The 288,358-nt window shown below is 45.2% G+C and overlaps 2 protein-coding genes and 2 long non-coding RNA genes across 6 annotated transcripts; 3 read left to right on the top strand and 1 right to left on the bottom strand.

Annotated features, from left to right (window-relative positions):
* The first annotated feature begins 56,511 nt into the window (after nt 1-56,511).
* On the top strand, nt 56,512-259,108 carry RNF182 (ring finger protein 182). Of its 3 annotated transcripts, none has more exons than XR_011314058.1 (2): nt 56,512-56,865; nt 235,606-235,686. XR_011314058.1 is itself a non-coding variant. In XM_069730819.1 (2 exons), the coding sequence occupies exon 2, from the start codon at nt 253,885-253,887 to the stop codon at nt 254,623-254,625; it is 741 nt and encodes a 246-aa protein (XP_069586920.1). In that variant the 5' UTR covers nt 225,563-225,637; nt 253,656-253,884; the 3' UTR covers nt 254,626-259,108. The 3 variants fall into 3 exon arrangements, 1 of the variants encoding a protein (XP_069586920.1); XR_011314057.1 differs by lacking the exon at nt 56,512-56,865 and adding an exon at nt 225,563-225,637; XM_069730819.1 differs by lacking the exons at nt 56,512-56,865; nt 235,606-235,686 and adding exons at nt 225,563-225,637; nt 253,656-259,108.
* Nucleotides 235,817-236,456, top strand: LOC138641395 (uncharacterized). The gene is made up of 3 exons (XR_011313813.1): nt 235,817-235,897; nt 236,039-236,125; nt 236,245-236,456. It is a non-coding gene; the product is annotated as an uncharacterized lncRNA (long non-coding RNA).
* LOC138641394 (uncharacterized) lies at nt 236,607-237,375 on the top strand. The gene is made up of 3 exons (XR_011313812.1): nt 236,607-236,743; nt 236,866-236,967; nt 237,168-237,375. It is a non-coding gene; the product is annotated as an uncharacterized lncRNA (long non-coding RNA).
* LOC138643379 (uncharacterized) lies at nt 237,567-239,047 on the bottom strand. The gene is made up of 2 exons (XM_069732301.1): nt 238,569-239,047; nt 237,567-238,094 (listed from the first exon to the last, which is right to left on the bottom strand). The coding sequence occupies exons 1-2, from the start codon at nt 238,986-238,988 to the stop codon at nt 237,567-237,569; spliced, it is 948 nt and encodes a 315-aa protein (XP_069588402.1). The 5' UTR covers nt 238,989-239,047.
* Nucleotides 259,109-288,358: the final 29,250 nt, after the last annotated feature.

Below are 288,358 nucleotides of genomic sequence, written 5' to 3'. Positions count from 1 at the left end.
CACAGACTTTTATTGGGGTTGTGACATTCACAACTCCATTAGGTGAGCAACATCTACCCCCTCCCCTATTATATGACATAGTGTCACAATATGTGTACTTGCCCCCTTTATTTTTTTCCTTTTTTCAGATAACACCTTATGTATAGTCTATATATACCCTTTGTGATGCAGTGTCCCTTGTTGCAGCTAGGGGGCACTATGTGTACTTCTCGGGATATGCATGTGTGGCACCCCTAAGGGTATTTGCCACAAAAACAGTTACTGACATTAAATACAAATACTAAAATAGCAAGACTGCACTACCACCTCCGGCCAGAAGGGGGAGCTCCAGAGACTCCCCTTGATCCATTCTGGTCTGAGAGAAGAACTGGCAGTTGGGCTAAGGAGCTGATAGTGAGAGGTCATACAGCTGAATTTCTAACAGCCCTATGACGGTTTCCAGGCCCAAATCACCGGCCTGAGGAGAAGAGGGACAGAGAAAAGGGACATTGTGGGAACCGGGTAGCATTAATCACTACCCAGAACAGGCGCAAAGACGGATTCCGGATCCGTGGCTGTATTTATTATATATAATACAGCAACCGGAAAAACGTGAGGTGATATCAGCTTCACTAGGGCCGGACGCAGCAACAGACACAGAGTTCAGCGGTACTCCCGGAGGGGGTAAGCCGATAAAAGGACTCGGGTTGCCCATCGAACCAGGACCCGGAGGGGACAGATTGGGCCGGCAGCCAGTTCACATACAGCAGCAGGGTCACACAGAAATTGCGCACAATAAGAGGCGAAGACCCCGGCAGGGTCAAAGTAACTCAGAGTTCCCATACAGACTCCGGTGACAGGACTGGTTGTAAATCCTTTTATGTTAAAGTAAACTGGTTAAACGTTTCAGTGCCTCAGTCTTTCATTTGGACAATAGCCATCTATCCAGGATCGGGATCATCGCCGCTGGGAGAACCTGCTGCTGATCAAGTAAGTGCCTGTCCCCTCACGATACCCCTTACACTGTGCATTGCCTGAGGCCACAGCACCGGGTCAAGCCACCCGTGACATCCCCCTCAAGAGACAGACCCCATTGGTCCGGTGCTGGGTATCCCGGTCTCCTGGGCGTCACAATTGGCGTCACGAACAGGATCTAGCCAGCCCGTATACCGGGTATTGTGTGCCGTGATTGGAGCCCAAAACTGTGAAAACTTGGATGAAAAATCTTGAAAATTGACTTTATTAAAGAAAAATCCATTCCCCATTGAAAACTATTGAAAGTGACTTTTCCCCATTGGTTATAATGGAGCAAAGATGGCCGCCATCCCCTGAGGTAATCACCTCATAACCGTTAGGCACGAGACTGTTAATTGAGCTACGCCATCACCTGAACCCCAGTCTGACTGAAAAACTTCAGAATCCGCCATTACAGAGCGTGCGGCGGGCGGGAGCAGCAGGGGGCGTGTCATTGTGGGCGGCACCAAGCTGAGCGCTCTGACGTCAGAGCAAGGGGAAAACCGATCCTGCTGCACAGCGGAACGAATCTACACTATCCCGACGGAAGCGGAGGACCGGAAGGGTCCGGAGTAACTAAGGGGGCACAGTATGTCGCAGCACGGAGACGCCGCAGCACCCGGCGACGCTAATGCAGCTGAAAGACAGAGTGTCGATAGAGAGTCCGGTAGCGCAGCGGTGCAAGGAGTGGCGCCCATCATGCCGGTGCTGATGCCATATACCCCGGGTGGCCCATGGCTTCCAATGTATGAAGGTGAGCCTAATACCCTTGACGATTTCAGAGAAAAGATGCTGGCCCATTTTGACATGTTCCCCGTGGGTGAAGTTCAGCGTGTTAGTCTCCTGATGATGCAGTTAAGTGGCCATGCTAAGCGAGAAGTCACAGCATGGGCAGCTGATCTAAAAGGCACTGTTGAACGCATATTTGCTGGATTAAAAGCTACATTTGAAACCACTGCCAGCAGCAAAGCTAAAGTACGATTCTTGAATTGCAAACAAAAAGTTAATGAGGGCGTGAGAGACTTTGCCTTAAACCTGCAGGAAGCCCTTAAATCACTTACACTGGCTGAACCCATTTTTAACACCGGAGCGGATAAACTGCTAAGAGATCAATTTATTGAGGGACTCTACACCCCTTCTCACCGGGGGCATGTGAGCATGCTTGTTTTTAAGAACCCTGAATTGACATTTGCCCAATTAAAGGAGAGCGTTATACGTCTCCAGCTGGCAGAGGCACCTCGGGATCAGGAGCCTGCGCAACTCATGGCAGAGGCTCCTCAACAACATGGAGTACCAGTGACATCAGCTATGTCCGGGGCCATTGCTAAGCCCCTGGGGCCCAGTACTAATGAGGCTCTTCAACAAAAGCTTGACTCTTTAACTGATGTTGTTGCTTCAATGGCTAAAACCATGCAGGAGATCAGAGGACCCAAGATGGAGTTGTCAAACCGTAGAGAAGGTGTTCCATGGATGAGACCCCGGAGATACCCGACATGGAGAGGATGACCCCGCGACCGCTACCAACCGGATGGACAGCCCATTTGCCGCCGTTGCCAGCAGCCAGGCCACTTTGCACGAGATTGTGATTTAAACGGGAATCCCCTGGGAATGCGGGCCGCTTCGCAGGAATGAACTTTCAAGGCCCAACACCCTGGCACGACAGGTACATCGGAGGACGACCCATTATCCCTATCGTGCTGGACGGAATGCCCCTCAACGCTTTGCTGGACACAGGTTCCCAGATTTCATCTATACCGTATATCCTTTATAAGAGGTACTGGGTTGATGCAGATATTGATAAAGGGCCCTCTGATGTTGAACTAGATATATGGGCCAGTAATGGTAAGTTGGTACCGAAACTAGGATTCAGGGAGATGACCATAAAGATTGGTAAAGTAGAATTGAAGAAACAGGGTATAATTGTTGTTGATGTTGACCGGCGGAACTGTGAACCAACTGTATTGATAGGAATGAATGTGTTAGAGAACTGCTTTGCCGAAGTTATTTCTGTCTTACAGCAAATTGCTGAAACTGCCCAATCCTACCAGCAGAGAGTTCTCCGGAGGGAAATAAAAGTATTGATGTTAAGGCAACAGGTAGAAGTTGCAGGTGGAGAAATCGGCAGTGTGAGGGTAAGTGATCCAACGTCTATTGTAATCCCACCAAAAACAGAAATGCTGGTATGGTGTAGAGCAGCCATTGGTACTAAGGGACGAGATTATCAAGCCTTAACAGAACCAGTGTACACCGACAGCAGGCCCACTATACTCACAGCACGAGGGATAGTCGAGGTACACCGAGGACGGGTGCTGGTACGACTTTTGAACTGTGGAGAGGAAGAGGTCACTTTGCCAAGGTATGCTACAGTGGCAAAGCTATATACTGTTGACAACAATGCCATCACAACCATTGAGCCCTTAGAACCAACTTGTCAGGTGGAAGGCAATGGCTCAGATGGAGAAATGGAGGATTGGTGCCAACAGCTACATGTGGGCATAAATTCAACACCTACCCATCAAAAACAAGGGGTGTATAGGCTAGTGGCGGAATATGAACAAGTCTTCAGTAAACACCCATTGGACTTCGGACGGATAGAAGGGGTAGAACACACAATCCCCACCGGTGACCATCCCCCAATAAAAGAAAGATATAGACCCATACCGCCCGCTCACTATCAATGTGCAAAAGATATGCTGAGGGAGATGAAACAGGCCGGGGTAATAAGAGACAGCTGTAGCCCCTGGGCGGCCCCTCTAGTGATTGTCAAAAAAAAAGACGGAACCATGAGAATGTGCGTAGACTACCGGCGGATTAATAACATCACCCATAAAGACGCCTACCCCTTGCCTAGGATAGAAGAGTCCTTGACCGCTTTGAAATCTGCTAATTATTTTTCCACCTTAGACTTAACAAGCGGGTATTGGCAAGTCCCTGTGGCTGAGAGAGATAAGGAAAAGACGGCATTCACCACACCAATGGGTCTAAGTGAATTTAATCGCATGCCGTTCGGACTCTGCAACGCATCCGGTACCTTCCAGCGGCTGATGGAATGCTGCCTCGGACACAAGAACTTCGAGACCGTCCTCCTGTACCTAGATGATGTGATCGTCTACTCAAAGACTTACGAACAACACTTAAAAGACCTGGCAGAAGTGTTCGAAGCCTTATCCAGGTATGGCATGAAAATCAAGCCATCCAAATGTCACCTTCTCAAGCCAAAGGTACAGTACCTGGGACACATCGTGAGTTCGGAGGGAGTAGCACCGGATCCCGAGAAAATAAGCGCCATACGGGATTGGCCAAGACCTACCAACGCAAAAGAAGTGAGGCAATTCCTGGGATTGGTGGGTTACTATCGCAGATTTATAAAAGGATTTACCAAGTTGGCAGCACCCTTGCAAGACGTCTTGGTAGGGCAGACGAAGAAACCTTCAAACCGAAACCCTCCTTTTCAGTGGAACGACGAAAGGGAAGACTCCTTTGAACAACTAAAGAAGGCACTAACCGGAGAAGAGGTTCTGGCATACCCAGATTACCATCAACTTTTCATCCTCTACACCGATGCCAGTAATGTGGGACTAGGAGCGGTGTTGTCACAAAAGCAAGAAGGTCGGGAGAAAGTCATAGCCTTTGCAAGTAGAAAGCTCCGGCCTACTGAAAGAAATCCAGAAAATTATAGCTCCTTCAAATTGGAACTACTGGCAGTAGTTTGGGCTGTGACTGAACGTTTCAAACATTATCTGGCCGCTGCAGAATTTATTGTCTATACTGACAACAATCCGTTGACCCACCTGGACACAGCCAAATTAGGTGCGTTAGAACAGCGATGGATAGCCCGGTTATCTAATTACAACTTCAAGATCAAGTATCGAGCAGGTCGCAAGAATGGAAATGCCGATGCCCTATCCCGGATGCCACACTTGAGAGATGTAGAAGAAGAAACGGGGGAGCTTGAATAAATTGAACTACCAGCCTTCCATCATCCCAAGGCGAAACATCATCAGTCAAGTACCTATCAGAAACAACAAGAGGTGAATTTTAATCCGTTAGCACACCATAGATGGGCTGACACCCAAGACAGCAATCCGGCTGTGAAGTTGGTGAAGGAACTGTTAACTGAGCAAAGTGCATATCCCGATGAGGATGCCCCAGAAGAGATGCATCAACTCTGGAAAGAGAGAGGCAAAATGTTCCTATATCAAGGGAAGCTCTGTAGAAGGTACACCAATACGAAAACACATGAATTGGTTTGGCAGATTATCGTGCCTAAACAAGATGTGAAGATTGTCCTCGAAGCTTACCATAATGGTGCTGGTCACTTCGGTTGGAAAAAGTTAGAAGTACTTCTAAGAGAAAGATTTTATTGGGTCGGGTCGGGATGAGAAAATCAATCGAACAGTGGTGCAGAAATTGTGGCCCGTGCAACCTCAGAAGAAACAATCAAAAGAACCAAAGAGCACCACTGCAGCCCATAATCACCAAACAACCACTTGAACTTGTAGCCATAGACCACGTGAAGTTAATACCAAGCCGGTCCGGCTATGTCTATGCCTTGACCATCATGGACCATTATTCACGCTTCTTGGTAGTAGTACCCGTAAAAGATCTGACAGCAAAAACAGCAGCCAAAGCGTTCCAAACATACTTTTGTAGACCCCATGGATATCCGGAACAGGTTCTCACCGACCAAGGTACAGCCTTTGAATCAGAGATCTTCAGAGAATTCTGTAATATGTATGGTTGCAAAAAGATCCGGACGACGGCCTATCATCCACAAACAAACGGCTTATGCGAGAAGATGAACCATATTGTAATAGACCTACTAAAGACTTTACCTGAGACAGAAAGGAATCAATGGCCAGAGAAATTGCCTGACTTGGTGGATCTGTATAATCATGTCCCGGTGAGCTCCACCAACTGCACCCCAGCTTACCTTATGCGTGCAAGACCCGGCCAATTACCAATCGATCTAGAAATGGGAATTCTGAAACCAGACGCAGAAGTACAAGACTCCAATTGGGATATCATACGGCAAAAGCAGTATCGCCAAGTGCAAGAGAGTGTGGAAAGAAGCCTTCAGCAAACTAGAGAAAGACAAGAGCGAACTTTCAACCAGAATGCTCTAGCGACCCCATTAAGACCGGGTGATCAAGTGCTCAAGAGAAACCGTCGAACCAATAAACTAGACAATCAGTGGGAAGCCGTACCCTAAACAGTTTTACCAACAAGAATGGATAATCCTAAAATGTGTCTCATTAGCAAAAACGGAGGCTTAACATCTGCATTAGTGTCAAGAGACAATCTTAAATTGTGTCCGGAAGCATTGAAAGAGCCAGAAGTTGTCCAGCCAGAATCAGAAGTTATTCAACCCATACAGGTTCAACCAGTAAAGGAAAAAGAAGAGGAAATGTATCACACCTGTATAGGAGACTTTCCCAAAACCCTACTAACATACCATGGTGCAGTAGTGGTTCCCATGGTGGCCTTTTACCCAACACCGAACCCAATACCAGAAGTCCCAAGACAGGAAGAGGCTGACCCCGTACTACAGGAGGTTCCAGGCCAGGAAGAACAGATTCCTGATCAGAGTAATCCCATTCACGGTGTACTTGCCAACTCCATAGTCATGGAATCATCTTTAGCAGAGCGGGCAGATACTACATCCGCAGTAGACAGTAGTACACCACATGAAGAGATATCGCTATTACGTAGATCACAGCGTAGTACCCAGGGTCAATTACCGGCCAGGTATGCAGATTACCTATTATAAAACTATAGTCATTGTTATCATTCTGCAACGTTTAAGCCCAGTACCTACAGAGACTTGTCTGTATGAACTTCTTGCATATTCATGAACTTGTTATCAGCCCGGAGGCACTAAATCAAAGCTCCGGAAAGACTGCTTTTTGAACTTTGCTTTTTGCTCTTTTTGAACTTTCTTTAGACTTTATATTGACAACTTTGTTGGAAAAATGGAACTAAATTCCTGGACACAAAGTGCAGTGCCTTTCCTAGTACCTTCAAGGATAGAACTGTATTAATGGACGCTATTTGAAGTGACTTTTTACAGAACTCTATTTTTGTTTCCTTGAGTGGTTTTTGTAACTTTTCATTTTTAAAACTCTGTACATATTAATTGTTATTTCAAAATGTTATCGTCCCACAGTCCCGGAGTACTGTTCTTAACTAAGGGGGAATGTGGCACCCCTAGGGGTATTTGCCACAAAAACAGTTACTGACATTAAATACAAATACTAAAATAGCAAGACTGCACTACCACCTCCGGCCAGAAGGGGGAGCTCCAGAGACTCCCCTTGATCCATTCTGGTCTGAGAGAAGAACTGGCAGTTGAGCTAAGGAGCTGATAGTGAGAGGTCATACAGCTGAATTTCTAACAGCCCTATGACGGTTTCCAGGCCCAAATCACCGGCCTGAGGAGAAGAGGGACAGAGAAAAGGGACATTATGAGAACCGGGTAGCATTAATCACTACCCAGAACAGGCGCAAAGACGGATACCGGATCCGTGGCTGTATTCATTATATATAATACAGCAACCGGAAAAACGTGAGGTGATATCAGCTTCACTAGGGCCGGACGCAGCAACAGACACAGAGTTCAGCGGTACTCCCGGAGGGGGTAAGCCGATAAAAGGACTTGGGTTGCCCGTCGAACCAGGACCCGGAGGGGACAGATTGGGCCGGCAGCCAGTTCACATACAGCAGCAGGGCCACACAGAAATTGCGCACAATAAGAGGCGAAGACCCCAGCAGGGTCAAAGTAACTCAGAGTTCCCATACAGACTCCGGTGACAGGACTGGTTGTAAATCCTTTTATGTTAAAGTAAACTGGTTAAACGTTTCAGTGCCTCAGTCTTTCATTTGGACAATAGCCATCTATCCAGGATCGGGATCATCGCCGCTGGGAGAACCTGCTGCTGATCAAGTAAGTGCCTGTCCCCTCACGATACCCCTTACACTGTGCATTGCCTGAGGCCACAGCACCGGGTCAAGCCACCCGTGACATCCCCCTCAAGAGACAGACCCCATTGGTCCGGTGCTGGGTATCCCGGTCTCTTGGGCGACACACATGGAGGTGTATCTGGATCGCCCCCCAAGGGCTATAGGGTACTCGGTACTGAGTTCGATGTTCACTGGAGGATGTCAGATATCTACCCTTTACTTTAAACAATTTTTAAACCTTTATTAATTCTTAATAAAAAATCTAATATAAACTTGACATCACACCAACACCCCAAGAAAGAAAAACATCTCTGATAGTGAGAGAGGGGATCAAAGGAGGGCTTTGAATATCAGACCCCAACGGGAGAGATGGGTCAAATCAGGAAAAAGACGACATGGAAGGGGTGGCAGTGGTTTCCAAACATCGGATGGTGCGCCCTCTGGGTCCTTTTAGGGAGCCTCGGGTGGACATTTTTTAGAGAGAAGGAATTTTGGAACCCCATACCACTTGAGAGATCGCATCGGGAATCCCAAATATTGAGAAGGCCCAAAGAGGATAATAAAATCATTAATTTAACTTCATATGTCTTGACAGAGTCTGAGAGATCAATTCTGATAAAAGGCTTCTCCTTTGTACCCACTAGTTATTATGATGATTTTATGTGGATTAAGGACATTAATTTGTTCTGTAGAAACCTGAAATGGATCGTTTTTTTAGGGTACATGACAAAGCCCAATGTTTATCCATGGGTATAGACATTGAGGATTTATCGGACGTGAGGATCCTTACTGACCTTTTGGAAGAGGGCCAAAGACCGGAGGGTCTTGGCCCTTTCACAAATCTGAAACCTAGGAGCACAAGAATGCCCCCCTTGTCGGATAATAACAGTATAGATATATTCTCTAAACTGGTTACTGCCGAATTAAAGGCATTACAAGAGAAGGATAAACGTAAGATACATAACAATCTATCCTATCCGGAAAGAAAAGCGTTGGATGACTTATCAAAAAACAATGAATTGATTTTCAAATCTTCCGACAAGGGGGGCAACATAGTGATCCTAAATCATGAGAACTATAAAGAAATGTGTACTAGGATTCTGAGTGACAAATCTACATATGGCAAATTACGGGCAGACCCGACAGACAACTTCAATAAAAAACTTGAAGCTATACTTATGGAGGCTTTGGAGTCTGGTGTTATTTCAAAAAATGAAAGAGACTTTATGTTTCAGAAAACCCCCACTGTACCAATCTTTTATGCATTGCCGAAAGTGCACAAGGGGCTGTCCCCCCTAAAGGGACGCCCCATTGTATCGGGCAATGGCTACACAAATCCAAAATTGCCATTTGACCCATGACATGTTGCACTTTTTTTAGGGTGTTGGTGTTTTTGTTTTGTTTGATTTTTTTCTCTGGCCAATATATGTACAGTATCGATAGAAGCTGAGATATATCTCACTCATGTTCATTTATCAAGATTGATAGGGACTATGACCGTTGTATTTTTGCACATAAGAGGATGTAGGAGAGCATATGGTATATCCTTTCTCTATATGGATCCTATATACACTGTTTAGATAAAGATTTGTGAGGGCGCAGATAGTCGGAGAGCGTGCAGTATTCTTTCCTCAAAATGAATCCTATATACATTGTTTAGACCAAGAGTTGTGAGGGTGCAGATAGACATCTTTTCTCTAGGTACAATCTATGAGATATTCCTAAATATACTGTATCATTGAACTGAAGTTATAGATACATCTTATTCAGGTAGCTATAGATATCATTTATTGAGGACAGTCCAAATTCTAGCCTACATTAGCTCCTACAGATCAAGAATAACTACCCTAGCTGCCTACACAGGAACAATACTGCATACATTCCCTTTTTCTTTCTCACCTGCCTATTCACCATCTTCCTCACTCCCTCCACTATAGGGCCCAGTAGGGTGAACAGGGAGAGCCGTCGAGGAGCAGGGGCGCCACTGTGCAGGTTTAGGGTGCCAACCTCCGCAAGTAGGTAGGTTGAGTCCAGGCCAGATTAGCGGTAGGCACTCCCCCTGGTTTTTCTTTCTTGTGGTGTTGGTGTGATGTCAAGTTTATATTAAATTTTTTATTAAGGTTTAATAAAGGTTTAAAAAATTGTTAAAGTAAAGGGTGGATATCTGTGAGCCTAAAACGAATAATCCCTCTGATATTTATATACAAGTTGTTAATAATTCACTGGGGGATATCACGGTGGCTGACCTGGTCCGTGGCCCTGGGACGTCCGTGTAAAAGGGAAAGATCTTTAAAAGGGATAAAGCCTATGTTCCTGATGCCACCTGTGGTATTCGGTCAGGGTGACCGACGCTGCTTTAAAGGTGGGTGTCACGGTGGCTGATGCGGTCCGTGGCCCTAGGGACGTCCGTTGTAAATGGGGGAAAGGTCTTCAAAGGGGAAATGTCCGTGTCACCACCTGTGGTATTTGGTCAGGGTGACCGACGCTGCTTTAAGGGGTCCGCTGGGGTGATGTTATGGCAGCTAGATGGTATACCTTCCCACAGGTGAAGTTATATCTCCAGGGCTTCCCAGTGTGTAGATGGGGAATGGTGAATGGCGCAATGAAGAATGAGGACACAAGGTTGCAGTCTCTTAACCTTTACTGAAGACTTCAGCACCCACAGTCCAGAGCACCAGATCACAGTGCAGGCAGAGCCAAGCCGGTTTGGAGGCGCTGCAGAGGTGTAGTTCCTTACTGCCTATGGCTTCACATAAGGGTCTCACAGATGTGATGTTTCGCTCTCTCTGTCCCCCATATAGGATAGGACAAAACCCGTATGACTGTTGAATTGAGCCTGTTTATAGGGTTTCTTAGATAACCAGGCTCTGTAGGTGTCACCGTGCCTCCTGGGTGTAGGTGTGGACAGGTAACCAGCAATCAGCTGTCCTGCTGGTCTCTGAAATAAGGCGTAGAGGTCCTTACTCCCTCGGTGTTCCGGCTACCGGGGTTTGGCACCTCAGAAGGAGGCAGCCTGAGTGGGGCTGGTCCCCTTCTGGTATCCTCTGCTTTGCTTCGACTTCCTTCACGCTCGCTGCAATACAATTCTGCCTTTCAAAGTCTCTTTCTGGGAGCTGCAGCTCTGAGGGCATGCACAGCTCCGTTGACCCTCTGTCCTCCTCAGACCACTGTCTGAAACTGACTGAGCTGAGCTCAGCCAGCAACTAACTAACTTTCCTGTTATGATCTGGTGGCCTAAGAGCAGCATGAGACGTACTCTGGAGAAGGTAGTACCTGTACTGACTGCAAACCCTGAACTTAGCACCGCAACTAGAAGTAGCCGTGGGGAGTACCTAACACTCCCTAGACCCCTCGACACAGCCTAAGAACTAACTTCCCCTAAAGACAGAAACGGGAAAACTATCTTGCCTCAGAGAAAATCCCCAAAGGATAGACAGCCCCCCACAAATATTGACTGTGAGAGGAGAGGGAAATAACATACGCAGACTTGAAATCAGGATTTAGCATAGGAGGCCATTCTAGCTAAAAAGAAAGAATAGGACAGAGTACTATGCGGTCAGTATTAAAACACTAGAAAATATCCACCACAGAAAATACAAATCTCCACATCTGACTAAAGACATGAAGGGTATATCTGCATCTCCAGAGACACAGCTTGGCTGCAAAAAAAATCCTTCACAGACAAAGTTGGACAAGACAAAACATGAAAATGCACAGAACTATAAGGTCCACAGCAGGTGGACAGCAAAAACAAAGCCAGAACTTATCTTTGTTGAAATGAACAGCAAAACAGGAGAGACCAGGAATGGATGTGAATCCTCCAAAAACAATGGACAACTGGCACTGACTAAAGGATCAAGCAAGACTAAATAGCCCAGTCCAAATAGCAATTAAGTGGACACACCTGATAAATGCTGCGATCCAAAGACAGCAGCACTACCACTCATAACCACCGGAGGGAGCCCAAGAGCAGAATTCACAACAGTACCCCCCCCTTGAGGAGGGGTCACCGAACCCTCACCAGAGCCCCCAGGCCGATCAGGATGAGCTAAATGAAAGGCAACAACCCAAGAATTATCCTGGCCATAACCCTTCCATTTGACCAGATACTGAAGCTTCCGCCTCGAAAAACGAGAATCCAAAATCTTCTCAACCACATACTCCAACTCCCCATCAATCAACACCAGGGCCGGAGGATCAACCGAGGGAACAACGGGCACCACATACTTCGGCAACAAAGATCTATGGAAAACATTATGGATGGAAAAAGAGGCTGGAAGGGCCAAACGAAAAGACACTGGATTGATAATCTCAGAAATCCTATAAGGACCAATAAACCGAGGCTTGAACTTAGGGGAAGAAACCTTCATAGGAACATGACGGGAAGACAACCAGACCAAATCCCCAACCTGAAGCCGGGAACCAACACACCGACGACGGTTAGCAAAACGCTGAGCCTCCTCCTGAGACAACACCAAATTGTCCACCACATGAGCCCAAATTTGCTGCAGCCTGTCAACCACAGAATCCACACCAGGACAATCAGAAGGCTCAACCTGCCCTGAAGAAAAACGAGGATGAAAACCAAAATTACAAAAAAAAGGCGAAATCAAGGTAGCAGAACTAGCCCGATTATTAAGGGCAAACTCGGCCAATGGCAAGAAAGCCACCCAATCATCCTGATCAGCAGACACAAAGCATCTCAAATAAGTTTCCAAAGTCTGATTAGTTCGCTCGGTTTGGCCTTTTGCCTGAGGATGAAATGCGGAAGAAAAAGACAAATCAATGCCCAGCCTAGCAAAAAAGGCTCGCCAAAACCTAGAAACAAACTGGGAACCTCTATCGGACACATTATTCTCCGGAATGCCATGCAAACGAACCACATGCTGAAAAAACAACGGAACCAAATCAGAAGAGGAAGGCAATTTAAGCAAAGGTACCAAATGAACCATCTTAGAAAACCGGTCACAAACCACCCAGATAACCGACATCCTCTGGGAAACCGAAAGATCTGAAATAAAATCCATAGAAATATGCGTCCAAGGTCTTTCAGGGACTGGCAAAGGCATAAGCAACCCACTAGCGCGGGAACAGCAAGGCTTAGCCCGCGCACAAATCCCACAGGACTGCACAAAAGAACGCACATCCCGCGCCAAAGAAGGCCACCAAAAGGACCTACCAACCAAATTTCTGGTACCAAAAATCCCAGGATGGCCAGCCAACACAGAACAATGAACCTCAGAAATCACTTTACTAGTCCATCTATCAGGAACAGTTTCCCCACTGGACAGTGGTCAGGTTTATTAGCCTGAAATTCCTGAAGAACCTGTCATAAATCAGGGGAGATGGCAGAAAGAATCACCCCTTCCTTCAGAATGCCGACCGGCTCAAGAACCCCAGGGGAATCAGGAAAAAAACTCCTAGAGAGGGCATCCGCCTTAACATTCTTAGTACCAGGAAGGTACGAGACCACAAAATCAAAAAGGGAGAAAAACAGGGACCATCGAGCCTGTCTAGGATTCAGTCGTTTGGCAGACTCGAGGTAAATCAGATTCTTATGATCGGTCAGGACCACAATACGGTGCTTGGCCCCCTCAAGCCAATGTCGCCACTCCTCAAATGCCCACTTCATAGCCAACAACTCCCGATTGCCGACATCATAATTGCGTTCTGCAGGCAAAAACTTCCGAGAAAAGAAGGCACACGGTTTCATCAAGGAACCAACAGGATCCCTCTGAGACAAAACGGCCCCTGCCCCAATCTCAGACGCGTCAACCTGAAATGGAAGAGAAACCTCCGGCTGACGCAACACAGGGGCAGAAGTAAATCGGCGTTTAAGCTCCTGAAAGGCAGAAACAGCTGCAGAGAACCAATTCGTCACATCAGCGCCTTTCTTCGTCAAATCGGTCAGAGGTTTAACCACACTGGAGAAGTTGGCAATGAAACGACGATAAAAATTAGCAAAGCCCAAGAATTTCTGAAGACTCTTCACAGATGTGGGCTGAATCCAATCATGAATGGCCTGAACCTTAACCGGATCCATTTCTATAGATGAGGGAGAAAAAATGAAGCCCAAAAAAGAAACCTTCTGCACTCCAAAGAGGCACTTCGACCCCTTCACAAATAAAGCATTATTACGGAGGATCTGAAATAACATCCTGACCTGTTTCACATGAGACTCCCAATCATCGGAAAAAATCAAAATATCATCCAAATATACAACCATGAATTTATCAAGATAACTCCGAAAGATATCATGTATGAAGGATTGGAACACAGATGGGGCATTAGAGAGTCCGAATGGCATCACAAGGTATTCAAAATGGCCTTCGGGCGTATTAAATGCAGTCTTCCATTCGTCACCCTGCTTAATATGAATAAGATTATATGCCCCTCGAAGGTCAATCTTAGTAAACCAGCTAGCCCCCTTAACCCTAGCAAACAAATCAGTAAGCAAAGGCAAAGGGTATTGAAATTTGACCGTGATCTTATTCAGGAGGCGATAATCAATACACGGTCACAAGGAGCCATCCTTCTTGGCAACAAAAAAAAAACCTGCTCCCAATGGTGATGAAGATGGCCGAATATGCCCCTTCTCCAAAGACTCCTTAATATAGCTCCGCATGGCGGCATGGTCTAGCACAGACAGGTTGAAAAGTCGGCCCTTAGGGAACTTACAACCTGGAATCAAGTCAATAGCACAATCACAGTCCCTATGAGGTGGAAGGGAACTGGATTTGGGCTCATCGAATACATCCTGGAAATCTGACAAAAACTCAGGAATTTCAGAAGAGGGGGAAGAGGAAATTGACATCAAAGGAACGTGACCATGAACCCCCTGACAACCCCAACTAGTCACAGACATAGATTTCCAATCTAACACCGGATTATGTAGCTGTAACCATGGAAAACCCAGCACAATATCATCATGCAAATTATGCAACACCAGAAAACGACAATCTTCCTGATGGGCTGGCGCCATGCGCATGGTCAGCTGTGTCCAAAACTGAGGTTTATTTATAGCCAATGGTGTAGCATCAATCCCCCTTAAAGGAATAGGGTTCTGCAAAGGCTGCAAAGGGAAACCACAACGTCTGGCAAATTCTAAGTCCATTAAGTTCAGAGTGGCGCCTGAATCCACAAATGCCATGGCAGAAAATGACGATAATGAGCAGATCAAGGTCACAGATAACAGAAATTTAGGTTGTACAGTACTGATGGTAACAGAACTAGCGATTCTCTTTGTACGCTTAAGGCAATCAGAAATAATATGAGCAGAATCGCCGCAGTAAAAACACAACCTATTCTGACGCCTGGATCCTTGTCGTTCAGCTCTAGACAAAATCTTATCACACTGCATAGGCTCAGGGCTCCGCTCGGAGGACAACGCCACAGTGTGCACAACTCTGCGCTCGCGCAAGCGCCGATCAATCTGAATGGCCAGAGACATAGAATCACTCAGACCAGCAGGTGTGGGGAACCCCACCATAACATCTTTGACGGATTCAGAAAGACCCTTTCTGAAAATTGCCGCCAAGGCATCCTCATTCCATTTAGTCAGTACAGACCATTTTCTAAATTTCTGGCAATACGATTCTGCCGCTTCTTGACCCTGACACAGGGCCAACAAGATCTTCTCAGCTTGATCCACAAAATTAGGCTCATCATACAATAACCCCAATGCTTGAAAGAAAGAATCAACATAAAGCAAAGCAGGATTGCCAGATTCCAGGGAAAATGCCCAATCCTGTGGGTCACCATGCAGCAGGGATATGATGATTTTAACCTGCTGAATGGGATCACCAGAGGACCGGGGTCTCAATGCAAAAAACAGTTTACAGTTATTTTTGAAACTCAAAAATTTGGATCTGTCACCAAAAAATAAATCAGGAGTGGGAATCTTAGGTTCTAAGGCAGGAGTCTGAATAATATAATCTGAAATACCCTGTACCCTAGCAGCAAGCTGATCCACCCGAGAAACTAACTCCTGAACATTCATGTTATTACTAGGTTCTGTAGCCACCCAGAGATGAAGAGGGAGGAAAAGACAAAACAGGCTAAGGAAAAAAAATGGCTCAAAACCTTTCCTCCCTTCTTCTGAGATGCAATTAACTCATTGTTGGCCAGTTGTACTGTTATGATCTGGTGGCCTAGGAGCAGCATGAGAAGTACTCTGGAGAAGGTGGTACCTGTACTGACCGCAAACCCTGAACTTAGCACCGCAACTAGAAGTAGCCGTGGGGAGTACCTAACACTCCCTAGACCCCTCGACACAGCCTAAGAACTAACTTCCCCTAAAGACAGAAACGGGAAAACTATCTTGCCTCAGAGAAAATCCCCAAAGGATAGACAGCCCCCCACAAATATTGACTGTGAGAGGAGAGGGAAATAACATATGCAGACTTGAAATCAGGATTTAGCATTGGAGGCCATTCTAGCTAAAAAGAAAGAATAGGACAGAGTACTATGCGGTCAGTATTAAAACACTAGAAAATATCCACCACAGAAAATACAAATCTCAACATCTGACTAAAGACAAGGAGGGTATATCTGCATCTCCAGAGACACAGCTTGGCTGCAAAAAAAATCCTTCACAGACAAAGCTGGACAAGACAAAACATGAAAATGCACAGAACTATAAGGTCCACAGCAGGTGGACAGCAAAAACAAAGCCAGAACTTATCTTTGTTGAAATGAACAGCAAAACAGGAGAGACCAGGAATGGATGTGAATCCTCCAAAAACAATGGACAACTGGCACTGACTAAAGGATCAAGCAAGACTAAATAGCCCAGTCCAAATAGCAATTAAGTGGACACACCTGATAAATGCTGCGATCCAAAGACAGCAGCACTACCACTCATAACCACCGGAGGGAGCCCAAGAGCAGAATTCACAACACTTTCCCTACAGACTGCCAGTTATATCTATATATATCTATATATGGGGAGTGACCTAACAAATAGGAGCAGAAGCTCCCCCTGGTGGCCTGGAGTATGAAATGTGTTGCATGTTTGTGATACCTGGATGCAGTTATCCTTTCTTGCTTCCAAACATAGCATCACTCTCCTCGGGAGGAAAGCGACACTACTGCGACAACCAGGAGCCTGGGGCGCCACATATCTATGGTTATAATGATGGTGAAACAGTGACTGGCAGAATTGTAAATGGATGATATGTGTCGCAGAGGGAGTCTGTGCTGTAAGCCTAAAGTAAAGTTGTTGTTATGGGACCTGTAGTCCCACAAGAGACTGTGAATCAATATCGTGTGCACTATATGACTAGAGACATTGATACGGCGTACGGACACCCTGGGAACTAGTCAAGGAGGGCTGGCGGGTGTAGTGTCTGAACTGTGAGTCAAAGCCGTATATGAAATATCTGCGTTAAAGCTGCAACTTAATGTCACCGGTTGGTGCCTATTGTGCTCTATGAAGTTTACAATGAATTGTGCATGACCCGGTTTATGATGTCGTAAGAAACCGCATGGACTGTTTTGCTAGAAAAGCGTTCCTTATGTGAGTCCCGTTGCTATGCGAGTGTCCCCAACACATGCAGTAAGCGCTATCTCACACCCTATAAAGGAGGGAGTTACAAACGTAAGGTATAATCAAGCCATATGGAGCAAAAAAATTGAAAAATATTGAAGGGTATGATGTCTCAAATATAAAACTACAGTGGTCTTATCTCACCTCAAAGCCATTTTTGCACATATATATTAAAATAGTGGAACAGGCCAGAATGGGGGAAATTATTAAAGAGGCAAGGACAGGGGTCATTATTACAGGAAGTGGCCAGGATTGGAGACAATACAAGAAGGGAAGCGGATAAAGGACTTTTCTACAGATAAGGGCCAGAATTAGGGACATTATTAAATGGGTCAGGGTGGGGCACATTATTACATGATAGGGGACATTTTAACAGGATAGAAGACATGATTACATGGAGAGGCCACGACAGAAGCCATTATTATAGGATAGGACCAGGACGGGGGACAATATTACAGGATAGGCGCCAGGACAAAGGACAATTTTGCAGATTTAGGCACAGGATAAGGGACCTTATTACAAGATAGGAGGCTTGAGGATGGTCATTATTACAGGATGGGGTGCAGGCAGAGGCGTGTCTAGGTTTTCCAGCACCCGAGGCAAGAATTCAGTTTGGTGCCTTCCCAGCACATGTGCGAATTGCTCACTTAGTCATGTGCCGACAAGCTGCTCTCCCTAATTCCATCAATGTTCAGTGAAAAACAGAGAGGCAGGAAGAAAAGCTAATTGTCACGTGATCGTCACGCCAGTATGAAAATCACATATGAGTGAAGTAACCATGTGATAACTGATGGAACTATCAAGCAGAGCTGAATCCTGACAGTGTGTATATTACATGCTGTTAGAGCTTTATTTTATAATTAAAGGGCTTTTCCAGATTTGAGATAAAAATCTGCAGTCACTCTTTGTCATTACCAGTATTGGCCAAACATTTTTACATCTTCAAAGTCGATACCACAGCATGTTTTTATGTTCGCTATTCACATGCCCCAAGATATTGCTTTTATCTGTGACATCTCTGACTCCTAGAAAACTCTGTCCGTTCTGGAGCTTCCATGAGTCCTGTCATAACTCTTTTATGCACTTCTTCATCCAACTTCCTCACCTTGGAAGATATTGAGGCATGCTTCTCAGTGCCTCAATTGGACCGTAGGCCTGCAGGCTCCGGGAATGTCTGCTCCAAGTTTATGGCTGACGTTCTCTTCCTGCTGAACAGCTTGTGCTCCTTGTGCCCTCGGAACTCCAACTACTGCTCTTTCCCCATCTCATCTCTCACTCCACTCTCCCTACAGTAACCAGGAAGTATTCCTCTTGTTAACTGCCCCTGCCCCTCCCAGACTGGAGCTGTTCCTGAAAATATTAACTCTTTCTATCCTAAACCTGTCTCCTTCCTGAACTTATTGTGCCCACCACTGCATTATACCCGATCTTATCTTATAGCTAAATCTTAACCTATGTCCTATGTACTAATCTTAGCCTTTCCCTAGATCTAATACTTTTATCGGAACACATTGAGTCATCCACATATTATAGCAATACATTATCCGTGTACCTTGGTGCCTATATGGTTCTATGCAATATAAAACACTTTTCCGTATACACAGGTTATAACCATTTTTCTAATCAAGGGAGAAACACATGACCGTCCCAGTCACCCTCTTACAATTACAAGATGAGGGACATTACTACAGGATGGGGGGATAAGTCATCAGTTATTAAATACTGAACAACCCATGCCCAGGAATATAGGTCACTTTGAAAGCCGATGTGTAAACATAACCTAAGACTTTTTTTAGTTTGATATTGATTTGTCAACAACTTATTTGGTGTACCACATACATTTTCAACTCAAAAGAAGATGGCGTGTGTCATTTCATATATTTGGTTTTGTATTAGAGAGAATTTATTTCAATGTTAACATTTTAGTGTAAATGTTGTGTTTTTATATTTCGTTGTTGATGTACCAAGATATTATTTTAATTCCTACATTTTATGAAACATTCCACTAGGTGGCAGTAGTATTCTATTTACAACATTTCTTAGCAAAGGGATTCTCTCAATACAATTTCTGCAAATTCACATCATGCATCAGTGAAGCACTATAAGGCTACATTCCAATTAAATGTATTCCCCGCTTCTCCGGCAGCAGAGATCCCGCCGGGATACCAAAAGTGGTATATACTGCTGCAAATAGCATTGCAAAAAAGTGCAGGGAAGCCACACATATTACACTGTGCATGAGATTTCATAAATACAATGCCAGCCCTCTTGTTGCTCATGTTACTATGGCCTGTCTTAGGATTTTTCTCCCATTAAGAATGTCTGGGATGTCATTTGTTGGCAATAATACAGGAAGTTGCCAGCAGCGGATCTTGATGATTTTCATCCCCAAATGCATTGAGAGGCAGGAACATTTATTACTAGTGTTGAGCATTCCGATACCGCAAGTATCGGGTACCGGCCGATACTTGCGGTATCGGAATTCCGATACCGAGATCCGATATTTTTGTGGTATCGGGTATCGGTATCGGTATCGGAGGTGTAAAATAAAGAATTAAAATAAAAAATATTGTTATATTCACCTCTCCGGCGGCCCCTGGAACATCACCGCGAGTCACCGGCGTCCGGCAGGCTTCTTTGTTCAAAATGAGCGCCTTTAGGACCTGCGGAATGACATCGCGGCTTCTGATTGGTCGCGTGCCGCCCATGTGACCGCCACGCGACCAATCAGAAGCCGCGACGTCATTCCTCAGATAAATTCCTAGAATGAGCGCCTTTAGGACCTGTGGAATGACGTTGCGGCTTCTGATTGGTCGCGTGGCGGTCACATGGGCGGCACGCGACCAATCAGAAGCCGCGACATCATTCCGCAGGTCCTAAAGGCGCTCATTTTGAACAAAGAAGCCTGCCGGACGCCGGTTCCTCGCGGTGATGTTCCAGGGGCCGCCGGAGAGGTGAATATAACAATATTTTTTATTTTAATTCTTTATTTAACACCTCACTATGGATCCCAGGGCCTGAAGGAGAGTTTCCTCTCCTTCAGACCCTGGGATCCATCAGGATACCTTCCGATACTTGATGTCCCATTGACTTGTATTGGTATCGGATATTGGTATCGGCGATATCCGATACTTTTCGGGTTTCGGCCGATACTATCCGATACCGATACTTTCAAGTATCGGACGGTATCGCTCAACACTATTTATTACACAACCATTAATAACCTCATTGATAGCATGCCATAGTGCAGTGGTGGGGTACCTATTGTACGTGTGCCAGAGGGGGCATGCAGAGCCATCCCGGTGAGCACGCGTGGCATCTCCTCAAAACACAGCCCCCCTCATAATATTCCTCATCACTAGCGCCACGACCACTCTCCTCTGCTCCTAACTCTCCCATCAGGCCACGAGCCATTCCATCAGTCTGTGCACGTGCTGAGGATGGGGATCTCGCATGGGCTGAGGATGAGGCTCTCACGTGGGCTGAGGAGAGAGGCGGTGCTATTGCTGAGATGGTATGCATTGGAATAAGCAGAGGTGAGTAACTTATATTTTTTTATGTGAGGCCATTATACATTATGAAGCAGTATATGGGGCCATTATATAGTATGGAGAATCATGTGGGGTATAATAAAGAGAAAAAAAACGGCACAAAGCCGTAGCCAGCTCACCAACCAGACCATAGATGATTGAGCACGGAGATGCGTCCAGACCGAGACGCCAAGCAGCAGCAATATACGAAAACGTGGAAACTCCAGCTCAAAAAATGGTGAAAATCTTTATTAGTCCATCTTCATTTAAAAGGACATCCTTACAGGTTACTAAGGACACCGGTGGTTACATGAATGTAGGCAACGAGTTTCGATCACGCAGGATCTTATTCATGCCCATCAGTAGAGGGATAAGAGAACTTCTGAGACCATTTTTTTTTCTTTGCACTGTGTTTTGTCTTTCTTTTCCCCTAAACCTTTGGGTGGTTCAGGACACAGGTGTAGATATGGACATTCAAGGTCTGTCCTCTTGTGTGGATCATCTCACTGCAAGGGTACAAAACATTCAAGATTTTGTGGTTCAGAATCCTATGTTAGAGCCTAGAATTCCTATTCCTAATTTATTTTCTGGGGATAGATATAGGTTCTTGAATTTCAAAAATAATTGTAAACTGTTTCTAGCTTTGAAACCCCGCTCCTATGGTGACCCCGTTCAACAAGTAAAAATCATTATTTCTTTGCTGCGTGGTGACCCTCAAGACTGGGCATTTTCCCTTGCACCAGGAGATCCTGCATTGCGTGATGTTGATGCGTTTTTTCTGGCGCTTGGATTGCTTTATGATGAACCAAATTCAGTGGATCAGGCAGAGAAAATCTTGCTGGCTTTGTGTCAGGGTCAGGATGAAGCGGAGGTGTACTGTCAGAAGTTTAGAAAGTGGTCTGTGCTTACTCAGTGGAATGAATGTGCCCTGGCGGCATTTTTCAGAAAGGGTCTTTCTGAAGCCCTTAAGGATGTCATGGTGGGATTTCCCACGCCTGCTGTTCTGAATGAGTCTATGTCCTTGGCCATTCAGATCGATCGGCGCATGCGTGAGCACAAAGCTGTGCACCATCTGGCGGTATTCTCTGAGCATAGGCCTGAGCCTATGCATTGTGATAGGACTTTGACCAAAGCTGAACGGCAAGAACACAGATGTCGGAATGGGCTGTGTTTTTACTGTGGTGAATCCACTCATGCTATCTCCGATTGTCCTAAGCGCACTAAGCGGTTCGCTAGGTCTGCCACCATTGGTACGGTACAGTTTAAATTTCTTTTGTCCGTTACTCTGATTTGCTCTCTGTCGTCCTATTCTGTAATGGCATTTGTGGATTCAGGCGCTGCCCTGAATTTGATGGACTTGGAGTTTGCCAGGCGCTGTGGTTTTTTCTTGGAGCCCTTGCAGTATCCTATTCCATTGAGAGGAATTGATGCTACGCCTTTGGCCAAGAATAAGCCTCGGTACTGGACTCAATTGACCATGTGCATGGCTCCTGCACATCAGGAGGATATTCGCTTTTTGGTGTTGCATAATCTGCATGATGTGGTCGTTTTGGGGTTGCCATGGCTACAGGTCCATAATTCAGTGTTGGATTGGAAATCTATGTCTGTGTCCGGCTGGGGTTGTCAGGGGGTACATGGTGACGTTCCATTGTTGTCAATTTCGCCTTCCACTCCTTCTGAAGTCCCTGAGTTTTTATCAGATTACCGGGATGTATTTGAAGAGCCCAAATCCGGTGCCCTACCTCCTCATAGGGATTGCGATTGTGCAATTAATTTGATTCCTGGTAGTAAGTTTCCTAAGGGCCGTCTGTTTAATTTATCTGTGCTAGAGCACGCCGCTATGCGGAGTTATATAAAGGAATCCTTGGAGAAGGGTCATATTCGTCCGTCGTCGTCACAATTGGGAGCAGGGTTCTTTTTTGTGGCCAAGAAGGATGGCTCTTTGAGACCTTGTATTGATTACCGCCTTCTTAATAAGATCACAGTCAAATTTCAGTATCCTTTGCCGCTGCTGTCTGATTTGTTTGCTCAGATTAAGGGGGCTAGTTGGTTCACCAAGATAGATCTTCGAGGGGCGTATAATCTTGTGCGAATTAAACAGGGTGATGAATGGAAAACAGCATTTAATACGCCCGAGGGCCATTTTGAGTACCTGGTTATGCCATTCGGGCTTTCTAATGCTCCATGTGTGTTTCAGTCCTTTATGCATGACATCTTCCGAGAGTACCTCGATAGATTCCTGATTGTATATTTGGATGACATTTTGGTCTTTTCGGAAGATTGGGAGTCCCATGTGAAGCAGGTCAGAATGGTATTCCAGGTCCTTCGTGCAAATTCCTTGTTTGTGAAGGGGTCAAAGTGTCTCTTTGGAGTTCAGAAGGTTTCATTTTTGGGTTTCATTTTTTCCCCTTCTACTATCGAGATGGACCCTGTTAAAGTTCAGGCCATTTACGATTGGACTCAGCCGACATCTGTGAAGAGCTTGCAGAAGTTCCTGGGCTTTGCTAATTTTTATCGTCGCTTCATCGCTAATTTTTCTAGTATTGCTAAACCGTTGACTGATTTGACCAAGAAAGGTGCTGATGTGGTCCATTGGTCCTCTGCGGCTGTAGAGGCTTTTCAGGAGTTGAAGTGTCGTTTTTCTTCTGCCCCTGTGTTGTGCCAGCCAGATGTTTCGCTCCCGTTTCAGGTTGAGGTTGATGCTTCTGAGATTGGAGCAGGGGCTGTTTTGTTGCAAAGAAGTTCTGATGGCTCGGTGATGAAACCCTGTGCCTTCTTTTCTAGAAAATTCTCGCCTGCTGAGCGCAATTATGATGTTGGCAATCGAGAGTTGTTGGCCATGAAGTGGGCATTCGAGGAGTGGCGGCATTGGCTTAAAGGAGCTAAACATCGCGTGGTGGTCTTGACGGATCACAAGAATTTGACTTATCTCGAGTCTGCCAAACGGTTGAATCCTAGACAGGCTCGATGGTCGCTCTTTTTCTCCCGTTTTGATTTTGTGGTTTCATACCTTCCGGGCTCTAAGAATGTGAAGGCTGATGCCCTGTCAAGGAGTTTTGTGCCTGACTCTCCGGGTGTTCCGGAGCCGGCGGGTATTCTTAAAGAAGGGGTAATTTTGTTTGCCATCTCCCCTGATTTGCGGCGTGTGCTGCAGAAGTTTCAGGCTGATAGACCTGACCGTTGTCCTACGGAGAAACTGTTTGTCCCTGATAGATGGACTAGTAGAGTTATCTCCGAGGTTCATTGTTCGGTTTTGGCTGGTCATCCTGGAATCTTTGGTACCAGAGATTTGGTGGCTAGATCCTTTTGGTGGCCTTCTTTGTCACGGGATGTGCATTCTTTTGTGCAGTCCTGTGGGACTTGTGCTCGGGCTAAGCCCTGCTGTTCTCGTGCCAGTGGGTTGCTTTTGCCCTTGCCGATCCCGAAGAGGCCCTGGACGCATATTTCCATGGATTTTATTTCTGATCTCCCTGTTTCTCAAAGGATGTCGGTCATTTGGGTGGTTTGTGATCGCTTCTCTAAGATGGTCCATTTGGTACCCTTGTCTAAATTGCCTTCCTCCTCTGATTTGGTGCCATTGTTTTTCCAGCATGTGGTTCGTTTGCATGGCATTCCAGAGAACATCGTCTCGGACAGAGGTTCCCAGTTTGTTTCGAAGTTTTGGCGGTCCTTTTGTGCTAAGATGGGCATTGATTTGTCTTTTTCTTCGGCTTTCCATCCTCAGACTAATGGCCAAACCAAACGAACTAATCAGACTTTGGAAACATATCTGAGATGCTTTGTTTCTGCTGATCAGGAAGATTGGGTGTCCTTCTTGCCTTTGGCTGAGTTCGCCCTTAATAATCGGGCCAGCTCGGCTACTTTAGTTTCTCCTTTTTTCTGTAATTCTGGTTTCCATCCTCGTTTCTCTTCAGGGCAGGTTGAGCCTTCGGACTGTCCTGGTGTGGATACGGTGGTGGACAGGTTGCAGCAGATTTGGACTCATGTGGTGGACAATTTGACATTGTCCCAGGAGAAGGCTCAACGTTTCGCTAACCGCCGGCGCTGTGTTGGTCCCCGACTTCGTGTTGGGGATTTGGTTTGGTTGTCATCTCGTCACGTTCCTATGAAGGTTTCCTCTCCTAAGTTTAAGCCTCGTTTCATTGGGCCATATAAGATTTCTGAAGTTCTTAATCCTGTGTCATTTCGTTTGGACCTTCCAGCTTCTTTTGCCATCGATAATGTGTTCCATAGGTCGTTGTTGCGGAGATACGTGGCGCCTATGGTTCCCTCTGTTGATCCTCCTGCCCCGGTGTTGGTTGAGGGGGAGTTGGAGTATGTGGTGGAGAAGATTTTGGATTCTCGTGTTTTGAGATGGAAACTCCAGTACCTGGTCAAGTGGAAGGGTTATGGTCAGGAAGATAATTCCTGGGTTTTTGCCTCTGATGTTCATGCTGCCGATCTTGTTCGTGCCTTTCATTTGGCTCATCCTGATCGGCCTGGGGGCTCTGGTGAGGGTTCGGTGACCCCTCCTCAAGGGGGGGTACTGTTGTGAATTCTGTTGTCGAACTCCCTCCTGTGGTCGTGAATGGTACTTCGGCGAGTTCTGTCTATGGGCTCCCTCTGGTGGCTGTGAGTGAAGCTGCTGCTTCTGAGGTTCCTTACACAGGTGACGTGGTTTATCCTTTGGTTGGCTGCTCTATTTAACTCCACTCAGATCGTTACTGCATTGGTTCAGTTCGCTCCTGGATCTTTTGGGTGACCTGTCTTCTCCTGCAGAAGCTAAGTTCCTGATAGTTATTATTTGTTCATTGTTTCCTTGTCCAGCTGGTTATCATGATTTTGTCTTGCTAGCTGGAAGCTCTGGGATGCAGAGTGGCACCTCCGCACCGTGAGTCGGTGCGGAGGTCTTTTTGCACACTCTGCGTGGTCTTTTGTAGTTTTTTGTGCCGACCGCAAAGATACCTTTCCTATCCTCTGTCTATTTAGTTAGTCTGGCCTCCCTTTGCTGAAACCTGTTTCATTTCTGCATTTGTGACTTTCATCTTTACTCACAGTCAATATATGTGGGGGGCTGCCTTTTCCTTTGGGGAATTTCTCTGAGGCAAGGTAGGCTTTATTTTCTATCTCTAAGGCTAGCTAGCTCTTAGGCTGTGAGGAGGCGCCTAGGTCGAGTCAGGAGCGCTCCACGGCTATTTCTAGTGTGTGTGATAGGATTAGGGCTTGCGGTCAGCAGAGCTCCCACATCCCAGAGCTCGTCCTGTATGAGTTTAACTATCAGGTCGTGCCGGGTGCTCCTAACCACCAGGTCATAACTGTGGGGCCATTATACAGTATGGAGCATCATGTGGGACATTATACAGAATGGAACATCATGTGGGACCATTATACAGTATGGAGCATCATGTGGGACATTATACAGAATGGAGCATCATATGGGGCCATTACACAGTATGGAGCACCATGTGGGACCATTATACAGAATGGAGCATCATGTAGGACCATTATACAGTATGGAGCATCATGTGGGGCCATTATACAGAATGGAGCATCATGTGGGACCATTATAGAGTATGAAGCAGTATATGGGGCCATTATGCAGTATGGAGCATCATGTGGGGCCATTCTACAGTATGGAACATCATGTGGGACCATTATACAGAATTGAGCATCATGTAGGACCATTATACAGTATGGAGCGTCATGTAGGACCATTATACAGAATGGAGCATCATGTGGGGACATTATACAGTATGAAGCAATATATAGGGCCATTATATAGTATGGAGCATCATGTTGGACCATTATATAGAATGGAGCATCATGTGGGACCATTATACAGTATGGAGCATCATGTGGGGCCATTATACAGTATGGAGCATCATGTGGGACCATTATACAGTATGGAGCATCATGTGGGAAACTCACTCAGTTTTTATGCACACACACTGATTACAAGCAAACAGGTCACAGGTGAGGATCTTACCTTTAGTAGCCATTCAAACCCATTTGTGTCAACTTCTGTGCATGTTATCAGGCCAAAATCACCAGCGTATGTGAACATTTGATCAGGGTCATTTGGATGCTTTGGGTTGTCATTATGATTTAAAAAAAGAAAACACAGTAGTTTGACAATAAATGGCTTCACCCAATCACTGACCATGAGTAGAGAAAAAGTTTTGGTGTTATCATTCATATTCTCTGAAAAAAAGGCCAAGAAAGCAAAAATTCTGCCGGAGTATGTAAACTTTTGAGCACAACTGTAAATATCTATTACAGACTCCTATTTCATAGTGACAATAACTAATAGACATTTAAGTCCACAGCTATTTGGTTAATGCGGTCCACTGGTGAGTGATACCTCTAGGTCACATAGTCCTAGTACAATACCTGCTTATACCTATAGTTTTTAACTGATAAAGTAAACAGTCATTATTTGCTCTACTTTTTAACTGCAATTTGTAAATATTAACTTTAAACATGGCTATTATCCTTCCTGTCATGTTTTATGTCTTAATAAGTATATGTTTTGACTTTTATACCAATATTAGTTATTTTACAATGTTAAAAATCTGTTCAATTCATCTGCTCAGGTGGGTGGTCCTTTTTTAAGTGTTGATTCTTTTTCTTCAGAATTTAACCCCCCTCTCCCTGTTACATTGATTCTGATATGTAGTTTATTTTTGAAAAAAGGGCTCAGTGCAATCACAAAACGTGTAAAAACAAAAACTGAAAGTTACTTTTACATTCAGGCCACGCGCCGTTCCATCAGTTTGTGCACGTGCTGAGGATGGGGATCTCGCATGGGCTGAGGACGGGGATCTCGCGTGGGCTGAGGATGAGGCTCTCACGTGGGCTGAGGAGAGTGGCGGTGCTATTGCTGAGATGGTATGCGTTGGAATGAGCAGACGTGAGTAACATATTTTTTATGTGAGGCCATTACACAGTATGAAGCAGTATATGGGGCCATTATATAATATGGAGAATTATGTGGGACCATTATACAGTATGGCGCATCATGTGGGACATTATACATAATGGAGCATCATGTGGGACCAATATACAGTTTGGAGCATCATGTGGGACATTATACAGAATGGAGCATCATGTGGGACCATTATACAGTATGGAGCATCATGTGGGACCATTATACAGAATGGAGCATCATGTAGGACCATTATACAGTATGGAGCATCATGTGGGGCCATTTTACAGAATGAAGCATCATGTGGGGCCATTATAGAATATGAGGCAGTATATGGGGCCATTATGCAGTATGGAGCAACATGTGGGGCCATTATACAGTATGGAGCATCATGTAGGACCATTATAGAATATGAAGCAGTATATGGGGCCATTATGCAGTATGGAGCATCATGTGGGGACATTATACAGTATGAAGCAATATATAGGGTGATTATATAGTATGGAGCATCATGTGGGACCATTAAACAGAATGGAACATCATGTGGGACCATTATACAGTATGAAGCATCATGTGGGGCCATTATACAGTATGGAACATCATGTGGGACCATTATACAGTTTGAAGCAGTATATGAGGCCATTATACAGTATGGAGTATAATGTGGGGACATTATAGAGTATGAAGCAATATATAGGGCCATTATACAGTATGGAGCATCATGTAGGACCATTATACATTATGGAGCATCATGTTGGGACATTATACAGTGTGAAGCAATATATAGGGCCATTATACAGTATGGAGCATCGTGTGGGACCATTATACAGAATGGAGCATCATGTGGGACCATTATACTGTATGGAGCATTATGTGGCACAATTATACAGAATGGAGCATCATGTGGGAATATTATACAGTATGGAACATCATGTGGGGCCATTATACAGTATGGAACATCATGTGGGGTCATTATACAGTTTGAATCAGTATATGAGGCCATTATACAGTATGGAGCATCATGTAGGACCATAATACAGAATGGAGCATCATGTGGGGACATTATACAGTATGAATCAATATATAGGGCCATTATACAGTATAGAACATCATATAGGACCATTATACAGTATGGAGCATCATTATACAGAATGGAGCATCAAGTGGGGACATTATACAGTGTGAAGCAATAAACAGTATAGGGCCATTATACAGTATGGAGCATCGTATGGGAGCATTATACTTTATGGAGCATTATGTGGGACCATTATACAGAATGGAGCATCATGTGGGAACATTATACAGTGTAAAGCAATATATAGGGCCATTATACAGTATGGAGCATCATGTGGGACCATTATACAGTATGGAGCATCATGTGGGAAACTCACTCAGTTTTTATGCACACACACTGATTACAAGCAAACAGGTCACAGGTGGGGATCTTACCTTCAGTAGCCATTCAAACCCATTTGTGTCAACTTCTGTGCATGTTACCATGCCAAAAACACCAGGGTATGTGAACATTTGATCAGGGTCATTTGGATGTTTTAGGTTGTCATTATGATTTAAAAAAAGAAAACACAGTAGTTTGACAATAAATGGCTTCACCAAACCACTGACCATGAGTGGAGAAAAAGTTTTGGTGTTATCATTCATATTCTCTGAAAAAAAAGGCCAAGAAAGCTAAAATTCTGCCGGAGTATGTAAACTTTTGAACACAACTGTAAATATCTATTACAGACTCCTATTGTTTTTAACTGATCAAGTAAACAGTCATTATTTGCTCTACTTTTTAACTGCAATTTGTAAATATTAACTTTAAACATGGCTATTATCCTTCCTGTCATGTTTTATGTCTTAATAACTATATGTTTTGACTTTTATACCAATATTAGTTATTTTACAATGTTCAAAATCTGTTCAAATCATCTGTTCAGGTGGGTGGTCCTTTTTTTAAGTATTGATTCTTTTTCTTCTGAATTTAAATCCCCCTCTCCCTGTTACATTGATTCTGATATGTAGTTTATTTTTGAAAAAAGGGCTCAGTGCAATCACAAAACGCGTAAAAACAAAAACTGAAAGTTACTTTTACATTCTGGAACTGCCTATTTCATATAGCAGCGCGGTCTACTCTGAAACGTCAGTCTCCTTTTTCTAATAACAGATGTAAAAGTGCTTTTACCTTCTTTTGTCGACGGGACTGCAGCAGCTCTAATATTCGTAGTAGGTAATTATTGGAATAGTGACAATCACAATCCTTTCAGGGGAGCAATTCCATAACTCTCTTCTCATCTGTGCCTTTCAATATCGCTGTATGCGTGCTTGTCTTCCCCCCTTATTTTATCTACAAGGAGATCTTTCTGACTGAGCCAGATCCTTCTATACATCATGTGCACTTTTGGAGCCAATATATCAGCGACATTTTGATGATATGGCAGGGCCCCTAAAATTACCTCAATTCTGTCTCGGCTTATCAGAAAAATATAGCATCAAATTGTCCAACCAAGCCGAACACAACACAATGGAATTTCTGGATCTCTTAAAATAGGTGGACCATTATGGATATCTCCCAACTGATAACCATAGGCTACTTTCACACTAGTGTCGGACTCGGCCCATCGCAGTGCGTCGGGCCAAGGTTCCGACGCTAGCAGTGAAACGGAGGCACAACGGAGGCAGCGGATGCATTTTTCCTGCGCATCCGCTGCTCCATTGTGAGGTGCGGGGAGGTGGGGGCGGAGTTCCGGCCACGCATGCGCGGTCAGAAAAAGCGGTCTGTCGGCAGCAAAAAACGTTACATGTAACATTTTTTGCTCCCGGCCGTCCACCACAACACAGCGCAACCGTCGCACGACGGTTGCAACGTGTGTCAATGCGTCGCAATGCTTCGCTAATGTTAATCTTTGGGGCAAAAACACATCCTGCAAACAACTTTGCAGGATGCGTTTTTTCCCCTAAACGACGCATTGCGACGTATTGCAAAAAACGCCAGTGTGAAAGTAGCCATAGGAAGACAACTGCAGCAAATACCGTTCCACACTTTAGAACAGTGCAGTATGAGTTGCTACTCTTATAGACAGATAGCTATACAACCAGCTTTGCCACATGATGATTTTTCCTTAAGTCTAACATCTCGGTGTATCTACAGTAACATTGTACTCCGCCAGCTTACTGTTGTTATTGGAGTATAGTCAGCGTATATGTTCCCATCTGGAGCATCCCTAAATAAAACAATCGGCAATCAAAAAACAGCCGCTCAATTGGTGTGAAATCACCATCTACAGAATGTCCTCTGGGAAAAAATTATTTCCATGTAACACATTTCAGAGGTATCATCCTCCTTCGTCAGCGATTTCTATTTCATTTTTTTCTTTTTTAACTTTTATTTATCATCTTTTCATCATTATCTCACAATTTTACATGTTCTTTTCTCTACTATCTTTCTTTTGTCCTTGTCCTTATGTTGCAGTTATATTATGGCTATGCAATTTATATGTTCCCCTTTGTCGCGACAAATGATGTCATGATTTGCCCGATCACATGACTGGCGTTAGAATCTCACATAATGTCTATCGCACGTGCTGCGGTGTCCCCTTTGCATTGTGTATGTGCTGCATCTTTGCTGCGCTCATACTAAGTATATTCTGTATTCACCCAGTATAGTCAGTTTTCTACCATTATCTTCAATAAGTTGTTCCTCATCTACAGTTTATACTTTTGGAGGTGATTTCTTTGCTCCATACACCGGTATATTGATTTTTTCTACACAACTTTCTTGCAAGTGTGGCGCCCCAGTGTCCTGGTCATCGCAGTGATGTCATTATCCTTTCAGGGGAGAAGTGATGTCATGTCTGAAGGCAATGAAAGACAACCACATTCAGGTATCACACACATGCAACATGTTCACACTCCAGACCAGAAGCGGGAGCTCTAAGCCTGTTTAGGGTGAGCTCCCCTACTTACATCCTTATCTGGAGAGAAAAGGGGTTCAGTTCCTGTCAAGCAATCAGAAGGAGAGGAGCTCTGCTGGCATGACGTGCTGCAACTCCTGGGAAAAGACACTAAAAGGTGAACATACTGCAGAGAGTGTGCAGGAAAGCAGAGCTCAGGAGAGAAATACCAGAGGGAGATCAGCCAGGAACAAGCTGCTCCTTTCTGAGGCGCAGAAGCCGGTAGCCAGGAACACCGAGGGAGCAACTGTCTCTAAGCCTTGCTCCAGAGACCGGCAGGACAGTCAATTCCAGGTTGGCTGCCCGACCTTAATACCTAAGACACGGTGGCAACTTGTGGGGTCGGGGTGTCTCTAGGTTCCCTATAAACAAGCCTCAGGCCATCAGTCATACAGGTTTGTCCTATCCACACCATCTGGGGGACAGAGAGGAAGAAATAACATATAGAACATCTACAGTTGTGAGGACCTTACCGAGAAGCTCAGCAGGGAGGTACAACAACACACAGGCACTAGAAGGAAGGCTACTGATTTCCACCTGGATAAGGGGACTCTGGAGTTGCCTTCAGACCGACCGGACTCTGCCTGCCCTGTCATCTGGCGCTCTGGGCTGAGGATACTATCTGAATTCTTCAGTAAACAAGGTAAAAGACTGCAAACCTGTCTGCTCGTTCTTTACTTCACCTTGCCCATACATAAACTCTTTTACTGGACACCTCTGAGGGCCACGGACTGGGTCAGCCACCGTGACATCCCCTGAACCACAGGACCCGGTGCCGAGTACCCCATTGCCCTACTCTGGGGGCGATCCAATTTGGCGTCACGAACAGGATCTACTTAAGCCTGAAAATCGGGTCATGTGCGCCTAATACCACCGCCGGCTCCCACAGAGCTTGCCGCTTCCATTAGCCAGCCGGACACCGCCACGGCTACAGCGGCCATAATGCCCTTCTCCATGCCATTCATACCTGGAGCAGCCTGGCTCCCGTGATACTCTGGAGAATCGCATACATTAACTGACTTTAAAGAAGGGATCTGCAGCCTGCTTGAGTTCTATCCCCTGACAGAGCCCCAAAAGGTTCACATGGTAACGGGCCAACTGTTTGGAGCTGCTCTGAGAGAAGTGAAGTCCTGGCCCGCTTCAGATAAAGGGACCGTGCAGCAGGTCTTTGCAAAGCTTAAAACCACCTTTGACACCCGCAACGCAACAGAAATTAAATTAACGTTCTATGGGTGCAAGCAGAGGCCACAGGATAGCTTACGGGACTATGCCCTTAATCTCCAGGAGACGCTGCGGGCAATCAAGCAGGATGATCCAAACAGCATGCAGGATGAGGATAAACTCTTAAAGGAGTGCTTCATCGAAGGGCTCCTGTGCAATCACCAAAGGGCCCAACTGCACCTCCTGGCCATGCAGAATCCTGACCTGACCTTTGCGAAATTTAAAGACAAGGCCATCTAAGTGCTACAGGAGCGACAGCCCAGCCATGCAGTACTTCCTAGGTGTCAAGCCCTCATGTACCACCAGGAGGTGGCGCCAGATCCTCAAGTTTCTGCCAAGGCCGATGCCCAGATCCTGGAAGACGATTCCCCTGCAGGACTACGCCTCCAGATGCAGGAGCTGACCAAGAGCGTTGCTGCCTTAGCTCGGACTGTGCAGTCCTTACAGGAGGCCCCCAAGGAGAAGATCAAGCTGGCTTCTGGACTGGAGGATGTTCTCTGGCAACTACAGAAGCAGATCCCGCTGACAAGAGGGAGAGACGACTGTCGCTACCATCAGGATGGACGACCCATTTGCCACGGCTGCAATAAAGCAGGCCACATTGCAAAGTACTATCATTTAAACGAGCAACCCCTGGAGCAGAGGGCCGACCCCCAGGAGTAGTACGTCCAGGCCTGCAAAACTGGAGAGCCCAGTACATTGGAGGACGACCTGTTCTCCCCATTGTGGTCGACGGTATTCCCATGAACGCTCTGTTGGACACCAGTTCTCAGGTGACAACTATGCCTTACATCCTTTATAAACGTTATTCTGAAGACACCGACATTACTCGTGGCCATAATGATGATTTCACCATAGTAGCCAGTAACGGCCAGCCATTGCCACAAGTGGGGTACAAAGAAGTCACCATTAAAGTGGGAAGGGTAGAGTTACAGTCCCAAGGGATCGTGATTGTTGATATTGATTGCCCTGAATGTAACCCTATGATGACCATTGGCACTAATGTTATTGAAAATTGTCTGTCCGAGGTTATTGTCTTGTTACGGCAGGTGGCAGAAACAGCTGGTTACAGTGAACAACGTGCCCTGCAGAAGGAAATCAGAGCTCTGATGCAGAGACAGCAGGTAGAACTGACTGGTGGAGAAATTGGCCGTGTCACAGTGATTGATTCAATCCCCATTGCAATACCCCCCAGGAGTGAAATGTTAATATGGTGTCGTGCAGCAATAGGCCTCGGAGGTAAAGATTACCAAGCCCTGGTAGAACCTGTGTATTCAGATAGTAGGCCCACCCTCCTGACAGCCAGAGGGGTGGTTGAAGTCGGCAAGGGGAGGGTGCCAGTACGTGTCCTTAACTGTGGAGAGGAAGAGGTCCACCTAATGAGATATGCCACACTTGCCAAACTGTTTAATGTTGATAATAATGTGATACAGGCAACAGAACCCTTGGTCCCATCCAACCAGGCGGAGGACAATGGCTCTGCAGGACAAACGGAAGATTGGTGTCAGAAATTACACGTGGGCACTGACTCTACCCCATCGCACCAAAAACAAGGGGCTTACAGGGTGGTTCATGAGTATGAGCTGGTATTCAGCAAGCACCCCCTAGATTTTGGGCAGGTAAAAGGGATTCAACATCATATCCCCACGGGAAATCATCCACCCATTAAAGAGAGATACCGTCCTGTGCCCCCAGCTCATTATCAGTGTGCCAAAGACATGTTGCGAGAGATGAAGGACGCTGGGGTAGTTAGAGACAGTTGTAGCCCCTGGGCAGCTCCATTAGTCCTCGTCAGGAAGAAGGATAGCACGATGAGGATGTGTGTTGGTTATAGGCAGATAAACCGCATTACACATAAATATGCATACCCACTGCCCAGAATAGAAGAGTCCTTGGCTGCTTTAAAATCTTCTAACTACTTCTCTACCTTGGATCTCACAAGTGGGTGCTGGCAGGTTCCCGTAGCAGAGACAGGCAAGGAAAAGATGGCCTTCACCACACCGATGGGTCTCTGTGAATTTCACTACATGCCATTCGGACTGTGCAACGCCCCAGGAACGTTCCAGAGGATGATGGAGTGCTGTCTGGGACACAAGAATTTCGAAACCGTTCTGCTGTACTTGGACGATGTCATCGTCTTCTCCAAAACCTATGAGGACCACCTGAAGCACCTGGCAGAGGTGTTCGAAGCTCTGTCCAACTTTGGCCTAAAGTTAAAACCGTCCAAATGTCATCTATTAAAGCCCAAAGTGCAGTACCTGGGCCATGTGGTGAGTGCTGAAGGAGTGGCCCCAGACCCTGAAAAGGTCACTGTGATCAGAGACTGGCCGAAGCCCAGCAACCTCCATGAAGTCCGACAGTTCCTTGGGTTGGTAGGCTATTACAGAAGATTCATCAAGGACTTCACCAAGAAAGCTGCGCCATTGCAAGACCTGTTAGTGGGCCAATCCAAGAAAACCAAGGGTAAGAATATCCCATTTGACTGGAACGATGGACTGGAGGGATCCTTCACTTGTTTGAAGTTGGTGCTGATGGGAGAAGAGGTACTCGCCTACCCTGAATATGACCAACCGTTTGTGCTGTATACGGATGCCAGCAACATGGGACTGGGAGCCGTAATGTCCCAGGTCCAGAAAGGCAAAGAGAGGGTTATTGCTTACGCCAGCAGGAAACTGCATCCCACTGAAAGGAACCCTGACAACTACAGTTCCTTTAAGCTGGAGTTCCTCGCCATCATTTGGGAACTGACGGAGAGGTTCAAGCACTACCTGGCCTCAGCAAAATTCACCGTCTTCACGGACAACAATCCACTGACACACTTGGACGCAGCAAAACTTGGTGCCTTGGAGCAGCGGTGGATGGCCCGGTTATCCAATTATGATTTCACCATCAAGTACCGGGCAGGGCACAAGAATGCGAATGCTGATGCATTGTCCAGGATGCCCAACTTGCCAGAAATGGGAGAAGACTCGGAAGCACTCGAAGAAATAGAGTTGCCAGATTTCCATCGCCCCAAGGCCACTCAGTATTCCCATCATGTGAGGAACGGGCGTAGGAACAAGCAGGATGCCACGCTGAATCCAATGCCCCACCATGGATAGGCAGAGACCCAGGACAGTGACCCCGCGGTCCGTCGGGTGAAAGAGCTCCTGACGCAGGCAGGTTCACACAGCTGGCCCAGAAGATCCACAAGAGATGCAACAACTGTGGAAGGGGAGAGGCAAGCTGTTTATCTATGACGGTAAGCTGTGCCGAAGAAGCATCGACCCAAGCATCCATGAGTTGGTATGACAGATAGTAGTCCCAAAGCAAGATGTGCCAATGGTTCTGGAAGCGGACCATGATGGAGCAGGATACTTTGGATGGAGGAAGATGGAGAGTCTACTTCATGGAAGGTTCTACTGGGTTGGCATGAAGAAAGCCATCGAAAAGTGGTGCCGAGAGTCTGGCCAATGTAGCCTACGCAGGAAGGACCATGACAGCCAAAGGGCTCCTCTACAGCCCATCATCACCAAATGACCGCTCAAACTGGTCACGCTAGATCACGTGAAGCTACCCAGCCGGTCAGGCTATGTCCACGCCCTAACCATCATGGACCATTACTCTAGATTTCTGGTAGTTGTGCCTGTCAAAGATCTGACAGCAAGGACAGCAGCCAAAACCTTCCAGCAGTACTTCTGTAGACCACACGAGTACCCGGAAAGGGTACTGACTGATCAAGGACCAGCCTTTGAAGCGGAAGTATTCCAGGAATTCTGCACTTTATACGGGTGTAAAAAGATCAGAACGACACCATATCATCCACAAACCAAAGGGATGTGTGAAAAGATGAACCAAGTGGTAATCGACTTACTGAAGACCTTGCCTGTGGAGGAACAGTTGCTGCAAAGTTGCACGACTTGGTAGACATGTACAACCACATCCCAGTAAATTCCACCAACTGTACCCCAGCATACCTGATGAGAGGAAGATCCTGTAAGTTACCTGTTGATCTAGACATGGGAGTCCTAACCCCAGAAGATATCTCACCAGATGCAGATTGGGATACAGAAAGAGCAAAAGTATCGCAAAGTACAGGAATGCGTGGAAAGAAGTCTAGCCCAAGCCAGACAAAAACAAGAAAGAGACTACAACCAGCATGCTCCTGCAATTCCCTTGTCACCAGGTGAGTAAGTACTCAAACGGAAAAGAAGACTGCACAAACTTGATGACCAATGGGAAGCAGAACCATATACGATCCTGCCATCCAACTTTGACAATACGAAAGTCTGTCTCATCAGCAAAGATGGAGGAGAAACTTTGACAGCAGTATCCAGAGACCACCTCAAAGCATGCCCTGACAAGTTGAGAGATAGAGAAACAGATCCAAGAACATCTCCACCCGTGGAAGAGGAGAAGTTGATACACACTGTTCTTGGAGATTTTCCCCAGTCTTGGACTCAAATAAATCAGGCCATCGTTGTACCTGTTTTGACGTTTCATCAGCCGAAACTGCCGGAACCAAATTTGATGCCAGATCATCTTGAGCGAAGAGAGACTCTGATCCAGCCGTAACTCAACAACAGCAGACTCCAACAGAGGACGCCATGCCAATATTTGAATTGGCAAGTCCACCCTCTGCTATCGGTGAATCTGCCATGCCTACAGTTAGTAGAAGCAGTCCTGAGAGCTCCAGCTTACCAGTGCTACCTAGACTCACTAGAAGTGTAGCCAAAAGATAGTGCACTACACCAGCGATAGCAAGCACAGCAGACCCTGTTAGGTCACTAGCAACCCCTGTACTGCAGAGGTCTACACGTAGCACCAAAAATCAAACCCCAATTCGCTACAAAACTTGGAAATATTAATGGTTGCTGCTGTTTGCTTGAAAAAGTCTGTATATATATCTTTGTTACAAGTTTAAAATGGACAATGGAGTAATGGACAGTGAATTACTCAAAAACTTTCAATATACTTTTAAAAGGGATCCCTTTGTTTACCTGGGATCCTTGTTGTTTCAAGTTTGCACTCACTGAACTGGGAGTCATGAACTGTGTATGACCAAGACTTTTGCGACGTTCAAGTGTCCTCACCTCCCATAAAGGGAAGCACCATTTGCACAAGTTGTTTATAGCATTTCAAAATTGTATGTCTTTTGCTAACATGTATTGTTGTTCTTCTTTTCCCAGTCCCAGAGTACTGGATTTAACAGGGGGGAGTGCAGCGCCCCAGTGTCCTGGTCGTCGCAGTGATGTCATTATCCTTTCAGGAGAGAAGTGATGTCATGTCTGAAGGCAATGAAAGACAACCACATTCAGGTATCACACACATGCAACATGTTCACACTCCAGACCAGAAGGGGGGGCTCTAAGCCTGTTTAGGGTGAGCTCCCCTACTTACATCCTGATCTGGAGGGAAAAGGGGTTCAGTTCCTGTTAGGCAGTCAGAAGGAGAGGAGCTCTGCTGGCATGATGTGCTGCAACTCCTGGGAAAAGACACTAAAAGGTGAACATACTGCAGAGAGTGTGCAGGCGCAGAAGCCAATAGCCAGGAACACTGAGGGAGCAACTGTCTCTAAGCCTTGCTCCAGAGACCGGCAGGACAGTCAATTCCAGGTTGGCTGCCCGACCTTAATACCTAAGAAGACACGGTGGCAACTTGTGGGGGTCGGGGCGTCTCTAGGGTCCTTATAAACAAGCCTCAGGCCATTAGTCATACATGTTTGTCCTATCCACACCATCTGGGGGACAGAGAGGAAGAAATAACATGTAGAACATCTACAAGAGTTGTGAGGACCTTACCGAGAAGCTCAGCAGGGAGGTACTACAACACACAGGCGCTAGAAGGAAGGCTACTGATTTCCACCTGGATAAGGGGACTCTGGAGTTGCCTTCAGACCGACCGGACTCTGCCTGCCCTGTAATCTGGCGCTCTGGGCTGAGGATACTATCTGAAGTCTTCAGTAAACAAGGTAAAAGACTGCAAACCTGTCTCCTCGTTCTTTACTGCACCTTGCCCATATATAAACTCTTTTACTGGACACCCCTGAGGGCCACGGACCGGGTCAGCCTCCGTGACATCCCCCGAACCGCAGGACCCGGTGCCGAGTACCCAATTGCCCTACTCTGGGGGCGATCCACAAGCTCACCCGCATTTTATTCCATGTGTCTATGTATTTTGGTATTCGCTACATGTTTTTAATGCTATCTAATAAAACCGTTATGCTTTTTTTATTGAATATGTGATTATTTATTTCCGCCACTTTTTTTCTTATTGGTTCATTATGTACAGTGGGGAGAATAAATATTTGATACACTGTCAATTTTGCAAGTTTTCCCACCTACAAAGAATGGAGAGGTCGGTAATTTATATCGTAGGTACAATTCATCTGTGAGAGACAGAATCTAAAAATAAAAAACAGAAAATCACATTGTATGATTTTTACATAATTAATTTGCATTTTACTGCATGAAATAAATATTTGATACAATAGAAAAATGGAACTTAATTTTTGGTACTGAAACCTTTATTTTCAATTACAGATGTCAGACGTTTCCTGTAGTTCTTGAAAAAGTTTGCACACACATAAGGTTTGTATCTTTATATCCCATTCATTAAAGCCAAGTGGCAGGGTGGCAGAAATCGGCCAAATAAGAATAGCAAGCAATAAGCAAGAAACAATGATAAGGATATTAAAACTGGTAGGAACAATTTTAATTGGTACAATATCTAGGGAAAAGATAGCACTGTGGAAGGGAACTTCAACCTCACGTGTGTCCACCTCAAAATGCGTTTCGGACCAGCCTTCATCACGGAGCACTCCAGGACCTTGAAATGCTTCTTACACAGCTAATCCTTAGCTGCCTTGGCTGTGTATTTGGGTCATTATCATGCTGGAAGACCCAGCCATGACCCATCTTCAATACTCTTAATAAGGGAAGGAGGTTGTTGACCAAAATCTTGCGATACATGGTCCCATCCATAAAGTATGATGTTTCACTACCATGCTTCATGGGTAGGACGGTGTTCTTGGGGTTGTACTAATCCTTCTTCTTCTTCTAATCACAGAGAGCTGAGTTGATACCAAAAAGTCCTATTTTGGTCTCATCTGACCACATGACTGTCTCCCATGCCTCCTCTGGATCAACCAGATAGTCACTGGCAAACTTCAAACGAGCCTGGACATGAGCTGGCATGAGCAGGGGACCTTGTGTGCACTGCAGGATTTTAATCCACAACAGCGTAGTGCGTTACTAACGGTAATGTTTGAGACTATGGTCCCAGCTCACTTCTGGTCATTGACTTGGTCCTCCCATGTAGTTCTGGGCTGATTCATGACCTTTCTCAGAATCATACTTGCCCACCAGCCGAGATATTGCATGGAGCCCCAGCTCAAGGAAGATTGACGGTCATCTTGTGTTTCTTCCATTTTCTAATAATTGTGCCAACAGTTATTGTCTTCTCACCAAGTTTACAATTTTGTTTCAGGTGTCCTAGACAACTCTTTGGTCTTGGCCATGGTGGAGAGGTTGGAGTGTGATTGTTTGTTGAGTGTGTGTACAGGTGTCTTTTATACAGGTAATGAGTTCAAACAGGTGCAATTAATACAGATAATGAGTTCAGAGTAGGAGGGCTTGTTAAAGAAAAACTAACAGGTCTGTGACAGCCAGAATTCTTGCTGGTTGGTAGATGACCAAATACGTATTTTATGCAATAAAATGCAATTTAATTATTTAAAAATAGTACAATATGATTTTCTGTTTTTTTATTTTTAGATTCTGTCTCTCACAGGTGAAGTATACATAAGATAAAAATTGCGGACCTCTCCATTCTTTGTAGATGGGAAAACTAATAAAATCGGCAGTGTATCAAATACTTATTTTCCCCACTTGGTAGGGAAGATGTCCAGCAACAGAACAAGAGATGTATGTGTTAAAAACAACTATTTATTTAAAAAAATGATTAATTTTTTCTTTTAATTTTTTTTTTGTATCATATTGGTAAAAATTGCATATCCCTGGGAATGCACCAGACTGACGCATTTTGAACTACTTGTTCTTAGTCATAATATGGTATACGTCATAGATGGTATGTGTCCTTATTTTCCCCACTAGGAGGTGAAAATGAACTATTTTTTTTTCTAAAATGCATTCTCCACCTCATTGACAAAAAGGCCCTAACCAATAATGCTACATTGGTAACTAGGTGCACAACTGGAAAGCAAAATGCAGTAAAAGCCGGCAGTATTGCTTTGTTTGGCAAATTGGAGTAGTAAAAAAAGTTTGTAAAAAATTAAGAAAGGGCATAGCTAGAAAGACTAAGTAGGTACACATCTAAAATATCTACTCCTGCAAGAAGGCAGCAAAACTGGCAACGTTTCTTCCGCCAGAAAATTACTCCAGTTCATGGAGTATTATTACTGGTGAGTAGGGTTGAGCGAAACGGGTCGTTCATTTTCAAAAGTCGCCGACTTTTGGCAAAGTCGGGTTTCATGAAACCCGATCCGACCCCTGTGCGGGGTCGGCCATGCGGTACGCGACTTTCGCGCCAAAGTCGCGTTTCAATGACGCGAAAAGCGCCATTTCTCAGCCAATGAAGGTAAACGCAGAGTGTGGGCAGCGTGATGACATAGGTCCTGGTCCCCACCATCTTAGAGAAGGGCATTGCAGTGATTGGCTTGCTGTCTGCGGCGTCACAGGGGCTATAAAGGGGAGTTCCCGCCGACCGCCATGTTACTGCTGCTGATCTGAGCTTAGGGAGAGGTTGCTGCCGCTTCGTCAGAAGCAGGGATAGCGTTAGGCAGGGTCCATTAACCACCAAACCGCTTGTGCTGTAGCGATTTCCACTGCCCAACACCACCTTCGGTGTGCAGGGACAGTGGAAGCTACATTTTTTTTTTTTCCCCCTCAGCGCTGTAGCTCATTGGGCTGCCCTAGAAGGCTCCCTGATAGCTGCATTGCTGTGTGTACGCCGCTGTGCAAACCAACTGCTTTTTTCAAAGCACAAATCCTCTTGTTCCTTCCTTTCTGCACAGCTATCTTTTTGGTTTGTACACACTTTTTATTTAATTTGTGCATCAGTCCACTCCTTATTGCTGCCTGCCATACCTGGCTGAGATTACTGCAGGGAGATAGTAATTGAAGGACACTCCCTGTTTTTTTTTTTTTTTTGTGGGAGATTAAGATTGACATTTCTGCTAGAGTGCCATCCCTGTCTGTGTCATCTCTCACTCAGTGGGCCATAGAAAGCCTATTTATTTTTTTGCTTGATTTGGGTTATAAAATCTACCTGAAAAAATCACTACATCAATCAGTGGGAGAAAAATATTGGCCTCAGGACTGTGTGTGCCACTCTTGACTCCTGTGTGTGCCATCTCTCAGTCAGTGGGCCATAGAAAGCCTATTTATTTTTTTGCTTGATTTTGGTTCTGAAATCTACCTGAAAAAATCACTACATCAATCAGTGGGAGAAAAATATTGGCCTCAGGGCTTGTGTGCCACTCCTGACTCCTGTGTGCATCATCACTCACTCAGTGGGCCATAGAAAGCCCATTTTTTTTTTTTTTTGCTTTATTTGGGTTCTAAATTCTACCTGAAAAAATCAATAAATCAATCAGTGGGAGATTAATATTGGCCTTTGGGCTTGTGTGCCAGTCCTAAGCGTGCCATCTCTCTCTCTCAGATAGTGGGCCATAGAAAGCCTATTTATTTATTTTTTTATTGGGTTTATAAATTTTCCCTGGAACCAAAAAAAAAAAGTGGGAGATTAATATTGGCCTCTGGGCTTGTGTGCCAGTCCTGAGCGTGCCATCTCTCTCACAAATAGTGGGCCATAGAAAGCCTATTTATTTTTTTGCTTGATTTGGGTTCTAAAATGTACCTGAAAAAATCACTACATCAATCAGTGGGAGAAAAATATTGGCCTCAGGGCTTGTGTGCCACTCCTGACTCCTGTGTGCATCATCACTCACTCAGTGGGCCATAGAAAGCCCATTTTTTATTTTTTTGCTTTATTTGGGTTCTAAATTCTACCTGAAAAAATCAATAAATCAATCAGTGGGAGATTAATATTGGCCTTTGGGCTTGTGTGCCAGTCCTAAGCGTGCCATCTCTCTCTCTCAGATAGTGGGCCATAGAAAGCCTATTTATTTTTTTTTTTTTTTATTGGGTTTATAAATTTTCCCTGGAAAAAAAAAAAAGTGGGAGATTAATATTGGCCTCTGGGCTTGTGTGCCAGTCCTGAGCGTGCCATCTCTCTCACAAATAGTGGGCCATAGAAAGCCTATTTATTTATTTTTTTTTGGTTTTATAAATTCTCCCTTAAAAAAAAAGGGAGATTAATATTGGCCTTTGGGCTTGTGTGCCAGTCCTAAGCGTGCCATCTCTCTCTGTCTCTCAGATAGTGGGCCATAGAAAGCCTATTTATTATTTTTTTTATTGGGTTTATAAATTTTCCCTGGAACAAAAAAAAAAAAGTGGGAGATAAATATTGGCCTCTGGGCTTGTGTGCCACTCCTGACTCCTGTGTGCGTCATCTCTCACTCAGTGGGCCATAGAAAGCCTTTTTTGTTTTATTTGTTTTCTAAATTCTCCCTGAAAAAATCATTTTATTTTATTTGGTTTCTAAATTCTTCCTGAAAAAATCATTTTATTCTATTTTTTTTTTCCTAAAGTCTCCCTGAAAAAAAAAAAAAAAAAAAAAAATCAGTGGGAGATTAATATTGCTCTTTCTGCTTGTGTGCCAGTCTTGACTCCTGGGTGTGCCATCTCTCTCTCTCTCTCCAATTGTGGGCCATAGAAAGCCTATTATTTTTTTAGCTTGATTTGGGTTCCAAAATCTACCTGAAAAAATCACTACATCAATCAGTGGGAGATAAATATTGGTCTCTGGGCTTGTGTGCCACTCCTGACTCCTGTGTGCGTCATCTCTCACTCAGTGGGCCATAGAAAGCCTTTTTTTGTTTTATTTGTTTTCTAAATTCTCCCTGAAAAAATCATTTCATTTTATTTGGTTTCTAAATTCTTCCTGAAAAAATCATTTTATTCTATTATTTTTTTTTCCTAAAGTCTCCCTGAAAAAAAAAAAAAAAAAAAAATCAGTGGGAGATTAATATTGCCCTTTCTGCTTGTGTGCCAGTCTTGACTCCTGGGTGTGCCATCTCTCTCTCTCTCTCCAATTGTGGGCCATAGAAAGCCTATTATTTTTTTAGCTTGATTTGGCTTCCAAAATCTACCTGAAAAAATCACTACATCAATCAGTGGGAGATAAATATTGGCCTCTGGGTTGTGTGCCACTCCTGACTCCTGTGTGCGTCATCTCTCACTCAGTGGGCCATAGAAAGCCTTTTTTTGTTTTATTTGTTTTCTAAATTCTCCCTGAAAAAATCATTTTATTTTATTTGGTTTCTAAATTGTTCCTGAAAAAATCATTTTATTCTATTTTTTTTTTCCTAAAGTCTCCCTGAAAAAAAAAACAAATCAGTGGGAGATTAATATTGCCCTTTCTGCTTGTGTGCCAGTCTTGACTCCTGGGTGTGCCATCTCTCTCTCTCTCTCTCTCCAATTGTGGGCCATAGAAAGCCTATTATTTTTTTAGCTTGATTTGGGTTTCAAAATCTACCTGAATAAATCACTACATCAATCAGTGGGAGATAAATATTGGCCTCTGGGCTTGTGTGCCACTCCTGACTCCTGTGTGCGTCATCTCTCACTCAGTGGGCCATAGAAAGCCTTTTTTTGTTTTATTTGTTTTCTAAATTCTCCCTGAAAAAATCATTTTATTTTATTTGGTTTCTAAATTCTTCCTGAAAAAATCATTTTATTCTATTATTTTTTTTTCCTAAAGTCTCCCTGAAAAAAAAAAAAAAATCAAATCAGTGGGAGATTAATATTTACATTTGTGCTTCAGTGACAGTCCTGCGTGTGTGGCATCTCTCTCATTTGTTGCCACCAACAACAGAGTGTGTAACATTGTGCCTGATTTTCGTTGTGGTCTCACTCACCTGTAAAGGGGTAGCTAAATCATACTGAAGTTATAGCTCACCGTGTAATTTGTGTGACAGCAACAAATACCGTTAGTTTGTTTACGTTTTTAAAACAATGAGGAAGTATGGTGGAAGAGGTCGTGGCCGGGGGCGTTCATTGTCAGCTGGTAATGAGGGTAGTGGTAGTGGTGGAGCATCAGCTGGTCGTGGGAAAAAAAATATTGCACCTAAGTCTGGAGCTGTGGAGCCAGGTTCGTCGTCAGGCTACACAAGGCCTCGAACGCTCCCTTTTCTGGGAGTAGGAAAACCGCTTTTAAAGCCGGAGCAGCAAGAGCAAGTTTTGGCTTATCTTGCTGACTCAGCCTCTAGCTCTTTTGCCTCCTCTCGTGAAACTGGTAAATGTCAAAGCAGCGCGTCGTTAGTGGATGTTCACGGTCAGGGACAAGTCGCTTCCTTGTCCTCTTCAGCAAAAACAACAACAGAGAAGAATGCAGCAGGCGACACAACGGGTTACTCCATGGAGCTCTTTACACATACCGTCCCTGGCTTAGAAAGTGAAGCAGTTAACAGTCCATGCCCATTACAAGTTGAATCTGACATGGAGTGCACTGATGCACAGCCACAGCCAGACTACTATGCTGGTCCTTTGACTCAGACCACAACATTGCCCTCGCAGGGTAATGATCAAGAATCAGACCCTGATGAGACTATGTTGCCCCATCACGAACGCTATACCACCGACCGACACGGTGACACAGACGAAGTTGCACACGAGCTACAAGAAGAGGTAATAGATGACCCAGTTCTTGACCCCGATTGGCAGCCATTGGGGGAACAGGGTGCAGGCGGCAGCAGTTCTGAAGCGGAGGAGGAGGGGCCGCAGCAGGCATCAACATCGCAACAGGTTCCATCTGCCGGGCCCGTATCTTGCCCAAAACGCGTGGCAAAGCCAAAACCTGTTGGAGGACAGCGTGGCCATCCGGTTAAAGCTCAGTCTGCAATGCCTGAAAAGGTATCCGATGCTAGAAAGAGTGCAGTCTGGCATTTTTTTAAACAACATCCAATTGATCAGCGCAAAGTCATCTGTCAAAAATGTTCAACTACCTTAAGCAGAGGACAGAATCTGAAAAGTCTCAATACAAGTTGCATGCATAGACATTTAACCACCATGCATTTGCAAGCCTGGACTAACTACCAAACGTCCCTTAAGGTTGTAGCACCCTCGGCCAATGAAGCTAGTCAGCAACGCAACATCCCTTCCGCCAGTGTAGGGCCACCATTTTCCGCACCACCTGCAGTATCTGTGCAGGTTTCTTTGCCAGGCCAAAGCAGTCAGGGTCAGGGAATCACCAGTTTCGCAGTAGGAAACACTGCATCTAGGGCACCAGCGGCAACAATACCATCTCCCACCGTCTCTCAGTCTGCCATGTCCACCGGCACCCCCGCTAGTTCCACGATCTCCAGCTCTCCAGTCCAGCTCACCCTACATGAGACTATGGTTAGAAAAAGGAAGTACTTAGCCTCGCATCCGCGTACACAGGGTTTGAACGCACACATAGCTAGACTAATCTCGTTAGAGATGATGCCCTACCGGTTAGTTGAAAGCGAAGCTTTCAAAGCCCTGATGGACTACGCTGTACCACGCTACGAGCTACCCAGTCGACACTTTTTTTCCAGAAAAGCCATCCCAGCCCTCCACCAGCATGTTAAAGAGCGCATCGTCCATGCACTCAGGCAATCTGTGAGCACAAAGGTGCACCTGACAACAGATGCATGGACCAGTAGGCATGGCCAGGGACGTTACGTGTCCATCACGGCACACTGGGTAAATGTGGTGGATGCAGGGTCCACAGGGGACAGCAAGTTTGGGACAGTTCTGCCTAGCCCACGGTCTAGGAAACAATTGGCTGTAGCCGTTCGCACCCCCTCCTCCTCCTCTTCGTCCTCCTGCAGAAAAGAGAGCTCGTCCACAGACCACAGTCGCACAACCACTCCATCCGCAGCTGCCACTGTTGCACACCAGGTCTCCCATTATGGGGCAGCTACTGGCAAACGTCAGCAGGCTGTATTGGCTATGAAGTGTTTGGGCGACAACAGACACACCGCGGAAGTTCTGTCCGAGTTCTTGCAGAAAGAAACGCAGTCGTGGCTGGGCACTGTAGATCTTGAGGCAGGCAAGGTAGTGAGTGATAACGGAAGGAATTTCATGGCTGCCATCTCGCTTTCCCAACTGAAACACATTCCTTGCCTGGCTCACACCTTAAACCTGGTGGTGCAGTGCTTCCTGAAAAGTTATCCGGGGTTATCCGACCTGCTCCTCAAAGTGCGTGGACTTTGCTCACATATCCGCCGTTCGCCCGTACACTCCAGCCGTATGCAGACCTATCAGCGTTCTTTGAACCTTCCCCAGCATCGCCTAATCATAGACGTTGCAACAAGGTGGAACTCAACACTGCACATGCTTCAGAGACTGTGCGAACAGAGGCGGGCTGTTATGTTTTTGTGGGAGGATACATATACACGGGCAGGCAGTAGGATGGCAGACATGGAGTTGTCAGGTGTGCAGTGGTCGAAGATTCAAGACATGTGTCAAGTCCTTCAGTGTTTTGAGGAATGCACACGGCTGGTTAGTGCAGACAACGCCATAATAAGCATGAGCATCCCCCTAATGCGTCTGCTGATGCAAAGTTTGACGCACATAAAGGATCAGGCGTCTGCAGCTGAGGAAGAGGAAAGCCTTGATGACAGTCAGCCATTGTCTGGCCAGGGCAGTGTACAGGACGAGTTAGCGGGCGAAGAGGAGGAGGAGGACGAGGAGGATGATGGGGATGATTATATTTTTAATGAGGAAGCTTTTCCGGGGCCACTGGAAATTGGTGGCGCGGCAAGGCCGGGTTCTGGTTTTTTGAGGGACACAAGTGACGTGGATTTGCCTGAAACTGCCCCTCAACCAAGCACAACCGCAAATTTGAGAACTGGAACTTTGGCCCACATGGCGGATTATGCCTTACGTATCCTCAAAAGGGACACACGCATAACTAAAATGATGAATGATGACGATTACTGGTTGGCCTGCCTCCTTGATCCTCGCTATAAAGGCAAATTGCAAAATATAATGCCACATGAGAACTTGGAACTAATATTAGCAACCAAACAATCAACTCTTGTTGACCGTTTGCTTCTGGCATTCCCTGCACACAGCGCCCGTGATCGTTCTCACACGAGCTGCAGGGGCCAGCAGACCAGAGGAGTTAGAGGGGCAGAAATCAGAAGTGGCGTTGGCCAGAGGGGTTTTCTGACCAGGTTGTGGAGTGATTTTGCTATGACCGCAGACAGGACAGGTACTGCAGCATCAATTCAAAGTGACAGGAGACAACATTTGTCCAGTATGGTTACAAACTATTTTTCATCCCTTATCGATGTTCTCCCTCAACCGTCATTCCCATTTGATTACTGGTCATCAAAATTAGACACCTGGCCAGAATTGGCAGAATATGCATTGCAGGAGCTTGCTTGCCCGGCAGCTAGTGTCCTATCAGAAAGAGTATTCAGTGCTGCAGGTTCAATACTAACAGAAAAAAGGACTCGTCTGGCTACCCAAAATGTAGATGATCTAACCTTCATTAAAATGAACCACAACTGGATTTCGAAATCTTTTGCCCCACCTTGCCCGGTGTTTCCTGAGCTTCGATCTTCCGGCTCTCGTTTAGTAGTTGTTGGAAACTACGCTGCATTAGGCCTACAAATTGGGTATGGGGTGTAGAGAGATGGTGTGTTCCACTGTAGAGAGATGGTGTGTTCCACTCCAAGGTGTTCCCCAGGTTTCCTCGCCAATGCTTCGATCATCATGCTCTCGTTTAGTAGTTGTTGGAAACTACGCTGCATTAGGCCTACAAATTGGGTATGGGGTGTAGAGAGATGGTGTGTTCCACTCCAAGGTGTTCCCCAGGTTTCCTCGCCAATGCTTCGATCATCATGCTCTCGTTTAGTAGTTGTTGGAAACTACGCTGCATTGGGCCTACAAATTGGGTATGGGGTGTAGAGAGATGGTGTGTTCCACTCCAAGGTGTTCCCCAGGTTGCCTTTCCTGAGCTTCGATCTTCCGGCTCTCGTTTAGTAGTTGTTGGAAACTACGCTGCATTAGGCCTACAAATTGGGTATGGGGTGTAGAGAGATGGTGTGTTCCACTCCAAGGTGTTCTCCAGGTTGCCTTTCCTGAGCTTCGATCTTCCGGCTCTCGTTTAGTAGTTGTTGGAAACTACGCTGCATTAGGCCTACAAATTGGGTATGGGGTGTAGAGAGATGGTGTGTTCCACTGTAGAGAGATGGTGTGTTCCACTCCAAGGTGTTCCCCAGGTTTCCTCGCCAATGCTTCGATCATCATGCTCTCGTTTAGTAGTTGTTGGAAACTACGCTGCATTAGGCCTACAAATTGGGTATGGGGTGTAGAGAGATGGTGTGTTCCACTCCAAGGTGTTCTCCAGGTTGCCTTTCCTGAGCTTCGATCTTCCGGCTCTCGTTTAGTAGTTGTTGGAAACTACGCTGCATTAGGCCTACAAATTGGGTATGGGGTGTAGAGAGATGGTGTGTTCCACTCCAAGGTGTTCCCCAGGTTGCCTTTCCTGAGCTTCGATCTTCCGGCTCTCGTTTAGTAGTTGTTGGAAACTACGCTGCATTAGGCCTACAAATTGGGTATGGGGTGTAGAGAGATGGTGTGTTCCACTCCAAGGTGTTCCCCAGGTTTCCTCGCCAATGCTTCGATCATCATGCTCTCGTTTAGTAGTTGTTGGAAACTACGCTGCATTAGGCCTACAAATTGGGTATGGGGTGTAGAGAGATGGTGTGTTCCACTCCAAGGTGTTCCCCAGGTTGCCTTTCCTGAGCTTCGATCTTCCGGCTCTCGTTTAGTAGTTGTTGGAAACTACGCTGCATTAGGCCTACAAATTGGGTATGGGGTGTAGAGAGATGGTGTGTTCCACTCCAAGGTGTTCCCCAGGTTTCCTCGCCAATGCTTCGATCATCATGCTCTCGTTTAGTAGTTGTTGGAAACTACGCTGCATTGGGCCTACAAATTGGGTATGGGGTGTAGAGAGATGGTGTGTTCCACTCCAAGGTGTTCTCCAGGTTGCCTTTCCTGAGCTTCGATCTTCCGGCTCTCGTTTAGTAGTTCTTGGAAACTACACTGCTTTAGGCCTACAAATTGGGTATGGGGTGTAGAGAGATGGTGTGTTCCACTCCAAGGTGTTCTCCAGGTTGCCTTTCCTGAGCTTCGATCTTCCGGCTCTCGTTTAGTAGTTGTTGGAAACTACACTGCATTAGGCCTACAAATTGGGTATGGGGTGTAGAGAGATGGTGTGTTCCACTCCAAGGTGTTCCCCAGGTTTCCTCGCCAATGCTTCGATCATCATGCTCTCGTTTAGTAGTTGTTGGAAACTACGCTGCATTAGACCTACAAATTGGGTATGGGGTGTAGAGAGATGGTGTGTTCCACTCCAAGGTGTTCTCCAGGTTGCCTTTCCTGAACTTCTATCTTCAGGCTCTCATTAAATTGTGGTTAAACGGAACAACTGCATTTGGCGTACTAGTTGGTTTGGGGCCTACTATCGGTGTCTGCCACTCCTTGCTGTTCTGCTGGTTTCCTGTCCTGAAATTCCGTTTTCAGGCGCTCGTTAAGTAGTTGTTAATGTTAGACTGCATTTGGCCTACTAGTTGGGTTGGGGCCTACTATCGGTGTCTGCCACTCCTTGCTGTTCTCCTCCACTGAACAAAGCTGTGCCGCCTGTTTACTACTGTTGCCAATTTTGAACTGCATTTCGACTACTTACTGATTTGGGCCTACTCTCTGTGTCAGCCTCTCATTCCAGTTGTCCTCCACTGCAATGCCCCCTGATTAGTCCTGTGTTACCAATTTTGAAATGCATTTAGCCCACTTTATTCTTTGGGCCTATATCTGTGTTTCCTCCTCATCCTGCCCATTGCCCAGCCAGTGATAGATGAGTCTGCTGGTACATTGACCCATAACGCAACATTTCCCGTGCACGCTACACTGCAAGATTGTGACCCTGCTGAAAGTCAGGTCCCCCTTCCCGCATACCATACCACCTTACACGGGGACAAACAGGAAGGTGCAGATGAAAGTGCAGGTTCCTTCATCAGGTGGGGGGAGGAATACTAGTTGGCGACGTCACTGGCACAGGGCCTCTCATAGTACGCAAAAGTGTTGCTGCCGGTGGGAGGCGCCCCCGCCGTGCAAACACACCGCTGTACTTTGAGGGGCCCTGTGCCAGTGCCAATGCCAACGAGTGGGCCCCCCCTGCTTGCTCAGGTTTACAGCAGTTGCAAAGTTGAAATACTTACCTCTCCCTGCTCCACTGCCGTGACGTGGTCCAGATTTCCTGGGCCCACTAATTACTTGAACCAGCCCTACCCACCACAACTTTAGCCAAATGAACCCCAATTTCAAATGCCTTCCAATTATTATAAGGTAAATTACGCTTGACAAGCTTCATTAAGAAGAATGGATGGTTTTGACATTAAAATGGGCACTCTAGGTGTTTTCCTGGCCCCCACTCACTGCCGACTATGCTGCCCCATTGACTTGCATTGGGTTTCGTGTTTCGGTCGATCCCGACTTTACGTCATAATCGGCCGATTTCACTCGACCCGACTTTTGAGACTCTAAAAAGGTCAAGGTCGCTCAACTCTACTGGTGAGTAACATGGAGAACATGCCACAGAAAATATGCACCAATGAATCGGGGCTTTAGTCTCTTGTGACAAGTGGCACAATTTCTCTGACTGACACTGATTTCTGCTTTAGTTTTTTCAATGAAAAATATTTAGCTGGCTTGCTGCTTTCTACTGCATGAAGAATTATTCAATAAATGTATAATTTAAATGCAGCAAGACAGATGTCAGCTACATTATATAACTGTGCAATCATCACACTAAGTCTGACACTACTGCTGCTGTCAGCTGTCCTAACTCTCCCCTTATGGATTTACTGTAATATTCATCTTCATTGCTGCATTTGTACAACACAGTTTCTCTCCATATCATAGAATCATAGAATGGTAGAGTTGGAAGGGACCTCCTTGGTCATCTGGTCCAACCCCCTGCTCAAAGCAGGATTCACTAAATCATCCCAGACAGATGTCTGTCCAGCCTCTGCTTGAAGACTTCCATTGAAGGAGAACTCACCACCTCTCGTGGCAACCTGTTCTTCTGATGGTGAAGCTGCCGGGGCGTCATGCCTTACTTAGCTCCTTTATGTTTTCTCAGTCCGGGACATACTGAAGTTAACTAGGGGAAAATGTGGCACCCCAGAGTCTCGTTGCCATGGTGACATTGCCTCCCTCTGAGGGATGATGTCATGCCTGGAGGCAGGAAGAGATCCCCATGCCAGGTACTACACAGCATGCATCACAATTCCAGCTCCAGGCCAGAAGGGGGAGCTCTAGACCCAACTTCAGGGGAGCTGCTCTCTCTAGCAGGGAGGAGGAGTCAGTTTTCAGGCTGTTAGGAAGTTAGTCGGAGGAGAGAGAGGAGCAGAGACAAGGGCTCTGGGGAATTGCAGCTGCATCAGAGCTGACCCCGGAGCGGAGCGCTGACAAGAAGGATGCCAGAGTCCTTGGCTGTGCGGGTGCTGTACGCCCCAACAGTCGAATCTGGAGGGCAGGGGATTGCAAACTCCCTGGCCTCAGTGAACACCCAGAGGCACCGCAGCAGATTAAGAGCCGGGTCTCCTAGTGAACAGGCAGTGCCCATGATAGGCTCATGCTGCCTGCCATACAGGTCAAAGCCAACATGCAAGAGAGGGTCGCAGCTTAGCTACAGGCAGCAGGGACCCGAAAATAGAGAGCAGCAGGAAGGCCTCCAACCTTACCTGGCAAAGTGGACCCCCTGAATGCTTCCAGGCTAGCCGGACTCCTGCTGTCATCTGTAACTGGTACCCCAGATTGCATGTTCATCTACCAAGAAGGTAAAGAAAACTGTACTTTTCTGTGTCCCTTGCTTATTCTCTGCACCACAACGTTCATCACCAACTAAACTGCCTGTTTTATCTGCCCGGGGGCCCCGCTCTACCCGTGAGAAGCTGTACCATCTTTACTGCATCACCATCAGCCCCAGTGGACCTGAACCGCAGCGTCGGCCATCCCTTGCTGAACACCACGGGTGGCGTCACAAATCAATCCCATATAACTTTTCCCCTTGCATTAGTATTGCACGCCCAGGGCCACAGAGTCGGGTCACGGCCCCGTGACTTCCCCAAAGACCTGCCCAACCTGGTTTCGAGTACCCCACGACCCTAGTGGGTGTCGCAAAAATGCCATATTGTTACCAAATGTACAGCGATCGCATTAAGATGCCTGCTGCTTCTGAGCAGGTCACCAAGACTTGTCACCACAGGGAAGTTTGGCCACTCCCTCAACTACAATCATGCCTCACTGAAGTCCAGCTATGATTGGTGCTATTTCCTATTTCCTTGCAGCACTTGTTGCTGAGCCATGGAGCACCAAATCCTGGTATCCTTAGGCTATGTGCACACATTACGGATTTTGATGCGGATCCGCAGTGATTTTGGACAGGCGGAATTGCATCAAATCCGCAGTGTAGTGCACTACCAATGTTATGCTATGTGAAATGTAGAATTGTTGTGCACATGCTGTGGAAAAATCAGCACAGATTTGCAGCACTCTGTTTTCCGCAGCATGTCAATTCTTTTTGCGGATCTGCAGCGTTTCTGCACCCATTGACTTCCATTGAGTCAGGCACATCCACAGCAAAACCGGAGGTGTAAAAAAGATCTGTGGATTTGCTGCAGATGTGGGTGCGAGGATCGCTGCAGATCGGGAGGAGGAAGAGTGTGTGGGCTGAGTGTGCGTGTCTGTGTGTGGGGGTCTGCGTGTATGTGTGTGCGGGTCTGTGAGTATGTGTGTGTCCCTGTGTGTGTGCGGGTCTGTCTAAGCAGCCATTATCTGATGTGAATACTGCTCCAATCCGGCTATGAATGTCCACAGAGACAACCAGCCGATGATGGGAAAGTTGTCCCATCAGACAACGCATGTGTTCAGTAACAAAAACATTCAGAACATACAGTAGACATACAGGACACACATTACAGACAGTACAAACAACATATAACATACAGTACATACTCATCAATCACCTAGTCCCCAAAGTCTTCGATCTCCTGTAATAATAAAAAAAAAAACCATAATAAATCAACCTATACTTACCTTTCTGCCGTAGTCCATCTAATAACGAGTGTCTCATGATGATCTCCCATGTAGAACAGTGACATCGGGTGGTGTCAGTGCTCTACAGGGCCTCCGCAATGAAGTGACAGGTGGAGGTAATCCTCCGCGATGCATCCCTCCGCCGCTGCCGGGAGAGATGTCACCTGAGTTAATTCTCTCACCGGCAGCGCTCTGTGAGAAAATTCCCAGGCAACATTGCCGTAAAGTAATTATTCAATATAGAAGTCATCAAGCACAATATAACACTATGGCCAAGAGTGGATTAATGTCACTCTCCCAAAGTAAACATCAAAACAAGTTGGATAAGAAGAACTACTCCCAGAAATAGTATAAACAAAGAAATGAAGTATACACAAAGTCCCATCAATCATGATAAAAGGTAATTTTATTGAAACAAATCATGTGTACAAATATATTCAATCTACATAGTAATAAAAGTCCAATAGACAGGAGGTAGAGGAAAACTGGGGATAGACTAGGGAAGGAGTGGGAGATCAAAAATCCCACAGGGGCACAGACATGATTGTAATCATATAATACAGAGTTTGATGGCTTGGTAAATCAATCGTTATTTAGTATATGGGAAAAAAAATCCCTATTAAAAGCCAAGCAAAATTGTAATCAATTCTCCATGCTTACCCATTATAGAGAGTAACCCCCCACGGCTTCCCAGGAGCCCCTTGACGCGTGTTTCGCTGTCCAGCTTTTTCAAAAGGATCCTGCCTCTCCATTATGAACCGGGCTTAATATCACCTTACAATCAAAGGTGACATTAACCCCTTATTGCCCCATATTTCACCGCTATAGGGCAGTCGGAAGAGAGAGGCTAAGTGCCGGAATTGGAGCATCTTACAGATGCGCCATTTCTTGGGCAGGTAGGAGCTAGTATTTGTAGCCGGGGGGGCAATATCCATGGCCCCTCTCTAGGCTATGAATATCTGCCCGCAGCTGTTTGCATAGCCTTTATGGCTATTAATTATGGGGGACCCCACATCATTTTTTGTGGGGTCCCTCTATTTTAATAGCCAGTAAAGGCTAAATATACAGCTGCAGGCTGATATTCATAGCCTGGGAAGCTCCATGGGTATTACCCCCTTCCCGGGCTAGAAACATCGGCCCTGGCCATTGGCTTTCCCTCTCTGGCACAGAAAATTGCGTGGGTGCCCACATAATTTTTTCCCTTTTTTAAAAAAAATTGCGTGCAGATTTTGTGTGTGTCTTTATTTAACTATTTATGTAACATTTTATTAGGTTTATTACTAAAGATCGGACTTGGTATTATCTATCTATCTATCTATCTATCTATCTATCTATCTATCTATCTATTATCTATCTATCATCTATCTGTCTGTCTATGTGTGTGTAAACATTCTTCGATGCAGTATGTAAAATAAGAGGTTGGACCAAGAAATGACATCACAATTATTTTATTTTTTTTGTTAAATAATAGATCTATATTTAGGTTACAAAAACGCATACAAATCCGCATGAAAATATCCATGAAAATTTGCATCAAAAAACGTGTGGATTTCTACCTGCGTTTTCTGCCAAGAGATGCAGAATCTGCACAGAAAATTCCACAGGCAAATCTGCAACGTGTGCACATAGCCTTACTTTGCCACTAATAAAGTAATCAAAAGAACTGCGAACGCTGCCAGATAAAAGGTGGGACTCTCCTATCAAGACCATTGTCATGGAACATGCAAATAAATTAACACCAACTCCCCCACTCATCATCCCGTTCAGTGCATCCCGTCACTTCTTCCGTTTATGACCGCTCCCCACTCTACAGCAGAAGAACTCTGGCACGAAAGCAAAATCATCTTTAAAAAGGGCTGCATTTTCCTCCCTATTTTGGCAGCGGGCTACGTCTTTTTATAAGATCATTGCAGAGGGGGCTCTTCCACCCTTTACGGTGCGCCACATTTAAATACTACCAGCGGAGGCTATTTGACCATTGATTCGTGTTCTTTCACCTGGAATCTGCTTTAATGGGTACGGACTATAAACCTAGATATTTTTTTTTCACAATTAAACCCAGCAGACAGCCATGACTTCATTGAAGCGTGTGTGTAAATCTGATTTTGGATTGAACTTTACTATCAATTTTTTTTTTTTTCATAACATATTGTCAATGATGAGATTGATCTAACATTTGGAATGACAATGCGGCATCATGTGACGTATCGCCTAGCCTGTATATTGCCAATTTCCATGTATCGTGCCCCTGAGTCCTATTTCTAGCATCATCATCACAAGGCAGCTCTAGATCCAGAAACCAATGAGTGCTGTGTCCAGGACCATGGCTCCTCCTGCCGCCTCCATCCCTTACTCAATGGGAATTCTTGAATGAACTCAGGAGGGGGTAAAGCTGCTGCACAGTGCCTGAGTCTTTAGGCGGTCTGTTGCTATAGTGACTTCTTCCAGGAGCTGCCCAGTCTGCTGTGTAGTAGTAACAAAGCTTCACTTCTCAGATGCTGATGGGGAGGAGGAGGAGCAGAGGCAGCTGTGTGCATTTCTCCAGCCTTAGCCCCAGGTAAATGATAGACCTTTCTTCTAATACCTATGGCTATATTAAGGGGCGCTGTGTGGTGGCGCCTTATTACCCCTGCCCACTGGGCGCAAAGTGGCTCCCTGTGTATCCAGGCTTTGTCGGTGCAGACATTAAATACTGCAGAGAAGGGTCTGAATATTGAGACAGGAAGGTTAGAGGATGGATGCTGAAGGAAACAATGTATCATTATGTTGTTATTATTATTATTATTATATGCCATTAGTGTTTCTAGAGAATTCCCTTTCTGTCATTGTCCTAATGTATATTGACTGCAATACTAGTTGCATCAAGTCACCATTGAATGGCCATGTACCATGGAGTATACTGCTGGAATGACTGGTGGACTTAGCCGTCCGTCATTACTTGTTGTACACCTTGACAATGAACATCTATCAGACAAGATTGATATTGAAGATTTGCTTACCTTGGACAAAGGACGGTGTGTGCGCTCTGCGCTGGGTGCATTGTACTCCACACAATAGGGCTCCATCTGATTTATGATACTTGGCTATGTCTGTGACGAAGCCCTAGCAGAAATTTACACTAGTCTACCGCTCAGGTCCTGTGTCATTTAGGATCTGATTCTTTATTTGTGTGTGTGGCGGCGGGGTTAAGTCACTTTTATTTTTTAGTCTTGTGGTACTTGCTGACTTTTATTTTTTGCTCCAAATTAATCAATGGTACGTGCGATTCATGACTTTTGGGCCAATTTAAAAAAAAAAATCTTTTTTTTTTTGTTCTATCTGTAACCGTTTTGGCAACTTTTTAGCGCAAAATGTCACAAAATTACTCCAGATGGGGAAGAGGGGTTGGAGTACATTTGTGACATATTTGTGAAATGAATCAGATGAAAACATCCAGAAATCCTAAACTGAGCCCATAGTGGTTAACCAAATACAGGGGAACACAATAAAATAAACGAATGGAAATATCGATTTGGCGCATACAAAAATGAAGGTGCAAAAGAACGAAAAGCTCAACAACACAATCAAGTGGAATAATGAATGAGGCCGGTAGAGTCCTGCCATTCGTAATAGTAATCATTTTCCTGGCTGGTGTAAAAAAAAAAATAGAAAACCTCTAGATTGTACTTCAGTCAATAGAAAAAGAATGACATAAAGTTTTCAGAAGAGTGACGTGTTGTATAATATATGCCTTTCTTGTCTCACTTGTTGCTCATGTAACGCTGCAGGATGCATAATAACATTGCATGTATATAAACTAGGAACGAGTAAATTGCAGCAGTTTCCCTCAGGATCCATAGTCCGGCTCTTATTTTTCTAGTACAGGTTATATTACATTATGAAGCTACTTGATTGGTTTCTATGGGAAACTATTTCAATTTACAGATCTCTATAAATCAACCCCAATGCGTTTGTTCCCACACCCTGTGGGAATTTCTCAAACACATATGCATGCTAGGGCACTACTTACTACAGGTCATGCGTGTTTATGAGAAAAGCAAAGTACCCAGCGGAAATCCATCGACTATGGAGAAAGAATAAAACTCCATGCAGATTGTTATTAGTACTGATGTATTTTGTATTAATCATATTTAATGTCATTCAGTTAAATAAAAAAAAATTAATTGATCAGTAATGAGGGTTTTTTACTATGCAATGCTTAGCATTGTTACCTTGTATGCAATGTACATTCTGTTTTGTAAACTTTTTTCAACATACTCCCAAAATATTCCCTACTCAATCATTCAGAATTTCTTGATGAATATAAACGTTTTGAAGCTTTTTTTCAAGGTTCAAACATGAAAGTAACAATGTATCAACTTATCAGTTATCTAGCTTTTAGTGATGAGCGATCATGCTGGGATAAAGGCGTTATCCGAGCATGCTCTGGTGCTAACCGAGTGTCCTGGATGTGTTCGAAAAATATGTTTGAGTCCCCGCGGCTGCACGTCTCACAGTTGTTAGCCTTAATACTTGATGGTCATGCCTAACAAACAGACAATCCCTGCATGTGTTGCGGCTGTCGAACAGCAGCGGGACACGCAGCCGCTGGGACTCGAACATATTTTTCGAACACATCGAGGACACTGGGTTAGCATCTGAGCATGCTCAGATAACACCTTATCCCAGCACATTCTCTCATCACTATTCGCTATGTATGTAACTAAGCTTTTACTTAGGTCTGAGTACTGTCTTCAGTTCATAATGGAAGTCATAGAGCCTTGTCAGATCCATTGTATAACAGATAACAATAGCAGCCAACCTCATTGATTTTTCATAGGCTCTATCAGAGTATCTGATTCGCCCACCAGTGCAATGGGGATACTCGGTACTGGGTCCGGTTGCACTTAAAGGGCATGTTAAGGTGGCTGCGACCCAGTCCGTGGCCCTGGGACTCAACTAAAAGGGAAAGGTCTTGATAATAAAGTTTATTCGTGACGCCACCTGTGGCTCTCGGTCAGAGGGACCCTCTGGGGTGATGTTGTTGCAGCAAGATGGTTATGCTTCCCACAGGTGAAGTGGGGTCCCCAGGGCTCTCTTGTATGGCAAGAATGGTGGGTTGCCGGTAAATAACGGATGACACAGAGTTGCAGTCTTTACCTGGTTTACTGATGGTAACAGGCCTCAGTCCAGGGTACTGGCAACAGGTGCAGAAGGAGTCCAGGCAGCCTGAAAACAAGTAGTGATCTCTCTTGGCAGGTCAGGTTGGGAGCCTTCCTCTATGTGCTGGTTTTCTGGTCCCTTGCTACCTGTAGTTCGCTGGCAGGTGCCCTTTTCTCTCTCCTGTCCTGGGACAGTACCTGCACGGCAGGCAGCTTGAGCTGTACTCTCGGAGGTCTCTGACACGGTGACTCCAAGCTCTATCTGCTGCTGTACCTCAGGTATGGTATGGGCAATTAACATACAATCCTATGCCCTCCGGTTCCACTGTGGAACTTGCAGTTATCCACAATCTCGGGCTCCCGGTGCCCGGTTTCTGCGCTCTGGCTCACAGGAGGCCCAATTGCAGCCTCCCTGAGCTCCTAATCACTCCTCTCCCTTCACTGTCTGCTCCAGACTGAACTCACTCCTCCTCCAGACCAGGATGGATCTCAAGGAAGTTCCCCTATAACAGGGGTTAGAGCTCCCCCTTCTGGCCTGGAGTTAGAATATGTTGTGTGTAAGATTTATTTAACTGCCAAAGGGATCCCACGTGTCTCCAGGCATGGCACTACCCTCCCCGAGAGGAAGGCAGCATCACTGTGGTACCTGAACTCCTAGGGTGCCACATATCCACCATTTTAGCTGTCTTTTTGACATATTATGCTGCATGCTACAATATTTTTCTCAAATTTAAATGTGAATAGAGCTTTATATATATTAGCTATACATCTACAGATACAACAGTCATCAAATTAGAAATGATGAGCAGGGCCACAGTAGAGCAGCTGTAATAAAGGCTCTTTTTGGCATGTGGATTCATTTGGTAAGTAGTCCTACTAATCTGTCCTATGGCTTGCGGCCATAATGCTGATGCTGAAAAATACTTATATGACAACCATGTTTGTCTTATCACACTGTGTGGTGGTGCGGTACAGACAGAGACAGAAAAGAACCTCTGTGCAAAAACTGTAATTGGGGTGCCTTTTGGAGTCCAAGGCCACGTGCACATGTTGAATATTTGATGAGTTTTTTACCTCAGTATTTATAATCCAAAACCAAGAGTGGGTGATAAATACAGAAGTGGCAACGTGTTTCTATTATACTTTTCCTGTGATTATTCCTTTTCCTGGTTATGGCTTACATACACTGAGGTAAAAACTCAATAAATATTCAATGTGTGCACATGGCCTAAGAGTTTATCTTAATGCATTCCTTTATGTGCTGCAGCTGCACAGGTTGCACCACTGGCTTAAGGTACCGTCACATTTAGCGACGCTGCAGCGATATAGACAGCGATGCCGATCGCTGCAGCGTCGCTGTTTAGGTCGTTGTGTGGTCGCTGGAGAGCTGTCACACAGACAGCTCTCCAGTGACCAACGATGCCGAAGTCCCCGGGTAACCAGGGTAAACATCGGGTTACTAAGCGCAGGGCCGCGCTTAGTAACCCGATGTTTACCCTGGTTACCATTGTAAAAGTTAAAAAAACAAACAGTACATACTTACATTCCGGTGTCTGTCACGTCCCCCGGCGTCAACTTCCCTGCACTGTGTCAACGCCGTCCGGCCGTAAAGCAGAGCACAGCGGTGACGTCTTTTTACCTATTTTGCTACATTACAACCCATGTTTAAATATTTTTGGAATGCGACTTGTGGGTGATGCATCAGCTCTAAATAGTCTAAGACCGGGTTTACATTTGCATTTGGGGGCTTTGCGGAGGGCGGTGTACCCACTCCGTTATGTTCCGCCTACTTCTGCATGTTTGTTGGGTTCCTGTGCTGTCGGCGGGCGTGTCTAAACGCATCCGCATACATCCGCATGTCCTGCGTACCCAATATTAAGGCCGGGATCACACATGCGAGAAACACGTCCGAGTCTCGCATGTAAAATCCAAGCTCTGGCGCCGGCACTTGGGAGCGGAGCGGGCGGCTCCATGTGTTGCTATGCGGCCGCCCGCTCTGCTCCGGAGTGCCGGCACCAGAGCTTGGATTTCACATGCGAGACTCGGACGTGTTTCTCGCATGTGTGATCCCGGCCTTAAAGATAGATACGGAGCTTAACAGAGGAAGTACACAGCCCTCCGCAAAGCCCCCGAACGCAAATGTGAACTTAGCCTAAGTTGGTGAAGTGAGAAAAATATAGCCATAAAAATTTATAGGATCAAATATCTAAAAATTGGCAGGTGCATATGTATTCACCCCTTTTCGTGATTGAGCCCATAAAACCTAAACATTGCTGGTGCAAGCAATTACCTTCATAAGTCACATGTTTTGTGAAAGGAAGTCCACCTGTGTGCAGTCTAAAGCTATGTTCACATATTGCTTTTTTTCAGGGTTTTTTAATACAAATTTTCAGATGTGTTTTACAGTATCAGCAAAGTCTATGAGATTGCAGAAATCTAATGTCCACAGTTTTTTTTTGTCCTCAGCATTTTGTGCATACCTTGGTTTTTGCAAAATGCAGCATGTCACTTCTTTCAGCATTTTTGCAGCATTTTTTTCACGCATATAAAGCAGTGGGTAAGTGCAAAAGCTCAGCAGGTATCAGGTTTTGCTGCTTTTTTAGTGAAAAAAAAAGCATATACAGCAGGTTGTGAAAACCATTTATTGTTGTGATTTTTCGCAAGTTTAAAGCATAATGTCTTGATGTTCATGCAGTTTAACATTAGTACAATTTAATTATATTAATGATGTGTAAACATTTACCCAACAAGGTGTGAAATTGAGTTGGCCTGTGGCCAACCAAAGTGTGAAAAAAGTGTGCCCTAGGAACTCAATTCTCTGTCAGTGTATTAGATAAACTATTCCCAACCAATTCACCTCCCCCCACTAGGGTTGAGCGAAACGGGTCGAACATTTTCAAAAGTCGCCGACTTTTGGCTAAGTCGGGGTTTCATGAAACCCGATCCGACCCCTGTGCGGGGTCGGCCATGCGGTACGCGACTTTCGCGCCAAAGTCGCGTTTCAATGACGCGAAAAGCGCCATTTCTCAGCCAATGAAGGTAAACGCAGAGTGTGGGCAGCGTGATGACATAGGTCCTGGTCCCCACCATCTTTGAGAAGGGCATTGCAGTGATTGGCTTGCTGTCTGCGACGTCACAGGGGCTATAAAGAGGCGTTCCCGCCGACCGCCATCTTACTGCTGCTGATCTGAGCTTAGGGAGAGGTTGCTGCCGCTTTGTCAGAAGCAGGGATAGCGTTAGGCAGGGTCCATTAACCACAAAACCGCTTGTGCTGCAGCGATTTGCACTGTCCAACACCACCCTCGGTGTGCAGGGACAGTGGAAGTTTTTTTTTTTTTTTTCCCCCTCAGCGCTGTAGCTCATTGGGCTGCCCTAGAAGGCTCCCTGATAGCTGCATTGCTGTGTGTACGCCGCTGTGCAAACCAACTGCTTTTTTCAAAGCACAAATCCTCTTGTTCCTTCCTTTCTGCACAGCTATCTTTTTTGTTTGTCCACACTTTTTATTTGATTTGTGCATCAGTCCACTCCTTATTGCTGCCTGCCATACCTGGCTGAGATTACTGCAGGCAGGGAGATAGTAATTGTAGGACATTCCCTGTTTTTTTTTTTTTTTGGTGGGAGATTAAGATTGGCAATTTGGCATTTCTGCTAGAGTGCCATCCCTGTGTGTGCCATCTCTCTCACATAGTGGGCCATAGAAAGCCTTTTCATTTTTCTGTATTTTTTTTTGTGGGGTGTATAAATTCTCCCTGATAAAAATACAGTGGGAGATTAATATTAGCCTTTGGGCTTGTGTGCCAGTCCTGAGTGTGCCATCTCTCTCACAAATAGTGGGCCATAGAAAGCCTATTTAATTTTTTTTTGGGTTTTATAAATTTTCCCTGAAAAAAGGGAGATTAATATTGGCCTCTGGGCTTGTGTGCCAGTTGTGAGCGTGCCATCTGTGCCAGCCCTGAGCGTGCCATCTCTCTCACAAATAGTGGGCCATAGAAAGCCTATTTAATTTTTTTTTGGGTTTTATAAATTTTCCCTGAAAAAAGGGAGATTAATATTGGCCTCTGGGCTTGTGTGCCAGTTGTGAGCGTGCCATCTGTGCCAGCCCTGAGCGTGCCATCTCTCTCACAAATAGTGGGCCATAGAAAGCCTATTTAATTTTTTTTTTTGGTTTTATAAATTCTCCCTGAAAAAAAGGGAGATTAATATTGGCCTCTGGGGTTGTGTGCCAGTTGTGAGCGTGCCATCTGTGCCAGTCCTGAGCGTGCCATCTCTCTCACAAATAGTGGGCCATAGAAAGCCTATTTAATTTTTTTTTTGGTTTTATAAATTTTCCCTGAAAAAAGGGAGATTAATATTGGCCTCTGGGCTTGTGTGCCAGTTGTGAGCGTGCCATCTGTGCCAGTTGTGAGCGTGCCATCTCTCTCACAAATAGTGGGCCATAGAAAGCCTATTTAATTTTTTTTTTGGTTTTATAAATTTTCCCTGAAAAAAGGGAGATTAATATTGGCCTCTGGGCTTGTGTGCCAGTTGTGAGCGTGCCATCTGTGCCAGTCCTGAGCGTGCCATCTCTCTCACAAATAGTGGGCCATAGAAAGCCTATTTAATTTTTTTTTTGGTTTTATAAATTCTCCCTGAAAAAAAGGGAGATTAATATTGGCCTCTGGGCTTGTGTGCCAGTTGTGAGCGTGCCATCTGTGCCAGTCCTGAGCGTGCCATCTCTCTCACAAATAGTGGGCCATAGAAAGCCTATTTAAATATTTTTTTGGTTTTATAAATTCTCCCAGAAAAAAAGGGAGATTAATATTGGCCTCTGGGCTTCTGTGCCAGTCCTGAGCGTGCCATCTGTGCCAGTCCTGAGCGTGCCATCTCTCTCACAAATAGTGGGCCATAGAAAGCCTATTTAAATATTTTTTTGGTTTTATAAATTCTCCCAGAAAAAAAGGGAGATTAATATTGGCCTCTGGGCTTGTGTGCCAGTTGTGAGCGTGCCATCTGTGCCAGTCCTGAGCGTGCCATCTCTCTCACAAATAGTGGGCCATAGAAAGCCTATTTAATTTTTTTTTTGGTTTTATAAATTCTCCCTGAAAAAAAGGGAGATTAATATTGGCCTCTGGGCTTGTGTGCCAGTTGTGAGCGTGCCATCTGTGCCAGTCCTGAGCGTGCCATCTCTCTCACAAATAGTGGGCCATAGAAAGCCTATTTAAATATTTTTTTGGTTTTATAAATTCTCCCAGAAAAAAAGGGAGATTAATATTGGCCTCTGGGCTTCTGTGCCAGTCCTGAGCATGCCATCTGTGCCAGTCCTGAGCGTCCCATCTCTCTCACAAATAGTGGGCCATAGAAAGCCTATTTTTTTTTTGGGGTTTTAGAAATTCTCCCTGAAAAAAAAAGGGAGATTAATATTGCCCTTTGGGCTTGTGTGCCAGTACTAAGCGTGCCATCTCTCTCTCTCTCTCTCTCTCTCAGTCAGTGGGCCATAGAACGCCTATTTTTGGTTTTATTTGTTTTCTAAATTCTCCCTGAAAAAATCATTATATTTTATTTGGTTTCTAAATTCTTCCTGATAAAATCATATTTTTTTTATTATTTTTTTTCTAAAGTCTCCCTGAAAAAAACAAAACAAAAAAAAAAACAAACAAAAAAAACAGTGGGGGATTAATATTGGCCTTTCTGCTTGTGTGCCAGTCTTGACTCCTGTGTGCGTCATCTCTCACTCAGTGGGCCATAGAACGCCTATTTTTTGTTTTATTAGTTTTATAAATTCTCCCTGAAAAAATCATTTTATTTTATTTGGTTTCTAAATTCTTCCTGATAAAATCATATTCTTTTTATTATTTTTTTTTCTAAAGTCTCCCTGAAAAAAAAAAAAAAAAAACAGTGGGAGATTAATATTGGCCTTTCTGCTTGTGTGCCAGTCTTGACTCCTGTGTGCGTCATCTCTCAGTCAGTGGGCCATAGAACGCCTATTTTTGGTTTTATTTGTTTTATAAATTCTTCCTGAAAAAATCATTTTATTTTATTTGGTTTCTAAATTCTTCCTGATAAAATCATATTTTTTTTATTATTTTTTTTTCTAAAGTCTCCCTGAAAAAAAAAAAAAAAAACAACCAAAAAAAACAGTGGGAGATTAATATTGGCCTTTCTGCTTGTGTGCCAGTCTTGACTCCTGGGTGTGCCATCTCTCTCTCTCTCTCTCTCTCTCTCCAATTGTGGTCCATAGAAAGCCTATATTTTTTTTCCTTGATTTGGGTTCCAAAATCTACCAGAGAAAATAACTACATCAATCATTGGTAGAAAAATATTGGCCTCTGGGCTTGTGTGCCACTCCTGACTCCTGTGTGCGTCATCTCTCAGTCAGTGGGCCATAGAACGCCTATTTTTGTTTTTATTTGTTTTATAAATTCTCCCTGAAAAAATCATTTTATTTTATTTGGTTTCTAAATTCTTCCTGATAAAATCATATTTTTTTTATTATTTTTTTTTCTAAAGTCTCCCTGAAAAAAAAAAAAAAAAAACAGTGGGAGATTAATATTGGCCTTTCTGCTTGTGTGCCAGTCTTGACTCCTGTGTGCGTCATCTCTCAGTCAGTGGGCCATAGAACGCCTATTTTTGGTTTTATTTGTTTTATAAATTCTTCCTGAAAAAATCATTTTATTTTATTTGGTTTCTAAATTCTTCCTGATAAAATCATATTTTTTTTATTATTTTTTTTTCTAAAGTCTCCCTGAAAAAAAAAAAAAAAAACAACCAAAAAAAACAGTGGGAGATTAATATTGGCCTTTCTGCTTGTGTGCCAGTCTTGACTCCTGGGTGTGCCATCTCTCTCTCTCTCTCTCTCTCTCTCTCCAATTGTGGTCCATAGAAAGCCTATATTTTTTTTCCTTGATTTGGGTTCCAAAATCTACCAGAGAAAATAACTCCATCAATCATTGGTAGAAAAATATTGGCCTCTGGGCTTGTGTGCCACTCCTGATTCCTGTGTGCGTCATCTCTCACTCAGTGGCCCATAGAAAGCATATAGTTTGTTACATTTGTTTTCTAAATTCTCCCTGCAAAAATCTATTTTTTTTTTTTTTTTTGGTGTTTCTAAAGTGTTCCTGAAAAAAATAAAAATAAAAAAAAAATAATAGTGTGACATTAATATTAACATTTGTGCTTCAGTGACAGTCCTGCGTGTGGGGCATCTCTCTAATTTGCAGCCACCAAAAACAGAGTGTGTAACATTGGGCCTGATTTTCGCTGTGGTCTCACCAACCTGTAAAGGGGTAGCTAAATCATACTGAAGTTATAGCTCACCGTGTAAGTTGTGTGACTGCAACAAATAACGTTAGTTTGGTTACGTTTTTAAAACAATGAGGAAGTCTAGTGGAAGAGGTCATGGCCGGGGGCGTTCATTGTCAGCTGGTAATGAGGGTAGTGGTAGTGGTGGAGCATCACGTGGTCGTGGGGAAAAAAATATTGCACCTAAGTCTGGAGCTGTGGAGCCAGGTTCGTCGTCCGGCTACACAAGGCCTCGAACGCTCCCTTTTCTGGGATTAGGAAAACCGCTTTTAAAGCCGGAGCAGCAAGAGCAAGTTTTGGCTTATCTTGCTGACTCAGCCTCTAGCTCTTTTGCCTCCTCTCGTGAAACTGGTAAAAGTAAAAGCAGCGCGTCGTTAGTGGATGTTCACGGTCAGGGACAAGTCACTTCCTTGTCCTCTTCAGCAAAAACAACAACAGAGAAGAATGCAGCAGGCGACACAACGGGTTACTCCATGGAGCTCTTTACACATACCGTCCCTGGCTTAGAAAGTGAAGCAGTTAACAGTCCATGCCCATTACAAGTTGAATCTGACATGGAGTGCACTGACGCACAGCCACAGCCAGACTACTATGCTGGTCCTTTGACTCAGACCACAACATTGCCCTCGCAGGGTGCTGATCAAGAATCAGACCCTGATGAGACTATGTTGCCCCATCACGAACGCTATACCACCAAACGACACGGTGACACAGACGAAGTTGCGCAGGAGGTACAAGAAGAGTTATTAGATGACCCAGTTCTTGACCCCGATTGGCAGCCATTGGGGGAACAGGGTGCAGGCGGCAGCAGTTCTGAAGCAGAGGAGGAGGAGGGGCCGCAGCAGGCATCAACATCGCCACAGGTTCCATCTGCCGGGCCCGTATCTTGCCCAAAACGCGTGGCAAAGCCAAAACCTGGTGGAGGACAGCGTGGCCATCCGGTTAAAGCTCAGTCTGCAATGCCTGAAAAGGTATCCGATGCTAGAAAGAGTGCAGTCTGGCATTTTTTTAAACAACATCCAATTGATCAGCGCAAAGTCATCTGTCAAAAATGTTCTACTTCCTTAAGCAGAGGTCAGAATCTGAAAAGTCTCAATACTAGTTGCATGCATAGACATTTAACCACCATGCATTTGAAAGCTTGGACTAACTACCAAACGTCCCTTAAGGTTGTTGCACCCTCGGCCAATGAAGCTAGTCATCAACGCAACATCCCTTCCGGCAGTGTAGGACCACCATTTAGCGCACCACCTGCTGTATCTGTGCAGGTATCTTTGCCAGGCCAAAGCAGTCAGGGTCAGGGAATCACCAGTTTCGTAGTAGGAAACACTGCATCTAGGGCACCGGCGGCAACAATACCATCTCCCACCGTCTCTCAGTCTGCCATGTCCACCGGCACCCCCGCTAGTTCCACGATCTCCAGCTCTCCAGTCCAGCTCACCCTACATGAGACTATGGTTAGAAAAAGGAAATACTTAGCCTCGCATCCGCGTACACAGGGTTTGAACGCCCACATAGCTAGACTAATCTCGTTAGAGATGATGCCCTACCGGTTAGTTGAAAGCGAAGCTTTCAAAGACCTGATGGACTACGCTGTACCACGCTACGAGCTACCCAGTCGACACTTTTTTTCCAGAAAAGCCATCCCAGCCCTCCACCAGCATGTTAAAGAGCGCATCGTCCATGCACTCAGGCAATCTGTGAGCACAAAGGTGCACCTGACAACAGATGCATGGACCAGTAGGCATGGCCAGGGACGTTACGTGTCCATCACGGCACACTGGGTAAATGTGGTGGATTCAGGGTCCACAGGGGACAGCAAGTTTGGGACAGTTCTGCCTAGCCCACGGTCTAGTAAACAGTTGTCTGTAGCCGTTCGCACCCCCTCCTCCTCCTCCTCCTCCTCGTCCTCCTGCAGAAGCAAGAGCTCGTCCACAGACCGCAGTCGCACAAACACTCCATCCGCACCTGCCACTGTTGCACACCAGGTCTCCCATTATGGGGCAGCTACTGGCAAACGTCAGCAGGCTGTATTGGCTATGAAGTGTTTGGGCGACAATAGACACACCGCGGAAGTTCTGTCCGAGTTCTTGCAGCAAGAAACGCAGTCGTGGCTGGGCACTGTAGATCTTGAGGCAGGCAAGGTAGTGAGTGATAACGGAAGGAATTTCATGGTTGCCATCTCCCTTTCCCAACTGAAACACATTCCTTGCCTGGCTCACACCTTAAACCTGGTGGTGCAGTGCTTCCTGAAAAGTTATCCGGGGTTATCCGACCTGCTCCTCAAAGTGCGTGGACTTTGCGCACATATCCGCCGTTCGCCTGTACACTCCAGCCGTATGCAGACCTATCAGCGTTCTTTGAACCTTCCCCAGCATCGCCTAATCATAGACGTTGCAACAAGGTGGAACTCAACATTGCACATGCTTCAGAGACTGTGCGAACAGAGGCGGGCTGTTATGTTTTTGTGGGAGGATACACATACACGGGCAGGCAGTAGGATGGCAGACATGGAGTTGTCAGGTGTGCAGTGGTCGAAGATTCAAGACATGTGTCAAGTCCTTCAGTGTTTTGAGGAATGCACACGGCTGGTTAGTGCAGACAACGCCATAATAAGCATGAGCATCCCCCTAATGCGTCTGCTGATGCAAAGTTTGACGCACATAAAGGATCAGGCGTCTGCACCAGAGGAAGAGGAAAGCCTTGATGACAGTCAGCGATTGTCTGGTCAGGGCAGTGTACATGACGAGGTACCGGGCGAAGAGGAGGTGGAGGATGAGGAGGATGATGGGGATGAGTATATTTTTAATGAGGAAGCTTTCCCGGGGGCACGGGAAATTGGTGGCGTGGCAAGGCCGGGTTCTGGTTTTTTGAGGGACACAAGTGACGTAGATTTGCCTGCAACTGCCCCTCAACCAAGCACAACCGCAGATTTGACAACGGGAACTTTGGCCCACATGGCGGATTATGCCTTGCGTATCCTCAAAAGGGACACACGCATTACAAAAATGATGAACGATGACGATTACTGGTTGGCCTGCCTCCTTGATCCTCGCTATAAAGGCAAATTGCAAAATATTATGCCACATGAGAACTTGGAACTAATATTAGCAACAAAACAATCAACTCTTGTTGACCGTTTGCTTCTGGCATTCCCTGCACACAGCGCCCGTGATCGTTCTCACACGAGCTCCAGGGGCCAGCAGACCAGAGGTGTTAGAGGGGCAGAAATCAGAAGTGGCGTTGGCCAGAGGGGTTTTCTGACCAGGTTGTGGAGTGATTTTTCTATGACCGCAGACAGGACAGGTACTGCAGCATCAATTCAAAGTGACAGGAGACAACATTTGTCCAGTATGGTTACAAACTATTTTTCATCCCTTATCGACGTTCTCCCTCAACCGTCATTCCCATTTGATTACTGGGCATCCAAATTAGACACCTGGCCAGAATTGGCAGAATATGCATTGCAGGAGCTTGCTTGCCCGGCAGCTAGTGTCCTATCAGAAAGAGTATTCAGTGCTGCAGGTTCAATACTAACAGAAAAAAGGACTCGTCTGGCTACCCAAAATGTAGATGATCTAACCTTCATTAAAATGAACCACAACTGGATTTCAAAATCTTTTGCCCCACCCTGCCCGGCTGACACCTAGCTTTCCTATGAAAAGGTCTTGCCTGTGGACTATTCTGAATGACTTTTCCAATCTCGTAATTTTCTTCACCTGATTGTCCAGCATACGACATGTTTCCACCTCACGAAATGGCCAAACTCCCCACACGGGGCCGTGCTATCGCCACTTTGCGCTTGGACCCTTGAGAGTGCTGTTTGTCTGAAGAGGTGGGTGTGGCCGCTTTTGGTCGACGGCACTGCCACTGGGTCCCTCATAGTACAATAAAGTGTCTCTGGCGGTGGTGGTGCGCACCCAACGTCAGACACACCGTTGTAATATGAGGGGCCCTGTGCCTGTACCGCCGGCCACAAGACAGTTCCCCCCCCCAGCTCAAACAGTGCTCTACCACTAGTAAAATTATCTCTCACAGCTTCACCAATGTGTAGTCTAGGCGCTGACATCCTTCAATGCCTGGCACTGACAATACCATTGTTTTGACATTTTTGTTATGTTAGGCCTTCGAAGCCTGTCTGCGGTCCCTTCTTTCTACAACTACTACACTGACCAGGCCACTGCTGGCCGTGTTACCCTGGAACCAATTTAAAAGTGCCTACAGCCAGCCCAAGTTTGTTATGTTAGGCCTTCGAAGCCTGTCTGCGGTCACTCCTTCCACTAGACTTCCACTGACCATACACTGCTGCCCATGTACCCCTGGAACCAATTTAAAAGTGCCTACAGCCAGCCCAAGTTTGTTATGTTAGGCCTTCGAAGCCTGTCTGCGGTCACTCCTTCCACTAGACTTCCACTGACCAGACCACTGCTGCCCGTGTACCCCTGCAACCAATTTAAAAGTGCCTACAGCCAGCCCAAGTTTGTTATGTTAGGCCTTCGAAGCCTGTCTGCGGTCACTCCTTCCACTAGACTTCCACTGACCAGACCACTGCTGCCCGTGTACCCCTGGAACCAATTTAAAAGTGCCTACAGCCAGCCCAAGTTTGTTATGTTAGGCCTTCGAAGCCTGTCTGCGGTCACTCCTTCCACTAGACTTCCACTGACCAGACCACTGCTGCCCGTGTACCCCTGGAACCAATTTAAAAGTGCCTACAGCCAGCCCAAGTTTGTTATGTTAGGCCTTCGAAGCCTGTCTGCGGTCACTCCTTCCACTAGACTTCCACAGACCAGACCACTGCTGCCCGTGTACCCCTGGAACCAATTTAAAAGTGCCTACAGCCAGCCCAAGTTTGTTATGTTAGGCCTTGGAAGCCTGTCTGCGGTCACTCCTTCCACTAGACTTCCACTGACCATACACTGCTGCCCATGTACCCCTGGAACCAATTTAAAAGTGCCTACAGCCAGCCCAAGTTTGTTATGTTAGGCCTTCGAAGCCTGTCTGCGGTCACTCCTTCCACTAGACTTCCACTGACCAGACCACTGCTGCCCGTGTACCCCTGCAACCAATTTAAAAGTGCCTACAGCCAGCCCAAGTTTGTTATGTTAGGCCTTCGAAGCCTGTCTGCGGTCACTCCTTCCACTAGACTTCCACTGACCAGACCACTGCTGCCCGTGTACCCCTGGAACCAATTTAAAAGTGCCTACAGCCAGCCCAAGTTTGTTATGTTAGGCCTTCGAAGCCTGTCTGCGGTCACTCCTTCCACTAGACTTCCACAGACCAGACCACTGCTGCCCGTGTACCCCTGGAACCAATTTAAAAGTGCCTACAGCCAGCCCAAGTTTGTTATGTTAGGCCTTCGAAGCCTGTCTGCGGTCACTCCTTCCACTAGACTTCCACTGACCAGACCACTGCTGCCCGTGTACCCCTGGAACCAATTTAAAAGTGCCTACAGCCAGCCCAAGTTTGTTATGTTAGGCCTTGGAAGCCTGTCTGCGGTCACTCCTTCCACTAGACTTCCACTGACCAGACCACTGCTGCCCGTGTACCCCTGGAACCAATTTAAAAGTGCCTACAGCCAGCCCAAGTTTGTTATGTTAGGCCTTCGAAGCCTGTCTGCGGTCACTCCTTCCACTAGACTTCCACTGACCAGACCACTGCTGCCCGTGTACCCCTGGAACCAATTTAAAAGTGCCTACAGCCAGCCCAAGTTTGTTATGTTAGGCCTTCGAAGCCTGTCTGCGGTCACTCCTTCCACTAGACTTCCACAGACCAGACCACTGCTGCCCGTGTACCCCTGGAACCAATTTAAAAGTGCCTACAGCCAGCCCAAGTTTGTTATGTTAGGCCTTCGAAGCCTGTCTGCGGTCACTCCTTCCACTAGACTTCCACAGACAAGACCACTGCTGCCCGTGTACCCCTGGAACCAATTTAAAAGTGCCTACAGCCAGCCCAAGTTTGTTATGTTAGGCCTTCGAAGCCTGTCTGCGGTCACTCCTTCCACTAGACTTCCACAGACCAGACCACTGCTGCCCGTGTACCCCTGGAACCAATTTAAAAGTGCCTACAGCCAGCCCAAGTTTGTTATGTTAGGCCTTGGAAGCCTGTCTGCGGTCACTCCTTCCACTAGACTTCCACTGACCATACACTGCTGCCCATGTACCCCTGGAACCAATTTAAAAGTGCCTACAGCCAGCCCAAGTTTGTTATGTTAGGCCTTCGAAGCCTGTCTGCGGTCACTCCTTCCACTAGACTTCCACTGACCAGACCACTGCTGCCCGTGTACCCCTGGAACCAATTTAAAAGTGCCTACAGCCAGCCCAAGTTTGCTATGTTAGGCCTTCGAAGCCTGTCTGCGGTCACTCCTTCCACTAGACTTCCACAGACCAGACCACTGCTGCCCGTGTACCCCTGGAACCAATTTAAAAGTGCCTACAGCCAGCCGAAGTTTGTTATGTTAGGCCTTGGAAGCCTGTCTGCGGTCACTCCTTCCACTAGACTTCCACTGACCATACACTGCTGCCCATGTACCCCTGGAACCAATTTAAAAGTGCCTACAGCCAGCCCAAGTTTGTTATGTTAGGCCTTCGAAGCCTGTCTGCGGTCACTCCTTCCACTAGACTTCCACTGACCAGACCACTGCTGCCCGTGTACCCCTGGAACCAATTTAAAAGTGCCTACAGCCAGCCCAAGTTTGTTATGTTAGGCCTTCGAAGCCTGTCTGCGTCCCGTTCTTTCAACTACAACTACACTGACCAGGCCACTGATGGCTGTGTTCCCCTGGAACCAATTTTAACTTGCCTACAGCCAGCCCTATGTTATTATGTTAGGCCTTCGAAGCCTGTCTGCGTCCCGTTCTTTCAACTACAACTACACTGACCAGGCCACTGATGGCCGTGTTCCCCTGGAACCAATTTTAACTTGCCTACAGCCAGCCCAATGTTAGGCCTTTGATGCCTGTCTGCCGTCACTCCTTCCACTAGGCCTCCACTGACCTGTCTATTGCTGCCCGTGTACCCCTTGAACCAACATCATTAAATATAAAAAAAATTAATTTGATTATAAAAAATAAGATCGTGTTGAGATCTCAAATGAAGACATTTTAACAATCAAAACAAACACACAACAAATATCTGGAACTGTACTACAAAGGTCCAACAGCTACAATTTCTTTCTCCTGCAAGAAGTTAACTGAAAGTTTTTTGGAGTTGTTAACACAGATATGGCATCCACCGAGTGTTGTCCTGTCGCGTCTCCTTTAAATTATTTCCAATAAGATGTTAAACTATTAATTTAATAAAATCAATAATTAAAAAAATAATTGAGTAAGTCAAAAGCACATTGCAAATAAACATTAATTACAAATCAAGAAGCATGGCGCGTCCGAGGGTGAGTAGATACCGAATAAGAATATAATCACCCTCGGACGCGCAATGCTTATTTACAACAGCCTTCCTTCCTAAGAATCAGCCCTTCCGTGGTGTAGAGAGAGGTTGTGTTACACTCCAAGGTGTTCCCCAGGTTGCCTTTCCTGAGCTTCGATCTTCCGGCTCTCGTTTAGTAGCTGTTGGAAACTACGCTGCATTAGGCCTACTAATTGTGTATGGGTGAAACAGTGGCGCATCTGCGGTCCCTCCTTCCACTAGGCCTCCACTGACCTGTCTACTGCGGCCCGTGTACCCCTTGAACCAACCTAATAAAATATTTAAAAAATTAATTTGATTATAAAAAATAAGATCGTGTTGAGATCTCAAATGCAGACATTTTAACAATCAAAACAAACACACAACAAATATCTGGAACTGTACTACAAAGGTCCAACAGCTACAATTTCTTTCTCCTGCAAGAAGTTAACTGAAAGTTTTTTGGAGTTGTTAACACAGATATGGCATCCACCGAGTGTTGTCCTGTCGCGTCTCCTTTAAATTATTTCCAATAAGATGTTAAACTATTAATTTAATAAAATCAATAATTAAAAAAATAATTGAGTAAGTCAAAAGCACATTGCAAATAAACATTAATTACAAATCAAGAAGCATGGCGCGTCCGAGGGTGAGTAGATACCGAATAAGAATATAATCACCCTCGGACGCGCAATGCTTATTTACAACAGCCTTCCTTCCTAAGAATCAGCCCTTCCGTGGTGTAGAGAGAGGTTGTGTTACACTCCAAGGTGTTCCCCGGGTTGCCTTTCATGAGCTTCGATCTTCCGGCTCTCGTTTAGTAGTTGGTGGAAACTACGCTGCATTAGGCCTACAAATTTGGTATGGGGTGTAGAGACAGGTTGTGTTACACTCCAAGGTTTTCACCAGGTTGCCTTTCCTGAGCTTCTATCTTCAGGCTCTCATTAAATTGTGGTTAAATGGAACAACTGCATTTGGCGTACTAGTTGGTTTGGGGCCTACTATCGGTGTCTGCCGCTCCTTGCTGTTCTCCTGGTTTCCTGTCCTGAAATTCCATTTTCAGCCTCTCGTTAAGTAGTTGTTAATGTTAAACTGCATTTGGCCTACTAGTTGGGTTGGGGCCTACTATCGGTGTCTGCCACTCCTTGCTGTTCTCCTCCACTGAACAAAGCTGTGCCGCCTGTTTACTACGGTTGCCAATTTTGAACTGCATTTCGACTACTTACTGATTTGGCCCTACTCTCTGTGTCAGCCTCTCATTCCAGTTGTCCTCCACTGCAATGCCCCCTGGTTATTCCTGTGTTACCAATTTTGAACTGCATTTAGCCCACTTTCTTCTTTGGGCCTATATCTGTGTTTCCACTTCATCGTGCCCATTGCCCAGCCAGTGATAGATGAGTCTGCTGGTACATTGACCCATAACGCAACATTCCCCGTGCACGCTACACAACAACATTGTGACCCTGCTGAAAGTCAGGTTGCTCTTCCCGCATACCATACCACCTTACACGGGGACAAAGAGGAAGGTGCAGATGAAAGTGCAGGTTCCTTCATCAGGTGGGGGGAGGAATACTAGTTGGCGACGTCACTGGCACAGGGCCTCTCATAGTACGCAAAAGTGTTGCTGCCGGTGGGAGGCGCCCCCGCCGTGCAAACACACCGCTGTACTTTGAGGGGCCCTGTGCCAGTGCCAATGCCAACGAGTGGGCCCCCCCTGCTTGCTCAGGTTCACAGCACTTGCAAAGTTGAAATACTTACCTCTCCCTGCTCCACTGCCGTGACGTGGTCCAGATTTCCTGGGCCCACTAATTACTTGAACCAGCCCTACCCCCCACAACTTTAGCCAAATGACCCCCAATTTCAAATGCCTTCCAATTATTATAAGGTAAATTACGCTTGACAAGCTTCATTAAGAAGAATGGATGGTTTTGACATTAAAATGGGCACTCTAGGTGTTTTCCTGGCCCCCACTCACTGCCGACTATGCTGCCCCATTGACTTGCATTGGGTTTCGTGTTTCGGTCGATCCCGACTTTACGTCATAATCGGCCGATTTCACTCGACCCGACTTTGGACATAGTCGGGTTTCGCAAAACCCGGCTCGACTCTAAAAAGGTCAAGGTCGCTCAACTCTACCCCCCACTGTTACATTTTCCAAAAATGATTTTGGGTTTCACATGTCTTGCATTGTTCACCTGTGTTCATGCTTTTGTGGTGGAAGCAAAGCTGATTTTTGGGGATCCTGAAAAACACAGCAAAAATGGCAGCAAAACCTGGTTTTGAAGGCAGCTTATTTACTGTCAAAAGAGCAGGTTTTAATGCAGAAAAAAATACAAAGTGTGAACATAGCCTAAGGCTACTTTCACACTAGTGTCGGTACGGGCCCGTCGCAGTGCGTCGGGCCGATGTACCGACGCATACTGTGAAATAAAATCACAACGGGGCCAGCGGATGCAGTTTTACAATGCATCCGCTGCCCCATTGTGAGGTCCGGGGAGGAGGGGGCGGAGTTCCGGCCGCGCATGCGCGATCGGAAAAAGAGGAACCGACGGACAAAAAAAGTTGCATGGAACGTTTTTTGGCCCGATGGACTGCAAACACACAACGCATCCGTCGTGCGACGGATGCGACGTGTGGCAATCCGTCGCTATGCGTCGCTAATGAAAGTCTATGGAGAAAAAACGCATCCTGCGGGCAACTTTGCAGGATGCGTTTTTTCTGCAAAACGACGCATTACGACGTGCGTCGTACGACACTAGTGTGAAAGCAGCCTAGTAGTAGTAGGGAATAGGTTTGTGCTCAACTGATTAATTAATGGTGCTATGAAGTAAGGCCAGGGTCTCACTTGCGCATGCAATGCTAGAAACTCGCACGAGTCTCTCACATCAATACCTGACACAGCCACCGGCACTCGAGACCAGAGCGTTCAGCTGCATAGAAGTACCTGCAGCAGCACGCTTTGGTCGTGCAAGTTTCTCGCAATGCACATGCAAGTGTGACCCCGGCCTAAGACGTCGGTCTGAACTCTATCCAACTACACTGCTCAAAAAAATAAAGAGAACACTTAAACAATAGAATATAACTTCAAGTAAATCAAACTTCTGTGAAATCAAACATAGGAAGCAACACTGTTTGACAATCAATTGCACATGCTGTTGTGCAAATGGCATAGACAACAAATGGAAATTATTGGCAATTATCAAGACACACTCAATATGTGCAGGTGGGGACCACAGGCCACATCTCAGTACCAATGCTTTCTGGCTGATGTTTTGGTCACTTTTGAATGTTGGTTGTGCTTTCACACTTGTGGTAGCAAAGATGGACTCTACAACTCACACAAGTGGCTCAGGTAGTGCAGCTCATTCAGGATGGCACATCAATGCGATCTGTGGCAAGGTTTGCTGTGTCTGTCAGCGTAGTGTCCAGAGGCTGTAGGCGCTACCAGGAGACAGGCCAGTACACCAGGAGATGTGGAGGGGGCCAAGGGAGGACAACAACCCAGCAGCAAGACCACTACCCCAGCCTTTGTACAAGGAGGAACAAGAGAAGCACTGCCAGAGCCCTGCAAAATGACCTCCAGCAGGCCACAAATGTGAATGTGTCTGCATAAATGGTTAAAAAACCGACTCCATGAGTGCCTGACATCCACAGATGGGGGTTGTGCTCACAGCCCAACACCGTGCAGGACGCTTGGCATTTGCCACAGAACACCAGGATTGGCAAATTCGGCAATGGCGCCCTGTGCTCTTCACAGATGAAAGCAGGTTCACACTGAGCACAGTTTGACAAAGTCTGGAGATGCCATGGAGAGCGCTCTGCTGCCTGCAACATTCTTCAGCATCACCGGTTTGTCAGTGGGTCAGTAATGGTGTGGGGTGGCATTTCTTTGGAGGGTCATGCAGCTCTTCATGAGCTCGCCAGAGATAGCCTGACTGCCATTAGGTACCGAGATGAGATCTTCAGACCCCTTGTGAGACCATATGCTGGTGCGGTTGGCCCTGGGTTTGTCCAAATGCAGGACAATGCCAGACCTCATGTGGCTGGAGTGAGTCAGCAGTTCCTGCAAGATGAAGGCATTGAAGCTATGGACTGGCCCGCCCATCCTCCAGACCTGAATCCGATTGAACACATCTGGGACATCATGTCTCGCACCATCCACCAATGTCACGTTGCACCACAGACTTTCCAGGAGTTGGCGAATGCTTTAGTCCAGGTCTGGGAGGAGATCCCTCAGGAGACCATCCATCGCCTCATCAGGAGCAGGCTCAGGCATTGTAGGGAGGTCATACAGGCACATGGAAGCCACACACACTACTGAGCATCATTTCCTTGTCTTGAGGCATTTCCACTGAAGTTGGATCAGCCTGTAACTTCATTTTCCACTTTGATTTTGAGCATCATTCCAACTCCAGACCTCCATGGGATATTAGTTGTGATTTATGTTGATCATTTTTAGGTTTTATTGTTCTCAACACATTCCACTATGTAATGAATAAAGATTTAGAACTGGAATATTTCATTCAGTGATATCTAGGATGTGGGATTTTAGTGTTCCCTTTATTTTTTTGAGCAGTGTATATAAAGGCCATAGAGGCTGCAACACCACTAAGAAAGAGGCACCACAATCCAAACAACAACATGAAGGCCAAGGAGATCTCCAAACAAGTCAGGGAAAAAGTTGTTGAGAAGTACAAGTCAGGGTTGTTTTATAAAAAAATTTCCCAATCTCTGATGATCCCTCGGAGCACCATTATCATCAACTGGAAAGAATATGGTACCACAACAAGCCTGCCAATAGAAGGTCACCCACCAAAACTCTCAGACCAGGCAAGGATTGCATTAGTCAGAGAGGCAGCACAGAGGTCAAAGGTAACCTTGAAAGAGCTGCAGAGTTCTCAAGCATGAGTGAAACATGGTGGTGGAAGCATCATGCTGTGGGGATGTTTTTCGTCAGCAGGGACAGGGAAAATGGTCTGAGTCAAGGGGAAGATGGATGCTGCGAAAAACAGGGATATTCTTGAGCAAGGCCTGTTTCAGTCTGTCAGTAAGTTCACCTTCCAACAATACAATTACAGCTTTGGATAAGTCTCTATGAGCTTTCTACATCTTGTCACTAGGATTTTTGCACATTCCTCAAGGCAAAACAGCTCTAGCTCCTTCAAGTCTGACCATAAATTCTCAATTGGATTAAAGTCTGGGCTTTGACTAGGGGACTCCAAAACATTTATATATTTCCCCTTAAACCACACGTGTGTTGCTTTTGCAGTATGTTTCGGGTCATTGTCTTGTTGGAAGGTGAACCTCCGTCCCAGTCTCAAATCACTGACTGACTTAAAGGGAACCTGTCACCCCGAAAATCGCGGGTGAGGTAAGCCCACCTGCATCAGGGGCTTATCTGCAGCATTCTGTAATGCTGTAGATAAGCCCCCGATGTTACCTGAAAAAGGAGAAAAAGACGTTAGATTATACTCACCCAGGGGCGGTCCCGCTGCTGGTTAGGTCGGATGGGCGTCTCTGATCCGCTGCGGCGCCTCCCATCTTCATTACAAGACGTCCTCTTCTGATCTTCAGCCACGGCACCGGCGCAGGCGTACTTTGCTCTGCCCTGTTGAGGGCAGACAAAGTACTGCAGTGCGCAGGCGCCGGGCCTCTGACCTTTCCGGCGCCTGCGCACTGCAGTACTATCCTCTGCCCTCAAGAAGGCAGAGCAAAGTACGCCTGCGCCGGAGCCGTGGCTGAAGATCAGAAGAGGACATCTTGTAATGAAGATGGGAGGCGCCGCAGCGGACCAGAGACGCCCATCTGACCTGACCAGCAGTGGGACCGCCCCTGGGTGAGTATAATATAACGTCTTTTTCTCCTTTTTCAGGTAACATCGGGGGCTTATCTACAGCATTACAGAATGCTGCAGATAAGCCCCTGATGCCGGTGGGCTTACCTCACCCGCGATTTTCGGGGTGACAGGTTCCCTTTAAACAGGTTTTTCTCAAGAATATCCCTGTATTTTGAACAGATTATTTAAACACGGGTTGTAATGTAACAAAATAGGTAAAAAGCCAGGAGGGAGGGGGGGTACTTTTGCAAGTCACTCTATCTATCTATCTATCTATCTATCTATCTATCTATCTATCTATCCCTACCACTGACATTTTCTGCTATTTCTTAGTCAGGTGTAGAGCAGTGGGAATTGGCAAGTAGAAAACAATCACATCTGCGTTAGTCCCTGTATACAGCAGGTCCCATAACCCCTGCTATGTCAGTAAAGTCTCCATAGATCACTTGTAAATTTTGCTTGGATACAGACACAGCACATAGCACCGTAACACTTGCAAGTGTGAGGTGGTAAATTTGCTGTGCATAATCAATCCCCTATTTTTTAAATTTACAGCGTAAAAAAATGTGTCAGTTTCACTACAGTGTCACATTGTAACTACAGACCATGTAGTCAAAATATATTTAACCCTTTGGTCACCAATAGTAATGCCTTTTAAAGGGTCTTAACAGAGGCAAAGCTAGGATTTCATAACAGGGGGAGCAAAACATATCTAAAACAAAACATATCTAAGTTTGGCCACTAAATTAGGTAACCATGTGAGTAAAGGAGAACATCAGCAATAGACCAGGCAGTTAGTAAAAAAAACAAAAAAAAAACAATATCAATGCCAGAAGGGTACTATATAGTGGTAGATGCCAGTTCTGTAGAATATATTAAGAGATCATAGTACCGTTATAGATAGTGATTTACAACTGATGTTTGTACTGATGGAGTCTTTCACTTTTCCCATCGGCCCAAACATCCATGACAACTTTTTCTTGCCGTGACCTACCTACAGTCAGGCTCAGACTGGGGTGTGTGAAGCCCACAGGAGGAATGGACTCTGGGGGCCCACCCTACAGCTATATGCAAATACCTGTTAGTCGTTATCCCTGATATAGTGGACAGCCGACTGTAAAGTACAGTAGCCTCCTGCACTTCTACTGTGCGCCACCATAACTGGGATGTACAATTACAGTAGTTTTCATTAATTTTTTTTATGAAAACAAGTTATCACCAATTTACATGTTAGGTAAATGATAACTTATTGATCAGTGGAATCCGACCATTGCAAACTGCACCGATCGGAAGACAGGGCACTTTTAAAGCCAACTACAGCACTCGGCAGCCACTGAGGGAATGGACGCCCTCCCCTTTGAAATTAAAAGGAGGGTCGCATGATAACACAACCCCAGAACATTATTTATTGTGTTATTTGTCTCATTACTAGGCGAAATGCCAAGTTAAGAAAGGGTTAATAATTTATAGTAAGCTGTGCAGTTGCACGAGCAGGTTAATTCTGGTTGAAGCTGGTTTGTTTTCCCGCATTTTGTTTGTATTTTGATTGGTGGTTAGTAAAAGTGCGGGAAGAATTTATACTATAAAAGCAGCTGTTTCTGCATCTCCTGGTCAGTCAGCTGATGAAGATTGAAGATCCCTCCCTCCCTTAATTATTTTCTTCTGAGTTTTGTCGTGTCGTTTATTTGTGGGAAAATCGCCCGGCTTTCCGGATGGATTTGGTATTGGTGGTATTGATTTGATTCAGTTATTACGTGTAAATGGAATATTTATGTAACCGGAATAAAATGAAATTTAATGAGTAACTCAAAATAAACGCCACGGCCATTTATATTCCAAAACAATCTGGTTGTCGTGTTTGATTTATTGGGGATGTATGTTGGGGTTTGTGTTACCATGAAGGGCCCAGGGGTCGAGTCGACCATGCCGCTCTATACTAATGGGAATAAAAGTTGTACATTCTGCGGATCGGTGCGGGTCCCAGCAGTGGGACAATATTCAATCAGTAACTTATCACTTTTCATATATTCAGTATTTGATCAGTATTTTACATCATTATGTGTAAGCCAAAATCAGGAGTGGAACAATTAGAGAAAAATAAAACAGAAACACGTCACCACTATGGGGCAATTTCATCCCCATTTTAAAATGGAGCGGCAGGTGGGAGTCTGACAGCACCTCCATTCATCTTCTTTGGGGGCTTCCAGAAAAAGCCATGTGCAGCCCCTTAGAGAATGAATGGATCGGTGGTTGAGTCGTACATGATGCTTCATTCAAATGGGGATAAAATTTGCACATTCTGCAGATCGATGCAGGTCTCCAGAGAAATACCGCCACACCACCAGATTACATATTACCACCAAATAGTGACCTAATATTTCAATACTAATCATTAATAAAAAAAAACCCACAATACTTATAACACTAATACAACCACTGGTGACACAGGAGCTTTGTATACAGTTTCAGTATACAGTTATTGCAGTGATCACCAGTGACATTATACACAAACTCTGTATACAGTATATAGTATAAGTGTATGGGTAACGCAGTGATCACCAGTGACGTTATACACAGGAGATCTGCATATAGTGTACAGGTAATACAGTGACCACTGGTGACATTATACACAGGAGATCTGTACATAGTATACAGTGTATAGTGTCAGTGTATAAGTGTCACGGAATGTAGCGACCCCACAGGGGGTCGGACAGTGGACAGCACAACACACACTCAATGGGATAGAAATGGGGAAAGGCCTTACCAATAGGGAATGAGAGATGGACACCTCCTGAGCTCCAACCTGAGCCTATCCCCTGCACTCCCCTAATGCCCTAAGTGGGTCCTTCCCCCTACCGCCATCAGGAATCTCATCCCTCACACTGCCCTGGCTACTAGTGCACTAGATGGCAAGGGCGCTAGCCTCACCACTGCAGATAGTACAATACAGGGGACAGTGACAAACATGAGACAGACAAGGAAAAACACCAAACTTAGCTTAACAACTTTCTCTGCTGCAAAGCAAAGCACAGCATAAGAAAGGCACCCGGACCAACTCCACAAAACCAGCTGATTCACCACAACAGCCAGAGAGGTTCTTACTCCAGGCTTGGTCAGTCAGCTGATGCATCAGGTGACTATTTAAAGGATGGTGGGAGTGGTCACCACCCACATCAGCTGACCTAACAACTCTGCAATTGCATTACACTGTCAGCAAGGGAAACTGACATGGACCCCTGCTGGCCTGAAAGGAAAAAAGCTACATTTAAATCATAGTGGAATCAGAGCTGCCAAGCATTAAAAAAATGGATCGTGACAACAGGTAGCACACTGACTCACCAGTGAAGTGTGTAATTGAAGTCCTTCATCTTTGCTTTTCTTTTTCATCCAGTGCAGACCGCCATCACTTCATCCAGCAAGGACTCATCTGTGTAGAACATAAGTCACAGTTATCTATAGCTAATCACTTCTAGAGCACATTTCCCACTTTTCCCCCAACTTCTGGAGTATATCAGATGAAGAAAAAAGCGACATAGTGCCACCCTACACAGTAACAGGACCTTCCATTTGTTCCCCCCCATGGAAGACAGTATCCTCAAAAGTAAATTATAGCAATAATAATGTCCCCTGATTGGACCCTACAGTAATTATGTCCCTACTTGCCACCATAAACCAATAATGTATGTTCCTCATCCTGACCTCCATACAGTAATTGTCACCCCTTTTTAATAAGGTCCTAGATCCTGGGTCTCTTTATTTAATGTCCCTGTCCTGGGCCCCTATATGTAATGTCCCCATCCTAGGCAACCATGTTGTCCTCATCCTGGACCCCAATGTCCACTTTAATAATGTCCCCATCCTGGACCCCTTTATTTAATGTCCCCATGCTAGGCCTCTATGTCACACTATCCTGGGCCCCTATGTCCACTTTAATAATATCCCCACCCTTGGCCCCTATGTCAGCCTCTATGTTCACTACCCTGCTCAGTCACAGAGGGGGAAAGAAAGATTCTTCTTACCTTCCCGTGCTCCACTGGCATCCTCTTGTGGCTACTTAGTCTGCATGGTCATTAAAATGGCCACCGATTGCAGCTGTGACAGGGCGCTCTGCTTTGTTACAGACAGCACACTTACGTCACATAGTAGTAACATTGAAGGACAGCTGGCCTATCATAGCCTGCAGGCATTAGCGTGTGGCCTCTGAGAGGCCATTTAACATATCTGCTATGTGACGTCAACACGCAGCCTGTCACAGCAGAGCGCCCTCTCACAGATGCAGCCGGCGTTCATCTTGATGTGCGTCATCGCCAGGGCCCGCTAAAGGTTTTCATGGGCACCAGGCGAAAGAGTCTTAGTGGGCCCCTTTAACACATGCAAGGATTCATGATGCACAAATAAGAAATATAGGTGTAGTACAATGCCAAAGATTTCACTTATTTCTTACATTACATGAGTCATATCTATTGTAAATTCTACAATAGCTCAGAAACCAGCAAATCCTATCAGCACACAGAGTTACTGTAAACTTATAATTTTAGCCCGGACAGTATAGTCCTCTGCACAGTTTTATGGACAATGGACACCACATCGTCCTCCATATAGTATTATAGGCACCACATAGTCCTCCATACAACCTTAAGGACACCACGTAGTCCTCTATACAGAATTATTGGCACCACATAGTCCTCCATACAGTATTATGGGCCCCATATAGTCCTTCAAACAGTATTATGGCCCCATATAGTCCTGTATACAGTTTTATGGGTCGCATATAGTCCTCCATATAGAATTATGGGCCCAATATAGAACTACATTCAGAATTATGGGCACTACATGGTCCTCCGTAGAGAATTATGGGCACAACATAGTCTTCCACACAGTATTATGGGCAGCATATAGCCCTCCATACAGTATTATGGGCCTCATGTACTGCTCCACACAGTATACAGTATAATGGGCCCCATGTTGCTCTATACAGTATTATGGGCCCCATATATTGCTCCATACCGTATATTGGCTTGTATATTGCTCCATGCAGTATAATGTCCCCATATACTGCTCTATACAGTATAATGGGACCCATATATTTCTCCGTACAATATAATGGCCCCATATAATGCTCCATACAGTGTATAAAGAACTCCATATATTGCTCCATACAGTATATAATGAGCCCCATATATTGTTCCATACAATATAATGGGCCCATATATTGCTCCATACAGTAGAATGGGCCCATATAATGGTCTATACAGTATAATGGCCCCATATAGTATATCATGGACCCTATATAAAGCTCCATATGGTATAATGGGACCCATATAATGCTACATAGATTAAAATAAAAAATCAAATACGTCTCCCATTCCCGCCACAGGTCTGGTATATGCTAGAAGATTGGCGTGCACTCGGTCAGATGTCAAGGTGCTGGTGAAATGGGGTCAGTGACTTCACGACCAAGGCAAGAAAACCGCACACTCTAATTTTGATAATAAGATTTTTTTAATTCGTGAAGGCAAACAAATAAAAGGCAGCTGTGAGATGTGCGACAAAGTAAGACGTTTCAACCCCACCAGGGTCTTTCTCACAATGTCGTTTGGTTGTTATAATAGAAGGAATACATTTGAAGAAGTGTTGCAGGTAATGCTATGCTGTCAAGGCTCCATGTGGCGCTTCCACGCCTATGATTGCTCCCACTTTAGCTATGTCCACTGTGATAAACTTTTGTTATATACTGCAGCCTATCACATGCTCACCTAGAAGTCGTAGAGTTTTGATGTATTTAACCCCTCAATGACCAATGATGGATGCCTTTTCCAGCACATGACAGCTGAACGATCAGCTGACATTTGCGACTAACAGCCGTGGGAGGAATCGCAATCCTCCCGTGGCTGTTAACACGTTAAATGCCGCTGTCAAACGCTGACAGTGGCATTTAAAGTGCATTTCCTGCAGTCGCAACGGAAATCAACACATCGATGACCCCGTCATGTGATCGAGGGTCACCGATAGGTTGGCATGACAACTAGAGGTCTCCTGTAGACCTCTATGGTTGTCACTGCCGGATTGCCATGAACGCCACTCGGTGGTCGGCGCTCATAGCAAGAGAGGTATTCTGCTACATGCAGGCGATCTGTTCATCGCCTGTATGTAGCAGAGCCGTTCAGGTTTTGGCAGCTTCTAATCTCCCATGGAGACTATTGAAGGATGCCAAAAGTGAAAAAAGATGTTTTTTAAAAATATAAAAAGATATAAAAGTTCAAATCAGCCCCCTTTCGCCCCATTCAAAATGAAATAGAAAACAATTTAAAAAAGCAAACATACACATATTCGGTATCGCCGCATTCAGAATCACCTATCTATCAATAAAAAAGATTAACATAATCACTAAACAGTGTAATGAGAAAAAAAAAGTCAAAACGCCAGAATTTTGTTTCTTAGGTCGCTTGCATTCAAATTTAATAAAGGGCGATCAAAAGATGGCACCAAGATGGTATCAATAAAAACGAAAAATGGAGACGCTACGAGTATCAGAAAATGGCGCAATTTTTATTTATTTTTTTAACAAAGATTGGAATTTTTTTTAACCACATAGATAAAAAAGAACCTAGACATGTTTGGTGTCTATGAACTCGCAATGACGTGGAGAATCATAACAGCAGGTCAGTTTTAGCATTTAGTGAACCTAGTAAAAAAGAAAAACAAAAAATAACTGTGGGATTGCACTTTTTTGCAATTTCACCGCATTTTGATTTTTTTCCTGTTTTTCAGGACACCATATGTTAAAACCAATGGTGTCATTCAAAAAAACTACTCATCCCAAAAAAACAAGCCCTCACATGGCTATATTGACAGAAAAATAAAAAAAAGTTATGGCTCTGGGAAGAAGGGGAGCAAAAAACGAAAGCGCAAAACCAAAAATACCTCCGGGCATGAAGGGGTTAATGAGTTTTGACAACTAGTCTGAGGGCTGCATACGGTAGAGACAGAGACCCTGACTCCAACGATGGAAAGTGGGGTTATACAGAGCTCAGAAACACCGTAAGTCCAGCAAACACACAGAAATACATAGTAATAAAATATTCTTCATTAGGTATAAAGTGAATCGGACAGAAGAGTAAAAAACATAACAGGCATGACATTGACAAAGGTAAAAAATGCGCAAAAACCAACACTGTAAATAAAAGAATAATAGGGATGGCATAGAGATGGAAACAGAGGCGTAGCTAGAGCTTTTGCCGCCCGGGGCTGCTCCCGAGTTTGGCGCCCCCCCCCCCCCCCTCCCCCCCCCCCCTCCCTGCTCAATACACACAAAGGTACCAAAAATAGTTTTCCTGTTTTGTAGAACTTAAACTGGGCCTAATGGTGTCACCCCCACATGCCAAACCTGTGACTTTTAAATAATTAAAATCAGAGAGAACAAATGACCGCCATACACAACAGAATCCACTATACCAAGACCAATAATATCACATACAGGAAGAAACACCACCACACCATGACCAGACCACATAGGGACCAAATAATACTATATACAAGGGACAAATACCGCCTCACCATGACCAGATCACATATTACCACCACTTGGTGACCAAATAGTACATACAAGGGACAAATACCACAACACCATTTCCAGACCACATATTACCACCACATAGTGACTGAATACTACAATACTGATCAGTAATAAAAAAAAAGCACCATACTATCACCATAAGTGCCATTATACACAGGAGATCTGTACTTAGTATGCAGTGTCTGTGTAGAGGTAATACTGAGATCACTGGTGATATTATACACAGGAGCTCTGCATATAATGTATAGGTACAGTGATCACTGGTGACATTGTACACAGGACCTTTGTATATAGTATACAGTATATAGTGTCAGTGTATAGGTAACACTGACTCACCAGTGACGTCTCTAGATGAAGTCCTTCATCTTTTATCCAGCACAGACCGCCATCATTTCTTCTAGCCAGGACTCGTTTCTGCAGGAAATAACACAGTTATCTCGAGCTCCGCTTGTAGAACACATTACTTAATTTTTAACAACTTCTACATTACACCACGAAGAAAAAAAGGCGATATAGTGTCACTCTGCACAGTAACAGGACCGCCCCCCATTTAAAACAGTATACTCAAAAAAAAAAATAAATACATCACTGCAGTAATAATATCCCTTAATTAGCCCCTATGGTAATATCCCCCATCCTGGCCCCGTTTATCTCATTCCTGGCTCCAGCCATATGTTCTCCCATCCTGCCCTCATGAGTATCCATTCTACCCCATATGATCTCCCCATCCTGCCCCATCAGTCTCCATCGTATCCATCCTGCCCCATGTCTTTCATTCTGCCCCGTGTCTCCAATCATGCCCCGTATCTACATTCTGCCCATGCCTCAAGTCCTGCCCCCAGTGTGTCCAGCATATTACCCCCATGTTGTCCAGCAATCTGCCCCAGTGTGTCCAGCAATCTGCCCCAGTGTGTCCAGCAATCTGCCCCAGTGTGTCCAGCAATCTGCCCCAGTGTGTCCAGCAATCTGCCCCAGTGTGTCCAGCATTGTCCCAGTGTGTCCAGCATTGCCGCCAGTGTGTCCAGCAATCTGCCCCAGTGTCCAGCATTGCCCAGTGTGTCCAGAAATCTGCCCCAGTCTGTCCAGAAATCTGCCCCAGTGTCCAGCATTGCCCAGTGTGTCCATAAATCTGCCCCAGTCTGTCCAGAAATCTGCCCCAGTGTCCAGCATTGCCCAGTGTGTCCATAAATCTGCCCCAGTCTGTCCAGAAATCTGCCCCAGTGTCCAGCATTGCCCAGTGTGTCCAGAAATCTGCCCCAGTCTGTCCAGAAATCTGCCCCAGTGTCCAGCATTGCCCAGTGTGTCCAGAAATCTGCCCCAGTCTGTCCAGAAATCTGCCCCAGTGTCCAGCATTGCCCAGTGTGTCCAGAAATCTGCCCCAGTCTGTCCAGAAATCTGCCCCAGTGTCCAGCATTGCCCAGTGTGTCCATAAATCTGCCCCAGTCTGTCCAGAAATCTGCCCCAGTGTCCAGCATTGCCCAGTGTGTCCAGAAATCTGCCCCAGTCTGTCCAGAAATCTGCCCCAGTGTCCAGCATTGCCCAGTGTGTCCAGAAATCTGCCCCAGTCTGTCCAGAAATCTGCCCCAGTGTCCAGCATTGCCCAGTGTGTCCAGAAATCTGCCCCAGTCTGTCCAGAAATCTGCCCCAGTGTCCAGCATTGCCCAGTGTGTCCATAAATCTGCCCCAGTCTGTCCAGAAATCTGCCCCAGTGTCCAGCATTGCCCAGTGTGTCCAGAAATCTGCCCCAGTCTGTCCAGAAATCTGCCCCAGTGTCCAGCATTGCCCAGTGTGTCCAGAAATCTGCCCCAGTCTGTCCAGAAATCTGCCCCAGTGTCCAGCATTGCCCAGTGTGTCCAGAAATCTGCCCCAGTCTGTCCAGAAATCTGCCCCAGTGTCCAGCATTGCCCAGTGTGTCCATAAATCTGCCCCAGTCTGTCCAGAAATCTGCCCCAGTGTCCAGCATTGCCCAGTGTGTCCATAAATCTGCCCCAGTCTGTCCAGAAATCTGCCCCAGTGTCCAGCATTGCCCAGTGTGTCCAGAAATCTGCCCCAGGGTCTCCAGCATTGCCCCCAGACAGACATAAAGAAAAAAAAAAAAAAGTAAAATCCTCACCTCTCCCGTTCCCAGTGCAGGTCCGGTGCAGTCAGCGTCTCTCCGGCTCTGCGACGATCAGGACAGAGAGGCTGAGCGCGCAGTGATGATACAATCGCACCCTCTGCCCTGAGACGTCGCAGAGTCAGAGGGCGCTGAAGACGCTGGCTGCAGCTACCGCGCAGCCGCAGGAACCAGGAGAGGTGAGTATTATTAGCGCTGGCACCGGGGGAAGGGGGCGGGCGCCCGAAGACTTAAAGGGCCCACGTTTTTTTTTTTTTCTCCTCCTTCTGCAGCGCCGGCCGACCCGCCCCCCGCAGTGTGCCGCCCGGGGCGGCCCGCCCCCCCCGCACCCCCCTTCCTACGCCACTGGATGGAAAATAAATAGTTAATGATTGTCTATATAGTACACAAGTGCATACAAATAATTACATAAATGGATAACCACCATTTGTCTATAAATCAATAAAGTGCTAGAGCATGATAAATAATGCAGTGATCAATCCATAATGCAATGATAAATAAAATAACATTGATAATGTCAATTGATGGTACAAAGTCAGGCCAAACCAGCATGATGATTTTGTAAGGTAATAAGGGCTACAGTGTCCATCAATGCTGCTGGTCCTCCACCTCACCCTCCAACACGCGTTTTATCAACACTTCCTCAGGGAGTGGTGAGGGCAAGATCAGCTACATGTAGCATTAGAAAATTAGAAGCATACTGCCCAGGTGGGAAAGGGAGTTACCTTGCCGAGACATGGGCTGATGACATAGCCAAGACCACGTCAGACCAGAAGCAATTGGCACCACTCCGTGAGTCGTCAGTCATGCCATAGTCCCACGGTTGGCATGTGTGGATAAGAACAGGGATAGCTGCACCATACTTACATGGCGCACGCAATAGTGTGTGCCTCGATCCCCGGATGTAGGTGGAAGATACAGCCGAGGTCACATCAAAGCAGCAGCCGAAAACGCTGCTATGACTGACACCAGCCATGCCGTCCACCTCGCCGACTATTACACACTGCATGCAGAATGTGGAAGGGGAATTATGCCCATAATGTGCAAATATTCAGAGGAACATGGGATCAAGTAAATATAAAAAACATTTTTGTGCGTGAGGGAATAAGTAAGTGAGAAGCATTCATAGAACTGGTAGATCTGATTACAGTGATTTTATGAAAACTGCAGCAAGCAGCTCAGTTAGTGATACACTGCTGGAATCAGGGTCTCTGCCCCTACATCATGCTGCTCTTAGATGGAGTAGCAAAAACCCAGTGACAGATTTCCTTCAAAGAAAGATCTTCAATGAATTTTACTTCTGTTCCTTTAAATTACAATTCTAATCTCAACTATGTGGGCTAAATTAAAATACTACAAGTGAACACAGGTGGCCAGCACTGCTCTGCCATTCCAGGACCACAACTCTGCACCGGCTCAGGGATCTCAGGTGCCACATTGTAGAAAAACGCCAAAGCAATATGCAAATCCAAAAACGAAGAGCAGAGTGGCACTCACATCCCATAAAACGTCCTTTATTTGGATTCACATGTAACAAAAGCAGGAGAGTTCACATTGGAGTCGCAGTGGACAACAGCCGTTTTGCGCTGATCCGTTTCGCGCTGATGTGCACTTCTATGGGTCCTAGGACCTGAAGGCTTTTTCCTCCCGAAAGAGCAGTTTTGCCATGGCTCCTATACTCAGTCAACACGATGTTTCCCAACCCTGTGTTGTTGAGGTGGGAGTTGGGGCTGTGTTTTCTCAGTGTCTGTCCCCTGGTAAATGGCGAGGAGCCGTGTGTGTATGAGGTTTACAGAGCGGAGCCGTGTGTGTGCAAGGTATACGGAGCGGAGCAGCATGTGCAATGTGTACGGAGTGGAGCTGTGTGTGTACGAGGTGTACGGAGTGGAGCCAAGTGTGTATGAGGTGTACGGAGCGGAGCCGCATGTGCAAGGTGTATGGAGCGCAGTCGTGTGTGTACGAGGTGTATGGAGCGGAGTCATGTGTGTACGAGGTGTACGGAGTGGTGCCGTGTATGTATGAGATGTATGGAGAGGAAGCCCCTGTCTGCAAGTCAGAGCCCAGGCAGCATGGACTGAGGCAAGATGAATGTCCCCATCTGGGACAGGAAGGACCCCCAGCTGGGGGAAATCTAAGCTGACCAAACCCCAAGAGGGGAAAAGACTTCTGCCCTGGACTCACAGGCAGTGAAACGGGCACCAGGACTACGGAGTTGCCCCGCCGAAGGGACTTTAACATTCCAGATTCCGGAGTAAGGACTATCTCCTCTTTCGGTCACCGTGGCTTTTGTTGGTACGGTTTTGGACTTTGTTAGGGAGAGAGCAGGAAGCTGATGTTCCACTTTCTTCAATCCAGTTATTAAAATGCTTCCCTATTGGGCTGCAGCTGTGTCAGAAACCACCGGAGACTAGACGAAGGTGGACATGACTTGGGGATGGGTGGACCGAGAACTCCTGCAGCTTTTGTTTGTATTGCGGTGTAGATTTTAAACAAGAGAGTTGTTGCTTTAAGAGGAAGTTTAGATGTTTGTGCCTGGTGTATTACTGTGAGGAGGGTGGGGCTTATATAGGGGAGGCAACTCTGGCTCTCCCTCTTTCTCTCACAGGAGGGACATGAGGAACATTACCCGCCCTCCCGCCCTGTTTATAATCTCTGTCCTTTAACGTTTTAATTATTGCTTGTATAATGATAAATGCTTTATTGTATTTTTGAATTTGTCATTGTATATCTTGTACCAGTTTCAATTGTATATTGGCTATAAAGAGTCATTATTTGCGGTAACCTTCTAAGCCCAAGGGAAGGGCAATCCTTCAGCCATGGATCCCTGGAGGTTTCCTCCACAGGGGGGGTTTTCCTCTCCTGAGCGCTGTAGGATGACTCTTTGTGAGTCGGGGGTTTGCCAAGTTTAGTCCCATTAATGCTTTTGCAGGGACTTCTAGTTTTTAAGTTTACAAAAATGATTTAATTATTAAAAAAAAAAGTCAAATGAGCCTTGGAATTTATAACCCGTCACGGCTTTGCGGTTTAGGAGTCAGGTGGAAGTTGCAGACAAGTTAACGTGGACTCATTTTACCTAATAGAGGATGTAAAACCTCATGGTGGTGAGCAGGCTTGGCTTTGGTGGCCAGCCTCAAGGACGTTGTAATGGTAACATCAATCAGGGGCCGGCACAGTGGTTAAGCACAGGAGTGAGGATAATAGGGTCATTGGTGCCCTGAAAGTTTACTAGCTCTGCTTGAATGGCAAGCCAGTGCGTGCCGCCCCTTATGGCTGTCTGTCCTGGTGCTGTAGGTCAGACAGCTGGGGATATCACAGTACTTGTGAATCCCAATGTACTAGCACTCCATCCGACTCATACTGTGATTATTTAATCCTGTGATTTGAATAAAAGCTGTGGCCATTTTGACAACCAAAATAACATGTTTTGTGTATTTATTTTAGTATCTAGGTTTACAGTAGTTATGGTGGTTTAAAGAAGGAGTGGGGTCCATCCCATATCCAAAAGTCATGGGATTGCGTTTGTCCTGTCCATTTCTGTACAAGGTGTTGGGGTGTTCATTGACAGTGGCTTAGTTGACTCGGCTGGGACTACTACCCCATGCCACCTTGTTGCAATATCATAAAAGGTTTATGGGTATGTTCCCTAGTTTTCTGCTATGTTTTTTAAACAGTGTAGTTTTCCAATGGCTTGTTGTCTCAACAATGCAAACATTTCATCTCAAGTAATCACACAACATAGACAGGGAAAGGAGAGCAGATGGGAGCATGAAACCCTTTGTAATAAATATGGATTGCATGAAATCGTATTCTAATTTCCCCATCTGCCTCATTCTCCACATCAGGTCTTCTTTTTGCTTCAATCACTCTATCCCTAGGGACACAAACACCTATTAGTGAACTGTTTATAATGAGCTTATAAGTCTATAGGGGAATGTGAGAAAGTTACACAAGTGTGAATGATGTAATCATCTGACTGCGATATAGCGGGTTAGGCTGATAGATACTACATGAAGACACAAAAGAGAATAGTAAAACCAAAAACACTCAGTTTGAAAAAATGTTGCAGTAATACGCAAGTGCTAGTAAAAGATGTAAAAAACAGGGTATTTGGTTGATACGTTTTTTTGCAAAAAATGTATACTAAGCTGCTCTACCAATCTTCACGGTATACCCTTATCAGAGCAGTCCTAACTAATGTATGCAATCCCTATCTGATGTATTTAAAAACCTGATCATCTGTATATAACCTGTGTGAACAGGGTTCAGAGAGGAAAAATCCATGTGTGCATACAGGGTAGAACAGCTTTTGTGCAGATAGCCCAAGAGGAGTGGTGGAACTCCCCAGTCTTGTAGACACAAGAGAACAATTATGGAAACAGGAACACATGGGCTACTTGCACAGTGAACAAGTCTGTATGATCATGTTCACACACCACCAAGAAACCTGAAGACACAAAAGAGAATAGTAAAACCAAAAACACTCAGTTTGAAAAAATGTTGCAGTAATACGCAAGTGCTAGTAAAAGATGTAAAAAACAGGGTATTTGGTTGATACGTTTTTTTGCAAAAAATGTATACTAAGCTGCTCTACCAATCTTCACGGTATACCCTTATCAGAGCAGTCCTAACTAATGTATGCAATCCCTATCTGATGTATTTAAAAACCTGATCATCTGTATATAACCTGTGTGAACAGGGTTCAGAGAGGAAAAATCCATGTGTGCATACAGGGTAGAACAGCTTTTGTGCAGATAGCCCAAGAGGAGTGGTGGAACTCCCCAGTCTTGTAGACACAAGAGAACAATTATGGAAACAGGAACACATGGGCTACTTGCACAGTGAACAAGTCTGTATGATCATGTTCACACACCACCAAGAAACCTGAAGACACAAAAGAGAATAGTAAAACCAAAAACACTCAGTTTGAAAAAATGTTGCAGTAATACGCAAGTGCTAGTAAAAGATGTAAAAAACAGGGTATTTGGTTGATACGTTTTTTTGCAAAAAATGTATACTAAGCTGCTCTACCAATCTTCACGGTATACCCTTATCAGAGCAGTCCTAACTAATGTATGCAATCCCTATCTGATGTATTTAAAAACCTGATCATCTGTATATAACCTGTGTGAACAGGGTTCAGAGAGGAAAAATCCATGTGTGCATACAGGGTAGAACAGCTTTTGTGCAGATAGCCCAAGAGGAGTGGTGGAACTCCCCAGTCTTGTAGACACAAGAGAACAATTATGGAAACAGGAACACATGGGCTACTTGCACAGTGAACAAGTCTGTATGATCATGTTCACACACCACCAAGAAACCTGAAGACACAAAAGAGAATAGTAAAACCAAAAACACTCAGTTTGAAAAAATGTTGCAGTAATACGCAAGTGCTAGTAAAAGATGTAAAAAACAGGGTATTTGGTTGATACGTTTTTTTGCAAAAAATATATACTAAGCTGCTCTACCAATCTTCACGGTATACCCTTATCAGAGCAGTCCTAACTAATGTATGCAATCCCTATCTGATGTATTTAAAAACCTACAAAAAATACTACATGTCTACTTTCTTTAGAGACAACAACTAACCTTTAATATTGCACAATTTGTCTGCTTTCCCTAAATAATCCCTAAACCCATCTATTTATAAGCATAGAATAGATGTTTGTAAAGTGCAAATAACTATATTAAGAGTCTACATTTAGATCACATATAGAGGGCTTACTTTGTACCAGAAATTCACACAAAAATGTTGGTACATTTTTGGATGCACAGCACTGTGTATTAAAGGGAACCTGTCGTGTAACATAATGCAGATATGGGGTTAAACTGCAGGTTAATAGCACCAATACAGAGAGCCTTGTTGCCAAGAGGAAATTAATTTTATTCACCCTGGCTGCATTAGGCGTTCAGTCATAGGGGGGTGGCAGGCACGGCTTGAGTCACAGCTTTCTTTACAGAGTGCAACGGCTGTAATCGCATCCCCGACACTGACTGACAACTGTCTCTGAGGGCTCCTTCTCACTTGCGAGCAACTTGGATGAGTCTCGCATGGTTAAAACCTGGCTCTGCACCCGGCACTCAGATGGGAGCATGCGGCCGCAGAGGAATACATGCAGCCGCACACTCCGCTCCTCTGTGCCAGGTGCAGTGCCGGGGTATTGCCGTGCGAGACTCATCAGAGAAGGAGCCCTAAAGATGAGGCCGCTGTCAGTCAGTGCCAGGGGCGCGGTTACAGCCACCACTCTCTATGCATAGAGCGGAGACTGAAACTGTGCCAGCGCCATCCCTATGTCTGAACGGCAGATACCGTCGGGAGAAAAAAAGTTAATTTCCTCTCGGCAGTGGGACTTTCAGTGTGGGTGCAATAAACCTGCAAATTAACCGCATATCTGCAGGTTAATAGCGTTATTTTACATGACAGGGTCCCTTTGAGTCACAACTCTTTCGGTAAATTATGCTCCTTCCCCATGATCATACACTCTGTTATTGAGCAAGCTTTTGGAAGTGTAAATCCACTCTATTGTCTTTAATAAAATGCTGGATTTTTTATTTTATGCTATCATCTGTGATATTACTATTTTTTACACTAGCTACTAAACACAATAAGTTAACAATTCATTTTCATTCAATCATGTTGTTTTCCTGTGTAAGGCTACTTTCACACTTCCGTCGGTACTGGCCCGTCGCAATGCGTCGGGTTGACGTACTGACAGACATTGTGAAATTACTGCACGACGTGGGCAGCGGATGCAGTTTTTTAACACCCATTCTGCAGTCCGGGAGGAGGGGGCGGAGTTTCCGCCGCACATGCGCTGTCGAAAATGGCGGACGTGACGCACAAAAAATTTACATTGAACATTTTTTTGTGTGTCGCGTCTGCCAAAACACAACGCATCCATCGCACGACGGACGCGACGTGTGGCCATCCGTCGTGATCCGTCGCTAATAAAAGTCTATGGGGAAAAAACGCATCCTGCAAGCACATTTGCAGGATCAGTTTTTTGCCCAAACCGACGGATTGCGACGGAGGACAAAAGACAGAAGTGTGAAAGTAGCCTTACCTGAGGCAGGGTAAGCAGTGATTAACATAATTAACACTAGTGGGCAACCCCTTCTTTACCCCTTAACCCCCGAAGCTTTTTTCAGTTTTGCATTTTCATTTTTTGCCCCCCTCAGAGCAATAACTTTTTTATTTTTCTGTCAATATGGCCGTGTGAGGGTTTGTTTTTTGCAGAACGAGTTATACTTTTGAATGACATCATTGATTTTACAATGTTATGTACTAGAAAATGGGAAAAAAAATTCCAAGTGCTGTGAAATTGAAAAAAAAAGTGCAATCCCACACTTGTTTTTCGCTTGGCTTTTTTACTAGGTTCACTAAATGCTAAAACTGACCTGCCATTATGATTGTACAGGGCATTATGAGTAGTGTTGAGCCACCTCACTAGTGTTCGGGTTTGGTTCGTCGAACAAGGACGTGTTCGACAAAATGTTCATCGAACGTTCGACGAACACTGTCGAACCCCATTGAAACCAATGGCAGGCAAACACAAACACATACAAACACATGGAAAACACCTGAACAGGTGTCCAAAAGCTGACAAACTGCTCAGAAGACACAACAAACACATGGAAAAGTCACAACTACACATAGTCATGCGAAAAGAAAAGAGGTGGAGGAGTAAAAGGAGGAGGAGACACAGATATAGGCATGTCATGCCCTTCTAAAATCAAGAAAGGCTGGAGTAAAAAAGTAAACTCACTGTACCAACACCCAGACGTCTTGACAAAAAAAAATAAAATAAGAAATATCTTTAGGTAGAATGGCGGCGGGTCCATTCAGTACACTTTCCTTAGAAGACGTAGTGGTACCCCCGTTGGGAGTTGTGCCAAAAAATGAACCCAATACATTCAGACTAATCCACCATTTGTCATATCTAAGGGGCAGGTCAGTAAACGACAACATCGACGCTTAACCATGTACAGTACTATGTACTGTACCTCCTTTGACGAGGCAATCAGGTGGGTCAAGAAGTTGGTAAGGGGCACCCTAATGGCCAAAACAGACATTGAGGGGGCATTCTGGTTACTACCTGTACCTCCGAATAGTGTCCTCCCATTGGGCTGCTTCTGTGAAGGAGCATACTACTGTACATAGATCGGTTTGCCCATGGGGTGCTCCATATCCTGCTCACTATTTGAGGCATTTAATTGCTTCCTCGAATGTGTCGTCATATTATCCATTACCTTGACGACTTCTTATGCCTGGGCCCAAAAGATTCGCCACAGTGTGAAAACACGCAGTAGTCCATCGGTGAGAAGGAGAGAGCTGGAGGGAGAGTGGACACCCCAGAACCGAGGGGTTATATTGAGAAAGAAAGAAGGCGATGTAACTTGCTTCATGGGTGGTGTACTCTGCTGAGTAGCAGAAATTGCTACTAGGCCCAAAAGGATTTCCTGGGCTATATGCCGTTAAAAAATAGTACGGTACTTAGGTAAAGAGGCGGTGCAGCTTGCTTCATGGGTGGGGTACGCTGCTGAGTTGCACCAAATTCTACTAGGCCCAAAATGATTTCCTGGGCTAGATGCCGTTAAAAAATAGTACTTAGGTAAACAGGCGGTGTAGCTTGCTTCATGGGTGAAGTACGCTGCTGAGTAGCACCAAATTCTACTAGGCCCAAAAGGATTTCCTGGGCTAGATGCCATTACAAAATAGTAGTTAGGTAAACAGACGGTGTAGCTTGCTTCATGGGTGGGGTACGCTGCTGAGTAGCACCAAATTCTACTAGGCCCAAAAGGATTTCCTGGGCTAGATGCCAATAAAAAATAGTAGTTAGGTAAACAGGCGGTGTAGCTTGCTTCATGGGTGAAGTACGCTGCTGAGTAGCACCAAATTCTACTAGGCCCAAAAGGATTTCCTGGGCCAGATGCCATTAAAAATAGTACTTAGTTAAACAGGCGGTGGGTGGCTGGGCTACTCTGCTGACTAGAAGACACTGAAGCTTTGGAGCAGACCTCTGAATCCCAGGCCATAGTATGAGGAAACAACTCTGCAGACGACCCCACCCACCTGGAATTGACGATGGCAACGTCATGTAAAACTCAGCAAGGGGACTAAATAAAAGAGTCTCCATTTTTTCCCAAAATTCGGCCACAGACACCACTTAAGTGGCATCAATTTCGCCAGAGTTTTTTAAAACGGTTGGTGAGGTGATTTTCAAAAATCATCAAGCTTTTAGTCTCCTGAAGATGACACAGGGGTAGAAAAGTCCTTGCGGATCCAGGATTTGTTCATCTTGATGAACGTTAGTCTGTCTACATTGTCACTGGACAGCCACGTGCGCTTATCTGTCAGCACACCACCAGAAGCGCTGAACACACGTTCAGAGAGAATGCTGCCTGCGGGGCACGACAAGATCTCCAAGGCATGAGTGGCGAGCTCAAGCCATTTTGCAAGATTGGAAGCCCAAAATGAGCAAGGGTCCAGTTCCACAGTCATGGCATCGATGTTAACTTGGAGATACTCTTGTACCATCCTCTCTAGGCATTGGCTGTGCGTCAGACTTCTTGTCTCCTGTGGTCTTGCAAAGGATGGTCTAAAAAAATTGAATCGATTGGAAAAAAATTGCTGTTACCACCAGATACGATGTTACTGTTACAGTTTGAGTGATGACTCGATAGTCCCACGGTTGGCAAGTTAGAACTCAGAGATTCACTACGTGCACCACTGGTGTTTTGTGGAAAAGCAGATGTTAGATTCTGTAACAGTCTCTGCTGATACTCTTGCATGCGTGAATCCCTTTCTATGGCAGGAATTATTTCACCAAATTTGCTTTTGTACCAGGGATCTAAGAGTGTGGCATCCCAGTAGTTGGATTTACTTCGGATTCTGACAATCCGAGGGTCATGTTGCAGGTAGTGCAGCAAGAAGGCACTCATGTGTCTTGCACATCAAGGAGGACCAAGTCGTTGTTGTCTTGGTGGTGGCGAGGTGAGAATCATGCTTCCTTCATCAGCCCTCTCCCCCCAACCTCGCACAACAGAAATTTGATCAAAGTCTCCCTCATCTGATGAGTCTTCCATGCCCAGCGCCAGTGCACCTTCCTCAACAGTTTGGCTGCTACCATGCGCCCTCGGTAATCCCTCTCCCCCAGCCTCCAATGCCAGCCGCATTGGTGCAGCCAACCTTCCTGACCTTGGAGATATGATCCCTTCCGCATACGACTCCTCCTGTTCTTCCTCCTCCTCCTTTTGTTCCACCACTTGACTCCAAACACTGGGTAAGGTGTGCTACAGCATGTAAATCACCGGAATGGTCATGCTGATAATGGCATCTTCAGCACTAAACATCTTCGTTGCTATTTCAAAACTGTGCAGAAGGGTGCATAGGTCCCTGATCTGAGTCCACTCCTGCAGCGTGATTTGCCCCACCTCTTGATCTCGTTGGCCCAGGCTATACATCATAACGTATTGCACCAGGGCTCGTCGGTGCTGCCACAGTCGCTGCAACATGTGCAGAGTTGAATTTCACCGTGTGGGCACATCACATGTCAGCCGGTGAACTGGCAGGCCCAACGACTTCTGTAGAGATACAAGTCGTCGAGCTGCGGGATGCGAATGGTGGAATTGAGCACAAAGCGACCGTGCCCTCTGCAGAAGCCCATCTAGTCCGGGATAGTGGGATAAAAATTGCTGGACAACCAGGTTCAAAACGTGAGCCATACAAGGCACGTAAGTGACATTGCCCCGGCGAAGGGCCGCACCCAGGTTTGCAGCATTGTCGCACACAGCCTTCCCTGGCTGCAGGTTGAGTGGAGACAACCATTAATGGAACTCGGTCTCCAGAGCTGACCACAACTCCTCTGCTGTGTGACTCACATTTCCCAGACATTTCAATGTAAACACTGCCTGATGCCGTTGAGCCCTTGTGACAGCATAGTGAGGAGGTGTGCAGGATTCCTTCTGCACAGTTACAACGCGGGTGGCATTACGAGACAGGCTGTGGGTGCAGGTGGAGGACCGAGAGGAGGTTGAGGAGGCAGAAGCAGTGGAGGAACTTCTAGATACAGAGGATCGACGAGCAACTCGTGGTGACGGCAAGACTTAGACAGCAGCCCCTTCTCCTGATGTCACCGTAGTTACCCAGTGCCCATTCACCGACATGTAACGCCCCTGTCCATGTCTACTCATCCAAGTGTCTGTGGTGAAATGCACCCTGTCGCACACAGAGTTTCTCAAGGAAGCGGTGATGTTGTGTGCGACATGCTGGTGTAGCGCAGGCACAGCTTTCTTTGAGAAGTAGAAGCAACTGGGCATCTGGTACTAGGGCACTGCGACGGACATAAGGTCTCGAAAATCCTCTGTGTCCACCAGGCGGAAAGGCAGCATTTCTGTAGCGAACAGCTTGCAGATGGAGAAATTCAACCTCTTAGCTTTGTCATGGCTAGGAGAAAATGGTCTTTTACTTGTCCACATCTGAGGGACTGAGGGTTGGCTGCCGTGCTTAGACGGAGTTGAGTAGGGTGTCCCCGGCAAACTGCTCATCTGTGAGGAAGGTGCAGGCGGAGATGTTATGTTGCCTTGATCAAAATGTGGTGTCAATGTCGGAGAGCGCTCAACACCAGCAGGTGTTTCCACTTGCAAATGTCCTGATGACCTGCCAATCACACTGGCTGTTGCGGGTAAAGAGGTGGAAGGTCTGCATCCAAAACCATGTGCAACTGCTGTCCCCACAGTCATAGAGGACGAAGAGGACACGGATGCACTTGATGGGGCAGACAGTGGTTGACCTGGCCCACTAGGCCGCATTGTAGCACAGTGAGCTTCCCACTGCAGCTTATGCCTCATATCCATGTGACGGTTCATGCATGAAGTACTCAAGCTAGTGATTTTTTGGCCTCTACTGAGATTTTGTTGACAAATCTTACAGACAACATGAGTTGGGTCATCTTTTGCAATGTCAAAAAATGCCCAGGCTATGCAAGGCTGCCCGTGCAACCTGAAGAGCCACCACGACTTCTGGTCTGAGGCACAGTTGGGGTTGATGATGCAGTTGTTGATGTGCTTCCAGTACTCTGTCTCTGTCCAGGAAGGCGCACCATTACCTCGTCGTCAGACTCGTCTCTAGCATCCTCCTCCACCTCATCTGCTGACCTCATGGACTGGCGGACTGGGGGTTGACAGTAAGTGGGGCCTACAACCTCATTATCATCATCCTGTGTGTTTTCACACCCGTCATCCTCAGAGCCAACCTCTTCCTGCCCCGACCAAAAAGACAAGTTTTCATTCCAATCAGGTATCTCAGTCTCATTATCATCTTCCTCATTGACTCCACCAACAGGAGTTACAGTTTGGGAATGAGGGTCTACATTATGCTCATAACCTTCTTCATCTGGGCCTGGATCCGACTCACAAAGATTCTGGGCATCAGTGCAGATCATTTCCTCGTCTGGATTCACAGAAGCTCTGGAGCAGACCTCTGATTCCCAGGCTATAGTATGCGTAAACAGCTCTACAGACTCAACCATGTGTGTTACCCCATGCTCAGATGGGCAGCTGGAGACTTGGGAGCTGTGAGGAAGCAAGTGTGATTGGGGTGACAACTCTGAGGACTGGAGTAGTTGTGATGTTGAAGTTGACATGGAGGAGAGCCCACTTGAACGAGCACTTGATATCCATTCAAGCACCTGCTGTTTTTGTGCCTCATCTGGAATTTTTGGCGATGCTTGTAGCGATGGTCGTAAGAAAGGGATCATATCAGATTGTCCACGAAAAGAAGTAGACATCATACTTTGGCTGGAAGATGGTCTTTCTTCTGCAGATGTTACTGTTGCTTTACCACCTACCCCACAGACACAACCTTTTTTTTCCCTTTCCAACACGCCTATTCCCCTTTCCACCAGCAGCAGGCCTTTTGCCACTCATTTTAGTGCTTAACTAATTGGCAACTCTGTATCTGTAGTTGTTGGCACAACAACCGATGGATGAAATCCGAGCAGAACTGAGTGGCGTAACTGTGGTACTAGGCCCAAAACTAATAACTGGATTAGATGCAGTGAAAATTGAGATACACAGGCAGTATAGTCTGTTTCACAGGCGGACTACTCTGCTGACGTGCAGACACTGCTCCTAGGCCCAAAACTATTAACTGGATTAGATGCAGTAAAAATAGAGATACACAGGCGGTGTAGTTAGTTTCACAGGCAGGCTACTCTGCTGACGTGCAGACACTGCGACACTGCTCCTAGGCCCTAAACTATTAACTGGATTAGATGCAGTGAAAATTGAGATACACAGGCGGTGTAGTTAGTTTCACAGGCGGGCTACTCTGCTGACGTGCAGACACTGCTCCTAGGCCCTAAACTATTAACTGGATTAGATGCAGTGAAAATTGAGATACACAGGCGGTGTAGTTAGTTTCACAGGCAGACTACTCTGCTGATGTGCAGACACTGCTCCTAGGCCCAAAACTATTAACTGGGTTAGATGCAGTAAAAATTGAGATACACAGGCGGAGTAGCTAGCTTCACAGGCGGGCTACTCAGATGACTATCAGACAGTGCTACTAGCCCAAAAGGATTGGCTGAGCTAGATCACACCAAATGCTGTGACAAACACTTGCACAGCACTGGCGCAGACCTGCCTGGCAAACAGTGCTATAAACTGCTGTAACCTACCCTGAAAACGGCTGATATTACAACAAGTCCTGACTCCTCCCTAAACCTATCTCTCTGACAATTCGCTCCAAAAAAACACTCTTAGTCTGTATAGTGCCCACAGCAGCAGCGGTGCCATCTAACAATAAGCTGCAGCAGTGAGGAAATGTTGGCGATGGGGCAAATGGCTGGTTCTTATAGGGCAAGGGGGACATGTGACATACACAGCCAATGACACATGCCCTTGCTTGTGTGCATCGCATGCACATTGCTGTGTGTGTGCGCACTGCTGATAGGCTGAGAGACTGCAACGCCCCACTGTAAATGCAGGAAAGAAAAAAAAATGGAGATCGGCGTTATTTCAGCACAGATCTATCCCCTGCCCCACCTTCCCCCGCCCACTATACACTGAAACAGTCTACTAACAATGATAAACAGTTTTAAACAGTTTTAAATCAAGCTAGGCTTTTGGTGAACTAACAGTTATTGAACAGAAACTCTAACAGCCGAATTTTAAGCAAATTGTTCGGGTTCGTCGAACGACTCGAACACCGCACAAAACATCTCGAATTTGAAATTGGTGAACAGTTCGACTCGAACACGGCTCATCTCTAATTATGAGTTCATAGACACCAAACATGTCTAGGCTCTTTTTTATTTAAGTGGTTAAAAAAATTTCCAAACTTTGTTAAAAAAAATAATTGCGCCATTTTCCGATATGCGTAGCATCTCCATTTTTCGTGATCTTGGGTTGGGTGACATCTTATTTTTTGCGTGCTGAGCTGACATTTTTATTCCCCTAGTATTGCTTAGTAATGCAATGTCGTGGCAAACAAAAAAACGTAATTCTGGTGTTTTGCCTTTTTTTCTCACTACGCCGTTTAGCGATCAGGTTAATCCTTTTTATTATTGATAGATCTGGAGATTCTAAATGCGGCGATATCAAATATGTGTATGTTTGATTTTTTTTATTGTTTTATTTTGAATGGGGCGAAAGGGGGGTGACTAGAACTTTTATATTTTGTTACATTTTTCATATTTTTAAAAACTTTTTTTTAACTTTTGGCATGCTTCAATAGTCTCCATAGGAGACTAGAAGCTGTCACAACCCGATCGCCTCTGCTACATAGAGGCAATGATCAGATCGCGTCTATATTTCAGAATTACTCACTTGCTATGAGCGCCGACCACTTGGTGTCGCTCACAGCAAGCCAGCATGACAACCATAGTGGTCTCCAGGAGATCTCCGGTTGTCATGCCAACACACCGGTGACGCACGATCACGAGACGCAGGTCACCAGTGGGCGGATCTCCAGCGCAATTGCCGGAAGCGCTTGTTAAATGCCACTGTTGAGTGGTTCGCGATTCCACCTGCAGCTGTTGCGGGCACATGTCAGCTGTTTAAAACAGAAAGATGTGGGCTTACCACATCAAAGGGGGAAACACTGACATCGGCGTAAATATACGCCCGATGTCGGAAAGGGATTAAAGGGGTGATCCACTACCAAGACAACCCCTTCTTGACTTAAATGTTTTTCCCAGATAAAATAAATATACTCACCTCCCGTGTCGGCGCCTTTCAAGCGATGTTTGCATTTGTGGTCCCGGGGCTCTCGTGCGGTTGTTATGAAACATGAGCCTGATGCCCAGTCAGTGCTGGCGACACCTTCCCCATCTTCGAACAAATTGAACATGAAGAGGAAGTCAGATATCAGCCAAAGCCCTGACTTCCTCTTCATGTTCAATTCATACAAAGGCAGAAACAGTGACGCTAGTGCTGATAGAACACAGGGCTCACGTGTCATAACAACCGCATGAGAGCTCTGGGATCTTGAGTGCCAACACTGCTGAAACAGCGCCGACATGGGAGGTGAGCATAGGCTTTTTTATTTTATCTTGGCCAAACATTTAGATGAATCCTCCTTTGAGGCTTCCAGGAAAAGCCAAGTGCAGTACTCGGAAGCCACTGAGGGAATGAAGGGATCAGTGGTTGTCGACCATGCCGCACCATACTAAGGGGGTAAAAGCTAGTCTGGCGATCGGTGGGGGTTCCAGCAGTCGGACACCCTCCAATAAATAAATTATCACTTATCCTTAGGCCACGTTCATACGTTCAGTATTTGGTCAGTATTTTACATCACTATTTGTTAGGAGTGGAAAAACCAGAGGAAAATATAATAAACACATGCACCATTTCTGAATTTTTCGCCCACTACTGGTTTTGGCTTACAAATACTGATGTAAAATCCTGACCAAATAGTGAACATGTGAACATGGCCTTAGGATAGGTGATTACTTGTTTTCACCGGAGAACCTCTGTAAGTGCATATTTGCTACTGTGTAATAGTCATAGGACAGGGAGGGGTTAAAAAGTCCAAGTATTTGATATTTTTGGAAACAAAGAATATTCCCTTTATTGATATCAGAGAACAAGTTACCTCCATTCACAACATAATTTGCTATATGAAGACCAATAATACCACACACAAGGAACAAATACCTCCACACCATGACTAGACCACATATTACCACCAAATAGTGACTAAATAATTCCACATACAAGGAACGAATACCTTCATAACGTGACCAGATCACATATTACCACCACATATTGACTTAATTATGCAGCATACTGTACATAGACAAGTACCACCACACCATGACCAGACCACATATTACCACCACATAGTGATCAAATACTGCAACATACAAGGGACAAATATCGTCACACCATGACCAGACTACATATTACCACTAGAGTTGAGCGACCTTGACCTTTTTAGAGTCGAGCCGTGTTTTGCGAAACCCGACTATCTCAAAAGTCGAGTCGAGTAGAATCGGCCGATTATCGCGAAAAGTCGGGGATCGACTGAAACACGAAACCCAATGCAAGTCAATGGGGGAGCATAGTCGGCAGTGAGTAGAGGCCAGGAAAACATGTACAGAGCCCATTGTATTGGCAAAAACATCCATTCTTGCTACTGAAGCTTGTCAATCGTAATTTAGCTTATAATAATTGGAAGGCATTTGAAATTGGGGGTCATTTGGCTAAAGTTGTGGGGGGTAGGGCTGGTTCAAGTAATTAGTGTGCCCAGTAAATCTGGACCACGTCACGGCAGTGGAGCAGGGAGAGGTAAGTATTTCAACTTTGCAAGTGCTGTGATCCTGAGCAAGCAGGGGGGGCCCACTTGTTGGCATTGGCACTGGCACAGGGCCCCTCAAAGTACAGCGGTGTGTTTGCACGGCGGGGGCAACTCCCACCGGCAGCAACACTTTTGCGTACTATTAGGGGCCCTGTGCCAGTGACGTCGCCAACGAGTATTCCTCCCCCCACCTGATGAAGGAACCTGCACCTTCATCTGCACCTTCCTCTTTGTCCCCGTGTAAGGTGGTATGGTATGTGGGAAGGGGGACCTGACTTTCAGCAGGGTCACAATCTTGCAGTGTAGCATGCACGGGGAATGTTGCATTATGGGACAATGTACCAGCAGACTCATCTATCACTGGCTGGGCAATGGGCAGGATGAGGGGGAAACAGATATGGGCCCAAAGAATAAAGTGGGCTAAATGCAGTTCAAAATTGGTAACAGGACTAACCAGGGGGCATTGTTTTGTTCAGTGGAGGACAACTGGAATGAGAGGCTGACACAGAGAGTAGGCCCAAATCAGTAAGTATTCTAAATGCAGTTCAAAATTGGCAACAGTAGTAAACCGGCGGCACAGCTTTGTTCACTGGAGGAGAACAGCAAGGAGCGGCAGACACAGATAGAAGGCCCCAACCCAACTAGTGGGCCTAATGCAGTGTTGTTTTCAACAACTACGAAACGAGAGCCAGAAGATCGAAGCAATGGAGAGATAACTGTTGTGAATTCTGGCTCTCTCCTGGATCGTTCTTGTGGCCTGTCTGCCCTGCATAAGCTAAGTTCTGCTTGTGTTACTTTTGTTTGCTATATTTTCTGTCCAGCTTGCTATATTGGTTTTTCTTGCTTGCTGGAAGCTCTGAGACGCAGAGGGAGCACCTCCGTACCATTAGTCGGTGCGGAGGGTCTTTTTGCCCCTCTGCATGGTTGTTTGAAGGTTTTTGTGTTGACCGCAAAGCTATCTTTCCTATCCTCGGTCTATTCAGTAAGTCGGGCCTCACTTTGCTAAATCTATTTCATCTCTGTGTTTGTATTTTCATCTTAACTCACAGTCATTATATGTGGGGGGCTGCCTTTTCCTTTGGGGAATTTCTCTGAGGCAAGGTAGGCTTATTTTTCTATCTTCAGGGCTAGTTAGTTTCTCAGGCTGTGCCGAGTTGCATAGGGAGCGTTAGGCGCAATCCACGGCTACCTCTAGTGTGGTATGATAGGATTAGGGATTGCGGTCAGCAGAGTTCCCACGTCTCAGAGCTCGTCCTATGTTAGTAACTATCAGGTCACTTTGTGTGCTCTTAACCACTAGGTCCATTGTGGTTCTGAATCACCTGTTCATAACAGTACTGGAGGCCCAAAGTACTAATGCTTCTCAATAGAGGGAAAAGAGAAGTTCTGAGACCATTTTTTTTCTTTGCACTGTGTTTTGTCTTTCTTTTCCCCTTTACATCAGGGTGGTTCAGAACACAGGTGTAGACATGGACATTCAAGGTCTGTCCTCTTTGATGGATAATCTCGCTATAAGTGTTCAGAACATTCAAGATTTAGTGGTTCAGAATCCTATGTTAGAACCTAAAATTCCTATTCCTGAGTTATTTTCTGGGGATAGAGCTAAGTTTCTGAATTTCAAAAATAATTGTAAACTATTTCTGGCTTTGAAACCCCGCTCCTCTGGTGACCCAGTTCAACAAGTAAAGATCATTATTTCTTTATTACGTGGCGACCCTCAAGACTGGGCATTTTCCCTTGCGCCAGGGGATCCGGCATTGCGTGATGTTGATGCGTTTTTCCTGGCGCTTGGATTGCTTTATGAAGAACCTAATTCAGGGGATCAGGCAGAGAAAATCTTGCTGGCTCTGTGTCAGGGTCAGGATGAGGTAGAGATATATTGTCAGAAATTTAGGAAGTGGTCTGTGCTCACTCAATGGAATGAATGTGCTCTGGCAGCAATTTTCAGAAGGGTCTCTCTGAAGCCCTTAAGGATGTCATGGTGGGATTTCCTATGCCTGCTGGTCTGAATGAGTCTATGTCTTTGGCCATTCAGATCGATCGACGCTTGCGTGAGCGTAGGGCTGTGCACCATTTGGCGGTATTGTCTGAGCATAAACCTGAGCCTATGCAGTGCGATAGGACTTTGACCAGAGCTGAACGGCAAGAACACAGACGACAGAATGGGCTGTGTTTTTACTGTGGTGATTCCACTCATGCTATCTCCGATTGTCCTAAGCGCACTAAGCGGTTCGCTAGCTCTGCCACCACTGGTACGATACAGTCGAAATTTCTCTTGTCCGTTACTTTGATCTGCTCTTTGTCATCCTATTCTGTCATGGCATTTGTGGATTCAGGCGCTGCCCTGAATTTGATTGACTTGGAGTATGCTAGGCGCTGTGGGTTTTTCTTGGAGCCCTTGCAGTATCCTATTCCATTGAGAGGAATTGATGCTACGCCTTTGGCCAAGAATAAGCCTCAGTGCTGGACCCAGCTGACCATGTGCATGGCTCTTGCGCATCAGGAGGATATTCGCTTTTTGGTGTTGCATAATCTGCATGATGTGGTCGTGTTGCGGTTGCCATGGCTACAAGTCCCTAACCCAGTATTGAATTGGAAATCAATGTCTGTGTCCAGCTGGGGTTGTCAGGGGGTACATGGTGATGTTCCATTTCTGTCTATTTCATCATCCACCCCTTCTGAGGTCCCAGAGTTCTTGTCGGATTACCGGGATGTATTTGATGAGCCCAAGTCCAGTGCCCTACCTCCGCATAGGGATTGTGATTGCGCTATCGATTTGATTCCTGGTAGTAAGTTTCCTAAAGGTCGACTGTTTAATTTGTCTGTGCCTGAGCACGCCGCTATGCGGAGTTACGTAAAGGAATCCTTGGAGAAGGGTCATATTCGCCCGTCGTCGTCGCCATTAGGAGCAGGGTTCTTTTTTGTGGCCAAGAAGGATGGTTCGCTGAGACTTTGTATTGATTACCGCCTTCTAAATAAAATCACGGTCAAATTTCAGTACCCCTTGCCGCTGCTGTCTGATTTGTTTGCTCGGATTAAGGGGGCTAGTTGGTTCACCAAGATAGATCTTCGTGGTGCGTATAATCTTGTGCGTATAAAACAGGGCGATGAATGGAAAACTGCATTTAATACGCCCGAGGGCCATTTTGAGTACCTGGTTATGCCATTCGGGCTTTCTAATGCTCCATCAGTGTTTCAGTCCTTTATGCATGACATCTTCTGAGAGTACCTGGATAAATTCCTGATTGTATACTTGGATGATATTTTGGTCTTCTCGGATGATTGGGAGTCTCACGTGAGGCAGGTCAGAATGGTGTTCCAGGTCCTGCGTGCGAATTCTTTGTTTGTGAAGGGGTCAAAGTGTCTCTTTGGTGTTCAGAAGGTTTCATTTTTGGGTTTCATTTTTTCCCCTTCTACTATCGAGATGGACCCTGTTAAAGTTCAGGCCATTTATGATTGGACTCAGCCGACATCTCTGAAGAGTCTGCAAAAGTTCCTGGGCTTTGCTAATTTTTATCGTCGCTTCATCAATAATTTTTCTAGTATTGCTAAACCATTGACTGATTTAACCAAGAAGGGTGCTGATGTGGTCAATTGGTCTTCTGCTGCTGTGGAAACTTTTCAAGAGTTGAAGCGTCGTTTTTCTTCTGCCCCTGTGTTGTGTCAACCAGATGTTTCGCTCCCGTTCCAGGTCGAGGTTGATGCTTCTGAGATTGGAGCAGGGGCTGTTTTGTCGCAAAGAAGTTCTGATGGCTCGGTGATGAAACCATGCGCCTTCTTTTCCAGGAAGTTTTCGCCTGCTGAGCGTAATTATGATGTTGGCAATCGAGAGTTGCTGGCCATGAAGTGGGCATTCGAGGAGTGGCGTCATTGGCTTGAAGGAGCTAAGCATCGCGTGGTGGTCTTGACTGATCATAAGAACTTGACTTATCTCGAGTCTGCCAAACGGTTGAATCCTAGAAAGGCTTGTTGGTCGCTGTTTTTCTCCCGTTTTGACTTTGTGGTTTCGTACCTTCCGGGCTCTAAAAATGTGAAGGCGGATGCCCTGTCTAGGAGTTTTGTGCCCGACTCTCCGGGTTTGTCCGAGCCGGCGGGTGTTCTCAAGGAGGGGGTAATTTTGTTTGCCATCTCCCCTGATTTGCGGCGGGTGCGGCAAAAATTTCAGGCTAATAGACCTGACCGTTGCCCAGCGGAGAAACTGTTTGTCCCTGATAAATGGACGAGTAGAGTTATCTCTGAGGTTCATGGTTCGGTGTTGGCTGGTCATCCTGGAATCTTTGGTACCAGAGATTTGGTGGCTAGATCCTTTTGGTGGCCGTCTCTGTCACGGGATGTGCGTTCATTTGTGCAGTCCTGTGGGATTTGTGCTCGGGCTAAGCCCTGCTGTTCTCGTGCCAGTGGGTTGCTTTTGCCCTTGCCGGTCCCGAAGAGGCCCTGGACACATATCTCTATGGATTTTATTTCGGATCTCCCCGTCTCTCAAAAAATGTCGGTCATTTGGGTTGTTTGTGATCGCTTCTCGAAGATGGTCCATTTGGTACCCTTGTCTAAATTGCCTTCCTCCTCTGATTTGGTACCATTGTTCTTCCATCATGTGGTTCGTTTACATGGTATTCCGGAGAACATCGTTTCTGACAGAGGTTCCCAGTTTGTTTCGAGGTTTTGGCGAGCCTTTTGTGCTAGGATGGGCATTGATTTGTCTTTTTCCTCGGCTTTCCATCCTCAGACAAATGGCCAAACCGAACGAACTAATCAGACTTTGGAAACATATCTGAGATGCTTTGTTTCTGCTGATCAGGATGATTGGGTGTCTTTTTTGCCTTTGACTGAGTTCGCCCTTAATAATCGGGCCAGCTCGGCTACTTTGGTTTCGCCGTTTTTCTGCAATTCTGGTTTCCATCCTCGTTTCTCTTCAGGGCAGGTTGAGTCTTCTGACTGTCCTGGTGTGGATACTGTGGTGGATAGGTTGCAGCAGATTTGGACTCATGTGGTGGACAATGTGACATTGTCTCAGGAGAAGGCTCAACATTTCGCTAACCGCAGGCGCTGTGTGGGTCCCCGACTTCATGTTGGGGATTTGGTTTGGTTGTCATCTCGTTATATTCCTATGAAGGTTTCCTCTCCTAAGTTTAAGCCTCGTTTCATTGGTCCGTATAGGATTTCTGAGGTTCTTAATCCTGTGTCTTTTTGTTTGACCCTTCCAGCTTCTTTTTCCATCCATAACGTATTCCATAGGTCATTGTTGCGGAGATACGTGGCACCTGTGGTTCCATCCGTTGATCTTCCTGCCCCGGTTTTGGTTGAGGGGGAGTTGGAGTATATAGTGGAGAAGATTTTGGATTCTCGTATTTCGAGACGGAAACTTCAGTACCTGGTTAAGTGGAAGGGTTATGGTCAAGAAGATAATTCCTGGGTCTTTGCCTCTGATGTTCATGCTGCCGATCTGGTTCGTGCCTTTCATTTGGCCCATCCTGGTTGGCCTGGGGGCTCTGGTGAGGGTTCGGTGACCCCTCCTCAAGGGGGGGGTACTGTTGTGAATTCTGTGGTCAAGCTCCCTCCTGTGGTCATGAGTGGTACTTCGGCTGGTTCTGTCTATGAGCTTCCACTGGTGGATGTGAGTGGAGCTGCGGCTTCTAAGTTTCCTTCCTCAGGTGACGAGGTTAAGTCGTTAGGTGCTGCTCTATTTAACTCCACCTAGTTCTTTGTTCCTGGCCTCCAGTCAATGTTCCAGTATTGGTCTGGCTCTCTCCTGGATCGTTCTTGTGGCCTGTCTGCCCTGCATAAGCTAAGTTCTGCTTGTGTTACTTTTGTTTGCTATATTTTCTGTCCAGCTTGCTATATTGGTTTTTCTTGCTTGCTGGAAGCTCTGAGACGCAGAGGGAGCACCTCCGTACCGTTAGTCGGTGCGGAGGGTCTTTTTGCCCCTCTGCGTGGTTGTTTGTAGGTTTTTGTGTTGACCGCAAAGCTATCTTTCCTATCCTCGGTCTATTCAGTAAGTCGGGCCTCGCTTTGCTAAATCTATTTCATCTCTGTGTTTGTATTTTCATCTTAACTCACAGTCATTGTATGTGGGGGGCTGCCTTTTCCTTTGGGGAATTTCTCTGAGGCAAGGTAGGCTTATTTTTCTATCTTCAGGGCTAGTTAGTTTCTCAGGCTGTGCCGAGTTGCATAGGGAGCGTTAGGCGCAATCCACGGCTACCTCTAGTGTGGTATGATAGGATTAGGGATTGCGGTCAGCAGAGTTCCCACGTCTCAGAGCTCGTCCTATGTTAGTAACTATCAGGTCACTTTGTGTGCTCTTAACCACTAGGTCCATTGTGGTTCTGAATCACCTGTTCATAACAGTACTGGAGGCCCAAAGTACTAATGCTTCTCAATAGAGGGAAAAGAGAAGTTCTGAGACCATTTTTTTTCTTTGCACTGTGTTTTGTCTTTCTTTTCCCCTTTACATCAGGGTGGTTCAGAACACAGGTGTAGACATGGACATTCAAGGTCTGTCCTCTTTGATGGATAATCTCGCTATAAGTGTTCAGAACATTCAAGATTTAGTGGTTCAGAATCCTATGTTAGAACCTAAAATTCCTATTCCTGAGTTATTTTCTGGGGATAGAGCTAAGTTTCTGAATTTCAAAAATAATTGTAAACTATTTCTGGCTTTGAAACCCCGCTCCTCTGGTGACCCAGTTCAACAAGTAAAGATCATTATTTCTTTATTACGTGGCGACCCTCAAGACTGGGCATTTTCCCTTGCGCCAGGGGATCCGGCATTGCGTGATGTTGATGCGTTTTTCCTGGCGCTTGGATTGCTTTATGACGAACCTAATTCAGGGGATCAGGCAGAGAAAATCTTGCTGGCTCTGTGTCAGGGTCAGGATGAGGTAGAGATATATTGTCAGAAATTTAGGAAGTGGTCTGTGCTCACTCAATGGAATGAATGTGCTCTGGCAGCAATTTTCAGAAGGGTCTCTCTGAAGCCCTTAAGGATGTCATGGTGGGATTTCCTATGCCTGCTGGTCTGAATGAGTCTATGTCTTTGGCCATTCAGATCGATCGACGCTTGCGTGAGCGTAGGGCTGTGCACCATTTGGCGGTATTGTCTGAGCATAAACCTGAGCCTATGCAGTGCGATAGGACTTTGACCAGAGCTGAACGGCAAGAACACAGACGACAGAATGGGCTGTGTTTTTACTGTGGTGATTCCACTCATGCTATCTCCGATTGTCCTAAGCGCACTAAGCGGTTCGCTAGCTCTGCCACCACTGGTACGGTACAGTCGAAATTTCTCTTGTCCGTTACTTTGATCTGCTCTTTGTCATCCTATTCTGTCATGGCATTTGTGGATTCAGGCGCTGCCCTGAATTTGATTGACTTGGAGTATGCTAGGCGCTGTGGGTTTTTCTTGGAGCCCTTGCAGTATCCTATTCCATTGAGAGGAATTGATGCTACGCCTTTGGCCAAGAATAAGCCTCAGTGCTGGACCCAGCTGACCATGTGCATGGCTCTTGCGCATCAGGAGGATATTCGCTTTTTGGTGTTGCATAATCTGCATGATGTGGTCGTGTTGCGGTTGCCATGGCTACAAGTCCCTAACCCAGTATTGAATTGGAAATCAATGTCTGTGTCCAGCTGGGGTTGTCAGGGGGTACATGGTGATGTTCCATTTCTGTCTATTTCATCATCCACCCCTTCTGAGGTCCCAGAGTTCTTGTCGGATTACCGGGATGTATTTGATGAGCCCAAGTCCAGTGCCCTACCTCCGCATAGGGATTGTGATTGCGCTATCGATTTGATTCCTGGTAGTAAGTTTCCTAAAGGTCGACTGTTTAATTTGTCTGTGCCTGAGCACGCCGCTATGCGGAGTTACGTAAAGGAATCCTTGGAGAAGGGTCATATTCGCCCGTCGTCGTCGCCATTAGGAGCAGGGTTCTTTTTTGTGGCCAAGAAGGATGGTTCGCTGAGACTTTGTATTGATTACCGCCTTCTAAATAAAATCACGGTCAAATTTCAGTACCCCTTGCCGCTGCTGTCTGATTTGTTTGCTCGGATTAAGGGGGCTAGTTGGTTCACCAAGATAGATCTTCGTGGTGCGTATAATCTTGTGCGTATAAAACAGGGCGATGAATGGAAAACTGCATTTAATACGCCCGAGGGCCATTTTGAGTACCTGGTTATGCCATTCGGGCTTTCTAATGCTCCATCAGTGTTTCAGTCCTTTATGCATGACATCTTCCGAGAGTACCTGGATAAATTCCTGATTGTATACTTGGATGATATTTTGGTCTTCTCGGATGATTGGGAGTCTCACGTGAGGCAGGTCAGAATGGTGTTCCAGGTCCTGCGTGCGAATTCTTTGTTTGTGAAGGGGTCAAAGTGTCTCTTTGGTGTTCAGAAGGTTTCATTTTTGGGTTTCATTTTTTCCCCTTCTACTATCGAGATGGACCCTGTTAAAGTTCAGGCCATTTATGATTGGACTCAGCCGACATCTCTGAAGAGTCTGCAAAAGTTCCTGGGCTTTGCTAATTTTTATCGTCGCTTCATCAATAATTTTTCTAGTATTGCTAAACCATTGACTGATTTAACCAAGAAGGGTGCTGATGTGGTCAATTGGTCTTCTGCTGCTGTGGAAACTTTTCAAGAGTTGAAGCGTCGTTTTTCTTCTGCCCCTGTGTTGTGTCAACCAGATGTTTCGCTCCCGTTCCAGGTCGAGGTTGATGCTTCTGAGATTGGAGCAGGGGCTGTTTTGTCGCAAAGAAGTTCTGATGGCTCGGTGATGAAACCATGCGCCTTCTTTTCCAGGAAGTTTTCGCCTGCTGAGCGTAATTATGATGTTGGCAATCGAGAGTTGCTGGCCATGAAGTGGGCATTCGAGGAGTGGCGTCATTGGCTTGAAGGAGCTAAGCATCGCGTGGTGGTCTTGACTGATCATAAGAACTTGACTTATCTCGAGTCTGCCAAATGGTTGAATCCTAGAAAGGCTTGTTGGTCGCTGTTTTTCTCCCGTTTTGACTTTGTGGTTTCGTACCTTCCGGGCTCTAAAAATGTGAAGGCGGATGCCCTGTCTAGGAGTTTTGTGCCCGACTCTCCGGGTTTGTCCGAGCCGGCGGGTGTTCTCAAGGAGGGGGTAATTTTGTTTGCCATCTCCCCTGATTTGCGGCGGGTGCGGCAAAAATTTCAGGCTAATAGACCTGACCGTTGCCCAGCGGAGAAACTGTTTGTCCCTGATAAATGGACGAGTAGAGTTATCTCTGAGGTTCATGGTTCGGTGTTGGCTGGTCATCCTGGAATCTTTGGTACCAGAGATTTGGTGGCTAGATCCTTTTGGTGGCCGTCTCTGTCACGGGATGTGCGTTCATTTGTGCAGTCCTGTGGGATTTGTGCTCGGGCTAAGCCCTGCTGTTCTCGTGCCAGTGGGTTGCTTTTGCCCTTGCCGGTCCCGAAGAGGCCCTGGACACATATCTCTATGGATTTTATTTCGGATCTCCCCGTCTCTCAAAAAATGTCGGTCATTTGGGTTGTTTGTGATCGCTTCTCGAAGATGGTCCATTTGGTACCCTTGTCTAAATTGCCTTCCTCCTCTGATTTGGTACCATTGTTCTTCCATCATGTGGTTCGTTTACATGGTATTCCGGAGAACATCGTTTCTGACAGAGGTTCCCAGTTTGTTTCGAGGTTTTGGCGAGCCTTTTGTGCTAGGATGGGCATTGATTTGTCTTTTTCCTCGGCTTTCCATCCTCAGACAAATGGCCAAACCGAACGAACTAATCAGACTTTGGAAACATATCTGAGATGCTTTGTTTCTGCTGATCAGGATGATTGGGTGTCTTTTTTGCCTTTGGCTGAGTTCGCCCTTAATAGTCGGGCCAGCTCGGCTACTTTGGTTTCGCCGTTTTTCTGCAATTCTGGTTTCCATCCTCGTTTCTCTTCAGGGCAGGTTGAGTCTTCTGACTGTCCTGGTGTGGATACTGTGGTGGATAGGTTGCAGCAGATTTGGACTCATGTGGTGGACAATGTGACATTGTCTCAGGAGAAGGCTCAACATTTCGCTAACCGCAGGCGCTGTGTGGGTCCCCGACTTCATGTTGGGGATTTGGTTTGGTTGTCATCTCGTTATATTCCTATGAAGGTTTCCTCTCCTAAGTTTAAGCCTCGTTTCATTGGTCCGTATAGGATTTCTGAGGTTCTTAATCCTGTGTCTTTTTGTTTGACCCTTCCAGCTTCTTTTTCCATCCATAACGTATTCCATAGGTCATTGTTGCGGAGATACGTGGCACCTGTGGTTCCATCCGTTGATCTTCCTGCCCCGGTTTTGGTTGAGGGGGAGTTGGAGTATATAGTGGAGAAGATTTTGGATTCTCGTATTTCGAGACGGAAACTTCAGTACCTGGTTAAGTGGAAGGGTTATGGTCAAGAAGATAATTCCTGGGTCTTTGCCTCTGATGTTCATGCTGCCGATCTGGTTCGTGCCTTTCATTTGGCCCATCCTGGTTGGCCTGGGGGCTCTGGTGAGGGTTCGGTGACCCCTCCTCAAGGGGGGGTACTGTTGTGAATTCTGTGGTCAAGCTCCCTCCTGTGGTCATGAGTGGTACTTCGGCTGGTTCTGTCTATGAGCTTCCGCTGGTGGATGTGAGTGGAGCTGCGGCTTCTAAGTTTCCTTCCTCAGGTGACGAGGTTAAGTCGTTAGGTGCTGCTCTATTTAACTCCACCTAGTTCTTTGTTCCTGGCCTCCAGTCAATGTTCCAGTATTGGTCTGGCTCTCTCCTGGATCGTTCTTGTGGCCTGTCTGCCCTGCATAAGCTAAGTTCTGCTTGTGTTACTTTTGTTTGCTATATTTTCTGTCCAGCTTGCTATATTGGTTTTTCTTGCTTGCTGGAAGCTCTGAGACGCAGAGGGAGCACCTCCGTACCGTTAGTCGGTGCGGAGGGTCTTTTTGCCCCTCTGCGTGGTTGTTTGTAGGTTTTTGTGTTGACCGCAAAGCTATCTTTCCTATCCTCGGTCTATTCAGTAAGTCGGGCCTCGCTTTGCTAAATCTATTTCATCTCTGTGTTTGTATTTTCATCTTAACTCACAGTCATTATATGTGGGGGGCTGCCTTTTCCTTTGGGGAATTTCTCTGAGGCAAGGTAGGCTTATTTTTCTATCTTCAGGGCTAGTTAGTTTCTCAGGCTGTGCCGAGTTGCATAGGGAGCGTTAGGCGCAATCCACGGCTACCTCTAGTGTGGTATGATAGGATTAGGGATTGCGGTCAGCAGAGTTCCCACGTCTCAGAGCTCGTCCTATGTTAGTAACTATCAGGTCACTTTGTGTGCTCTTAACCACTAGGTCCATTGTGGTTCTGAATCACCTGTTCATAACAGTACTGGAGGCCCAAAGTACTAATGCTTCTCAATAGAGGGAAAAGAGAAGTTCTGAGACCATTTTTTTTCTTTGCACTGTGTTTTGTCTTTCTTTTCCCCTTTACATCAGGGTGGTTCAGAACACAGGTGTAGACATGGACATTCAAGGTCTGTCCTCTTTGATGGATAATCTCGCTATAAGTGTTCAGAACATTCAAGATTTAGTGGTTCAGAATCCTATGTTAGAACCTAAAATTCCTATTCCTGAGTTATTTTCTGGGGATAGAGCTAAGTTTCTGAATTTCAAAAATAATTGTAAACTATTTCTGGCTTTGAAACCCCGCTCCTCTGGTGACCCAGTTCAACAAGTAAAGATCATTATTTCTTTATTACGTGGCGACCCTCAAGACTGGGCATTTTCTCTTGCGCCAGGGGATCCGGCATTGCGTGATGTTGATGCGTTTTTCCTGGCGCTTGGATTGCTTTATGACGAACCTAATTCAGGGGATCAGGCAGAGAAAATCTTGCTGGCTCTGTGTCAGGGTCAGGATGAGGTAGAGATATATTGTCAGAAATTTAGGAAGTGGTCTGTGCTCACTCAATGGAATGAATGTGCTCTGGCAGCAATTTTCAGAAGGGTCTCTCTGAAGCCCTTAAGGATGTCATGGTGGGATTTCCTATGCCTGCTGGTCTGAATGAGTCTATGTCTTTGGCCATTCAGATCGATCGACGCTTGCGTGAGCGTAGGGCTGTGCACCATTTGGCGGTATTGTCTGAGCATAAACCTGAGCCTATGCAGTGCGATAGGACTTTGACCAGAGCTGAACGGCAAGAACACAGACGACAGAATGGGCTGTGTTTTTACTGTGGTGATTCCACTCATGCTATCTCCGATTGTCCTAAGCGCACTAAGCGGTTCGCTAGCTCTGCCACCACTGGTACGGTACAGTCGAAATTTCTCTTGTCCGTTACTTTGATCTGCTCTTTGTCATCCTATTCTGTCATGGCATTTGTGGATTCAGGCGCTGCCCTGAATTTGATTGACTTGGAGTATGCTAGGCGCTGTGGGTTTTTCTTGGAGCCCTTGCAGTATCCTATTCCATTGAGAGGAATTGATGCTACGCCTTTGGCCAAGAATAAGCCTCAGTGCTGGACCCAGCTGACCATGTGCATGGCTCTTGCGCATCAGGAGGATATTCGCTTTTTGGTGTTGCATAATCTGCATGATGTGGTCGTGTTGCGGTTGCCATGGCTACAAGTCCCTAACCCAGTATTGAATTGGAAATCAATGTCTGTGTCCAGCTGGGGTTGTCAGGGGGTACATGGTGATGTTCCATTTCTGTCTATTTCATCATCCACCCCTTCTGAGGTCCCAGAGTTCTTGTCGGATTACCGGGATGTATTTGATGAGCCCAAGTCCAGTGCCCTACCTCCGCATAGGGATTGTGATTGCGCTATCGATTTGATTCCTGGTAGTAAGTTTCCTAAAGGTCGACTGTTTAATTTGTCTGTGCCTGAGCACGCCGCTATGCGGAGTTACGTAAAGGAATCCTTGGAGAAGGGTCATATTCGCCCGTCGTCGTCGCCATTAGGAGCAGGGTTCTTTTTTGTGGCCAAGAAGGATGGTTCGCTGAGACTTTGTATTGATTACCGCCTTCTAAATAAAATCACGGTCAAATTTCAGTACCCCTTGCCGCTGCTGTCTGATTTGTTTGCTCGGATTAAGGGGGCTAGTTGGTTCACCAAGATAGATCTTCGTGGTGCGTATAATCTTGTGCGTATAAAACAGGGCGATGAATGGAAAACTGCATTTAATACGCCCGAGGGCCATTTTGAGTACCTGGTTATGCCATTCGGGCTTTCTAATGCTCCATCAGTGTTTCAGTCCTTTATGCATGACATCTTCCGAGAGTACCTGGATAAATTCCTGATTGTATACTTGGATGATATTTTGGTCTTCTCGGATGATTGGGAGTCTCACGTGAGGCAGGTCAGAATGGTGTTCCAGGTCCTGCGTGCGAATTCTTTGTTTGTGAAGGGGTCAAAGTGTCTCTTTGGTGTTCAGAAGGTTTCATTTTTGGGTTTCATTTTTTCCCCTTCTACTATCGAGATGGACCCTGTTAAAGTTCAGGCCATTTATGATTGGACTCAGCCGACATCTCTGAAGAGTCTGCAAAAGTTCCTGGGCTTTGCTAATTTTTATCGTCGCTTCATCAATAATTTTTCTAGTATTGCTAAACCATTGACTGATTTAACCAAGAAGGGTGCTGATGTGGTCAATTGGTCTTCTGCTGCTGTGGAAACTTTTCAAGAGTTGAAGCATCGTTTTTCTTCTGCCCCTGTGTTGTGTCAACCAGATGTTTCGCTCCCGTTCCAGGTCGAGGTTGATGCTTCTGAGATTGGAGCAGGGGCTGTTTTGTCGCAAAGAAGTTCTGATGGCTCGGTGATGAAACCATGCGCCTTCTTTTCCAGGAAGTTTTCGCCTGCTGAGCGTAATTATGATGTTGGCAATCGAGAGTTGCTGGCCATGAAGTGGGCATTCGAGGAGTGGCGTCATTGGCTTGAAGGAGCTAAGCATCGCGTGGTGGTCTTGACTGATCATAAGAACTTGACTTATCTCGAGTCTGCCAAACGGTTGAATCCTAGAAAGGCTTGTTGGTCGCTGTTTTTCTCCCGTTTTGACTTTGTGGTTTCGTACCTTCCGGGCTCTAAAAATGTGAAGGCGGATGCCCTGTCTAGGAGTTTTGTGCCCGACTCTCCGGGTTTGTCCGAGCCGGCGGGTGTTCTCAAGGAGGGGGTAATTTTGTTTGCCATCTCCCCTGATTTGCGGCGGGTGCGGCAAAAATTTCAGGCTAATAGACCTGACCGTTGCCCAGCGGAGAAACTGTTTGTCCCTGATAAATGGACGAGTAGAGTTATCTCTGAGGTTCATGGTTCGGTGTTGGCTGGTCATCCTGGAATCTTTGGTACCAGAGATTTGGTGGCTAGATCCTTTTGGTGGCCGTCTCTGTCACGGGATGTGCGTTCATTTGTGCAGTCCTGTGGGATTTGTGCTCGGGCTAAGCCCTGCTGTTCTCGTGCCAGTGGGTTGCTTTTGCCCTTGCCGGTCCCGAAGAGGCCCTGGACACATATCTCTATGGATTTTATTTCGGATCTCCCCGTCTCTCAAAAAATGTCGGTCATTTGGGTTGTTTGTGATCGCTTCTCGAAGATGGTCCATTTGGTACCCTTGTCTAAATTGCCTTCCTCCTCTGATTTGGTACCATTGTTCTTCCATCATGTGGTTCGTTTACATGGTATTCCGGAGAACATCGTTTCTGACAGAGGTTCCCAGTTTGTTTCGAGGTTTTGGCGAGCCTTTTGTGCTAGGATGGGCATTGATTTGTCTTTTTCCTCGGCTTTCCATCCTCAGACAAATGGCCAAACCGAACGAACTAATCAGACTTTGGAAACATATCTGAGATGCTTTGTTTCTGCTGATCAGGATGATTGGGTGTCTTTTTTGCCTTTGGCTGAGTTCGCCCTTAATAATCGGGCCAGCTCGGCTACTTTGGTTTCGCCGTTTTTCTGCAATTCTGGTTTCCATCCTCGTTTCTCTTCAGGGCAGGTTGAGTCTTCTGACTGTCCTGGTGTGGATACTGTGGTGGATAGGTTGCAGCAGATTTGGACTCATGTGGTGGACAATGTGACATTGTCTCAGGAGAAGGCTCAACATTTCGCTAACCGCAGGCGCTGTGTGGGTCCCCGACTTCATGTTGGGGATTTGGTTTGGTTGTCATCTCGTTATATTCCTATGAAGGTTTCCTCTCCTAAGTTTAAGCCTCGTTTCATTGGTCCGTATAGGATTTCTGAGGTTCTTAATCCTGTGTCTTTTTGTTTGACCCTTCCAGCTTCTTTTTCCATCCATAACGTATTCCATAGGTCATTGTTGCGGAGATACGTGGCACCTGTGGTTCCATCCGTTGATCTTCCTGCCCCGGTTTTGGTTGAGGGGGAGTTGGAGTATATAGTGGAGAAGATTTTGGATTCTCGTATTTCGAGACGGAAACTTCAGTACCTGGTTAAGTGGAAGGGTTATGGTCAAGAAGATAATTCCTGGGTCTTTGCCTCTGATGTTCATGCTGCCGATCTGGTTCGTGCCTTTCATTTGGCCCATCCTGGTTGGCCTGGGGGCTCTGGTGAGGGTTCGGTGACCCCTCCTCAAGGGGGGGGTACTGTTGTGAATTCTGTGGTCAAGCTCCCTCCTGTGGTCATGAGTGGTACTTCGGCTGGTTCTGTCTATGAGCTTCCGCTGGTGGATGTGAGTGGAGCTGCGGCTTCTAAGTTTCCTTCCTCAGGTGACGAGGTTAAGTCGTTAGGTGCTGCTCTATTTAACTCCACCTAGTTCTTTGTTCCTGGCCTCCAGTCAATGTTCCAGTATTGGTCTGGCTCTCTCCTGGATCGTTCTTGTGGCCTGTCTGCCCTGCATAAGCTAAGTTCTGCTTGTGTTACTTTTGTTTGCTATATTTTCTGTCCAGCTTGCTATATTGGTTTTTCTTGCTTGCTGGAAGCTCTGAGACGCAGAGGGAGCACCTCCGTACCGTTAGTCGGTGCGGAGGGTCTTTTTGCCCCTCTGCGTGGTTGTTTGTAGGTTTTTGTGTTGACCGCAAAGCTATCTTTCCTATCCTCGGTCTATTCAGTAAGTCGGGCCTCGCTTTGCTAAATCTATTTCATCTCTGTGTTTGTATTTTCATCTTAACTCACAGTCATTATATGTGGGGGGCTGCCTTTTCCTTTGGGGAATTTCTCTGAGGCAAGGTAGGCTTATTTTTCTATCTTCAGGGCTAGTTAGTTTCTCAGGCTGTGCCGAGTTGCATAGGGAGCGTTAGGCGCAATCCACGGCTACCTCTAGTGTGGTATGATATGATTAGGGATTGCGGTCAGCAGAGTTCCCACGTCTCAGAGCTCGTCCTATGTTAGTAACTATCAGGTCACTTTGTGTGCTCTTAACCACTAGGTCCATTGTGGTTCTGAATCACCTGTTCATAACAGTACTGGAGGCCCAAAGTACTAATGCTTCTCAATAGAGGGAAAAGAGAAGTTCTGAGACCATTTTTTTTCTTTGCACTGTGTTTTGTCTTTCTTTTCCCCTTTACATCAGGGTGGTTCAGAACACAGGTGTAGACATGGACATTCAAGGTCTGTCCTCTTTGATGGATAATCTCGCTATAAGTGTTCAGAACATTCAAGATTTAGTGGTTCAGAATCCTATGTTAGAACCTAAAATTCCTATTCCTGAGTTATTTTCTGGGGATAGAGCTAAGTTTCTGAATTTCAAAAATAATTGTAAACTATTTCTGGCTTTGAAACCCCGCTCCTCTGGTGACCCAGTTCAACAAGTAAAGATCATTATTTCTTTATTACGTGGCGACCCTCAAGACTGGGCATTTTCCCTTGCGCCAGGGGATCCGGCATTGCGTGATGTTGATGCGTTTTTCCTGGCGCTTGGATTGCTTTATGACGAACCTAATTCAGGGGATCAGGCAGAGAAAATCTTGCTGGCTCTGTGTCAGGGTCAGGATGAGGCAGAGATATATTGTCAGAAATTTAGGAAGTGGTCTGTGCTCACTCAATGGAATGAATGTGCTCTGGCAGCAATTTTCAGAAGGGTCTCTCTGAAGCCCTTAAGGATGTCATGGTGGGATTTCCTATGCCTGCTGGTCTGAATGAGTCTATGTCTTTGGCCATTCAGATCGATCGACGCTTGCGTGAGCGTAGGGCTGTGCACCATTTGGCGGTATTGTCTGAGCATAAACCTGAGCCTATGCAGTGCGATAGGACTTTGACCAGAGCTGAACGGCAAGAACACAGACGACAGAATGGGCTGTGTTTTTACTGTGGTGATTCCACTCATGCTATCTCCGATTGTCCTAAGCGCACTAAGCGGTTCGCTAGCTCTGCCACCACTGGTACGGTACAGTCGAAATTTCTCTTGTCCGTTACTTTGATCTGCTCTTTGTCATCCTATTCTGTCATGGCATTTGTGGATTCAGGCGCTGCCCTGAATTTGATTGACTTGGAGTATGCTAGGCGCTGTGGGTTTTTCTTGGAGCCCTTGCAGTATCCTATTCCATTGAGAGGAATTGATGCTACGCCTTTGGCCAAGAATAAGCCTCAGTGCTGGACCCAGCTGACCATGTGCATGGCTCTTGCGCATCAGGAGGATATTCGCTTTTTGGTGTTGCATAATCTGCATGATGTGGTCGTGTTGCGGTTGCCATGGCTACAAGTCCCTAACCCAGTATTGAATTGGAAATCAATGTCTGTGTCCAGCTGGGGTTGTCAGGGGGTACATGGTGATGTTCCATTTCTGTCTATTTCATCATCCACCCCTTCTGAGGTCCCAGAGTTCTTGTCGGATTACCGGGATGTATTTGATGAGCCCAAGTCCAGTGCCCTACCTCCGCATAGGGATTGTGATTGCGCTATCGATTTGATTCCTGGTAGTAAGTTTCCTAAAGGTCGACTGTTTAATTTGTCTGTGCCTGAGCACGCCGCTATGCGGAGTTACGTAAAGGAATCCTTGGAGAAGGGTCATATTCGCCCGTCGTCGTCGCCATTAGGAGCAGGGTTCTTTTTTGTGGCCAAGAAGGATGGTTCGCTGAGACTTTGTATTGATTACCGCCTTCTAAATAAAATCACGGTCAAATTTCAGTACCCCTTGCCGCTGCTGTCTGATTTGTTTGCTCGGATTAAGGGGGCTAGTTGGTTCACCAAGATAGATCTTCGTGGTGCGTATAATCTTGTGCGTATAAAACAGGGCGATGAATGGAAAACTGCATTTAATACGCCCGAGGGCCATTTTGAGTACCTGGTTATGCCATTCGGGCTTTCTAATGCTCCATCAGTGTTTCAGTCCTTTATGCATGACATCTTCCGAGAGTACCTGGATAAATTCCTGATTGTATACTTGGATGATATTTTGGTCTTCTCGGATGATTGGGAGTCTCACGTGAGGCAGGTCAGAATGGTGTTCCAGGTCCTGCGTGCGAATTCTTTGTTTGTGAAGGGGTCAAAGTGTCTCTTTGGTGTTCAGAAGGTTTCATTTTTGGGTTTCATTTTTTCCCCTTCTACTATCGAGATGGACCCTGTTAAAGTTCAGGCCATTTATGATTGGACTCAGCCGACATCTCTGAAGAGTCTGCAAAAGTTCCTGGGCTTTGCTAATTTTTATCGTCGCTTCATCAATAATTTTTCTAGTATTGCTAAACCATTGACTGATTTAACCAAGAAGGGTGCTGATGTGGTCAATTGGTCTTCTGCTGCTGTGGAAACTTTTCAAGAGTTGAAGCGTCGTTTTTCTTCTGCCCCTGTGTTGTGTCAACCAGATGTTTCGCTCCCGTTCCAGGTCGAGGTTGATGCTTCTGAGATTGGAGCAGGGGCTGTTTTGTCGCAAAGAAGTTCTGATGGCTCGGTGATGAAACCATGCGCCTTCTTTTCCAGGAAGTTTTCGCCTGCTGAGCGTAATTATGATGTTGGCAATCGAGAGTTGCTGGCCATGAAGTGGGCATTCGAGGAGTGGCGTCATTGGCTTGAAGGAGCTAAGCATCGCGTGGTGGTCTTGACTGATCATAAGAACTTGACTTATCTCGAGTCTGCCAAACGGTTGAATCCTAGAAAGGCTTGTTGGTCGCTGTTTTTCTCCCGTTTTGACTTTGTGGTTTCGTACCTTCCGGGCTCTAAAAATGTGAAGGCGGATGCCCTGTCTAGGAGTTTTGTGCCCGACTCTCCGGGTTTGTCCGAGCCGGCGGGTGTTCTCAAGGAGGGGGTAATTTTGTTTGCCATCTCCCCTGATTTGCGGCGGGTGCGGCAAAAATTTCAGGCTAATAGACCTGACCGTTGCCCAGCGGAGAAACTGTTTGTCCCTGATAAATGGACGAGTAGAGTTATCTCTGAGGTTCATGGTTCGGTGTTGGCTGGTCATCCTGGAATCTTTGGTACCAGAGATTTGGTGGCTAGATCCTTTTGGTGGCCGTCTCTGTCACGGGATGTGCGTTCATTTGTGCAGTCCTGTGGGATTTGTGCTCGGGCTAAGCCCTGCTGTTCTCGTGCCAGTGGGTTGCTTTTGCCCTTGCCGGTCCCGAAGAGGCCCTGGACACATATCTCTATGGATTTTATTTCGGATCTCCCCGTCTCTCAAAAAATGTCGGTCATTTGGGTTGTTTGTGATCGCTTCTCGAAGATGGTCCATTTGGTACCCTTGTCTAAATTGCCTTCCTCCTCTGATTTGGTACCATTGTTCTTCCATCATGTGGTTCGTTTACATGGTATTCCGGAGAACATCGTTTCTGACAGAGGTTCCCAGTTTGTTTCGAGGTTTTGGCGAGCCTTTTGTGCTAGGATGGGCATTGATTTGTCTTTTTCCTCGGCTTTCCATCCTCAGACAAATGGCCAAACCGAACGAACTAATCAGACTTTGGAAACATATCTGAGATGCTTTGTTTCTGCTGATCAGGATGATTGGGTGTCTTTTTTGCCTTTGGCTGAGTTCGCCCTTAATAATCGGGCCAGCTCGGCTACTTTGGTTTCGCCGTTTTTCTGCAATTCTGGTTTCCATCCTCGTTTCTCTTCAGGGCAGGTTGAGTCTTCTGACTGTCCTGGTGTGGATACTGTGGTGGATAGGTTGCAGCAGATTTGGACTCATGTGGTGGACAATGTGACATTGTCTCAGGAGAAGGCTCAACATTTCGCTAACCGCAGGCGCTGTGTGAGTCCCCGACTTCATGTTGGGGATTTGGTTTGGTTGTCATCTCGTTATATTCCTATGAAGGTTTCCTCTCCTAAGTTTAAGCCTCGTTTCATTGGTCCGTATAGGATTTCTGAGGTTCTTAATCCTGTGTCTTTTTGTTTGACCCTTCCAGCTTCTTTTTCCATCCATAACGTATTCCATAGGTCATTGTTGCGGAGATACGTGGCACCTGTGGTTCCATCCGTTGATCTTCCTGCCCCGGTTTTGGTTGAGGGGGAGTTGGAGTATATAGTGGAGAAGATTTTGGATTCTCGTATTTCGAGACGGAAACTTCAGTACCTGGTTAAGTGGAAGGGTTATGGTCAAGAAGATAATTCCTGGGTCTTTGCCTCTGATGTTCATGCTGCCGATCTGGTTCGTGCCTTTCATTTGGCCCATCCTGGTTGGCCTGGGGGCTCTGGTGAGGGTTCGGTGACCCCTCCTCAAGGGGGGGGTACTGTTGTGAATTCTGTGGTCAAGCTCCCTCCTGTGGTCATGAGTGGTACTTCGGCTGGTTCTGTCTATGAGCTTCCGCTGGTGGATGTGAGTGGAGCTGCGGCTTCTAAGTTTCCTTCCTCAGGTGACGAGGTTAAGTCGTTAGGTGCTGCTCTATTTAACTCCACCTAGTTCTTTGTTCCTGGCCTCCAGTAAATGTTCCAGTATTGGTCTGGCTCTCTCCTGGATCGTTCTTGTGGCCTGTCTGCCCTGCATAAGCTAAGTTCTGCTTGTGTTACTTTTGTTTGCTATATTTTCTGTCCAGCTTGCTATATTGGTTTTTCTTGCTTGCTGGAAGCTCTGAGACGCAGAGGGAGCACCTCCGTACCGTTAGTCGGTGCGGAGGGTCTTTTTGCCCCTCTGCGTGGTTGTTTGTAGGTTTTTGTGTTGACCGCAAAGCTATCTTTCCTATCCTCGGTCTATTCAGTAAGTCGGGCCTCGCTTTGCTAAATCTATTTCATCTCTGTGTTTGTATTTTCATCTTAACTCACAGTCATTATATGTGGGGGGCTGCCTTTTCCTTTGGGGAATTTCTCTGAGGCAAGGTAGGCTTATTTTTCTATCTTCAGGGCTAGTTAGTTTCTCAGGCTGTGCCGAGTTGCATAGGGAGCGTTAGGCGCAATCCACGGCTACCTCTAGTGTGGTATGATAGAATTAGGGATTGCGGTCAGCAGAGTTCCCACGTCTCAGAGCTCGTCCTATGTTAGTAACTTTCAGGTCACTTTGTGTGCTCTTAACCACTAGGTCCATTGTGGTTCTGAATCACCTGTCCATAACAGATAACCTGGGGAACACCTTGGAGTGGAAGACACCGTCTCTACACCCCAGACCCAACTTGTAGGCCGAATGCAGTGTTGTTTTCAACAACTACTAAACAAGAGCTTTAAGATTGAAGCAATGGAGAGGAAACCTGGAGAACACCTTGGAGCGGAAGACACCGTCTCTAGAACCCAGACCCAACTTGTAGGCCGAATGCAGTGTAGTTTTCAACAACTACTAAACGAGAGTCGGAAGACTGAAGCAATGGAGAGGAAACCTGGGGAACACCTTGGAGTGGAACACACCGTCTCTACACGCCATACCCAATTTGTAGGCCTAATGCAGTGTAGTTTTCAACAACTACTAAACGAGAGTCGGAAGACCGAAGCAATGTAGACGAAACCTGGGGAACACCTTGGAGTGTAACACACCGTCTCTACACCCCATACCCAATTTGTAGGCCTAATGCAGTGTAGTTTTCAACAACTACTAAACGAGAATCGGAAGATCGAAGCAATGTGGACGAAACCTGGGGAACACCTTGGAGTGTAACACACCGTCTCTACACCCCATACCCAATTTGTAGGCCTAATGCAGTGTAGTTTTCAACAACTACTAACCGAGAGTCGGAAGATCGAAGCAATGTGGACGAAACCTGGGGAACACCTTGGAGTGTAACACACCTTCTCCACACCCCATACCCAATTTGTAGGCCTAATGCAGTGTAGTTTTCAACAACTACTAAACGAGAGTCGGAAGACCGAAGCAATGGAGAGGAAACCTGGGGAACACCTTGGAGTGTAACACACCGTCTCTACACCCCATACCCAATTTGTAGGCCTAATGAAGTGTAGTTTTCAACAACTACTAAACGAGAGTCGGAAGATCGAAGCAATGTGGACGAAACCTCGGGAACATCTTGGAGTGTAACACACCGTCTCTACACCCCATACCCAATTTGTAGGCCTAATGCAGTGTAGTTTTCAACAACTACCAAATGAGAGTCGGAAGACCGAAGCAATGTAGAGGAAACCTGGGGAACACCTTGGAGTGGAACACACCGTCTCTACACCCCATACCCAATTTGTAGGCCTAATGCAGTGTAGTTTTTAACAACTACTAAACGAGAGTCGGAAGACCCAAGCAATGGAGAGGAAACCTGGGGCACACCTTGGAGCGGCAGACACCATTAGTAGGCCCTACCAAAGTAGTAGCCCCAATGCAGTTTTCAAATTCCTAGAGGCTGAAAACAAGACTATTGACGCTCTGCTTTTTTCAAAGGAGGACAGCTGTATTGAGTGGCGCAGATAGACACAGGTAGTAGGCCTTAAACTAAAAATGTGGCTCACTGTAGTTTAAAAAAGGTTACAGGGGTACACAGGCAGCATTGCTCTGGTCAGTGGAGGACAATTTCAATAGTGGACCGCAGACAGACTTTGTGCGCCTACTATTAAAAAAAGGATGCTTTATGCAATTAAAAATAGGTTCCAGGGGTCCACGGGCAGCAGTGGTGTGGTCAGTGGAGGAATATTGGAAGGAGGGACCGCAGACAGGCGTAGTAGGCCTAACATAACAAAATTAGGCTGTAGGCACTTTAAAATTGGTTCCAGGGGTACACGGGCAACAGTGGTGTGGTCAGCGGAGGACAATTTGAATTAGGGACTGCAGACAGACTTTGTAGGCTGTCCCCTGTGGACCATGCATCCAACACATTAACCCAGTGCGCCGTAATGGACACGTAACTTTTTGTGGACATGCCTACTGGTCCATGCGTCTCTTGTCAGGTGCACCTTTCTACTGTTTGATTGCCTGAGTGCTATGACAATGCAGACTTTTTCATGCCGGTGGGGGGCTGGGATTTCTTTTCTCACAAAAGAAATGTCGACTGGGTAGCTTGAACCGTGGTACAGCGTAGTTCATCTGGGCTTTCTAAATATAAAACAAAGAAAAAAAGGAGGCTCCGTGCACTTTCAGCTGGGTTCCAGGGGTACACGGCCAGCATTGGTCTGGTCAGTGGAGAACTATTGGAAGGAGGGACCGCAGACAGGCTTCGAAGGCCTAACATTATAAAATTGGGCTGTAGGCACTTTAACATTGGTTCCAGGGGTACACGAGCAGCAGTAGACAGGTCAGTGGAGGCCTAGTGGAAGGAGGGACCGCAGACAGGCTTCGAAGGCATAACATAATAAAATTGGGCTGTAGGCACTTTAGAATTGGTTCCAGGGGAACACGGGCAGCAGTAGACAGGTCAGTGGAGGACTAGTGGAAGGAGGGACCGCAGACAGGCTTCGAAGGCCTAACATAATAAAAGTGGGCTGTAGGCACTTTAGAATTGGTTCCAGGGGAACACGGGCAGCAGTAGACAGGTCAGTGGAGGACTAGTGGAAGGAGGGACCGCAGACAGGCTTCGAAGGCCTAACATAATAAATTAGGGCTGTAGGCACTTTAACATTGGTTCCAGGGGTACACGGGCAGCAGTAGACAGGTCAGTGGAGGACTAGTGGAAGGAGGGACCGCAGACAGGCTTCGAAGGCCTAACATAATAAAATTGGGCTGTAGGCACTTTAAAATTGGTTCCAGGGGAACACGGGCAGCAGTAGACAGGTCAGTGGAGGACTAGTGGAAGGAGGGACCACAGACAGGCTTCGAAGGCCTAACATAATAAAATTGGGCTGTAGGCACTTTAACATTGGTTCCAGGGGTACACGGGCTGCAGTACACAGGTCAGTGGAGGACTAGTGGAAGGAGGGACCGCAGACAGGCTTCGAAGGCCTAACATAATAAAATTGGGCTGTAGGCACTTTAAAATTGGTTCCAGGGGAACACGGGCAGCAGTAGACAGGTCAGTGGAGGACTAATGGAAGGAGGGACCGCAGACAGGCTTCGAAGGCCTAACATAATAAAATTGGGCTGTAGGCACTTTAAAATTAGTTCCAGGGGAACACAGGCAGCAGTAGACAGGTCAGTGGAGGACTAGTGGAAGGAGGGACCGCAGACAGGCTTCGAAGGCCTAACATAATAAAATTGGGCTGTAGGCACTTTAACATTGGCTCCAGGGGAACACGGGCAGCAGTAGACAGGTCAGTGGAGGACTAGTGGAAGGAGGGACCGCAGACAGGCTTCGAAGGCCTAACATAATAAATTAGGGCTGTAGGTTCTTTGAATTCTCTTGCAGGGGTACACAGGCAGTGGGCACCATTGGTGTTGTCAGCGGCGGCCGATTGTAATGAGTGTCTGCCAGTTAGTAGTCCCAAAAAATAAATACATGTTACTGTCTCGCATTACAACAAAAAGAAAAACCAAAAGGGTGCAATCATTAGGTACAGGGGTGGGCTCCTCTGCGTAGTTTCAGACCTAGTAATTTGGCACAAAGTATTTACATGGGTAAATATAGGACACTGCCCCTGACTATGTTAAGTACCATCATACATGTCAACACAATGGTATTGTCAGTGGCAGGAATTTATGGATGTCAGCGCATAGACTAAACATAGGTGGAACTGTGAGAGATAATTGTGCAAGTGGTAGAGCAATGTTTGAGCTGGGGGTGGGGGAACTCTCTTGTGGCCGGCGGTACATGCCCAGGGCCCCTCATGTTGCAACAGTGTGTCTGACGTTGGGTGCGCACCACCACCGCCAGAGACACTTTATTGTACTATGAGGGACCCAGTGGCAGTGCCGTAGACCAAAAGCGGGCACACCCACCTCTTCAGACAAACAGCACTCTCACGGGTGCTTGCGCCTAGTGGCGATACCACGGCCCCGTGTGGGGAGTTTGGCCATTTAGGGAGGTGTAAACATGTCGTATGCTGGACAATCAGCTGCTGCAAATTACGAGATTGGTAAAGTCATTCAGAGTAGTCCACATGTAATATCTTTTCATAGGAAAGCTAGGTGTCGGCCGGGCAAGGTGGGGCAAAAGAATTCGAAATCCAGTTGTGGTTCATTTTAATGAAGGTTAGATCATCAACATTTTGGGTAGCCAGACGAGTCCTTTTTTCAGTTAATATTGAACCTGCAGCACTGAATACTCTTTCTGATAGGACACTTGCTGTCGGGCAAGCAAGCTCCTGCAATGCATATTCTGCCAATTCTGGCCAGGTGTCTAATTTGGATGCCCAGTAATCAAATGGGAATGACGGTTGAGGTAGAACATCGATAAGGGATGAAAAATAGTTAGTAACCATACTGGACAAATGTTGTCTCCTGTCACTTTGAATTGATGCAGCAGTACCTGTCCTGTCTGCGGTCATAGCAAAATCACTCCACAGCCTGGTCAGAAAACCCCTCTGTCCAACGCCACTTCGGATTTCTGCACCTCTAACATTTTGGTCTGCTGCCTCATGCTGCTCGTGTGAGAACGATCACGGGCTCTGTGTGCTGGGAATGCCTGAAGCAAACGGTCAACAAGAGTTGATTGTTTGGTTGCTAATATTAGTTCCAAGTTGTCATGTGGCATAATATTTTGCAATTTGCCTTTATAGCGAGGATCAAGGAGGCAGGCCAACCAGTAATCGTCATCGTTCATCATTTTCGTAATGCGTGCGTCCCTTTTGAGGATACGTAAGGCATAATCCTCCATGTGTGCCAAAGTTCCAGTTATCAAATCTGCGGTTGTGCTTGGTTGAGGGGCAGTTTCAGGCAAATCTACGTCACTTGTGTCCCTCAGAAACCCAGAACCCGGCCTTGCCACGCCACCAATTTCCAGTGGCCCCGGAGAAGCTTCCTCATTAAAAAAATACTCATCCCCATCATCCTCCTCGTCCTCCTCCTCCTGTTCGCCCGCTACCTCGTCCGGTACACTGCCCTGACCAGACAATGGCTGACTATCGTCAAGGCTTTCCTCTTCCTCGGCTGCAGATGCCTGCTCCTTTATGTGCGTCAAACTTTGCATCAGCAGACGCATGAGGGGGATGCTCATGCTTATTATGGCGTTGTCTACACTAACCAGACGTGTGCATTCCTCAAAACACTAAAGGACTTGACACATGTCTTGTATCTTTGACCACTGCACACCTGACAACTCCATGTCTGCCATCCTACTGCCTGCCCGTGTATGTGTATCCTCCCACAAAAACATAACAGCCCGCCTCTGTTCGCACAGTCTCTGAAGCATGTGCAGTGTTGAGTTCCACCTTGTTGCAACGTCTATGATTAGGCGATGCTGGGGAAGGTTCAAAGACCGCTGATAGGTCTGCATACGGCTGGAGTGTACGGGCGAACGGCGGATATGTGAGCAAAGTCCGCGCACTTTCAGGAGCAGGTCGGATAACCCCGGATAACTTTTCAGGAAGCACTGCACCACCAGGTTTAAGGTGTGAGCCAGGCAAGGAATGTGTTTCAGTTGGGAAAGGGAGATGGCAGCCATGAAATTCCTTCCGTTATCACTCACTACCTTGCCTGCCTCAAGATCTACAGTGCCCAGCCACGACTGCGTTTCTTTCTGCAAGAACTCGGACAGAACTTCCGCGGTGTGTCTGTTGTCGCCCAAACACTTCATAGCCAATACAGCCTGCTGACGCTTGCCAGTAGCTGCCCCATAATGGGACAACTGGTGTGCAACAGTGCCAGCTGCGGATGGAGTGGATTGGCGACTGCGGTCTGTGGATGAGCTCTTGCTTCTGCAGAAGGACGAAGAGGAGGAGGAGGGGGTGCGAACACCTACAGCCAACTGTTTCCTAGACCGTGGGCTAGGCAGAACTGTCCCGAAATTGATGTCCCCTGTGGACCCTGCATCCATCACATTCACCCAGTGTGCCGTGATGGACACGTAACGTCCCTGGCCATGCCTACTGGTCCATGCATCTGTTGTCAGGTGCACCTTTGTACTCACAGATTGCCTGAGTGCATGTACGATGCGCTCTTTAACATGCTGGTGGAGGGCTGGGATGGCTTTTCTCGAAAAGAAGTGTTGACTGGGTAGCTCGTAGCGTGGTACAGCGTAGTCCATCAGGGCTTTGAAAGCTTCACTTTCAACTAACCGGTAGGGCATCATCTCTAACGAGATTAGTCTAGCTATGTGGGCGTTCAAACCCTGTGTACGCGGATGCGAGGATAAGTACTTCCTTTTTCTAACCAGAGTCTCATGTAGGGTGAGCTGGACTGGAGAGCTGGAGATCGTGGAACTAGCGGGTGTGCCGGTGGACATGGCAGACTGAGAGACGGTTGGAAACGGTATTGTTTCCGCCTGTGCCCTAGATGCAGTGTTTCCTACTACGAAACTGGTGATTCCCTGACCCTGACTGCTTTGGCCCGGCAAAGAAACCTGCACAGATACTGCAGGTAGTGCGGAAAATGGTGGCCTTAGAGTGACGGCAGGGATGTAGCGTTGCTGACTAGCTTCATTGGCCGAGGGTGCTACAACCTTAAGGGACATTTGGTAGTTAGTCCAGGCTTGCAAATGCATGGTGGTTAAATGTCTATGCATGCAACTTGTATTGAGACTTTTCAGATTCTGACCTCTGCTTAAGGTAGTTGAACATTTTTGACAGATGACTTTGCGCTGATCAATTGGATGTTGTTTAAAAATATGCCAGACTGCACTCTTTCGAGCCTCGGATCCCTTTTCAGGCATTGCAGACTGAGCTTTAAACGGATGGCCACGCTGTCCTCCAACAGTTTTTGGCTTTGCCACGCGTTTTGTCCCATCTACGGGCCCGGCAGATGGAACCTGTTGCGATGTTGATGCCTGCTGCGGCCCCTCCTCCTCCGCTTCAGAACTACTGCCGCCTGCACCCTGTTCCCCCAATGGCTGCCAATCGGGGTCAACAACTGGGTCATCTATAACCTCCTCTTCTAGCTCGTGCGCATCTTCGTTTGTGTCACCGTGTAAGTCGGTGGTAGAGCGTTCGTGATGGGGCAACATAGTCTCATCAGGGTCTGATTCTGGATCAGTACCCTGCGAGGGCAATGTTGTGGTCTGAGTCAAAGGACCAGCATAGTAGTCTGGCTGTGGCTGTGCATCAGTGCACTCCATGTCAGATTCAACTTGTAATGGGCATGGCCTGTTAACTGCTTCACTTTCTAAGCCAGGGACGGTATGTGTAAAGAGCTCCATGGAGTAACCCGTTGTGTCGCCTGCTGCATCCTTCTCTGTTGTTGTTTTTGCTGAAGAGGACAAGGAAGCGACTTGTCCCTGACCGTGAACATCCACTAACGACGCGCTGCTTTTACATTTACCAGTTTCAAAAGAGGAGGCAAAAGAGCTAGAGGCTCAGTCTGCAAGGTAAGCCAAAACTTGCTCTTGCTGCTCCGGCTTTAAAAGTGGTTTTCCTACTCCCAGAAAAGGGAGCGTTCGAGGCCTTCTGTAGCCAGACGACGAACCTGGCTCCACAGCTCCAGACTTAGGTGCAATATTTTTTTTTTCCCATGACCACCTGATGCTCCACTACCACTACCATCATTACCAGCTGACAATGAACGCCCACGGCCACGACCTCTTCCACCAGACTTCCTCATTGTTTTAAAAACTTAACCAAAGTAACGGTATTTGTTGCTGTAAAACAACTTACATGGTGAGCCATAACTTCAGTATGATTTAGATATCCCTTTACAGGTGGGTGAGACCGCAAGGAAAATCAGGCACAATGTTACACACTCTGTTTTCGGTGGCACCAAATGAGAGAGATGCCACACACGCAGGACTGTCACTCAAGCACAAATGTCAATATTGATCTCCCACTTTTTTTTGTTATTTTTTCAGGGAGAATTTAGAAACCAAATAAAAAAAAATAGGCTTTCTATGGCCCACTATTTGAGAGAGAGATGGCACACCCAGGAGTCAAGACTGGCACACAAGCAGAAAGGGCAATATTAATCTCCCACTGAATTTTTTTTATTTTTTCAGGGAGACTTTGCAAACCAAATAAAAAAAAATGATTTTTTCAGGGAGAATTTAGAAACCAAATAAAAAAAATGATTTTTTCAGGGAGAATTTAGAAACCAAATAAAAAAAAATAGGCTTTCTATGGCCCACTATTTGAGAGAGAGATGGCACACCCAGGAGTCAAGAATGGCACACAAGCAGAAAGGGCAATATTAATTTCCCACTGATTTTTTTTTATTTTTTCAGGGAGAATTTAGAAACCAAAAAAAAAAAAAAAATAGGCTTTCTATGGCCCACTATTTGAGAGAGAGAGATGGCACACCCAGGAGTCAAGACTGGCACACAAGCAGAAAGGGCAATATTAATCTCCCACTGATTTTTTTTTATTTTTTCAGGGAGAATTTAGAAACCAAATAAAAAAAAAATAGGCTTTCTATGGCCCACTATTTGAGAGAGAGAGATGGCACACCCAGGAGTCAAGACTGGCACACAAGCAGAAATAGCAATATTAATCTCCCACTGAATGTTTTTTATTTTTTCAGGGAGACTTTAGAAACCAAATTAAAAAAATGATTTTTTTCAGGGAGAATTTATAAACCAAATAAAAGAAAATAGGCTTTCTATGGCCCACTATTTGAGAGAGAGAGATGGCACACCCAGGAGTCAAGACTGGCACACAAGCAAAAAGGGCAATATTAATCTCCCACTGAATTTTTTTATTTTTTCAGGGAGACTTTGGAAACCAAATAAAAAAAAATGATTTTTTCAGGGAGAATTTAGAAACCAAATAAAAAAAATGATTTTTTCAGGGAGAATTTAGAAACCAAATAAAAAAAAATAGGCTTTCTATGGCCCACTATTTGAGAGAGAGAGATGGCACAGCCAGGAGTCAAGACTGGCACACAAGCAGAAAGGGCAATATTAATCTCCCACTGATTTTTTTTTATTTTTTTCAGGGAGAATTTAGAAACCAAATAAAAAACAAATAGGCTTTCTATGGCCCACTATTTGAGAGAGAGAGATAGCACACCCAGGAGTCAGGAGTGGCACACAAGCAGAAAGGGCAATATTAATCTCCCACTGATTTTTTTTTATTTTTTCAGGGAGACTTTGCAAACCAAATAAAAAAAAATGATTTTTTCAGGGAGAATTTAGAAACCAAATAAAAAAAATGATTTTTTCAGGGAGAATTTAGAAACCAAATTAAAAAAAATAGGCTTTCTATGGCCCACTATTTGAGAGAGAGATGGCACACCCAGGAGTCAAGACTGGCACACAAGCAGAAAGGGCAATATTAATCTCCCACTGATTTTTTTTTATTTTTTCAGGGAGAATTTAGAAACCAAATAAAAAAAAAAATAGGCTTTCTATGGCCCACTATTTGAGAGAGAGAGATGGCACACCCAGGAGTCAAGACTGGCACACAAGCAGAAAGGGCAATATTAATCTCCCACTGATTTTTTTTATTTTTTCAGGGAGAATTTAGAAACCAAATTAAAAAAAAAATAGGCTTTCTATGGCCCACTATTTGAGAGAGAGAGATGGCACACCCAGGAGTCAAGACTGGCACACAAGCAGAAAGGGCAATATTAATCTCCCACTGAATGTTTTTTATTTTTTCAGGGAGACTTTAGAAACCAAATAAAAAAAAATGATTTTTTTCAGGGAGAATTTATAAACCAAATAAAAAAAAATAGGCTTTCTATGGCCCACTATTTGAGAGAGAGAGATGGCACACCCAGGAGTCAAGACTGGCACACAAGCAGAAAGGGCAATATTAATCTCCCACTGAATTTTTTTTTATTTTTTCAGGGAGAATTTAGAAACCAAATAAAAAAAATGATTTTTTCAGGGAGAATTTAGAAACCAAATAAAAAAAATAGGCTTTCTATGGACCACTATTTGAGAAAGAGAGATGGCACACCCAGGAGTCAAGACTGGCACACAAGCAGAAAGGGCAATATTAATCTCCCACTGATTTTTTTTTATTCTTTCAGGGAGAATTTAGAAACCAAATTAAAAAAAAATAGGCTTTCTATGGCCCACTATTTGAGAGAGAGAGAGAGAGAGAGAGAGATGGCACACCCAGGAGTCAGGAGTGGCACACAAGCAGAAAGGGCAATATTAATCTCCCACTGATTTTTTTTATTTTTTTCAGGGAGAATTTAGAAACCAAATAAAAAAAATAGGCTTTCCATGGCCCACTATTTGAGAGAGAGAGATGGCACACCCAGGAGTCAAGACTGGCACACAAGCAGAAAGGGCAATATTAATCTCCCACTGATTTTTTTTTATTTTTTCAGGGAGAATTTAGAAACCAAATAATAAAAAAAAGGCTTTCTATGGCCCACTATTTGAGAGAGAGAGATGGCACACCCAGGAGTCAAGACTGGCACACAAGCAAAAAGGGCAATATTAATCTCCCACTGAATTTTTTTATTTTTTCAGGGAGACTTTGGAAACCAAATAAAAAAAAATGATTTTTTCAGGGAGAATTTAGAAACCAAATAAAAAAAATGATTTTTTCAGGGAGAATTTAGAAACCAAATAAAAAAAAAATAGGCTTTCTATGGCCCACTATTTGAGAGAGAGAGATGGCACAGCCAGGAGTCAAGACTGGCACACAAGCAGAAAGGGCAATATTAATCTCCCACTGATTTTTTTTTATTTTTTTCAGGGAGAATTTAGAAACCAAATAAAAAAAAATAGGCTTTCTATGGCCCACTATTTGAGAGAGAGAGATGGCACACCCAGGAGTCAGGAGTGGCACACAAGCAGAAAGGGCAATATTAATCTCCCACTGATTTTTTTTTATTTTTTCAGGGAGACTTTGCAAACCAAATAAAAAAAAATGATTTTTTCAGGGAGAATTTAGAAACCAAATAAAAAAAATGATTTTTTCAGGGAGAATTTAGAAACCAAATAAAAAAAAAATAGGCTTTCTATGGCCCACTATTTGAGAGAGAGATGGCACACCCAGGAGTCAAGACTGGCACACAAGCAGAAAGGGCAATATTAATCTCCCACTGATTTTTTTTTATTTTTTCAGGGAGAATTTAGAAACCAAATAAAAAAAAAAATAGGCTTTCTATGGCCCACTATTTGAGAGAGAGAGATGGCACACCCAGGAGTCAAGACTGGCACACAAGCAGAAAGGGCAATATTAATCTCCCACTGATTTTTTTTTATTTTTTCAGGGAGAATTTAGAAACCAAATAATAAAAAAAAGGCTTTCTATGGCCCACTATTTGAGAGAGAGAGATGGCACACCCAGGAGTCAAGACTGGCATACAAACAGAAAGGGCAATATTAATCTCCCACTGAATTTTTTTATTTTTTCAGGGAGACTTTAGAAACCAAATTAAAAAAAATGATTTTTTCAGGGAGAATTTAGAAACCAAATTAAAAAAAATGATTTTTTCAGGGAGAATTTAGAAACCAAATTAAAAAAAAATAGGCTTTCTGTGGCCCACTATTTGAGAGAGAGAGATGGCACACCCAGGAGTCAAGACTGGCACACAAGCAGAAAGGGCAATATTAATCTCCCACTGATTTTTTTTTATTTTTTCAGGGAGAATTTAGAAACCAAATAAAAAAAAATAGGCTTTCTATGGCCCACTATTTGAGAGAGAGAGATGGCACACCCAGGAGTCAGGAGTGGCACACAAGCAGAAAGGGCAATATTAATCTCCCACTGAATTTTTTTTATTTTTTCAGGGAGAATTTAGAAACAAAAAAAAAAAAATTAATAGGCTTTCTATGGCCCACTATTTGAGAGAGAGATGGCACACTCAGGACTGGCACACAAGCCCAAAGGCCAATATTAATCTCCCACTGTTTTTTTTTTTCAGGGAGAATTTATAAACCCCACAAAAAAAACAGAAAAATAAAAAGGCTTTCTATGGCCCACTATGTGAGAGAGATGGCACACACAGGGATGGCACTCTAGCAGAAATGCCAATCTTAATCTCCCACAACTTATTTTTTTAGGGAGAAAAAAAAAAAACAGGGACTGTCCTACAATTACTATCTCCCTGCAGTAATCTCAGCCAGGTATGGCAGGCAGCAATAAGGAGTGGACTGATGCACAAATTAAATAAAAAGTGTGGACAAACAAACAAGATAGCTGTGCAGAAAGGAAGGAACAACAGGATTTGTGCTTTGAAAAAAGCAGTTGGTTTGCACAGCGGCGTACACACAGCAATGCAGCTATCAGGGAGCCTTCTAGGGCAGCCCAATGAGCTACAGCGCTGAGGAAAAAAAAATGTAGCTTCCACTGTCCCTGCAAACAAAAGGTGGTGTTGGACAGTAGAAATCGCTACAGCACAAGCGGTTTGGTGGTTAATGGACCCTGCCTAACGCTATCCCTGCTTCTGACGAAGCGGCAGCAACCTCTCCCTAGGCTCAGATCAGCAGCAGTAAGATGGCGGTCGGCGGGAACGCCTCTTTATAGCCCCTGTGACGCCGCAGACAGCAAGCCAATCACTGCAATGCCGTTCTCTAAGATGGTGGGGACCAGGACCTATGTCATCACGCTGCCCACACTCTGCGTTCACCTTCATTGGCTGAGAAATGGCGCTTTTAGCGTCATTGAAACGCGACTTTGGCGCGAAAGTCGCGTACCGCATGGACGACCCCACACAGGGGTCGGGTCGGGTTTCATGAAACCCGACTTTGCCAAAAGTCGGCGACTTTTAAAAATGAACGATCCGTTTCGCTCAACCCTAATTACCACCACAAAGTGATTGAATACTACAATACTGATCATTAATGAAAACCACACTACTATTATTCCTTTAAGTGTCATTATACACAGGAATTCTGAACACAACATAAAGTTCTTTTTCACCCTGCGGCGTTCAGCTAAGTGCAGGCGCCTGGCAGGTTAGTAATGCTATTAGCCTGCAGATTAACCCCATATCTGGAGGTTAATAGTGTTTTTTCTGGTGAATGGTTCCCTTTAATAATGTCCCGATCCTAGGCCCCTACGTCTCTCCATCCTGGGCTTCTACGTTGTCCCATCCTGGGCCTCTATGTCAGCCCCTATGTCCACTACCCTTCCCAATCAAAGGGCAATATCTGGTATGCGATAAGTTGATCCCAATATTTAGATATATTTGAGTGGTGCATTCTTATATTTCTGTTGCCCTGCCCAATCACAGAGGGGAATGGATTCTTCCCACCCTCCTGGGCTCCTTCATATTGTGGGTTCATATCCAGCAGGTTATTAAAAAGGCCACCAACCCATCAGAGGCGTCGAGACTCTATATTCGGCACGGTTGCCCACCAAGGATGCAGAGGCTACCAGAGGATTGCTGATGTCCCCACAGGCCAGTCCGACGCTGCCCACGCATGTCCTGCAATGTTGATGCTACTATTCTGAGTGGTCATATGACATTGTTATGTAACATGACCACTGTCTGCAGCCAACCAGTGGCTGTTAATAGGCTGCAATCTTCATATATCTGTCAGATGAAACTGTTTTGTCTTACAGATCAGTAAGAATTGCAGGCGATTAGCATGATCTTCCAGCATAATGGAATATTGATAAGTTCCACAATTGGATATGTTAAGAAAATGTTCCTGTGCTGAGATAATCTTACAAATGTGCCCCTGCTATGTACTGTGTAATGGCATGTGGAGACAAACCATCAGGAGCTTGCAGCTGCTACTTTCTGAAGTAGCACATTTCTCTGTTTTATCACAGGAGTGCCCTGTGAGCTCATCATAAATCAAGTCAGTGACATATATGCTTAGCGGACTTGAATTATGATGAGCTTAGGGGCCTGGAGATGTGGCAGACACATTCACTTCTGAGATACCTCAGTCAGGGAAATGTGCTACCTCAAAATACAGCAGCTGCAAGCCTCTTATTTCTTCTATATATTCATTTATCATAATTGGCTTATGCTTCCCTCCTGGCCAGGAGCTCTGGAATTTGCCAACCAAGAAGTGATGAAGCTCTGCATGGTATGACACAGTAAATGACATTACATCAGGGTTGGACTGGCCCACCGGAGAACCGGAGGATTCTACGGTGGGCCCAGGTACTGACACCTGCTGGAATTCTCACCATGGGGGCCCCCGAGTGCCAGCGGAGCAGCAGTGGGTGACAGGAAGCAGAAACCTGTCCCCGCTGCTAAAGGGAAATGAATATTCACTTATTCCCACGACCCCATGGGCTTGGAGAAGGGTGAATATTAATTTCACTGTAGCAGCGGGCAGTGTTTGCTGCAGTCTGCACAAAAGCGCTTTGCTACTTTGTTACAAATCCTGGGCCGCAGACTGCAGCAGCAGCCGAACATGTCAGCTGTTATCAGTGACGCCCGCACTGCTCTCTGACTAACTGTGGAAGGAGCCGTGAGCAGGACGTCCTCCTAGCGTGACATCACCACTACTCCCGGCTCCGGCGCTCAGGATTTGTAAGTAACACAGCGCTCCTGTCCTGATTACTTTTTCTGTCACTCACCTCTCTTCCCTTCAGTGGAGCAGCTCTTGATAAGATGTAAGGTAACACTGATTGGCTACAGCGCAGCCAATCAGTCTTAGCTTTGTTTTTGTCCTCATCTCACCGGCCGTACAGCACAGCTCAGGTAAGGAGCTGCTGTCATCTAGAACGCACGCTCCCCTCCCCCACAGCGTAAGCAGCAGAGGGAGATAGAGGGCTCCCTGCTACAGCTGCAAAGGTTGAAGAAGGGCCCCCCGCCAGCCTAAAAGTGAGTGTAAATGGGGGGCCTTTAGTCTGGGGTTATAGGGGAGGGGCTAAGTCACTTAGGGATAAATCAGTGCCCCATTACCTCATCTCTCCTTTCAATTCTGACTGACTACACCCCCTCCCTCTATATCACCTCTCACTGCACCCCCTCCCCTGTAACACCCCTGACTGCACCCCCTCCTCGTTATCACCTCTGACTGAGCCCTCTCCCACTATAAGACCCCTGACTAAGCTCCCTCCCTTGTATCACCCTTGACTGTGCTCCGGAATCACCCTGACTGACTCCTGTATTACCCTTGACTGCGCCACCTCCCACTGTATGACCACTGACTGCACCCCCTCCCTTGCATCACCCCTGCTGAATCCCCTCGCCCCGGAATCACCCTGACTGAGCCCGTCAACACCTGTATTACCCCTGACTGCACCCCCTCCTCCTGTATCACCTCTGATTGCACCCCCTACCCCGTATCACCCCTGCTAAATCCCTTTGCCCCGGAATCCCCCGGTCCAGCTTCATTCATACTACTACATACAACCCCAACTACATGCACACCCTCCTATATACAATATTATATACAATATATACACTATAAACACATTACACTAAACCGACTTATACAACACCGCAAACACAACAAAACCCTACTGGTCCAACTGCCTTACCTTACAGCCACCCCCTTACAAGACCACATTCACCCTACAACAAACCTAAATACAATACAGTGTACAAAATTAACAATTTTTTTTTCCTTTTTCCATTATTATTATTATTATTTTTTTTTTTTTAAATATATATATATAAACTCCTACACCATCCCTGATCCAGCTCTGGCCACAAAGTTCAGAAATTATCCAAGCTAGGATGAGGCCCCAAAGTTTTTCCCCAGGCGGGGCCTGGGCCAGGCCAGATCAGTCTCTTAACACCGCCATTGAACCCCCCAATCTCCCCACCCAACCTAACTAAGACCATCTATTATACACAATATATACAATACATACAATACACTATATACAATATATACATAAACCAACATTACAGAACACAACCTACTTACTCACCACCCGAGGCTCAAGTTCAATGCCTGCAAACCTTCTATTTCAGGGAACAGAAATACAAAACAAAAATCTAGGGTGTAAAGACATCAGCCCACCACCAGGATATAGGAGCGCTAATGGACTAAGACACCCCGAAGGAGAAACCCCTCCAGAGATGGGCCACCCTCCGGGTACCCAGTCCTCCGCACTCCAGAGAACGCACCTTCACTAGGGCACCTAGGATGCTGCTACAAACTTCATCTACATGGAGGATTTTACTCTACATCGAAACTAAAACTCGTGCATTCCACATGAAGTACCTGACCACTGCGCTGACTAAGAATAAAGTGGCTCGGTCCCTTCTCCCGAGGTCTCTGAACACTCCATAGGCCCACTCGGCATAGGACAGAGTGGCCCGCCGCGACCAACCAATGGAAGCGCCCACCCTGTTGTACACCTCTGCATTAAAGGGACAATGAAACAGGAAGTGCTTCATGCTTTCCAGCATGGTAGCACAAGCCTCACAGGGACAATTCCTGTCCTTGGAGCTCTTGAACTTCAAATTGTCCCTCACATACAACTTACCTTGGAAGCAGCGCAAAGTCAAGTCCCAATACTTCTTGGGGATCCTGCTAGAATTTAACAAACTCAACCCAACCTCTAGATCCCGACTTTGGCAGTCCTTAAGGACCAATGGTTTCTGAAAATGCAAAAGCAAAACCCGCATGTCGAGGAGTTTCCTCAGGAGGCACCTCACCTCTCACATTCCCAGACCCCACCGGCGCATCATTTTCAGAACCGGGGTAACATAAGCTGGGGGATGCCCGTGCGGTGTGCGAAGATCCTTCAATCTTCTTCCTGTCTCCCATTCCAGGAAGAAAGGCTGACACCATCCCTTGCAGGAGAGTATTCAGGGAGGAGCCCTCTCTTTCCAGAGGTTTACCACATTAACTTTCAAAAAGGTGTTCACCCGGAACACTACGGGGTTCACCATATTGAACCCCGCTAGTCTCCTTGTGCGGTAACTGACCTCCCGTTTGATTAGGTTCAGTCTATTCCCCCATAACATCTGGAAGAACAGGCTGTAGACCCGTGTCCAGAGAGGCTCTGGCAAGACACAGATGCTGCCGAGGTAGATTAGCAAGGGGAGCAGGAAAGCTTTGCACAGGTCGACCCTTTCCCTCAGGGTCAAAGACCAACCCTTCCATTGGTCCACTCTTTGGGCGACACCTTTGATTCTGCCTTCCTATCACGAAGGGAGTTATAAGTGACACTCACCAATGCTATCTCCTGGGAAGACAGGACCCGGAGATAGCCACAGACTCGCAGGAATGCAAGACAGGACCCGGAGATAGCCACAGACTCGCAGGAATGGGAGGCAAGCAAGACTGGAGAGAGATTGCTTCAGGCCTGACAAGACCTGAATCACCTGACTGCTGGAGGGTGTGGCCTAAGCTCCAGGGAGCTAGAAGCTGAAGGAAAACTCCTAGAAAGGTAACTAAAGAACTGAGCTACCAAGGGGCACAGACAGAGACATAAACAGACCAGGCCGGGGTCAAAGCACGGGATAGCGTAATGGTACCAAGGGACTAGACAGAAAGGATAGTAGGGGCCAAGCAGAGGTCAATACCAAACAGACAGAGAAAGTACTGAGGCGGAATCCAGCAAACAGTAACCAGCGAACAGACCGAGTCAAAAGCCAAGGAATCAAGCAAACAGCACACAGCACAAAACACACTCAGGAGTCAATACACTTAGCCAAGGGCGGAAGTATCACTGACAAAGGAAACTCCCAGATGGAGGCTATAAGAAGTCCATGCAGGATCATTGTGAGGCCACAGGAACCCTAGAAGAACTAACCCAGACAAACCATGACACTTCACAGTTTTTCGTGGGGTAATCACCCTGACCAAATTCGATGCCTAGGACTTTGGCATGTTTTTGGGGTTCGGGGAGGGTGCCCGGAAGATCAAACATGGGATCCCCACTTCACAGCCAGAGACTCTCACACTTGTCCTGGTTGACCTTGGACCCGGATGCCTCCGAGTAGCTCTCCACTTCTGACATCACCACCATCGCCTCCTCTTGCAAAGAAACAAAGACGGTGATGTCGTCCGCATAGGCCACTACCCTCAGGATAGCCTCCGGCACCACCCCGCCCATCCTCACCCCCACCAATGGTCCACAATCGACCCTTCTGAGGAAGGGATCGATCGCAAATGCGTAAAGCAAAGGGCTAAGAGGGCAGCCCTGGCGGACGCCAGATCCTACCCCGAAAGGATGTCCTATCCACCCGTTTACCAGAGGGAAAGTATCAGCCCCTGCGTACAAGGTCTTAAGCCAGTCCACAAACCCTCCAGCCAGACCATACCTCAAAAGAGTTGACCAGACGTACTCGTGGTCGACCCGATCAAAGGCTTTTGTCTGATTTAGGGTCAGCAAGAACCCCTTCCAAAGGCTTGCCCTGCCTTGCTCCACGGCCTCTCGAACACCCAGAACAGCACTGAAAGTGCTACGGCCAGGAACGCAACAGTTCTGGGCCTCCGAAAGGAGCCGCGGTACAAACCTCACCAGCCTGTTGAAGAGTATCTTAGCCAAAACCTTCCTGTCCACATTGAGACGTGCTATGGGATGCCAATTCTCAATGCCTGACAGATCCTTACCCTTTAACAAAATCATCAAAGCTGACCTCCTTAATGATCTCGGCAGAGTGCCCGAGGAGAGACACTCATTAAACACCTGAGTCAAGAGGGGGAACCCCCTCCTCCTCTATCACCCCTGACTGTGCCACCTCCCCCTGTTTTATCCTGATTGAGCCTCATCCCCCTGTATTACCTCCAAATGCACCACTTCCCCTCCCTGACTGACTGTGTCCCCTCCCCCGGTATCACCCTTGACTGACTGTGTCCCCTCCCCTTGTATCACCCTGACTGCACCACCTCAACCTATATCACCCTGACTGTGCCACCTCCCCCTGTATTACTGACTGCACCACCTCCACCCGTATCACCGACTGCGCCACCTCCCCGTATCACCGACTGTGCCACTTCCCCCTGTATCACCCTGACCACACCACCTCCCCCTGTTTTGCTGTTGCCAGATCATCTTTGCAGGTTGGAGCCTTGTCATGGACCATTTTCTTCAACTTCCACCAAAGATTTTCAATTGGATTGAGATCTGGACTATTTGCAGGTCATGACATTTACCTTATGTGTCTTTTTTCAAGGAATGTTTTCACAGTTTTTGCTCTATGGCAGGATGCATTATCATCTTGAAAAATGATTTCATCATCCCCAAACATCCTTTCAATTGATGGGATAAGAAAAGTGTTCAAAATATCAACATAAACTTGTGCATTTATTGAAAACTAGATGGTGGCCCAATTCTAACGCATCGGGTATTCTAGAATATGTATGTATGTATGTCACGCTGTGAGTGGGGGTTAAATTCCGCACCAATATCGCTGATTGGTCGCGTCCGGCTGGCCGATCAGCGAAGCATGGTTCAAATCTGGCGCCAATTCGCGGCCGGACTGTGCCGGTCGCTGATTGGTCATGGCTGGCCAGGCACAACCAATGACCGAAACGGTGTTTAAATACCGCACCAATATCGCTGATTGGTCGTGGCCGGCCGTGAGCTGCCAATCACTGAAGCAGTGTTTAAATACCGCGACAATATCGCTGATTGGTCGCAGCCGACAGAGCAAGACCAATCAGCGAAGCGTGGTTTAAATCCCGCATCAATTCGCGGCTGAACTGTGTCTGTCGCTGATTGGTCGCAGGATGTCGGGGGTTCGGGGCGCTGGATGTCGGGGGTTCGGGGTGCAGGATATAGTACAGCCACGTAGTATATAACACAGCCATTTAGAATATAGCACAGCCACGTAGTATGTAGTATACAGCACAGCTACATAGTATATAGCACAGCCACATAGTATATAGCACAGTCGCGTAGTATATAGCACAGCCACGTAGTATATAGCAGCCACGTAGTATATAGCACAGCCACATAGTATATAGCACAGCCACGTAGTATATAGCAGCCACATATTATATAGCACAGCCTGTAGTATATAGCACATCCACGTAGTATATAGCACAGCCACGTAGTATATAGCAGACACATAGTATATAGCACAGCCATGTAGTATATTGCACAGCCACATAGTATATAGCACAGCCACGTAGCATATAACACAGCCCATGTACTATATAATGCAGACAGCCATGTATATAGGAGAGCCATGTAGTTTATAGCAGAGCCACGTAGTATATAGCAGCCACATAGTATGTAGCAGCCACATAGTATATAGCAGCCACATAGTATATAGTACAGCCACGTGGTATATAGCAGCCACGTAGTATATAGCAGCCACATAGTATATAGCAGCCACGTAGTATATAACACAGCCCACGCAGTAAATAACACAGCCCACGCAGTATATAACACTGCCCACACAGTATATATCAGTCACGCAGTATATAACACAGCCCATGTAGTATACAGCAGTGTGGGCACCATATCTCTGTTAAAAAATAGAATTAAAATAAAAAATAGTTATATACTCACCCTCCGGCGTCCACCAAAGTTGTCCCGATGCGTGCAAGGCTGCTGCCAGCTTCTGTTCCCAGAGATGCATTGCAAAATTACCCAGATGACTTAGCGGTCTCGCGAGCCTCGCCGCTCGTGCGCATCGGTGGACAGCGGAAGGTGAGAATAGCACCATTTTTTATTTTCAAAGAGTTTGCCCAGAATTAGGGTTTTTTAATGACTAATATTACAATTTATAACCATTAATTGTGTTTACTCAGATAAGACCAAATGGAAGAGAAAACCCAACAACAATTACTAAATAAACAAATCTTTTAAAATAACACTTGAAAACTGATTTTAGGCTAGTTTCACACGTCCTTGTACCAGAGATGTCAGTGTCCATGTGTGTAATACTTGCGGCACACATGTGCAACCATGTGTCACCCGTGTGCCACATCAGTACCACATGGACGGGCGCAGGGAAGCAGCGGTACCGTAAGAGCTGTTCCCCGACGCTGGGTGCTGAAAATGGCTCTCATCACTCTCCCCTGCTCTGCCTGTGATGAGAGTGTGCAGGGGAGAATGATGAGCATTGTATTCAAGCGAGAACAATGAAAGCAGGCGGAAGCTGATTGAACTTTTACTCCCATCAGCCTACACCTGCTGCCACTAATAACAGTGACATCAGGAGCAGCTGATGGGAGTATTCATCAGCCGGCTCCAGCGTTGTAAATAAATAATTTAAAACGATTCTGGCTTGGGGTCTCCCCATTTTTGACAACCAGCCTTGCTAAAGCTGATAGCTGGGGGCTGGTAATCTAAGGATGGTAAGGTGCCATTGATATAGGTCCCCCAGCCTAAAATTTCAGCCTGTAGCTGCCCAGAAAAGGTGCATCTATTAGATGCGCCAATTCTGGCACTTTGCCCAGGTCTTCCCACTTGCCCTGTAGCATTGGTAAGTGAGGTTCATATTTGTGGGGTTGATTATCACCTTTGTATTTTCAGGTGACATCAAGCCCATGGGCGAGTAATAGAGAGGTGTCTACAAGACACCTCTCCATTACTAATCCTATACTTACATGGAAAATGAAGACACAGCCGAAATTGTGTTTTGTTTTATTTCTAATAAAAAACTTTGTTTTCAATTTTTATTTAAAAATAATAAACACAGTTCTACTCACCTAACGCCTAATTCCACTGAAGCCCTCATCTTCTGTAATAAAACAAAAATAAAAAAACAACAATATTCCTCACCTATCCGTGGTTCTGTCCCATGCCGTAATCCATCTCTGGGGGATAAATAGGTTTCAACCTGAATGATGCTAAGATGCGACCGTCCAGGCTGAGAACCACTGTTGAATGAGCTCAGCCTCAGTGACTAGCCGTGACATCATCATGGTTATTGTCAGTCAGTCGCATCTTGGCACCACCCAGGTTGAAAACGATTTATCCCCCAGACATGGATTACGGCATGGGACAGAACGATGGATAGGTGAGGGATATTGGTGTTTTTTTGTAATTTTTAGTTAAATAATTACTAAATTGCTAAATTACTAAGTAAAAAGCAAAAGTGCATTTAAATAACACAATATTCTTAGTAATACTGTTTTTGATCAAAAACAGCATAGAAGCCATCCCACCGTCGACAAGGACCCGATCCTTTTGTCTGTCCTAATTCGCACACTGAGGTCAACTCTGACACATGGTAAGGTTTTTAATATTAGACAGTATAGGACCGTCCCAATCAGGGTCACCTAGTTGACGGTGGGAAGGGTTAAAAGGCTTCCCTAGGCTGGTATCCATAGGTCAGAACCCAGTCCTTTTGTCTGCCCTTATTCACACACTTACATTAACTCTGACACATGATAAGGTTTTAAGTATTAGACAACAAAGGACTGTCCCGATCAGGGTCACCTTGTTGATGGTAGGATGGCTTTTATGCTATTTTTGATCAAATCCAGTATTACTAAGAACCCTGTGTTATTTAAATGCACTTTTGATTTTTATTTATTTAGTTACAGCAGCGTTTATGTTTCTTTTGCTTCTTGTAGGTCATGTATGCTTTATGGCCAAAGTGAGCATGCGTTTACGTGCTGCATTTATAGCAACTGAAACAAAGCTCAATTTTTGTGTTTTTTTTTAAATAAGAAAAATGTAAACTAAAAATGTGCCAGCGCTACCAGCAACATAATTATATCTATGATCATAGTAGAAAACAACTTTTTGCACATACACACTGAGTAAAGCCCCGTAAAGAGTTCAACACCTATGCAGTATGCAGTTCAACACCTCATTAGACCATGTTTCACTGTAGCAACTTCCTGAGGAGTTAAAGGTTTTTTTTTTTGGAGCACAGGATAATCCAAAAAAAACTGCCAACCCCAACATTCAAAATTCCATGAGATGAAGAAGGGAAAACAAAGGGGCCTTTCCCATTGTTGATACGGCAATCACTTATGAATGGCCAAAGCCGCACATATGGGTTACCACTTTATTCTTGGCAGTGCAATGTAGGGGCCATGTTATGCAATGCAGGGGCCTTGTTACGCCGACTGTATCGAAATGTCATAAACCTTGCAGATTTGAACAGCCTTTCATGGTTTAGCTGTCAGTGGTTCTGTACATTTGTGTTGCTGTACATAAAGGGGTTAAGCAAACAATAACATAATCAAGTATTTATACTAAAATAGGATATATCATATCAAATTTCAGTTTGTACATAACATATCTATAAATTAAAATGCATCCTAGTGCAGCTATTATCAAATTGTGGCTGAAATGAATGTTTCTACAACATGCCAGGGAGCAAGATTGTTAGCAGGATAATCCATCTAATCCTTTAATACGGTACATTCATTATAAATGCATAGCCCAGCACTACATTCATTTTAGTATTTTAAAATATTTGGGAAAATGAGATTTTTATAAGCTTCTCACTTCACTAAAGAAGTTTATGTATTTACACATTTGCTTCACAATTCATATACAAAGTACATTGATGCTCAACTGTATCGAAGGCTAAGATACTGTATTTGACTTTTTATTATTATTATTATTATTATTTATTTATTCATCAAAAGAATTCACCACTTCTAGTTTCAAGTGTCTGGGGGTCCAGGAAGATTAGAAATGTGATGTTGTTTGCCAGTGTTTTTCCTCTATAACACTGCTACATTTTCCCCAGCGTTCCACAGACAGATGTAAAACACGGTCAGGAACAGGTCCTGCTCTACCCTCTGTGGGATTGCTACTCACTTGGGTGCGTCGGGAGGCAACACAGTAAGTGTTTCCATTTAAATGTCCTTGCTGGTTTATTGGTTATTCATAAACCAGCCACAAGCAAAGGAAAAATAAACGACCCTTCAGTGCAGGCAAAACAAAGTACACAGTTCTTGACAAGATTCTTTGGAGCCAGTCCTGACCACACAGACTGGATAGCATCCAGTATACCGGCTCAGTCTGGAGATAACACGCAGGAGGTCTACTTCCTCCACACACACACACCATGTGTCAAATGAGTTGCCCACCAGGGCCTGGGGTACTCGTTACCGGGTCCGGTTGCACTTAAAGGGGATGTCACGTTGGCTGCGACCGGGTCCGTGGCCCTGGGCACTCAATTAAAGGGGAAAGGTCTTTAAGGGGTATTTTGGAATAAAGTCTATTTGTGACGCCACCTGTGGTTCTCTGTCAGAGGGGACCGACGCTGCTTAAAGGGGTCCTCTGGGGTGATGTTGTTGAAGCAAGATGGTGGCGCTTCCCACAGGTAAAGTGGGGTCCCCACGTCTCCCAAGGTGTATGGCAAGGATGGTGGGTTGCCGGTAAATAACGGAGGACACAGGGTTGCAGTCTTTACCTGGTAGTAGTCAGCCTCAGTCCAGGGAATCTGCAACAGGTGCAGAAGGAGTCCAGGCAGCCCGAAAACAAGTAGAAATCCCCTTGGCAGGTCAGGTTGGGAGCCTTCCACTATGCGCTGGTTTTCTGGTCCCTTGCTACCTGTAGCTTGCTGGCGAGGTACCCCTTTCTCTCTCTCCTGTCCTGGTACAGTACCTGCACATTAGGCAACTTGAGCTGTTCTCTGTTTACACCTAAATTTTGCATCCTGGCATTTGGGGTTATTTTGTTTTTAACTGTTTCCAATGCTTTATTATTTCTGTTTGCTACAAACATTGGTGGTATTTATTAGGTTAAATGCTGCAGAATTTTGTCTGCATTTATGCTAAAAAAAAAATCTATTACTGGTATGTTCCAAATTTTTATTTAGTTTGGATACTTTTTTTACTTGCTCAACAAGGGTTGGGGCCTGATGACGGAAAGAATGGGACGTGAAAGAAATGGGGCATGATCTGAGATGCAAAAATGTGTGCTAAAATGTTAACGCAAATTGGCGGTTTAAAGTAAGTCAAGCTGATGTAGTGTCTGCTTTACGTTTTAGTAAATCTGTCCCATTGGTCGATTACTATTTTAATAATAAAATTGGAAGATTTATTGCAGAAGTGCATAAGGTAACAATGTACTGTATATGAGTAAATGTACTCATCATGTATCCTCGTCACATCAACAGCATTTGGAATTAATGTTTAATCAAAAGGCATCGTGAAAAATGTATGATTTTATAATATCGGTATAGGGAACGCTACAGAAGACTCACAGAATTTTACAGTAATGGCTCTGTAACCTCTAGTGCTTAATGCGTCTTGAGTGTTTTCACAGGAAATACTCAATATATGTAATGCACAAAGACTAATGTATAGAAATATTTCTAAGGTAGGCCTTATTTGATGTATAGACTAAATAAATTGTAAAGTTGATCTATTACAAAGGGGAGAAATTGGGGAAAAGTAATAAATACTAGTTCAAAGTAAAAGGACAGTAGATTCATATTATTATTATTTATTTATATAGCAGTGATAGCACCATTAATTCCATGGTGCTGTACATGAGAAAGGGGTTACATACAGGGTTATAGATATCGTTTACAGTAAACAAATTTACAATGACAGACTGGTACACATATAGCAACCAATCATTTCTCTGCTCTCAGACCCTTTCAATACTCAAATCAATTGGTAGCTTTGATAAACTACTCTATTTCTCTTTCATATCCCCCCCCCTAAAAAAACAACCAAGAAAAAACAAGAAGAAAACGCATATAAACTGCGTGGATAAAAACAAAGGTGGAATCTATTTGCATAGACAAGCTATTAAAATCTAGTATGACTAGTATGGCTGACAATAAAATGGCAACTGGAGTACCAAGGGCCCACCAGTGACATTTACTACTACTACTCATATAGGAGGGTGGGGGGCCCATGGGGGATTCACCTGTCTCCCTGTGGGCCAGACTGATCCTGTACAATTATAATAAGATATATAACTTGTCACCTTTAAAACAGAATTTGGAACAGCACCATTTTACTATCAGGGGCTAAACACCGTGACTCCAGGCTCTAACTGCTGCTGTACCTTAGGTTTAGTATGGGCAATGTACATATAGTCCTGTGCCCTCCAGTTCTACTGTGGACCTTGCAATTATCCACAATCTCGGGCTCCCGGTGTTCAGTTTCTGCGATCTGGCTCACAGGAGGCCCAATCGTCACCTCCTTGAGCTTCTAATCACTCTCTGAGCTCCTTTCCTGTCTCCTGTCTCACACCGACTGAACTGACGCCTCCTCCAGACCAGGATCTTTATTGAGGGAAGTTCCCCTAAAACAGGGTTTTGAGCTCCCCTTCTGGCCTGGAGTTAGAATGTGTTGTGTGTACAGCTTACCTGCCAAAGGAATCCCGCTTGTCTCCGGTTATGGCACTACCATCCCAGATAGCAAGGCAAAACCACTGTGGTACCTGAACTCCTGGGGTGCCACACAAACAACAGACTCCATTTTAATATGTGAATCACACCCAGAGGTGGGGTATGTGGTCAGCCAGCCTTGGACCCCATATATTTTGAGGCCTGCTGGCACATAGTGTGGTGCATTACTAGAGTAAGGACCATTCTAATCGAGCATACCAGGGATGTCAAACTGAAAAATGCACAGGGCAAAAATATAAAACTTGGAAAGTCGTTGGCCAATCTTGTTACTTATTTAAAGAATGTCTACAACTGAGGACATTTTTCCTTATCATTCTTTACAGAATAAAGGGCCCATATAGTTCTCCATACAGAATAATAGTCCCCGCATGGTCTTCCAAACAGAATAATGAGCCACACATAGTCCTCCATACAGAGGAGTTGTGATACATTGTTCTACTGTTCAGAGATACCTGCACAAATATGTCCTTCATGAAAGAGTCATCAGAAGAAAATCTCTCCTGCACCCTCACCATAAAATTCAGTGTCAGAAGTATGCAAAACAACATCGAAACAAGTCCTGTGGACCGAGGAGGTTAATATAGAACTCTTTGGCCACAATGATCAAAGGTACTGTATGTGTGGAGAAAAAAGAGCACATCATTTCAGGAAAAGAGCATCTCACCAACCATTAAGCAAAATTAGTAAATTGCAGAGGATCCCCATGTCTACAGTGGCATGTAAAAGTTTGGGCATCCCTGGTCAAAATTACTGTTACTGTGAACAGTTAAGCGAGTTGAAGATGAAATGATCTTTAAAAGGCCTAAAGTAGAACAATGTATCACAACTCCAGAGTCTGCTAAATCTTTCTGTAGGTCTTTTGCAGTCAAGCAGGGTTCTGGTTTCCCCTTCTAGCCATCCTACGAACAGCTCTCACTTAAATTTTGCATGGTCTTCCAGACCTTATCTTGACCTCCACTCTTCCTGTTATCTGTAATTTCTTAATTACATTTCGAACTGAGGAAAGGGCAACTTGAATACGCTTTGCTATCTTCTTATGACCTTCTCCTGCTTTGTGGGCCTCCACCATTTTCATTTTCAGAGTGCTAGGCAGCTGCTTAAAAGAACCCATGGCTGCAGTTTTTTAGCACAAGATTAGAGGAGGCTGGGCTTTTTTAAAGCTGGGTAATTTTCATCACCTGGCCTTTCATAATGACAATAGTGAACAAGCCATAACCCTAACAGACTATTTAAGGACCGACACCTTGGTCAAAATTATCTGAGAACACAAATCTCCAAGGGTGTCAAAACTTTTGCATCGGTCCATTTTACTTTTTATAATTCTTAAAATGTAAAAAATTACAATATATATATATATATATCTTCTATATATATAATTGCCTAAGGGTTTTTCCGTCTGTCTGTCTGTCTGTCCTGGAAATCCCGCGTCTCTGATTGGTCGAGGCCGCCAGTCCTCGACCAATCAGCGAAGGGCACAGTATCGACGTAGAAATCCCGCGCCTCTGATTGGTCGAGGCCGCCAGGCACAGCGACGATGATGTCATAAAGGACGTAGACATCCCGCGTCTCTGATTGGTCGAGGCCGCCAGGCCTCGACCAATCAGCAACGGGCACAGCGACGATGATGTCATAAAGGACGTAGAAATCCCACGTTTTTGATTCAGCGACGGGCACAGTATCGACGTAGATGTCATAATGGTTGCCATGGCGACGATGATGTCATAAAGGTTGCCTCGACCAATCAGCGACGGGCACAGTCTGCCGCGAATTCTGGAATCATCATTGTCCATATACTACTGGGACATGCATATTCTAGAATACCCGATGCATTAGAATCGGGCCACAATCTAGTATATATACTGTATATATATATATATATATATATATATATATATATATATTTAAAAAAGAAAAACAGCACAAAAAAACATACAAAAAAAAGTGAACGTATATGACTTCCGGAACGTCGCTACGCCAATGGGCAATAAAGTCCACTTTTTTCTATGATTTAATAATTTTTTTTTGTGCTGTTTTTCTTTTTTTAATCTATTATAAGGAACTATTGGATTGTTGGTTGGAAAAGCTTTGCACATTAACTAAGGTAACTGTTTGGTTCTGTTCCAATTTTTCATCTACTATATAATTGTCTAAGGGGTACTTCCACCTGTCTTTCTGTCCCAGATATTCATTGGTCGCGGCCTCTGTCTGTGACGGAAATCCAACTCGCTGATTGGTCGTGGCAAAACAGCCACGACCAATCAGCGACGGCAACAGTCCGGCGCCAAAATGGCTGCTCCTTCCTCCCCGCTGTCAGTGCCCGCTCCATTGTCCCCTCCAGTCAGCGCTCACACAGGGTTAATGGCAGCACTAACGGACCGCGTTATGCCGTGGTGTAACGCACTCCATTAACGCTGCTATTAACCCTGTGTGACCAAATTTTTATTATTGATGCTACCTATGCAGCATCAATAGTAAAAAGATCTAATGTTAAAAATAATTTAAAAAAAATAAATCATTATATACTCACCTTCCACCGCCTTCCCCGCACCTCGCGACGCTCCGGTGACCGCTCCATGCAAGCGCAGGTTCCAGTGGCAAGGATGGTATGCGAGAAGGACCTGCCATGACATCACGGTCATGTGACCATGACGTCATCACAGGTCCTGCGAGAAGGACCTGCCATGATGTCACGGTCATGTGACCGCGACGTCATCCCAGGTCCTGCGCCCATACCAACCCTGGGACCGGAAGCTGCCGCGTGCACCGCACACAGGGCCAGAACCTCAACGGGCTTTCGGAGGGTGAGTATATGTTTATTTAATTTTTTTAAGTCTGTATACTATGTGGCTCTGTGCTGTATACTCCATCGCAGGGCAATATACTATGTGGCTGGGCAATATACTACGTGGACATGCATATTCTAGAATACCCAATAGAATTGGGCCACCATCTAGATATATACAGTTAGGGCCAGAAATATTTGGACAGTGACACAATTTTCGCGAGTTGGGCTCTGCATGCCACCACATTGGATTTGAAATGAAACCTCTACAACAGAATTCAAGTGCAGATTGTAACGTTTAATTTGAAGGGTTGAACAAAAATATCTGATAGAAAATGTAGGAATTGTACACATTTCTTTACAAACACTCCACATTTTAGGAGGTCAAAAGTAATTGGACAAATAAACATAACCCAAACAAAATATTTTTATTTTCAATATTTTGTTGCAAATCCTTTGGAGGCAATCACTGCCTTAAGTCTGGAACCCATGGACATCACCAAACGCTGGGTTTCCTCCTTCTTAATGCTTTGCCAGGCCTTTACAGCCGCAGCCTTCAGGTCTTGCTTGTTTGGGGGTCTTTCCGTCTTAAGTCTGGATTTGAGCAAGTGAAATGCATGCTCAATTGGGTTTAGATCTGGAGATTGACTTGGCCATTGCAGAATGTGCCACTTTTTGGCACTCATGAACTCCTGGGTAGCTTTGGCTGTATGCTTGGGGTCATTGTCCATCTGTACTATGAAGCGCCGTCCAATCAACTTTGCAGCATTTGGCTGAATCTGGGCTGAAAGTATATCCCGGTACACTTCAGAATTCATCCGGCTACTCTTGTCTGCTCTTATGTCATCAATAAACACAAGTGACCCAGTGCCATTGAAAGCCATGCATGCCCATGCCATCACGTTGCCTCCACCATGTTTTACAGAGGATGTGGTGTGCCTTGGATCATGTGCTGTTCCCTTTCTTCTCCAAACTTTTTTCTTCCCATCATTCTGGTACAGGTTGATCTTTGTCTCATCTGTCCATAGAATACTTTTCCAGAACTGAGCTGGCTTCTTGAGGTGTTTTTCTGCAAATTTAACTCTGGCCTGTCTATTTTTGGTATTGATGAATGGTTTGCATCTAGATGTGAACCCTTTGTATTTACTGTCATGGAGTCTTCTCTTTACTGTTGACTTAGAGACAGATACACCTACTTCACTGAGAGTGTTCTGGACTTCAGTTGATGTTGTGAACGGGTTCTTCTTCACCAAATTAAGTATGCGGCGATCATCCACCACTGTTGTCATCCGTGGACGCCCAGGCCTTTTTGAGTTCCCAAGCTCACCAGTCAATTCCTTTTTTCTCAGAATGTACCCAACTGTTGATTTTGCTACTCCAAGCATGTCTGCTATCTCTCTGATGGATTTTTTCTTTTTTTTCAGCCTCAGGATGTTCTGCTTCACCTCAATTGAGAGTTCCTTTGACCGCATTTTGTCTGCTCACAGCAACAACTTCCAAATGCAAAACCACACACCTGGAATCCACCCCTGACCTTTTAACTACTTCATTGATTACAGGTTAACGAGGGAGACGCCTTCAGAGTTAATTGCAGCCCTTAGAGTCCATTGTCCAATTACTCTTGGTCTCTTGAAAAAGAGGACGCTATGCACTACAGAGCTATGATTCCTAAACCCTTTCTCCGATTTGGATGTGGAAACTATCATATTGCAGCTGGGAGTGTGCACTTTCAGCCCATATTATATATATAATTGTATTTCTGAACATGTTTTTGTAAACAGCTAAAATAACAAAACTTGTGTCACTGTCCAAATATTTCTGGCCCTAACTGTATATATATATAAATATATATATATATATATATATAAATATATATATATATACACTGCTCAAAAAAATAAAGGGAACACTTAAACAGCAGAATATAACTTCAACTAAATCAAACTTGTGTGAAATCAAACTGTCCACTTAGGAAGCAACACTGTTTGACAATCAATTTCACATGCTGTTGTGCAAATGGAATAGACAACAGATGGAAATTATTGGTAAGTATCAAGACACACTCAATAAAGGAGTGGTTCTGCAGTTGGGGACCACATACCACATCTTTGAATGTTAGTTTTGCTTTCACACTCGTGGTAGCATGAGAAGGACTCTACAACTCACACAAGTGGCTCAGGTAGAGCAGCTCATCCAGGATGGCACATCAATGCGAGTTGTGGCAAGAAGGTTTGCTGTGTCTGTGAGCGTAGTATCCAGAGGCTGGAGGCGCTGCCAGGAGACAGGCCAGTACACCAGGAGATGTGGAGGGAGCCGTAGGAGGGCAACAACCCAGCAGCAGGACCGCTACCTCAGCATTTGTGCATGGAGGAACAGGAGGAGCACTGCCAGAGCCCTGCAAAATGACCTCCAGCAGGCTACAAATGTGCATGTGTCTGCACAAATGGTTACAAACCGACTCCATTAGGATGGTCTGAGTGCCCGACATCTACAGATGGGGTTTGTGCTCACAGCCCAACACCGTACCGTGCAGGATGCTTGGCATTTGCCACAGAACACCAGGATTGGCAAATTTGCCACTGGTGCCCTGTGCACTTCACAGATGAAAGCAGGTTCACATGTGACAGACGTGAGAGAGTCTGGAGATGCCGTGGAGAGCGATCTGCTGCCTGCAACATCTTTCAGCATGACCGGTTTGGCAGTGGGTCAGTAATGGTGTGGGTTGGCATTTCTATGGAGGGCCGTACAGCCTTCCATGTGCTCGCCAGAGGAAGCCTGACTGCCATTAGGTATCGAGATGAGATCCTCAGACCCCTTGTGAGACCATATGCTGGTGCGGTTGGCCCTGGGTTCCTCCTAATGCAGGACAATGCGAGACCTCATGTGGCTGGAGTGTGTCAGCAGTGCCTGCAAAATGAAGGCATTGAAGCTATGGACTGGCCTGCCCGTTCCCCAGACCTGAATCCAATTGAACACATCTGGGACATCATGTCTTGCACCATCCACCAATGTCACATTGCACCACAGACTGTCCAGGAGTTGGCGGATGCTTTGGTCCAGGTCTGGGAGGAGATACCTCAGGAGACCATCCGCTGCCTCATCAGGAGCATGCCCAGGCATTGTAGGGAGGTCATACAGGCACGTGGAGGCCACACACACTACTGAGCATCATTTCATTTTCTTGAGGCATTTCCACTGAAGTTGGATCAGCCTGTAACTTTATTTTCCACTTTGATTTTGAGCATCATTCCAACTCCAGACCTCCGTCGGATATTAGTTGTGATTTAAGCTGATCTTTTTTAGGTTTTATTGTTTTCAGCACATTCCACTATGTAATGAATGAAGATTTACAACTGGAATATTTCATTCAGTGATATCTAGGATGTGGGATTTTAGTGTTCCCTTTATTTTTTTTAGCAGTGTATACAGTGCATATATATATATATATATATATATATATATATATATATATATATATATATATATATATAAAACTTCCTTCTCACCGCCAATGGGAGTGGTCTTTGTTGTCCTTTCTCATTCTTGGGTCCCCTGCCAGAGGCCTGGGAGTTTGAGAGTTCTGCGCAGGATCTTAGTTGTACCCAGCTTTGTGCTTTTCTGGACAGAGAGCTCAGATGCTGCTCCTGGGATCTGTTGTAGCCATTCTTCCAGCTTAGGGGTCATTGTTACCATCACCTTCCACATCTTCTCGAGTTCTCCTTTGAGGCCCTGGTATTTCTCCAGCTTCTTATATTCCTTCTTTCTGATGTTGCTGTCACTTGGCACTGCCACATCTATTATCATTGCTGTCTTCTGATCCTTGTATACTATCACAATGTCTGGTTGGTTAGCCAACACCTGCTTATCCGTCTGGATTTTGAAGTCCCACATGATTTTAGCCCTTTCATTGGATCTTGAGTCTTGAGCTACTGCTCTATCTAAAAGGAGCTAGTGCTTAGAGCCTCTAGTGTCGGACCCAATGTCTTTCTAAGCTAAATTCATGTACTGGTTCATATGGTTCTGTAGATTGGTGGCTATGATGCCTGACAGAAGTTTCCATTTTGTTGTAAGGCAGGTTATTGGGTGGTAATTGGATGGAACTGTTCCTTTGTGAGGGTGCTTCATGATCAGCACTGTTCTTATGTGTGTCAGTCAATCTGGGTGGTGGCCTGCTTCTAGCAGTTGGTTCATCTGTTTTGCCATGCTTTCATGTACCGCTGTTAATTTCTTTAGCCAGTAGGTGTGGATCATGTCTGGGCCAGATGCTATCCAGCTCTTCATCTTCTTGACCCGCTGTTGGATGTCTGCTTCTGTAATGGTGACTGGTTCTTGCTCTAGGTGGATGCTGTGTTTCATTTTCAGATCTTGCAGCCACATTGCAATGGTGTTGTGTGTTTTTTCCTTCTACCATATATTCCTCCAGTATTGTTCAGTCTCTGCTATTGGTGGAGTTGCTGCCTTTGTGCTGTTACTCTGTAGTGGGAGTACACCTTGGATGGTTATTTGGAGAACAGGGCATTTATTGTCTTGGCCTCAGCTTCCCTGGTGTATCTCCCTAGTCTTGCAGCGAGTGCTGTGAGCCATTGTTTAGCAGTCTCTAGGGCCTCAGTTGGGGTCAGACCTTTGTATTTGTCTCACTTGGTCTTATTCCTGATCTTTACACCCTTCAGGGTGGGCCAGTTATATGGATACACCTAAATAAAATGGGAATGGTTGAATGGTTATATAAACTTCCTGTTTGTAGCACATTAGTATATGGGAGGGGGAAACTTTTCAAGATGGGTGGTGACCATGGCTGCCATTTTGAAGTCAGACATTTTGGATCCAACGTTATTTTTTTCAATGGGAAGAGGGTCAATGCAACCCTCTTCCCCCACTCTTAACACAGTGAGAGCAACACGGCAGAAGAAATGCTAGCACAGGCTTCCAATATCCGTTGTTTCAGATGCTTCACATCTAGTATCTTCACAGCATAGACAATTGCCTTCAGATGACCCCAAAGATAAAAGTCTAAGGGGGTCAAATAGGGAAACCTTGGTGGCCATTCAACTGGCCCACGACAACCAATCCACTTTCCAGGAAGCTGTTCATGCAGGAATGCTCGTACCTGACACCCATAAATGTTGGTATGTGTGGCATATGGGGTACAAAGATAGTGGGGCAATTCTTCATCAATGCAAACCTCAATGCCACTGGATTTCTGAAATTGCTACATGATGATGTGTTGACCTCTTTATGCACTGAAGATGGCACATTCCCTGAGTTTTACCAGCAAGATGGTGCACCAACTCATTATGGGTGGCAGGTCCAAGCATTCCTACAAGGAATTTGACCCCCTTAGACTAGCATATCTTCTGTGGTGTTGCCATCAGTGTGTCAAGAGTGGGAGAAGAGGGTTGCATTGACAATCCAACACAATGGACAGCACTTTGAACACATTTTATGAGTAACATAGTAACATAGTTATTAAGGTTGAAGGAAGACTTTAACCCCTTAGCGACCGCCGATACGCCTTTTAACGGCGGCCGCTAAGGGTACTTAAACCACAGCGCCGTTAATTAATGGCGCTGTGGAAAAAGTGAATAGCGCCCCCCAGAGTCAGATTTTCTCCGGGGTCTCGGCTGCCAGGGGTAGCTGAGACCCCAGAGAACATGATTCGGGGGGTTTTGTACCGACCCCGCATTTGCGATCGTCGGTAATTAACCATTTACCGGCGATCGCAAAAAAAAAAAAAAACGCGATTTCTTTTTAATTTCTCTGTCCTCCGATGTGATCGCACATCAGAGGACAGAGAAAGGGGTCCCCGATCGCCCCCCAATACTCACCTGTCTCCCCCGGTGCTCCTCGTGGCTCCCGATGGGCGCCGCCATCTTCAAAATGGCGGGCGCATGTGCAGTGCGCCCGCCGGCCGGCCCTGGGAGAATCTTTGGGGTCTCGGCTACCGGGGGTAGACGGTACCCCAAAGAGCATGATTGGGGTCCTGTTTTGCGATCGCCGGTAATTAACTGTTTACCGGCGACCGCAAAAAAAAAAAAAAAAAGCAAAGTGTAATTCTCTGTCCTCTAATGTGATCGCACATCAGAGGACAGAGAAATAGGGGGATTCGGGGACCCTACAATACTGACCTGTGTCCCTGGATTTTCTTGCTGCTCCTCCTGGCCGCCGGCAGAAGAAAATGGCGGGCGCATGCCCAGTGCGCCCGCCATCTGTCTCCATCTGCCGGCCGGCAGGAGAAGAGCAGTTGGGGCTAAAATTAGGGTTAGGGTTAGGGCTAGGGTTAGGGTTAGGGCTAGGGTTTGGGTTAGGGCTAGGGTTAGGGCTAGGGTTAGGGTTAGGGCTAGGGTTAGGGCTAGGGTTAGGGTTAGGGCTAGGGTTAGGGCTAGGGTTAGGGCTAGGGTTAGGGCTAGGGTTAGGGCTAGGGTTAGGGCTAGGATTAGGGTTAGGGCTAAATTTAGGGTTAGGGTTGGGGCTAAATTTAGGGTTAGGGTTGGGGCTAAATTTAGGGTTAGGGTTGGGGCTAAATTTAGGGTTAGGGTTGGCGCTAAATTTAGGGTTAGGCATCTTTCACACTTACGTCGGTACGGGGCCATCACAATGCATCGGCCCGACATACCGACGCACGTTGTGAAAATTGTGCACAACGTGGGCAGCGGATGTAGTTTTTCAACGCATCCGCTGCCCAATCTATGTCCTGGGGAGGAGGGGGCGGAGTTACGGCCACGCATGCGCGGTCAGAAATGGCGGATGCGACGTATAAAAAAAGTTACATTGAAGGTTTTTTTGTGCTGATGGTCCGCCAAAACACTGATCCAGTGCACGACGGACGTGACGTGTGGCCATCCGTCACGATCCGTCGGCAATACAAGTCTATGGGCAAAAAATGCATCCTGCGGGTACATTTGCAGGATCCGTTTCTTGTCCAAAACGACGGATTGCGACGGATGCCAAACGACGCAAATGTGAAAGTAGCCTTAGGGCTAGGGTTAGGGTTGGGGCTAAAGTTAGGGCTAGGTTTGGGGCTAAAGTTAGGGTTAGAGTTGGGATTAGGGTTAGGGTTTGGATTAGGGTTAGGGTTGGCATTAGGGTTACGCTTGGGATTAGGGTTAGGTTTGGGATTAGGGTTAAGGTTAGGGTTGTGATTAGGGGTGTATTGGGATTAGGGTTAAGTTTGAGGTTAGGGTTGAGATTAGGATTAGGGATGTGTTGGATTTAGGGTTTTGATTAGGGTTATGGTTAGGGTTGACATTAGGGTTTTTTTGGGGTAAGGGTTGTGATTATCGTTAGGGTTAGTGATTAGGATTATGGATCGGGTTGGGATTAGGGTTAGGGGTGTGTTGGGGTTAGGGTTGGAGCTAGAATTGGGGGGTTTTCACTGTTTAGGTACATCAGGGGGTCTCCAAACACGACAGCCAATTTTGCGCTCAAAAAGTCAAATGGTGCTCCCTCCCTTCTGAGCTCTGCCGTGCTCCCAAACAGTGGGTTACCCCCACATATGGGGCATCAGCGTACTCGGGATAAATTGGATAACAACTTCTGGGGTCCAATTTCTCCTGTTACCCTTGTGAAAATAAAAACTTGGGGGCTACAAAATCTTTTTTGTGGAAAAAAAAAATGTTTTATTTTTATGACTCTGCATTATAAACTTCTGAGAAGCACTTGGGCATTCAAAGTTCTCACCACACATCTAGATAAGTTCCTTGGGGGGTCTAGTTTCCAAAACAGGGTCACTTGTGGGGGGTTACTACTGTTTAGGTACATCAGGGGCTCTGCAAACGCAACATAACGCCCACAGGCCATTTTATCTACGTCTGCATTCCAAAACGGCGCTCCTTCCCTTCCGAGCTCTGACGTGCATCCAAACAGTGGTTTACCCCCACATATGGGGCATCAGCGTACTCAGGATAAATTGAACAACAACTTTAGTGGTCCAATTTCTCCTGTTACCCTTGTGAAAATAAAAACTTGGGGGCTACAATATCTTTTTTGTGGAAAAAAAATATTTTTTATTTTCACGACTCTGCATTCTAAACTTCTGTGAAGCACTTGGGCATTCAAAGTTCTCACCACACATCTAGATAAGTTCCTTGGGGGTCTAGTTTCCAAAATGGGGTCACTTGTGGGGGGTTACTACTGTTTAGGTACATCAGGGGCTCTGCAATCGCAACATAACGCCCACAGACCATTCTATCAAAGTCTGCATTCCAAAACGGCGCTCCTTCCTTTCCGAGCTCTGCCGTGCGCCCAAACAGTGGTTTACCCCCACATATGGCACATCAGCGTACTCGGGATAAATTGGACAACAAATATTGCAGTCCAATTTCTACTGTTACCCTTGTGAAAATAAAGACTTGGGGGCTACAATATCTTTTTTGTGGAAAAAAAAATATTTTTTATTTTCAAGACTCTGCATTCTAAACTTCTGTGAAGCACTTGGGCATTCAAAGTTCTCACCACACACCTAGATAAGTTCCTTGGGGGGTCTAGTTTCCAAAATGGGGTCACTTGTGGAGGGTTTCTACTGGTTAGGTACATCAGGGGCTCTGCAAACGCAACATAACGCCCGCAGACCATTCTATCAACGTCTGCATTCCAAAACGGAGCTCCTTCCTTCCGAGCTCTGCCGTGCGCCCAAACAGTGGTTTACCCCCACATATGGGGTACCAGCATACTCGGGACGAATTGGACAACAACTTTTGGGGTCCAATTTCTCTTGTTACCCTTGTGAAAATAAAAACTTGGGGGCTACAAAATCTTTTTTGTGGAAAAAATTTTTTTTTTTTATTTTTATGACTCTGCATTCTAAACTTCTGAGAAGCACTTGGGCATTCAAAGTTCTCACCACACATCTAGATAAGTTCCTTGGGGGGTCTAGTTTCCAAAACAGGGTCACTTGTGGAGGGTTACTACTGTTTAGGTACATCAGGGGCTCTGCAAACGCAACATAACGCCCACAGGCCATTTTATCTAAGTCTGCATTCCAAAACGGCGCTCCTTCCCTTCCGAGCTCTGACGTGCACCCAAACAGTGGTTTACCCCCACATATGGGGCATCAGCGTACTCAGGATAAATTGAACAACAACTTTAGTGGTCCAATTTCTCCTGTTACCCTTGTGAAAATAAAAACTAGGGGGCTACAATATCTTTTTTGTGGAAAAAAAATATTTTTTATTTTCACGACTCTGCATTCTAAACTTCTGTGAAGCACTTGGGCATTCAAAGTTCTCACCACACATCTAGATAAGTTCCTTGGGGGTCTAGTTTCCAAAATGGGGTCACTTGTGGGGGGTTACTACTGTTTAGGTACATCAGGGGCTCTGCAATCGCAACATAACGCCCACAGACCATTCTATCAAAGTCTGCATTCCAAAACGGCGCTCCTTCCTTTCCGAGCTCTGCCGTGCGCCCAAACAGTGGTTTACCCCCACATATGGGGTACCAGCATACTCGGGACAAATTGGACAACAACTTTTGGGGTCCAATTTCTCTTGTTACCCTTGTGAAAATAAAGACTTGGGGGCTACAATATCTTTTTTGTGGAAAAAAAAATATTTTTTATTTTCAAGACTCTGCATTCTAAACTTCTGTGAAGCACTTGGGCATTCAAAGTTCTCACCACACATCTAGATAAGTTCCTTGGGGGGTCTAGTTTCCAAAATGGGGTCACTTGTGGAGGGTTTCTACTGGTTAGGTAAATCAGGGGCTCTGCAAACGCAACATAACGCCCGCAGACCATTCTATCAAAGTCTGCATTCCAAAACGGAGCTCCTTCCTTCCGAGCTCTGCCGTGCGCCCAAACAGTGGTTTACCCCCACATATGGGGTACCAGCATACTCGGGACAAATTGGACAACAACTTTTGGGGTCCAATTTCTCTTGTTACCCTTGTGAAAATAAAAACTTGGGGGCTAAAAAATCTTTTTTGTGGAAAAAAAAATATTTTTTATTTTCACGACTCTGCATTCTAAACTTCTGTGAAGCACTTGGACATTCAAAGTTCTCACCACACATCTAGATAAGTTCCATGGGGGGTCTAGTTTCCAAAATAGGGTCACTTGTGGGGGATTTCTACTGTTTAGGCACATCAGGGGCTCTCCAAACGCGACATGGCGTCCGATCTCAATTCCAGACAATTCTACATTGAAAAGTAAAACGGCACTCCTTCTCTTCCAAGCTCTGCGGTGCACCCAAACAGTGGTTTACCCCCACATAATGGGTATTAACATACTCAGGAGAAATCGCACAACAACTTTTGTGGTCTAATTTATCCTGTTACCCTTGTGAAAATAAAAATTTGTGGGTGAAAAAATCATTTTTGTGTAAACAAAAGCGATTTTTTATTTTCACGGCTCTACGTTATAAACGTCTGTGAAGCACATGGGGGTTCAAAGTGCTCACCACACATCTAGATAAGTTCCTTAAGGGTTCCAGTTTCCAAAATGGTGTCACTTGTGGGGGGTTTCCACTGTTTAGGCACATCAGGGGCTCTCCAAACGCGACATGGCGTCCAATCTCAATTCCAGCCAATTTTACATTGAAAAAGTAAAACGGCACTCCTTCTCTTCCAAGCTCTGCGGTGCGCCCAAACAGTGGTTTACCCTCACATATGGGGTATCGACGTATTCAGGAGAAATCGCACAACAACTTTTGTTGTCTAATTTCTCCTGTTACCCTTGTGAAAATAAGAATTTGTGGGTGAAAAAATCATTTTTGTGTAAACAAAAGCGATTTTTTATTTTCACGGCTCTACGTTATAAACTTCCGTGAAGCACTTGGGGGTTCAAAGTGCTCACCACACATCTAGATAAGCTCATTAAGGGGTCTATTTTCCAAAATGGTGTCACTTGTGGGGAGTTTCCACTGTTTAGGTACATCAGGGGCTCTCTAAACGTGACATGGCGTCCGATCTCAATTCCAGCCAATTCTGCATTGAAAAAGTCAAACGGCGCTCCTTCACTTCCAAGCTCTGCGGTGCGCCCAAACAGTGGTTTACCCCCACATATGGGGTATTGGCGTATTCAGGAGAAATTGCATAACAAAATTTATGGTTACATTTCTGTTTTTACACATGTGAAAATAAAAAAAATGGTTCTGAATTAAGATGTTTGCAAAAAAAAGTTAAATGTTCATTTTTTCCTTCCACATTGTTTCAGTTCCTGTGAAGCACATAAAGGGTTAATAAACTTCTTGAATGTGGTTTTGAGAACCTTGAGGGGTGCAGTTTTTAGAATGGTGTCACACTTCGTTATTTTCTAGACCCCTTAAAATGACTTCAAATGAGATGTGGTCTCTAAAAAAAAATGGTGTTGTAAATATGAGAAATTGCTGGTCAAATTTAACCCTTATAACTCCCTAACAAAAAAAAATTTTGTTTCCAAAATTGTGCTGATGTAAAGTAGACATGTGGGAGATGTTATTTATTAACTATTTTTCGTGACATATCTCTCTGATTTAGGGGCATAAAAATGCAAAGTTTGAAAATTGCAAAATTTTAAAAATTTTCGCCATATTTCCGTTTTTTTCATAAATAATCGCAAGTAATATCGAAAAAATGTTACCACTAACATGAAGTACAATATGTCACGAAAAAACAATCTCAGAATCAGCGGGATCCGTTAAAGCGTTCCAGAGTTATAACCTCATAAAGTGACAGTGGTCAGAATTGTAAAAATTGGCTCGGTCATTAACTACCAAATTGGCTCTGTCACTAAGGGGTAAAGTCCATCTAGTTCAACCCATAGCCTAACCTAACATGCCCTAACATGTTGATCCAGAGGAAGGCAAAAAAAAAACATGTGGCAAAGAGTAAGCTCCACACTGGGGACAAAAATTCCTTCCCAACTCCACATACGGCAATCAGACTAATTCCCTGGATCAACACCCTAACCAGGAATCTAGTATATATAACCTGTAACATTATACTTTTCAAGAAAGGCATCCTGTCCCCTCTTAAATTTAAGTAATGAGTCACTCATTACAACATCATACGGCAGAGCGTTCCATAGTCTCACTGCTCTTACAGTAAAGAATCCGTGTCTGTTTAAAGCTTAAACCTTCTTTCCTCCAGACGTAGAGGATGCCCCCTTGTCCCTGTCTCAGGTCTAAGATAAAAAAATCATCAGAAAGGTCTTTGTACTGTCCCCTCATATGATAAGATAAGATCACCCCTTAGCCTTCATTTTTCCAAACTAAATAGCCCCAAGGGTAATAACCTATCTTGGTATTGCAGACCCCCCCAGTCCTCTAATAACCTTGGTCGCTCTTCTCTGCACCCGCTCCAGTTCAGCTATGTCTTTCTTATACACCGGAGACCAGAACTGTGCACAGTATTCTAAGTGTGGTCGAACTAGTGACTTGTATAGAGGTAAAATGATGTTCTCCTCATGAACATCTATGACTCTTTTAATGCATCCCATTATTTTATTTGCGTTTGTAGCAGCTGCCTGACACTGGCCACTGAATCTGAGTTTGTCATCCACCCATACTCCCAGGTCTTTTTCATTGATGGTTTTGCCCAGAGTTTTAGAATTAAGTACGTAGTTATACATCTAACATAGTAACATAGTAACATAGTTAGTAAGGCCGAAAAAAGACATTTGTCCATCCAGTTCAGCCTATATTCCATCATAATAAATCCCCAGATCTACGTCCTTCTACAGAACCTAATAATTGTATGTTACAATATTGTTCTGCTCCAGGAAGACATCCAGGCCTCTCTTGAACCCCTCAACTTCATTACTTCTACCCAAGTGCATGACCTTACTGTCATGATCCATTCCAGGGTTTATTAGTATCTGCCCTTTTTTTGGACTGATCATGTCAAGGGATAACTTTGCTCTGCCTCATTCTGGGTTCAGGTTTGCTATTTAGCTCCCATGAATCTTGCTGGCAGTGTCAGTTATAGTCCTGCCTTCGGCGTGTTAACCTGACTCTGCTGGTAGCTCTTGATTTGCCCTGCTGTGAACCCTGACTCGTCCTGTGTCTGTTAACACCCTCTGTCTGCCCTTTTACCAGTATTTCTCTGTCTGTTTATCTGCTTGATTCTCCGGTTCAGATCTCCTGGCTTGGCTATTTACTTTGTTACTGTTTGTCCCTATTTTACCGTATATTGCCTGTTCTAGTTTACTGAACTCTGGCTACGTCCTGACTATCAGTCTATCTAATCCTATTATATTGTCATGCTATCTCAAGCTTTTGACTCGGCTTGTCTGACCACTCTCTTGTCACTTGGTGGCGTCTGTTCTGCTGTCCTGTGTGTGCAGTCTCACCTTCCTCTCAAGCTCCCCCTGGTGGAGGTTGCGCTGTACTGAACTGCAACAGCCTGACACATAATTTTATCCCCATTAAAGCTCATTTGCTATTTATCAGCCCAAGCTTCTAGTTTACATAAATCATCCTGTAATATAAAATTGTCCTCCTCTGTATTGGTTACCCTGCAGAGTTTAGTGTCATCTGCAAATATTGAAATACCACTCTGTATGCCCCTACAAGATCATTAATAAATATGTTAAAAAGAAGTGGTCATAAACTTGTAAATAAGTCATGAAAGAATAAAGTTACGTTAAAACCAAGCACACCATTGATTTTCTTGTCAAATTCTCATTAAGTTTGAGTTGTCACATGAACCTCTTCCCATCGGAAAAAATAAAGTTGGATCCAAAATGGCCGACTTCAAAATGGCCGCCATCATCACCACCCATCTTGAAAAGTTTCCCCCCTCCCATATACTAATGTGCCACAAACAGGAACTTGATATCACCAACCATTCCCATCTTATCTAGGTGTTTCCATATAAACGGCCCACCCTATGTATATGTATATGATCCAAACCCATTCCCTTGCTCTCAGGATGGGTAACACTCAAATCAACATCTAAACATCCTGATCAACCACGCAATTATTAAACTGCACAAAAATCAAAAAGAGTGTTGTTGTTTTTTTTGGGTAAAAAGATATAACTTTATTTCTATAAGACAATGCACACATTGAATTAAAATAATGAGTCAAAACCGGAAAGACAAATATCTAACGGCAGGACAGCTTAAATACAGATTCAAATTATAGCAGGTGCGTATTACGCTACATCATGAACACCTCCTGATTTGTAAAGCTTGGTGATAGAGCATGCTGAGAAAGCAACCCTATTAAATCTTCAAAGTTTTTTTTGGCATGAGAATTCAAAATACCTAGTAGACATGAATTAACGATCTATATATTTTGTACCCAGCTTGCTAATATCCCATACCAATACATAAAACATGCAACAAAGCCAAGGTCAATTGGTATTCTAACCCATGAATAGTTTTGTGTGTCCAATCTCATTAAAGAATCACACCTACAGTCACAGTGCTGAACAAGACATCAGCTGTATTAGCTATTGCACATCATCCTGAAAACGTTGTATCCACAAAGTGCAATCAGAGTAAATGCTCACACCGCAACTGCATTATAAGCAACAGGACACCATGCAGACTTTCATAAGTCTCCAAAGTTAGATATAAAAACTGGACAAGATTTAAATACAGCAAAGAAATATTGCCTACACAAATTACAGGATGATTTATGTAAACTAGAAGCTTGGGCTGATAAATAGCAAATGAGCTTTAATGGGGATAAAAGTATGTGTCAGGCTGTTGTAGTGCAGTACAGCGCAACCTCCACCAGGGGTGCCCAAACTTTTACATGCCACTGTATTACCTCCGTATACATTTTTAGAGTTTTTAGGAACGGTGTTTAAAAGATGCTCCTTTTAGCATCATGTTTTTTGCAAAGACTTATTACAAATGTACAATGTGAACACTATTTGCATATCAAATGACTTCTCAGGTGTGAATTGTCTCCTTCAGGTCATTACAGAGTCTGTAGCCAAGGATATGCAGTTTTCATTCATACAATCAGCCGTATACTATATTTAAAGCTAACGGTCATTTTGGATCAGAGGACACTTATAATACCAGGGAACAGGATCCATAGCCAGAAAAAGACTAACCTGCAAGTGACGAAGATGCTTGTGGTCTTCTTAACATAAACCTGCATAATTCATATACAGAAGACATTTTATAAATTAAAATATCACCAAAGTGTCATACATGTTTTATAGGTTCTCCAGGATTCCCTTTATATTTAGATCATGACTAGAAAGTGGGAACTAATTATAGAGGAACAGACACAATGTATATCCTAAGGACAACCCAACGTCACTGTCAGTTATTTTTCCGGTTTGTCCTTGGTGCTAAACTTCATTAACAATTGCCAATATCTATGACAAGCCACATATATCACAGCCATCAAATTATCCAAAGAAGAAAGATCCACACCACAGGCTTGCTTGCATTTTAGCAATCTATTTTTATTCAGCACATCAGGATTTCACAAAAACTGGTAAATGAAGATGACGTAACAACGTCTCAGGCAAAATACTTCATCATCACTGAAACGCCCTTGATGCTAAGCATCATTAAAAATGTTATTTTGCAAAAAAGTTTAAATGTCAGATGTGACCATAATTTTTTGCATTGCTGCTCTTTTGATTTTTAAGATTGAAACATTAATAATGTTAGAGCATTAATTAATCAATCATTGGTTGCATCAGGGTTGGGAATATTATCTTTTCTAGCCATCTGGCAGATTCCTCATGGGTTGCAATGCTTGGCACGCTAGCCCTTTAATTTTTCTGAACTCTTGAAGCATTCAGTACACAACACCACCATGGCATTCAAGATGGATTAAGTCCAACTTTGGCCAGTACCAGCGTCAGGGTGTCTTTTTGTAGGTAGAGTTAGAGCGCTTGGCTCTCTTGTCACACTCCTGCCTATGTGATGAGTACAGAACTCAAAGTGTATCATATGCGATGCACAGACAGCAGTTGTCATGTATTTTATGTGATGTGTACAGCAGTCACAATGTATCCTAAATGATGCATATACAGCAGTTTCAGCGTATCCTATGTAATGTATATACTGCATTCTCAATGTCTACTATGTGATGTACTGTATATAAATCAGTCTGTGTTCTATGTGATGTATATGCAGCCATCTTAGTATATTGTATGCGATGTATATACAGCAGTCTCAGTTATCCTATGTGATGTATATACAGCAGTTTCAGTGTATACTTTGTAATGTATATACAACAGTCTCAGTGTATCCTATGTGATGAATATACATCAGTCTTGATGTACCCTGTGTCATGTATATACAGCTATCTCAGTGTATCTTATGTGCTGTATGCACATCAGCCTCAGTGTATCCTTTCTGATATATACATAATTCTAGGTGTATCCTATGTGATGTACGTAATGTATAGTAGTCTTAGAGTTTCTGATGTGAAGTTCAATGTAAAGTATATAGCAATCTCAGTGTATCTTATGTGCTGCATGTACAGCAGTCTCGGTGTATCCTATGTGATATATACAGCAGTCTAAGTGTATCCTATGTGATGTATGTATAGTAGTCTTAGAGTTTTCTATGTGAAGTATACAACAGTTTAAGTGTATCTTACGTACTATATATACAGAAGAAATTACAAAAGAACAACCCAAACTCAAAAAATAAGAGGCTATATATAAATAATCTTAAATATAATGACAATAGTTCACCCAGGTGTCTTTTGAATAAAGCAAAAAAGTGGAAACCACTTATACCAAGAACCAAGACCAATCACCAAAGCAACGGATGCACCAAGAAGACCAAATTGGATCAATAATATTCCTATATTAATTTAATATCTAGCAGTGATACAATATATAAAATATTTAATATTAAAATACAAAAAATTGCAATGTATCATACAAAAAAGTGTGCAGCACGAGACGGCATATAGCAGTAAATATACGGATACCCACATGCACAATGAAAAAATCACATATGTATTTGTGCAAGGTAAATACTCCCCCCTATATAGGGGTATATGGATTCCCTGAGAGATAAGTGAAAAATATATATAAAAAATAATAAAAAGTCAATAAAAACTCCAAATTACTGTGCAATATGTGCAAAAAGTGCTAAAGTGCAATGAAAGAGAAGTTGTTATTAGATATCAGGGTTTTTTCAGACCCTGCACAGTGCTAGAAAACACAAAGTGCTAAGTGCTGAACGTAACAACTCCCAGGAAACAATATATATGGTAGATATTACCTTGGGGTACCGTGCCGTCTTAAGTACATGCACACACCCGACGCGCGTTTCGGAACTAAATTCCTTCGTCTGCCACGCATTTGGCATATGTCCTTTCCTCCTATCTCCCTCTTGTATCATTCCCCGCTGGTACCGGCCTCTTTTCCCCCCCCTTCTCCTCACTCCTTTCTTTGGTCTAGCAGGATCATTTGTCCTGCATCCTTATCGGCTGGCTTGGTCTGTTTAGCCGAACTTACCCGGGCTTTCATGTTCCTCTAGGGGCGCAGAGTCCTCCGGCTCTCCTAACCAGGCTATTGTGTGCACAGCGGTATGTAATTTACCCTAATTGATTTAACTATTTAATCCGGTCATATGCACCTCCAGGTCACTTCCCCTGACGAAGCTGCTGCGGCAGCGATACGCGTGGGGCCTGCTTCCACCACACTCCTCCATTTCTGGGCTGTTCTGCCCATTTCCCCTGTTCATTCATAGGGAGTTTATTTACTTGCTATTTTTGGACTTCTGCCTCATATTTTTCTGCAGCACATCTCAGGATCCATCTCATCCATGCACAGGTTGTATCCACAGGGTTGATGTACTTCATCGTCACCTTTATTTCAGGGGACTATATATATGGGTCACCCTCCTGGGCTATTTGCTCTTCATACCTGGGATAGTGGGTATATACATAGTGCTGTTGTTGTCATATATATGGATTGATGTGCACATAAATTCCAATGCATATGCAGGACAATATTTATAGGTGTTATGACCTCATTATTATGAGGAGTTTCTATCTCTTGGAGTGTGGTCTTTTCGTACTAATTCATGTACCATGTTTTAAATGTTTTTATGTGTATATCTTTTGAGGTGCAATAAAGGTGTTTATATATATTTTCTATATTGATTGTGGTTGTGCATACTATACTAGTCTACTTTTTTCTCTTTGGTTTCACATTGTTTCATAAACAATAATTATAACCCCAAAAAAATATGGCCACACAGTGCTCCATACTGTATAACGACCCCACATTATGCTCAATACTGTATAATGGCCCCACATGATGCTCCATTCTGTGTAATGGCCACACATGATGCTCCATACTGTATAATGGCCACACATGATGCTCCATACTGTATAATGGCCACACATGATGCTCCATACTGTATAATGGCCACACAGTGCTCCATACTGTATACTTGGCCCCACATGATGCTCAGTACTGTATAATGGCTGTCATACTCACCTTTCCCACACCACGCCGAACATCCCTCCATCTCAGTCCCGGCGCAGCACCTTTTTCCTGCGTGAGCGGTCATGTGGTACCGCTCATTAAGGTCATGAATATGCGTCCTTATTCACCACCTAAATGAGCGGTACCACGTGACCGCTTACACAGGACGAGCTGCCAGCGCTGAGACCAGGCATCGCTGGAGTAGGGTGAGTATGACATTTTCAAGGAGGCAGGCAGGCAGGCAGGCGGGCTGGCGGCCGGGGGGGCGGTCGGTCGGGAGGTGACCCCAGACTTTAATTAAAAAAAAAAAAACTGAAAAAAAACTTGCTCAGGTGCCGCCCCCCCTGCATCGTCCCACCCTAGGCACGTGCCCTCAAGTGTCTAGTGGCAAAAACAAGGAAAAGAAAGTTGTTCCAGCGTCTCACAGTTATCACAGCTGTGATAAAGAACGCAAGTGAGCACCACCTGTCATTCCACCACATCACAGCCCCGAGATCACGAGTGCCGACACCGCTGGAACAGTCGGCACGGGCGGTGAGTATATGTTTGTTTATTTTAACATAGTCAATCATTTACTGTAGTTTAAGAAAGGGTTGTCCTAGTAGTGGACAAACCCTTTAAGGCAAATGGTCAATTAACCTTGGGCTTCATCTCTGGAAGCTTTCAGATAAATTTTCAATTTTCGTTCTTTCTGCATCTGGACACTAAGCTGCAGGTACCACATGTTCTAAGAAAAGTAAAACTAGGAGAGTCACTTGTAGAGAAGGATCTGGGTGTACTTGTATGGTGTTCAATGTCAATCAGAAGCTTCTAAAGCCAACAAGGTAAATTAAAAGTTAAGGAATGACAGGGAATGGACATAATACTACTACTACTTTACAAAATGATAGTGTGATTTAAGCTGGAATATGCAATTCAGTTCTGGGTGCCAGTTCATAGAAAGGATGACCTAGAGCAAAAAAATAAAAAACTAAAATTAACAAAACTAAAAAAGACCATGGAGGATCTCATTTATGAGGAAAAAATAAAAGAATTAATTTATTTAGTCTTGAGAACATGCATCTAAGGAGGGACATGTTTAACTTGAATTAATTAAATTTAACTTTAATTTATTTAACTTTCATTAATGAAAACAATTAAAAATAAATGACAGGTTAAAGTGAGGTCTCATACAGAAGGAATGAAAAGAAGGGGATCTATCCACATACTGTGTAACCCATGGGTTCAGGTATAATTTGGGTACAACAAATTCAAATATGTAGAGTATATAAGAAAAATATAAACTCATAACCAGCAGTGTATTTATAGTAGACCATGAATTGTCATAATATAACATATTGCACCAGCTGTAATCAAGCAAAGAGGGCAACAAAAAAGACATGCAATATACCTCAAGTATTGCCCTCAATTGCACCCAAAATCACTAAGAACATAGATGTAAGTCACAGTAAAGTACTAAAGCTTACCCATGATATGTGAAATAGGTATTCCCTGCGTAACTCCTACGCATGCTTCGCTTTTGCTTTCTCAAAAGCAGGTGCTTGCAAATCCCTCCCCTTGAGAAAGTGAAACACATTGGGGTTGTACGGGGAATCTTTATCTCACACACCATGGGTAAGCTTTAGTACTTTACTGTGACTTACATCTATGTTCTTAGTGATTTTGGGTGCAATCACCGATAATGGCCCACCATTTTGCTGAATATGCAATGGGACATGAAAAGGTTAAAAAAAAGTACTTATACTCATCTCACCACTCACCTCTCTGACCTTTCCACTACTTACTGCCACCCATTTTGTTGCATGTTCTTGTCACTGTCACACAGCACTGAATCTCTGAGCCTCTTCACATTGCAACTCTTCTGGGACTGTTTTCACAGGCATGTGTGACATGCAGAAGTAGTGCTAACTGCTGTCACTTCAAAAGCATCCAGCAACTAGAGGGGTAAACACAGTCACAGGAGACAGGAAGTGGTTAGCAGAGCCCCAGGGGGATTGTAGTAAACTTGCTTACTGTTCTGGCAGCAGCCAAAGGGATTAGTGGTGTGTGCCTGTGATCTGTCTCACAAAGGTTCAGGCAAATGAATGATAGGGACACAGGATTCCATTACAGAGTGGGGCTCGGCTATCCCCTGCACTGCGAGTTGAGAAAGTCTATCAGGAGCATGAATATAAGAACTCCAATAAATTGTATCACAGAGATAATCTCCCTCAGCAAACCCCCCTCCTCCATTAGGCTATGTGCACACGTTCAGGAATTCATGCAGAAAATTCCTGTGAAAATCTGGACATTTCTGCCAGATTTCCGCATGAAATCTGCATGCGTTTTTTAGCACGTTTTTTGCGCGGTTTTGACGTGGTTTTTGCGCATTTTTTGTGCGCTTTTTTCCGCACATTTCCCAATGCATTAGACAGTGGGAAAACTGCGAAAAAAACGCAAAATTAATGAGCAGGTTCATTATTTTTCCGCAATGCATTTTTCATGCGGAAAAACGCACATCATGTGCACAGAAGTTGCGGATTTCATTAAAAATGATAGGATGCTTAATGTATGCAGATTATTTGTGGTTTTATAGCGTTTTTATAGTGCAAAAACGCTAAAAAAACGCAAATAATCTGCAACGTGTGCACATAGCCTTACACTGTGCAAAAAGGAATTCTGTGTACTACTGTGCTTTTGTAAAGAGTCTTGATCTGTGCTGGATTGTGCTATCAAAAGAGACTGTTAGTCAATGTGCCTATAAGAAGCAGCTGTACTGTTTATGAAGCCTATGCTTAAGAGATTTGAATTGTACTAAATGTGCTGTGACATTTAACTACACTGTTCATGAGGATTCTATCAATTGTATCTGTGTGAGGAAGTGGATCCATCTTGTGCCTGAGGAAGCTGCAGTATATGGTCGCCCTGAGTAATGGTTCCCCCAGAGTTCCAAAGCATTCATAAGACCTTTCCCGCCCCTATCTGAACCTAGTGGCGTACATGTAACACATGGCATTGTGACCTTTTGTGTGCTTGTGCAGATCTGTCCCAATCTCATCAGAGCTGGAAGTCCTGACCCAGCATGAGTAGACCTGGGGATTCACTGCTTGTGGAGGTGATAAGAAGATGCAATGAGGACGGATAGGTGATGGTAAGAGGTGTCAGGACCGGATAGGTGAGGAGTGAGTATAAGTTTTTATTTTTAATTTCTACATCTTACGTTCATTATACTCTAGGGCCTGAAAATAACAATATGGGACATTAAGTTCTTAAAAGATATTATTATTATGCATTGCTTAGATAACACATCATACTCTGCAGTGATTTACAGACTTTGTCATCAGTTTGCAGATACCATTGGTGCTCACAATCTAAATGCCCTATCAGTACTGTATGTCTTTGGAGTGTGGTAGGAAACTGCACAAACAGGGAGGACATACAAACTATGCAGCTGTTGTCCTTAGTGGGATTGGACCCCAGTACTGCAGAGCATCAGTGCTAACCACGATCCACCACGATGTGCTCATATAACTATATGGAATAATTTCTCTGCAAATCACATTTCCCACTAAATTCCAACCTAACAGGCGATTTAGAATTTTACGTGATCCACTCATCTCTACCTGTAACTTTTCTGTATTTCTGCTGATGGTTGGAGGACTGAGACCCAAGACCTCATTGACTGAACAAACCAACAGAATCACAGTTTTACTTGAGTACATAAAACTTTTTATTGAGCCTGTGCATCTCTCCCTGCTGTACATTTGGTCATGCATAAGATGTTAGCTTCTTCGCTATGGCTTGAGTGATCGATGGTGGCCTAAGGACCTTAACCTGATTAGTAAACAATTTCTCAAAGGAACTAAAATATGTCAAAAATATTTTTAAAGTTTAGTGTCTTGTTAAACTCACTACATTCAAATATGCTAAGTGTGTCTTCAATTTAAAGAAGCACTCATCCCATGAACGCTTTTCTCCTCTTAATATATTGCAGTTCTGAGGTAACCTGGGTTGTAGTCATGGCGAGGGGCTGCTGTTCCGACACACCCTGGCACCCCGCAAAGAAATTATAAAGTCCCAAATGCCGTGTAATGTGTGCGCAGTGTAATTCACTCACTTTTAGGTTAGAGTCCTTCTCAGGTTGTAGAGTCCTGGTTTCAGACAGCTTCATACAATGATTACCAGAGTCTAAGTTCATTTTCAACAATTCAACTTTACGCAGCTCATCCAGTTCAGTCACAGGCATCGCACAGTAATCCTCATTGATCATAGATCCTTCCCCTGTGCTGTGCGTTGTTCTTCCTGCAATCCTTTGTTCCCATACCATATTCTTCGGTACCGCAGCTTCCCGACTAACTGAACTAGCTCTTGCTTGGATCTCCCTGTCCATTTTCCCCTCCATGGGCAAAACTAAAAGATTGCGCTTCCAATCCTTTTCAGACAGTAGGTCTTGGAAGTTTTAGGATTTCTCATTAAGCCTAGCCGATGTTACTCTCATGTTGCCCTGATTATCTTGTGCTTGTGTGAATTCCAGCCCCAAGGCCCTGGACTGCTTCTCTGCTTAAACTGGTTCCTGCAACAACCTTACTGTTCCACACTCTACTCCCTAGCTAACTAACCCCAGGAAGTGCCTCAACTAAAAACTGTCCTGGCCCCTCCTAGTCGGAATTCCCCTCACTCCTTATCCTAACTCTATGTATCTCCTAATCTACAGTGCCCCCACTGTTCTAAACCCTATATTACCTCTAAGGCTACTTTCACACGTGCGTTTTTCAGCTTCCATCACAATCGTTTTTTGAGAATGCAGGATCCTGCAAAAAAATTTGCAGGATCCTGCATTTTCCCATAGATTTGTATTAGCGACGGATTGTGAGGGATGGCCATCCATCGTGTCCATTGTGCAGTGGATGCGTCGTGTTTTGGCGGACCGTCGGCATGAAAAAAGTTCCATGTAACATTTTTTCGTACGTCGGGTCTGCCATTTCCTACCGTGCATGCGCGGCAGGACCTCCGCCCCCTCCTCCCCGGGACTTTACAATGGGCACGTTGTGCCAAATTTTCACAACGTGTGTCGGTACGCCACGCCGACGCTAAAGGTACCGTCACACTAAGCGACGCTGCAGCGATACCGACAACGATCCGGATCACTGCAGCGTCGCTGTTTGGTCGCTGGAGAGCTGTCACACAGACAGCTCTCCAGCGACCAACTATGCCGGTAACCAGGGTAAACATCGGGTTACTAAGCGCAGGGCCACGCTTAGTAACCGGATGTTTACCCTGGTTACCAGCATAAAAGTTAAAAAAAACAAACACTACATAGTTACATTCCGCTGTCTGTCCCCCGGCGTTCTGCTTCTCTGCCCTGTGTAAGCCCAGCGGCCAGAAAGCAGAGCAGTGACGTCACCGCTGTGCTTTCCGGCTGACCGACGCTCACAGCCAGTGCAGGAGGAGTGCAGAGAAGCAGAGAGCCGGGGACAGACAGCGGTAGGTAAGTATGTAGTGTTTGTTTTTTTTACTTTTACGCTGGTAACCAGGGTAAACATCGGGTTACTAAGTGCGGCCCTGCGCTTAGTAACCCGATGTTTACCCTGGTTACCAGTGAAGACATCGCTGAATCGGTGTCACACACGCCGATCCAGCGATGTCAGCGGGAAGTCCAGCGACGAAATAAAGTTCTGGACTTTCCTCAGCGACCAACGATCTCCCAGCAGGGGCCTGATCGTTGGTCGCTGTCACACAGAACGATTTCCTTAACGATATCGTTGCTACGTCACAAAAAGCAACGATATCGTTACCGATATCGTTATGTGTGAAGGTACCTTTAGCGATGGACTCATAGCGACGCAAGTGTGAAAGTAGCCTTACTAATACAAAACCTTACTGTATCACTGTATCTCCCTATTTCTATTCCTAGTCCACAAAGATACACAACACACAAACATCATAATAACATTACTTTTAGCATATTACTACGCAATAAAACAGTACCACATAACACATCATTTTACACATAAATGTACCCGCTTTATTAGGAAGGAGCATGAAGAGATTCAGGGCATAACTTAGCCCCCCCAGCACACCCCTTACACATCATATTATACAGCACTGTGTATTCACAATTGCACATTTTACTTTTCTTCCCAGATAATTTTTCTCTGCTCTCTGCAGAAACAGGAAGTTTCTTGTCCCTGTATTTATCATTCCCTGCTTCAACTCCTGACCCACTGTTCCCTTCTGCAATGAAGCAATGAAGAAAGAAATCCTGGTACTCACATGTAGAATAAATGCTTATTTAAGCCAGTGCATAGAAATCCAAACACATAGAGACATTTCAGCCCATCCCAAGCTATTGTCAAAAATTAAACAAGGTCACAATGGGGTTTTACATAGGGTAATACCAAGGAAATTACATCATAATTAGAGATAGGTGAGCCCATGGATGTTTGTGTCCGGCAGGATAGGATGAACTATTTAAAAAAGCACGGTTCAATACCAGAACTTGGACCCCATTCAAATTAATAAGGGGCCTGAACATCTGATGTTTCCCATGCTAGCATCTGTGGGACAAGGTGAGAAACGGTTTCTGATCTGTGGTAACATTACATGTTACCGCCGGTCACAGCGCTGCAGTTCCCACGCTAAAAAGCGCCATCCATTACCCGGTGCGGTGGAAGGTGGGGTAATAGTTGTGGGGTTGATGCGAGCCCACAAGATAGTAACGGAGAGGTGTCTATAAGACATCTCCATTACCAACCCTATAGTCAAATGTCATAAAACAGACACAGAGAAAATTATTATTTTTATATTTTAAAGGGAACCTGTCACCCCGTTTTTTCAAATTGAGCTATAAATACTGTTAAATAGGGCCTGCGCTGTGCGTTACTATAGTGTATGTAGTGTACCCTGATTCCCCATGTATGCTGAGAAATAAATTACCAAAGTCGCCGTTTTCGCCTGTCAATCAGGCTGGTCTGGTCAGGTGGGCGTGTTCACAGCGCTCTTTTCTTCCCCAGCTTTCCGTTGGTGGCGTAGTGGTGTGCGCATGTCCAAGGTCCGAATTCCCTGCGCCCACGTGAAGACACAGCGCGCGATCTTCGCTGTCATCCCTTGCATCGGTGGGGGCGGCCATCTTCCTGGGGCCGCGCGTGCGCAGATGGAATGCTCTGCCGCACGGGGCTTCAGGAAAATGGCCGCGGGATGCCGCACGTGCGCATTAGAGATCGCGGCGGCCATTTTTCCAAAGCCGAGATGCAAACTCGGCTTTGGGAAAATGGCCGCCGCGATCTGTTGTGCGCACGTGCGGCATCCCGCGGCCATTTTCCTGAAGCCCCGTGCGGCAGAGCATTCCATCTGCGCACGCGCGGCCCCAGGAAGATGGCCGCCCCCACCGATGCAAGGGATGACAGCGCAGATCGCGCGCTGTGTCTTCACGTGGGTGCAGGGAATTCGGACCTTGGACATGCGCACACCACTACGCCACCAACGGAAAGCTGGGGAAGAAAAGAGCACTGTGAACACGCCCACCTGACCAGACCAGCCTGATTGACAGGCGAAAACGGCGACTTTGGTAATGTATTTCTCAGCATACATGGGGAATCAGGGTACACTACATACACTATAGTAACGCACAGCGCAGGCCCTATTTAACAGTATTTATAGCTCAATCTGAAAAAACGGGGTGACAGGTTCCCTTTAAATAAAAACACAGACTCCTTTATTTGAAAGAAACATTCCCCACCTTCTTTTGTCTATTCATTACTGTAAAATCTATACTGTTAAAACACCATATTCCTCACCTGTCCGACAAGCGGTGGATACTGCGTCCGTGACCCCCTAATATGACCCTTGTATGTACTCTACCTCATTACATTTTTCACCGCATTTACTCGTTGTATGTGCCAAGTTCATCTAAAAATTTATTACGGCTCGGGCACTTACTTGAGCACCACTCATTAGTAGTGCCTACGTTATTTGATCTTGTGGTCCGGTACATCTTATAGTCCAAATAATATGGTACACGATTCGGGGAAATCATGGTCCCCCTTCATCAGGGTATCACTATCAAGGAAGACTTTCAGCATCACGCTGCTTTGCCTGGATACTAACGTGCACAGGAGCGCTGACGATGCCAACACAATTCCTATCGTCCCAATTCCATATTGAGAAAAACGTATCCAATATTGAATCGACACATTTGGGATGTCAAAATAGAAGAAAAGGTATTTAGAAAAGAGAAACAGAATAATTGAACTCACAATATGGCTAATCTCATAGTCTCAGTTCAGACCATCATAGGATAGTATGTTTAAAGTATGTATCCAATATGCTTGACGAAAAAGGATCATTTTTTAAATATTAACTGTCCCCTGATAGGAACTTGTTCTAATACTTTATATTTCAATTGAGCAATTATTGTCATTTTTCTTTAAAATGAAATGGAAGCGGTAATAAAGTATCGTGTGTCAGCGCTCCTGTGCGTGTTAGTATCCAGGCGATGCAGCGTGACGGTGAAAGTCATGCTTGATAGTGATGTGAGTGGGGCGACTCGGGCTGCAGCATCCCTGCTAACCACAAGGCTAAAGGATTCAGCGGCATGTGAGTACTGATTATTGACTATGTCTGGAGATCGATAAGAGCACCTCGATTGCACTTTAATTGCCCTATCCTTACCGGTGTACATTGTTAACAGCATACCATTACCCACCTCACTCTAAGTGGCATAACTGCATTTATGTTTATATTTTAAGGTCTAAGGCTGGTTTCACACTTGCGTTTTTGTCTGCAGCGTTTTTTGCGCAAAAAAACGCATGCGTTTTTTTTCCTATACTTAACATTGAAAACGCATGCGTTTTTTTGTGTACGCGTTTGGTCGCGTTTTCAATCGCATGCGTTTTTTTACTGCATGCGTTCATTTTCAAAAATGCAACTTGTAGTATTTTGAGAGGCGTTTTTTTGGACACAAAAAAACGCATGCGTTTTCATGCGTTTTTTTTTGGGACCAAAAATGCATTGGCGTCAATGGTGACGCATGCGTTTTTTTGTACATGCGTTTGTATGCGTTTTTTTGATGCATGCGTTTTTTTTAACAAAGGCTGAATAGACTGTAGATAAGGTTGTCTAGACACTGATAAGCCTCCACCATAGCAGCAGGGTTATAAAAGGAAGGTTGGGGGAAGTTTCTGGTCACTTCTCATCAGACTCCAAAGGAGACAAGACCCTGCTCGGACGCATTGGTGGACAAGACCCAGAGCAATTTGAGTATATCCTAGCCAATGCATTTATTTTTAATTTTTTGGATCTACATATCCTAATTTCTTCTTTTTTTTATTTCAACATGCATCAGAATGTCTTCTGCGGAGTCTTCATCTGATGAGGAGTTTGAGCCACGTCAGTCAGAAGTGGATCATGTCAGTGAGGTTAGTTTTTTGTCCTTCAGCTTGGTAAGTATTGACTGTCACATCGACACATGAGACAATTTTATTTTTTTTTTTTTATAGAGCACTTCAACTGAGGGACAGAGAGGGATGGAGCAGTGGAGTCAAGGTCCGGTGGGAAGACATCAGCGGGTATGTATACAAGGCAGACTGTCCTCATTGTAATATTCTTGAATCTTCCTTTCTGTACCCTTGATTTTCTTTTCATTTTTGTTGTATGATCCTTTTCTGAAAGTTGACTTTCATATTCCTGCCCTTTCTTATCTTCTTCTTTTTTTTCTTTTTTCCCAATGTGATTGAGCAAACTTATATGATTTTCTTTTACTTTTAGGTTTCACAACAGGACGATGACCGGATCGATAATGACCTCCTGATCACCCTGGTCCAGGAGCGAGTCCCGTTGTGGGACGGCCGGGATCCACAGCACGCAGTCAATAGTACGCTACGTCGGTTGTGGAGTGAGGTGGCCCAAGCGTTGTGGGATGGCTGGGAGAATGCCCCGCCACGGGTCCGTAATGTATTTGGTAAGTATTGCACTGCAGTGTGAAGCAGCAGAGACCTTGGCCAGGCTCTCTTGACTGTGTGTGATGAAAGAAACTTTTTGGAGTTTCTGTCATCACACACAGTCAAGAGAGCACGGCCAAAAGTACTTTTTCTGACCATTATATGTTTTTGTTATTTCACAGTGGACAAAATAAGAACACGTTGGCGTTCCATGAAGGACTGCTTCAACAAGGACCTTCGTGCAGAGAATCGTGCAGCTAGTGGTTCCGGAGCAAGGCACCGGCTGTACAAATATCACCGTGTGCTGGCCTTTTTAAGACCGGTCCTTCTCATGAGAACGTAAGTATTTCTCACATGCTTCCGGTTGTATTGCATTGACATAATCTGTAATTTTAAATTCCACAGGATGTACCGTCTTGTTATATTTTGGTATTAATTTTCTGTGTTCTTTTTTCACAGCACACACTGCACGACTGTCGCAAAAGGTTCTGGAGCGGTCCTTCAGCCGGCAGCCACGGACCCGTCCCAGCCATCCAGCAGTGCAGCAGCAGGTGGGTCTTCCACACTCACTGGAGACCAGGGGGCTGGCCCATCAGGTCTTCCCCTTTCGCAGTCCTCTTTCACTGCACCCATTTTTGCGGGCTCATCCCGGCAGCGACAGAGGGCTTCGGATAGGTCCCTCATGCCCGAGTTTTTGCACTTGAGCTCGATTTTACATGAAGCAATCAAGGTTTTAGGTGACAGAATGGATGTGTCCCATAATCTCTTACATTACCGCATCCAGGATGTCGCCAAAAGCGTTGATCAAGTTAAAGCCGACCTCCAGAGGCCAGCTCATCATTTTTTTAATCAAATACAACAGGGCATGTCGGAACACCTTAGCCCTGATCTCCAGCTGAGTGTGATGCAGGCCTGCAATGTTGCTTTTGTGCAGGCTATGCAGCAGAGTCAGAGTCGTAATGTGGCGGCATATCCAACTGTGCCGTCACTGTCACGATTAACCACCATTCCTACCTCTGCTGCATACCACTGCACGGCCACCTCTATTCCCTCCACAGGTGTACTCCACTACAGCGCCAACACGATGACGAGTGCTGTTGGACATCCCACCGCCACCACCGTGACAACCGCTGCTCCGGCTTGGACCTCCTCCGCTGACACCACGATGACGCAGGACCCTGGCGTGGCTTATCGGCCCGGCCCCCTCCCGATGCAGCAGGACCCAGGCATGGCATATCGGACCGCCCCCCCCCCGATGCAGCAGGACCGAGGCATTGCTTTCCGGGCAGGACACCCCCCGATGCAGCAGGACCCAGGCCAGGCGTATAGGACGGCCCCCCCCCATGCAGCAGGACCCAGGCATGGCGTATCGCACCGGCCCCCCCACGATGCAGCAGGACCAAGCCATGGTTTTCCGGGCAGGACCCACCCCGATGCAGCAGGACCCTGCCAGGGCTTTATGTTCCCCCCCACCAGCAATGCAGCAGGACCCTGGGAGGGGTTTAGGTCCCCCCCAACGATGCACCAGGACCCTGGTATGGGCTTATGTTCCCCCCCAACGATGCACCAGGACCCTGGGAGGGTTTTATGTCCCCCCCCAACAAGGCACCAGGACCCTGGTATGGGCTTATGTTCCCCCCCCAACGATGCAGTTGGACTCTGACGTTGCCGAGCGCTCCACAATGGAGACGGACTGTGTTATTGTGGAGCCGGATCCTGGCGTGTCTCCTGCCAACACTCAACATCCAATTAGCCAAAGAAGACATCCCCCTACCAAAAAAACCCAAAGGAAAACCCCCAAAACACACAAAAAAACAAAAAACTCTGATTATTCCTCCCCCATCACCTACCGATGTGTCTGTATTGTCTGTTGTGTCTCACCCTTCCAGTGTGTCTCAAGCCCCTCATGTTCTAAGCCCCATCCCCGAACTTCCAGACCCTTCCAGTTTTATTGCCCCTTCTCCTGCCCCCTCTGCCTCCTCCATGGTGAGCCAGGCTTCAGTTCTCAACACCCCCCGGTTACGTCACTCTACCCCAAGCCGTCGCGGTACAACCCGTCGCGGTACAAAAAAATAAATTTGTTTGTTAACTCAATAAAAAAAAAGTTTATTTGCAACAATTATGCTTGGTCTATTGTGTCTTTCACCGCTCTCAGTACACACCAATAAACTTCGCCACACACTTATTCTTTTGGCCAAAACATATCTCCAGTAGTATAAAATACAAGACTACATCTATATGTGTTTCTTCAGTATACAGATATAATTTGGCCAAAAAAATATTAGTTATTTCCATACTCTTATTATTGTACCTAGTGTAGTGTCACTGTACAAAGAGAAAATGGTGGAAATCAAGTTCAGTACTCAACTGAACCGGTCAGATGTCAAAATAGACACCTGACCTATTTAGTTGATTACTGCCTTGTATATTCACCATATTCTCTTATTTATATAGCACATTATGTGACAATGGTTGTCAAACTGATGGGACAATGGTTGTCACACGCTACATATCTATGCTCACCTGGCCAGGTGTAAGAAATTGTGAATTCATGAGCATGTATATGTTTATCATGAATTCATTATTTCTTACACTTGACTTGATGGGTATAGAGAGCGTGACAGTCTTGACGCAATGATGTCAAGAAGATTACCAATAAATCAACATTTTTTTGCATTATTATAAGTATGCGGCCTGTGTTTTATATCATTATTTGTAAACCAAAATAGGGAGTGCAACAATATAAGAGGTCAATTATGATAAAAAAAAAAAAAAAGATTACCTCATCATCTATCACCCACTCCTGGTTTTGGATTACAAAATATGATATACACTAGATGGCAGCCCGATTCTAAAGAATCGGGAGTCTAGAATCCATATATACTTTATTTATTCAAATGTAAGAATAATACAATTAATAAATAATAGTAAGAAAGAACAAAAATAATAGGCAGTATATGGAGAAAACACCAAACAAAAGTTCAAAATTGGTGTGAAAATGTCACTGAACCACTTCACAACTAAATATATATAGTTTTGGTAAATGGTATTATCATTTTTTTGACGAAATTCGGCAGGAGCTTGAAGAGCAACGTCACTGGGCCCGCCTCCACGCAGTAGAAACTTGCTGTGAGGTAAAAATTCAAAAATCACACCAAAATGGCGGGCGGAGTGTGTCACAGTACGTCACGTTTCTGATTGGTCGCTCGCAGCAGGCGGCAACCAATCAGACACTGGACACTGTTGACGTCACTTATCTCCGGACATTAGCTCCGGACATTAGCTCCGGACATTAGCTCCGGACATTAGCTCCGGACAAAGCCACGGAAGTTGGCACAAATTGCAGGAAGTAGTATTCTAGGCAATTAATCTCCGGACATTAGCTCCGGACATTAGCTCCGGACATTAGCTCCGGACATTAGCTCCGGACAAAGCCACGGAAGTTGGCACAAATTGCAGGAAGTATTATTCTAGGCAATTATATATTAGATATCTACTGCCCATCTTTGGTCAACCTTTGTTTAGAGAGGAAAAAGATAGGAGACATGGTCAACACAACCAACACTCAAGTTTATTAATTTTTAAAATTTGTATCAGTATTTAATAATTGGTAAAGATAAACATTCAACAGGACATTTAAACAACATTGTCCTGCCATGACACCCATCCAATATCGGACACAAAATAGGCCGCAAATTGGTCCCGCATAAGACCAACGGCTGCAGTTGACCGCATCGGGTGATGCTGAAAATCAGGCAATGTTGTGAAACTGGTTCATCAAGTTCAATGTGGGGTCGCTCCTTAGCAATGAGGTAATTGTGTAGAACCACACAGGCTTTGACCACCTCGTCCACTGTTTCCACTTTTAGATTGATGGCTGTTGCAAGAATGCGCCATTTAGCAACCAGAATGCCAAAGGCGCACTCTACGGTTCTTCTGGCCCTGGTCAGTCTGTAGTTGAATATTCTTCTAGTGTGGTCCAAGTCCCTACTAGAATAGGGCTTCAGGAGATTTTCACACATCTGGAAGGCCTCATCCCCAACCATAACAAATGGCAGCGGTGGGCCTTGAGTGTTGGGGAGAGGCTGTGGAGGGGGAAAATTAAAATTGTTGCCATACACACGACGGCCCATATCCGAGCTCTTAAAAGTCTGGGAATCATTGCCACGGCCAAAAGCTCCAATGTCCACGGCGATGAAGCGACACTCCGCATCCGCTATTGCCATGAGAACGACCGAAAAATATTTTTTGTAGTTAAAAAACTCAGATCCGGTTCTGGCAGGTTTTATAATGCGGATGTGCTTTCCATCCACCGCCCCTATACAGTTGGGGAAATCACACACGTTCACAAATTTTTCAGAAATTTCCCGCCACGTGTCCACGGTGGGTACTGGTATAAACTCCTCACGGAGTACATTCCATAACGCACGACAAGTGTCCACAACAATTCCGGACAGGGTTGAGATTCCAAGGCGGTATTGGAAGTGGAGGGAAGATAAACTCTCTCCTGTGGCAAGAAATCTAGAAGAAAAAGAAACAAAAAAAAAAATTTAAAATCGGCTCTTTTAATGGTGTGTTTTAAAAAAAGAAAAAGAAAAAAACAACATAAAAAACATGTCATAACAAAAAATTTGACGGTCATTGGTTTAGTTTTGTAACGTACCGTAATGTCACTAACAGACGTTCCTCAGGTGGAATCGCTCTACGGAGCCGTGTGTCCTGTCGCCATATGGATCCTTCGACACGAGACAGTAAATCCCGGAAAGAATTTTCAGACATTCTCGTGTAATGCTGGAATTTCTCCGGGTTGCCATTCAGCTCCGCATAGAGCGTGTGATATGCTCCACGGCTCTCACACACTTCAATGATGGGGTGCCTCCAAAAACGCCGACGCTGTCTCCTTCTCCATCTTTGGCGGTTTCGGTCTTGCTCCCAAGCAAAAACACAGGCAAGGAAAATCTTGAAGCTGAACTCCAGTTTGAAATAAAAGTTCTCCATTGAAAGATCCATCATGACACCGGAAACAGTAGCAAGCTCTGAAAATTTCTGTACCCCTAGGGTCTATATATTGAGAGACAACCATATACGCCCTCTCTATTCCCATTGGTTGTGTCTGGTAACCTTTTTTTTGTATTTTTTTTTTTTTGAAAATGCTCAAAAAAACGCAAACGCATGCAAAAACGCATGTAAACGTGTGTAAACGCTGCGTTTTTTTGATGCATGCGGTAAACGCGTGCGTCAAAAAAACGCAGCGTTTACACGCGTTTACATGCGTTTTTGCACCATGCGTTTTTAAAAAAAAATGCATGCGTTCAAAAACGCAAGTGTGAAACCAGCCTAAGGCAAATCTTTTATTCATATGTTTTAATTAATGCTAATATTCCTTCATATATTGAATCATGCATTATATTTTTTGAAGGCTCTAGGTCTATGATTTTATCGATGCCCCTTTTCCTAGCTGTTTAGTTTAATAGTATCAGTTTATTCAGGTATTTATTACCATACGAGTTGTCACACAAGACCCGCTCCAACTCTCAGCAGCATCCAGCCAGTCCTATCCACCTTTTTGAGCACTAGTGTTCTTTGCTAGTGATGAGTAGTGTTGAGCATTCCGATACCGCAAGTATCGGGTATCGGCCGATACTTGCGGTATCGGAATTCCGATACCGAGATCCCATATTTTTGTGATATCGGGTATCGGTATCGGAAGTGTAAAATAAAGAATTAAAATAAAAAATATTGTTATATTCACCTCTCCGGCGGCCCCTGGACATCAGCGGGAGGATCCGGCGTCCGGCACGGCTTCTTTCTTCAAAATGCGCGCCTTTAGGACCTGTGGTATGACGTCCCGGCTTCTGATTGGTCGCGTGCCGCCCATGTGACCGCCACGCGACCAATCAGAAGCCGCGACGTCATTCCTCAGCTAAAGTCCTAGAATGAGCGCCTTTTAGGACCTGAGGAATGACGTCGCGGCTTCTGATTGGTCGCGTGGCGGTCACATGGGCGGCACGCGACCAATCAGAAGCCGGGACGTCATTCCACAGGTCCTAAAGGCGCGCATTTTGAAGAAAGAAGCCGTGCCGGACGCCGGATCCTCCCGCTGATGTCCAGGGGCCGCCGGAGAGGTGAATATAACAATATTTTTTATTTTAATTCTTTATTTTACACTTTAATATGGATCCCAGGGCCTGAAGGAGAGTTTCCTCTCCTTCAGACCCTGGGATCCATGAGGATACATTCCGATACTTGATGTCCCATTGACTTGTATTGGTATCGGATATCGGTATCGGCGATATCCGATATTTTTCGGGTATCGGCCGATACTATCCGATACCGATACTTTCAAGTATCGGACGGTATCGCTCAACACTAGTGATGAGCGAACGTGCTCGCCACTACTCGTTACTCGCCCGAGTATCAGTGTACTCGGTTTACTCTTCGAGCACCGAGCATTTCCGGGATTATTCGGCGGTAACTGGTGTCTCCACCCAGCATTTTTTGTGTACTTTAGAGACCCAATCACGCTGCAGGGATTGTCTGCCAGGCCATGAAACGCCACAGCCATCTTTGTTGTGATCGTGCAGTGATTGGCTTGGCCGTACAGCATCATCTCGAGTATAAGAGACCTGGCACCGCCCTGCTCGCCGCATTCTGCTCCAGATTCAGAGAGAGTAGGGAGAGCTGCTGCCGAGATAGGTTCAAAATCATGGTTTTTAAAGTTAGTGTAGGTCTGCAACTCTTAAATCCACAACTCCTGAGAAACCAACAGTCCTTTTTAGGGATAATTTGTGGGTCCTGATATTGCAGCGCTAGGTAGGTAGGGCACAGCATATCCACATCAGTGCAAAGGCCTGCAGGCACTGTATGTGCGTACATTGCTCCCACTGTATCCCTCCCAAAGCTCCATAACTGTCCGCTGCTGCTGCAGCTTCTTTACTATATACCTAGTTGCTTTTTTTCCAAAAATGTACCCGAAAAAAAAATATAGTCTGTTCTGTCAGGCTGAGGCCTGTTTAAAAATCATAGTTTGTCAGGCATAAGTAGCATAGTTGTGTGTGCTAGCCTTGTGCCACTGCTTTTTTTTGTTTGTTTTAAATTCACCAAAAAGGCCTCATATCTGCGTGCTCCAAGTTTGGGCATTTTAGGCCGTTTTGCCACTGTTTTTGCTGTCTGTTACTCTACTTATATACAGCACTGTTTTGCATTTTACAAAAAAGCAGGCCACACATTTGGCAGTGTGGTATTTCCGTGACAGCATCACATATCTGTGTGCTCCAAGTTTGGGCATTTTAGGCCGTTTTGCCACTGTGTTTGCTGTCTGTTACTCTAATTATATACTATTTTGCATTTTTTTAAAAAACAGGCCACATATTTGGCAGTGTGGTATTTCCGTGACAGGTCTCATATATCTGTGTGCTCCAAGTTTGGGCATTGTAGGCCGGTTTCCCACTTTTTTTCCTGTCTGTTATTCTAATTATATACAGCACTATTTTGCATTTAAAAAAAAAACCAGGCCACATATTTGGCAGTGTGGTATTTCCATGACAGGCTTCATATATCTGCGTGCTCCAAGTTTGGGCATTGTAGGCCGGTTTCCCACTTTTTCCTGTCTGTTACTCTAATTATATACAGCACTATTTTGCATTTTAAGAAAAACAGGCCACATATTTGGCAGTGTGGTATTTCCGTGACAGGCCTCATATATCTGTGTGCTCAAAGTTTGGGCATTGTAGGCCGGTTTACCACTTTTTTTCCTGTCTGTTACTCAACTTATATACAGCACTATTTTGCATTAAACTAAAAAATAGGCCATATATTTGGCAGTGTGGTATTTCTGTGACAAGCCTCATATATCTGCGTGCTCCAAGTTTGGGCATTGTAGGCTGGTTTCCCACTTTTTTCCTGTCTGTTACTCAACTGATACAAAGTACTATTTTGCATTAACCTCTTCCCGACCCATGACGCCACGTAGGCATCATGAAAGTCGGTGCCAATCCGACCCATGACGCCTATGTGGCGTCATGGAAAGATCGCGTCCCTGCAGATCGGGTGAAAGGGTTAACTCCCATTTCACCCGATCTGCAGGGACAGGGGGAGTGGTAGTTTATCCCAGGGGGGGTGGCTTCACCCCCCCGTGGCTACGATCGCTCTGATTGGCTGTTGAAAGTGAAACTGCCAATCAGAGCGATTTGTAATATTTCACCTATTATAACTGGTGAAATATTACAATCCAGCCATGGCCAATGCTGCAATATCATCGGCCATGGCTGGAAACACTAATGTGCCCCCACCCCACCGATCCCCCCCCAGCCCTCCGATCTGTCCGGTACACTGCTCCGGCTCCCCTCTGTCCTGTGCTCCGCTCCCCCCGTGCTCTTGTCTGTTCCTCCCATGCCCCAATCACCCCCCCCCCGTGCTCCAATCACCCCCCCCTGCACTCCGATCCACCCCCCTGTGCTCCGTTCCACCCCTCGTGCTCCGTTCCACCCCCCGTGCTCCGTTCCACCCCCCGTGCTCCGTTCCACCCCTCCCACGCTCCGATCCACCCCCCCATGCTCCGATTCCCCCCCCCCGTGCTTCCCCCACCCCATCATACTTACCGATCCTGCCGGGGTCCGTCCGTCTTCTCCCTGGGCGCCGCCATCTTCCAAAATGATGGGCGCATGCGCAGTGCGCCCGCCGAATCTGCCGGCCGGCAGATTCGTTCCATAGTGCATTTTGATCACTGAGATATAATCTATCACAGTGATCAAAATAAAAAAAAATTTTTTTCCACTAATGTTACAATAGGGTTAGGGCTAGGGTTAGGGCTAGGGTTAGGGTTAGGGCTAGGGTTAGGGCTAGGGTTAGGGCTAGGGTTAGGGTTAGGGCTAGGGTTAGGGTTAGGGCTAGGGCTAGGGTTAGGGCTAGGGTTAGGGTTAGGACTAGGGTTAGGGCTAGGGTTTCGGTATGTGCACACGTATTCTGGTCCTCTGCGGATTTTTCCCCCCTAAACCGCTGCAGATTTATGGCAGATTTACCGCGTTTTTTCTGCGCATTTCACTGCGGTTTTACAACTGCGATTTTCTATTTGAGCAGTTGTAAAACCGCTGCGGAATCCGCACAAAGAAGTGACATGCTGCGGAATGTAAACCGCTGCATTTCCGTGCAGTTTTTCCGCAGCATGTGTACAGCGATTTTTGTTTCCCATAGGTTTACATTGAACTGTAAACTCATGGGAAACTGCTGCGGATCCGCAGCATTTTCCGCAGCGTGTGCACATACCTTTAGAATTAGGCTATGTGCACACGGTGCGGATTTGGCTGCGGATCCGCAGCGGATTGGCCGCTGCGGATTTGCAGCAGTGTTCCATCAGGTTTACAGTACCATGTAAACCTATGGAAAACCAAATCCGCTGTGCCCATGGTGCGGAAAATACCGCGCGGAAACGCTGCGTTGTATTTTCCGCAGCATGTCAATTCTTTGTGCTGATTCCGCAGTGTTTTACACCTGTTCCTCAATAGGAATCCGCAGGTGAAATCTGCACAAAAAACACTGGAAATCCGCGGAAAATCCGCAGGTAAAACGCAGTGCCTTTTACCCGCGGATTTTTAAAAAATGATGCTGAAAAATCTCACACGAATCCGCAACGTGCTCACATAGCCTTAGGGTTAGGGTTGGAATTAGGGTTGTGGTTAGGGTTGTGATTAGGGTTATGGCTACAGTTGGGATTAGAGTTAGGGGTGTGTTGGGGTTAGTGTTGGAGGTAGAATTGAGGGGTTACCACTGTTTAGGCACATCAGGGGTCTCCAAACGCAACATGGCGCCACCATTGATTCCAGCCAATCTCGTATTCAAAAAGTCAAATGGTGCTCCCTCAATTCCGAGCCCCGACGTGTGCCCAAACAGTGGTTTACCCCCACATATGGGGTACCAGCATACTCAGGATAAACTGCGCAACAATTACTTGGGTCCAATTTCTCCTGTTACCCTTGTGAAAATAAAAAAATGCTTGCTAAAACATCATTTTTGAGGAAAGAAAAATGATTTTTTATTTTCACGGCTCTGCGTTGTAAACGTCTGTCAAGCACTTGGGGGTTCAAAGTGCTCACCACATACAGTGGGGCAAAAAAGTATTTAGTCAGTCAGCAATAGTGCAAGTTCCACCACTTAAAAAGATGAGAGGCGTCTGTAATTTACATCATAGGTAGACCTCAACTATGGGAGACAAACTGAGAAAAAAAAATCCAGAAAATCACATTGTCTGTTTTTTTAACATTTTATTTGCATATTATGGTGGAAAATAAGTATTTGGTCAGAAACAAAATTTCATCTCAATACTTTGTAATATATCCTTTGCTGGCAATGACAGAGGTCAAACGTTTTCTGTAAGTCTCCACAAGGTTGCCACACACTGTTGTTGGTATGTTGGCCCATTCCTCCATGCAGATCTCCTCTAGAGCAGTGATGTTTTTGGATTTTCGCTTGGCAACACAGACTTTCAACTCCCTCCAAAGGTTTTCTATAGGGTTGAGATCTGGAGACTGGCTAGGCCACTCCAGGACCTTGAAATGCTTCTTACGAAGCCACTCCTTCGTTGCCCTGGCGGTGTGCTTTGGATCATTGTCATGTTGAAAGACCCAGCCACGTTTCATCTTCAATGCCCTTGCTGATGGAAGGAGGTTTGCACTCAAAATCTCACGATACATGGCCCCATTCATTCTTTCATGTACCCGGATCAGTCGTCCTGGCCCCTTTGCAGAGAAACAGCCCCAAAGCATGATGTTTCCACCACCATGCTTTACAGTAGGTATGGTGTTTGATGGATGCAACTCAGTATTCTTTTTCCTCCAAACACAACAAGTTGTGTTTCTACCAAACAGTTCCAGTTTGGTTTCATCAGACCATAGGACATTCTCCCAAAACTCCTCTGGATCATCCAAATGCTCTCTAGCAAACTTCAGACGGGCCCGGACATGTACTGGCTTAAGCAGTGGGACACGTCTGGCACTGCAGGATCTGAGTCCATGGTGGCGTAGTGTGTTACTTATGGTAGGCCTTGTTACATTGGTCCCAGCTCTCTGCAGTTCATTCACTAGGTCCCCCCGCGTGGTTCTGGGATTTTTGCTCACCGTTCTTGTGATCATTCTGACCCCACGGGGTGGGATTTTGCGTGGAGCCCCAGATCGAGAGAGATTATCAGTGGTCTTGTATGTCTTCCATTTTCTAATTATTGCTCCCACTGTTGATTTCTTCACTCCAAGCTGGTTGGCTATTGCAGATTCAGTCTTCCCAGCCTGGTGCAGGGCTACAATTTTGTTTCTGGTGTCCTTTGACAGCTCTTTGGTCTTCACCATAGTGGAGTTTGGAGTCAGACTGTTTGAGGGTGTGCACAGGTGTCTTTTTATACTGATAACAAGTTTAAACAGGTGCCATTACTACAGCTAATGAGTGGAGGAAAGAGGAGACTCTTAAAGAAGAAGTTACAGGTCTGTGAGAGCCAGAAATCTTGATTGTTTGTTTCTGACCAAATACATATTTTCCACCATAATATGCAAAAAAAATGATAAAAAAACAGACAATGTGATTTTCTGGATTTTTTTTCTCAGTTTGTCTCCCATAGTTGAGGTCTACCTATGATGTAAATTACAGACGCCTCTCATCTTTTTAAGTGGTGGAACTTGCACTATTGCTGACTGACTAAATACTTTTTTGCCCCACTGTATCTAGCTAAGTTCCTTGGGGGGTCTAGTTTCTAAAATGGGGTCACTTGTGGGGGGTTTCTACTGTTTAGGCACACCAGGGGCTCTGCAAACGCAACGTGACGCCTGCAGACCATTCCATCAAAGTCTGCATTTCAAAAGTCACTACTTCCCTTCTGAGCGCCGACGTGTGCCCAAACAGTGGTTTACCTCCACACATGGGGTATCAGCGTACTCAGGAGAAACTGGACAACAACTTTTGAGGTCCAATTTCTCCTGTAACCCTTGGGAAAATAAAAAATTCTGGGCTAAATAATTATTTTTGAGGAAAGAAAACGTATTTATTATTTTCACGGCTCTGCATTATAAACTTCTGTGAAGCACTTGGGGGTTCACAGTGCTCACCACACATCTAGATAAGTTCCTTTCGGGGTCTAGTTTCCAAAATGGGGTCACTTGTGGGGGGTTTCTACTGTTTAGCCACATCAGGGGCTCTGCAAACGCAACGTGACGCCCGCAGAGCATTCCATCAAAGTCTGCATTTCAAAACGTCACTACTTCAATTCCGAGCCCCGGCATGTGCCCAAACAGTAGTTTACCCCCACATATGGGGTATCACCGTACTCAGGAGAAACTGGACAACAAATATTGGGGTCAAATTTCTCCTGCTACCCTTGGGAAAATTAAAAAATTCTGGGCTTAATAATTATTTTTGAGGAAAGAAAACGTATTTATTATTTTCACGGCTCTGCATTATAAACTTCTGTGAAGCACTTGGGGGTTCAAAGTGCTCACCACACATCTAGATAAGTTTCTTTCGGGGTCTAGTTTCCAAAATGGGGTCACTTGTGGGGGGTTTCTACTGTTTAGCCACATCAGGGGCTCTGCAAACGCAACGTGACGCCCACAGAGCATTCCATCAAAGTTTGTATTTCAAAACGTCACTACTTCACTTCCGAGCCCCGGCATGTGCCGAAACAGTGGTTTACCCCCACATATGGGGTATCAGCGTACTCAGGAGAAACTGGACATCAACTTTTGGGGTCAAATTTCTCCTGTTACTCTTGGGAAAATAAAAAATTGCAGGCTAAAAGATCATTTTTGAGAAAATAATTTTTTTTTTTTCATGGCTCTGCGTTATAAACTTCTGTGAAGCACTTGGGGGTTAAAAGTCCTCACCACACATCTAGATTAGTTCCTTTGGGGGTCTAGTTTCCAAAATGGGGTCATTTCTGGGGATCTCTAATGTTTAGGCACACAGTGGCTCTCCAAACGTGACATGGTGTCCTGTTATGTAGGCAATCCAGTGACACAGTGTGCCAGCAATCAGAGCACATACAGTGATCTGACAATAACCCAAAAACAATAGAACGAGCTCTGAGACGTGGAATCTCTGTAGACCGCAATACCTGAACCTAACCTAAACACAACTAAAGGCAGCTGTGGATTGCGCCTGACACTACCTATGCAACTCGGCACAGCCTGAGGAGCTGACTAGCCTGAAGATAGAAAAACAATATACACATATAATGACTGTTAGCAAGATGAAAAGACAAACGTAGGGATGAAATAGATTCAGCAAAGTGAGGCCCGATATTCTAGATAGAGCGAGGATAGCAAAGAGAACTTTGCAGTCTACAAAAAACCCTAAAGCAAAAAACCACGCAAAGGGGGCAAAAAGACCCACCGTGCCGAACTAACGGCACGGCGGTACACCCTTTGCATCTCAGAGCTTCCAGCAAAACGAAATGACAAGCTGGACAGAAAAAGTAGCAACAAAAGCAAAGAAGCACTTATCTACGCAGAGCAGCAGGCCACAGGAAAGATCCAGAAGCTCAGATCCAACACAGGAACATAGACAAGGAGCAAGGAAGACAGAATCAGGTGGAGTTAAATAACAAAGCAGCCAACGAGCTCACCAGAACACCTGAGGGAGGGAGCTCAGAAGCTGCAGTACCACTTGTGACCACAGGAGTGAATTCAGCCACAGAATTCACAACAGTGTCCGCTAATGATTGGAGCTAATTTTCCATTTAAAAAGCCAAATGGCGTGCCTTCCCTTCCGAGCCCTGCCGTGCGCCCAAACAGTGGTTTACCCCCACATATGGGGTATCAGCGTACTCAGGACAAACTGGACAACAATATTTGGGGTCCAATTTTTCCTATTACTTTTGTCAAAATAGGAAATTCCAGGCTAAAAAATCATTTTTGAGGAAAGAAAAATTATTTTTTATTTTCATGGCTCTGCGTTATAAACTTCTGTGAAGCACCTGGGGGTTTAAAGTGCTCACTAGGCATCTAGATAAGTTCCTTGGGGGGTCTAGTTTCCAAAACGGGGTCACTTGTGGGGGAGCTCCAATGTTTAGGCACACAGGGGCTCTCCAAACGCGACATGGTGTCCGCTAACAATTGGAGCTAATTTTCCATTCAAAAAGCAAATGGCGCGCCTTCCCTTCCAAGCCCTGCCGTGTGCCCAAACAGTGGTTTACCCCACATATGAGGTATCGGCGTACTCGGGAGAAATTGCCCAACACATTTTAGGATCCATTTTATCCTATTGCCCATGTAAAAATGAGAAAATTGAGGCGAAAAGAATTTTTTTGTGAAAAAAAAGTACTTTTTCATTTTTACAGATCAATTTGTGAAGCACCTGAGGGTTTAAAGTGCTCACTAGGCATCTAGATAAGTTCCTTGGGGGGTCTAGTTTCCAAAATGGGGTCACTTGTGGGGGAGCGCCAATGTTTAGGCACACAGGGGCTCTCCAAACGCGACATGGTGTCCGCTAACGATGGAGATAATTTTTCATTCAAAAAGTCAAATGGCGCTCCTTCCCTTCCGAGCCTTACTATGTGCCCAAACAGTGGTTTACCCCCACATGTGAGGTATCGGTGTACTCAGGAGAAATTGCCCAACAAATTTTAGGATCCATTTTATCCTGTTGCCCATGTGAAAATGAAAAAATTGAGGCTAAAAGAATTTTTTTGTGAAAAAAAAGTACTTTTTCATTTTTACAGATCAATTTGTGAAGCACCTGGGGGTTCAAAGTGCTCACTATACATCTAGATAAGTTCCTTGGGGCGTCTAGTTTCCAAAATGGGGTCACTTGTCGGGGAGCTCCAATTTTTAGGCACACGGGGGCTCTCCAAACGTGGCATGGTGTCCGCTAAAGAGTGGAGCCAATTTTTCATTCAAAAAGTCAAATGGCGCTCCTTCCTTTCCAAGCCCTGCCGTGCGCCCAAACAGTGGTTTACCCCCACATATGAGGTATCAGCATACTCAGGACAAATTGGAAAACAACTTTCATGGTTCAGTTTCTCCTTTTACCATTGGGAAAATAAAAAAATTGTTGCTAAAAGATAATTTTTGTGACTAAAAAGTGAAATGTTCATTTTTTCTTCCATGTTGCTTCTGCTGCTGTGAAGTACCTGAAGGGTTAATAAACTTCTTGAATGTGGTTTTGAGTACCTTGAGGGGTGCAGTTTTTAGAATGGTGTCACTTTTGGGTATTTTCAGCCATATAGACCCCTCAAACTGACTTCAAATGTGAGGTGGTCCCTAAAAATATGGTTTTGTAAATTTCGTTGTAAAAATGAGAAATCGCTGGTCAAATTTTAACCCTTATAACTTCCTAGCAAAACAAAATTTTGTTTCCAAAATTGTGCTGATGTAAAGTATACATGTGGGAAATGTTATTTATTAACTATTTTGTGTCACATAACTCTCTGGTTTAACAGAATAAAAATTCAAAATGTGAAAATTGCGAAATTTTCAAAATTTTCGCCAAATTTCCATTTTTATCACAAATAAACGCAGAATTTATTGACCTAAATTTACCACTAACATGAAGCCCAATATGTCACGAAAAAACAATCTCAGAACCGCTAGGATCCGTTGAAGCGTTCCTGAGTTATTACCTCATAAAGGGACACTGGTCAGAATTGCAAAAAACGGCAAGGTCTTTAAGGTCAAAATAGGCTGGGTCATTAAGGGGTTAAAAAAACAGGCCACATATTTGGCAGTGTGGTATTTCCATGACAGGCTTCATATATCTGCGTGCTCCAAGTTTGGGCATTGTAGGCCGGTTTCCCACTTTTTTCCTGTCTGTTACTCTAATTATATATAGCATTATTTTGCATTTTAAGAAAAAACAGGCCACATATTTGGCAGTGTGGTATTTCCGTGACAGGCCTCATATATCTGTGTGCTCAAAGTTTGGGCATTGTAGGCCAGTTCACTTTTTTTCCTGTCTGTTACTCAACTTATATACAGCACTATTTTGCATTAAACTAAAAAAATAGGCCATATATTTGGCAGTGTGGTATTTCCGTGACAAGCCTCATATATCTGCGTGCTCCAAGTTTGGGCATTGTAGGCTGGTTTCCCACTTTTTTCCTGCCTGTTACTCAACAGATACACAGCACTATTTTGCATTAAAATAAAAAACAGGCCACATATGTGGCAGTGTGGTATTTCGGTGACAGGCCTCATATATCTGCGTGCTCCAAGTTTGGACATTGTAGGCCGGTTTTCCCCATTTTTTTTCCTGTCTGTTACTTTAATTATATAAAGCACTGTTTTGCATTAAACAAAAACAGGCCAGATATTTGGCAGTGTGGTATTTCCGTGAAAGGCCTCATATAACTGCGTGCTCAAAGTTTGGGCATTGTAGGCTGGTTTCCCACTTTTTTCCCTGTCTGTTACTCAACTGATATACAGCACTATTTTGCATTAAAACAAAAATACATCCACATATTTGGCAGTGTGATATTTCCGTGACAGGCTTTCTATATCTGCGTGTTCCAAGTTTGGGCATTGTAGGCTGGTTTCCCACTTTTTTTCCTGCCTGTTACTCAACTCATATACAGCACTGTTTTGCATTAAAATAAGAATACAGGCCACATATTTGGCAGTGTGATATTTCCGTGACAGGCCTCCTATATCTGCGTGCTCAAAGTTTTGGCATTTTAGGCCATTTTGCCATTGCTTTTGCTGTCTGTTACTCTAATTATATACAGCACTATTTTGCATTTTAAAAAAACAGGCCACATATTTCGCAGTGTAGTATTTCCATGACAGACCTCATATATCTGCGGGCTCCAAGTTTGGGCATTGTAGGACGGTTTCCCACTTTTTCTCCGGTCTGTTACTCTAATTATATAAAGCACTGTTTTGCATTAAAAAAAAAACAGGCCACATATTTGGCAGTGTGGTATTTCCGTGACAGGCCTCCTATATCTGCGTGCTCAAAGTTTTGGCATTTTAGGCCGTTTTGCCACTGTTTTTGCTGTCTATTACTCTAATTATATTCAGCACTATTTTGCATTTTTTTTAAAAACAGGCCACATATTTGGCAGTGTGGTATTTCCATGACAGGCCTCTTATATCTGCGTGCTCCAAGTTTGGGCATTGTAGGCCGGTTTCCCACTTTTTTTCCTGTCTGTTACTTTAGTTATGTACAGCACTATTTTGCATTTTAAAAAAAAAACAGGCCATATATTTGGCAATGTAGTATTTCCGTGACAGGCCTCCTATATCTGCGTGCTCAAAGTTTTGGCATTTTAGGCCGTTTTGCAACTGTTTTTGCTGTCTTTTACTCTAATTATATACAGCACTAATTTGCATTTTTTTTAAAAAACAGACCACATATTTGGCAGTGTGGTATTTCCATGACAGGCCTCATATATCTGCGTGCTCAAAGTTTTGACATTTTAGGCCATTTTGCCACTGTTTTTTCTGTGTGTTACTCTACTAACATAAAGCACTATTTAAGATTTAAAAAAATGCAGGCCACATATTTGGCAGTGTGGTATTTCGTGACAGGCCTCATATATCTGCATGCTCCAAGTTTGGGTATTTTAGGCTGGTTTTCCACTGTTTTTGCTGTCTGTTACTCTAATTATATACAGCACTATTTTGCATAAAAAAATAAAAAGGACACATTTTTGGCAGTGTGGTATTTTCGTGACAGGCCTCATATATCTGCGTGCTCCAAGTTTGGGCATTGTAGGCCGTTTTGCCACGGTTTTCGCTGTCTGTTACTCTACTTATATACAGCACTGTTTTGCATAAATTAGATTCACAAAAAAGCCCAAAAAATTGAATACAGTCTGTTATGTCAGACTGAGGCCTGCCTGGTATTTGTGTTTGAAAAATCGTAGATTTGTAGGCATACTGATCATTATTTCACTCCTAATAAATACATTTGTGTTGAGCTTTTGAAATAGTGCAGTAGTCCATTTAAAATGGGCAAGGCAAGGGACGAGGAAGTGGATGTGATGCTGATGGCGCATGCAGAGGATGAGGCCGTGACCAAGGTGAAAGTGGGCCACAACAAAGACCCACATCTTCTCGCTCGACCTTCCTGTCCCAGTTTCTAGGGGACCGCAGCACACCACTATTGAAGCCAGAGCAGTGTAAAACGGTTGTTGGTTGGATAGTGAACAATGCTTCCAGTCACTTAGCCACCACCACCACCATGTCTCCCACACGGTCAAGTCTGAGTAGCCGTGAGTGTGGCCTGGATATTCTTCACTCTGATCCTCCTTCCACCCACCATGCTGAGTGCCCCGAGACAACTGATTCCACACTTGGAAACTCTGAAAGCCTATTCAGTTTTCCATTTCAAGATTCCAGACTCTCGGCCGGTCAACGTGAAGTGGTGACAGCTGAGATTGCATGTAGAGATGCCTAAAGCTTTCTCCAGCCCCAGTCACACGAAGGCGATGGTGGGAAAGTGTCAGAAGAGGTGGACGATGATGAGACACAATTTCCAGAGAGTCAGGAGGAGGAGCAGGGTGCGAATTTGGAAGACGAGGTGGTGCATGACTATGTGACTGACCCAACCTGACAGGAGGTCATGCAGAGCAAGGGCAGCAGCACACATGGGGAAGGAGGCATATCACCCCAACAGGCAATTAGAAGCAGTGTGGTGGCCACAGACAGGAGGCGTGCATCCATTCCACGTAATACCAATATGAGTGAAGTTGTCATTCCAACTGTTAGATCTTCCCAAGTCTGGTTATTTTTTAAAGACTCTGCCGATAACCCCAAACAGGCCATTTGCAGCACCTGCCATGCCCGCATCAGCAGGGGTAGCAAAACAACCAGTTTGACCACCACCAGCATGATCAGGCACATGGCAGCAAAGCACCCGACTTTGTGGGCCAAACCCCAGGCTCCAGGACCACTGTCTGCAGGTCACACCACTACTTTTTCCACTGTTCTGCGTAGAAGCCAATCCCCAGTCCACCGTGCATGTGAAGATGCCTCTAGCCCTGCATCTGTTGTTGCCCACAGTCAAGCAGCACCATCACCAAGCCCGTCCACGTGCTTGTCCCAGCACAGCCTTCAGTTGTCTATACCCCAGTCTTTTGAACGCAAGCAGAAATACCCAGCCAACGCCCCACAGGTCACATTCCTAAATTCTAACATTTCTCTTCTGCTTGCGCTCGAAATGTTGTCTTTTAGGCTCGTTGAGACGGAAGCTTTCCGCAACCTGATGGCGGCGGCCATCCCAAGGTACTCGGTCCCCAGTCACCACTGTTTCTCCCGGTGTGCCATACCAGCATTACACCAGCATATGTCCCACAACATTATCTGTGCCCTCAGCAATGCTGTTACAGGGAAAGTCCACCTAACCACGGATACATGGACAAGTGCTTGTGGGCAGGGACGGTACATCTCACTGACGGCACACTGGGTTAACACAGTGGAAGCCGGGGCCCAGTCAGACCTTTGGATGGAACACATCCTCCCCATGCCAAGGATTGCTGACCCTACATCAATCAGGGTTGCCCCCATAGTTTACAGCCCCTGCACCTCCTCCTTTTCTTCATCCTCCATCTCTGAAATCAACACATCAGTCAGAAGCTGAAAGCACTGCAGCACTGCCTCAGCCAATCGGCAACAGGCTGTGCTGAAGCTAATCTGCATAGGTGACAAACCGCATAATGCAGAAGAGTTGTGGACAGCACTGAAAGAGCAGTCAGATATTTGGATGACAGCGCTGAACCTGCAGCCAGGCATGGTTGTGTGTGACAATGGCCATAACCTGGTAGCAGCTCTGAGGCAAGGTGAGCTCACACACGTACCTTGCTTGGCCCATGTGATTAACCTCGTGGTTCGACATTTTCTGAAAAGCTATCCAGAGCTGCCAGATCTGAGAGTGAAAGTACGCCGTCTGTCTGCCCATTTTAGAAAGTCAGTTACAGCTTTAGCCGCCCTTGCCGTGCTTCAGCAGCTTTTGCAGCTTCCATCTCACCGACTGGTGTGTAATGTCCCGCGTGCTGGAACTCTATGCTGCTTATGTTGGAAAGGATTTGTGAGCAGAAGATGGCAGTTGTTGACTACTAACATCAACAAGACCGTCAATATTCAGTTCAGACTCTACAGAAGACCTCAGGAGTGGACATGGATGTCAGACATACGTACCATCCTCCAAAACTTTGAGGACTGCACCAAGATGGTGAGCGGCGATGATGCCATATTTATCATTACCATGCCACTTCTCAGAATTCTGAAAACCTCTTTGATCACAATTAAAGAGGATGCATTGCAGGCAGAGCACAAGGACATGGAGCAAGGAACCATATAGGGGATTACACTCAGCCCAGCCTCATGTCTTTTCAACGTGCATTGGTAGGCAATGAGGAGGAGGAAGAACAGGAGCTACTTTCATATGCTATACATGGTACTGCAAGCACAGCTGTCATACTGTCTGTCCAGCGTGAATGGCCTGAGGTGTTATGACACGGTGGTTTAGGAGCAACATGGAACGAGCTCTGAAGGAAGTGGTAACTGTACTGACCGCAGTCCCTAAGCTCAACACAACACTAGAAGTAGCCGTGGGATGCTCCTAACTCTCCCTAGGCATCTCGTCACAGCCTAAGAGCTAACTACCCCTAAAGAAAGAAGCAGGAAAGCTATCTTGCCTCAGAGAAAATCCCCAAAGGATAGATTAGCCCCCCCACAAATAATGACTGTGAGTGAAGAGGGAAAAGACATACACAGAATGAAACCAGGATGAGCACAGGAGGCCAATCTAGCTTGATAGATAGGACAGGATGGAATACTGTGCGGTCAGTATAAAACACTACAAAAATCCACGCAGAGTTTACTAAAAATCTCCATACCTGACTTAAGGTGTGGAGGGTAAATCTGTTTCCCAGAGCTTCCAGCAAGACAGAATCAATTCATACTGATAACGCTGGATAAACAAAGAAAGCACAGAACGGATAAGTCCACAATCAGTGAACAGAAAAGAGCAAGCAAAAAACTTAGCTTTGCTGAACTGGTCAGGATAACAGGGAAATCCAAAACAGATGTGAATCCAACCAGGACCCATTTACAAGTGGCACTAGCTGAAGGACAGAGTAGGCATAAATAGCCGAGCAGAAAAGACGATCAGTGAAAGCAGCTGCTGACAGCTAACTCCAAGGAGCAGCCATACCACTTGAAACCACAAGAGGGAGCCCAAGAGCAGAACTCACAAAAGTGTCACTTACAACCACCGGAGGGAGCCCAAGAGCGGAATTCACAACAGTACCCCCCCTCGAGGAGGGGTCACCGAACCCTCACCAGAGCCCCCAGGCCGATCAGGACGAACCAAGTGAAAAGCACGAACCCAATTGGTGGCATGGACATTGGAGGCAACAACCCAAGAATTATCCTCCTGACCATAACCCTTCCACTTGACAAGATACTGAAGCCTCCGCCTCAAAAAACGAGAATCCAAAATCTTCTCAACCTCATATTCCAACTCTCCCTCAACCAACACCGGGGCAGGAGGGTCAACCGAGGGAACAACGGGCACCACATATCTCCGCAACAAAGATCTATGGAAAACATTATGAATGGCAAAAGAGGCTGAAAGGGCCAAACGAAAAGACACCGGATTAATAATTTCAGAAATTTTATAAGGACCAATAAACCGAGGCTTAAACTTAGGGGACGAAACCTTCATAGGAACATGACGAGAAGATAACCAAACCAAATCCCCCACACGAAGCCGGGGACCAACACACCGACGGCGGTTAGCAGAACGTTGAGCCCTTTCCTGAGACAACGTCAAATTGTCCACCACATGAGTCCAAATCTGCTGCAGCCTGTCCACCACAGAATCAACACCAGGACAATCAGAAGGCTCAACCTGCCCAGAAGAAAAGCGAGGATGAAAACAAAAAATTACAAAAGAAAGGTGAAACCAAAGTAGCCGAACTAGCCCGATTATTAAGGGCAAACTCAGCCAACGGCAAGAAAGACACCCAATCATCCTGATCAGCAGACACAAAGCATCTCAAATAGGTCTCCAAGGTCTGATTAGTTCGCTCAGTTTGGCCATTAGTCTGAGGATGAAACGCCGAAGAAAAAGACAAATCAATGCCCATCCTAGCACAAAAGGCCCGTCAAAATCTAGAGACAAACTGAGAACCTCTGTCAGACACAATATTCTCCGGAATGCCATGCAACCGAACCACATGCTGAAAAAACAATGGAACCAGATCTGAGGAGGAAGGCAACTTCGGCAAAGGTACCAGATGGACCATTTTAGAGAACCGGTCACAAGCAACCCAGATAACAGACATCTTCTGGGAAACAGGAAGATCCGAAATAAAATCCATGGAAATATGCATCCAGGGCCTCTCAGGGACCGTCAAAGGCAAAAGCAACCCACTAGTGCGGGAACAGCAAGGCTTGGCTCAGGCGCAAGTCCCACAGGACTGCACAAAAGCACGGACATCGCGTGACAAGGAAGGCCACCAAAAGGACCTAGCAACCAAATCTCTGGTACCAAAAATCCCAGGATGACCTGCCAACACTGAACAATGAACCTCAGAAATCACCTTACTCGTCCATCTATCAGGAACAAACAGCTTCCCCACAGGACAGCGGTCAGGCCTATCAGCCTGAAATTCCTGAAGCACCCGCCGCAAATCAGGGGAGATAGCAGAAAGAATCCCAGAAGATACGAGACCACAAAATCAAAACGGGAGAAAAACAGAGACCATCGAGCCTGTCTAGGATTCAGCCGTTTGGCCGACTCGAGGTAAACCAGATTCTTATGATCAGTCAAGACCACAACGCGGTGTTTAGCTCCCTCAAGCCAATGTAGTCACTCCTCAAACGCCCACTTCATAGCCAACAACTCCCGATTGCCGACATCATAATTGCGTTCCGCAGGCGAAAATTTTCTGGAAAGAAAGGCACACGGTTTCATCAAAGAACCATCAGACTCCCTCTGAGACAAAACGGCCCCTGCCCCAATCTCAGAAGCGTCGACCTCAACCTGAAAAGGAAGAGAAACATCCGGCTGACTCAACACAGGGGCAGAAGTAAATCGGCGTTTAAGCTCCTAAAAGGCCTCAACAGCCGCAGAGGACCAATTCGTCACATCAGCACCTTTCTTCGTCAAATCAGTAAGGGGCTTAACCACACTGGAAAAGTTGGCAATGAAACGGCGATAGAAATTAGCAAAGCCCAAACATTTTTGAAGGCTCTTCACAGATGTGGGTTGAATCCAGTCATGAATAGCTTGGACCTTAACAGGATCCATTTCTATAGATGAGGGAGAAAAAATGAAACCCAAAAAAGAGACTTTCTGAACTCCGAATAGGCACTTAGACCCCTTCACAAACAAAGCATTATCACGAAGGATCTGGAACACCATCCTGACCTGCTTCACATGAGACTCCCAATCATCGGAAAAAATCAAAATATCATCCAAATATACGACCATGAATTTATCAAGATAATTGCGGAAAATATCATGCATGAAAGACTGGAACACAGATGGAGCATTAGAGAGCCCAAATGGCCTCACAAGGTATTCAAAATGGCCTTCGGGCGTATTAAATGCAGTTTTCCATTCGTCACCCTGTTTAATACGAACAAGATTATATGCCCCTCGGAGGTCAATCTTAGTAAACCAACTAGCCCCCTTAATCTGAGCAAACAAATCAGTAAGCAGGGGCAAGGGGTATTGGAATTTAACTGTGATCTTATTAAGAAGACGATAATCAATACAGGGTCTCAAGGAACCATCCTTCTTAGCAACAAAACAGAAACCCGCTCCCAATGGTGACGAAGAGGTCCGAATATGCCGCTTCTCCAAAGACTCCTTAACATAACTCCACATGGCGGCATGCTCTGGCATAGACAGATTGAAAAGTCGGCCCTTAGGGAACTTGCAACCAGGAATCAAGTTAATAGCACAATCACAGTCCCTGTGCGGTGGAAGGGAACTGGGCTTGGGCTCATCAAATACATCCTGGAAATCCAACTAAAACTCAGGGACCTCAGAAGAGGGGGAGGAGGAAATTGACATCAAAGGAACGTCACTATGTACTCCTCGACAACTCCAATTAGTCACTGACATAGTTTTCCAATCCAGCACCGGATTATGTTCCTGTAACCATGGAAAACCCAGTACAACAACATCATGCAGGTTATGCAGCACCAGAAAACGGCAATCTTCCTGATGTGCTGGGGCCATGTACATAGTCATCTGCGTCCAGTACTGAGGTTTATCCTTGGCCAAGGGTGTAGCATCAATACCCCTCAAAGGAATAGGGCTCTGCAAGGCTGCAAGGAAAAACCACAGCGCCTGGCGAATTCTAAGTCCATTAAGTTCAGGGCAGAGCCTGAATCCACAAATGCCATGACAGAAAAGGACGACAATGAGCAAATCAGGGTCACAGATAAGATAAATTTAGGCTGTATAGTACTAATAGTAACAGACCTAGCGACTCTCTTAGTACGCTTAGGGCAATCAGAGATAACATGAGAAGAATCCCCACAGTAAAAACACAGCCTATTCTGACGTCTGAATTCCTGCCGTTCTGTTCTAGTCAAAATCCTATCACATTGCATATGTTCAGGACTTTGCTCAGAGGATACTGCCATATGGTGCACAGCTTTGCACTCGCGCAGACGCTGATCAATCTGAATGGCTAGAGACATAGATTCGCTCAAACCGGCAGGCGTAGGAAAGCCCACCATAACATCTTTAAGGGCTTCAGAAAGTCCTTTTCTGAAAATAGCAGCCAGAGCCTCCTCATTCCATTTAGTGAGCACAGACCATTTTCTAAATTTCTGGCAGTATAATTCTGCCGCTTCCTGACCTTGACACAAGGCCAACAGGGTTTTTTCTGCATGATCCACAGAATTAGGTTCGTCATACAATAATCCGAGCGCTTGAAAAAATGCGTCTACATTCAATAATGCCGGATCCCCTGTTTCAAGAGAAAAGGCCCAGTCTTGAGGGTCATCACGCAGCAAGGATATGATGATTTTTACTTGCTGAATGGGATCACCTGAAGAACGGGGTTTCAAAGCAAAAAAACAATTTGCAGTTATTTTTAAAGTTCAAAAACTTGGATCTGTCCCCAAAAAACAAATCAGGAGTAGGAATTCTAGGCTCTAAAGCCGGAGTCTGGACAACATAGTCCTGGATATTCTGTACTCTCGCAGCAAGTTGATACACACGAGAAAACAAACCCTGAACATCCATGCCAGAGCACAAATCCTGCACCACCCAAATGTCAAGAGGAAAAAAAAGACAAAATAGAGCACAGAAAAAAAAAGGTTCAGAACTTTCTTTTCCTTCTTTTGAGATGCATTTAATTCATTTTAGCCACTTGTACTGTTATGACACGGTGGTTTAGGAGCAACATGGAACAAGCTCTGAAGGAAGTGGTAACTGTACTGACCGCAGTCCCTAAGCTCAACACAACACTAGAAGTAGCGGTGGGATGCTCCTAACTCTCCCTAGGCATCTCGTCACAGCCTAAGAGCTAACTACCCCTAAAGAAAGAAGCAGGAAAGCTATCTTGCCTCAGAGAAAATCCCCAAAGGATAGATTAGCCCCCCACAAATAATGACTGTGAGTGGAGAGGGAAAAGACATACACAGAATGAAACCAGGATGAGCACAGGAGGCCAATCTAGCTTGATAGATAGGACAGGATGGAATACTGTGCGGTCAGTATAAAACACTACAAAAATCCACGCAGAGTTTACTAAAAATCTCCATACCTGACTTAAGGTGTGGAGGGTAAATCTGCTTCCCAGAGCTTCCAGCAAGACAAAATCAATTCATACTGATAACGCTGGATAAACAAAGAAAGCACAGAACGGATAAGTCCACAATCAGTGAACAGAAAAGAGCAAGCAAAAAACTTAGCTTTGCTGAACTGGTCAGGATAACAGGGAAATCCAAAAGAGATGTGAATCCAACCAGAAACCATTTACAAGTGGCACTAGCTGAAGGACAGAGCAGGCATAAATAGCCGAGCAGAAAAGACGATCAGTGAAAGCAGCTGCTGACAGCTAACTCCAAGGAGCAGCCATACCACTTGAAACCACAAGAGGGAGCCCAAGAGCAGAACTCACAAAAGTGTCAGTTACAACCACCGGAGGGAGCCCAAGAGCGGAATTCACAACACTGAGGACAGGGAGGAGGAGGATGAGGAGGAGGACAGCATGGCCAGCCGTCCTGTTGGTGAGGACACGGAAGTCTTGCCTGTTAGCAGTCTGGCACACATGGCTTACTTTATGTTGCGCTGCTTTTCACGTGACCCTCGCATTATAAAAATTTTGGGTGACACTCATTACTGGTTGGTAGAGAAAAGAAAGACGTGCACTCTTGCTTTGTAGTGGTGCTGACTGGACGTGGATTTAATCCACCTGAAAGTAGTCCCAAGAATAAGCAGTCGCAGTCAAAATTCCATCAAAATGCAAAGGATGGGTTTTTTTTTATTTTCAAAACACCAAAATAATTCACCGCAGTGGTATACCACTGCGGTGAATTATTTTGGTGTTTTGAAAAAAAAACCCACATCCTTTGCATTTTGATGGAATTTTGAGTGCGACTGTTTATTCTTGGGACTACTTTCTGGGCCAGTTTTCTCAGACCCTTCAATCGTGACGGCACAAGGCAAGGGGTGCTGTCACAAGAAGTGCAATGTTTGGGAAGATGGTGAGTTAGTACCTTGCAGATAATACAAACGTCCTCTGTGATTCCTCTGTGTTAGGAGTCGAGTTTCCTCCGCTGCACAGGGGGAATCTCGATCCGTGTCTGCTGCGGTCTCCCATTCAGCATTGGCCGCAGTGGGGTCTGCTCAGCAGAGACGTCGCTCCCAGCGTCTCGCTGAGGCTGATTCTGTGCATAGGGTCACCACTGCCTTTTCTGGCCTTTCCTATGGTACCCTGCACTGATCTGCGGCGAGCAAGCCTCTCTGGGACTAAGTCCTTATTTACTCACACTGAGCATGCCCAGGGCAGGGTCTCCCATTGGAGGTCGAGGGCCACATGCTCAGGTACTGCAGTACATTCCATTGGTCCTCCTGGAAGGTCCTGAAAGGGCAAAACATGCTCAGGTACTGCAGCACTTTCCATTGGTCCTTCTGGAAGGTCCTGAAAGGGCAAAAACTTCAGTAGCAGCTTCCTGTGCTGCAACTATATAAACTGCGCATGACCGCACGGCCATGCGCTAGTATTGTCTTTTGTTATGTGCTTTGCGCCAGTGTGGTCACATGTATGTGTGTTCAGGGACCCGGCTGAAATAAGCCCCTAGAATGCTGGCACCTCCGGCGAGGAGATTGAGTATGAGTGTATTCAGGGACCCGGCGAATGCACCAATATCAATAAACATCGCTATTTACTCGGTGCGTTCCGCTAGCCCTAACAGAATACTAGCGCCAGGGTCTGGCTAGTAAATGGCGGACATTCAGCAATCTTTGCGGTATATCCAGCAGCTGGAGGGTAGGTTGGCGGCTCTCGAGAGCTCAACCTCAGCTGTGGATGTTACCGCAGTTGCTGTACAGGCTGCCACCCCTGTTCCGACGTTATCTCGCCTCCCGCTGCCAGAAAAATTTTCTGGAAATAGCAAAACTTGTAGGGGATTCGTGAGTCAGTGCTCTATTCACCTCGAGCTCCTGGCTGCACGTTTTCCTACAGAGCGGGCTAAGGTGGGATTTATTGTGTCTCTTTTGTCGGACAGGGCGTTGGAGTGGGCTACGTCGCTGTGGGAGCGTGGTGATCATGTGGTGCAGAGTGCTCCGTTGTTCCTAAGCACTCTGAAAAAGTCTTTTTAGGACCTCAAGTCACCCATGACACAGCGCTCCAACTACTGGCATTAACTCAGGGTGAGTCCTTGGTCAGCCATTTTTCCGTCCGCTTCCGTACTTTAGCTTCCGAGCTGGAGTGGTCGGATAAAGCCCTTATCCCCATATTTTGGAGGGGCCTGGCTGACCACATTAAGGACGCTCTGGCCACTAGGGAGATTCCTGCCACACTGGAGGAGTTAATAACTGTCTCTACTCGTATTGACCTCCGTTTTAACGAGCGGAGGTTGGAGCGAGCCCAATGTAGGCAGAGGTTTCGGCTGGCTCCCACCTTCGCCAAACCTTTGGAATCTCCAATCCAGGCATCTGAGTCACATGAGGCCTTAGAGGTGACACGAGCGGGATCCAAGTCTCAGTCCGCCCGTGCACATAAGGTCCGTCATGTTTGCCAGCAGTCAGGACACCTTGCCTCCAAGGGTCCTCAGCGGTCAGGGAAACGTCAGTGTCTAGTGGCAGTTGGAGGAGGTACACTAGACACGGTGACGTTTGCCTCAAAGTTGTCCTTCAAGGGGACAATTACCATAGGCCCATCCACTGTTATGGTCGAGCTATGCGTGGATTCTGGGGCAGAGGGTAACTTTATGTCTTCCGCTTTTGCCCAGCGTCACGCAATACCCTTGGTGATGCTCGCCAAGCCAGTAACCGTTCGAGTGGTAAATGGGTCAACACTACCTTCACAGATTACCCACCAAACCATTCCTTTCACGCTATCTGTGTCTCCATCACATCAGGAGATAATCTCCCTATTAGTCATTCCTGAGGGAATTGATGAGGTCCTGTTGGGGATACCATGGCTTCGCTACTATTCTCCTCATATTGAGTGGTCATCTGGGAGAATTTTGGGATGGAGTAAATCCTGCGAGGGTAGATGTCTGAGGGAGTGCGTTCAGGTTGCTACTACACAGGTACCCGCAGATCTTTCCTTTCTCCCCAAGCACTATTGGCCCTATGCAGACGTGTTCTCCAAAAGAGCTGCAGAGACCCTTCCGCCTCACCGCCCCTATGACTGTCCTATTGACCTCTTGCCTGGTGCTGAGCCTCCCCGGGGTCGAGTCTATCCGTTATCTATCCCGGAGACGGAGGCAATGTCCCAGTACATCCAAGAGAATCTGGCAAGAGGATTCATTAGAAAGTCAGTGTCACCGGCAGGGGCTGGGTTCTTCTTCGTACAGAAGAAGACTGGAGACTTACGTCTATGCATAGACTACAGGGGTCTTAACGCCATCACCGTTAAGAACAAGTACCCATTACCCCTGATATCTGAGCTGTTTGATAGGCTACGGGGAGCGAGGGTATTTACAAAGTTAGATCTGCGGGGTGCTTACAACCTGATTCGCATCCGTGAGGGGGATGAATGGAAGACGGCTTTTAACACCAGGGATGGGCACTATGAATATCTGGTGATGCCCTTCGGGCTCTGTAATGCCCCAGCCGTTTTCCAAGACTTTGTGAACGACATCTTCCGGGATATGCTCACCACCTCGGTCGTAGTCTATCTGGATGATATTCTCATCTTCTCTCCAGATATTGACTCCCATCGGAGAGATGTTCGCAAAGTCTTCGACCTCTTACGGGCAAACTCCCTCTACGCCAAGTTGGAGAAGTGTGTGTTTGAGCAGGAGTCCTTGCCTTTCCTTGGTTATATCATCTCTGCCCAGGGTTTGGCTATGGATCCTGCCAAGCTACAGGCTGTAATGGACTGGCAGGAACCCCATTCTCTTAAAGCGGTGCAGCGCTTTATGGGGTTCATTAATTATTATCGCCAGTTCATTCCACACTTCTCAACTTTGGTAGCTCCCTTGGTTGCCCTCACCAAGAAGGGAGCAAATCCCAAGTTGTGGTCAGAGGAGGTCTCCAAAGCCTTTCTCTCGATCAAGTCACACTTTGCTAGCGCTCCCATCCTACATCGCCCCGATGTTGATAAGCCATTTATCTTGGAGGTGGATGCCTCATCCGTTGGTGCTGGAGCAGTCCTTTTCCAAAAGGATGCTCAAGGTCGGAAGCATCCTTGCTTCTTCTTCTCCAAGACCTTCACACCAGCGGAGAGGAATTATTCCATCGGGGACAGGGAGTTGCTGGCCATGAAGTTGGCTTTTTCGGAGTGGAGACATCTCTTGGAGGGAGCTCGCTTTCCCTTCCAAGTCTTCACTGACCACAAGAACTTGGTGTATCTGCAAACGGACCAGCGGCTGAATTCTCGCCAGGCTAGATGGTCCCTGTTCTTCTCCCGGTTCCATTTTACTCTCCATTTCCTCTCCGGGGAGAAGAACGTTCGTGCTGACGCGCTCTCCCGCTCTGTAGTGTCATCGGAGGAGGAGGTAGAGGAGCCTCGGCTTATTGTCCCTTCTGAGAGCCTGAGAACTGTAGCTCCGGTTTCGCTAGAGTCTGTGCCCCCGGGCAAGACTTTCGTACCAGCTAACTTGCGACCGGAGGTTCTCTCTTGGGCTCACTCCTCCAGAGTGGGTGGGCATTTTGGGACCAAGAGGACATCTGAGCTTTTGGCGAGAACATACTGGTGGCCGCATATGGCCCGAGATGTCAGGGACTATATTCAGGCGTGCGTTTCTTGCGCCCAGAATCGGTCTCCTCGGCAACGGCCTGCTGGGTTGCTTTACCCTCTACCGGTGGCAGACAGGCCCTGGGAGATGGTCGGGATGGACTTTGTGGTGGGCTTACCCAAGTCGCGTGGCTGCTCCATTATTTGGGTTGTCACCGACCATTTCTCTAAGATGGTGCATTTGGTGCCGCTTCCTCGGTTACCCTCAGCACGGGCCTTGGCGGTGTTGTTCATCAAGCACGTTTTCCGATTGCATGGTATGCCTGATAAGATTGTCAGCGATCGGGGTCCCCAGTTCGCGTCTCGGTTTTGGAGAGAGCTCTGCCGTTTACTCAGCATAGAGTTAAACCTCTAGTCTGCATACCATCCTGAGACGAATGGGTTGGTGGAACCAACCAGACTCTGGTGACATATTTGCGACATTTCGTCTCTGCTAGGCAGGATGACTGGGCATCTTTGCTACCTTGGGCGGAATTTGCCTTGAACAACGCCGTAGCCGATTCCACTGGTCAAACACCTTTTCTCCTTAATTACGGCCAGCATCCGCGTGTCCCTGTGCCCATGCCCGTGTCATCCACCGATTCTAGGGTGGCAGACTGGGCGGTGGAGGCACGTGACATCTGGGACCGCACACAGGATGCCATCCGGGCCTCCAAGGAGAGAATGAGGGTTTCGGCTGATACACATCGGCGCCCCGCTCCGGTCTTTGCTCCTGGCGACTTAGTGTGGCTCTCCGCCCGTAACATCAGGCTGCGAGTTGAGTCCACCAAGTTTGCTCCTCGCTACATTGGCCCGTTTAAGGTTCTGGAACAGGTCAACCCTGTGGTCTACCGTTTGGCTATTCCTCCACGCCTTGGTATCACCGATACTTTTCACGTTTCCCTCTTAAAGCCCGTTCGTTTGTCCCAGTTTTCTGAGTCATCTGCTGGGACATCGGGTTCATCTACGGATGAGTTTGAGGTGAATGCTATTGTGGGGTGCAAGGTGGTACGTGGCAAGAAATTTTATCTGGTGGACTGGAAGGGTCACGGCCCAGAGGATAGAACCTGGAAGCCTGTGGAGCACATTCGGGCTCCGCTGCTTATTGCAGCTTTTGAGCGTAGTGAGGCTCAAGGAGGGGGGGGCCCTAGGAGGGGGGGGTAATGTTAGGAGTCGAGTTTCCTCCGCTGCACAGGGGGAATCTCGATCCGTGTCTGCTGCGGTTTCCCATTCAGCATCAGCCGCAGTGGGGTCTGCTCAGCAGAGACGTCGCTCCCAGCGTCTCGCTGAGGCTGATTCTGTGCATAGGGTCACCACTGCCTTTTCTGGCTTTCCTATGGTACCCTGCACTGATCTGCGGCGAGCAAGCCTCTCTGGGACTAAGTCCTTATTTACTCACACTGAGCATGCCCAGGGCAGGGTCTCCCATTGGAGGTCGAGGGCCACATGTTCGGTCACATGCTCAGGTACTGCAGTACATTCCATTGGTCCTCCTGGAAGGTCCTGAAAGGGCAAAACATGCTCAGGTACTGCAGCACTTTCCATTGGTCCTTCTGGAAGGTCCTGAAAGGGCAAAAACTTCAGTAGCAGCTTCCTGTGCTGCAACTATATAAACTGCGCATGACCGCACGGCCATGCGCTAGTATTGTCTTTTGTTATGTGCTTTGCGCCAGTGTGGTCACATGTTCAGGGACCCGGCTGAAATAAGCCCCTAGAATGCTGGCACCTCCGGCGAGGAGATTGAGTATGAGTGTATTCAGGGACCCGGCTGAAATAAGCCCCTAGAATGCTGGCTCCTCCGGCGAGGAGTTTTGTGTGTTTGTGTGACCACTGACTGCTCTCTGTTTGGGCAGTTAGCCTGTGCCTCTGTGGAGTCTAACAGGGCACAGGCTAACTGTCTTTCCTTTCACAGCTACTCAGTGAATTAACTGAGTTAGTCTATACCACCATATAGCTCCGCCGTTTGCTAGCAGCAGGTACTCCTGCACGGTGGACCCCGGGCTGCGAATGCACCAATATCAATAAACATCGCTATTTACTCGGTGCGTTCCGCTAGCCCTAACACTCTGTGCCTTTTAATTATTGGGTATCCAAGCTGGACACGTGGTATGAACTGGCTCTCTACGACTTGGAGATCCTGGCCTGCCCAGCTGCTAGCGTTCTGTCAGAGAGGATTTTTAGTGGATGCTAGTGGAATTATAACAGATAAGCGCATCCGCCTGTCAACTGAAAATGCTGACAGGCTGACTCTTATAAAAATGAACGCGGGCTGGATTGGGAAAGATTTCTGTACACCACCAAGTGAAAACAGCGAAACATAACCTCAATTACATTCTCAGTTTTGGGGAGACGCTTCCAGATTTGGTTTGTTTGTTCTTATCCTCCTCCTTATCCTCATCCTCATCATCCAGACCCACTAGATGACCAGGGTGAATGTGCTCTGTACTGTTATAGGCTGGTGAATTTTGGGCAAGGGGGCTGCGATGGCACTATTTTATTTAGTAAAAAAAAAGGACCCCGCATTGGGGAATTTGGCATGACATTACATTGTTCCTCCTTCTTAACTCTGTCTCCTGCAATGTCTCCTTTAACTGCCACTAGATCACCAGGGTAAACGTGCTCTGTACTGTGATAGGCCACTGAATTTTGGGCAAGAGGGTGGTGATAGCACTAGTTTATTTATTAAAAAAGGCCCCCCATTGGGGAATTGTTTGTCAGCTCCCTACTTCTTAACTCTGTCTCCTGCAATGTGTCCTTTAACTGCCACTAGATGACCAGGGTAAACGTGCTCTGTATGGTGAATTTTGGGCAAGGGGGCTGTGATGGCACTATTTTATTTAGTAAAAAAAGGACCCCACATTGGGGAATTGGGCATTATATTGCATTGGGCCTACTTCTTAACTCTGTCTCCTGCAATGTCTCCTTTAACTGCCACTAGATGACCAGGGTGGACGTGCTCTGTACGGTGAATTTTGAGCAAGGGGGCTGTGATGGCACTATTTTATTTTGTAAAAAAAGGACCCCACTTTGGGGAGTTAGGCATTACAGTGCATTGGGCCTACTTCTTAACTCTGTCTCCTGCAATGTTTCCTTTAACTGCCACTAGATCATTAGGGTTAACGTTCTCTGTACTAATATAAGCCACTGAATTTTGGGTTAGGGGGTTGTGATGGCACTAGATTATTTAGTAAAAAAGGAACCCACATTGGGGAGTTGTTTGTCTGCTCATGCCCTCCATTACAAGTCTCAGAGACCCACACCCCTACATTGGGCCTACATCTTAACTCTGCTTCCTGCAATGTCTCTTCGTTATCTCCGACGACCTGGGTGAATGTGTTCCTTACTTTTATAGGCCATAGAATTTTGAGCAAGGGGGGCTGTGATGGCAATAGTATATTTTTAAAAAAGGTACCCCCCATTGGTGCAACCACATCCTTGTTGACAAAGACTTCATAGCATTTGTGTACCTTAAAGAGCTCACTTGAAAAGTTCCTTTTTGTGTTGCCTGGTTGCTCACATTGGAAACAATACACTTCATATAAATTTGATAAAGCAATGCTGTTAGTTTGGCTCAGTAGTTCATTACACAAATATTTCTTTGTCGACTATATTAGTTTCTCTTTTATTTTCTAGGGGTTTATGGCCTCTCGTCTGATGGCTCCATAATATCTCAGTTTCATACAATCTTGAAAGCTGGCCACTAGAAGGGCTGGGTGAAACTAGAGTTACTACATAGTGTAAATAATTCTGCAAAGAGGGAACCATCATACCATTAAAAAAATACAAGTGGATTTTCATGGGCCCATCCAGTATGTGGGTTCCAAGGCGTAATGGGGTGCATATGACTCTGCAGCAGGGTTGGCCTTGCTGCCAATGTGTAAAACAAAGGAGTATGGGAGAACAAAATGAATATTGTGAAGTGGATTTTCATGGGCCCATCCAGTATGTGGGCTACAAGGTGTAATGGGGTGCATATGTCTGACTATGCAGCAGGGCTGGCCTTGCTGCCAATGTGTAAAACAAAGGAGTACGGGATTATAAAATGCATATTGTGAAGTGGATTTTCATGGGCCCATCCGGTATGTGGGTTCAAAGACTTATTGGTGTGCATATGAATTGGTAGCAGGGCAGGCATTGCATTCAATGCAACATTTCTTCAGGAGGCCCTCCTGGACATCTTTTCAAAGGGGTATTGTGGGGCATCATAATTCATGTAATTGGCAGCCCATCCACTCACAGCATAGGCTACAACAGTTTACAAGACCAACTGTTTAATAATGGCCCTTTAAGAAGATTAATGCCGCCTAATGCACCAGTAAAAATAGGCTCTGTGACTTTAAGAGTCCATCCTTCGTAAATGAAACAAGATGGGTCTGCTTATGTGTTACACACCACATGGCCAGCTGGGGTTGTTAAATGTTACAATGACATTTCCCAGTGAATGCATTTGTAGTGGTTGAAAGCAATGTTAAAGTTGAAAACGCTGCGTCTGAACTAAACCTAAGTGGGGGAGGAAATTTTCTGTCTGGGGTTAATTATTTGGCCTTACAGGCAAGTCATTAACCTGCAAAGGATGTACCTTAACATATTTCCCAGCAAAATCCGTTTTGGTTTCATTTTAGTGTGTTTTTTGTGGCACCGGAAAAAATGGCTTGAAGCTCGGAAAAAATTGTTTAAAGCTGGAAAGTAGGAGTCAGGAATGCTTCCGGAGCGATCCCCATGATGTCCCTGTGTCATTTGAGCAGTGTTTTCATCATTTTCAGATGTTTTTAGACCTTAAAAGGAACCCCGGGGGGATCGCGGTAAAAATACTCAGGTCTCCCATAGACTTACATTGGGCTCGTTGTTCTGGCCGAGTACCCGAGTATACCAATCTGCTCGACCCGAGCAACGAGCACCCGAGCATTATAGTGTTCGCTCATCACTATTCTTTACCTACTTCACATATTAAAACAAGGTTTAGATTTATAGATGACATTTTTTACGCATGTAAGGGGTCACTGGTACCACTACTGTTTTTTCATAAGTATCTGACTTGAAATTTACAATTTCGTATAGTTCACTGGAAATTAATTTCTTCGATACTATGATTATTAAAAATTGTAGTGATGGTTTTGATATTGATCTATTTAAAAAAAAAGTACAGATAAGAATAGTTTGTTGCATTATAAGAGTGCACAACATATTCACATAAGAGAGCAATCCCCACGTCACAATTCCAGAGAACTCGGAGGATTGTTTCTAATCTTTCATCTTGTGAACAGAGATTGATGGAAATTAAACTGAACTTTTGCACAAGAGGATACCCTATACATCTCTTATATGATGCTAAAAAGAATGCGGTATAGGAAAAAGATCCATTAAATAGAAAAACTGCATATATACCCTTTCATAGGGTGTCAAATTGATCAAGTCATTAAAAAGCATTGGCATGTTTTACATCAGACATATCCCAATATATTCCAATTTAAGAACCTTCCTTGATCTGTTCTAAAAGATTACCTAATATTAGGAATAAACTAGTACATAGGGACATATAGAGGGAAATTAAAACATCTAGGCAGTCACACTTTTCTAGTAGAAATGGGCATTATCCCTGTTTCAATGCAACAACATTATTAAGAGAGTCTTTTACTCATCCACAAACAAGAAAACCTTTTAAGATCTGTGTTTTTTTTACTCGTATGCCTAAAAACGTAATATATGATTTATTTATGTTGGGAAAATGACCCAGCAGGTTGGAATTCACATAAATAATCATAAGTCCACTGATATTTTATTACTGCTCCCATTTCATTTAAAAATAATTTGACATACAATTGCTCAACTGAAATATCCAGTATTAGAACAAGTTAAAGTTCCTAGGAAGGGAAGTAATATTAAAAAAAAATTCTCCTTCGTAAATAAGCATATTGGATACATACTTTAACCCCTTAGCGACCGCCGATACGCCTTTTAACGGCGGCCGCTAAGGGTACTTAAACCACAGCGCCGTTAATTAACGGCGCTGTGGAAAAAGTACATAGCGCCCCCCAGAGGCCGATTTTCTCCTGGGTCTCGGCTGCCGGGGGTAGCCGAGACCCCAGAGAACATGATTCGGGGGTTTTTTAACCCACCCCGCATTTGCGATCGCCGGTAATTAACCGTTTACCGGCGATCGCAAAAAAAAAAAAAACGCGATCTCTTTTTAATTTCTCTGGACATCAGATTTCCATAATTTCTCTATTGTATCATACAATTATTAGGTTCTGTAGAAGGACGTAGATCTGGGTATTTATTATGATGGAATATAGGCAGAACTGGATGGACAAATGTCTTTTTTCGGCCTTACTAACTATGTTACTATGTTACTATGTTAAAAGGGGTCCCAGGTGGCCCCCCAATACTCACCTAGCTCCCCCGATGCTCCTCGTGTCTCCCGGTGGGCACCGCCATCTTCAAAATGGCGGGCGCATGCGCAGTGCGCCCGCTGGCCGGCACCGGGAGAATCTTTGGGGTCTCGGCTGCCGGGGGTAGCCGAGACCCCAAAGAGCATGATCGGGGTCGGTTTTACCGACCCCTGTTTTGCGATCGCCGGTAATTAACTGTTTACCGGCGACCGCAAAATAAAAAAAAAAAAGTAAAGTGTAATTCTCTGTCCTCTGATATGATCGCACATCAGAGGACAGAGAAATAGGGGGATTCGGGGACCCTACAATACTCACCTGTGTCCCTGGATCCTCTTGCTGCTCCTCCTGGCCGCCGGTAGAAGAAAATGGCGGGCGCATGCCCAGTGCGCCCGCCATCTGTCTCCATCTGCCGGCCGGCAGGAGAACAGCAGTTGGGGCTAAAATTAGGGTTAGGGGTAGGGATAGGGTTAGGGGTAGGGTTAGGGTTAGGGGTAGGGTTAGGGTTAGGGGTAGGGTTAGGGGTAGAGTTAGGGTTAGGAGTAGGGTTAGGGTTAGGGGTAGGGGTAGGGTTAGGGGTAGGGTTAGGTTAGGGTTAGGGGTAGGGGTAGAGGTAGGGGTAGGGTTAGGGCTAGGGTTAGGGCTAGGGTTAGGGCTAGGGTTGGGGCTAAATTTAGGGTTAGGGTTGGGGCTAAATTTAGGGTTAGGGTTGGGGCTAAATTTAGGGTTAGGCTTCTTTCACACTTACGTCGGTACGGGGCCGTCGCAATGCGTCGGCCCGACATACCGACGCACGTTGTGAAAATTGTGCACAACGTGGGCAGCAGCTGTAGTTTTTCAACGCATCCGCTGCCCAATTTATGTCCTGGGGAGGAGGGGGCGGAGTTACGGCCACGCATGCGCGGTCAGAAATGGCGGATGCGACGTACAAAAAAACGTTTCATTGAACGTTTTTTTGTGCCGACGCTCCGCCAAAACACAACTGATCCAGTGCACGACGGACGCGACGTGTGGCCATCCGTCACGATCCGTCGGCAATACAAGTCTATGGGCAAAAAACGCATCCTGCGGGCACATTTGCAGGATCCGTTTCTTGTCCAAAACGACGGATTGCGACGGAATGCCAAACGACGCAAGTGTGAAAGTAGCCTTAGGGCTAGGGTTAGGGTTGGGGCTAAAGTTAGGGCTAGGGTTGGGGCTAAAGTTAGGGTTAGAGCTGGGATTAGGGTTAGGGTTTGGATTAGGGTTGGTATTAGGGTTAGGGTTGGCATTAGGGTTACGCTTGGGATTAGGGTTAGGTTTGGGATTAGGGTTAAGGTTAGGGTTGTGATTAGGGGTGTATTGGGATTAGGGTTAGGTTTGAGGTTAGGGTTAAGATTAGGATTAGGGGTGTGTTGGATTTAGGGTTTTGATTAGGGTTATGGTTAGGGTTGACATTAGGGTTGTTTTGGGGTAAGGGTTGTGATTATGGTTAGGGTTAGTGATTAGGATTATGGATCAGGTTGGGATTAGGGTTAGAGGTGTGTTGGGGTTAGGGTTGGAGCTAGAATTGGGGGGTTTCCACTGTTTAGGTACATCAGGGGGTCTCCAAACACGACAGCCAATTTTGCGCTCAAAAAGTCAAATGGTGCTCCCTCCCTTCTGAGCTCTGCCGTGCGCCCAAACAGTGGGTTACCCCCACATATGGGGCATCAGCGTACTCGGGATAAATTGGACAACAACGTCTGGGGTCCAATTTCTCTTGTTACCCTTGTGAAAATAAAAACTTGGGGGCTACAATATCTTTTTTGTGAAAAAAAAAATATTTTTTATTTTCACGACTCTGCATTCTAAACTTCTGTGAAGCACTTGGGCATTCAAAGTTCTCACCACACATCTAGATAAGTTCCTTGGGGGGTCTAGTTTCCAAAATGGGGTCACTTGTGGGGGGTTACTACAGGTTAGGTATATCAGGGGCTCTGCAATCGCAACATAATGCCCAAAGACCATTCTATCAAAATCTGCATTCCAAAAAGGCGCTCCTTCCCTTCCGAGCTCTGCCGTGCGCCCAAACAGTGGTTTACCCCCACATATGGCGCATCAGCGTACTCGGGATAAATTGGACAACAACTATTGCAGTCCAATTTCTCCTGTTATCCTTGTGAAAATAAAAACTTGGGGGCTACAATATCTTTTTTGTGGAAAAAAAAAATATTTTTTATTTTCACGGCTCTGCATTATAAACTTCTGTGAAGCACTTGGGCATTCAAGGTTCTCACCACACATCTAGATAAGTTCCATGGGGGGTCTAGTTTCCAAAATGGGGTCACTTGTGGGGGATTTCTACTGTTTAGGCACATCAGGGGCTCTCCAAACGCGACATGGCGTCCGATCTCAATTCCAGCCAATTCTACATTGAAAAAGTAAAACGGCACTCTTTCTCTTCCAAGCTCTGCGGTGCGCCCAAACAGAGGTTTACCCCCACATATTGGGTATCGACGTACTCAGGAGAAATTGCACAACAACTTTAGTGGTCTAATTTCTCCTGTTACCCTTGTGAAAATAAAAATTTGTGGGCAAAAAGATCATTTTTGTAGAAAAAATGCAATTTTTTTTTTCACGGCTCTACGTTATAAACTTCTGTGAAGCACATGGGGGTTCAAAGTGCTCGCCACACATCTAGATAAGTTCCTTAAGGGGTCTAGTTTCCAAAATGGTGTCACTTGTGGGGGGTTTCCACTGTTTAGGCACATCAGGGGCTCTCCAAACGCGACATGGCGTCCAATCTCAATTCCAGCCAATTCTACATTGAAAAAGTAAAACGGCGCTCCTTCACTTCCAAGCTCTGCGGTGCGCCCAAACAGTGGTTTACCCTCACATATGGGGTATCGACATATTCAGGAGAAATCGCTCAACAACTTTTGTGGTCTAATTTCTCCTGTTACCCTTGTGAAAATAAGAATTTGTGGGCAAAAAGATCATTTTTGTGTAAACAAAAGCGATTTTTTATTTTCACAGCTCTACGTTATTAACTTCTGTGAAGCACTTGGGGGTTCAAAGTGCTCACCACATATCTAGATAAGTTCCTTAAGGGGTCTAGTTTCCAAAATGGTGTCACTTGTGGGGAGTTTCCACCGTTTAGGCACATCAGGGGCTCTCTAAATGTGACATGGCGTCCGATCTCAATTCCAGCCAATTCTGCATTGAAAAAGTCAAACGGCGCTCCTTCACTTCTAAGTTCTGCGGTGCGCCCAAAAAGTGGTTTACCCCCACATATGGGGTATTGGCGTATTCAGGAGAAATTGCATAACAAAATTTATGGTTACATTTCTGTTTTTACACTTGTGAAAATAAAAAAAATGGTTATGAATTAAGATGTTTGCAAAAAAAAGTTAAATGTTCATTTTTTCCTTCCACATTGTTTCAGTTCCTGTGAAGCACGTAAAGGGTTAATAAACTTCTTGAATGTGGTTTTGAGAACCTTGAGGGGTGTAGTTTTTAGAATGGTGTCAGATTTCATTATTTTCTATCATATAGACCCCTCAAAATGACTTCAAATGTGATGTGGTGCCTAAAAAAAAATGGTGTTGTAAAAATGAGAAATTGCTGGTCAACTTTTAACCCTTATAACTCCCTAACAAAAAAAATTGTGCTGATGTAAAGTAGACATGTGGGAAATGTTATTTATTAACTATTTTTTGTGACATATCTCTCTGATTTAAGGTCATAAAAATACAAAGTTTCAAAATTGCAAAATTTTAAAAATTTTCGCCATATTTCCGTTTTTTTCATAAATAATCGCAAGTAATATCGAAGAAATGTTACCACTAACATGAAGTACAATATGTCACAAAAAAACAATCTCAGAATCAGCGGGATCCGTTGAAGCGTTCCAGAGTTATAACCTCATAAAGTGACAGTGGTCAGAATTGCAAAAATTGGCCTGGTCATTAAGTACCAAATTGGCTCTGTCACTAAGGGGTTAAACACATTATCCCCAATGAGACTATGAGATTAGCTGTATTATGTGAGTTCAATTATTCTGTTTCTCTTTTCTAAATCTCTTTTTATCTATGATAGACATCCCAAATGCGCTGATTGAATATTGGATGAGTTTTTCTCTATATGGAATTGCACACCATACAAGTGGACATATAGACATAAAATGTATGTGGAATTAGAAATATATTGAAATATTTTGTTGAATGGTATGAACATTTAAAAAATATACAGCTCTGGCAAAAATTAAGAGACCACCAGGTCAAAACCCTGTCATGGGCAGCCCAATCTCCAGACCTGAATAGTGATGAGCGAATATACTCGTTGCTCCGGTTTTTAGGAGCACGCTCAGTTGGTCTCCGAGTATTTATGACTGCTCGGAGATTTAGTTTTCCTTGCCACAGTTAGATGATTTGTGATTACATGTGGGGATTCCCTAGCAACCCCCACATGTACTTAGGCTGACTAATAGCTGTAAATCAAGCAGCTAAATCAACAATACTAAATCTCCAAACACTAACAAATACTCGGAGATCAACCCGAGCAATGAGTATACTCCCTCATCACTAGAAACCTCTGGAATGTAATCAAGAGGATCATGGATAGTCACAAGCCATCAAACAATGAAGAACTGCTTACATTTTTGCACCAGAAGTAGTGTGAAAGACTGGTGGAAAGCATGCCAAGACGCATGAAAACTGTGAATAAAAATCATGGTTATTCCACAAAATATTGATTTCTGAACTCTTCCTGAGTTAAAACATTAGTATTGTTGTTTCTAAATGATTATAAACTTGTTTTCTTTGCATTATTTGAGGTCTGAAAGCACTGTTTTTTTTTTAAATTTTGACCATTTTTCTCTCTCAGAAAAAAATACAAGATTTATTGCTTGGAAATTCGGAGACGTTGTCAGAAGTTTATAGACTAAAAGAACAATTTACATTTTTAATCAGGCAAACTGAACATTTTGCAGTGGTCTCTTAATTTTTGCCAGAGTTGTATATGTAATGATAATAGAAAATTAAAATAACTAATATTATATAACAGAAATAATAAAATAATTATATAAAAATAGATAGAAGACACAATGTAATTGATGTATACCTTTGACATACAATTTGTTTCCATTTCACGTAAAAATTATTCCACTTTGCATACAACTTTGTTTGTATCCATTGAGAGAATTATACCATCTTTATGTAACGAGATTTATATTATGTTATATATAAAACTTGCAAAATCGGCAGTGTATCAAATACTTATTTCCCTACTGTATTTGCATTAGTTATATAAGATCACATATTTTGATTATTTTTCTTATTTGTGTTTTTTTCACGTTAATCATTGTGATGTAATTTACTTGGTATTACCGTATATAAAACCCCATTGTAACCTTGTTTGATCATTGACAAAAGCCTTGGATGGGCTGAAATGTCTCTATTTGTTTGGATTTCTATGCACTGGATTAAATAAGCAATTATTCTACACATGAATACAGGGAAAATGTACCTCCTGTTAATACAAAGAGCTTAGAAGGTTTCAGCTAGTCAGTTTTTAATCAAGTGATATCATAGACCTAATGGAAAGGAGAAGAATTAGCTGGGTAGAAATGCAAAATAAGCAATTATAAGTACACAGTGCTATATAATATGATGGTTGCAATGTATTATAAAATTTTTCTTTTTACATTAATAGGAGATGTCTATTATATTCAGTGAATTCGCAGAGAGGATATAGTTAAAACTGCTCATTCACAACAGATGAATTCAACAGGGCACAGTTGAAATGATCTGTTTGCCGTGGAATTAAACATATTTTGAAAATGTACTATCGTAATTATATTTCTATATATCGTATGCAAAGTTCTCCAACGTATTTGGCTATATTCCCATGATGAGCCTTTGGTGAGTTTTTGATGTTGCAGATTTTCTGCCCCATTTCTACACCCATTAGATAAATTAGGTTACTTGCATGTTTTCAAACATAAGCAGTGTAAAAAACACACCAAATCTCATCATAGGAACATAACTTTAACTTAAGATCCCATGATGAGTTTTTGATTCTCTGAATTTTCGATGCACAAAAAACGCAGAGTTTTACAGTTCCAGCAAAGTGTATGGGATTTATTTATTTAAATCTCATGCGCACAGTGGATTTTTTTGTACTCAGTTGATAATGGAATGGAGCATAGGCGCTTGAATGACAAAAGCTGTCTGATCACTTTCACCACACAGTGGATGGCATTAAAAAACTAAATAAAAACAATTAAAGGGAACCTGTCACCTGAATTTGGTGGGTCCTTTTTTGCGTCATATGGGCGGTGTTTTCGGGTCTTTTATTAACCCCTTTTTTCCCGCTGGCCGTACGCTGGTCGCGAAATTGACATGCAGTTGATTCGCTTTCCTCCCTAGTTAACGCGCGCGCAAAGCAATCTTGCCTTGCACACATGCAGTATGCTTTGCCCATCTGCGGGCAAAGCTGAAAACCAATAGTGCGCATGCGCTGGCGCACTATGTCCCGGAGGTATTTTGCTGTGTTCCGGGACATAGTGCGCCGGCGCATGTGCACTAATGGTTTTTTTCGTCTCTGCCCGCAGTTGGGCAAAGGATACTGCGCGTGCGCAAGGCAAGATTGCTTTGCGCACACATTAACTAGGGAGGAAAGTGAATCAACAGCAAGTCGATTTCGCGACCAGTGTGCAGCCAGCGGGAAAAAAGGGGTTATTAAAAGACCCGAAAACACCGCCCATATGACCCCAAAAAAGGACCCGCGAAATTCAGGTTACAGGTTCACTCTGCCTCTCAAAAATTGAAATAAAAAGCTTTCAACAACTGCTAAGTACCTGTTCATAAGTACTTGACATTTGTTGAAAGCTTTCTACAAATGTATAAGTATATAAGGGGACAATACAAATATCTCGCTGAGGATCTGTTTATACCAAGGAAGGTGACGGGCACAAGGGGGCATTCTTTGCATCTGGAGGAGAGAAGGTTTTTCCACCAACATAGAAGAGGATTCTTTACTGTTAGGGCAGTGAGAATCTGGAATTGCTTGCCTGAGGAGGTGGTGATGGCGAACTCAGTCGAGGGGTTCAAGAGAGGCCTGGATGTCTTCCTGGAGCAGAACAATATTGTATCATACAATTATTAGGTTCTGTAGAAGGACGTAGATCAGGGGATTTATTATGATGGAATATAGGCGGAACTGGATGGACAAATGTCTTTTTTCGGCCTTACTAACTATGTTACTATGTTACTATGTTACTATGTTACTTCATTTTTCAATTTCAGCAGTGTGTTGTAAAAGTGATCAGACAGCTTTATTCTTCAACGTGGTTATACAAACGCCCATTCTCCATTTCATTATCCATTGTGTGCCCAAGAAGGGGTCCTTTTACCTACTGGCGGACTGCAGTGGTTGATTCAAACAAAAAGCGTCAATTGAAGTTATGACATTCCCAACTCAGCCATAGTAGAAATATATATAAACTGCACATGGCTGTATCAATAAATCTTTGTCTAAACCACATACCAGGAAGTATCAAAAACAAAGCAGCTTTGCATAAAGCATAACATATCAAAAAGAGGCAAAAAACACAGTGTCAATACTGCAGTGAAAAACGCATGTTAAAAAGAGACATAAAAAAAGTGAAAAAAATTAGTCGCCTAATTTACTTAATATTTGCAGAAAACCTACATTAAAAACTCACTGAACAATCAGTGTGTGATTGTAGCCTTACAAAGTAAATACTTTCTACAATGCTAGAAATTAAATTATTTTTAATTGCTTATTCTCCAAAAAACACCTTTTTCTCCATTTCTTCCGAAGACATTTGTTATAATTATGTGATAAAATATATTATGCTGTCTTGTAAAACAAAGTAAAATCATCTGGTTTCCAAATCAGTTAAACAAAAGGTTATTGTGAAGGTTAATGTAATTATTCATGACTGCTGCATCACCCCTTGTGGATTGTACAATCTCCAGTTGACTCATGTGCACAGTTTGAGACTGACTACTAACAATTTTTGGTGCAATTATTTCCATAATGTTAAAAAGCATACACGGTGTATGCTGTGAATTCCAATGAGGTTATAACCATCCATTTTTTAGTCATCTCCCCTTCACAGACAAACCTTTCAAGGATTTACAGCTAAAATCTGTGGGGAATGTCTTATCTGAGGCATGTTAAGCCACTTTTTTGTGCTTTTTCCTTTGCTGGATTTGTTCCAAATGTACACAAATTATGCATGGCGTGTGATACATGTGACAAAAGTGTAAGGGTACCGTCACACAGTACAATTTTGATCGCTACGACTGCACGATTCGTGACGTTCGAGCGATATAGTTACGATATCGCAGTGTGTGACACGCTCCTGCGATCAGGGACCCCGCTGTGAATCGTACGTCGGAGCACATCGTTTGAAACTTTCTTTCGTCGTCTAGTGTCCCGCTGTGGCGGCATGATCGCATGGTGTAACAAAGGTGTGCACGATATTGTATACGATGTAAAGGGCGGAGGAGCTGGCTACGTAGGAGCGCAAAATTCTCCACCTCCCGTGTGCTGATTGGGCGGTACAATACTGTGCGCTCATTCGACAGACAAAGGACTATTGTTCCAAGCGGATAAAACCGGAGCTGTCGAGCGCTCTATTCATTTCTCTCTGTAGCACGTGCTGGATACAGAACTCCTAAATTCGCTGGATTCCCTGTACTTTTATAACTACTATAACTTCAGACTTTTACCGCAAAAGGTATGCATAACGCTACAGCATAGCAGATGTTGCGCTTCAACGGGGATAAACGCTGGAGCGTGGTCGATTGTTCCTTTATGGAGAGTAGGGTAGGGTAGGCCAGAGAACCTCAGGTACACAGCTGTAGCGTGGCCCAATTAATTAATCCTTTTACAGATCGAGATGGTTGACTGCCCCATTTAATGCCAGTAGTAACATATATAGTTATTAGATCAATGGTCAAAACATTGTTTTGTAAGCACGTGTATTTATTGTACATTTGTTTTATTTTTAGGAACTATGCTCACTTCCGATGAGAGTTCTGTTGTTGCTGCTGCCCTGGTGTTTGAGGCAGCACGTCTCCAAGAGGAGAGACGTCCTAAACGAAAACGTCGCATGTGGACCCGGAGCTGGCTGCAGAAAAGATCCACATTGTCACACATGGGTCTCATAAGAGAGTTACGTGACAATAACCCTCATGATTTCCGAAACTACCTTCGGATGTCAGAGGAATCCTTCCAAATAATACTGTCTGCTGTTACGCCACTCATACAAAGGCGTGATACGCCGATGCGTGCAGCCGTGCCCGTGGATGAAAGGTTGGCGGTGACACTGCGGTTCCTGGCAACAGGAAGGTCTCTTCAGGATTTGCAGTTTTCCGCAGCTGTTTCCAGACCTTTCCTGAGCGTTGTGATTCCGGAGACATGCGAGGCCATTGTGCACAGCTTAAGGCATTATATGGAGGTACTACTATATTATTTTGGCTGTTGTGTTATGTCGATATATTATACTAGCTATTTAACCCGTTCTACGCCCTGGTTGCGCGCATTTCTATTGGTATATGTTCTACATCCTATCATGTGCTGCTCCCATCCTGCGCCCCCATTCTGACATGTGCTGCTGCGATCCTGCGCCATCCTGCGCCTCCATTCTGACATGTGCTGCTCCCATTTTGCGGCTCCATTCTGACATGTGCTGCTCCAATCCTGCGCCACCCTTCTTTTATTTGCTGCTCCCAACGTAATTTAATAGGTTATATTATTTTGATATATTGTTTTGCACCCCCTCTCAATCAGTGAAGCCGTCTGATAAAATGGCTGCCTGCATATTCAGGATTGTTGACTATAACTTTGTTATACTAATCAAAACTGTGCGTCAATCACTCTAGGATGTCCACATGAGAGTGTATGTGCACAACAATATATTTGACCTAATTTGTACATGTTTCCTTCTCATCTTGCAGTTTCCCAAGACGGCGGAGGACTGGAAGAAGATTGCTTCCGATTTTGATCAGCTGTGGCAGTTTCCAAACTGCGGTGGTGCATTAGATGGAAAGCATGTGCGCATCACGCAACCAGCCAACTCTGGATCCTTTTTTTTCAACTACAAAGGATATTTCAGTGTGATCCTCATGGCCCTTGTCAATGCGAACTATGAGTTTGTCGATGTAGATGTTGGCATGAATGGTCGAGTCTCCGACGGTGGTGTTTTTGAACACACTTCATTTGGGGAAAGCTTAAGGAACAATCAACTGCAGTTGCCAGTAAATGAAGACACAAAAGCAAACCTCAATTTTGTTTTCATCGCAGACGAAGCTTTCCCTCTTCATCCACATTTGCTGAAGCCATTTGCACAGAGAACACTCACACCGGAGCGCCGAATCTATAATTACCGGTTGTCGAGGGCCCGTCGTGTGGTTGAAAATGCCTTTGGGATTATGGCTAATCGGTTTAGAGTGTTCCACACAGCTATCAACTTGAAGCTGCCGTCTATAGACTTTGTGGTTTTGGCATGCTGTGTGCTCCATAATTTCCTGAGACATCATGATACGAGCTCCTATTCTCCACCTTCGTTTATTGATGCAGTGGACCCAAGAACCGGAGATATTGTGCCCGGGGAATGGCGTACACAACCTGATAATTTAACAGCTCTTCAAGCACTTGGATCTGGCAGACAGGCAGACGATGCAAGGGACTGTCGAGAAAAATACTGTCAGTACTTTAATGGTTCTGGAGCTGTACCCTGGCAGGATCGCGCCGTATAAAAAAAATATTTCTTTTTGTTTTGCTGTTTACTCAACAATATGTATGTTATGCTTTTGTGTCCACAATGTAAATTTGCGAGTAGGTCACTGTCTTTTCTGTAATAAAATTAAATTGTATTTATTTCTCCCGTTATTGTTGATTGTTCATTTTAGATACTACGTTATAGCGGTCGGTCTATATTGCATTCCAAAGTCAAATGTTGACTTCCTTCCATTCCAAGCTCTGCCATGCACACAAACAAAGGTGTACCCACACAGAATCGTATTTTCAATCATATAAACCTCTGTAAATGACTTAAAATGTGATGAGATGCCTAAAAAATAGTGTTGTAAACCCTTATAGCTCCATAAACATTAAATAATGAGAATTTTTTTTTTAGATAACAATTTCTTTATATGTAACAATCTAACTCCAAAATATAACATAACCAAAAAAAAAGAAAAAAGAAAAATTATCTTCTTCCACGGCCCAACAGGTGTCGCAGCATCACGCCCTGCTGCTCAACTTGAGTCTGGAGGAGCGCTGCTGTCTGCTGCAGGAGCGCTGCTGTACGCTCCAGGCGCAGTTGTCTGGCCAGGAGCTCTCTCACGGTGGGCGGATCTGTGGATAGAAGAGGTTGGAGAACTGATGGTGATTCCGCTGAAAATACCTATCGACCTCTGTTGCTGGACCAAATTGAGTGTGTTGTAAATTTCTATTTGGTCCGGGCACACAGGGCTTTTTTTTTTTAAATTAAATTTTACAGTTTTTGTTGTCAATTGTGACATTCCACCGAGATATCCACTCGTATTATCTTAATACTTACGGAGAAGGGACGCCGGTTCTTCATTGCCAGAACCACTACTGCTTATTTCCCATCCATGACATCTGGCCACTGCTGCTAAAAGGAAATAATAACAGATCTGTTTAACTATGGAACACGCCGTTGCAAAGCGCTCGCTGTTTTTGTCACTTACGTATGGTAGCTTCTGGGGAGAAGGCCGCCGACCCGGGGGAGGAAAATGAGGGCCGGAAGGGAGGTGTTGAGGGTGGTGTTGGGGTGCGAGGCCGCATGGTCAATAAACATGTTGAGGTCCCGGGCTCTGGGCTGCCGCTGGTGGCGGATGAAGGAGAGCTGGTCTCAATGAGAGGTGCCTGTTGCCGGCGCCTTCTCTCTACACATAAATGAAACAAACAAAATGTTTAGACATTCCTATACTGTATGTTGTAAACCAAGTGCAGAGCAAAGGGAATCATTTAAACCAATACGGTTCCTGCTTTAATTAGTCCTAAAATTCAAAGGGAATGAACGCTGTGTTCTGATCGTGTTTTGCAGCAGCATTTGGAGAAGTTGTAACAGAGAAGCTTGTCTTTTATATGTGTAGTACTGTGTGTGCTCCATATTGTGTGTTCCGTACGATGTGTACGTGGTACTGTGTTAGCGGCACGGTGTGTACGTCGTTGTGTGTGCGGCGCTGTGTGTGCTCCGTATTATCTGCGACACGGTGTGTATGCCGCAGTACTAGAAGAGCATCACGGCTGTGCGCGTCTACTGATTAGCTGCCATTATTTCTCCTCCGGGCACTGTGCGCGCAGGATAATGTATACAATATGTACGCTACACTGTTATGTCACCTATGCTATAATTACATTTCTATGAGTGATGGTACACTTACGTGAGGTCCTGGGCTGTGGCCTGCTGCTGTTGGTGGATGAAGGAGAACTGGCAGCAATGGCAGGTCTGTGTTGCCGTCGCCTTCTCTCTACACATAAATGAAAGAAAAGCAATGTTTTAAAAACAAAGAACAGGGATTCCAGAGCCCCCCCCCCAAAAAAAATAGCCCGCAGGCCTACCTCCTCATAAAAGCGTGCATCGCCCAATTCCCCCATACTGGTACTTGCCTCGCCTTGTCTCCGCACGCAACTCAGCAAGAAGGTGTGGATTTTTGTGTCGGAGGTCGGCCCATTTCTTACGCAACTGCTGCGCACTCCGGCGGACGCCAAACCTCCTATCCAGCATTTGGACAATGCGACGCAGCACCTCCTGCTTATGTTGGTTCGGGTGTGCTGGGAGAGTCTTCTGGCACTCATAATCAAGTGCATCCATGCTATGTACCAAAAACCGGAGCTCGGTGTGCCCCAAAGGGGCAGATCTCTGTCTTCCAGCCATTACAGATAAAAAGACGCTATAAAGCAGCACCTAACCACGCCCAGAGGAAGTCCTTAACTGTGCAGTTCTCCCGCGCGATCCGCATCGCTATAGCGTTGCCGTTTATGGACAGCGTCACATTTGTGATGGCTGAGCGCTACAGAAGGAACGCACATAGTAAATGACGTTCGAACGATGAAGATATAACGCCGGTGCGGCACGTAATGTGCGCTCGTGGTATATGACGGCGTGATGACGTTACAGCGTTCCTGCGTGCCTGCGCTACCTTGCTTTGCTTCCCTGACATCCTTAAAATGGCTGCCAGGCGACGTGATCCTCCTATGGGTGTCCCAGAGCTAAAGTTCATGATTACCACTATGGATCAGATGCAGTATGAAACCACAGGGCTGGTGCTGCACCGCAACCAGCACAAGGATGAAGTTGTGCGGGTGGTGTCTGAGGGCCTCAGGAAGCAGTTTGGGATAACGAGAAGTAAGGCCCAGATTGTGAAGAAATGGGGAGATCTTAAATCAAAAAGCCCAGCGCGCCTGCAGGAGCTTCGCCGTGAGATCCGCAGTGGTGAGTACGCAGGTACCCAAAAGTATTGCACGGCGAAGGGTTAATTGGGTGTGTATGTGGTGTGTATGTGGCCCTGCTATGGTGCAATAATGAAAGGAGCAGAGCACTATGTGGCCCTGCTATGGTGCAATAATGAATGGTGCAGAGCACTATGTGGCCCTGCTATGGTGCAACAATGAAAGGTGCAGAGCACTATGTGGCCCTGCTATGGTGCAACAATGAAAGGTGCAGAGCACTATGTGGCCCTGCTATGGTGCAATAATGAATGGTGCAGAGCACTATGTGGCCCTGCTATGGTGCAACAATGAAAGGTGCAGAGCACTATGTGGCCCTGCTGTGGTGCAATAATGAAAGGTGCAGAGCACTATGTGGCCCTGCTATGGTGCAATAATGAATGGTGCAGAGCACTATGTGGCCCTGCTATGGTGCAACAATGAAAGGTGCAGAGCACTATGTGGCCCTGCTATGGTGCAATTATGAAAGGTGCAGAGCACTATGTGGCCCTGCTATGGTGCAATAATGAATGGTGCAGAGCACTATGTGGCCCTGCTATGGTGCAATAATGAAAGGTGCAGAGCACTATGTGGCCCTGCTATGGTCAAATATCACTGTTGCCATATCTGCTGATCGAACGTTATTTTTTCCTTCACAGACGCAAAGACACACCGCCGCCGCCATGAGGCATCCCACACCGCCTCAGATATCGCTGTGCCCTCCGGGTCAACGGCTCAACAACCCAGTAGGTTCACCCAATAATGTGATTAGGATTTGTTGTAAGGTCCCCTGTACCCCCCCCCCACCTGCAGTCACTGTTGCCATTTATGTAAAAAAAAAATTTTTATTTTTTCCCCTCACAGAGGCAACGACATAGCGCCGCAGCCACGAGGCTTCCCACCCCGCCTCAGATGTCCGTGCGCCCTCTGGGTCAACGGCTCAACAACCCAGTAGGTTCACCCAATAATGTGATTAGGATTTGTTGTAAGGTCCCCTCTCCCCCCCCCCCCCCACCTGCAATCACTGTTGCCATTTATGTAAAAAAAATGTTTTTTATGTAAAAAAAAAATTTTTATTTTTTCCCTTCACAGAGGCAAAGACACAGCGCCGCCGTCGAGTTTACCAGGCCTTTGACACGGACTCTGATCCAGAGTTGCCCTCCGTGCCTACAGATCCTAGTAGGTTCCCACAATAATGTGATTAGGTTTTGCTGGCAGGTCCCCTCTTCCCCCCCCCCCCCCACCTGCAGTGACTGTTGCCATTTATGTAAAAAAATTTTTTTTTTTTTCCCTCACAGAGGCAACGACACAGCGCAGCAGCCACGAGGCTTCCCACCCCGCCTCACATGTCCGTGCGCCCTCTGGGTCAACGGCTCAACAACCCAGTAGGTTCCCACAATAATGTGTTCCGGATTTGGTGGCAGGTCCCCTTCCCCCCCCCCCACAACTGCAGTCACTGTTGGCATTTATGTTAAAAAAAAAAAAAATTTTCCCTTCACAGAGGCAAAGACCAAGCGCCGCAGCCACGAGGCTTCCCACCCCGCCTCACATGTCCGTGCGCCCTCTGGGTCAACGGCTGAACAACCTAGTAGGTTCCCACAATAATGTGTTCAGGATTTGGTGGCAGGTCCCCTCTACCCCCCCCCCCCCCACAACTGCAGTCACTGTTGGCATTTATGTTAAAAAAAAAAAAAAAATTTCCCTTCACAGAGGCAAAGACACAGCGCCGCAGCCACGAGGCTTCCCACCCCGCCTCACATGTCCGTGCGCCCTCTGGGTCAACGGCTGAACAACCTAGTAGGTTCCCACAATAATGTGATTAGAAATTGGTGGCAGGTCCCCTCTTCCCCCCCCCCCCCTCAACTGCAGTCACTGTTGCCATTTATGTTAAATATTTTTTTGTTTTTTTCCCTTCACAGAGGCAAAGAAACAGCGCAGCCACCCCGAGGCATCCCAGTCACCGCAGTACTGGCCCCCTGATGCTCTTCCGGAGAATATGACCCCAGACGAGGTCTTGCCACGTAAGTTTTTCCAACTCGCTTAAGATTGTCACTCACTGCATCTCTCTATGTAACCCTGTACATCAAGGGCCGTTTCAGAGCCTTCCGCCGCCTCAGATGTTTCATTCATCCTTTACGCTATTATGGGGATGTGATCACAGCCCACTATCTGGATAATACTGTGGTATTAATGTTATGTTTTTATGCTTTCTCAACAACAGCAGCCGGCAGTGTGACCATCGTAGATGTTAAAGCCAGGATTGAAAGGCTGTGCGTGACTCTGGCGCAGATTCAGGAGCAGCAGAATCTGGCAATCGGAGAGTTGAATAAGATTAAAGACATGTGCCAACTGTTGGAGGCGGGACAATAATACATATTATTACCGGGTTAAAAAATTTTTTGTTGTTACATTAAAAAAATTTAGTTAAACTATGATTCTTTTTTTTTTGTCTTAGTTAAATGTACATGACTTTGTTACGTTAATTTGTGCCCTCATACAGTGCTGTGATCGAGACACACCAATCAAACAGTCGTGATAGAATTTCAAAGAAAAGCTTTTATTTAACACATTATGTTAACAAGACAATAAAAAAAAAAGTAATGTAAAATAAGTTAGGAAATCACAAATCGTGATACGCCGATTCTTCCGGCTGATAACTTGGGTGCCTGATGGGCAAAGCCATATGTGGAGGTATTGGCGTGTAGGAGTGGTTAGGGGGTGGCTGGACGAAGTGGGAAACGGGAACATTGTGTCGCATTGGTGTCTGACACTGTGACCAACCATTGTAATATGAGGGCTCTGTCCGCTGCATTGGCCGGGAATAGACCAAACGAGTGTGCTTGTCCAAATCGCCATCTGTACCCTTGTTTACTGCTTCCAATATTAGACGCTCCGCTAGTGTTCTTTGGCTGTCGTCCATTTTGGCCAGTTTGTCAACAACATAGTGTCCAAACCCCTGCAACGCAGGGCTAACATTGTTTGTTAACACCTTTTTTGCAAGGCTCAACAGTTCATGTGAAACGTCTGAGGTGGCTTTCCGTTTCCTTGGACCTTGCCTCGATTGAGTCCTGGCAGGTGCCGCCTCCACTAAATCTGTTGTCGTGCAGTCCTGTGAACAGTCCAGTGTACTGTCCTGCGCACTGTCATCCTGGGGGAAAAAAAAAAAAAAACAAGTTACGAACCTGGCAACAAAAAGTTTGACCACCATAACCGCATCCAAACTATATATTCGTAGTAGTTAAAAAAAGGTTGTAATATATTTTAAGCTTAGTAATATTCTTTAACCTTCCCATTTATTTAATACTTTTAACTACACTGTTCTGACTGCTAGGGGAACCTGATTAATATGTTATAGTCTAAATAGTCTCAACAAGAGTACATCGGCAGCTTGAAGCGATACTATTTTCTATATTGCTTAGATGGTATGGTTTAGAAATATCGCCATTTCATACATATTATGTTCCACATATAAAACTTTACTGCGACAGGGTTACTTATGTGGACATGTTTTTGTAATAACTTCAAACTGATGTGATAATCAGAAGTATAAAACATAAAATGCAGAGAAAAATTATGTAATTATAGGACACATTGGTGAACTTTCGTCCAAAGAGCTACTTACTTGTTGCCCTTGTGACTCCTGCTCGGCGTGGTTCTCCGAAACAATTTGTTCCACAGGTGCCAACAAGCGAAAACACGTGGAAGGCCGTGGCACCTCTTGGTCCCTCAGAAAATTCAGATGTTCAAAATACCAAAGCTTTGGCACATAAACATCTTCGGTGGAAGCCCCGGACTTTGTAGTGTGAAGAACCTTGTTAAGCTCCTTCCTCCACACCGTGCGGAGCGCCTGAATTTTCTTTTTAATAACCGCTTCGTTTGCTGGCTCTTCTGGTGCATGACGATTGTAAAGCTCAATGAGCTTTAAATAACCCTCCTGCCTCTTTTCCCTGTTACAATACTCTGGAGATTTGATTTTCCAGAGGCAGGGAAAAGACTGGTATATTTCGATGAATTCCCTGATGAATTCCACACGATTTGACATCTGAAAAATAATTATAAAAAAAAAAAAAATTACACGGTTGACAAAGAGTCCTTTAAACAATAATTTTGCCAGTGTGCCAAACGCTTCACTACAGCAGCCACACAAATCGCTCATGGTGACCATACATTGTACCATCTGCCACGCTGTAGCTCACCAGACACAACCAGTCACAACCAGTCACAACAGCGTACCATCCGCATCGCTTCAGCGGCGGAACGAAGCGGTCATGCCGACCAAACAGCGTTCCATCTACCACGCTCTAGCCCACCAGTCACAACCAGTCACAACCAGTCACAACAGCGTACCATCCGCATCGCTTCAGCGGCGGAACGAAGCGGTCATGCCGACCAAACAGCGTTCCATCTACCACGCTCTAGCCCACCAGTCACAACCAGTCACAACAGCGTAACATCCGCATCGCTTGTTTCATCTGCCACGCCATAGGCCACCATAACCCAGAACAGTGTACCGCCCGCTTCCATACAGCAGCCACACAAAGCGCTCATGGTGACCATACATTGTACCATCTGCCACGCTGTAGCTCACCAGACACAACCAGTCACAACAGCGTACCATCCGCATCGCTTCAGCGGCGGAACGAAGCGGTCATGCCGACCAAACAGCGTTCCATCTACCACGCTCTAGCCCACCAGTCACAACCAGTCACAACCAGTCACAACAGCGTAACATCCGCATCGCTTGTTTCATCTGCCACGCCATAGGCCACCATAACCCAGAACAGTGTACCGCCCGCTTCCATACAGCAGCCACACAAAGCGCTCATGGTGACCATACATTGTACCATCTGCCACGCTGTAGCTCACCAGACACAACCAGTCACAACAGCGTACCATCCGCATCGCTTCAGCGGCGGAACGAAGCGGTCATGCAGACCAAACAGCGTTCCATCTACCACGCTCTAGCCCACCAGTCACAACCAGTCACAACAGCGTAACATCCGCATCTCTTCAGCGACGGAACGAAGCGCTCATGACGACAGTACATCGTTCCATCCACTATGCCCAAGCGGTGTAACATACCTCGAAGCTGCGGTGCAAAGCGTGGAATATTCTGTGAAATACTGAATCCGATGTCCTAGTCCAACAAGTGTCCAAGTACAAAGTGAAGAAAGGAAATTTTGAAACCGGTGAGGTGGCTTGGAAACAATAGCGCTCAGGTGACAAATTTTCCAACCAATTGTGTGCACAGAACCTGTGGCCTATCAGCACATAGCTAGCAGCTCGACACGCCCCCTAGTGAACAACGTCACGCACAGATTATGCAAAATTTGCTCTGAATCGTCTTGTGTGACACGACCGTACGACTGTCCCATACGACTTCTACATCGCAAATACGTCATGAAATTATCGCTCCAGCGCCGTACATCGTGAAGTGTGACCGCAGTGGAGCGATGATTAAGCGACGATGTAACGTCACAAATCGTGCCGTCGTAGCGATCAAAATTGCACTGTGTGACGGTACCCTAAGGCACCATTGACAAGCAGCTAATTTTTGATTAATGGCGTACCAGATTTTATGCCACACAAGAAATTAAGTGGTTTTAAACCCCCCAAAAAAGGATGGGCAATTAAGTAGCATTTAAAAATTGAGGTTCACACTGTTTTTCCCATAGTGGTGTCAAGTTACCACCTACTGTAGCTTCAGAGTTTCCCTAGGGAAAAGTAGATGTTGATTGCCAACTCCAATATAAAAGGTGTTCTCTGTGATAAAGTAACCCTTCTCAAGTAAAACTCTGGTCCTGTAACACCAGGCCATTAATTTACTCATATTTGTTCCTCAAATGCAAGTTTCCAAGCTGCTCTGTGCACTGTTGGTCCTTAACACCACTTTTTTGTGACGAGAACCGCAAAAGAGTGGTCATTGACAGTCCTGCCACATGATAGTTTTGTTAGGAGTTCTCAAGGGTGCCCTGGTGTCTAACGATTCACTTATGTGCCGTGGATCTGATATTCACTACAGAGACCACTAGTTTGCATCCACAATGAGAGGAAGAATTGTGAGCATTTAAATAAGGCACCACGTGCAGCCATTATCTGCCAAATGCACCCTGTCTTTGGTAAGCTGGCCATCCCTGTGATTAGCTGGCTAGCAGAACCTTCATTAACATGTTCTAATACTTTAATATTCATGTCTGGATGGTGGACATGCTACCCAGAAGGAACGGAGTGCAACCCTGATGTCCACAAGGCTTCATTGCAATCTGTATAAAACTGAGAAATGGAGCAGTGGCATCTGACACTGAAATAGGACAATAGTGGAGCGCCCGCCAGGGCCGAGGGAATACTAGGTATCGGGTCCGGTGGTCCTTAAAGGGGTTGCCGCTGCAGCAGTGACCTGGTCCTTGGCCCTGGGCATCCAAATTAAAGGGGAGGTTTTTAAAGGGAAAAAAATAGTGAAAAACAAAAGTCTATTAAGGAAATGTTCGTGACGGCACCTGTGGTACTCGGCAACGGAGATGTTAGCCGATGCTGCTGTGCAGTCCTCTGGGGCAGATAATAAAGTAGCCGAGTTGTTAAAGCTCTCCACAGGTAGAGCTTGGTCCACAGGGTAGTTAGTGGTGTGGGTGGCAATCTTGCTAGTGGCATGTAGCGGTGCAGAGTAGGTGATGCCAGAAAGAAATGGAAGGACACAACAGGTTGCAGTTTTCACAGTTTTACTTACAGTTCAGGCCCCCAGCCAGGATGCTGTGTCCTCTTGGTAAGAAGTCCAGGAAACTCTCCGGCAAGTCGGGCACCAGTCCAGAACTCCTCTTATATACTGTATGTGCCTCAACTGACCATCTTTCTGCGCTGGCTATCGCCTCTCCTGCCCTTCGGTTGCCACCCAGTGTCCCAAGCCAGTCTTGTTGGGCAGGTCTTGTTGGGTGACGTACTCTCTGTCCCCTGGACCCTCTGTGTTCACTTTTTCAGCGAGTAGATGCAAATGTGGCTGCTGCACCTGCAATCACAGCAGCATCCATATTGTTAGCTGGAGCCTGAAGTTTTCCCACTAATTCAGGGGCCAGTCCCCTACTGCGGACTGGTTCCTCCACTTCTGGATATGGGTCCCACGGGTGGCCTCCGCATTTCCCGTGTCCCTGGAACCCCTTCTAGCTTTCTGTGAGCCTCTTGCCTTCCTTCACCCTACAGCCTGTCAGAAGCTGCATAACCTCACGTCTGCTCAGCTCCACTTCCTTTCTCCCACCCTGTGTGTCCTAGCTCCCCCTCTTTCCTACCTTCCTCCACCCACACCCTCTACCTATTAACCCTATCCAGCCTGGGATGAGGCCATCCTCCCTTAGGGTATGCCCAGGTGCCCTGACTGGAGAAGTGTGGTGTTGGATGCAGGTGTTAAAGTTCTGTACAATGTTCCTTTCTTATTAGAGAGTTGGGATACCACATCTCTGGCTGAGATGCAGTACCTCTGTGGCATCTGGACCTTCATGGGTGCCACAATAGTAGCCGAGTTTCTGGTTAGCAGGTGGTAGATATTGACCAAAGCTGTGCTGTGCAGCTTCATTCATTGTTTACATCCATCCACAGTTGGACCTAATATGATCTGCTCAGTGGGAGTGCCAGGTGTCGGACTACTCTGATATTGAGTACCTATCCATAGTATAAGTCATCAATTTTGTATACCCAGATAACCCCTTTAACTATAAAGCTGCATGGTGGCTCAGTGTTTAGGACTGCAGCCTTGCAGCACTGGGGTCCTGGGTTCAAATACCACAAAAGACAACATCAGCAAGGAGTTTGTATGTTCTCCTTGAATTTGCATGGGTTTCCTCTAGGTTATCTGGTTTCCTCTCACACTCCAAGACATACTGATAGGGAATCTACATTGTGAGCCCCTATGTGGTCAGTGCTGATATTGTCTGTAAAGCGCTGGGGAATTGATGGCGCTATATAAGTGAGTAAAATATATAAAAAGTATAAGTACAGTCATGACCAGTCAATGGTTGTGTGGCTAAAAATGATTTAGCAAACTCTATTTCCTCATGCACATGCATTCGAGGTTCAAGTATCAATGTGTTTTCTTTAATATAAAAAGAGGAGCAAGTATCATTAAATTGTCAATGATTGTCTAAGAACCCCTATGCAACTGAAGATTAACCCCTTCAGCTCCGAGCTGGTTTTCACCTTCCCGAGCAAGCCAAATGTTACAATTCTGACCAGTTTCAATCTATGTGGTAATAGCTCTGGAATGTTTCAACGTATCTTAGTGATACTGAGAGTGTTTTTGCGAGACATGTTATACTTCATGTTAGTAGTAAATTTGGTCAATATGATTTGCAATTAATCATGAAAATGTAGAAAATATTACCAAAATTTAGACAATTTTGCCATTTTCAAACTTTGAATTTGAATGCCCCTAAACCAAATATTTATACTACACAAAAGATATCTAAGAGAATAAGTAACATTTCCCACGTGTCCACTTTACATATGCATCATTATTAAAAATATTTTAATTGTTAGGATATTAGAAGGGTTAAAAGTTAATCAGCAATTTCTCATTTTTCCAGCAAAATTTACAAATCCTATTTTTGTAGGTACCACATCACATTTGAAGCGACTTTGAAGGGCCCATGTGACAGCAAATACCCAAAAGTGAAACCATTCTAAAAGCTGCACCACTCAAAGTGCTCAAAACCACATTCAAGAAATGTATTAACCCTTTAGGTGCTTCACAGGAATTACAGCAATGTGCAAGAAAATAATAAAAATTTTACATCCCACAAAAATGCTGCTTTAGCCCCAAATGTTTAATTTTCATAATGGTAACTGGAAAACATTGACCATGCAATTTGTTGTGCAATTTTTTTGTAGCATACTTATACCTAATACGTGGTGGAAAAATACTGTTTTGGTACATGGCAGCGTTCGAAAGGGAAGGAGCACAATTTTACTCTTGCAGTGCAAAAATCGCTGGAATAGATAGCGGATACCACGTTTGCAGAGTCCCTGATATACCTAAAACCCCTACAAATGACCCCATTTTGGAAATTATACCCCTCAAGGAACCTATCTAGAGGTGTGGTGAGCACCTTGAACCCACAGATGCTTCACAGAATTTTATAACTTTGAGCTGTGATAATGAAAAAAAAAATATTTTTCCTTCAAAAGTGTTGTTTTAACCTCAATTTTTTTATTTTCACAAGGGTAAATGAGAAAATGGACCATAGAATTTGTTGTGCAGTTTCTCATGACCACTTTGATACCCCATATGTCAGGGGTGTCAAACTGCATTCCTCAACGGCCGCAAACAGGTCATGTTTTCCGGATTTCCTTGTATTGCACAGGTGATAATTTAATCACCTGCATAGAGAATGATTCGAGCACCTTGTGCAATGCTAAGGAAAATCTTGAAGACCTGCACGGTTTGCGGCCGTCGAGGAATACAGTTTGACACCCCTGCCATATGTGGTGGAGAACTATTAGGGTAATAATAGCACAATTTTGGCTGAAATAGATTGCAATGTTGCATTTACACAGTCCCTGACATGCCAAAATAGCAGACACCCCTACAAGTGATGCTATTTTGGAAACTACACATCTTGAGGAATTCATCTATGGGGTGTAGTGAGAATTTTTAACCCTCAGGTGATTCACAGAATTGTATAACATTGGACCAAGTAAATGGAAAATTACAATTTTTCCACTAAAATGTTGATTTTGCCCAAGTTTTTAATTTTCAAAAGGAATAGCAGGAGAAAATGAATGTTACAGTTTCTAACACAATTTCTCCTGAGTATGCCAATACCCTATATTTGATTGAAAAGTACTTTTAAGACACAGAGAAAAGCTTAGAAAGAAGAAAGTGCCATATCGGAGTTTAGACTTTGCTGGATTGGCTTGAGGGTGCCATGTCACACTGGCATAGCCCCTTAGGTGTCAGAACATTAGAAACCCCCATAAATGGCCCCCATTGACACCTCTCAATGAATTAATTTAAGAGTGTAATGATCATATTGACAGAACGGGTGTGTCACACATTTTTATACCATTGGGCAGTGAAGAAAAAATTATTACATTTTTATCACAAAAATTTTGTTCTAACCTGAGATTTTACATTTTCACAAGGGGAAATGGGTTAAAATGGTATGAAAATTTGTCACACAATTTCTGCTGAATGTTGCAATACCCCATATGTGATTGTACAGTACTACTTAGCCACACTACAAGACTCTAGAATAAAGGGCTGCTATTTGACTCTTCTAGAACAAATTATTGTCGAAAAGTTTGAGAACTCTACATACAGAGCGCCTTAGTGCCAGAAAAGCAGAATTCCCTGTGGTAGATCGGCTCGGCTGCACATAGAGGTAGACACGGGTACACTGCAGCTTTAAGAACTTCCTTTAATTTAGTGTAGGCAACATAAACCAAGATGTAGTAAAGAAAATACAGCCCTCTGGGCAAAACAGGAAAACAAAACAAAATTGTGGCAGAACACACACAGCCCTACTGTGAGCGGGGTTCCTCCCACTCACGGCTGGCAAACCACACACTGTTCAGATTTACAAGTCCAATCAACACTTTTCCTGGAGTGCTCCCTCTTCAGGCACATTCTGAACACCGAAAGCTCTGGCCTTCAGCGATTTAAGCCCATACCTTGTGACTCCTCCATCATGTGACTGATCACATGATGTTGACATCACACTGGTCCTTTCAGGACTCTGTATGTTGAGATACGGTGGACCCCCTCCCACCTGCTCTATGGATGTCCACAAAAACCAGCCCATAACATAACTCTCATTTCATCCTTTCATGGAGGAAACTAATCTGGTTTTACATCACTGATGCCATCATGCGCAGTGACACATATCTCCCCTCTATCACTTCACCACTGACTCTGTCACACCCCCCTCAAGTGACCTCATTTTGGAAATTACATCCCTATGGGAATTTATCTACAGATGTACTGAAGATTTTAACAACACATGTGTTTTCCAGAAACAAGCTGCACTAGATATTGCCTAGTGAAAATTGCAAATCTGCCCTTGTAGTGCCTGTACATTGTGGTGCCCAGTACGTTGTAGTGACCAGTATATTATGCCCAGCTCGTGCTCTCATCGCTACAGAAATGCCAAATATGTGGATGCTGAATATTTAGGCATACTGGGCCTCAGAAGGAAGAGGGGCATTTGGATTTGGGAGCACAGAATTCACTGGATTTCTTTTGAGAGGAGAAATGCTACAGTGCTTTTCCAGAACTGTTGTGCTACCAATAACATGAAAGCCCCCTATATTTCCATTGACAGATGACTGACCTGAGTGAGGACTTGCTTTTTTGTGGATTTATTTGTGGCTTTTACTGGGAATATTTAACATAACATATTGGATCACGTTTATCCTTTGCGCTACACTGAGTACTTGACATGATTCAGATGAAGCCCCTGATAGATCCATTCACTAAAATGATGCAGCAGAGTTATTATGGACTCCATCTGGCCAATGTTCAGTGGTGTCCTTCTTGTCAGAAGTGAACAAAACTGTGGTCAACCGTGCTTTATGCACACTTAAAAAGGCAAACACCACCAGATCGTAGGCCAGACGGTATCCACAGAGTCTCCATTTGCCTCATTATAGGGAATATTCTGCCGAGGGTGCCATCTAAAAAATGTATTTCAGAGATTTACATGAAAACCCAGTGTAAGCGCTCAGCGTAGAGCACATGATAAATGTAAGCCAAGCAGCACTGCAAAATAGGATGTACTGATACGTCCAATGTCGTTAAGGGGTTAATCTTATGTGTACAGCTGAGAGGCCTGGGGTATTTCTCTCACGGAGAACATTAAATATGGTAAAAGATAACCCCAATCTCCTACATCTTTTTCCTCTACTTTTTTAACACATGCTTCAGCGTTTTATTGAACCTCTCAACTATTCCATCCATTTGAGGATGATATACCAAACTACATATGTGCGCTATGTTCAGCATTTGGCATACCTCCTTCATTACCTTTGACATGAAGGGTGTGCTTTGATCAGTAAGGATTTCCTTGGAAATCCCCATCCAAGAAAATAAAAAATAACTCACGGGCGATACTTTTAGATGTGGTATGCGGTAAGAGAAACCACTTCAGGATTGCATGTATATTCTACTACGACAAAAATATACTGGTGGTCCCAAGCTGATTTTACAATTGGCCCCACCAAATCCATCCCAATTCTCTCAAAGGGTATTTTAATGATGAAGAGAGGTACTGTGACAACTTGCAAAACTCCAAGGGTGAACTGTTGTGAATTCTGTGATCAAGCTCCCTCCTGTGGTCATGAGTGGTACTTCGGCTGGTTCTGTCTATGAGCTTCCTCTGGTGGATGTGAGTGGGGCTGCGGCTTCTGAGTTTCCTTCCTCAGGTGACGATATTAAGTCGTTAGGTGCTGCTCTATTTAACTCCACCTAGTTCTTTGTTCCTGGCCTCCAGCCAATGTTCCAGTGTTGGTCTTGTTCTCTCCTGGATCGTTCATGTGGTCTGTCTACCCTGCATAAGCTAAGTTTTGCTGGTGTTACTTTTGTTTGCTATTTTTTCTGTCCAGCTTGCTATATTGGTTTTTCTTGCTTGCTGGAAGCTCTGAGACGCAGAGGGAGCACCTCCGTACCGTTAGTCGGTGCGGAGGGTCTTTTTGCACCCTCTGCGTGGTTGTTTGTAGGTTTTTGTGCTGACTGCAAAGCTATCTTTCCTATCCTCGGTCTATTCAGTAAGTCGGGCCTCACTTTGCTAAAATCTATTTCATCTCTGTGTTTGTATTTTCATCTTTACTCACAGTCATTATATGTGGGGGGCTGCCTTTTCCTTTGGGGAATTTCTCTGAGGCAAGGTAGGCTTATCTTTCTATCTTCAGGGCTAGCTAGTTTCTCAGGCTGTGCCCGAGGCGCCTAGGTCTGGTCAGGAGCGCTCCACGGCTACCTCTAGTGTGGTATGATAGGATTAGGGATTGCGGTCAGCAGAGTTCCCACGTCTCAGAGCTCGTCCTATGTTATTAGTAACTATCAGGTCACCTTGTGTGCTCTTAACCACTAGGTCCATTGTGGTTCTGAATCACCAGTTCATAACAGTGAACCCACTGGGTCATGGTGACGAGTCTCCCCCGGGTGTGCTAACCTAATGAAGACCACTCCCTATACAGGGAGCATCAGGGGCAGGCCCAGGGGAGACTATCACTGCGACGGCTGGTACCAAGAGATGGCCCGTAGGAGACACAAGAGGCAGAACAGGGTTAGATGTCCTGGGGAGAGAGGAAGAGACCGGAGCAAGGCAGGGTACAGGATCCAAACAGGTTGGCCAGGAAGGACCAAGCAGACTACTAGGGAGAGGTATGGGGAGGGAGCTGCGTGGTGTGCATGGGCATGTTACGTGATCCCGGAGCTGGCCGCGATACTGGAAGTGAGGACACCGAGGTGCGCGCTCCCTGTCTAGAGACATGCCGAGATGCCAAGGCGAGGTAAGTATGGCAGAGCGGTGTGACAGGTACTAGTGGGCTCTGAAAATGGGTCATGGGCGCAGTTATTTGGCATTCGAGGCAGGACTTCCATTAACCCTCAATCTTCTTCTAGATCCCCATCTAGAAGAAGAGTCCTCTCCTGGATTTTCTTGGTCCCCAAATGTCCCTCTAGAACATGACTATGAGCCATATTAAGCAGCCTGCGCTGAAAAGCCTTAGCAACCAGCAATTGCCCAATGATTTCCAGATCTTTCTTGATCACTCTATATAATAGCTCATTATTCATAGCAAAGTGGGGAACCATTGGTCAGCTCCTGGATATTGGGAAACTACATTAACTATGATTAAATTCTTCCTTGCATATCTAAGCGTATCATCCTTCAATTGAGCCATCCCGAACTTAAACCCTTAAACCCTTTTTTTCATTTACCTCAAATATCACTGGAGAATTAGAGAGAATTTTGCCTTCTTCAGCAAAGACCTTCTCCTGGACCAGTACTGAGACTACCCTCAGTGCCTGTACCTTACCACACTTATGAACCTGTTGGGTATATGACCTCCGAGTATAATGCTGTCATGGACTAGTATCATGAGACTACCGGAGTCTAGTTAAGTGGTGACAGGACAACCATTCAGCTTGACTTTACACTCTTTTGACTCAGTCTCTCATCCAGGCGTGGCCACACAGGAGGGAGTTGCAAATAGAGACTGGTGCCACATTCGACAGGCTTTGGGTGCAATAGACACTGAGCAATAGCATTATGGAACTCACAACACCTCCAATAAAAAACCAGCCTGTGTTTTTTTAAACATAGAGTACCCACCTGGGGCACAACTTTTCCTGGCAGTCCCTTCCACCCCCTTGGGACATTTCTGACCGTGAGCCAGCATTTCTCTGTGGGTTACAGGTTGGGAAAAGCATCCATGAGATTTTCCTCTGTAGTGGTTAATCTCTCTAACAACTCCTCTCGAGCTGCACTCCGAGGTCATCATGGCCGACACAACAATACAGATTACTGGGAAGGCCCCGGGAAAGAAGGTTGAAGACCACACGCTCCATGTCATCATCTGGAGTCATTCTTGCAGGGAGCATTTTACCACCTCCCTGTAACCTCACGACATGGGACCCCCAGCTGGCCTTGTCTCTGCACGTGCCACAACTACCTCTTTCAGCAATGACATCTGTTCCAGCATTAGGCGGGTCCTGGGCCTGGCGCTATTGCTCCAAGGCTCCCTCTTGGGCCTGGACCAGAGTTTTGACCATTTCCTCCAAAGTGCAGACTTGTTACTGCATCATATTCAGCAACTGCACCCAGGACACTTCCCAAGGGCTGATGAACCCTTGGTAACCCGCTGACTCCCCTCAAATCCTTCTCCCACTTCCAGGAGTCTTTGTGAACCCGCCGATTCACAGCAAGCAGACTGCAACCCTCACTGTCCAGTGAAGCCTTACTTGTCATGCCGTTGCCCTTAACAACCGTTGGTGCCCGCATTCTCCGCCACATTTTAATGCGCTAGGGTGTTGTAGGGCATCATAGCAGTGACATAGACAGACACAGTCCATATAAGGAAAATATGGGGCATTATTTTCAGCCAACAGGTAGCAAACAGTAAAGAAACCAATACAACAAAAACTTGCCCATCAAGGCGCTAACTAATATAACATATCTCTAAATCATGCTACCAGGGATGTATGTGAGCTTGGCCTTCCAGCCACTTAGAAGCTTGCACATTTAACAGCTGTGCTTATCCTCCTCAGAAACCCATCATATCCATCCAGAGGCTATGCCACACTGAAGCTTTTCCTTGAGCTTTTTCTGTGTCTGTAATAAGGCGACCTCTCTCAGTTGAGCTAGCAAAGCCTCCAGCAAAACTGATACTGAAGCGAGAGTGGAAGTGATGAGTCCCAACACTAAATCCTCCTTATCACTCCAATAAAACCCGGCCCGGAACTATCATAAATAAAATGGCTTAGCACCTAAGCTGCTGCACCAACCAGTACTACCCAGTTTTAATGTCTCACCCAGCTTAACTTTCTGTGACAGATATACGGTATACCCTGTCCAGTATCTTGCCCATCAGCAAGCTACACTGTGTATTTAGGAAATTAATAAGTATAAACTTCTCACACAATAGCTCGCTTTCCACATTTTTATGCTTTAATAGTTCTCAGGTTCTGAGAAATTAGTTTGACAATAAAATGTTTAATATTTTCATTTCGTAGATGCTTGTGTCACCGGCTGACAGATAATGATGACAGTGACTAGACTATATGCAAATTGGCTAATTGGAGTTGAAAAATAAGAAATTTATTTGTTCCATTGGTTCAGGTTATAATAACATTTATCTTGTTGTAGTAAACCAAATACCGTAGTTTTTTTTCCCAGATAGAACTGCTATTTTCAATGTTGGCATACACTGCATGAAATCCACAGTGATACAAATAATTTTGTATGTTGATAACCATTTCCTATTACTTATTTTGATGGCTGCATATGTGAATACTTAATTACTTAATACTTATAATTTGACCAGCTACTTATTAAGATGCCCACTTGTATTTTTTGCTTACGGTATGTTTTTTGCAGCAATTTCATCAAATGGCGCATGATATTCATTTTATTATGTGCAAAGCCCCAAAATTGTCTTTTTTTTCTGCCATTATCCATTTTTGTGATTTTTTTTAGCATAAAAAGACACATGGCTTGCAAAATGTCTAAAAAAATTTACTTTTTAACTGGCATTCATAAAATCACTCCTGAGAGGACAGTAGTAGAATTTTGACAAATTGTAATGACTTTTTTTTATAAATTGCCTTTCATGATTCCGTCTAAAACAGACTGACATAAAAATCTTAAGAAGAACAAAGGGCAAATTGAAAAAAAGGCACAAATCGTTTGATGAATTTGTCACAAAGTTGCTAATTGAAAGGTATTCACACAAAAAACATGGTGGAAATGCAATGCTGAATCTGGCCCATAGTGCCACATGGCCTTATGCAGTAAATATACATCTCCTTAACTGCTCAGAGGATGTGATGCTACCCTTTACTGGTGACATATGCCCATAACACTGTACATACTTTATAAAAGAGTATCCAAATTTACAATTAATTATTGATCAGACTTCGCAAAGTTGTGAATTTTTATAAAATACTCCATTAACTTATTTTGCTTCTTTCTCTCACAAACACCATGCTGAAAATGCTATTTTAATTGCCTAGTTCATGCTTTGTTACATGCTGCTTTGACCTGCAGCTCTAGCAAGAAGCACTAGCATTAAAACACTGCTGTATTTACAATCTTAAGGCCCCTTCACATTAAGCGACGCTGCAGCGATACCGACAACGATCCGGATCGCTGCAGCGTCGCTGTTTGGTCGCTGGAGAGCTGTCACACAGACCGCTCTCCAGCAACCAACGATGCCGGTAACCAGGGTAAACATCGGGTAACTAAGCGCAGGGCCGCGCTTAGTAACCCGATGTTTACCCTGGTTACCTTCCTAAAAGTAAAAAAAAACAAACAGTACATACTTACCTAACGCTGTCTGTCCTCCAGCGCTGTGCTCTGCACTCCTCCTGTACTGGCTGTGTGAGCACAGCGGCCGGAAAGCAGAGCGGTGACGTCACCGCTCTGCTTTCCGGCTGACCGACGCTCACAGCCAGTAAAGGAGGAGTGCAGAGCACAGCGCTGAAGGACAGACAGCGTTAGGTAAGTATGTACTGTTTGTTTTTTTTTACTTTTAGGATGGTAACCAGGGTAAACATCGGGTTACTAAGCGCGGCCCTGCGCTTAGTTACCAGATGTTTACCCTGGTTACCAGTGAAGACATCGCTGGATCGGTGTCACACACGCCGATCCAGCGATGTCCACGGGAGATCCAGCGACGAAATAAAGTTCTGGACTTTCTTCAGCGACCAACGATCTCCCAGCAGGGGCCTGATCGTTGGTCGCTGTCACACATAGCAATTTTATTAACGATATCGTTGCTACTTCACAAATAGCAACGATATCGTTAACAATATCGTTATGTGTGAAGGTACCTTTAGTAAAACACTATTTACTAACTCTCCTTGTATGAGCCTCTCTGTTCACCTTCCCCATGCTTACATAGAGCGAGTGTTTGGAATTAGTGCCTGAGTACAGATTTTTGCTAATGCTGCAGGTCAAAGCAACTTGTAAAAGAGCATGGATTGGGCAGTTAAAACAGCACTTTCATTATGGTGTTTTAGGGAAAGGAAGCAAAACAAGCTATTGACATATATTACAATGATTCATAACTTTGCAAAAGTTGATGCCAAATTTAATTTAAAAAAGTTAAGTTACTCAAGCTAAGTTTTAAACGAATATTCTAACCATCTAATGTATATTTACAAATAGTTGGCTGTACATTCTCCTATATTCATCTCCAAACAGTGAACACATAATTATAGTATTACCATTTCATAATGGCCATAATAGTACCATAACATTTTATCAAGACGGTTCATTATGAGAACTGTTGATTTTTTTTTTTTTACACATGCAAATCAGTAATACTGTATTACCAGTGAAATATCTGGATCTTCTTGTGGATCTTATACTCAAAAATTGACCCTGGAGTATCAGGATTAAAAATTTTCATTGAAACCTTATTCCTTATAGCAGACAGTCTTGTTTTTTTTATTATATTCTGTAGATAAAAGCATCATTAACTTCATTTGAGGGGGAAACCTGCAGGTGGAGATTTGTAGGGTCTGGGCAGAGATTAGTAGTTTTGTACATCTCAAGTGTTGAGATAGTTAATTTTCAGTGATACATGACTATATTATAGGATTGTTCTATAAACCATTTCATAGTAGCTATGTATCCATTCTGTACTTCTTAGGTGAAGAAACATTGTAATTCAAGTAATACTCAGAAGGACTATTTGCATTAAAAAAAATTGGGATTATTAATGACCATCTTGTTCATCTTGTATACCAGTCATATTGCTAATTTAATTTTACTATTAAAATCTAAATTTTTGTGGGTCAGTTGAATTCTTAAAATGATTCATTCTGTTTGTTTTCCATGTATTGCAGAACTATCTGGCAGAGGTACACATGGCATTCAGTCCTTTTTGAATAGGAAACACAATAGTGATACTGTTATTGTGCTGCCTAGAAAGGCCCAGAATTTCCATCCAGCTCAGTTTCCTGGCTTTAGACTCAAATCTAACAATGTAAAATCCTGTATTGCAGATTCCAGCAATGTGGCTGCAGCTAAAGATGGGACAGAATGAAGAAAATTTCAACGAGTGAGGCACTGCTAAGTGATGAAGGATCCATCTCTCCTGCGTCTAGTGTTTGGCTATGTCTCTTTATACTATGGGTGCAGTCTTTGGCTTCTCGTAGACACTAAGCTTGGACAATCATCGTATGGGTTTTGTTAATGTTGTGCTACTTATTGAAAGACTCATTCTAAGACACAATGACTGGACAACTAAGTGAAGATACTTCAGAGTCTCCAAACCTGAACTCAGATGAGTTGGAGTGCAAGATATGTTATAACCGTTACAATTTAAGACAAAGAAAGCCAAAAGTTTTGGGCTGTTGTCACAGAGTATGTGCCAAATGCCTTTATAAACTTGTGGACTGTGTGGAGTCTCCACAGTGTGTCATAGTATGCCCATTTTGTAGGTTTGAGACACGGTTGCCTGAGGATGAAGTCAGTAGCCTCCCAGATGACAACAACATCTTACTTAACCTGGCGTGTGGTGGGAGAGGAAAGTGCACTGGAGACAATCCAACAGAGTTGCTTCTCACCCCAAAGCGTCTTTCAACTCTGGTGACACCTTCTCACAGTTCTACCAACTGTCTGGTAATCACTATCATGGAAGTCCAAAGAGAAAATTCGCCATCTCTCAATGCAACTCCGGTGGTAGAGTTCTACAGGCCTACTACATATGACCCAGTTACAATGCCTCAAAATTGGACTGTGTGGAACTGTACATCTTTAATCTGCCAAATCTCTGTGCGTGTCTTTGTTTGGTTGCTAGGTCTACTTTACTTTAGTTCCTTGCCTTTAGGGATTTATCTGCTGGTGTCAAAAAAGGTAACTCTCGGAGTAGTCTTTGTCAGCCTTGTCCCTTCCAGTCTTGTTATACTAATGGTATACGGCTTTTGTCAGTGTGTCTGTCATGAATTCTTGGATTGTATGTCCACCTCATAACTAACACATCATGAGAAACATACCCCAATGAAATAATATTCCAAATTATTGCAACACACATACATTCTGCACATTTTGGGGAATAAAATCTTATTACTTCAGCTCTTGAGCAAGCACAGTAACTACCGAGAACAATGACACTTGGGTTCTTCTTCAGCCTAAGTAAAATTCTAGGAAAGGGTCATTCCTGTAAGGCAGAAGGAAACTGCCACTTACTGTATAATTACTGTATGTCTTATACTAAAATATGTTGGTTGTGAAACAAACTTCTTTTATTATACTACATTGCTTATTGCTGTTTATGACTTGAATTGCATTTTGTATTCCTATTGTAAATTAGTTGAGTTTTTATCAAACTCCTGTAACAAGCTGTTGTTTTTGGTAATGTTTACTGAGATATTCTCAGTGAGTGCTCTTATTTCATGGTAAAACAATAATTCTAGCTTTATTTCTGTTTATTTTTTATTCAGCATTATCAGAAAATGTTAGCAGTCACAGCAGGGTATCTGTGGATAATACAGCAATACTCTAGACACATGATGTTTACTTGATAACTCAGGGAAAATAATGTCTATTCCCATCTTAGGAAATGTGGTAATAATAATTGCTCTAATTTAATAGAGCCGAGTGGATCTTGGCCTTAAAAACCTTGGGAATAAAACGCTATGAGCAGTGATGATTGTATATTGATATAGAATGCAGTGATGTTAGAATGTAATTTTAATTTTACTAAAAGTTCGCCATCGGGATCTGCAGCCCGCCATCTGACAAAAATGCAAATTTAATTTGCTATCCAAATCATGGGCTATGTATGACAGTTAATAAAAAATCCCTCCTCACTAATTAATATGATAATAACTAGGCAACGTACATTTTTTAAGGAAATGTATCATCAGAATATAACCGAATTTTAAATCAGATTTTTGTAACAAATGTAATTAAATAAAAGGCAATGTTTATTTTTTTCATACTCCGATTCGTATTAAAAAAAATTAAAAAACATAAATTAGCAGTCTTACAATTTTCTTACAATTTTCACGTGACTTTTTAATGACAAATTTAAGTTTTATTCAGTTTTCACAGAGTAAAATCAATTGAGCAAAGTAATAAAACTGGAATATAACAATTGTGCATTCAGTAACTCGAACTGTCACCACTGCAGCTTTTTTAGACTTATACTTCCTACCTATCATTTCAGGAAGAGTTTCCAGCAGTTTCCATATCATCAGAGTCCAGATAAGAATTACAGGTAACATTTCTATAATTTCTGAAAACTGCAGATCCACCAATCACAGTAGGTAATTAACCCTACTACCAGTCTTATACAATGATCTTTGCACATGCACAATATATGCTTCAAGCTCCATTAGCGAGAGTGAAAATAGCAAGATTTTTCATTTTTTATTTTTAATACAGACTGAATGGAAAATAACAACATTGCCAAAAATGAGAACAACAAAAATTACACAGAACACAAAAACCTGATTTAAAAATAGTCCATTTTCTGATGAGACATGCTCTTTAAATACTTAATTTTTAAAAGTCTGGCCAATAAACCAATGTTGGATACAGAAAATTCTGAAAAGAGATGCCCATAATTAGAAAAATTGTTTTATTTTTCTCTCCAGAAACAGTACCACTCTTGTATATGGGTTGTGCCTGGTATTGCAGCTAAGCTCAATAACTAGAATGTAAATGAACTGCGTAGTGCTGTTTCTGAATTTGGCTTCTATTCCTGCACAACCTATATGTGCCACAAATGGAGACCCTAAACAAGCAGGCTGCAGACCCCTGCACTGTGCTGAGATTTTCTCTTGCTGTTTACTACTAAGTGATGTTTTCGATGAAGGCGGTGTGGCGTTGTAATTTCCTGTTTACTTGACGATAATTATAATGTAATACTTTATTCAAGTTCAATATATTTAGCAGCTGTAGTTGACGATTGTTAATTCCATGTATGTATTTAAATCTTGTTCTGCCGGGCAACTGAGCTCATTGTATCCGGCGCCCACTGAAAGAAGATCATGGAAAAATTCATGAATACAAAATGGATTGTGTCCTATAAATGGATGTAAAATTAATGTTGCAGATTAGATGTAATATGTTCCACGATATATAGAGTTCAATTCATTGGCAAATTATGCCAATCCATTTAAAATATTAATATTGTGCAGTGAGCTGCAGCATCAGTCTCTGGAAGTGCAGTGACCTTAGAAAGGACAGAGACTATAGTAATTAATCCACATAATTAAAACATCAACATGTGTATGTGTCACCCAACTGCACCATCATTTATTTTATATTGATGGTTTAAACAATTGGAATTTGGTACAAATACGATCCAAAAGAACCCAATGTTTTAAATGAAGGCATAAGTAATGAATTCACTCATCTTACTTAAGAACCATGTATGCCTGTAATAAATCTGGAACGTTTATCAGATTTCAACCTTCAGCACAATTATTCAGATATTGTGGGTGAATGAAATGTCTCACTTGGGACTCACAGCAATCATCTGCCTCATCATCAACATGGAAGATCACAGGAGGAAACACAAACAAACCAGAGAGGTCATACAATACAGTCTCAAATAGAACTACATGCACATACATAAACTATAACAGCTAACACAGCGCCACCTACTGTCTTCTTGAGAGTCCCACACAACATAAGCCTGCAGCTCTTGTATACTACAAAAGAACAAGGAAATTAGGCCAACAGTTCAATAACCAGGTATGAGGCTTGATTAGATATTCTGTATAAGGAATGTTAGCATGTGTCCTGTGTTCCTGTTTTCGCTTTGAAGATGACTTTAAAGTGTAACTCCACACCTTTTATTAATTTGAGCTCTGGAGTGGTGCCACTAATATTAGTTCCTTGACCCTAGTCGTATACTTACCAGTTGCCGTCTTCAGCAGTTCCTGGGGGCCAGTCCAGTCAAATCCGCCATCTTGTGGCCGCAAATTCTAACTGACCAGAGTCAGAGGTAATGGTGGCAAGCACGCAATGCAAGTCTTTGAGAGCCTAGTTCTGGCCTCATTCTAAAGTCTCTAAGACTTTCATTGAGAAGTGACCTCTTGCTCACCCAGCAAACACTGGCAGGTCACAAACTGCTGGAGAACGACCGTAACAAAGCCAATAACAGAACAAGACATTGCCTGGTAAGTATAGGACTAGGAGCAGTGACCTTAGATTAGTAACACCATTTCAATGGTAGAATTAAAAAAATGCTGGGGTGGTGCGTTAATTGATCTTACTGTTTTCAAAGATTGCTACGTGATTAGAAGCCCACTTACTCCATTTTACTGAGACTGCTTGTAATCAAGAAGTAAAGAGTATGCAATATTACTAAGAATATATTTGAATGGTAAAACCATAAAGCATTATATTTTGGCCCTGATTCATTAACACTGACTCTTTTCACGTCAGTCACGATGAACAGGAGTGCTTTAGTCAAAGGCAACCAATTTATTCAGAAGCCCACACCTCTTTAATGAATCAGGAGCGTCTTAGAAGTGGCGTGGATACTAGAGTAAGATTTCTGGTGTAAGGTACACCTCAGCTCATCCTGTCCCAGCTCCACCCATTTAAGAACAACTGGGCGAAACTGGTGGGAGATCCCTGAAGTCTCAAGATTTTTGCGAAACTCTGCAAATGTGCAAAAATTTGCGACTTTACAGAGCAATTGATGCCTAACTCCTGACTTAATTGCTTTGATGAATCAGGGCTTTTATGTTCCTTAATTTTAGATATTTAATATGATACAGTGATCAAATGCAGAATACTCTCATCAAGTCATTCAGCAGAAACATGTCATTCAAGGATGTTTCTGTGCAGACCTTGTGTGTAATGGGACTCTGCAGATTAGAAGGTTAAGGCATTAATATAATTAATCCCTTTAAAAACAGTCGAATATTGACCATTTACCAGCCATTCACGATTTACTTCTCTAGCTGGTTTACAAGTAGTAGTAAAAAGGCTCTTTTCAGCAGTTGTATATGTCTGCTTACGCCATACAAGTACCTTTGTCATTTGCGATGTACATATAATGCTGCCAGTTATACTGAGCAACTACCATTAAAACAAATATACCATCTATGGTGCAAAATCTATGCTGGATATAGTTATGTGGATAGAATAGCAGATGAAATATGTGCCAGATTGGTAGCTTCCTCACTCCTTTTATTCCTCACTCCTTTTAACATAATTGGGCATAGCCATTGATGTCATTTCATTCTGTACCACGTTTGATCCAAAGTTTACTGTACTTACTGGTATACACTAGTGTGATAGATAGTGCAAACTTGTTCTTGTGTTGAATTGTTTGGAGCTAACCTTGAAACCGTGATATGCAGTATGTGACAGGTCCACCTGTAATAAAAGTTTTGTACGTGATGTTTTACAGTCTGCCACTTGTCAGTTGTAGTATGGTCTATCTGCTTTTATCTATTTTGTGATATGTAAAGAATAAAATCAAACACATGTAAAAAAAAAAACCCTTTTCCTTCAATTTCAAGCTGAATGTGAATATGTGTATAAAATATTAATTTATGTATTTTTTTAATACTTTTGATTATTGTGTGTTTGTGTACATTGGGGGCGCCTAGGTATGTTTAACCCCTTAACGACTAATGACGGACATACAGGTGCTTCTCACAAAATTAGAATATCATCAAAAAGTTAGTTTATTTCAGTTCTTCAATACAAAAAGTGAAACTCATATTATATGGTCATTACAAACAGAGTGATTTATTTCAAGTGTTTATTTCTGTTAATGTTGATGATTATGGCTTACAGCCAATGAAAACCCAAAACTCTTTATCTCAGTAAATTTGAATAATTTATAAAAAAAAAAACACCTGCAAAGGCTTCCTAAGCATTTAAAGGGAAGGTGCCATCAAAAAAAATTTTTTTTTCAGAAATTGTAAAAATGTAAAGAATTAATGATTACATTTTCTTAAAAAATATTATCATTTGTTTATAATTTAGTAAAATATGAAAAATTATTTGAAAAGTTTTGGAATTTCCACTTTTAAACACTAGGGGGAGCAGCTGCTGAAATTTTCAGAAAAACCTAGTGTACAAATAGCTCACATTACTGCACTGCAGTAATTATGGGCGGAGTCTGCTGACGTGTGTGATGTCTCCTCTCCTCCCCTTCTGGGTGTTTGCTAAGGGATTAGAGAGGATGATATTCAGGAACCCAGTGAGCAGCCATTTTGTTGGTGACTGCAGAGTATGGCTGCCGTCACACTATCAGTATTTGGTCAGTATTTTACATCAGTATTTGTAAGCCAAAACCAGGAGTGGAACAAATAGAGGAAAAGTATAATAGAAACACATGCACCACTTCTGCATTTATCACCCACTCCTGGTTTTGGCTTACACATACTGAGGTAAAATACTGACCAAATACTGCTAGTGGACGGCAGCCTTAGGCTACTTTCACACTAGCGTTGTTGGCTGTACGTTGCAATGCGTCGTTCAGGAGAAAAAACACATCCTGCAAAGTTGCCCGCAGGATGCGTTTTTTCCCCATAGACTAACATTACCGACGCATTGCGACGTATTGCCACACGTCGCAACCATCGTGCGACGGTTGCGTCATGTTTTGGTGGACCGCCGCCACAAAAAAAGTTACATGTATCGTTTGTTTGTGCGTCGAGTCCGCCATTTTCGACCGCCCATGCACAGCTGAAACTCCGCCCCATCCTACCCAGACCTAACAATGGGGCAGCGGAAGCGTCATAAGACTGCTTCCACTGCCCACGTCGGACATTTCTTTCACAGCATGCGTCGGTACGTCGGCCCGACGCACTGCGACGGGCCCGTACCGACGCTAGTGTGAAAGCAGCTTTATACTGACAAGTAGACAGTCACCGAGGATGGCAGGCAGCAAGGATTCTGGGAGATATGTGGTGGAGGGAGCAGGGTGACAGCAGCACAGAGTATTTCAGGATAGCAGTGTGCTGGTCTATAGGGGCCCCCTGTTTGGTGCGCGGAGCTGCCAGGGATTGTACATAGGGCGCTGTCTTTTATACACATGGATGGACCGTCTGCTCCACAGAAATCCAGGAAAAATTTCTGCGCATTGATGGCCTGTTCTGATCCAGACTTTGCATGCAGACCCCATTCCCCTCCTCAGATCCTGTCTTCCCCATCCTGTCCTGGCGATGTGTGAAAGCAAGGTGACAGGCGCAGTCCGGGATGACGCTGGGAAGGAAATGTAGCCATATAGTAACGATAAAAATGAGACCCCTCTCTTCAGCTACCTCACCAGCCTTCCCCTGACTACACCTAACTGGAGGTCATGCTGCCCCCTCTATTAGCCTACTTTCACACTAGCGTCGGATTCGGCCCGTTGCAGTGCGTCGGGCCGAAATTCCGACGCTAGCGTTTGATGCGCCGCACAACGGGTGCAGCGGATGCATTTCTCTGGCGCATCCTCTGCCCCATTGTGAGGTGCGGGGAGGTGGGGACGGTCCGTTGGCAGCAAAAAACTTTACATTTAACGTTTTTTGCTTCCGGCGGTCCGCCACAACACGGCGCAACCGTCGCACGACGGTTGCGACGTGTGTCAATACGTTGCAATGTGTCGGTAATGTTACTCTATGGGGCAAAAACGCATCCTGCAAACAACTTTGCAGGATGCGTTTTTTCCCCTAAACGACGCATTGCGACGTATTCAAAAAAACGCCAGTGTGAAAGTAGCCTTACCCCAGACCCGCGTGCAGGTGCTCAGCCAGATCCACCATAGAATGGGTCCGCTTTCTGAAGATAATACTGCCATAGTGTTCTCACATAATACCACCATATAGATCACACATAATACCGCCAGTGTTCTCACATACCGCCATATAGATCACACATAATACTGCCATAGTGTTCTCACATAATACCGCCATATAGATCACACATAATACTGCCATAGTGTTCTCACATAATACTGCCATATAGATCACACATAATACCGCCAGTGTTCTCACATAATACCGCCATATAGATCACACATAATATTGCCAGTGTTTTCACATAATACCGCCATATAGATCACACATAATGCTGCCATATAATTCTCACAATACTGATCAAGCATAATACCACCATACAGATCACATAATACCGTCATATAGATCTCACATAATGCCATAATACAGCATGACGCCCGCAGCTCCTGTTATCACACGCATTGAGTTGTGTGTGCAATGGGGACAGATATGCAGGGGGGTACACGGTTCACCAGACAGTATCACACAAGAGAGGATTAGATACACGGCTCAGCAGACAGTATCACACAGGAGAGTATTAGATACACGGCTCAGCATAATATCACACAGTACAGGATTAGATGCATGGCTCAGCATACAGTATCACACAGGAGAGGATTAGATACACGGCTCAGCATAATATCACACAGTACAGGATTAGATGCATGGCTCAGCATAGTATCACACATGAGAGGATTAGATACATGGCTCAGCAGACAGTATCACACAGGAGAAGATTAGATACACGGCTCAGCATAATATCACACAGTATAGGATTAGATGCATGACTCAGCATAATATCACACAGGAGAGGATTAGATACACGGCTCAGCATAATATCACACAGGAGAGGATTAGATACACGGCTCAGCATAATATCACACAGGAGAGGATTAGATACACGGCTCAGCATAGTATCACACAGGAGAGGATTAGATGCATGGCTCAGCATAGTATCACACAGGAGAAGATTATATGCATGGCTCAGCATAGTACCACACAGGAGAGGATTAGATGCATGGCTCAGCATAGTATCACACAGGAGAGGATTAGATGCATGGCTCAGCATAGTATCACACAGGAGAGGATTAGATACACGGGCCAGCAGACAGTATTACACAGGAGAGGATTAGATACATGGCTCAGCACAGTATATTGATAGATGCGCGGTCTAATGTCCTGTGAGGAGCTACAGTGAGAGGCAGGGTCGGTGCAACACAGAGCCTCCCCCATCCCCCTCTGTTACCTCTCTGCAGCTCCTGATAGAGGACATCAGACCGCAGCACTCCTTCACTCTCTCTAGCGATTCTAGAGATTAGAGCCACACACCAGGCAGCAGAGGACAGGGAACGGCCGCTGACAGTGTGAGGGGAGACAGATGGAGCTGCCCCTCCAACAGCACAGCTCTCAGTCACAGTGGAGCTCACAGGTACACTCCACTGTAGGCTGAAGCAAGATGGTGCCGATCTCCTGCCTCTGCTGTGATGTGGAGACAGCCCAGGGGGCGTGGCCACATCAGAGCAGAGCAGCTTATAATGGTAGCTTTGGGGTCGGCTCCCAACCGCAGCCTCCTATGCCCAGGGCTGCCATATTTGCAGAGTGTAAGTGTCGTGCTGGGACTCTTACACTGCTGCAAAGCAAAATGGTGGCGCCCAGTGGCTGCAAAAATAATTATAAGAAAAAAGATATTAAAGTTAAAAAAAATAATTTTATATTAAAAATAATTGTTTATATAAACAATCATTTTTAATACAAAAACAAAATTGTGGCACCTTCCCTTTAAAAAGGTCCCTTAGTCTGTTTCAGTAGGCTCCATCATCATGGGGAAGGCTGCTGACTTGGCAGATGTCCAGAAGGCAGTCTCTGACACACTCCACAAGGAAAGTAAATATTGCATTTAATTTGGAAATCAAGGTCCTATAGTTTGGAGGAAGAGTGGAGAGGCACACAATCCAAGCTGCTTGAGGACTAGTGTGAAGTTTCCACAATCTGTGATGGTTTGGGGAGCTATGTCATCTGCTGGGGTAGGTCCACTGTGTTTTATCAAGATCAAAGTCAGCACAGCCATATACCAGGAAATTTTAGAGCATGTCATGCTTAACTCTGCCAACAAGTTTATTGGAGATGGAAATGTCCTTCTCCTGCAGACTTAGCACCTGTCTACACTACCATTACCTGTTTTTTTAAAACAACAGAATCACTGTGCTTGATTGGCCAGCAAACTCACCTGATCTTAAACCCATAGAGAATCTATGGGGTATTGTCAAGAAGAAGATGAGAGACACCAGACTCAACAATGCAGACGAGCTGAAGGCTGCTATCAAAACAACCTGGGCTTCCATAACACCTCAGCAGTGCCACAGGCTGATTGCCTCCATACCACGCCGCATTGATGCAGTAATTGACACAAAAGGAGCCCTGACAAAGTATTGAGTGCATTTACTGAACATACATTTTAGTAGGCCAACATTTTGGATTTTAACCCCTTAATCCCATATGACGTACTATCCCGTCAAGGTGCCCTGGGACTTAATTCCCAGTGACGGGATAGTATGTCATATGCAATCGGCCACACTCACGGGGGGAGCGCAGCCGATCGCGGCTGGGTGTCAGCTGCCTATCGCAGCTGACATCCGGCACTATGTGCCAGGAGCGGTCACGGACCGCCCCGTCACATTAACCCCCGGCACACCGCGATCAAACATGATCGCGGTGTGACGGCGGTATAGGGAAGCATCGCGCAAGGTGGGGGCTCCCTGCGGGCTTCCCTGAGACCCCTGCAGCAATGCGATGTGATCGCGTTGCTGCGAGGGTCTCCTTACCTCCCACCCTACTGCAGGCCCGCATCCAAAATGGCCGCGGCATCCGGGTCCTGCAGGGAGGGAGGTGGCTTACCAAGTGCCTGCTCAGAGCAGGCGCTTGGTAAGCCTGCAGTGCTGTAAGTCAAATCACTGATCTGACAGAGTGCTGTGCAAACTGTCAGATCAGTGATCTGTGATGTCCCCCCCAGGGGCAAAGTCAGAAAGTTTAAAAAACAATTTCCACATGTATAAAAAAAAATACAAAAATTCCTAAATAAAGAAAGAAAAATTATTCCTATAAATACATTTCTTTATCTAAATTTAAAAAAAACAGTAAAAGTACACATATTTAGTATCGCCGCATCCGTAACGACCCAATCTGTAAAACTGTCCCACTAGTTAACCCCTTCAGTGAACACCGTAAGAAAAAAAAAAACGAGGCAAAAAACAACGCTTTATTATCATACTGCCAAACAAAAAGTGGAATAACACGCGATCAAAAAGACGGATATAAATAACCATGGTACCGCTGAAAACGTCATCTTGTCCTGCAAAAAATGAGCCGCCATACAGCATCATCAGCAAAAAAATAAAAAAGTTATAGTCCTGAGAATAAAGCGATGCCAAAATAATTATTTTTTCTATAAAATAGTTTTTATCATATAAAAGCGCCAAAACATAAAAAATGATATAAATGGGGTATTTCTGTAAACGTACTGACCCGTAGAATAAAACTGCTTTATCAATTTTACCAAACGCGGAACGGTATAAATGCCTCCCCCAAAAGAAATTCATGAATAGCTGGTTTTTGATCATTCTGCCTCACAAAAATCGGAATAAAAAGCGATCAAAAATGTCACATGCCCGAAAATGTTACCAATAAAAACGTCAACTTGTCCCGCAAAAAGCAAGACCTCTTATGACTCTGTGGACTCAAATATGGAAAAATTATAGGTCTGAAAATGTGGAGACGCAAAAACTTTTTTGCTATAAAAAGCGTCTTTTAGTGTGCGACAGCTGCCAATCATAAAAATCCGGTATAAAAAACACTATAAAAGTAAATCAAACCCCCCTTCATCACCCCCTTAGTTAGGGAAAAATAATAAAATTTAAAAAAATGTATTTATTTCCATTTTCCCGTTAGGGTTAGGGCTATGGTTAGGGTTAGTTTTAGGGTTAGGGCTAGGGTTAGGGCTAGGGTTAGGGTTAGGGTTAGGGCTAGGGTTAGGGCTAGGGTTAGGGTTAGGGATAGGGCTAGGGTTAGGTTAGGGCTAGGGTTAGGGCTGGGGCTAGGGTTGGAGCTAAAGTCAGGGTTAACATTGGGGCTAAAGTTAGGGTTAGGGTTGGAGCTAAAGTTAGGGTTAGGGTTGGGGCTAAAGTTAGGGTTGGGGCTCAAGTTAGGGTTAGGGTTTGGATTACATTTACGGTTGGGATTAGGGTTTGGATTAGAGTTAGGGGTGTGTCAGGGTTAGGGGTGTGTTTAGGGTTACTGTTGGGATTAGGGTTAGGGGTATGTTTGGATTAGGGTTTCAGTTAGAATTGGGGGTTTCCACTGTTTAGGCATATCAGGGGCTCTCCAAACACGGCATGGCATCTGATCTCAATTCCAGCCAATTCTGCGTTGAAAAAGTAAAACAGTGCTCCTTCCCTTCCGAGCTCTTCCGTGCGCCCAAACAGGGGTTTACCCCCACATATGGGGTATCAGCGTACTCGGGAGAAATGGGACAACAACTTTTGGGGTCCAAGTTCTCTTGTTACCCTTGGGAGAATAAAAATTTGGGGGGCTAAAAATCATTTTTGTGGGAAAAAAAGATTTTTTATTTTCACGGCTCTGCGTTGTAAACCGTAGTGAAACACTTGGGGGTTCAAAGTTCTTACAACACATCTAGATAAGTTCCTTGGGAGGTCTAATTTCCAATATAGGGTCACTTGTGGGGGGTTTCTACTGTTTGGGTACATCAGGGGCTCTGCAAATGCAACGTCACACCTGCAGACCAATCCATCTAAGTCTGCATTCCAAATGGCGCTCCTTCCCTTCCGAGCTCTGCCATGCACCCAAACAGTGGTTCCCCCCCACATATGGGGTATCAGCGTACTTAGAACAAATTGTACAACAACTTTTGGGGTCCAATTTATCCTGTTACCCTTGTTAAAATACAAAACTGGGGGCTAAAATATCATTTTTGTGAAAAAAAAAATGTTTTCACGGCTCTGCGTTATAAACTGTAGTGAAATCCTTGGGGGTTTAAAGTTCTCACAACACATCTAGATAAGTTCCTTGGGAGGTCTAGTTTCCAATAAGGTGTCACTTGTGGGGGGTTCTACTGTTTGGGTATATCAGGGGCTCTGCAAATGCAACGTGATGCCTGCAGACCAATCCATCTAAATCTGCATTCCAAATGGCGCTCCTTCCCTTCCGAGCTCTGCCATGCGCCCAAACAGTGGTTCCCCCCACATATTGGGTATCAGCGTACTCAGGACAAATTGTACAACAACTTATGGGGTCCAATTTATCCTGTTACCCTTTTTAAAATAGAAAACTGGGGGCTAAAACATAATTTTTGTGAAGAAAAAAAAAAGAATTTTTATTTTCACGGCTCTGCGTTATAAACTGTAGTGAAACACTTGGGGGTTCAAAGTTCTCACAATACATCTAGATAAGTTCCTTGGGAGGTCTAGTTTCCAATATGGGGTCACTTGTGGGGGTTTCTACTGTTTGGGTACATCAGGGGCTCTGCAAATGCAACGTGACGCCTGCAGGCCAATCCATCTAAGTCTGCATTCCAAATGACGCTCCTTCCCTTCCAAGCTTTGCCATGCGCCCAAACAGTGGTTCCCCCCCACATATGGGGTATCAGCGTACTTAGGACAAATTGTACAACAACTTTTGGGGTCCAATTTATCCTGTTAGCCTTGTGACAATTCAAAACTGGGGGCTAAAAAATCATTTTTGTGAAAAAAAAAATAATTTTTATTTTCACGGCTCTGCATTATAAACTGTAGTGAAACACTTGGGGGTTCAAACAGGGCTGCCACTAGAAATTTCAGGGCCCCATACTGGCAACATTTCCGGGGCCCCCTTGAGACTCCACCCAGGCTCCACCCCAGCCCCGCCTTCACGCTCCACCCCTCAAACTGTCCACAGTCCCACCACTCTTTCTTGGAAAAACTCCACTTCTCACCTATCACACATTAACAGTTCCCATCACCAGATCACACATATACCCGGTAGCTTTTGTTTTGGCCAAAAGATTTTTTTAAGCCACCAAAATGACAAGGTAGACACTTTTGGCCAGGCCCTACTCTACTGTAACTAGTGTTGACCATTCCGATACCGCAAGTATCGGGTATCGGCCGATACTTGCGGTATCGGAATTCCGATACCGAATTCCGATACTTCCCGCGTATCGGATACCGGAATCGGAAGTTCCCAGAATTCAAACTGCACGCAGCAGCCAATGAGGAATGAATGGAAGTGTGGGCACATCCTGTTTAGCATGGTGGGCATGTAAGTACTGGCAAGGCTGTGATTGGCTGCTGAAATGATGTCACTCTGCACTATAAAAAACGCTGCCGCCATTTTGCGCTCACTCTGCTGTGATTTCAGTTAGGGACAGGATGCTGTGTTCTAACTGAGGGCCAGTTGAGATAGCTAATTGCTTTATTTTGCTTTCCCAAGGATAATTTAGCAAAACGCTGTGTGTTGTTCACTGTTCACCTTGCTCTTGCCTTGCAGCGCTGTTTTAACAGCGTTCTGCAAGGTCTCTGTGTGTGTGTGTGTGTGCAGCTCACTCTGTAGTCTGTGTGCAGCCATATACCCGGTTGTATTCAGCTCAGGGGGGTTCACACTGCCTCACACAGTTCTATCCATTGTCCTTTTTTGCTCATAGTGCAGCCTGCTGCACATTTTTTCTAAAATTTCCTATTAGTGTTTTTCCACCCGTCTCCAGCTAAACTGTGGAAAAACACTACATAGGATAACCTAGAGGGGGGATTTTGGGCCTTGCAGCGCCGTTTACGGCTGTCTGCACGGTCTCCGTGTGAGCGCAGCTCGCCCTGTAGTCTGTGTGCAGCCACAGCCAGTTGGATTCAGCTCAGGGTGCGTTACTGCCTCATACCGTGAAAAATTTTTTCCTTTTTTTCAAATAGTGCAGCCTGCTGAAAATTTTTGCAAAAATTTCCTATTAGTGTCTTTCCACCCGTCTCCAGCTAAATAGTGGAAAAACACTACATAGGATAACCTAGAGGAGGGTTTTTGGGCATTGCAGCGCCGTTTACGGCTGTCTGCACGGTCTCCGTGTGAGCGCAGCTCGCCCTGTAGTCTGTGTGCAGCCACAGCCCGTTGTATTCAGCTCAGGGTTCGTCACTGCCTCATACCGTTGAATAACTTGTCCTTTTTTTCAAATAGTGCAGCCTGTTGAAATTTTTTTTTTAAATTTCCTATTAGTGTCTTTCCACCCGTCTTCAGCTAAATAGTGGAAAAACACTACATAGGATAACCTAGAGGAGGGTTTTTGAGCCTTGCAGTGCCGTTTACGGCTGTCTGCATGGTCTCCGTGTGAGCGCAGCTCGCCCTGTAGTCTGTGTGCAGCCACAGCCCGTTGTATTCAGCTCAGGGTTCGTCACTGCCTCATACCGTTGAATAACTTGTCCTTTTTTTCAAATAGTGCAGCCTGTTGAAAAATTTTTACAAAATTTCCTATTAGTGTCTTTCCACCCGTCTCCAGCTAAATAGTTGAAAAACACTACATAGGATAACCTAGAGGAGGGTTTTTGGGCCTTGCAGCGCCGTTTACGGCTGTCTGCACGGTCCCCGTGTGAGTTAAAGTCGCTCTGTAGCCCTGCAGAAAAAAAAAAGTAAAGTTCACCAAACACCACTTAACACTTGTGTAGGCCACATTTTATAAATAATAAAGTCTAGTCCACACTTACAACATTAGTGTTTCTTACACCTGTTAGGAAGAGCATTTCAGGAATAAGCACACTAAGGCCTTAGTACTTTTCTGCTTATCTTTATCTGTCAACCAAGATGAAGAGGGCAGGGAGTAAGGCACGTGGGCGTGGGCGCGGAGCAGGGAGAGGAGCAGGGAGAGGACGTGGTGATTCTGTGCCTGCTGCGGGCACCGGTGACTCGTCATCACTCAGTTTCAGCAGGGAACAGTCCTTCATGCGCAGCTTTGTCGGAGAGCGCCGTGCACCGCTGCTGCGTGAAGATCAAATTGAAGCCGTTGTTGGATGGATGGCAGCTAACGCATCGGCATCGACTTCAATTAGTGCCACATCCTCTCAGGCACAGACCACTGGAGAGCAGCCATCTGTCTCTTCACCACCTGCCAAATTGGCCAGGCAGTCAGAGAGCCCAGGACAGGAACAGTCTCTACTTCTGTTCTCTGAATCTCTTGGCTTGGAAACAGGGGGCCAGCCAAGCAGTATTGGAGAAATGGAAGAAGAGGCAGTGTGCAGTAATGCCCAACAGCTTTGTCTCTCTGACTCTGAAGAGGCGGGTGGGTCAGTGCCTGCGGTGACCACAGCGCAGTACGCATCTGATGATGAAACTCAGGTGCCGCTTTCTGGTGCGTACTGTGCTGCCGAGACTACCCAGGAGGAGCAGCTGGTGGCAGAGGGTAGTGGAGATGATGAGGTCCTTGACCCATCGTGGCGTGAGGAACAGGAAGGTGGTGGGAGCAGCTCTGAGGAAGAGCTTCCCCTTACGGGCCAAAGAGGGAGAGGGAGGGGGAAGACTGCGGAGCCTGTAGCCTCCACTTTGGCACCCGTTAGGAGCCTGTCTCTTTCAAAAGCCAAAAAGGGCGCTCCCAAGACTTGCAGTGCCTGGTCCTTTTTTGACACAGTTGCAGATGACATTTGTTTTGTCAAATGCAAGCTGTGTCATCAGAAAGTCAAAAGAGGTAAAAGTGTCAGCAACCTCAATACCACAAATATGTGGAAACATGTGCGGACCAGGCACGCGGTGGAGTTACAAAAACACACTGAAGACCTAGGCCAACCAACAGCGGCAGCTACCACCTCTTCAGCTCGTGTTGCCTCTTCCTCCAGCTCACGCACAGCTGGTTTGGCGTCCTCCCCGGATCGCCATGGAAGAACCTCTGGCACTGTTGTCCAGAGACCTAGTGTAATTCCACCCACAGCACCACATTCCCAGTCATCCTCACACTCCCAGTCTACTCTACAGCCATCGGTAGTACAGGCATGGGAGAAAAGGCGGGCATTCTCGGCCAACCACCCCCGAGCACAGGCTCTGAATGCAGGCATTGCCAAACTTCTGTCACTGGAAATGCTCTCATTCAGGCTGGTGGAGACTGACAGCTTCCGTGACTTGATGGCATTGGCAGTCCCACAGTACAAGGTGCCCAGCCGCTTTTACTTCAGCAGGCAAGCTGTCCCTGCCCTGCACAAGCATGTGGAGGGACACATAAAACACGCGCTACTGAACGCCGTCAGTAGCAAGGTCCACCTCACCACCGATGCGTGGACCAGTCAACATGGACAGGGGCGATACATATAATTGCCCATTGGGTTAATGTTGTTGAGCCCGGTACAGATCGTGCGAGTGGCGCAGGACGTGTCCTGCCCACTCCAAGGATTGCAGGAATCCAGTCTGTACGCATTGACTCCTCCTCATACACAAGTTCCTTAGAATCATCGCTGCAGGAGCCGTCACAGTCCACCTCCACATGGACCCGTGAACGTTTACCTATGACCGACATGAGCACAGCCGTGGCCAAACGTCAACAGGCCGTCTTGAAACTAGTTTCATTGGGGAATCGAAGCCATGCAGCGCAGGAGCTCTGGAATGCCATCAAGCAGGAGAGCGATGTGTGGTTTGTGCCAGCGAATCTCCAGCCAGGCATGGTAGTGTGTGACAATGGCCAAAATCTGGTGGCAGCTTTGGTCCTTGGCAACCTCACTCACATCCCATGTCTGGCACATGTGCTTAATTTGGTTGTGCAGAGTTTTCTGAGGGACTATCCGGATCTTGATGCACTGCTGCACAAGGTCCGACTAGAGTGTGCTCACTTGCGGCGTTCCAGCTTGGCAAGATCCCGCATTGCTGCTCTGCAGCGCCGATTCCGCCTTCCGGAACACCGCATCATATGTGACCTACCTACCAGGTGGAATTCCACGTTACATATGTTGGAGCGGTTGTGTGAGCAGCAGCAAGCAGTAATGGAGTACCAGCTGCATCAGGCGCTAAAAAGTCGCAGTCAGCGCCGCTCAGACTTCACAACCACAGAGTGGGCCACTATGAAGGACGTCTGCCAGGTTTTGCGTCCTTTTGATTATTCCACGCGGATGGCAAGTGCAGATGATGCACTAGTCAGCATGACTGTCCCCCTTATCTGCCTGCTTCAGCAAACTTTGCAAGCGTTAAGGGATGATGTTGTGGAAGAGGTGGAGGATGAGGAGTCACCTTTTCCATCAGCTTCTGGAGAGTCAGCGCCCCTGCGTACCCCTTTGTGAGGAGGATGAGGAGGAGTCAATGGAGGAGGAAGAGCTCCGTCCAGAGGAGGGAGTGAGACAATTGTCCAGTGGTCAGTGTGTACAGCGAGGGTGGGGTGATAAAGAGCGGGCAGAGATCATGTCTCAAGCAGGGGACAGCGTTTCTGGGCCAGTTGGCAGTCTGCAGCACATGGTGGATTTCATGCTGCAGTGCCTGAGAAACGACCACCGCATCGACCACATTCTCAACATGCCTGATTATTGGGTGTTCACCCTCCTCGATCCTCGCTACCGGGACAACGTCCAAAACCTCATCCCAGCGTTGACCCGGGAGCGTAAAATGCGGGAGTACCACGACACACTGGTGAATTCCATCATCTTCTCCAGTCCAACTGAGAGGAGTGCTGCTAGTGCTTTACAAAGCAGCTCAGTGCGTCGAGGCAGTGGAGGAGGCTCTGCACAAAGAGGGAGCAGAAGCAGTGCCTCTGCCCAAGGCAAGCCCAGTATGGCACAACTGTGGCAAACTTTTGTGTGCCCGCCCCAAATGTCTACACCATCACCGGCGGCTCCAGTCAGCAGGAGGCAACGGTTCCGTCAGATGGTGACAGACTACATGGCTTGCCCTCTTACTGTACTCCCAGACGGCTCTTCCCCGTTCAAGTTTTGGGTCTCTAAGCTGGATACATGGCCAGAGCTAAGCCAGTATGCATTGGAGGTGCTGGCTTGCCCTGCGGCTAGTGTCTTATCGGAACGTGTCTTTAGTGCCGCAGGTGGTGTACTAACAGACCGTCGCATGCGACTATACTCCGATAACGTTGACCGGCTTACTTTCCTGAAAATGAACCAGGCCTGGATCTCGCAGGAATTTGCCACTCCTCTGCCTGATTAAGTAATTGGGTGTCATCCAGGTCTCCTGATGTGTTCATCTTTCTACCACCTGAAGTGCTATTCCTGGGCTCCAACACCGCCAGTTGCGGCTCAGAAGTGCAGGCTGCACAGTCAAAACATACGACCCAGTGATATTGGGTTTCAGTAACGTCAGCTGATCCCCAGCTGTGTAGCCGGCAATGTGTCCTGCGACCGCCACGCTGGCACAACAACCTAAATGTAAGGGAACCTGTCCCCCCCCCCGGCGTTTGTTACTGAAAGAGGCATCTTGTGCAGCAGTAATGTTGCACAAGGAAAATGTAGCTCTTTTAGTTTAGCTCTTTGCACACGCAGAACTTAACACTTATAAAATGTGTTCACTGATACCGTTATACCGTCCCGGAGCTGGGACTTTCCTTCATAATGTGACGCAGCACAGCCGTCATTCCTACCCCCTTGGTGCCATGCGCTGCCTCCTCAGCGTTGTTTTAAGCTGTCACGGAGCCTGCGCTGTTCTGTTATCCCTTGGCCATGGCCAATTTGCGCTGCCTGTCTTCTGACATAATTTGGTGTCAGGCTGGCTGCGCCTGTGCGCCCGCGCTGCCCGAGAACCCGCCTCGCAGTGTCTTCTGATTGAATCACACTGCGAGCCTGGGATCCATGGGCATGCGCAGTGCATATCTTCACCTCGGCCTCTCGCTCCTCTCCCTCCGCCTTCTTTAGACTGTGCGCCATCAGCTGATCCCTAATAGCATGCCACGGCCGTGACGCTGCACAGTCTGAAGAAGAGGGAAGGAGGGGAGTGAGAGGCAAGGATATGCACTGTGCATGCCCATGGATCCAAGGCCCGCAGTGGGATTACATTAGACGACACTGCGAGGTGAGATCTGGAGCAGCGTGGACGCACAGGCACTGACAGCCTGACACCAAATTATGTCAGAAGACAGGCAGCGCAAATTGGGCATGGCCAAGGGATAACAGACCAGCGCAGGCTCCGTGACAGCTTAAAACAACGCTGAGGAGGCAGCGCACTGCACCAAGGGGATAGGAATGACAGCTGTGCTGCGTCCCATTACGAAGGAAATTCCCACCTCCGGGATGGTTTTACGGTATAAGGGAACACATTTTTAGTGTTTACTTCTGTGTTTGCAAGGAGCATAATTAAAAGAGCAACCTTTTCCTTTTGCATCCTTAGTGCTGCACAAGTTGGCTCTTTCAGCTACAAACGTCTTGGGGGGGGGTTAAAGGTTCCCTTTCAACTTGCTCCAATCAGGCTTCGGCCTACACTCTGTTCCTCTGCTCCTCCTGCTGTCCCTGGGCTCTAACACCGCCAGTTGGTGCCTGGAAGTGCTGTCTGCACAGTCAACAGTCGCTCCTCTGTTATTGGGGTTCAGTAACGTCAGCTGATCCCCAGCTGTGTGTGCGGCAATACCTCCAATCTGCTCCTCCTGCTGTCCCTGGGCTCTAATACCGCCAGTTGGTGCCTGGAAGTGCTGTCTGCACAGTTAACAGTCGCTCCTCTGTTATTGGGGTTCAGTAACGTCAGCTGATCCCCAGCTGTGTGTGCGGCAATACCTCCAATCTGCTCCTCCTGCTGTCCCTGGGCTCTAACACCGCCAGTTGGTGCCTTGGAAGTCCTGTCTGCACAGTCAACAGTCGCTCCTCTGTTATTGGGGTTCAGTAACGTCAGCTGATCCCCAGCTTTGTATCCGGCAACGTGTCATGCGACCGCCACGCTGGCACAACAAAAATGTAAGGGAACCTGTCCCCCCCCCCCCTAGGCGTTTGTTACTGAAAGAGCCACCTTGTGCAGCACTAATACTGCACAAGGAAAAGGTCGCTCTTGAAATTATGCTCCTTGGAAACGCTGAACTACACACTCATGTAATGTGTCCCCTAACACCGTCCAACCGTCCCGGAGGTGGGACTTTCCTTTGTAATGTGACGCAGCACAGCCGTCATTCCTACCCCCTTGGCTCCGTGCGCTGCCTCCTTAGCGTTGTTTGATTCCGTCATGGACCCTGCGCTGTTATGTTATCCCTTGGCCATGCACAGTTTGCGCTGCCCGTCCTCTGACATCATTTGTTGTCGTCCTGGCTGCGCCTGTGCTTCCACGCTGCCCGAAATCCCACCTTGCAGTGTCGTCTAATGTAATCCCACAGTGGGCCTGGTATCCATGGCCATGCGTAGTGCATATACTAGCCTCTCACTCCCCTTCTTCACGCTTCTTCAGACTAGGCGGCGTCAGCTGATCCCTAATAGCATGCCATGGCCGTGTGTTGTGGGCTTACAGAAGGTCCCGTATGGTGGGAGGGGTGGTAATCCTCACAAGCGACTTCTTCAGATTGAATCTAGGTGGATCTTCAATCTTGGATCTATGGTGCCACAGGACCTTAATGAAGAGCTCTTATTTACGGGGTTCTTAGGCTGAGATGGGGGTTTAGTGCTTTTGTTCCCCTTGGATTTGGCCAGTGTATGCTGCCTCTCAGGAAATGAGTACTTAATTTTATGTCCTGGTTTTCATTTATTCTTCATTTGTCTATTTTTATAGGGTTAATCTTGAGACGCTGTGCACTTAGGTGTCACTTATCCTGATGACCATTGGATCTCATTGCTTTGATGCCTTTATTGGCTGCCGTCAACGTTCAAGTTTAATCAAGCACTAGAACATCTTCCCTGGATCCTAGTGGAATATGGATTTTGTCAATGACTGATTGTCAACATGCATGCAGCATCCATCACGGTCTTTACTTTCCATGCGGAACTCTACATCTTTGGTGCATTCGGCACCACCCTGACTTTTGCCGGATTTCATTACCTCCTTAGTGCCTGCATTGGCTATTGATACCACCAATTTGATGGACTGTCCATGTCCACAACTACCTTCTTGGATCTTGGTGGAATACGGACCTTGTCAATGACCAATTGTTTACATTTTTTCCATCAGGATGTATGATCTTTTCTGAGTCTATGCTGGCTAGTCCAGCTTTTCAGCAATTTCTATTAAGTTGCCGTATCATATACGTCACAAATTTTTGGTATTCCATGTTTACACCTGTGTAGTCATTACTCACTTTTTTCTAATAAACATGACCTAGTTTGGACCAATTGGTCAACTATTGATTTGCCCGCCTGGGCCTAATGTCGGCCATCGACATGCGTTCGTGTTCATGCGACTCATGTCGTTTTTTGGTTTTCCATACGCACATCTGCCTTTTTAGTGTTCATTTTTTGCAGGATAGGGATTACATCACACTGGCAGCATATTGGTTTCTTGCCCCTGGATGTGGCCATTCACATGTCCATTATTTATACGCATCGGACCTAATGATATGATATGGTCCTGGATTATGGTATAGGGTTCCATGTTTTAGTGTGGGTGTGTTTGCCATTAATTCACTTTCATTCATTGTGAATTTATTTATTATTATATTATGTCATCAACTGCGCCTTTATGTATGGGCTTTTCTTTTCATTATGCCATACATATAATGTGCCAACCGGCGTTATTGTGGGTCTTTATTTGGTACCATACCATCTTATTGTTATGGCCCTTGCCGCTATACATTCTGCTGCCTCCCATGACTAGTATCGTATGGAATCCTTGGACCTCATGTTTATGCACACCCTTCCATCATTCTGATCGGTATTTTTCTGCCTTAGCATGTGATCGTCCTGTTAATTGGATAATGTACTCTCTTATCTGCCTGGCTCTGTTCTTCGTACAAGCCGCATTTCGGCTGTCTTGACTCTGCGCTCATTACCGGTGCTTTTATCGGCGCGTGCGCGCTCTGTTCTCCTTGTGTAGTCGTTGCGCATGTGCATGGGCACCATGACAACGACATACACTTCTGGCTATAGCCACTTCCTGTTTTGCTCCATGCGGCGGTCGCGTCTGGTGCTTCAACCCGGCTCTGCACACCGGTTCGTATTTACCTCATCACTCTTTATGTGTGTATATATACCTTGGATACAACTGACGACTTTACTTCCCCTGACGAAGCTGCGGCTAGCAGCGATACGCGTGGGGCTCTTGCCTCACTTGGTCCTGTGTCCTACTGACTATGCGTCACTGACCTGAGCCTCCAGTACTGGTGCTGTTCTTTTTACTTTTTTTAGCACCATCGGTGGTTTCCTGACTGACCTTATGGGCTTATTGCCCTATGTCTATATCTGGTCTGTATTTCACTCCTAGTTATCCATCCAACCTGGGGGTGTTTCTTCTTTATTTGACTCATTTTTTTGCTCAGGATGGGGGGCATGTTCATAGTTAGTCTGTGTATTATCATGGACGCTTTATGGCTAGCATTGTTATGGTACTATTTATGTGTGTACATCATTGTAATCTATTGGACTTGATCATATCCGCAGTATACTGTGTACCATTACTTTGTTCTCAATCGTTTTATTGGGTCCACTTGACCTTTAGCCATTTATCTGTCAGGTTTTTGCACAGTATTTAGGCACCAGGTGTTAGGAGTCGAGTTTCCTCTGCTGCACAGGGGGAATCTCGATCCGTCTCCGCTGCGGTCTCCCATTCTCCTCCAGCCGCAGTGGAGTCTGCTCAGCAGGGACGTCGCTCCCAGTGTCTTACTCGCTCTCACTCTGTACAGAGAGTTACTGCTGCTTCTTCAGCTGCTGCCATTAAAGTCAGTGCTGGTCAGCGGCGAGCGGACTTCCCTGGGACTAAGTCCTTGTTTGCGCACACTGAGCATGCCCAGAGCAAGATCTCCCGTTGGAGATCGAGGGTCATGTGCTCTGGCTCTGCAGCGCATTCCATTGGTCCTCTTGGCAGGCCCTGGAAAGTTTCTGTGGCCACTTCCTGTCCTGCAATTATATAAACTGTGCATGACCGCACGGCCATGCGCTAGTGTACAATTGAATACGTGTGTTTGTTGTGAGTGCAAGTCGTTCATTAAATACCCCTACCCTATTGTATGACTGTTCGCGTATGGAGTATGGCTGCTATCTAGCGCCCGACAAATCACTCAACGTGTCACACACGTATCAGCGTCTATTGCTGTGACCGCCAGTAGTGCGCTTCCTGACCCACGTCTGGGTGCTTAGTGGTGCCTGCCAGCACGGCACAGTTCGCACTTCGGTGCTCTAATTATAAGAGTTGCCTAACACACCCTGTTGCGGTGTTGTGTCAGCAAGTGGTCTAATCGGACTTCAATCCTAGTTGGGGTTAAGTTCGCTGACTGCTTGCTTGCCTTCTATGTGCGGTACCGCGATCCTGTGACGCAACAGGATCGCTTCCTTCACGTTGGGAGAAGTTTAACCCACGCGTGTATACTTATGAGTACCGCCATATAGTCCATCATTACTCAGCAGCAGGTTCCATCTCTGCACGGTGGACCCCGGGCTACGAACGCACCGTACACTATCAGTCTTATTATTTGGTGCGTTCCGCTAGCCCTAACACCAGGGACACTTTATATTGATATTAACATAGTCTGGTACATTGTTTATGCCACTGATTTTTGCATTACTATGTCTTATTATGCTATATTCTGTACCATTATATAGGGGTGGGGCTTATTGGTCCTATATTTAGGCCTATTTTAAATGGTTTTATTCTATGTTTGTTGTTTTTCTGAGGTGTAATTAAAGTTTATATATTTGATCTTTGTATTTCCTGAGTGTGCATACCATTCTTTGGTCTTGTCTTTTTCCTTTTGCTCTGTCTTGTGGAAATATAACTGTACTCTAAGGTTAGCCATACACATTAGATGGCTGTTGGCAGAACAATGCTTCAGCTGATTGTTTGGTTGACAGCCATCATAGCCGACACTCTCATTCACAGAAAGACTCATTCAGCCAAGCGCTCATGTGTTCTGTAATAGAAAGAGGTCAACTGACACGTCATCCAGTGGCTAATCGCCAGGAGAATGATAACTCGGGATGAGTGAGCCTGAACCACAAGTTTTGGGGTTCATACCCGGTACTGAACACTGGGCACGGGCATTTTACTGAATGTCTGGTTTCCTGTTTCGGTTTGCCAGTCTAATAAAGCTTGTTGAATGGCTGCCGCACAGCCAATCAACAAGATTTTAGACTGTGGGCCCTTACGGAGCCATCACAGTCATGTCAAGTACTGGCATGGCTGTGATTAGCCGGTGCAGCATGTGAACCAGCCTATATAAAGGCTGTATCATGAGTGCCGCCGCCTCTATGCTCGGGTCAGTGTAGGGATAGGACACATTTGGAGTGAGGGACAGATTCTAACTAGTGATGAGCGAATATACTCGTTACTCGAGATTTCTCGAGCACGCTCGGGTGTCCTCTGAGTATTTTTTAGCGCTCGGAGATTTAGTTTTTCTTGCCGCAGCTGAATGATTTACATCTGTTTGCCAGCATCAGTACATGTGGGGGTTGCCTGGTTGCTAGGGAATCCCTAGCTCATCACTAATTCTAACTAATCAAGGGTAAGCTGAAATTTTTTTTTTTATTTTTATGTGCCACATTTCTGCGTTTCGTGCTCCCCTCCCATTAGAAATGATATACATTTTGTCTTTTGGATGCTTGAATTCATTATGACATATTTTATGGACATTTAGGATTGGGTGCAACTTTTTTCTCTCTCCCTTTTCACAAGTTTAATTTTATGCTCTAGTAATTGAGGAGCTTTTTTAAAATTCATCCAAAAAGGAACGTGCATTGCAAGTTTTTCAAACAATCACTAAATCCGTTGATACTCTGGTGGACTTGTTGAATATCATGCATGAGGTTGAAAAACTCTTTGAATGAATTGCGTATTTGGTGGGATCACACCACACTAGAGAATTATATCAACCAAAACATGATTCCCAGGGGATTAAGAATTTAAAAAAAATCCCCACTACGGTTTATAGTGACGAATTTGTGAATAAATGGAATACCATTTTATCGACTTATTCAATTCAATTAATGGAGCTAATTGTGAAACATGAAAGCTGCGAAATGACTAAAATTCAAGCTGAATTGAACACAAAACTGTCATCTCTGAAAACCACCATGACCTCTGATACATTTGATAATTTTCACAAGGAACTTAAAGTGAAAATACAATCCTTGGAAGATTCCCTGAAAAAAGAAAGTTTAACAGGGATGTTTTTGATTACTCAAATAATCAAGTTTATGAATGGGGAAGGCGGGAGAGACCGACTGTGACACCGAAATCCATTCTTTAAAACGCACTCGCACTTTTTCTTTTGCTAATCAAGTTACTTTTTCATCATCGGATCCGGAGTCATCGGATGGGTCTACAGACTTTTCACATGATAATAATGAAAGTACTGTGAATCCAACCAATGTGACAACTAATAAATCTCAACCAAATTATTATTGTAAACCACAGAGACATTTTTCAAAAAACGTAATAGGGGAGGTGGAAGGAAGCACAGCAAACATCTCAACTGTCTCTAGGAGCCATCTCCAGAGTTACAACAAAACATCTCTTCCGTTACTGGAGGAGTATCTATACTTACCATCGCTGGGGAATATGGCCTTCTCCGAGCCGTTCGCGGAGGGGCCTGATGGTCAGCCCCTGGGCAACTGGATGGCGGCGGCAGAGTCTCGGAGGCTGGCCTTCTGCAGGAGGATCGTTCCAAAGGGGACGCGGCCCGCACTGCCACTGGCTACGGCACTTCCATCCGCAGAGTGGATCGACAGCAGTGAAGCCCGCCCATGTGCAGGTACCAGCCATGGTCGCACCCCGGGGATCCGCTTGTCCCCAGTGCCTGCTCATTTCCCTGCTATGACCGTTGGAAACCAGATTTCCCAGCCACCAAGCCACGGGTCGCGAGAACATGACCTTAAGGTCCTCCCCTGGGGAGAGTACCGGCGACACCAAATAGTCGAGTGGAGGGAGGAAGCCGAACAAGAGGTTCGGGGCAATTTGCGGGATGACTGTCCACCGAAAAGGGGTGTTGTCATGACTTTTCACCCCCAGAAGGGAAAAGGGTTCATCCAAGAAATTGGGCTGCCAGTGAGGGTTCACGTCACACAGGATGAAGTGGAGCCCTGCTTCGGAGAGGACGACGCGGGCCCAGGCCTGTGCCCCAGAGATGCTGTGACTTACATCCGGTACCAAAAGGGGAACGGTTGGTGGGCTAGGGATGTCCAGAGATGTGCAGCTCTTCTGGCGACACCCAGGGCCCCAGAAACTAAACCAGTCACTGCAACAGCAGCCGCAGCCCCTGTGGTGGCTGCCGCTCACGATCAAGCCACTCAGACTCCCATTGTGGCCCTGGATTCTACCCTTCCCAGGCCAAGAAGGGTGGTGCACCAGGTAAAGCCCTTAAAGCTGTCTAAGTAAACCTCGAAAACCCAATGAATGTATATAGTTCTTAAAAACATTTCCTTTTTGCTGCTTTAAAACCTGTCCAGGGTTAACTTTTAAAGGGGTCCTCAGTTATAGGAGGATTCCAAGTTCTGCGTTTGTTTTTGCACAAGTTCTCTTATTTCTTTTACCAAAGACTGCAGGATCATGGATAGTGAATGATTCCTGAACTGCCTGTACATTGTTTGCACCTTCTTAAAGGTGCTTCCTACTGGTTTTACAAAGGAGGCTTTTACAGAGACTGCCTCTTAACAGAAACTGCTGTTAAATCTTGCTGTAATAATTTCTTTACTCTACAGACCAGAAGAAAAACCCATTGGTGCGGCAAAGTTCCGGGTCAGGATTACACATCTTGTAGCTCACCCAAAACCAACGTTCGGGGGTTCGTCACGGGTCCCTCGCTTCACGTCACCTTTGTTGCTAAAACTGACTTGAATATTAATGATGTGATTGTGTGCACTACCTCAGAAGAGACTTGACTTTGCCCTTAAAGGGAACATTCATTTATTGCACTTTGCTTAAGAGTGGTAATGTTTGAAAGTATTGAGTACTTAGGTAGTAATAATGTTTGCATAGTAGATAGGATATGGAATAGAAAATGTTTGAAGATGATGTACTTGTGAATAAACTGAAGAAAATGCAGTGAGCCCGTGGGGGTTGATAGATAGTCCTGCATGTGTAGAAAAATAAAAAAAATGTTGATTTGCACTTTGAGGTTTAATGACAGTATACTCTTAGAGAGTACTTGCACTTAGTAGACAGTATACCTGTAAGGGTAATTGTGTTTCATAGATAGATAGTACTTGTTTCCAACTTGCCTTAAAAAGTCGTACGCACAATGTACAGATGTTATTGTTTGCAACGTTCAAGTGTTCTCACCTCCCATAAAGGGAAGCACAGTTATATTAACTTGTTTTACAGCATTTCAAAAATTTGCATGTCTTTTGCTAATGTCTTGTTGTTTTCTTTTCCCAGTTCCGGAGTACTGGATTTAACAGGGGGGGGTGCAGCGCCCCAGGGCCCTGGCCGTTGCAGTAATGTCATTCTTCCACCAGGGGGAGTGATGTTATGTCTGGAGGCAATAAAGGAGATCACCTTACCAGGTATCACAAACCACACAACACACTTCACACTCCAGTCCACCAGGGGGAGCTATGCTCCTATCTAGTAGGGCACTCCTCACAATTAGGTAAAACTGGTGGTCTGGATAGGAAGTTAGACAGAATCTGACTGGGCTTCACCCAGGCAGCACCTGTCAGGCAGACAGGGTAACGGAGGAATATCAAACAGCTGCAGACAGAGAGGTCCCATACAGGGGTGGAATCCTGTCAGAGGCCTAGATAGAGGGTTACGGAGCTGCTCCTGCCCCAACGTGTGGCAGCATCCTAAGAAAGGACAAGAAGAGAATTGCGTTGCTGAGAGTGAGAAACGAAGTCATAGCACAAGGAGAGGAATCCAGAGGGAGTTCTACCCTTCAATAGGCTGCCTCCCTCTGAGGCGCAGAAGCCGGTAGCCAGAATACCGAGGGAGTAAGGAACGCTATGTGTTATGAAAGGTAATTCAGTACCACAATGGACATAGAGATCAGCGCACATACAGTGACCTGGCAATAACCCAAAAAACAAGAACGAGCTCTGAGACATGGGAACTCTGTTGACCGCAATCCCTAATCCTTTCCAACCACACTAAAGGCAGCCGTGGATTGTGCCTAACGCTCCCTATGCAACTCGGCACAGCCTGAGAAACTAGCTAGCCTGAAGATAGAAAATAAGCCTACCTTGCCTCAGAGAAATACCCCAAAGGAAAAGGCAGCCCCCACATATAATGACTGTGAGTTAAGATGAAAAGACAAACGTAGAGATGAAATAGATTTAGCAAAGTGAGGCCCAACTTTCTGAACAGAGCGAGGATAGGAAAGGTAACTTTGCGGTCAACACAAAACCCTACAAACACCACGCAAAGGGGGCAAAAAGACCCTCCGTACCGAACTAACGGCACGGAGGTACACCCTCTGCGTCCCAGAGCTACCAGCAAGCAGTAAAAACAAATTGACAAGCTGGACAGAAAAAAAACAGCAAACAAATAGCAAAGAGGAACTTAGCTATGCAGAGCAGCAGGCCACAGGAACGATCCAGGAGGAAACAGGTCCAATACTAGAACATTGACAGGAGGCCAGGATCAAAGCACTAGGTGGAGTTAAATAGAGCAGCACCTAACGACTTCACCACATCACCTGAGGAAGGAAACTCAGAAGCCGCAGTACCACTTTCCTCCACCAACGGAAGCTCACAGAGAGAACCAGCCGAAGTACCACTTGTGACCACAGGAGGGAGCTCCGCCACAGAATTCACAACAGTACCCCCCCCTTGAGGAGGGGTCACCGAACCCTCACCAGAGCTCCCAGGACGACCAGGATGAGCCATATGAAAGGCACGAACAAGATCGGGAGCATGGACATCAGAGGCAAAGACCCAGGAATTATCTTCCTGAGCATAACCCTTCCACTTAACCAGATACTGGAGTTTCCGCCTTGAAACACGAGAATCCAAAATCTTCTCCACAATATACTCCAACTCCCCCTCCACCAAAACTGGGGCAGGAGGATCAACAGTTGGAACCACAGGTGCCACGTATCTCCGCAACAATGACCTATGGAATACGTTATGTATGGAGAAAGAATCTGGAAGGGTCAGACGAAAAGACACAGGATTAAGAACCTCCGAAATCCTATACGGACCAATAAAACGAGGTTTAAACTTAGGAGAGGAAACCTTCATAGGAATATGACGAGAAGATAACCAAACCAAGTCCCCAACCCGAAGTCGGGGACCCACACAGCGTCTGCGATTAGCGAAACGTTGAGCCTTCTCCTGGGACAAAGTCAAATTGTCCACTACATGAGTCCAAATCTGCTGCAACCTGTCCACCACAGTATCCACATCAGGACAGTCCGAAGACTCAATCTGCCCTGAAGAGAAACGAGGATGGAACCCAGAGTTGCAGAAAAACGGTGAAACCAAGGTAGCCGAGCTGGCCCGATTATTAAGGGCGAACTCAGCCAAAGGCAAAAAGGACACCCAGTCATCCTGATCAGCAGAAACAAAGCATCTCAGATATGTTTCCAAGGTCTGATTGGTTCGTTCGGTCTGGCCATTAGTCTGAGGATGGAAAGCCGAGGAAAAAGACAAGTCAATGCCCATCCTACCACAAAAGGCTCGCCAAAACCTCGAAACAAACTGGGAACCTCTGTCAGAAACGATATTCTCTGGAATTCCATGTAAACGAACCACATGCTGGAAAAACAATGGCACCAAATCAGAGGAGGAAGGCAATTTAGACAAGGGTACCAAATGGACCATCTTAGAGAAGCGATCACAGACCACCCAAATGACTGACATCTTTTGAGAGACGGGAAGATCTGAAATAAAATCCATAGAGATATGTGTCCAAGGCCTCTTCGGGACCGGCAAGGGCAAAAGCAACCCACTGGCACGAGAACAGCAGGGCTTAGCCCGAGCACAAATCCCACAGGACTGCACAAAAGTATGCACATCCCGCGACAGAGATGGCCACCAAAAGGATCTAGCCACTAACTCTCTGGTGCCAAAGATTCCAGGATGACCAGCCAAAACCGAACAATGAACCTCAGAGACAACTTTATTCGTCCACCTATCAGGGACAAACAGTTTCTCCGCTGGGCAACGATCAGGTTTATTAGCCTGAAATTTTTGCAGCACCCGCCGCAAATCAGGGGAGATGGCAGACACAATTACTCCCTCTTTGAGGATACCCGCCGGCTCAGATACACCCGGAGAGTCGGGCACAAAACTCCTAGAGAGAGCATCCGCCTTCACATTTTTAGAGCCCGGAAGGTATGAAATCACAAAGTCAAAACGGGCAAAAAACAACGACCAACGAGCTTGTCTAGGATTCAACCGCTTGGCGGACTCGAGATAAGTCAAGTTCTTATGATCAGTCAAGACCACCACGCGATGCTTAGCTCCTTCAAGCCAATGACGCCACTCCTCGAATGCCCACTTCATGGCCAGCAACTCTCGATTGCCCACATCATAATTTCGCTCAGCAGGTGAAAACTTCCTGGAAAAGAAGGCGCATGGTTTCATCACCGAGCAATCAGAACTTCTCTGCGACAAAACAGCCCCTGCTCCAATCTCAGAAGCATTAACCTCGACCTGGAACGGAAGCGAAACATCTGGTTGACACAACACAGGGGCAGAAGAAAAACGACGCTTCAACTCTTGAAAAGCTTCCACCACAGCAGAAGACCAATTGACCAAATCAGCACCTTTCTTGGTCAAATCGGTCAATGGTTTAGCAATACTAGAAAAATTGCAGATGAAGCGACGATAAAAATTAGCAAAGCCCAGGAACTTTTGCAGACTTTTCAGAGATGTCGGCTGAGTCCAATTATGGATGGCTTGGACCTTAACAGGGTCCATCTCGATAGTAGAAGGGGAAAAGATGAACCCCAAAAATGAAACCTTCTGAACACCAAAGAGACACTTTAATCCCTTCACAAACAAAGAATTAGCACGCAGGACCTGAAACACCGTTCTGACCTGCTTCACATGAGACTCCCAATCATCCGAGAAGATCAAAATGTCATCTAAGTACACAATCAGGAATTTATCCAGGTACTCTCGGAAGATGTCATGCATAAAGGACTGAAACACTGATGGAGCATTGGCAAGTCCGAATGGCATTACTAGATACTCAAAATGGCCCTCGGGCGTATTAAATGCAGTTTTCCACTCATCGCTTCGCTTAATACGCACAAGATTATACGCACCACGAAGATCTATCTTGGTGAACCAACTAGCCCCCTTAATCCGAGCAAAAAAATCAGATAACAATGGCAAGGGGTACTGAAATTTAACCGTGATCTTATTTAGAAGGCGGTAATCTATACAAGGTCTCAGTGAACCATCCTTCTTGGCTACAAAAAAGAACCCTGCTCCTAATGGCGACGATGACGGGCGAATATGCCCCTTCTCCAAAGACTCCTTCACATAACTCCGCATAGCGGCGTGCTCAGGCACAGATAAATTAAACATTTGACCTTTTGGGAATTTACTACCAGGAATTAAATCGATAGCACAATCACAATCCCTATGCGGAGGTAGGGTATCGAACTTGGGCTCATCAAATAAATCCCGGTAATCAGACAAGAACTCAGGAACCTCAGAAGGGGTGGATGACGAAATAGTCAGAAATGGGACATCACCATGTACCCCCTGACAACCCCAGCTGGACACAGACATGGATTTCCAATCTAATACTGGATTATGGACTTGTAGCCATGGCAACCCCAACACGACCACATCATGCAGATTATGCAACACCAGAAAGCGAATAACCTCCTGATGTGCAGGAGCCATGCACATGGTCAGCTGGGTCCAGTACTGAGGCTTATTCTTGGCCAAAGGCGTAGCATCAATTCCTCTCAATGGAATAGGACACTGCAAGGGCTCCAAGAAAAACCCACAACGCCTAGCATACTCCAAGTCCATCAAATTCAGAGCAGCGCCTGAGTCCACAAATGCCATGACAGAATACGATGACAAAGAGCAGATCAAGGTAACAGACAGAAGAAATTTTGACTGTACCGTACCAATGGTGGCAGACCTAGCGAACCGCTTAGTGCGCTTAGGACAATCAGAAATAGCATGAGTGGAATCACCACAGTAGAAACACAGCCCATTCAAACGTCTGTGTTCTTGCCGTTCAACTCTGGTCAAAGTCCTATCGCACTGCGTAGGCTCAGGTTTAAGCTCAGGTAATACCGCCAAATGCTGTACAGATTTACGCTCGCGCAAGCGTCGACCGATCTGAATGGCCAAAGACATAGACTCATTCAGACCAGCAGGCATAGGAAATCCCACCATGACATCCTTAAGGGCTTCAGAGAGACCTTTTTTGAAAATAGCTGCGAGCGCACCTTCATTACATTGAATGAGTACGGACCACTTTCTAAATTTCTGACAATATACCTCTATCTCATCCTGACCCTGACACAGAGCCAGCAAATTCTTGTCTGCCTGATCCACAGAATTAGGCTCATCGTACAGCAATCCGAGCGCCAGGAAAAATGCATCGATATTGCTTAATGCAGGATCTCCTGACGCAAGAGAAAATGCCCAGTCCTGAGGGTCGCCACGCAAAAAAGAAATAACGATCCTAACTTGTTGAACTGGGTCACCAGAGGAGCGAGGTTTCAAAGCCAGAAATAGTTTACAATTATTTTTGAAACTCAGAAATTTAGTTCTATCTCCAAAAAACAAATCAGGAATAGGAATTCTCGGTTCTAACATAGAATTCTGAACCACAAAGTCTTGAATACTTTGTACTCTTGCCGTGAGCTGATCCACACATGAAGACAGACCTTTAATGTCCATTGCTACACCTGTGTCCTGAACCACCCAAATGTCTAGGGGAAAAAAAAGGCAAAACACAGTGCAAAGAAAAAAAAATGGTTTCAGAACTTCTTTTTTCCCTCTATTGGGAATCATTAGTACTTTGGGCCTCCTGTACTGTTATGAAAGGTAATTCAGTACCACAATGGACATAGAGATCAGCGCACATACAGTGACCTGGCAATAACCCAAAAAACAAGAACGAGCTCTGAGACGTGGGAACTCTGTTGACCGCAATCCCTAATCCTTTCCAACCACACTAAAGGCAGCCGTGGATTGCGCCTAACGCTCCCTATGCAACTCGGCACGGCCTGAGAAACTAGCTAGCCTGAAGATAGAAAATAAGCCTACCTTGCCTCAGAGAAATACCCCAAAGGAAAAGGCAGCCCCCACATATAATGACTGTGAGTTAAGATGAAAAGACAAACGTAGAGATGAAATAGATTTAGCAAAGTGAGGCCCAACTTTCTGAACAGAGCGAGGATAGGAAAGGTAACTTTGCAGTCAACACAAAACCCTACAAACACCACGCAAAGGGGGCAAAAAGACCCTGCGTCCCAGAGCTATCAGCAAGCAGTAAAAACAAATTGACAAGCTGGACAGAAAAAAAACAGCAAACAAATAGCAAAGAGGAACTTAGCTATGCAGAGCAGCAGGCCACAGGAAAGATCCAGGAGGAAACAGGTCCAATACTAGAACATTGACAGGAGGCCAGGGTCAAAGCACTAGGTGGAGTTAAATAGAGCAGCACCTAACGACTTCACCACATCACCTAAGGAAGGAAACTCAGAAGCCGAAGTACCACTTTCCTCCACCAACGGAAGCTCACAGAGAGAACCAGCCGAAGTACCACTTGTGACCACAGGAGGGAGCTCCGCCACAGAATTCACAACAGCTATGCTTTAGTTCAGAGACTGGCAGGACAGTTAATTCCATGTTAGCTGCCCGACCTTACACCCAGGAGGCACGGTGGCAACTTGTGGGGGCTGGGGCGTCGTAGGGTCCCTGTAAAAAGCCTCAGGCCATCAGTCATACGGGTTTGTCCTATCCATACCATCTGGGGGACAGAGAGAGAGAAGAGAC

The sequence above is a fragment of the Ranitomeya imitator genome, chromosome 6 (genome assembly GCF_032444005.1).
Source record: "Ranitomeya imitator isolate aRanImi1 chromosome 6, aRanImi1.pri, whole genome shotgun sequence".
Lineage (NCBI taxonomy): Eukaryota > Metazoa > Chordata > Amphibia > Anura > Dendrobatidae > Ranitomeya > Ranitomeya imitator.
This window is presented reverse-complemented; position numbering and strand designations above follow the sequence as displayed.

Coding starts and splice junctions, on each gene's coding strand:
- RNF182 (XM_069730819.1), top strand. CDS start 253,885: ATGACTGGACAACTAAGTGAAGATACTTCAGAGTCTCCAAACCTGAAC.
- LOC138643379 (XM_069732301.1), bottom strand. CDS start 238,988: ATGTCAAATCGTGTGGAATTCATCAGGGAATTCATCGAAATATACCAG. Junction 238,095..238,568: donor AGGAGTCACAAGGGCAACAA/GTAAGTAGCTCT, acceptor TTTTTCCCCCAG/GATGACAGTGCGCAGGACAG.